At 36.1% G+C, this 288,358-nt stretch overlaps 1 protein-coding gene across 6 annotated transcripts; it reads left to right on the forward strand.

Annotated features, from left to right (window-relative positions):
* The first annotated feature begins 47,596 nt into the window (after positions 1–47,596).
* Positions 47,597–232,477, forward strand: RIT2 (Ras like without CAAX 2). 6 transcript variants are annotated; one of them, XM_033011208.1, is made up of 7 exons: positions 49,008–49,110; positions 49,262–49,364; positions 106,131–106,187; positions 127,549–127,622; positions 147,311–147,502; positions 227,993–228,115; positions 230,964–231,029. In XM_033011208.1, exons 1-6 carry the CDS (start codon positions 49,072–49,074, stop codon positions 228,101–228,103), a joined length of 576 nt encoding a protein of 191 aa, XP_032867099.1. In that variant the 5' UTR covers positions 49,008–49,071; the 3' UTR covers positions 228,104–228,115; positions 230,964–231,029. The 6 variants fall into 6 exon arrangements, with proteins under 6 accessions (XP_032867097.1, XP_032867099.1, XP_032867096.1 ...); XM_033011206.1 differs by lacking the exons at positions 49,008–49,110; positions 227,993–228,115 and adding an exon at positions 47,597–47,668 and having other exon boundaries at positions 230,964–232,477; XM_033011205.2 differs by lacking the exon at positions 227,993–228,115 and having other exon boundaries at positions 230,964–232,477.
* Positions 232,478–288,358: the final 55,881 nt, after the last annotated feature.

Below are 288,358 nucleotides of genomic sequence, written 5' to 3' on the forward strand. Positions count from 1 at the left end.
AGTCCAGTGGCTTAATAGAGAGATGTTGTTTAGTCCTTGTGTTCAGCCCTGAAACCCTGTGATGAAACAGGACTCAGACTCAGGGGTGGAAGACAGGAGTTATCACAAAATTGTTACACAGCTTTCCTCCATATAATAGAGAAATAATACACATATTTTTCTAGCATTATATTATTAAATATATTAATATAAGTCATCAGAGCTATACAAGACAGGTATCTGAAAACTTAACTGCAAAATTTTCAGGTGATGCTTCTGGATTGTCAAGAGTGTTCTCCAATTTAGAGTTCAAAAAGAAGGACTATGGTTTGTTTTCACAGACATTGCATTTTAACAATATAGTGTATGTTATCAACACATTGCCAGAAAGAAACATTACTTACACAGGGTTATGCTGTTACTTCTGATAAAACACTGGACTCCCACATTGTTGCATCAATGTTTTCGATTTTGATACAATATACAAAACTTTGTGGCAGGAGAAAAATGCAGACATTCTTGATTGCCGCACTTACAGATTTGTTAACATAACCTGAATAGAAGAGAGGAAATAAACTGCAGAGAAAACTAAGCAATGTAAAGTTTTTCTTGATTTTCTGTCCCATAATTTAAAACTTTATTAGCCCTCATTTATTAAAAAGCAACATCATTGAAGTTTACCACAAATAACCGTTCCTTAGAAAGAATAATGTATCAGGCAACTGTAAGCCTCAAAGTTATTGGGCATTAGAGACAAAGCGTGTAGGAAACCTCCAAATCTTATGAACTTTAAAAGGGAAAGCATTCATGATCTTAATACACTTATTCACTCTCTGTAGATCATTACCACTTAAACACAAGTACAGTATTAAAATGAACTTACAAACTTCTCAACTTCCTTTGCTGGATCTCTGCCTGAACTTATAGGAGTCTCTATCCATTTTAAGTGATCCCAGTAATCACAGGGGACTGAGCTAATGCCAATTTGGAAATGAAATTCTCTTTGCAAGCTCATTCATTCTTTATCCCTTGTTCAGAGAAGGAATTCAGCTATAATCCAGTCACCAGCATCAGATAGAATAGTTAGGATAGTTGCCTACATAATGCATCAGAAAAATAAGACAAAACTTTTTCGCTTTTGCATCTTGGATGAACCTCCTTTCTCATTTGATAGACAGATAAGAGATACACTGAGTGCCATTCAGCATGAGAAATAACACTTGATATTTTAATCAAATAAAAACCTATATTTTTCTGGCTTTACAAAAAAGCTATTGATAATATTTAACAAAAATGTTACATTTACTTTCCAGAATTATGTAACTGAAAGGGAATGAGGGATGGCATTAAAAAATACATGTAAAAATCAATAAAAGGATGATATTGCAAGTTAACATTGTTTTTAAGAACATTTCCATTTTTTTCACTCCACAAATTAATAATCTAGAACATTGGCTCCATTTAGAGTGGTATTCTGACTGAAATGATGGATAAAAAGATAAAAATTATATTTGAAATAATTGTTATTATGGTTACATTAATCCTTCATAAAGATGACCAAAACACTTAACTGTTAATTCAGTAGAAAGATAGGACCCATAACAGTTATTTTTGCAAAAGATATAAGTACAATATAAGAATATTATGGAATATAGGAATATTATAGAATATTATAGAGACAGAATTTGCATTTTAAGATTAATACACTAGCTTAATCATATTAAAAGAGTTAATTATTTCATTGTAACAATTGTATTCAGATGGAAACATATTTAGGTCAAAGCTGTTGCAAAATAAAGTGAAGGACCTTATTTAAAGGTTTTTCCACTCCCTTTAATGAGTGTGTGATCTGGATCACCTTTTGTTGAGGATGGAGTCTTGCATTTCACTTGTAAGAAAGAAGCAACAATATATTTTATTGATATAAAACGGTGAGTTAACAAAGTTTGATAGTAAATTTGACAGTGGTTTAACAAGATTCAGTGGTGAGGTTCGCTTGATCATTTTACTGCACAGAGACCAGGGCCAGATGAAGCTGTCAGGGAGACCTTCATGTTGAGTCATGACATTCAGAAAGGACCACCCTGCTTTTTAAACTCATTCTCAGAGAGGAGTCTAGGTGTGGCTAGGTCCATTCCCAGTCCCAGACTTGATTAATGGTTTATGTCTAAAGGATTATATGTGAGCAGTCAGTCTTTTCTATCACTTAGATAAGATTTCAAATCTTAGCGTGCTATTAATCACTTACGAAGAACCTGTTGCAACAAAGAATCTCTCAACCTCGAGGAGTAACCTTGAGACATGTCCCTACTCAAGGCAAGATCCTGGAGTGCAGACTGCTGCCATGCAGGAGAACTCAGTGGGACCTGCGCTGACCACTATTTATAGAGTAAGATGATTGACTCATAGTCATATCTGCATACCAGCAAGACATCTGACTGGCTGCTCTAGACAGCCCTTGGCTACCATGTTGTTATCCATCCCCCCAAAGTCCAGAGTAAACTGGATGCAGCCATCACAACCTCCACGGGTAGTTATGGCTTAAGCAGGAGAGGGGAGAAGGGAGAAGCATAACATCACACCTTTAAAGATCCCCTTTTCTATATTCCATTTTTATAGAGGAGTCATGTGAGATTTACAAGGTCACGTTTAACCAGCTTCCTCATAGCTGGGAGGTGACATTACAGTCATGAGTGAAATAGAGACTTTGATTTCCTTAGGTTTTTTCTTTCAGTGGGATTGTGGAACAATTGAATATCTAATACTAGAAGACAAAAAATATTAAGGGTAATCTAATAAACAAAGCTTATAACAGAATGATACTAACTAATCTTTTAATGAGAGAGACATGCATCTTACTGTTTTTATGATTTCCTGTGCTACTTTTTCAGGTCAGATGTGTCCAACATTTATGCCATTTCTTGGATTAACTGGGAGAAGCAATGTTAAAAAGCACCTCATTTTGCACTTTAGTTGTATCCACAAGGAAAAAGGGTACTGCAGCAAGGAGAGCTGAAAGGTATGAAGCTGACTGCCTTTTATTAACAAAAAGCAAGTTGACATAGACCACTCTGCACTGTCCTAAGGTTGAGTAGAACCTCCTTCTATGAGTATAGTTACGACCACAAAGGACAAGATGTAGTTCAAACCTTCCTCTAATATAAATGCCTGTCATGTTTTCCACTGGACAACATGGGTTTCTATCTCTAGCCTTGTGTTGCTTCCCTCTCACGTAGCACAAACTAGGTGAGCTAACACTAAAGAATTCAGCAGAAGTTGGAAGTTTTCAAGTTTATAAGGAGGGATACCTCGAAGATACATAACAAGAAAAGTTTTCTAAAACATTCTCACAGTGTTTCACAGGCAATTAGGATTCAGAAGAAAAAAGTGAATTTTGTAAATATGTTAACCTAATATAAAATTATATTAGAATTTTCTGTTATGGACCGCCATTGAGCTTCTGATTTTCACTCTGTGTTTAGTTGTGATAAATAAAATAAAAGGCAACAGGCTGAAGAAGCAGGACAAGTCATATCCAGTATGGGATGCCTTTGATGGCAAGTGATATTCAACGACCCAAGAAAGGCCTTCCAGCCCTCAGTTTCAGAGAAGATCAAAGGAAATGTAATTAAAGTATAATTTGGCTGGAGAAATTATTCTCAAAAATGACACAGAAAAGTTATTAGTGCTTGAAATTTCTGTTTATTTTATCAATATATTGGCACTAAAAAGACATGTCAGAAATAAAATAATGAATTTTTAATTTGCTGATCTTATATAGGTTCATTAAAACCAGTAGGTTCATAGTGGCTTTATTGTAGCAGCAATTTGATATGCAAGAAACTTATTACAGAAGGTGATAGCAAAGATGGATTTCTGTAACTATATCAGGATTCTAAGTCTCAACTTTACTACCACCGCCTGTCCAAAAATATCATCCCTTTACTTGTAATTATCATACTGCAACAAAAGACATGAGGGTAATCTGAAAAAAGCTCAGTGGTCTCAAGAGAGAAACAAAATTGGCAACAGGCTGACCTTTAGAGGGAAATCTGGAAGGCTGTATAATCTGATTGTCAGACTTTACTACAAGATCAGACTCAGATTTATATGCTCAGGCAGGTGTTCAGGTAATGATCTCACTTATCCATGCCAATACTGAGAATTATTTGTAAAAACAAAAAAATGGCAATGTGTAAAAGACAAATACAGAACTGGCGAAGTCTGAATTGTTTAAAAACCCATTTGAATGTGCAGATAGAAAATATTTCCTTAACTCTACACATTGATCCTTATTTTTTTAGTGATTTTAATAGTGTACCAGTAGTTTATGTTCCATGTTAAAAAGCCCCACCAATAACAAAAAGTCTGTTCTGGCTTGCTACCTGAAACAAACATCATAATTTTGCATCTTAAGAGCTGAGGTGAGTATCAAAGTTGTAAAGAGAAATATTTTGTCTCTTAATTAACTACATTAACATTTTTGGTTTTAATGCTCATGGAGCTATAATGTTCTTCTGCATGGCAGCCAAGCAAATCATTGGAATGGCAAAGAGCTGCTACGTTTGTGTTGAATTCAAATGGAACCAAACTGTAAAATGGCTTAAATTGTGCCTGGCATTAAACTAACACATTATGGATAATGTCTTTGGCCTAATGCCACCCTCTCTACTTGGATAGATGAACAAACACAAAGAATTTCAGTAGAGGATGTTTTTGAATGTTTTTAATGTTTGTAAATAAAGAACTCTGAAAGCTGCATTTCTACATAACTGATTTGGAAAAAGGATACACAAATGTGTCCCTTGTAGCTAGATAGACACTGTGCTGTTGCCATATGAGTGCTCAACAATTCCACTGTAACTTTCTGAATAAGTAAACAGCCACAGACCCTGTGTTGTTGTTGAGACATTCATTCTCTGTTCTTCTCAGCTACACTACTTGCCGAATCAACAAAGACCTAAGGAAAATCGTATAGAGGTTTTCAATGCACTGGCTCAGAAAATGGCTAGATAAGGTAGTATTATTTTCCTATTTTAGCACAGCTTCATTACAGTGCTTGATGTCTTGTCTAATTGTGAGTTGAATTGCACAGTATAAATATATATTTGGAGAAAATGGTAATTTAGAGCTTCCATTAGTTTCCTAGTCAACTCTTTGCCTTCCCTATAGAATTGATCAATAGTCCAAGTTCATTCAGTTTAGTTATACTCAAATAATCTCTCACTAGAAAGTACATCTGACTATTTCTCAATGACCCTCTATTCCCTTTAATTCATCACTATTTTAAGGGTAGTCTGATTTTTTTTTCCCCCTGTTTTTATTTTGAGACAGTAAAAGAAGGTTGAATATTCATTGAGTGGTACTATTAAAAAGACTCCCACTGCAGTCTTGGCAATAATTTTTTTTTTTTTTTTTTTTTTTTTTCGGTCACAAAACCAGTTGGTGTTCAAAAAGTGTCTATGGGATTCTTCTACCTTCTGTATGAGAAAGTAGGTCATAGCCTTCTTTTTTCCTCTTTGTCTCACATCAGCTCTAGTAGAAGCACGCATGCAGAGAAAATATCTCCATTACCACACTTTGCCCAAGAATCATCTTTCAATGTTTTAAACTTTCTTGCCTTCAATGTTGTTCTCTATCTTGCTAAAATACCCAGTTAACCAAACTCGTCTATTCCTAAAGGACAAGAATTTATATTGAAACTTAATATTTCTCACTGAATGCTTTCTGGGCTTTTTGTTTTCTTGTGTGTATGGTTTGTTTGCTTTTTTTTTTAAATTTTTATATTTGTTTTGTTTTGTTTTGTTTCTTTTAAATGCTCAGGAAGTGCATCCTAGCTAGAGCAAAAGCAATAATACAGAGGCCATAAATGAATAAGTCTTTAATGGTTTGGAAAATATCTGATTGATCTATGAAATTCCCTACAAAACAGTTATTGTGCTGCAAACCTAATTGTTGCATTTGGTACAGTTTTTCAGTGCATTCTGAAATATACTGTATTGAAAAAAAGCATGTAAATATACCAAGTCCAGATCTGTCCTTCTATCTTTTTTTTTTAGTTTTGATTTGAAAAAAGAGACAATAGTGGTGATGGTGAAATAATACTGAAGCATCATATAGCCTCAAATTATTCCATTGTCTAGACTGTAGAAAAAGTAGGAGAAACAAAGACTGTCTTGACAAGCTTTTTGCTTAGAAGTCAAAGGAAAGAAATGCCCAAAGAAGTGACTGAAAGCCACTAGTCACAGTCTATGGGTTTTATCTGGGAAAAAAAAACCAGTGTCAAGCTTAGCAGTTCAGTAGTTTTCAATATGTAAACTCTAGGTACTTGGGGAAAATGGACAATATTAAATATGAAAGACTGAGAAGTGGAAAGTCTGTTTCCTTGAATCTCAAATTTTCTGTACAGCATTTGTTCCTCTCCTGGAAAGATTTTGAACTCTGCAGTTCAAAAAAGAGTGAATATTTTGGTTTCAACCTTTAATTTTCAACTCTTTCAATATAATCCTAAACTGGTTAGACCTAGTGTGATAGATTCTTCTAGTGCTGAATTTCAATACAGAGTAGGGAATCCTTCTCAAACTCTCCATGTATTCTAATGAACTAAGCTCTCATGAAATCTACTGAATGTGGTTGATTGAGTCTGTGGAGCTAGAGGGCTTCTTGGATGTAGCAGTTGCTACAGAATGAACTGAAATAGCTCTGGAGATGATGGTTCTGGATAGTCTGAGCCCAGCTAAGCTAAGATACACTGTTAGTTCTTACCAATATTTCAGTTACAATTTTTCAATTTCATTTACCTTGGGTTTGCTTGATGCCATTGTATTGATCACTTACTGTGACTGATTCTGTTAACACACTTAACACTTGGAAAACTGACTCATCTTTTCAGTTGCAATTAGTCAGCTAGTCTTCCTTCTTAAGCAATAGAGAAATGTAACAAGTACTTCAAGATAGTGTAAGTCCCCTTTGACATCTGTCTTACTTTTTACTCTAAAGGAAGTAAAAGCCACTATAATACACTGAGCAGGGAGGTTCAGGTGAGATAAATCCCTCCTTAACTTTTTTTTTTTTTTTTTTTTTCCTCAGAGAAAGAAAGAAAGAAAGAAGGATAGGTGTTTGGGAAGATATCTTACCAAATTCCTTGACTTTGCTCTTGTTTTCCCAGAGAAGTTTTCAGGAGAGACTTTATGACATAGAGGGAAGGAAATCTCACACCCACACTTCCATCTTTTTCTGAATAAACAGTAATTCAGTGGTATCCTGTCATAAAGTTAATTGGTTATCAACATTGTTACATAAAAATATAAATTGCAAGTATACTATTGATAATTACATAGCTTTAGTTATAATTCAAATATATTATTATTTTCATGCTGTGGTTATGTAGCTGTTTTGGTTTCCTGAGTGTATCTTTAAATATGTTACTTTCCTATGTAGTCTTAGTATCTGCAATAAACTTTTAAAAAGAAGAAATACAAATCATATTGTTCCATATAAGCATTGTGGCTGGAGAGATAGCAAGAGCTACACTTACAGTCTGCAGACATTTCTGTTACACCTTTGCCTACTCAGTGGTTCATAACTTTCTGAAATCTTCAGGCTTCAGGCTACAATTTTATAGTCTTGGCACAACCCTGATCATTTTTTATCAAAACCTAAACTTGGCAACCAAAGTCTTCTCTCACTTTCAATATTTCAACATTAAAGAGAGCCCCAGCACATTGTAAACACATTCATCACTGGAAAGAGAGTTATGTTAATGGATTGTATGCGAGAACTGCATCATACCTTGTTCTCCAATAACAGGTATCCATTGTTGCAGCTGTACATATATACCCTATGTCAGGTACAGCCACATAGTTACAGATGATAGCTGCATGTAACAGGACTGTATTCTTTTGTTCTACAAACAGTGGATTTTGCCAGCAGAATTAAATAACTTCTTCTATCAAATGTCTTTCTTGGAGAGGTTGGTGCTTCTATATGTTTTATTAAGATCTTTCACAATATGAAGATACCAATACACAGGACTATTACAGAGCTTGTCAGAGTGAAACTGGGGGCAAAAGTCACCCCATGGATGGAATGTTTCCTCATGAACATCTAACACACTTCCATTGCAGTTTCCTTGGTAGTTTATTTCCAAATCTGAGTTTATGAATCTGAAACTACAGATTAGAATCAGAAACTACAGAATTAGAATTAGAATCACTGTGCTACCAGGAACTGTCTAGGGTGGACACCTCCTTGTACTATTTACATTCCTGGTTTTTAAACAGTTTGCTCTGGGATGAATTGAAAGTGGAAAGGGAGGTGGAGAAGAGGATGTAGTTGCTATTACATTGAGAATATTGATTAAAGCAGAAAATATGGAGGCTTTTTGTGTGTGACTGTCTCTGTTGTTACTGACCACACAGGGTCAAGATTTCTGGGTAGATCTGAGGCACCTGCCATGTTATCTAAACTTCACTGGTCCTGACAAAATAAACTGAACTAATCTCTTTACAAAAATATGTATTTCTTTGCTTCTACCTTTTAGGATATTAGTGCCATATTTTTAAAACATATAATTCCAATTTAATAGGTTAAATTAACACAAACCTATGGCCTATGAAACTGTTGGCTCAAAAGCAACTTTGTATACACTTAGTAACTACTCAGATTTCTTTAGATAGTGTGTATACATCTATTTATTATCATTAAAATCGTCTGTGTGAGGTCATTAACACTTCAAAAAGGTATATTGACACTTTCCTACAGAACAGAAACAAAGTAATTTCATGGAAACATTTTTTTTCCCCACCTACATGAGGATTTATAAGGTATGTACTTCTGCTGAATCAGAAATTCTTTATTGTAGAGTCTATAATAACCTGTAATCTGCTGACACACCCCGTAGCCTGTTAAAATATATGTTAATGTATTCATGTACAGTTATTAGAAATAACTTTTACATTTAATTGATAGACCATTATTAGTGATTATTTTAATATCAGAATGCTTACAAGTCTAATCGAGTACAAGAAGGATTGTCCAAGTCGGGAGAGTTTAAGTACAGAATGCAAGACATGCTAAACATTGTCCAGTCAAATGAACTAAATGGAATGACACTGGGCTTTCATTGGAATAATGATTTGATAGCTCTATCCCTCTCTTTCCAAGGGTCTGATCATACAAGAAAGTCTGGATTGCAACATTCCTACAGTGATAGGAAGTATAACCTTCATTTAGTCACTTAAATACTGTTAGAAGTTGAACAAATTATTTATTTGTTAAGATGAACACCTCCCTTCTGCAGAAAATCAGCTCAGCAGGCTCACAATCACCAGAATGCCATGAACTACAGTCTGAAATAGATCTGTGATTCCTCTCTAATGATAGAGCTTAAGAATGTGGAATACCTAGTGACAGCTGCTATATGAAAATAATCAGCCTTCAATGTGTGGGAATGGTCTCACAGCAGGCTTCTATTGTTCAATAGCAAATGTTTAGAATAAAAATTTTATTGGTGCAGAAAGAAAAAAGAATTAAGCAATAAATAGCTTGTCAGAAACCCCATAGCAAGTTTGATTAGGGTTATACTATTACAAACATCTCTAGAGACAGAGAATAATATTTGGGATTTTTTCATCCAAGACTGGAGCACGTTGCCATCCCTGTTGATTTCATTTTTCTTTCTTTTTTCATAAATGCTCAATAATAGGAAATGAATTATTTATGAAAATACAGACTTGAAATGCTGACCTGCAACTTCAATATAACATTAAAAATCAGCAGTTTTGCCACTCACAACTAACAAGCTCTTGTAGTTTCACAGAAAGTCACAGAGTTTTACTACTGAAAGTTGTTGATGCCTCTATATCAACCATTAGCTACTGAGGTGGGTTCAGCAGAGGCCATAATAATAAGTACAACAAAACAACTGATGATATATAACTGGACATTTACAACGTGATTTTGCAATAAGATTACAGGCTAATCATCCTAAACTAAAATCATAATAATAATAATGAATTTTAAGTGCCTAGAAAAACACAGAAAAGAAGTTAGATTCTGTTGTGCTGCTCTCTGAGCTTGCAACACCATCTAGATGTATAACCTTTTTACAACTAGAAAGGATAAATTAACACCTGATCTAAAACAGATAATGAAATTAGTATCTTGTATGGCAAGTAGAGTATCTTTTATTATCCATTTTCCCAAGTAACTAGCATGGCAAAAGCAGGTGTGCAAGAATAAACTGATTGCATTCCTTACTACTATTTCATAATGTGATTGGGTTAACAACAGTGGTAAATGGACCAATTAATTAAAAATCAGATTTTACCCATCTTCTTTCAGTTTTTCAGGTTTTTTTCGGTTAAGAAGTTAGACACACCTTCTGAATTATTACAGTCCCAGAACACACAGAGTCTTCCTTTCTGTGGAGTGAAGATACTTACAACTCATAAACACTAAGATACATTTTGGAAAAACAAGTCACTGATTGAAATGTCCTGTATGGGGAACCCCACTGAGCTGTTTGGGAGTTTGAGACTAGATGTGATTCCACAGATTTTTCTATGACATATACTATACCATATTGATATGACACACATATGAATATATATTCAAATATTTTTGGACTAAAGATACCATGGTTTTAATTTATTTTTTTTCAGAAAGAAATAAAATTCTTCACAAAGGAGACTTATTACTGTACATCCTATATAAGAGTTTGTTTTTTGTCTCATTAACTTTGTCTTATGTCAGCAAATATTTGTGCTATGAAAATCTGCATGGGAAGATTTTGTCATGGTGCTGTCTGATCACTTGACTCTAGGCAAGAACAACTGTAGTTATGCTCAAACCCAGGGACTGCTTTTGAAGTAAAATGATTACTGAATAGCCTTGTTGTGTCTATGAAATTAAACAAAAAGAGAGTGGAAAAAGTGAGCTGGCTCCCTCACAACCTCTATAAAGTCCCTTTCATAAACAGTATCCAAACATAGCTTTATTTCAGATGAGAACACAATTACTCTTACTGTATCTGCAATACTGTTCAAATTGGTTCACTGATTATTTTTTGTTTTGTTTGGTTTAACTCTCTTATTTTTTTTGTTTATAGCAATTGTGTTCATGTTGAGGGTATTTGGATGCCACTCAGGAAAGACAAGTCCCAGAGCATTTGGTTACAAAACACATTAGTACATCATTCTGTTCCTTATTTCAGATGATGAGTTGCCTAAAGGAGGATAAATGGCTCATAAAGTTCTCAATGGCCTAAAAGCAGGACCATCTGTTGAAGTCATCAGTGACTTTGTGGCTGAGTTTAGCAGCTGGTAATCCTTCAATTCATCAGCTCTTCTTTAATCAGGTAGGCATCTCTGAAGTCAGCAGGAATTATTGTAATAGGTTCTCCAAGAGCTGAGACAATGATAAGAGCTTTCCCTATTTTGAGATAATATCCATATTTCAACTCATTTCCATATGCAGATTTTTAGTGGTTCAGGTACCTGGAACTCTCATGCTAAAACTGTTCCACATCTGTTCATATCGCTCAGAGAGATTTGTCAGAGTACTAGAAAGTAATAAAGATCCACTGGACCTTTAGCTCTGATAATGCTGGTAAATTTGAATACTCAGATTCACATATGTGCTTTGAATGAATTATTGCTTGTGAATTTCATCACCATTAGGAACAGAAATCATGAAATGCCAGGGAAAAGGAGGAGGCTAAGGTCTTGCTGGAAGAAAAGAAGAATGTGTTTTTCATGGTCCCCATAAGATCAGAAATTTCTGTTTTCCATTTCTATTTGAGCCATAGAAATGTTTTTAGGCACAACTAGATTAATATTTTTTAAGTTGAATTACAAACCTGAAGTCATATTTAAACTTTTTAGTTACTACATGAGGAAAGTTCTGTGAATCAGAGTGTAACACACAAAATGGATGCCGAGTGTAGGTTGTTTTAACTATTTGCTAAGGAAACAATGGGAATAGGAGTGTGCCTTCAATCTACCTTCTCTGAGAGGTGGAATGCTTTGAATTTTAATGTTGTATATTCTCAATGGAACTCTCCTCAAAATGTGGGAAACAGATTCATTACCTTTAAAACTTATTTCAGGAAACTGGGGGAAAAGAGGTCATTCTTGCAAAAGATCTCAGCTGCTCTTTTTCCTACCTTCCAAGAGTAAATTATTAATTTTTGAAGTTATTTAAAAATAATTTTAAAAAATATATAATCTCCTCCCTTGCTTGATGGGATTTATACATGAAACTCTTATTTTATAAAACCTCAATGTTGTATAAAAGTGTAAATGATAACAGTTTCTGAATAAAGCACTTTGTCTCTTCATGTATTTGTCACATTTTTTTATGACTTTCTAAAATATATGGCACATCAGTTAGTGTTTGTACTTCACCTCTACGTTAACTGTATCTCCTTTGCCTTGAAGGTCTACTACACAAATCCTCATCAAAATATTGGCACTGAAGTTTCAAAGGAGTCCTTAAGATGAAAAGTTATAACACCCTATGCACTGATAACATAGATCTGTTCACCTAAGTGAAAGATTTTTATATAAATGTTGGAACATAAAATGTTACTGAAACTTAAAATTATTTTGATTTTCATAACTTACAAATATAAAACATATTAATGGGAAATATCAAATCTGATATGCTAAGGAAGATGAAATCTTGTAAAAAGTTCTCTACCTTTTTGCAAAAAAAAAAAAAAAAAAAAAAGGAGAAAGAAAGAAAAAAAAAAGGCTAGATTGCAAATTTACTTCCATGTCCAGAATAAGAGCTAATATTGTTTTGATACATGTTCATTGTAGTGTTTTTGTTAGATAACAGCTTTCTTCTGAGGCCCAAATCAAAGCCTACCAAAATCAGAGAGGAGAAATCCTTTAACTGTGAACAATTTCAGTTGAAGTTTATTATTACTTTTTTAGATTTCTCTATTTAATATGCACCAGTTCAGCCCAGAAAGAGTTGAAAAATGGTGAGAAATAAGTATCTCTGTTCTGTTTTAACATGTGCATCAACATCTCTAATGGATAAATTATTTAAAAAACTATAATAAACTTCTGCTACTTGGTATTTTCTTCCTGAAGCTCCAGAGCTTCAGAATAAATGTTTTCTTGTGGATCACAACAGAATTATTGTTTGCATTATTATTTCAAGGGAAATTTATAACCTCTCAGATTGTACAGAAGAACTTGAAAGTCATCATAAATGTACTCTCTCATGTTTAATATCTAATGGGGAAAAAAAAAAAATTCAGTATCATTTTAAATGATCTCAAGATTTTAAATAGGCTTCCACATCCTTTATTTGACAATACTGGATAAATATCTGAAAGACCAGAATGGATTTGGGGATATCTTCTGGACAATGAGGACAGAGCATCCTGTTGTGTTTTGTGTGTTAAATTGTATTATGACAGTGAGAAGATTTGTGTAATGTTCTTTGAAGCAGTACAGATAACCTTTTTTAGTTTCTTCATGAAGCTAAATAAATAAACTAACATCTGTTGGTGAGCAAAAATTATGTGATCTGTTCAGCAGCAGCAATTATATTAGAAACTGCTACATGCTGCAAACCTATCTTGTGGGATTTCTTGGTTTGAAATAGCCATCCCTCACAGAGTGAGAATAAAAAGTCATAAAACAACTTACAGATGGTTAACAGATCTCACTTCCCAATTGGTAGGAACATCCTGGGAGATAAAATGAGTTACAGAGAGCCTGAAAGATCAGTTTTATGGGGGTTTTATGGTTTGGATTGGGGTTTGTTGGTTTGTTTGTTTGTTTGTTTTTTCCTTCTTATCCTGAGAAATGTAGAAATTATTGGTCCCTTTCTTGTTGATTGCTAGTTTGGTGTTCGTTTCATGGAAACAAGCCTTGAGTCAAAAACTCTTGCAGAATTGGAAACCCATTCCCTTGCAATCAGCCGTTATCGTACATAAACCTTATTAGGAAGGTCAACTGACTGCTGGATGCTCTGTCGGGGTGAGTGTATCACATAAAGGGGTGAGTCACTGATGATTTCAGCTTCCTTTCTCTTCTCACTCAGCAACAGCTGGAAATATCAAAACAATAATTCAGATTATTGCTCTGTACCTTCTTTCCATGTGGAAGTATTTTCTTTCAATGTGGGGCAGCTTCTATTAAAGGCTTGATCAGTATTTCTTTTAGGCTTTTAAGGAAAAGTGCAGGGCACCTGGGGGAATTGTTCTCTAATTGTCCAGGCAGTCTCCTGTTAAGGATGTGACATATTGTGGTTTGTGAACAAGAAAAGTGATGGAGGCAGAGAAAAAAGGTTTGGGAGAGTCCTAGCTCACAGCGATATAGAGGTGCACACCCAGTCCTTGGAATAGGGAAGCACTCCACCGTGTACTGTTGAAGAGGCCACTATCTTACATAAAAATCACAGCCTGTTGCACCATGCATTGTATAAGCTCCTGCCTGTTACTGAGTTTTGAGATGCCTGTGCAGATGTATAAAGCAGAGATATCCCTCAGATATAAGTCAACCTGCTGCAACCAATACAGCAACAGCAAAGCAGCTGATGAGAAGTGACTTGTTTATCTGACATGCATCAATACCTCACCCACCCATTGTAGCCCTCTTGTATTATAACTGCAGTGGAAGAATGGTGATAATTAGGCAAAAGAATCCTCTTTAATACCTTCCCCTTTCTTGAAGTTTTCTTGACATAAATATTCCTCTGTATTCTTCCTATTCAGTGCTCTCCACGCTATCTGGCAGACCTCCAAATCACCACTTCTCTTTCATTATGCAGTACTCCTTCCTTTCCAGGACATATTTTTTCTTCTGACTGCAGTAACCAAGCCCTTTCCTTTGCACTTTCAACTCTTAAATAATTCCTAGGAATTGCTCTATAAAGTCTGCCAGTCGGGTAGAGAATAAAAAATTCAGGCTCCTCTGATAGTGTTGTATGGTCCTATTCCCTGCTGAATGGCTGTGCAACTACTAGTCCTGATAGCTATGATCCTCGGCTGCTAAATGTTTGACCAAGATGTAGGAGCAGGGGTACAGTTGAGAGCTGCCCAGTCTGGCAGATCAGATAGGATATTTGGTGGAAGTTAAACTGCATTATTGAACTGGCCTGTTAAAATAATCCTCTGTATAGATGGCATTGAATCATCAGCAACATATCAGTGGGTTGCCTAGAAGACTATCATGACAGGGACCAACAGAATATGATGACCTTAGGAAAGAAAACTATGATCCTGGCTTGCACTTCAAAAAAATCAAGAATGACTTTTGATGATTTTCCAATTGAAAGATTGTTCTACAACTGAGATAATGTTGCAAATCTGAGGCAATCAATGTGTCTGAGGCAAATCCTTGAGGGCCACTCTCAATTTAACACTTTCCAGAAAGGGAATTTTTTATTAGGTCCATGTATAAACACATGAATGCTTCTGGGGAAAAAAAAACAACCACAACAATATCCTGTGGAGTTTTTGGAAGTCACATCTCTGTGTGTATGAAACTTGTTTCACAGGAAGAATAAGGTTCCTGTAGTATCAGGGCAGTTAGAAATGCCTGAGTGTGAGCAGGGCATGAAGCTTTTGAGTAGCTCTCCTAAAGATAGAAGTAAAATGGAAGAAAAATCAAACATTCCCAGCGGTACAGTTCGGAGCATAGGCTAGAAGCTATACAGATTGTAAACACAGATAATTGTTCAAGGACTTATTTGGCGTGACTATGGCTCTTTTTCTTTTTTTTTTTTTTCCTCAGGATTCAGGAGAACTGCTTGTTGGTTTAGATGAATAAACTGAAGTTATTTCCTATGATTTGAGTATATTCCAAATGAATAAGCTATGTAGCTGGTGGAGATGAATGATGTTCTATGTTGCTACATTTTTGAAGTGCCAGCTGCTCATGAAAAAGGAAAAAATCAGTATTATAACATGTATTGGAAAAGACTTTTTTTTTTTTTTTTTTTTTTATTTTTTTTTTTTTTTATTTTTTTATTGCAGAAGTGGATGTCAGTGTAATTTCACAAAGTGAGATGATATCTTGAGTTACCAAGCTGGGTGCTTGTTTATGATAGCTTTTTTCCTCACTCTTCCTAGCAACCAAGGAACACAATATTATCAGACTAAGTGAAGTAGTCTCTACTCAATAAGAATTAATCTCCCTTTTCAATATAGAAACATGCTTTCTGAAATCTCTGTGCCTCTTATGTCCACTTCTACCCACACAACCATCTACAAGCCTCAGGGCACAAAAAGATATGGATGAGGCTGTTTTAATTATTCCACTTTAAAATCAAGCTCTTGGGTATGATTCTCATGTATATTACTGTAAAACTGTAGTAAGTCCAGAATTAAGCTGGTGTAAAATGGGAACATGTTCTCACCCCTTTCTAAAATTCTATGCTTTTTTCCCCAAGCTGTACACCTTTCTTTCTCCCCAATATTTTTTTTTTTCTCTTTCTTACCCTCTTAAATTCAGAATCATTTTCTCTTGAAGTGTGGACACTTAAGGAAATAGTAACTTGCTGCTTTACACTCCAGGAGTCTGCGACAGCAAGTGCTGTTTCTGCATTTTCTTTCATAATATCCATTTACTATACCTCTGAAAATAGGAACAGTCATGTTGTCTGATAATGAACTAAGATGGGACTTTCTTAGTTGTATTCTGAAACAAAGGATTTATCTTCCCTAGATAAACTGAATCTTACCTATTATAATGAAGATAGGAATTTACGCATGGTAGTTGTGTTCACTCTGCACTAATATCAAAAGGTACATTTGCTCTTGCATCTTCACATAAATGGTATTATACCAGGAACTGCTAGTTGGTTCTGATAAATTTTATATATGTAATTCTTAGCAAGAAATTATTAATCATTCCATACAGGACAGACTTCTAGCTTCCCTTGGGCTGAGGTAAGTTGTCACATTGTACATTGTATTCCTATCAGTCTGAAAACCAAACATTTTTCAGGCAATTAGTTATTGTATAAGTGCTTCCCATTCCGGATTTTCAATGAGTCTCAATACCAAGATTTTTGGACAGAACTCTATATATGGTGATTGGATTGTGGAGCTCACTTACCCTTCTGAAAAAATAAACAAACAAACAAAAAAAATGACTTCTAGTAGAGGATCAGCTATTGTTCAGTAGATATACTAAAATTTATTTTATTTCTGCCTCTGACATTGCAAGAAGTATCATGACTTAATCACAAGGATAAGTTATAACTTCAACCATACAAGATCAGAGGGTTGAAAATATACTTTTTAGGGCCTTCTATTCAGTGGAGAAAACAAATAAAGTTACTAAATGTTTCCAGCCTTCAGCTGTATTTAAAGTTACTTAAAGTCTAAAGATGGAAGAACTGTTCATAATGAGATCATTCAAAAGCTAAAAAGTACTGCTTCCATGCAAAATAAGCAAGAAAGCAAACCACAATTTTTGTCACTCTCACAAAATTTTCTTCCCTATTACCATTGATACGGTGCATATTTTCATCCTACCTTGCTCAATTATGAGTTATCTAGGAGACATATAGGGTACTGTATTTCACTTCAGAAGGGAGTGGTAGAGAGAAAAACATCCAGAAAAATATATACTGTTTAAATCAAAAGGAAGAACCTATGTCTTTGGGATCAGAAAACACCTACAAGTCTTATTTTACAGATGATACATTACTTTGAACATGTCACATTGTGTTGTGTTGAACATGCTTCTCCATGTGAGAAGTGATGACGTGACTAATGTCAAAAGATGCATAATATTATAACATGATCTCTCAGAAGAAAAGGTTTCCAAAATATATCTCCCCAAATCTGTAACCCATCCCTTGCCTTGTAACAATTTAGACTGCAACCTGTCTTCAGAAATTTTTATATTTTGCATTAGCTATTGTGTGTAAATTCCAATGAATTATTTGTATATTATCACAGGCTAATAAGCTCCTCCTGTCAAGAATATATGGCATAGTTTTCAGTTTTGACATCTGTCTTCCAGTTCATCAATGCCACTGATAGGATTCATATCTGCGTCTTCTGCCAATGAGTAACAGCTTCAGGGGAGGAAAGACTAGAGTTAGTCATATAAAGTAAAGCATTCAGAGTGTCAAGAGTGAAGAAACTGAGCTTTTGTTTATCTTACCAATAAGGTTAGAATTTAAAAAATGCTTCTTTGGACTCAGAATTTAAACATAACACAGAACAAACCAATCTAAAAGGAATTAAATTCATTGAGCTTATGAGCTGATAGGTGACCGGTACAATTCAAATGATGGCAAAGGGCATGATAATAAAACAAGTGTAAAATATTCATTATGGAAAATTCTGTACCTGAATAGAACCACAACACAGAGGAAAAATGTTAACAAAAGAAAAAAGTCTGGAAAGAGTTTGTGAATTTTGAAGGCATTTCTTTGATTTTATCATCAGAAAAGAACGAGAGCCAAGATGTTAATCATGGCAGTATGTGAATGGGAACTGTTATCTTATAAGCAACTACTTTCAGTTTTTTAAACTTCTATAAAACTGAGTATGCCCAAGAAAATTTGTAAACATTTTAAACTGCAGGCCAAAAACATCTGGGTTAAATATTGGATGGGTTTGTGTCAGATAGAAAAGAAATCTCAATAGACTGTGGAGTAAAAAGAAAAAGGTATAGGAATTGTGTGATGACAGTGTGCTGGGTTTCTGTGGTGTGGTTTTTGGTAGCAGAGGAGGGAGCTACAGCAGTGACTCTGAGCAACCTGATCTAGTTTAAGGTGTCCCTGCTTGTTCCAGGGTGATTGGACTAAATAACCTTTACAGGTCCCTTCAAACCCAAACTTTCGCATTCCCCTTGAGAAGCAGGGTAACACGGGCCTATCTAATGTGCCTGTCACAAATAAATGCAACTGGAAAAGCACACAGAAGAATAAAGTAAACAAAAAAGTATGGAAATTAAAGGTTTTGTGTAGTCTCTGAGCTGTGGAAATACAAAGATATTGTGGGATAGCTTACATTATGGAAATATTACTGAAGTGATGGATACAGGCTCTGTTAGGAAAGACAGGCAGGGAACGTGAGCTGAGGGGGATGTACTTTGTCTGCCAAGAAACAGCTGGGATGCAATTAGGATCTATTATGAAAGGGATGATAGGCATGTTAGAGAGATTAGGAGTTAGGATCTGAGATGAGGTCAACCAAAGTGTAAGAGACTCTCTGGTCAAAAAATTGGATGAAGGTTTCTTCCTACAGGTGGAAGAAGTTTCCTGGTTGTAATGCCTGATTCTCATGGGTGACTTCAACTACCTCAGTCTCTGCTGAAAAGGTCCTATGATGGGGAGACTGGATGACCTGGAGAATTCTTAATTGTCAGGGGCATTGTCAGTAATGCAGGAACTGGAAGGGCTGGCAAGAGGAGGTGCTCTGATGTATTTGTTATTCATAAATAAGGGCTGATTGACCAAGAAATATTAGAGTTTAAGAACCTGAAGAAAGTGAGGAAGACAAGTAATTGACTAAAGACCCAGGAATTGAGGGAAGTAAACTTCAGTTTGTTAAGAGAATGGGTAGACAGGTTTCTTAGGGAAATGGCTGTGAAGGACAGCAGGACCCAAAAGAGTCCTGACTGTCAGGGGCAAACATTTTAAAGACTAGAAACTACCTATCTTGATTTCCAGGCAAACAGACATGACAAGAAACCAGCTCAGGGAATTCCAGACTGATGTCAAACACAAAAATTGAAGCATATAGGAAGTGGAAGTAGGAAAAGACAACCAAAGGGGAATACAGAAGTGTCAGTCAGACATGTTGGGAAGGAATTAGGGAAGATCAAAGTTATGTGGGAGTTGACATGGGAGAAGGTTATGGAGGACAAAAGTAAAAAGGTTTCTACATGTAAATTACATGATTGAGACATTTAGTGACTTCTTTGCCTAAATCTTTATTACATGAGGTTTGCTCTGGACCTCTTTGGTCCCACTGTATAGTTGCAAATTTGTTGGGGAAGACATTCTACCCACAGTAGATGAGAATCAAGTAAGGGATGACAGTTAACCCACATGTAGAGAAGTCCTTGAGACCAGATACAAAAGGCTGAAGGAGATACATTGTGAGGCTGCTCTGTGTCAATTGAAGAGTTAAGGTAACTCTGGTGACAGGAAAAGTCAAATGGTTCAGCCATACCCCAAAAAAGCAAAGAATGATTCAGGAAATTACATGTTGGTCAGTTTCATATCTGTACCTGGAAATAAATTTCCAGGCACATGAAGGACATGAAAGTGACTAAGAACAGACAGCATGTATTTACAAGAATTAAATTATGCTAGACCAACCTGATTACCTTTTTATTTTGAAGTGATTAGCTCTGTGGACAAGAGGAAGGCAGAGAAAGTGTCTTACCTTGACACTATCAAGACTTTTGACAGTCTGAGACAGTATCTTTCCAGTCTGAATGAGGAGATATGGACTGCACTGATGAGTTAGGGGGTGGGTGAAAATCTGGCAGGACTGTCATGCTTAAAGGTCAGGTGTCACTTGAAGTCTAACGGGCTGTCAGCTGTGAGTAAAGTTCCCCAGGGCCGATGGTCAGGAGTTTAGCAGACTGAAGGAGGGGGCTGATAGGAAACTTAGGAATTTCAACGGCTGAGTGTAAAATCCTGTGCTGGGGACAGAAATAGCCCCATGCCTTAAGACATGCTGGGGACTGACTGGCTGGACAGCAGCCTCATATCCCCTTATATCTTGATACAGGTTTTGACAAGAGGTTCTTAAGTGAATTAAGGAGCAGGGAAGAAGAGACAGCTAATATTTATGTAATATAAAAGAAAAAAAATAAAAAAGGAAAAAACTAAGCAGAGGATCAATATTTGAGACTTTTTTTTTTTTTTTTAGAAAAAGACAGTCTGATTTCTCTGATGTTCACTGATTTGATAAGGCTTCAGAGATTTGGATGGCAAAGTCTTCTGAAATCCTTGACTCTCAGCTACTGCTATTCTAAGCAAAAATACAATGCATTTCCAAAGTATTATTTGTAATCCACAAGCCTATAGATGACAAAGTGATTCCTGAAAAAGTTTGCAGGTCTAGAGGGCTGAGCAAATTTAAGGTTATTTGCTGCTCCAGTGGTTAATGTCAGGAGTGCTTTAGTACTACAGTCAGAATTCTGTGATCCTTAGCAGGATTGTTACCCATGCGAGCAAAGAATAGTCCATTCATGAGCTTTGGCAATAAAGCCTAGAAAAGGATTGCTTCCAGGGTTTATATTACTGGCAAGATCCTTTGGCTGTTAGAACTCTAATTGTGCTATCAGTGTGAAGCATATTTAACTTCAGATTATAAATAAAACAGAAAGTCATTCTAATCCATTCTAAGAAAACATTACAAGGCTCCATGAAAGTGAAACCCTGGTCTGTTAAATCTGCTATTCTATTAACAGTTACAGTAAGAATCTTGCCTCTATCACTAAGGCAGTAAACTTATATAAATATTTTAACAGGTATTTCTGTCGTGGTACTTGGAGAAATTACTCATTGAAATGTTTAAAATGAACATGTGGGGACTCCATCAAACTGAATGCAAGGCATGGTTGTTTGAATCACAAGAGTAGAAAACAATGAAATCTTGGTAGAGCTTTTCTGAGCAGTGGTAAAAAAAAAGCTTTAAGCAATTTTTCACTCTGGCTTGTTATAGAACTACTCAGCAAATAAATGCTTAACAGAACCTTATGCATAGGACTATATCGTGAAAGGCATTATAAGACTTTAAGGGCCTTCTGGGAACTATATGGAACTCATAGCATCATGTAACTAAATGCACCCTAATATTATAATTGGATGTGGGAGTTTATTTTTGTTTGGAATGTTTCAATGATTTTTCCTTTTTTAATTATATTTTTAATCTTATTTTTATTTAACAATTGAAAATTAACAGATCATCCCCTTCTTGTGACATTACTTATGTTTTAGTATTTGCAGGAAAAAAAAAAAACCAAAACAAAACCAAAAGAAAATCAACAAACCAACTGCTGACCTCCTTTGGATTGGTAAGCATAAATCAAATCAGAAAGCATTGCATTAATGTTTATAATTCTTTAAATTATGTACTTTCCTACCATGTGTTTTCAAATCATACAAATTATTATTATACAGTTAATTGAATGGGGAACAATTATCATTAAATACAACAACTAAACATTATAATTTGTTTTTCTATTATTCCATGTTTTCCTCTGATTCTCCTAAATTGTCTTCAAAAAAACCTATAGCATTCTGATTCTTTTTTTCCAAATTATCTCTACTGTAGAAACAGAATTCTATATAAATGCTTTTGAGGTCTTCATTTTGACTCTTCAACAGCATTAAATGACTGAAGTGAGCATAGTTACACTATCGTGTCAATATATAATCATGATATTTGGCTATCTGAGCTACCTGAGAATTAACACCTCAGGTAGCCATATAACAAATACCAAATTATTCTGGGCTTGATTGATTTCAAATGAACTGTTGAAAAGGACCATATTTTTTGTTTTGTGAATGTGATATCTAATAGTGTTATATTCAGTGTTAGAGAGAAGAAGCAGCAGCATGTAGATGCTGCACAGGAAGTCTGTGACAGAATCACAGGTTCTGAGTGCCACATGAGTACTTTAAACATTCTTAAGTGAGCACCATAAATACTGTTCAATTGTGCTGATATTGTAGTTTCACAGGTCTCTTAGGTTTGGTTAGACATTTCTGATTTTAAGTACTCACAAGGACTGTTAAAATACAAAGCACTTAATTGCCTTTTAATGTAATTTGATTGTGTTTTATGCTTAAATTATACAATAGTATTGTAATTGTCCTTAAGGAATGATATAAAATGGAAGAGTTAAAATTATAGAAAATACACAATTATCAGGCATGGTAGAATTTTATACAGATAAGATAATATTTCTCAGAAATGCCTAAGGCAAGCCAAGTCAGAAGAAAAATAATAGTGGAAGTGCAATGACACAATATGAATACTGAACATCCATACTGTCACAGAAGCGCTACTTTACCTTTGAAAGTAAAGGCAAAATAAGAAAAATAAGAAAATCCTTCAATATGTTGGCTAAGAAACTGGGAAGCCAATGTAGAAAATTGATTTCTGAAATATTTTAACATTTTCCCTCTCCACCTTCCTTTTCTTTTTTTTGGATGGATTCATCACCTCAGACTTACGACTATTCAGTTTTTGAACGGATTTCTTTAAATATTAAAGTCTGTTTGGCAGAGATATATTTCCTCTTTTTTAAAAAAATAACATGTTTAAAAGCCAATTTTTATCTGAAAAGAAATAAGCAAACAAACAAACAAACAGACAAAAACCAAAGCAAAAACTCTACAATTCTTAAAGGAAAGTTAATCCTCAGTTTGGACTGCGTGTTTTTGTACCCAGGCTGTAAGTTGCAATAAATGTCATTGTTTACTAAGGTGTTACTCCTTTTTTATGTATGAATATATACACCATCCTAAATGATTGTATTGTTTAGGCACAAATCAGTTTTAAGATGCAGACAGATCAGTGTTGCATTAACTAGATATATGAATATTGCTTAATATACAGCGAACATTCTCAGAATTAAATTTGCAGTAGGGAAAGAATCATATAAAAAATATTTGGGTGCCAACAGGCAACAAAAACTGCTACAATAAAAAGCAAGTTTAATTTAATCTTACACCTTGGCCAGGGTAGTTCATTAGTTTTTAAACATTCTTATGAAAAAACCTATTCAAAATAGTTTTGTGTGTGCATATAATTTACAATGGCCAGTAAAAGTGGAAGGATAAGTAGGTAGAAATAAACATAAGAATAAAATAAGCCAAATCAAATTTGTCTAATTGAAATATAATTTTTAGAAAAGTTATATGACAATGAAATAATGTGGAAACCTCTCAGGGGTCCAGGTTTAATTGCCAGAGGAAAATCAAAGAATCCTCAGGAGAAATTCAAATTCAGATTCAATTCAAAATTGACAGTATTGTACAGAATTCAAGATGAAACTGATAAAAGGCAGTTTGAAAGCTTCAGTTGTATTCCAGGACTTAAATGCAAGGAATAAGCTTTTTTGTGGTTACTTTTAAAACTTCAGGTTCTGATTGATATGATACATAGAAGATGTAAGTTGAATAGTTAAACAGATGATATTATTTTTAAAACCCTGTATGAGAATTACTTTAAAAATGCAATTGTAATTTATTCTTATACAGTAAGAGTCCTGTTTTCTTAACTTAATCTATTGAAAATAAATGGCAGAACAGTCCATCAATATCCTATTTTGTGAAAATTTTTAGTGCAAAATACTATAGAATAAAATTAAGATGTAGTTATTAGAGTTCAGCAAAGATAGTCTGAGTTTCCCATCACAGGAAGAGATTAATCTGTAATTAAGAGAATAACCGGACATGTAAAGGGAGTAGCATTTTAAGGGTAAAGAAAGGTAGACATCCCATGATTTACTATGAACCACTGAACAGTAGATTAATCTATGTCCATCTAGCCGGAAGACTGATGGTGCTCTGCTGCTCGTTAATACAAGGTCCTTTTTCATCCAGAGAGTTGTCTTTGTGATGTGCATTTTATGGCTCTACAACTTCCCAAAGTTACTGTATTTATGATTGATAATAATTTGCTAATTCTGCTTCTGTTACTTGAAGTAACGGTCATTCTACCCTAAAATTACGAATTCATAGCTATCAGTACTTACTGGGGATAACTCAAACTCATAGAAATAGACAGGGAACAGGGAGTTCTTCCAAAGGTAACCTTAATTTGCTAATTTCATAGCAGTGGACTCATCCAGCCAGCAAATATAAATGTGAAAAAAATCAGAGGAGCAATTCCTAAATGGTTGCAAAAGTTATACAGAGAAATGAAAACAAAAATACACCCAACAAAAATCAAGCCTTGTTTTTTCTTGTTATATTCAACCTGTTGTAAAAATATATTCTATGTTTTTGTCATAGGCCAACTACATTATATGTTGTAGCTAAATCTGTTTTTGACAGCTGTATGATCATGAACCACTGAAGTCAGTGAAAAATTGTTCATTAACATCTATTTTCACAGGTAGAAGGATAATAAGATCATCTGAACATTATGTCTTTATAGAAATGTTGATCAAAGCTTATGGTTCTCTTTCTGTTTCTAGGGGTCAACTTTACATAATCTATAGAAGATCAAGAGCTTTCAGACTAGAAGACAACCATCTCCACAGGTTGTCAAAATCAAGATTTCTCCTCTATAGCAACCCAGTTACCTGTTTTCCCCAGAATTCTTTTATCTTTTGATTTATTACCAATGCTGCTGTGGCAGAACCCATAACACAGTTTTCCAGTTGCAGTATAAAACAATATAAATTAATTCAGCATCCAGGTTATCTATTTATTTTTATTTTTAGCCAAATGATTATAATTGTCATTTGGGTTCAAGTAGCGCTACTGGCTTTTGTACATCTCAGTACTGAGTGGATTTTGAGTCTAAGACAAAATTATTTTATGGCTGAAGCTCTTATTTTCAATATTTAGATCCAGACATTTCTTCATCTCTCCAATATTAAATAGCATAGTTATTTAAAAACCTCTTGAAGTAGTAATTTCATATAAAATATTAAAAAATTATGTTCTGCAAATGTTGACATTTTCAAAATAATCTGTTTTTATATAAGTCTTTAGAACAGATTGCAAATGCTAACTGGTTTCTGAACCAGAATTTTGTTTTTTGAAAAAGAGGAGTTTGATTATCCGTGTTCAATCGATATAACATATTTTTTGATAGTGAAGTATTGCACAAAAATGCTAGATGTTTTCATCAGCCTTATAAAAGTTAATAGTTATGTTTTTCATCAGTGATCCCCTAAAGTAAAATGGACTCTTTTTCCTCAGTTTATACCAGTAGTGTTGTTCAGGTTTTGATATCCCACCTACTTTTAATTGATGCTTTAAGACCTTTTTTTGCAAATTTCAGTGAAACTTGAAAAAACCCACAAAAATTTGGAATAAACATATACTTGTTAGAGTTTACACTAGTTATAGTGGCTTGATGAAAAATGAATGAATACAAGGAAAATAATAAAAGGCTAAAATCACTGCTTTTGACACATTCTTTTAATAATCTTTCTTATTTTGTATTTTTGTACTATTTTTTAAGAAACTGAAAACACTTCATGACCTGTGATTTATCCATCCTCTTATGCTTAGAATAACTTTCTATATAGGTTGTGTTTGTCAGTATTATCAGTGATGCACTTCAGCATTTTGTAAGGATTTTGCTTCCACCTCCAGCAGATACCAGAATGAATCCATACTTCATCTTTGTCAAATGTGTATTTTAAAATAAAGCGATATCATGGCCTCTGTAACAAAAAGCTAAAAAAAGTAAAAGTAAATCCATAATACCATGTGCACTGATTATGGGGTGAAATGATATAAGGTCATAATAAAGGTGTTAACTAAGGCTGAATGAAGGGCTTTATGATATATTTTGCTTCTGATTGGCTAATAAAGTTCATGGCTGTGTCATTTATCATATAAAAAATTAGTTTCAGTCAGTATGAAGGTGTTTGCTGTTTTAAACAAAATTCAGCTATTCTTACATGAGTGCTTTTTTTATTTTTAATTGTTACCTTTCATGTGATTTGTACATATGGCCAGCAAATGAAAAATATCATACAGACATACCTTTTGGCATTGCTGAGAGGTAGAGGTATTAAGATACACTGAAAACCTGTAGAGTCTTCTTTGCATTTGTTTTTTAGTTACCAGTAGTTTTGTATTTAATATAAATTTGTCTGTGGTTGAACACAACTTTCCCTTTGTGTTGCAGTTTTCAGTGTGGTAATGTTTGGGATAAATGGACTTTATTTCCTTTGCAGCATTCAGTGCTTCTAGACTTAAGTTGTTTCTTTGTTATTCGTGTATGGGGTTAATGTCCTGACAGTTTACATCATTATTAGCATCTCTGTGAAGAACACACCTGTGCAATAAGGATCCTTCCCCAGAATGTCAGACTGAAATATATAAATCATTCTTAATTTAAAATCTCCTAGATTTAAGAGTTTTTAATGAACTGAACATAGATGAAATTGGGTCTTTTTTGTCATACCATAGATTATCTAGAGAAACAGATAAAAAAGAAATAAAAATAAAAATATCCTTCATTTCAAACTGTAACAATTCTTACACAATTGTGAGGAAATAGAATGTTTTTTGTCCATTGTCCAGAACAAAATTAAAACACTTGAGTTTCCTAAGTGCAGTTTATAGATGATTCTGCAGTGAGGTTCAGCAAATATAAGTGCTTTTTCTGTGCAAAGTTTATCTTGCTTATGCTCATCTCTTCAAAGCAAAGGAAGTTGTTAACATTTTTAGGAAAATCTATAGCAAGATAAAGTCCATGACGGAATAACAGCTTTAATTTGGAGCACTGAGTAGTCTGAAAAATCTATTTGATTTAACAAAAGACAGAAAAATATGCTAATACTAAGTCATAAGGCTTGACATGGGGTGCTGAAACCCTATAGCAGTTTATAAACCAAGCCTGCAAAAAAAAAAAAAAAAAAAAAAATCAATGCCTTGGCCCTAAGTGTTCAAATCAGTGTATAAGTGTCTTAGTCATATGAATCCTAACAGTCAATAAGATTTCCATATATCCCCAAACCATGCTTTGAAAATACACTTCTTATCCAGAGCTGTCTGAAGCAGATGGTGAGGGGAGGGAGGAAATACTCCTCTTGATTTCACTATGCAATTAATATATCACTTATGAAGAGCATATCTTTTCAAGGCTGCATCTATGAAAAACTCATTGTAGGACAGCCACACAGATATTTTAGCAGGAAAAGAAAGATTATAGAGTTTTAAAACAAAAGTGACAGGAAATTTTCCTTGACATACAAGGAAGGGATTTGTTAGTGAAAGGGTGTTTCCTAAGTCAATGCAAATGTCATAATTAGTATTTAAGAGTAACCAGTATGGTACATATGTCAACTATATCATGCATATCAATTATTAGATTGTAATAAACTTTTCTGTTTTCCATTAGACAAGAAAGGGAGCTAGTGATACCCATTTATGAGGATGAAGAATTCCTTTATGAAAGAGAGAAATTCTATTTTCTGTTCTGATAGTATATACCCTGCTAGTGTTTTTTTATTATTGCAGCTATTTAAAAAAAAAAAAAAAAAAAAAAGAACCAAAAACCAAAACAAACCAAAACAAACTAACCAAAAAACAACCCACAAACAAAAAAACCCCAAACTTTTTTTTTTTTTTTTTTTTTTTTTTTTTTTTAACTTGAGTTTTCTGTAAAAATAAAACCAAACACAAAACTTACATAGAACTACTGTTTTTGCAGATGGGTTTTGATTCTTATTATAGTATGCCAGTTCTTTCACAGTTCACAGGATGATTCCATAAGGGAGCTAATAGGAAGGATGTCTCTGTAAACATTGTTCAGAGAAACTCACATGGCAAAAGACTTGCCATACTTCCGTGCCTGTCTGATGCATGACTGCATCCAACCCCACTTCTGTAGCCTCATAATTTGTAAGTCAGTGTTCAAAAAAAAATCAGCTGCCCCATTGTTAAACACCTGAACGTGTAATTTAACATATCTGGCTGATATATTTTTAATTGATCAGTTATTGCCCTGCTAAATAATAACAGGTTGGTTTGACAAATTTATTGTAATGTCATCACTATAGAGTTTATAATTTTCTTCCCCAACATTTGTAATCCTTTCAGATTTATTCCTTCTGACTATAAGAGCTACAGGCTCAACTGAAATAGCAAAAAACGATTTGAAAGTTAGGGATATTCCCAGTGATTGCCTGTGGTTAATAATGGATTAATTCTCAAATAAGATTAAGAATTACTACTACTGGTGTATTAGACTTCATCTGGAAAAGCTACATTCACTGTCCCTGGGAAAATAAAAATTACTGAGAATCTTAAAATAAGACATAGGGATGGGTTTTCTTTCATTAACTGTAAATATCTACACATGAGTTCATGTCCTGATCTCCTTTTTTAATCTAAAATTTTATTTCAGAACATCACCATCCATGTAACAAACAGCTATGCCACAAATGAAAACATGAGACACGACCTTAAAATCAGCTCTAGGATTGTCTCTTAATGTCCTGGTTTGGCTGGGAGAGAACTAAGTTTGTTTTGTTTTATTTTGTTTTGTTCTGTTTTTCTTTCTGAGTAGCTAGAACAGTGTCGTTTTGTATTTGATCTGGAATTTCATACAAGAATAATGTTGATAATGTACTGATGGGTCTAGCTGTTGCTAAGAAATCAAGGACTTTTAAACTTCCCATGTCCTGCCTGCATGCAGGTACACAAGAAGCTAGAGGTGGGCACAGCCAAAGCAAGGGACTCAAATTTGCCAATGGAATATTCGATATCTTCTGACATTAGTTTCAATGTATAGATAACGGTTGATCAGAAAGCTCACTCTGGCTTCTGGGACTGTGATTTTCAGGATTCTCTCTTCTCAGGAATCACTCTCTGGGAATGGGCTGGGAATCAGTCAATAGGTGGTGAGAAATTACATTGCGCATCACTCATTTGTAGTTTCTATTATTACTATTATTATAATTGTTATTATTTTAATTTTATATTATTTCAATTATTAAATTGCTTGGTTGCTGGCTGAGCTTAAGCCATGACACTTAACTACAGGTAAATGACTTCTTTCTTTCTCTGTGCATCATGTACATTGCAGAATTGAACTTGTATATTGCAGTGGGGGCTCCTTCCACACAACTCTTCTGTATTTTTCTATAGTTTGAGGGATCAGGATTCACACTGCATCTTCCCAGCTCCTACAGGAGTTCTAGATTCTCTCATAGAGTCCAGTATAAACATGTAAGTAGCTGCAGTATCCTCTATTACTTCTCACTTCTTTGTCCCTTCTGGAAGGAAAGGCCATGAAACTTTCTCACCTCCAAATGAAATTAGGCCTCTAAATCTGTGCAGTTATTGTTTATAATGGAAGTTGCTGTAAAGAAAACAAGCTTGTTTGTCAGGGACTGAAAGATGTTGCCATGATGGTTTACAAGTGCAAACTCAAGATTCTGCTAGGTTTTTAGTTTGTATTAATTAGGGATACAGATTTAGAGGAGAAAGTAAAGATCCATTTCCACTAACATTTAATACCAGTTGCCTCTTTTGGGCAATAACAGACATTACTTGCTTTATGTACATACAGTTCTGCTTTGTTATGTGACATTTTTCTTCATCTGTACATTTTGAATTTAATTCTCTGCAATTCCTATAGTAAAATCTCATCTTTCCACCTATGCAAGGAACAGTATTTTATTCTTATATCTTAAGTGGTTGTATTCTTTATACATTCCACATTTCCCATAGATGTACTTCTCCAAAGAAATTAGTCAAGAGTGTATTACAAGTAACAATAATAGTGACTACCCTCTTATAGATCCTGCAAAGCATTTTGTTTTCCATTTCTGTTTAGATTTTTGGGTTTATAATCTCAAAATACTAGAATACCTTGTGTGGAACTGAACTGACTAATTTGTAGTGATAATTTCCCTATGTGTATTCTTTACTATTTACAATTTTTTAAACATAATATTACAGATAAAATGAGATTTGCACTTTGAAGGATAGAGGGCAAATAGATATACCTGCAACCCTAACAGAGTTTTATAGGTTATTTACATTTTAGTTTAAGACACAATGGAATGAACATGCATGGAATAAGCATAAAAGGGTGTGGTAAGATCTTGCAAGCAGGACTGGAAAGACAAAGATGGGAGTTACCTCTCCTTCAAGCCTTTCTGCATGCTCTAATTTGTGATGACTGTGTTGTGTGAACATCCAGGTAAGAATCTGATATACTGAAATACTAGTTCACTAGCAGAATGAATTTGGATATGAGTAGGAGACTGGAGAAGAGCACATCAGTAACATGCTACTGATTTTGTTATTTGCTTAGAGCTGTAGTAAGAATTTACTGCCTAAGTATCTGCTGAACTGTGTGTTGTCTTGTCTTATCGTTACTTCACGCTACTAAAAATTATACATAAGGAGAACTGTAAGTCACAAGGGTGAATGCTGACCCAGACTTCAGGGGCTAGTAATAATTTGGGATGTGATGATTTTTGATGGTTTTAGCTTGACATGAGATATGAATTTCTAAAAAGCTTTCTGTGCCAAAGCCACAAACTGTTAGATGAGGAATAGTTAGACACTGAATATTTGCTTTATATTTGTTGTTATGTTTAGAGAAAGGAAGGAAATAATACAACTTTCTGGGAACTTATTTTCTCATATGACTATAGAGATTCAAGAGTCATGTGATGCCTGTTTCCTTTCTGATGGGGGGAATACTTGCCTTCAGCACGTTAAATGCAATCCATGTATTCTGCTTGAATGCCAACTGCTGAAGAATTTTTGCTACAAGTATAGATCCCATTTTGCATCTTCTGTCATGGTGTTATTTAATGCATGTTCTCTACACAAGAAAATGATGCTGAATGTGATGTCCAGCTTATCACATCAATATCATTTATATCCATGTCAACAGTGATAATAAAAATCTAGACTTCCTGACAACTCTATGCTATGTCAGGAAAATAGGGAATGAGGAGCAAGAAACTAGTACACAGAGCATTTAAGAAATGCAGTAACATTATGATTATCTGAAATGGATATAGTGAGTATAAATGTGCTTTTTAATGCAATGCAGGTGGAAAGACAGAAGTGTGTATCCAGAGCTATGTAAACCCAGTAGAATATTGTGAGAGTAGTGGTGATTATTTTTACAGAAGTTAAGGAAATATTCTGTGTAAATGGAATATAAAATCTAGGTGAAGTTCTGGAGGTTTGCTGAAATAAGTATATATTTACATACTGCCAAGGTTAGGTTATCCTGTTCTGGAAGCAGGCACATTCACTTTCTGGATATGCCAGTTCACAGTAAGGTATTGCTACTTCTAATAATGCTAATAATACATGAATTCTTCAGAAACCACAAGCTGGAATCGGGGGCTCATCCTTAGCTGACTGACCCAACAAGTTTGTCGGAACTATGTTCTTACAATACTGTCCTATCATTCCTATTTGTCTGCATAGCATGAAAGTTGCAGTAGGGCAAGTAGAATCAGTCCTAGCAGCCAATATTCAGTGGTTTAATATGTTCCCCTTTAAGATGTGACTTAGATGATTAAGTTCCCAAATTCTTTAAAGAGAGCTGTGGAGCTCGAATGACACTTCTGGTTCTTTTTGCCTTGCATTTTTGATGATGTGAAGTGCTGGCACCATAAGTGGAAGTGCTGCATATCTCTGTTTTCCCTGAATTTTTTATGGACTGAAAGTAAAGGGATACTTCAATGGTATGGGAAATGTGATTTCAAAAAGATTCAGAACTGTAATGGAAAAAAGGCTCTTTGAACAAAATGAGTTGTGGCTATAATGATATTTTTAAAAGAAATCACTTTTTCTGGTGTGTTATAGACCCACTTTAAGCATACTGATTGGATGGAGAAACTGAAGAGAAACACCTGGAGTGAAACAAAAATGTGGAGTTTGCAGATTGCCTTGTTGTCCAGACCACAGTGTTTCCAGGCATGATAAGCACCATGAGAAACTTCTGAACAGGACACAGAAGCAATTATTTTTCAGTTTCCCTGGGAATATGTAGTGTGTACTGATTTTCTGACATATATATAACTATGTCATTTAGATAATCTGTATTTTTAGTTTTAAAGATCTGAATCAACACTCTCACCCTCCTTCTCCCTGTCTTTTTCTGTTTTCCTGTCTTCTTGCCCTTCTTTGTCTTTTTCTTCCTTTCTCCTTTGCTCCCTTTCTCTCTTACTTTCTTCTGCCTCTGTTATGTCTTTTCCTTAGTAAACCGAACTGCCTATTTTTTTAGCTAAAGTTGGAATTGTGGCATTTCTGAAGTATTATTTGGAGGGATTGTTGTCATTCACACTGCAGTCAAGCTAAGAAACATAGTACTAATTTTAATATTACTTTACCATAGTATTTCTTCTGCAAGTAGCTCCCAGATTCCTTTGCAAATAGTTATTATTGCTACTACTGTTGTGTTGATTAATAGACATAAACATAGTCTTGTACACTCAAACAGAGTGGCAGTGAAATATTATAGGAGTGTTGCTATAGGGCACTCTTTTCAGCCCTCGAGGGATGTTATTTAAAATCAGGGCTTGTCATACATTATGTTAGGCCATATGCTCTGACTGCTCTGTGGATACTGTTCAGCACTGGTGCATAGCCTCCAGTGTCAGATGTAAAATGAAACTCCAGTTTGAAATCTATAGCTGTCATGTTCTCTTGTCTTTGGGTCCCTGAACACTTCAGGTAATTCTGGAGACACCTGTTTGCTAGAAATCCTTAAAAACAGTTTCAGACTTTGAAAGTATGATATAGGCTCATGATTTATGGATGTGTCTGACTCTTGTCTTTATTAGGATTTTTTAAATACTTGAAGTAAAGATTCTGTAAATGTGGAACTAATTGTTTTGGACATTGAGATGTATTTTCTTAAGAAGGACATGACTGTGAAGTGTTAGTGCTTTCCTCTTCTAATAATAAGTGGCTGGTCTTGGTTTGTCTGGTCTTATCCCCAAACAAGATTAAAAGAAAATGAGGGTAAAAGTGGTTTCATGATATCTTAAAAGCCATGTAGATTTTTCAGATATTTTTCTGACTGGCTTCCTGAAGTAGATTTCTTGAGTTTGAGGTTTTTACAAAAATATAATACTTCTCAAAGACTCCTGACATGATGTCCATAATGTCAGGCAGCCATGAATTAAGGAGAGAATTAAGAAAACCCTAAGTCATTTTTCCTTTCTTAGGGACCAAATAATCTAGGCATTACTACAGGATTTACTACCAATTTCTTCCCTTTGGTAAAAGATTTTCCACTGGTTTTACTTACTGGGGTTTGGGCAGCTTTGGATGAGCTACCCAGATCTAATAGCTGTGAAACAGGTTTAGTCTTAAAGCTCATCACAAACGTTGTTTTTGAAATAGACCATGTGATACTTTTGTGAAGTAGAAAAGGTCATTCCCTTTGCATTCAACCAGGAATATGAGCAACTTGGTGCTACAGCTTTAACTGTAGGCAAGATGTAGACACAAATATTTTTTATTTTGCTTTTGATAACATCAAATGCCTTGAAGTTCTCTGCCCCTCTTCTTTCAAGGAGAAATTTTTTCATAAAACTTAATGTTTTAAGCTGATAGAATTTTTGCAATTGCTGTATTTTTCCTTTTTGAAAGAAGATTAAAAACTTCATTTTCTGGAGATGGAATTTTACCCTTATCAACATTTTATAAAGCACTGGTGAAGTTAGTGTATCCAAAACTATCATCTCTACTCATAGATCCAATTTTATTTAATCACTTTTTCCAGCGTTGTTGAATATTTGCATTTGTTAGTTCTTTGTAATTTGTGAAACTGGATAATTCAAAGGTTGTGGTGAGATGAAAAAATAATCCCACTAGTTATTAATTACACTCAGAAAACACTACACTTCCCTGTCCTTCCTTTCTCTCTTTGTTTCTTAGATCTTAGAAATTACACTAGACAGCAAGATTACTAGTGAGTATGTAGCCCAAAAGAGCAGATCTGTAGAGTGAATCACCTGGTGTCATGGATTAAACATCCTCAGGAAACACATTACTGAGGACAGTCAACTGATTTTATTTGAAGTCACATTTCTGTTCCAAACTAATATGATAGTCTGGATTCACCTTTAAAGACTTTAGAATAGACTAGTTGGAAGGAACCTACAATGATCATCTAGTCCAACTGTCTGACCCTTCAGGGCTGGCCAAGTTAAACCATGTTATTAAGGGCACTGTCCAAATTCTTCCTAAACACTGACAATCTTGGCAGCATTGACCACGTGTCTAGGAAGCCTGTGCGAGTGTTTGACCACCCTCTCAGTAAAATAATGCTTCCTAATGACAAGTCTCAACCACCCCTAGTGCAGCTTTGAACCATTCCCACACATCCTATCACTGAAAATCAGGAAGAAGAGATCAGCACCTTCCCTCCCATTTCACCTCCTCAGGAATCTGTAGAAAACAATGAGGTTGTGTCTCAGCCTCCGTTTCTCCAAACTAGATGAGCCCAAAGACCTCAGCCTCTCCTCACAGGACATGACTTCTAGCCCTTTCACTAGCTTTGTTGCCTTTCTCTGTATGTATTCCAGGCCCTTCAGATCCTTCTTAAATTGTGTGACTCAGAACTTCACACAGTATTCAAGGTGAGACTGCACCAGTGTTGGGGTCCAACAACTTTCATTTTTGGACCCTATTAAGTCTATGATAAAAAGCAAAGTAAAACACTAATTCATTTCAGGTGGGATCATAATCAATGCAGTACCATTTTTATCATGAACTTCATGATAAACAAGGTAAAATGAGACTATAAAAATCCCAAGTGTTTTTTCCTAGTTTCTCTGCTGTCTTCTAATATCGTGGATAAGATAGAAACAACTAAATTGGGTGACAAGGACAAGAGCTGAAGATGAAATTATTATAAAATGGAGAGGAACTGACTTCAAGGGATGAATAAAAGCACAAGACAAACATTTCACAATGTTAAAAAAAGTAAACCAAAACAGAAAAATCATTTAAGTGATCTGTGATAAATTCAGATGGATATCATTTCTAGGTTTTGACCATTTACCAATAGAAAAACTGTCAACTTCATGACATGTTAGAGTATGTTTGTTTTCAAAACGGGATGGTGTAATGTTTGTGATAACATAACATCTGTATTTGGGTTAGGAGTTGGCTGTCATCAAAACATGTCTCTTGTTCAAGTCTCAGTTGTAGTTAGTTCTGCACAATAAATTGCCCAGATCTGTGACTTTACTAGCCTACAGAAGATCAGCCTGTCTCTCTGTCTTGTTATCTATAATTTAGGATGACTTATGAAAAAAATACTTCTTAAATAAATAATTTTGTAAGGTTTTCATCCTAGAAATACCAACACCAATAATTATCATCAAATCTCACTGTTAAGAAAGGAATCATGCTAATGAAGGTATGCAGAATCATACCAACTAGAGACCTGGCACTTCATTTCCTCAAACAGTTCAACTTCACAAGTGAAATCATTCTGCCTTGTTCTTCTGCAAAGTCATCTCTAAGCATTTTTATGGAATATGAGATTAGAACACAGTTTTGCCTTGGAATAATGATGTGAAACTTCAAAATGAACAATTTATTTGACAGGAAAAAGGGGAAATAGAGTGGGGGCTGATGTGGAAGGATTCCTAGATCTACAAATGAGTTTTGTAATTTGAAAAGAGTTTTTTGGTTTGAGTCTTTGAGCTCCTTTATCCTTCTCTTCATTCCAGTAAGAGTGCCAAAGGGAAAAACAACAGAAAACCAGAGCAGTGTGATTCTCATAATAAGGTTTTTTTCAAACCTGACTGTTGTAGGTGTAGACTTATTTTAGTTTGAATAAAAATAAAAATAAACATTCTGAGAACTTATCACTGACAGACGTACCGTGTTTTCTCAGAAAGCTTCTGTCTAACTTAAGTAATTATCTTTAAGACCCACTATCATCTTTTTCCCCCCTAAGCATATGTACACGCACAGACACATGCCTCACACAATTTTGTTGAAGAGTACTCTGAGACATACAAGTATGAATGATTTTGAGGAAGTAATACAATGCCAGTGATTGTTCTGGTGGATGTTAATTCATCAGACAGATCTCACTTACTATTCATCAATTTGAAGAAAAGTAGGTAGATGAGAAAAGCCCAGACCGTTTGCAGAACTGCACAACTCAGATTTCACTTCCATTTTCCCAAGTTTACGATTATTCTTACCTCACGGGCACCAAATCTAAAGTCCAGGAAAAAAAAAGAAAACCTGGATTTTTATCACTGAAATCCAAGTGGCAGACTAATCCTGACCAAAGATTGGGGGAAGTAACAAGTGACAGGCAAATTAAATATCCTTCTACTACATGCTTCAGTGAATTCTCTGCAAATACCAGGGTAATAGATGAAATAAAGATGCAATTTCAGTCATGAACTGGGTAAGATAATGTGAACAGAACATTAGAAAGATTTGTGAAAGAAATTTTATGTTTATATATGATGCCCAAATAAAATAAAGTATATTAAAAAAATATTAATAACAGAAAATTTTCACAAGAATGAAAGAGAACAAGAAGTCATAAGAAACTACCTATATTGTCATCAGTTTAGGAAAGAAAATGAAAGCCTACCTAAAAAATAAAATGCAATAAGAAAACATCTATTTGACATTATTTATTTCAGTATGACAGGATGTGAGGCAATCAGTCTTGTAAAATGCACTGATAAACAAATTGTGATTAATTGGACAGTTTTTGACAGTATCAGTCTTAATTGTCTATCTTTAATTTGAGGTTTCCAAAGATTCAGAACTGTAGAAAATCAAATCTCCTGAAGTTCCAATGGGCTGTCAATTAAATTTGACTGATTACACTCACCGTTATCCTATAAAGATAATCCACAATTAATTGCTATACTGTGCAAATTGCAGCAGGACAAGCATAGTTTACAGGCTTAGGGAAATGTATGGTAATGTGCACCCATGCTCTCCAGACACCTGATTCTCTTTTAATATTCCCAATGTCCTCCCAATGTCAGACTTAGTGATTTTTATGGGACTCATTATAGTGCATTTCTGCTGCAATTGGAAGATTCTTTAGCATGGTTCATGGCCTATACCTTCCAGATGAATCACTGTTACATATACATGAGAAGAAGAAGAAATGCAGGCTAGCAAATTCAGTATTCCAGATCTGCTTTGGGAATGTTTTCTTTGGGAATCTGAGGGTCCAGGGAGTGAACTTTCTCTGGAGGGCTTTCTCTACTCAGTCCATACGCAAGCTTAGTGATTAAAACTTCCCTTATTTTTAATAAAGCGGTGTAGCACCTGTTTGTATGAACAGGATTTATAGGAAGATTTAAATTAGATAATCCTGTCATTTTTTTCATAGAAATTAATGTTGACATTGAGCACAAATAGAAAAAGATTGCTGGAAAACTGAACATTTAACATTCAGCTGTTGTAAGTGACATGTTGCAGTAGTACTGCTAGAAAAAGATCCAGTGGAGGTAGCTACAGATTCTAGAGAAATGGGTCAGAGAACTCTTTTTTTAGAAATCATTGAGAAACATGAATAAGCTGAGAGAGGGAAGATTGTTAAAATATAAGACCAGAACTGTGGTGATTCTGTTTTGCAAAATAAAAATTTTGTGTTGAGAAAATTTTAGTGATGCTTCTGCATTACTGTGAGTGGAGATGCACACAATAAAAAAATAATAATTGAACTTATTTTGACTCATTAATACGTTTATGTAATACAGATTTTTTCAATGACATTTTCTACATTGTCAAATACTAATAGTCAAATGAAAAATATGTCAATTATCTTCAATTAAGGAATTTCTAAGCTATGTCCCTAGTTATGCAGCAATTACCATAACTGTAAAGGAATAATATCTTTCTTATTTACCTGCAAATGTATATACAGTATCTCAAATCCATCTTTACAGTCAATGAATCCTTATCATGGTATTTTTCTTTCCCTTTCTATTTCTTCTTTCTAGTCGTAACATTTTTCCAAGTCAGTATTTCACAAAGAAATATTACTTAATTCATAGAATAATTTAGCTGTATTTAATGAGGTGCATGATAAATTTAGACACCATTTACTTCAGGCAAACTTGGAACTAAACTGCCTTTTAAATGAACAGAATATCTATTCCTTAATAATAATAATAAAAAAAAAAAAAGAAAAAAAAAAAAAAGAAAAAAGTAAGACATAACTATGATCTTTATCTTAAATGAGAAGCTGATTTAATAAAGAATGTGAGAATGTTCCCTTCAACATAGAGAATAATCCGGTTTTGGGATAATCAAGCGGAGTGATGTGCAATGAAATAGGTTGCCTTTTCCACTTCTCTGGAAAAAAAAAAAAAAAAAAAAAAGGAGAAAAAAATAGAAAAGGAAAGAAAGTTAAACCTTCCATTTAAAATTGCATAATTTTAATGATTCTCCTATTAAAGCCAATATATCTCATAATCTTTCAGGAGTATGAGGGGCTTAAATGTTGTAGAGAATATTGATGGCTGACAGGTAACAGTTATCTCAAAGCCTGCTTCTCATCTGATGGTTAAGACTCTGAGGGAGATTTTTCGGTAATACTGCTCTAAGAGTGGGTTTTTAGATGAGAGCATGAGTTACTGTACTGTTATTGATAGGTTTACTAAAACCTTAAGAAATGTGATTATAAAAGTGGTTGTTGCTCAAGGAAAAGAAAGTATCAGTATGCTTTTGAGGAACTTACAGAAAAGTAGAAAGCATGTTACAACACAGAAGGAGAAGGACTTTTCCAGGTATGGTAGGAGAGAGAAGGCAGTTCATTCTAGTAACATTAGATTGTGCAAGTCTTTAAAGTCAGGTAAGCGTGAATGATAGTACAAACTTGAAGAGGTGAAAGATTTTCCCATAGGAAAAAAAGATATTTGGATTGATTTGAAATAGACCTGAAATTCTAATTAAAACCACATGACAGTAAAGGATACCTTGAAAAATAGCCTGAGTAAGAATTAAGGTTTGATTTTCAAATTAAATATTGTAAATGACATGTTCCAAAGATTGAAGGATATGCACACAAAACAGAAATGCAACATGGACCAGCCTACTCAGTATCTGTAGAATGAGGATATTACAAAGGCTGTTCTGAGATGGTACTCGGCTAATGAAGGATTCCTGAAACCCACTCAAGGTCCTGGAAGAACTGCATTTTTCATCTGATATATATCAGAGGTTTGGCTGGTTGCCAGTATTCAAGAATCCTTTATGGTTTGTCGTTAATAGGAAGAACATAAATTCCTTTGATCTCTTTGATGGCCTCTAACATGGTAACCGTGTACTCCTTCCCATTAAAGATCCATTGTTGTCTCAGCCTTTTCCTTTTATTATATTGTCAAGGTCCCTCTACTGAACACAGCTATAGAAAAACCAAGGAAAACAAATTTTGCAGTCTAAGTCTCTTCATGAAAAACTGTGTGTATGTCTGCCAGGCAGAGACAGCAAAAAGTAACAAAAACTGTCTCACAGGCATGTACAAAATTCTGTTTCTCTCCAAACTTGCGTCTAACACAGGTGTTCTGATCCTCAGGGCTTTTGTTTCAGAACTCCAAACCTGATATTATGGAGGGAAAATACTATCAGGAACTTGAGCCCTGACCAGATATGGCTCCCATCCAAGTTTTTTTATGAGCAAATCAAGCAGGACATTTGTTTTTACTACTTTGTTCTTACAAGCAACAAATTAAATGGCCTCTCAATAATACCATTCTCACCTCTTGGAGCTCTAGAACAATGTAGCCAGTAAGATAATAGTAAAACTTCACATCAGCTGAATGCACGCTTGAAAATAATGTTGTAAGGTAGCTTCTTAAGCCTTGTTTTAAAATAGTCTGATGAAGTTATACTGTCCATATATGTATTATGTATGCATTTTTATATGTATGTATGCATATAGTTGATTTCAAATTTTAAAAACATCAGAAGGAAAATGTCTTGGTAGAGATTTATGTACATAACAGGGTGAAATTTGGGAGGTGGATGTATTTGTTAACATTTTCATTTCACTTGTCATCAAGATAAATACGTAAGATCTATTTATTTTGAACAGTGATATAAGGTTCTTCATCTCAAAACTCTGGGTGAAGCTGATTAAAGGAATGTGGGTATGGGCCTAGCCATGAGACAGTTCTCCATCACTGGTTAGATATAAATCAAAGAAAGCACTACCACCAAGATTTTTTTGTCTTTAAAAAGTGTTTATACTTTTTGAATAGCTATAGCTGGAAGTACTAACAGCATCTGTGAAGTTCCAGAATGTTTAGGGTCAGATTGGGTATTTCTAGAAAGGAAACATAAATTAATTTTGGAAAACACAGGGAAATAGTGAGACTTAATTGAATACAAATTAGTTTGTGTCAGCAACATGCCTACCTGGAGACTTGTTGATTATATGGTTTCAGTGACCAATTTAGATAACTTCTTAAACTTCACAGGTCCATTTATGAGCATTCTGAGTTGAAGTATAAGAGGATTCAGGTTTCCTTAAACTCTCTAAGTCCCATATACAGGCTTGATTAACTTTAGCTTTTAAAGATGATCTTCAATATAGAACTTGAAGAACATGTTTTCCTTGTCAAGAGAAATCTGTTCTCCTAAGAGAAAAAAATATTTGATTCTGCAATCATTGTTGAAAGCACTTCATGGAAATATGAAAGATTTTATCTAGCTAACCACTCTTTACTGGTTTCTCGCTTTCTTTTTTTTTTTTTTTTTTTTTTTTTTTTAAATTATTATTATTAATGTAGTCACAAATAACAGTTTTAAGCTTTTCTTTGTCATTTCCCAGAGCCTTGGTAATGATGATATGTCACTGAAGCAAGGCTAATTTGTCCTTTTTCTTTTTCCTCCCTTCAGGCTATATTTTTTGAATTTTATAGGAATACCAATGAATATCTAATCAAAATATTTTGTTTGCTGAGCAGACAGAAGCATCTCTATCTGTGGGTCTAAGAAGTCTACTTTTGGTGATCTCAGTATGTTGCAGATAGCTGCAAGAAAGTCATCACTTGGTGAATTTTACCCCTCAATCAGTTCAGTATTTTAATTTTCAGATCTGTCTTATGTTTTTATCCCTCTTCCTCCATATTGCAAAGAGCCTTCTTTTCTTTATACAACAATGAAATCCATACCTAATATGAAAACTGGCATTAAAGCATGGAAATAGAATATTAAACTAATATACAATATTGTCTTGGACAATTCTTTAACAAATCTGAATCCAATAAGGGATATTAAACATTTCCAATGCAAAGAACTAGGGTTCTGATTTTGCCCCAATTTTCTGAATGAAACATTTTTGGCTAAAGTTGAGCTTTTAAAAGTTGAACAGTTAGTGATACAATGAAGTCCACAGTGATGGATTTTTTCATTCATGATTAATTAACAACATTATGAAATTACTAAACTGTTTTGCCTTTCATGCTATACAGAGGTTAGGTTAGGTCTTTTCTTAACATATAAGGCTATTGATCATACAATATTTTGTAAGAATATCATATTTAAATTGATTAACAGACTAACTGGTGACAAACTGCAGTGTCTAGTGTCTTTGGTAGAAGTGGAATGTTTGTAATCTTTCACAAGAGAACTCTGTAAGAGCTTTCAAATAAATGCATTTAAATACTTATCTAGCTCATAATCCACTTGGTAGAACTTAAATGTAAGAGCTTATCCCAGATTTGTAAAACATAGTGATATTTTTTGTGCAGGATTCCTAGTGATATTTTTACATATTAACATCCCCTTAAACAGACTGGAAGCTATCAAAATAGGTAGGTTCCTCAGAATTCAAGCACAGTTACAAACAGAATGATAACAGAAACTTTTAGTCAAGAACAGGTTGCATTACTTCTTCTGAAAACAACAGTATTCATGTTAATTTTTAGTGCCATTTCTTGTAATCCATTATTCAGCCCATTAGGTACCTGAGTTCAAGCTTTCATTATTCTAAGCTTGATAAATGTTTCTTTATTCAGTATAGGAAACAATATGACCAATAGGACACTTGACTAAAAAGTCTGAATTTTCTGGAAGAAACCTTCCACTGATGATTTTAAAGAAACTGATTTTGTATTTCTTATTGTGGGTATGGTTGTTCATCTTAACCATGCACTCAGAAGATTACTGTTAATTATAATAGATTTAAGAACTGTGAAAGTACTGACTTCTGTTATACCAACAGAATACCAATAAATAATCTGATTTCTAGAATAAAACTATCTCAACATGGAAAATAATCCATGATACTGGGAAATCTAGGTCAGAAAAACTCAGATTTATCCTGTTTGGTGTTTCACTGATGAAGCTGAATCTTGTCCCTGTAGATTTCCTTGTTATGGACAGCAAAATGGCAAGCATCTGAATGACAGCTGATTAAATTCAAGAGTCTGTCTACTGTTTGTTTTGTTTCTTTTATTTTTTTTACTGATACACCATTTGACATGGTTCAGTGTTAAAATCTACATGCTTGAAGGGAAGTTCAGAAACCTGTTTTCAAGTACAAGGACTTTTGTGATGCAGGCATTATCATCATCTATAAACACCTTTAAAGTAGCGGTCAAATCTTTGTTTTCCAGTAAACAATATGACAAGGAAGATTTGAAAAAGGACATGGTAGCAAAAAAATCTAAAAGTCAGAAACTGGTGTAATGTCAGTAGATTGTGATTTGAAAGCATTCAAATGCAGATTAGAAAATAATATTAATGTAAAAAAAATCTGATATTGTTGATTGCCTATGTTTACTGTAACTATACTAAGCTTGAAATGCACAAGTAGCAGGTATAAATCCATATTGTACAAAGTCTTGAAACAATAATGTGGTCAGATATGGGAAGCAGACCTCAAAACAGGCAGCGAAGACTCTTTGGGAACACAAGAAGCATAAAAGATTAATAAAAGACCTATGAAGGAAGATTGAGAGTTACCTTTCTGGTGAAAAGAAGGAAGCATGAAAGAAAAAGAAGAGATAGGAAAGTTGAGAACAAGAAGATTCTCTGTGTTTACCATGTTCATTTGATTCACTAGCTAACTACTTAAATATGTGTTTGGTATGTTCACTATGCTTTTTAATAATAGCTGTAGCAGGTAGGATGAGAAGTGATAATCTTATTGTGTAATAAAGGACATTCGGGTTTCAAAGACATTTCTAATAGAATAATGAGGAAATTTATTTCAGCATTTGAGAACTGGGTAATTTCTCTCTCTAGAAGACTTTAAAATAAGGTAAAGTAAATATTGTTCAAATTACTTAAATGAATTTATGGAGTGAGGCAGGGGTGAAAAAGATGATCTCTTCAGAGCTCTTCTAATGTTATTTTTATAGTATTTCATATTATATTACTGCTAATAACTTTCCTTCCTAACAAAAGTACTAGAAGGTGAATGATTTTAGAATAAATGCACATTCATGCTCACAGAGAACATATTTATGGGTCGTGAAGACTTCGAGATCTTTGAGATTTTCACATTCTGTGTATCAATGTTTCATTTAAAAGTATAAAAGTCTTATCTGTGAATGTAATTAAAATTCAACAAAAATCCATAAATGACCTGCAATCATTAGTACTTCTTGAGAGTAAGATCATAAATCATTTGTGAAAACTTATTGGAAATCCAGTGAAAATAGCTTTTCCCTTTGACATAGTCTAGGACATGACCTTCAAGATTTCTCTTCTGTAAGAAGTTAGTCACTTGTAATAATTTTAAAGTTAACACTATTTGATTGTTCTCAAGAATATGAGAAACAGCCCTTATTTCTCAAACCTTTGTACAGCAGGCACAATATTAGTTGCATTGTTTGACCTGGCATAATCAAAGGGAAGATGTTGCTTGTGACAAACTTTCCTTCTTCTTTACTCTGTGGACTCTGAAGTTGTTTCATGTGTTCTGTTACTAGTTAGACTCACATATTTTTCTCCTTTCATTTGCTTTTGCCACTTGACGTACTAATAAGGCTTAGATTAAAATGCATTGCAGCAGGGGCAGGGGACACTATGTTATCTGACACTAGGGACAGGAGTAAGACCTTCAGAACAATAGGCATATGTCTTAACAGCTTGAGCTGAAGAGCCAGCTTCAAGGTGGGAGGTTGTCAAGTGTCCCATCAAGTATATGATGTGTGACACACTGAGTCATCCTACAGATGAGTAATTTGGAGAATAAAAAAGGATGGGGAATACCTAAGGAAGGCAAGGTGCCTGTGGCAGGTTGGTGATGGAAGCACTGGGTATTTGTAGTAGGAATATGAATACCAAAAATGTAGAGCTGCTTCTGTCGTGTGTTGGAGGTCCCTTAGCAATAAGATTCAGAGGTACTCATCATATTTAAGAATGAATATGCTAAATCCGTTAACGTAAAATTTAAGTTTAAAATTTATTTAAGTCCCCTAACAATTACTTTATTATGATAGCTTTACTCAGAATTGATCAAGTTAAGATAGTATGCCAAATGCATTTTTTTCTCAGGAGCAGATTGAATCAGTTCTCCAGTGCTTGTGCAATGATTTCTACGTTAGCACTCTTTCTTGTCATAGCAGCACCTCAGCCATTCAGCGAGGTGGGTTTATGTGTCTTTTTATGAAGGATGCTCTTTACATTTCCTCCTTCTGCTGTGCCTAATAGGTAAACATGAGAGACAAAAGGGTGGTCACTGTTTCCATAATGGCATGGACCCCACTGGGCTCATGCATATTCGCTTATTATTAAATGGTTCACATGTTTTTAACCCATCACTTAATGGAGCTCAGATCAGTCAAGATTTACATTTTGCTTGCTATTCAAGTTTTTAAACTCATGAGCTCTCTGCCTAATGCCAAGAATATTTATCCAGGTTAATTGATAAAATCTTGTCAACATGAAGTGCTCTAGGAAACAATTTCAGAAAATTTATATGTTGTACTAACATTTTATTATTTTATTCAACGCCCCCTGAGCAAGTGGGGATATAGGATGAATGCAATGTGTTTTCTAACAACATTTTCTCTAGAAAAAGCCTGCTTACTTCTTTTCTAACATGCCTATCTGTATGTTATCTTTTGCTTAAGACCTAAGCATCCTTAAAGATCTGAGCATACAGCTATTTCAATATTAACTGACAAAATATATATTCAAACAAAGAAGTTGCTAGATTTTGAATACTGAAAGGTTTCACTAAATTACTGTATTTTTCCAGTGAATTTGAATAGAAAAATTTAAAAATAGAAAAAAAATTCTCATATTTGCTATAGAGTCATAACCAATATGTAAACAACAATAGAGTCCAAATTTTAAAAATAAATTATTTATTATAGGGTAGTACCCCAAGCTTTTTCCCTACTTTTACAGTTGCTTTTGTTTGCTTGAGGATGGTTTTCTATGAATTTACATCATGATAAACGTGTCCTTAAAACAGGGAAACAAAGAGATAAAATAGAGGGTTGGAATTTGTTGTGGAATAAATCACTCATTGTAAAAATTCTAGCACCTCAGGTTCAGTTGTTGTATTTTTTGCTGTTTCTTCCTGTTGTCTATAAAGCATTTACTCTGGTGATTTTTTTCCTATATTATCGAACAAGTGTTTCAAGCTGAGTCATTTCAAATCATCTCAGTATTAATTTTGTTGGCAGCGGACTGAAAGCAAAACTTTGTACTTTTCTGCTCAGGTGGGAGAAGGAAGACTCACTGATGTTATCATAAATGTGAATGAAGCTAAATACTTGTCCTCCACTACGAAATTTAATGAAATTAAGGCAGAGTAGGCTGCCTGTCAATAGGAAGGTATGTTGAAAACCAATTAGAACAAGTTCTGAATTGTAAATAGAAATGCAGCCTCACCTTTTTAGACTCTGGACAAAGATCTGTGAAAGTTAGGAGGATATATTTGGCCAAGTGTTTATATAATATAATACTTATTAAAATACTGAAGTTTCATTAACATGAATCTGTCTTAAAACAGGTATTTTAAATGGTTATTCCTCAATCAACAGATAAAAGTATTTAATTCCACACTTTCAGGGATAAAAATGCTGTCTTTGTTTTTCTAGATTTTCTTAACAGATTAGAAAAGGACTTTCCATTTAGTTCTGTCTTATTCTGCTTCCTGCTCTAATATAATTCCCTTTTGTAACCTCTTCCACTTCTAATTTTCCTTCCACATTTTCCAGCTCTAAACAAAAGAAAAAAATGGCTTGCCACATTTCTCTGGCAAACACCAACAGATGGAAAAAAAATCACTAATTCTTATCTATTATATAACAGTTTTCACTAATAATTTTTGAAATATTTTTCTTAGATTGTCATTTGAGTCTTGCCCACAACCATTCACTTTCCTGATGTTTTAATGTCACCCAAATGTTACTCCCAGCTATAGGGTTAAAAGCTACTGAGAAAGCGGTTGCTGTGTTGGTGGGCAATTACCAAGAAAACCCAACTGTTCTAAGCAGTGATTTTGGTATCATTATTAATTTTATCTAATGTGTCAATACTGAGCACTTGAGAATTATTTGAAAGAAAATGTAATTCTAATCACAACAGGGATTTACTGACCTACCTGTCTCTGCTGAAATTCAATATTTAGACATCACTTTATTACATTCAGAATTTCCTGTTTTAAGTCCTATTTTATGCTCTGATGATCAAATACCTCTGAATTCTGAGGTCTGCATCCAGGCATCAATACATACACCCAGTCCTGACCTTACAATGCTGCTGGCAGCATGTCTGTTACAGAAATCCTGGAGCACAGCAGTAACAGGTCCTGATTCTGGAGGAGTTCTCAGAACATAGTGACTCTCCCTCTGTTCTCTTTTTCTGTGCTGCTGAAAACAGACTGTCACACTTTGATTCTTCAGTGTTTTCACAGGATGTGTTGATATGAGTCTTGAGTACTTCTTAAGTAAGAGGTGGTGACTTTAATATGCTACAGGGGATTTTCTCCTACTTTGTATTTAAATTCTTTCCCCTTACAAGTTCATTTCTACTGCCCAAAACATCAAGGGTCAAGAAGATCCTGTCAGTCATGAGTCCTGTAAGTACTTTGAATTTAAACTTGGTTATTGCCTATTTCATCTGATGTTTCCTAATTTTTTTATTAGGAAGGAAAATGAGTATTCATGTTCTCTACACTTTCTCCATTCTAATTATAATTCTATTATCATACCTATGTACCTCTTCTCTTTAATCATGTATTTTCTTAGTCCATTAAACTATCTTTCATACATGTGCGCTTCTATACATTTTCCTCTCCTTCCTAATTTTGTTTAAATCATGTTTTTCATCAGGCTATGATATTTTAAATATTTTTTTTAGTTTTTTCCTTTTCAACTTTTAATTCTGTATTCCTGTGTAACGCCATATATTTACTCTCCGTGAAATAGGTGGAGGACTGGACAGATGATGGTGTCTGACTTCCAAGATACTTTATTCATTGCCTCTCCTACTTCAATTTATCTTTCTCCTTAATAGTTCTAACTTTCATGAAAGCCAGCACTTTTCAAAGGAGAGCAAGTTTTTACTTTCTGCCCCTTTTGCAGTAGATGCTTTTTGGTCCTTGAAAATATTCCATAACAGTTAAAGCTGGGTAACTATCTTATGACTTATCACATTCTTTAAATATACTAGATCTGTTAAGGACATCATCAGAAATCAGTGAAGAGCTGCAGGATTTTGTTGTAAGTTTTCACTGAATAATTCTAATGACATATTTTTACACTGGATGTCATTCACAAACTTTTTTGCTTTATTCTTTTATTATTTATTTGGTCTGACCAGGTTGGTTAGATAAATCACTTTGTATTAGTATGAAGTATTTAAACAATTTTTCTTCTTTGCTCACTTGGATATTTTGTGGATGAATATATCTTTCCTCCTCCCATCAGTCTCAATCTCCTTCTGAAATTATGTGTGGGAAAAAAAAAAGAACAAACCTACTTTTTTTTTTTTTTTTTTTTTAATACCTAGTTTATTTCTGCAAATAATTGATACAAACTAAACTAAAAGAGAATTGATCTGGGGGCAAACTTAACCTTAGAAAACTTCTTTGCCTTATAGTAAGCTTCACAAGAACAAAGACTCATAAAAGTTGTTGCTTATTGCACTTCTAATAGTATTAAATGTATATATATCAAACTTGATGAACATAAGATGCATATTTAACTCCAAGGTGGCAAGGAAGCTGTCTGTTGTGTTTTATTATTGTTTAAAATTCAAGTGCTACATGGAATAACAAACATCATAATTAAGAAATTTAATCCATTTTCTTTTTCTGGAGGCTCTGCTCAATTTGATTACAATGACACAGCAATACCCAAGGTACCAGGGCTCTTGAGCCTCACAAAACTGCTTCTGTCCAGGAAGAGAAACACAGAGAATGATACAGAACTGGGAGGGGGCAGAGAGAGATTTTTATTGGAAGCTGTTAAAGTGGTTGCTATGAGACCTTCTCCAGCTAACAGAGGCACAGCAGCGAATGTGAGGCTGATAAATCATACCTCTTGCATTATACCTTTCTTTTCTTTTTTTTTTTTTTTCCTAACACAGCTTTTATAGTTGTTTAAAATCAGAGAAAGCACCTGACAGTTGCTTTTTCTTCCCTTTGCTCCCTCCTTCTGCCTTATGCAAGATGGAGCTAGAAAATGAAATGATCAGCTCCTCCAGCAATTCTTCAGCAGGCTCCAGAGAGTACAAGGTGGTGATGCTAGGAGCAGGGGGAGTTGGCAAAAGCGGTAAGTTCCGGCAACAGCATTTTTGGGCAGAAGGGGTGAATTTGGAGTGTAAAGTCCGCAGAACAAGAACGTTGTTTAATGAGGGGTTTCATTCCTCTTTCTCTTTCGCATGGCTTGCATAAAAGACTTTATAATTCATGACTGGGGCAATGAGTCAGCTTTATTTGTTATATACTGCAATGTTACAAGCCTTTTTAGTTGGATGTTTTTGTAAAACTAACCTTGGCTCTATTATATACGAGGAGAGAATGGTCAGCATGATGCTGTTAGCTTAACAGAAAGTGATCATGTCACTCTAACACTTGGTGAGGGGTGACAGTTTTCTGGACAGTGTAGATGTAACTTGTTGGCCTGCCGGTCTGTGTGCTTAGGCAGAAATTAAACTAACTGCAAAGTCAGTTGTACAGCGCAAAGCGCAGAGGGTGATTACAGTGACTGTTTTCCTCCTCACATCTTCATTTGACTTTTTTGTTGAGAGTCATTGTGGCTCAGCTGGTGTTAGTCTCTTCTCCTGTCCGGACAGTTACAGAATGCATGTCTGAGTCTCACTCCAGGTGATAAGGTAGATTTGAAGCATATTTTAATATCACTGTCCAGTACCGGCAAGATATGCTAGTGTCTGACAACGCTATCTCTTCAGAGGAGTCATTATTTTCTCCTGACAATGTTTTCTTTTTTTTCCCAGATATTATCGACCTTGATTTATTCTCACTGACACTAGCATTCTCTGTTCTTAAAAAGACTTTTTTGAACATGCAGTGTTTGTATCACAAGTCAGTGTATTGAGCTGGCCACACAACAAGCATTTGATTACATCTCCTGGAAATTCAAAACAATAAGAAAAGAGGAAAACAAGCAACAAAAAAAGGATAACATAATTTATCCAGGCTAGATTCCAAAGAAATAACAGGATAAATAAGCTGTGTCACTAAACGTTAATAATTGTGTAGATCAAACAAGTTTTATTTCCTATTCAAACAAGACAAGGTATAGATGCAAAAAAATTAAATGCTGGGAGTAGATATAATTTCCTATCTGTATCCATAATCTCTGTTTTCTTGTTATGTTTGGCTTCAACTTCAGTGGCACCTCTTTCAGCAAAAGCTATTTCCCATCTGTATTGCTTAACCAAACAATTCTTGAACAGATGTTGTGCTATGATCACTATATAAAACAGAAAAGAAGAAAATATTGGTTATCTTAGAATAACTTTTTGCAAATTCAAATAATCTTTTCCATGAGGGTACCTGGGATGTGTCAGCTGGAACTTTCAGTGAAATGTTTTTTTTTTTTTGTTTTTTTTTTTTTTTTTTTTTTTTTGTTTTTGTTTTGTTTTTTTTTTTTTTTTCTGAGTGCATCCAAAAGATGGCAGCAATTTTTCCTAAACATATTATTGTAAGAACGATGTCATTTTGAAGACTCATTCACCAAACAAAAGGTATTACAAACTATATCTTATTTGTAGCATAACTGAAACATAAGAGCTAAATTTTATATATATAGAGAGAGGAAATTTTCAAGTTCCAATTTACTGTTAGATAAGAGTTTTAAAGCACAAATTAAGTTTATTCAAATCTCTTTGCTCAGAAAACATTAGCTGTTAATTTAATGAGAATAAAGTCTTCAAATCTGTGCATTACACAAGGTAATGATACATCTCCAAAGCTGAGGATCACATAAATATTCAAGAAGAATTGGGTATTTGTGTGGTTTAGAGAAATAAAAATAGGATGAAGTGGATAGTTAAAACATTCAATGGGATTAATGAAAACCTCCTGTTGTTTTCACAAAAGTGGAACTTTTGGGGGAAGAAACAGCAACTAAGAATTAAAAGTCTAGAAGAAAGGAGGTGAGCAGTTAATCATTTACTGGCTGTAAACTTCTAAAGTGGAATGGGCATGAAATATTTCAGCAGAATTCTGAGAGATAGTCCAACTGAAAAAACTCTGACAGAGACAAGGAAAATTGAGGTCATTCCATAAATCATGAATTCATTCCGACTGTTGTATAGACAGGATTAATTTACACTGGATTAAAATCAGTAAAAGGTTTGAATGACTACTTACATTCTCCAAGATGATCTCTGCATTCCCCTAATGACCTAGATTCACTCTGTCCAGGAAATCATGAATTTTAACATAAAAATGGGTCAGGGTAGAATAAGAATGAAAGACTAAAAATAAAGTTTAATTTCCAATTTGGAGTTCAACAGATAAGTGATATATGGGACAATGCATTGATAATGTCTTCGATTTTTTCCCTTTCTTCTCCCTCCTCCTTTGCTTTTTAAGTCATGATAAAAACAGTAACAGCTGGGGTTAAGATGCTGAGTGGGAAAGCTCTTTCGGATGAAAGCCCTTCATTCCTCCTTTTGTTCAATATTGGATCATTCAAATTTGGAAAGAATTTTCCTTAGGAGCCAAGCTGCAGAAATGTTAGATTTCTTTTTGCCCTGGACATAGTTCACTTCTAAAAATACCCTCGGCATTTTGATCTTCTGTTTCCCTCTCTCTTCTCTTTTACCGTGCCACTTCATACTGTATTTATGGATAACTTTGTATTAAAAAATGCATGTTTATTACAAGGGGCTGATGGTAGCCATTGTATGTGTGGACAGGGAGGAATGAGGAAGAAGACATCAACAATGGATGTTCTTTTGATGTTGGTGTTTATAGAATATTTGTTTTGTGTTGTCAGACTTGTCTCCTCAGTCCTGTGTTCCCAGATGGCAGACAATTTAGGAAGACAGCCAACCTTGGGTATCCAGTGTAGTAGAAATTTTACAAGAATTGGTAATAGGAGATAAATTCAGTATATTCAGGTCTGATATCCACCACATTCAGAGTAATGATGTGTAAACAGCAAATGGTTTAAGAATTGTTACTTAAGGGTCCTCACATCTCAAAATCAGTGACAGAAAAAAAAAAAAAAATCTCTGCCACTATTTTATAGGAGGAAATAATAATACCCCAAAATCAAGAGTTCGGAACAAATAGCTAATAATGGCATTTAATCAAAATGTATACTGTTATGTGTAAATTTACCACTGAATTGATTTCTGTACTATAATTATAGATTATATATTCCATAAAATCAGTTATCCATTCTAAGACTTCTGAAAATAGAACTATTTTTGTTTTCAGAGTAATATGCTAGTTTATTACTTTGTGTAAGTTGTGTCTGCCATCAAGAACAGCTATACACTCTGATGCAAGTCCAGACCAAAATTAAGCTAGAACCAGGAATTAAATAAAATAAAATAAAATAAAATAAAATAAAATAAAATAAAATAAAATAAAATAAAATATAAAATAAAATAAAATAAAATAAAATAAAATAAATTTTCTACTGACTCTCATTTGATTACAGTCCATACTGAAATTATATATTTCTAATGATAGTTAAATTTTAATTAAAAAAAAGATTTTGATGTTTGGTGTTCTCTGGTTTGATGACAAATCTCAGGTCCTCACAGTGCCATTAAAGCCTACCTCAAGTTGCCTGACATTGAGATTAAGCCCCAAGAATCTTAGTAGTTTTGAAACAGGTTTTGTTTACAAATATCTCCAGAGATCTGCATCTGGATGGTGAACCTACTATTCTCACGGTCCCTAGCATGATGAAGCTCAGACCTTCGGGCTTAGCTGTATTTTTCATTGTTACAAAAAATATGTAGAAAAGGCCTCTAAACCCTGAGACCATTATTTTTGTCTTATGTTTAGCAAACTAATTATACTAATTGCAATACTTAACTGCAGGGTTGCACAGTGATGACTAAAAAGAACACATTGATATACCTGTACAACTGAATAAAATGGAAAACCTCTGTGTAATGAAAAATTAGTATCTAGGCATCCTTCAAATGCTGATCAGGTTGCACTGTAATATAACTTTTTGTGCATCTTATAGGTTGAATAAAATTTTTGTTTGTTTCTTTGCTTTGTTTTGTTTGGGTTTTTTTGTTGTGTTTTTTTTTTTTTTTTTTTTTTTTTTTTTCTTGTTGCTGGTTAAAGTTGATTTAATTAAGGGTGAAGATCTACTGTTATTCCTAGTAAATGGAATTACATGTTTATCCATTGGATGGGTGTACTATAGATACAAAGTGAATTTCATGCTACCTGTCCCGTGAAAGTTGTATTTCAGGTTAGAGGAGGAATTTTTAAAAGTTCAAAACTTAACAATTATTTGTTGCTAGTAAGCTCTTTTTGCACCTTAGAGAAAATGTGCATTTTTCAAGATTTATTTATCAGACTGATTGCCAGTTTATTACTTACCGCCTTAAAAAAATTTAAGAGATTTTCAAATAATTGCTCTAAGATTTTTATAAAACCAATGTATTTTTAGTTTTTATATGCAGGTTTGGAAAACATTTGGATATATATTTGCAGGATTCAGTCATAAAAAAAAATTAAAAAGAGGGGAAGAGAAGTAATTAAGAAAATATTCTATTAGAGCTATTAGAGGAAGAGTAATCTATTTCTCAGCCTCATCTGGTTAGGGGAAACATGCTTACCCCATTAATTTTCTTACTTTCTTTTGTCAGTGTTGCACAAATGGTGTATTTCTACAGATACAAGTGAATCATGCAATTAATGTCAAGATCGTGTGCACAAAATAAGTTCTAAATGGTTTTGTGATGTGGGAACTTCTGTTCTAGGAATTAGATTAAATCCCAAATGTTCTTTTATTAATGAGATCAGCTGTTTTGGTTTTGTTGTTTGTCTGCTTGTTTGTTTGTTTGGTTTTTAACTGATTTTACCTTTTATTATGTCTAGATAAATCAAACTCTGTGTCTATTAATTTCAAGCATGTCCTCATAACAAGAGTCCCCAGTAAATAGAGACAGCACCATGGAGTGTGTACTGGAGAAATGGGACACTCCAGTAGTTTGTTAATCCCATAGAGATAAATTAGCTTATGATCCCAGCAATGCTGAAAAAGGATGAAGTGCAAAGGTAGACATTCCACTGGTACCAAAAGAGTTGAAGTTGAATAGTGCCATTTGGGTTTGCTGATGCTGTTCTTGCACCATCACTAGGCTCAATACTGTAGAACACATCTTACACATTTGTCAAAAACTTCAGTAGGGTTAGGGTTTTTTATTTTTTTTGAGGGGGTGGTAAGGAGGGGGTGTTTTTTTTTTTTTGTTGTTGTTTTTTGTTTGGTTGTTTTTTGTTTGGTTGGTTTTTTTTTCATTTGTTTTGTTTTGTTTTGTTTTCCCCAGTATGCTCTCAGGTACAGCTGTCTTTCCCTAAACGCCTGGTAAACAGATCAAGGGAAAGAGTCTGGCCTTCTATTATCTTCTGAGACAAACTGATAGCCAGAAGGAAGGTGGAGGATTAAGTTATTGCTCAGTATGGGTCAAGGTGAAAAAACTAACCTTTCAAGTGTCTTGGCATGTTGTGAATTACAGTTAAGGCAAACCAAATTGTTTTTGTTTTTGTTTTTGTTTTGTTTTTTTTTTTTTTTCCCCCAAAGTCAATGCAACTATAGCTTTTGGTGTCTAATTGTCTGGTGCTTCTCCTGTGACTGAACAAATAGCCATGTTTTTTTCAAATGGAGTAGAAATTGAGATACCTAATTAATAAAGACACATATCTGCATCCCTCTGAAAAGAAATGTTTGTTCTTTCATCATCCCCTGAATGAAAAAGGATAATCTCGATTTTAAGGCCAAATATAAGACCCTGGGATTTTCAGGGAAATAAATAATTATAGTCATTCAATTGAAGAAAAAGACAGTAAAACATAGGAAGGAATAAAGGATAACTATTTGTTGACCAAAGAAAAAGTTCTTTCTTGGTAATAGTTCTGAAAGCATAAAGGTATTAGTCAAAATGACATGTAAATTCCCTTGGTCACTTAACAGTACTGACTGAAACCTGTGATGTGGAAGTGTCAGCGCAAGGCTGGGAAAGGAAGAGAGGAGACAGAAGAATAACAACAGTGTTACAGCTCAAAAACCACAGGAATACTTCTGACAATTATATATACATGGAGAAAAAACTCTACCTGAACACTGTAAACCACCAGCTGAGTTTGTCATGTCTGGGATGCTGTAAACTGAATTACAGTCATAGTTCCAACAAAGAGTTATAAATGTTATATGCAGATTGACTGTGATATAGACTGTATTTTCTCCATGGGAAAAAAAAAAAAAAATGTAGAGGAGGGGCACCAATGCCTGGCAACCACTTCCCTGGGGATGGACAACTTCCAGTTTTTCCTGTAAACCAGATTAAGCACAAGAGACTTTATAAATGCAGAGTTCTTATATATTTGCAATCTCTGATAACAAAACTGTTTTTATGTTTCAACTATCTTCACAGACATGTTATTGAATTCATTTCTGTCATGGTTTGAGCCTGGTCGGCAGCAAACCATGATGCAGCCACTCTCTCTCCTTTCTCTTCCAGCAATGAGAAGGGACAGAGAGCCAGGTTTGGGGTTCAAGATAGGACTGGGATGGGGAAAAATTCCCCCTTTATGATCACAAGCAAAAGGAAGACTCATTAGGGGAAGAAAAACACCATATATTACAGACACTAACAACACGTAACAGAGTAGGACAGTGAGAAGCACTGCCACAGCTTGAGAACACCTTCCCCCCACCCCTCCCTTCTTCCCGGGCTCAGCTCTGCTCCCGATATCTCTACCTCCTCCCCCAAGCCGCGCAGGGGCAGGGAATGGGGGGTGCAGTCAGTGCTGTCGCTTCTGGCATTTTCAGTGGGGGAAACTTCTGGAAATTGTTCCCCCTGCTCCATTGTGATTGCCTTCTCACCGGAGACAGTCCTCCACAAACTTTCTCCAACATGAGTTCCTCCCATGGGCCACAGCGTTCCCCACACTGCTCCGTCATGGGTCACTAACTTTCTCTGACTGGATTCTCTCCCACGGCTGCAGCCCTTCCAGAGCTGCTCCGACATGGGACTCCCCCACGTGCTGCAATCCTCCCAGCACTGAATTACAGCAGCGGGGTCTACCTTTTCCCACAAGACCCCGGCCTTCTTTGGGCACAGCACCTTGATCAATAAGGCGGAAGCCACAGGCCATAAATCAATGTCTGCTCCACTGTAGATCTTCATGGGTGGCAGGGGGCCCGCCCTGCCATCTCACCACAGGATACAGGGGGGTCTCTCCTCTGGCACACCTCCCCCCTCCTTTCTTCCTCCGTTCCTCCACTGACCTTGGTGTTCATGCAGCTGCAGCAGCTCCTCCTCACAAGTCCAACTGCCCGTCACCACGTCCCTTCTTAAATACGTTATCGCAGAGGTGCAGCTGATTGGCTCAATTTCCCAAACAGAAGTGGAGCTGACGTGGAGCTGGGGGAGCTTTGAGAAGCTTCTCACACGAGGCTGCCCCTATAGCCCCCTCCCCTGCCACCAAAAAACTCCACCACTCACTCAACTCAGGACAATTTCAAACTCCACTTTGTATAATACAAAATATCTTATCACTTCTTTGTTAACAACTTTGAAAAACTCTCTATTTTCTTACTTTTCTGTTTGTTAATACCTATAGACAATGATCAATTCCCACCTTGATCTTCTTTCTCTTCAGTATATTGAGCACCTGAAACCTCACTTATAGAATCTTATTTTCCTGCTCAGAGCATTTTGTATCCTTAATTTGTGTGCCCTAGTATTTCCACATTTTTTTTCTGAATATGAATTCCAAAAATTTGCATGTTCTTCTATTGATGGCCTTACTAGAAGCAAGGTTGTGTTTTCTGGTTTCCTCTTGATAGTCCTTTTTCATTCCTCTGAGAATAATGAATTCTTTTGTTTAGGCATAGTTCATAGAGTTCACATACAGAGAAATACCTACAATAACCCTTAAGTTACCTGCTCTTTTCCCCAGTGTAGTCACCTGTGACATCACATTTCTAGTGATGACCTGAATTCTGCATTTCCACGTGTTATGCTATTTTCAAAGTATTTTGCTGGGTTGTGATCATTGAAACCAATGATGCAAATAATTCTGGATCCATTTCCAATATTCTTTGTTTATCTTTAGTATGTTTGTTATCCACTTGAAAGGATTAAACACATTACTTATTCATTAATTTTCTTGATTATGGGCAGACCTTATGACCAGAATTATTTGCCTTGGGGAAATGAGTTAAAGATTTTTTTAATATTTTGTCAGTTCACATAATTCAATGGTTGGTGGAGTGGAGGATTAAATTATGGCTCCTGCATGTAATAGGATGTTTTCCACATGTCAGATACCAATTTTATACTTTTGTGGTTTGAGCTCAGAGGGCAACTGAGCACCACACAGATGCTCACTCCTCCCTTTCCCCCAGTGATGAGAAGGGGAAAATAAGACAGGATTGGGATTTGAGATAGGATCAGGATGGGCAAATCATCTATTATGGTCAAGGGAAAAAGGCACACTTGTTAGGGGAAGAAGAAAAGAACACAGATTTATTACAGACACTAACAACAACACGTAACAGAGTAGGACAGTGAGAAGCACTGACACATCTTGAGAACACCTTCCCCCCACCCCTCCCTTCTTCCTGGGCTCAGCTCTGCTCCCAGTATCTCTACCTCCTCTCCCAGTGGCACAGAGGCAGGGAATGGGGGATGCAGTCAATGCTGCCACTGCTTCCATTTTCAGTGGGGGGAGCTTCTGGAACTTCTTGACCCTGCTCCATCGTGGTCCCTCTCTCACAGGAGACAGTCCTCCACAAACTTTCTCCAACATGAGTTCCTCCCATGGGCCACAGCATTCCCCACACTGCTCTATTGTGGGACAACATCTTTCTCCAACTGGAATCCCTCCCATGGGCTGCAGACCTTTCTGAGCTGCTCTGGCATGGGACTCCCCTGCATGCTGCAATCCTCTCAGTGCTGAACTACAACAGTGGGATCTGCTTCTTCACACAAGACCCTAGCCTCTTTCAGGCACAGCCACCTTAGTTGTCCTATGTGAGGCCCCTCACAGACCATAAATCAGTGTCTGCTCCACTTTTCATCTTTGTAGGTGGTAGGTGGGGGCCAGCCTGCCATCTCACCACAGGATACAGTGGAGTCTCTGCTCTGGCACACCTCCCCCCTCCTTTCTTCCTCTGTTCTTTCACTGACCTTGGTGTTCATGCAGCTTTTACAACTCTTTCTCACAAGTCTGACTCCTCCTCACCGCATCCCTTCTTAAATATGTTATCGCAGAGGTGCAGCTTATTGGCTCAGCCTTGGTGCAGAGGTGGGGCCAACTTTGAGCTGGGGGAGCTTTGAGAAGCTTCTCACATGGGACCACAGCTGTAGCCCCTGCCCCCGCTTCCAAAAAGAACCCCATCACTCATTCAAACCCAGGACAGTTACTGAGAAAACTGTGTGCAGTTCTGGTTTCTTCAATACTAGAAGACATCTGATGAATAAGAGAGAGTTCAGAGAAGACCAATATAGATGATAAAAGGGCTGAAGCAATATGATTTATGATGACAAATTACTGTATTCTAATAGCTCTGTCAACCAGTTGTCTGTGATTCTTCATTATACAAGTTGCACATATATACAATGATTTAATATAAATGGGACTGCATGGAGATGTGATGTTTATCTATCCAGCTTCTCTCATCATAACATCCAGATGATGAATACCCACTTGGATAAAGCTAGCAAGTGAGCTGGTCACTGTCTGTACCACTTTGGCATGGGGGACAGACAATTGAGGCTAATAAATATCAGGAAAAAAAAGACGTGTTTTCCAAAATTTGAGGAGGAAAAAGACCAGAATTGCTTAATGGAGAGTGATCAGTTAAGTGGTAAAATTAGAATTAAAATGTATATGTAGAAATTTATGAGATCTTTATGCCTGACTTCCTTTGGTCATTAAAAGCAGTATATATCCTTAAACATCTGCTAAAAAAATGAGGGGGCAGATTGTGCAATAGTATTTGAAAGGAACAGGTTGGTGAAAGTTGTATTGGTCTAATTGGTTTAAGATAGAATAATACATTATAAAGATTGACCACTAATGAGCAAACATATCTAAACAGAAAAAGCATTTACAGTCTTCAAACTCTCTTATAGAGGAGAAAGAATACTGTAATCCTCAAAATTATGAAATTCATTAAAATTCCACAAGTCCAAAAGTCAGGACTTGTGGCTGATGTGGCATTACTAGCCTGTATAACACACATCTATCTTTATGTTCAGACTGCTTAAGAGAGATCCTAAGGCTTGTCTCAAGTCTGGGCTTTTTTGTTGTGTACAAAAAATGTAATTTGTGTATTTGTGTTGTCTCACACAGAGGTAAAGTGCATCCTTTAGAGTAAGAGCTCCCTATAAATGGAAACATTCAAAGGAGACACCCTAACGATAATGGCCACCTAACATATATGTTGAGTGGTGGGACAGAGAGAAAATAAGTAGATCTGTTAGATCATCACTTGCCAAAAAACTACTCTCTGTTCTGCTGATGGAAATGAGATTTACTGATTTGGGGCCTTCATTTAAATCTCTTCTACATGAACAATGATGTGAAGTGATTAAACTCATGGAAGGTGATATTAATTAATCTGTTTTTCATGATATGACTTATTGAAAGAGACTTTTCTTACACAGTGCAGATTTCAGTGAGACATATACTGCTCAGCTTTTCCCATTCATATCACTTGTTATTAAGAGATAGGAAACTTTCTGAGATGTTCCTCAACAACAGGAACTGAACTATTGAGGACCCTCCTGGTTTCAACCACACACTAATCTGCCTTTTGAAATGCCCAGATTGAAGTCTCAAATAAGGGAGAGAGCACTGTTTCATGACAATGACTGGGCACTGCCAATGTCTTTGCTGTAAACAATCTGTTGAGGCAGCCACAGGAATTGTTTCCCTTCCAAGCCATCCCTGATTCTGAGCTGAGACATCTGCAGCATTTTCGGCACATGCTATCTACTAGAATTTGGATGAGAATAAATCCATTAGGAACACTCTTGAAAGCACAATTAAGAAAGATTTTTTTTCTTTTCCTTCTGTTGCTGCTTTCATCTCTTTTCCTCCCATACTTTCCATTTTCTTTCCTTCCATTCCATTGGTAATCCTTTTTCACTTTTAATTTGCTCATTGACTTTAATTAGTCTCCCTTTATGCTTACAAGCCCTTCTAATTTTTTTTTTTTTTTTTTTTTCTAGAAGCTAGAAAACTCATCATGTTCACACAGCTCCACTGACAGGTACCAAATGTTACCAAAGCATTGTGAATGGTCCCAGTGTCAGAGGTCTTGTTGTCTTGGGAAGACACTTAGCTATAAGCTATAGTGATTTGCTAATGCATTACCCACCCACTAATCAGATCCCAATGGACTCACTGGGTAAAACCACTGTTTAAAGTTTTGTGGATGTACTGGTTTTGGCTGGAACAAAGTTTATTACTTCCTAGTAATTGGTATAGTGCTGTGTATTGGATTTGGTGTGAGAATAATGTTGGTGACACACCAATATTTTAGCTGTGGCTAAACAGTGTTTATACTAAGTCAACAAATTTTCAGCTTCTCATGCTGCCTTGCCAAGCAGAGGCTGGGAGTGCACAAGAAGCTGGGAGGGGACACAGATGGGACATCTGACCTAAATGAGCCAAAGAGTTATTCCATACCATATGACATCATGCCCAGTACATAAACTGGGGACAGTTGCCTAGGGGGGCACTGCAGATTGGGATTGGCTGGGCATCAGTCAGTGGGTGGTGAGCAATTGTACTGTGAATCACTTGTTTTGTATATATTATCTTATTTTTATTATTTACCCTTCCTTTTCTGTCTTATTAAACCATCTTTATTTCAACCTACAATTTTATTTTTTTTTTTTTCTAATTCTCTCCCCCATCCCACTGGGTGAGGACAGTGAGCAAGTGACTATATGGTGCTTAATTGCCTGCTGGGGTCAAATCATGACAGTGGAGAATATCCAAAACAAGAGTGTGTGTGTGTGCATGTGTGTAAAAGACTACCTCAGGAGTTATCAAGTTGGTCTATTTTGATTCTGGCCTCCAAAAGAGCTGTGTTTTCAACTCAGTTACCTGTTGTGAATCAGTGTTTTATCTTTTCATTCAGATAAAACCCAAGAACTATACTAGTTATTTCAGATGACCCAAAGGTGGAACCACAAATGGTTGTAAGTTTTAAAAATTAATTTAATGAGCTTTAGCAAAGTAAAAGCTGTAATCAGCTGGGAAACTGTTGCATGTAGTTCTTCTTTATCTTACCCTGACTACAGTTATGAGAAGAGCTGTTGTTTCATTTCTTTCCTTGCAATCTCATTGAGGCGCTTATGAAGTCTTGTAACTCGGTAATTATTGTCCATTTTCACATGCACAAAATAAAGAACCCTAGTTGAATTTCATGTTATCTGTGAGATCCTTTAGTAACTTTTCTAGCCCACTACCTGCGTGACAACTTGTGTTATACTGAACTGCTGAACAGGATCTGAAGTGTCTTTACTGAAACATCCTTTTATCAGCTTGCAAAATATGTAATATTGTTTTAGATTTTTACTTAGAATATGCAAAACCAAATCCAAATATTGTCAGATTCTTGGTTGTTTCAAATCAGCAGAACTCTAGCTTCTTAAAACACGCAGAAAAACAGGAAGGTTGTAAAGTTTCCCTTCTCTAAAATTTTGTCTGGAAAATTCTTAAATAGAAATTATGTTCCTTTCTCAGCTTGAATAAAAAGTAATCATTAGACGTCTTCTACACAGTCTTACTTGAGTTGCGTGGTGACAGGGTCATCTGTTCACTCATCACACATGGTATACCAAAGGTTTGCTTTGTACAGTATCTGCCAGTAAAGTTACAAAAAGTGTATTCCTGGGCCTCATGAGGTCTCCTTATGTTTGTAGATGTGCTCTAGAGATATTTTATTTCTCTACTGGGAATAGAGGATAAGAAAGAGCAATCTATCACAGTAATCAAGTAGCCCCCCATGAGCTCCAGAAACCATGTTTCTTCTGCTTTTCTTTCACTTACAGCAGTTTCAGTGGATTTTCTAGTGTCTAATAATAGCTGTATATTTGCATCATCATCACTCTGGGTACTCTGTTTACTGATCTGTTTTTATAAAAGTGGAAGTCTAAAGACCCATTTTTAAAATCTTTTCTCCATGAAAATTGACCAAGATACTTAAAAGTTATTAAATGTCTGACATAACAAGTAGTAAATCATATAAGCTTTCACTTCTTTTTCAGATAAGATACTCAAAAAGACAATTGGCTGTGATATTTGAGTGTGATACTCAAAATGACAATTGGCTGTGACATGTGAGGGTGGAGAAGTGGTTAGGAAAAAAGCAAAACAGAAGATACAAAAACCCCAAGCTGAGCTGTGGGAAGGAGAAATGTAACAGAAGTGAGCAACTAAGAATAGAGAAAAAGAAATCAGAAAAAAACAAACAAACAAACAAACAGAGGCACTGCAAAAAGATTGAGAAAACAGAAAACTAGACAATGATGAGTAAAAGCAATGGTAAATAAAGAGATCCAAGGAAAGGACAGTAGTTCATGCTTTGAAGAGCATTTGATTCAGATGTTTTTTCATTGTGCTTATCCTACCAGATACTACTGGCCCATGGTTATACCCCAACAACTTCTACGAGGAGTACCTGTGACCAAAATGTATACAGAGGTCACATCAGTGCATCTTTCTCCTGCTTCTGTCACTTCTTATCCCATGTTTCTCACCCACTGTCTTACTAGAATAGGAAGCCGGAGAGGCAGCAGCACAAATTTTCTTGGCACAGCTCTTTCTTTTGGTGCTGTAGAAGCTTGTTCCAGCCATGGACAAGGCTGTGTAAATCTAACGTTAATTTATGGGGTGCTAGGCAAAGCGGTGATTCTCCTGTGTGGTGTTCTTACAATCATCCAAAACTGAAGGGAGGTTGTGGGCCCTGACACGTAGTGAAACCAGTGGGAGGCCCAGGATTTGTCAAACTCTTCTCTGTTGTTTGAAGAATTAGATCCATCTACACACCACAGTCTCAGATAAAACAATGAATCACAGTGGTGCTAGAGACATATTTCACTCAGTACCAGGAAATAAAAATTAAGTTCTGGTTTCCCCAGTCTGGGAAAAATGTAAAGATGCAAAGCAAAAATACATGTATTTATGTGTTTTTTCTTTTTCTTTGTGACTCAACTGTTACCTTCACTGTCATTCCCTAGATTTTACTGCTTATCACACTTGCCTATAAACAAACAGCTACCTCTCTATAATCAAATGTGGACAAATGGCGGTAGGAGGAAAAATCAAAAACAAAATGCCAGTGATTATAAACAGATTTAAATACACATATCATTGAAACATACATAAGATTTATTTGTAAGTGTAAAATAACACATATTTTCACTCTTTAAGGAAAATAATTGTTAGTGCCAACATGTTCTTCAAAGAATTACAGAAAGCTCTGCAAAACCAAGTGAGATAACCACTTCTGTTGATTGACAGTGACAATATATTTAAAGAATAGAATTATGTGGTGATTGAAAGCCTTTATTCCTCAATGTCACTTATGTAAAAAGAATTATGGATCAAACTAGTTTGCAAACCTGCATTGTGTATTTCCAAAGCATCATTATACCTGCTGGATGAATATTAGTATATTGTTTCAAGTATTAGTTAAAACAGTTTTGTACACTGGGATACTTTAGGACAGTGTAATTTAAATGCATTAATAATCTTGTGAATTAAATTTATTTCTCCTTGTCTATAAACAGGAAAAATGCAGAAATTAACATTTTTTTTTTTCAATAAATATTTAACTGTTCTGACTCTGAGTATCTCAAATGCAGTTGATAAAAACTGTAGGCAGTGAATACCTTACAGAGTTGGAACTCATAGGAATATTTTTGGCACCACTGGTGTTAATTTAGTCACAAAAAATAACAGGGTGTGGACAGGGAACAGATTAGATAGGCTGTAGTAGACATGATTGCTCAGGAAATGACCTAGGTAGACAGAATACCAGCTTGCACAGTGATGAAGGTTCCTGAGGGAATCAAAGGTTCCCCTGGCTCACAGTTCAACCTGGAAACAATAGGCAAATACCATGAATAATTCTTTTCAGGATCAGTGCATAATGGGTTGCTAAAAAATCATTAAGAGGTTGGTGATAGAATTACTTGTTTCTGAGTTCTAATTCCTTCCTCCCACTTTTCTCTCTTTTTTCTTTCAGGCTCTCCATTCAAGCATATGGTAGTATTTATGACGGATGTGGGAAATGTAAAATACCACCTGTTTATGTTAGTACAGTGTGTGGAGCCCATTCTATCTTTCAAAATGGTTTTTATCTTTCTTATAAAGTTATTTTAAGTGTATTTCCAGCTAATAAAATATTTTACCAGGAATATATCAGCATTGAAGGACTTAGCTTGATAATCTATTGTGAAATAGTTTCTCTGTTCCCATTTAAAATATTTTAATATTTATAATTTATCTCTATGTTTATGTTAATTTCACGATGTTTGATATATGATGAGTTTCCCACAATGGCACAATGTTAAGCACTTACCTATCTTCAGAACCATCTCTAGCTAAACTGATAACCAAACACATATTTCTTTACTTTAACACTGGAAAGCCAAGATAGGATGGGCCTTATTTGTTCTGTCAGTGTCTTCTGTGTCATATCTGTTCAGCTCAGTGATTACTGTCAGTATCGTGGCGTTTAAAAGAAGAGATGAAGAGAGAGTGGAAATGTAATTTATGTTTCATGCTGCCTCACGTTTCACAAAGAAAACTGGCAGCTTAACACAGACTCTGCTTGACCTTAGCAGTGGAGCAGAACGAATACAGCTCTTTTTTCTTATACTGAGGATTCCATCCAAACAAATGCATCTTAATGGGGAAACAACTCACACTGGAGTAGGAGAGGAGGGGAGGGAAACAGGGAAAAATTATGCAGTTGCAGAAATAAATCTTCATTTGTTCCTGATTGTCTCTTTGAAATTACCGTAGAATGCCTTGACATCTATTTTCTTCCCTGCCCATGCAAATATCTGCATTAAAATGGTTAAAACAGTGCATGGTTAAATGGGATGGGGCAGAGAGAGGGGAATATCAAGGAATTACTCCAGTAATTTCTGTAGGTTTGGGGAGAACTACTGAATAATCTTGTGTCCAACAAACATTATAACACAATTTAGAACAGAATTTGAAAGACAAAAAACCTGAAGAGTGTTTCAAGTTTGATACATTATGGAAGAGAAAAGCTAACAGGATAAATGTTCCTGGGTTACAAAAAAGTTTCTAAAGCTTAAGACATGTCTCTGTATTAGACAATATGGTGGGTTGACCACAACCAACAACCAAACACCTACCCAGCCCCTTGCTCTCTCCCCTCTCCTTCAGGAAAGAGAGAAAGGGGAAGGCAAGAAGAGTTGTGGATTGAGATATCTGAAACAAAAGATGCATGCACAAGCAAAGAAAAAGAAAGAGCTTATTCACTACTTCTCATTGACAGGAAGATTTTTAGCCACTTCCTGAAAAGCAGGGCATCAGCACACATTATGGTTACTCAGGAATACAAGTGCCATAACCATGTATGTCTGTACTTACTCCTCCTTTCCTTGAGCTTTTATTTCCAAGCATGACGTCATATGAGAGGGAATATCTCTGTGGTCAGTTTGGATCAGCTGTCTCTGTTGCACCTCCTCCCAGTTTCTTGCCTACCCCTAGCCTACTCGCTGGGGCCAGAGTGGGAAAAAGAAAAGGCCTTGATGCTGTGCAAGCACAGTTCAGTAATAACCAAAACATTGGTGTGTTATCAACGCTGATTTAGTCACAGATACAAAACATAGCACCATACAGGCTGCCACGAAGGAAATTAGCTCCATCCCAGTCAGACCCAGCACAGAAATTTATAGTCTGAATAAGAGTGAAAGAGATTTGATTTTTTCTTTGTAGTTTATGCCTGTGACATCACTTTTATATCATATTAACCATATGTTGGTACTGTCATGCTCTTCTATTGAACTTCTATTGAAGGCCACAAAGATAGTGGGGGCCTTCATTATTTTCCTTCTATTTTCTCCTTGTTTTTAATTTTACTGTTGAAAACCTATCTGTTGTTTCTTTGTTTTCCCACATTTTTTAGAAACATCTTATCTGGAATCTAACTATCAATGGGCATCTCCGTGGCATGGAGGTATTTCTTCTGTACAGCTTACATATGTATGGTTTACTTAGAGGCCATCTCTGCTGTGCACACACAGTGGTTTAGAAATATTTGCCATTCAGCTGCCTCACATGTTCCTGGGGAGCCCCAACTTTGATTCCAGCTGAGTCTTACAGTCAGATGCTAAGGTACTTACAGAGTTCTTGCAGTTTTTTCACATAGGAGAAAATTTATGGCATGCTACCTTTCTTTTTTTTTTTTTTTTTTTTTTTTTTCAGTTGAAATGAGGAATGGCATATTTATAACATCATTAAATCATCATTGGTAAAAGGTGGGTCAATATCCCTAACATTTGTTTCTACTGCTAAAGTACCTATAGTTCCAAGGAGGCTTAAATCACTTTGAACTGTCTTTCTTGGAAGGAGTCTGTTGAAGCCCCTACTGCAGGTCACTGGCCAATATTTCAGTCATCCTCCACACCAGGTCTTCTGTTCTCAGTTTCAGGTTTATCTGCCCAGCACAGTATTTGGCAGTTAAGTCAGGGAAGCCATACTGCTTTTGAAGCCTAAGACTCCTCAATTCAACTGTTCTAATACCCCTCAGTAACTCTGAGCCAATATCAGCAGCATACAGAAATCAGTCAGCTAAGACAGTGGCACGGGTCAGCAGCAGTCTCCAAGGCAATGTTGGTGCCACGTAGGATAGACACCGGAGCAGGGCAGCAGTGCTGTCTTCACACTGCAGCTCTTGGCATCTCTGCAGTACTGGCTGCAGTTCTTAATGCTTAGGTGGTATTTTTCAAGGCGTCGTAGTTTCTTGGCCTCATGAGGATTCTTGTCAAATCTTTACATCTGTTCTGTGGCAGGGAATGGTCAGTTCTAAATGGTTATGCCCAAAGGTTGTTAGCACATTCTTACCAATCCCAGTAGTCAGTGTTGAAATACACGGTGGGTAAGACTGACTGAAGAGACAGGTTTTGTCCCTCTTTCTAGTGGTTAATTTGATAGACATAAATGTAATACAAAATATAAAAATTAAAAATAATATTTTTTTCATTCTTTCATCTGATCTAATATAGTGTTTATAATTGTATGTTGAGACTGTGTATTTCTGTGTTGTTTTGCCTGTCATCTTGGTTCAAATATATTCTTAAAAAATGCAGATCTATTTGTTAGGTTTTGGGCATTTAAAGGACACAAAAATTTTGCTTGAACTAGTAGTCCCTAGACAGCCATAAATCTGTAAATGGATTTTAATTTTCAGTTTTTAAATACATAAATCTGTATGATTAATGATCTCACCATTTACTTACAAATTAAAATAAGAGATTTAAGCTTCATGATGTGTTGCAATCAAATCACTGGTATTGTTACTGTGGCAGCTGATGCATATGCTGATGGAAGTCAGAAAGATATTGTAAACATAATACATGAATAAATGTAAATATATTTCTGGTCTAAGGTTCTTAATCCCCTGACACTGGTACATGGGCCTACCTTGCTGTTGATGATCTAATGGCAAAAACTTGTATTGGAACACAGAGCCTTAGCCTTTTTATTTCCATATTTTACACTGTGTTTTGCGGTCTAGTGTATACTCTAGATCTCTGTTTCTATTTCCCAACTGTAAAATGAAATCAGCAATATTTGCCTTCCTTTGTATGTAATCAGCTTTCTGATTTTCAAATGCAGTATACTTTTTTGAAGCTGTTAAATGATTCATCTCAGTAGATACTTAAGCCACAAGGGGTCATCATGAGCAGCAGAGTCTGTGAGTGGTACCAGGTGACAAGTTATTTGAACTTTACCCAGCAATTTCTTCAGAGTCTGTGTCATTTCAATAAACAAATTAAGATAAATGTGATAAACACTAAGGTATATTCTGTAAAGAAGTTACAACTGAATATAATGACTCAAGGAAAGAGAGTTTGTAATACATTCTGTTAAACTAAGCAATCAGTGAAATTAGTGTATATCTCCTCAAACAGGAAAGGAACTGTGAATGTCTATTTGCTATAGCTACTGAATTATTGAGCAACTGGGGAGGCACACCAACCTTCTTGGCCAAGTTTTGGGTAAGGCTTAGTATTATTCCTCTTCTCTGAGAATTCCTCCCAGACTGAAACTCCAAAACAGAAGTAATAATTCATTTTAAACCTTGATAGAATTAAATGTGAAACACCTAATTAGGTGTTCAAGATTCTGGCAGTACTGAGATTTGCCAGAAAGAAGCATCCAGGAAAGTATATGGGGATAAATTTAAGTACTAGTGCTGAAATTCCTCTTGCCTAATTTCAGCTTCTGAAAATGTTATCTGAGTCTAGATATGTGGGCGTTCTCTATAGTTGGTGTAGTGAGGTGCACGCTCCTAGATACTTAATACTTTCAATTTTTTGAGAGAAGCCTGGATGACTAGGCAGCTAGGATGACTAGTTGTCAAAGGACAGGTGGGAATAGCCAAAATGTTGGAAGGGATGGCTGTAACTGATGTGGAAATTTCTTGAATATAATAAGTTGTGGTATTCAGTACCAGTTCCTATTATTGTAGAATTTATCAATGTTTCCTCTTTGTTATATGAGTTGTATATAAATATATAACTGTTGTATATTTAAGCTTCACTTAAATTTGTTCTGAAGATCCCTCTATTAAAAACATCTATAATTTCAGTAATAATAATGCTTCTCTTTAAATTGAAAATAAATAATCTGGTGGTCAGCATGGTGTGTGTCTTCCTCAGACCTTAATATCCTGGGTATGTGAAACTTTTTCAGTCCCCAGTCTAAATAGCTTGTTTCTTTTAGATCATACAGACTAATGAATTTAACTTTGGTGTTCTCTGTTCTAATACAGTAATCTTCAACATGACCAAAGGTGAAGCTTCCAGTTACATTTGGCTTTAATTAAAGCAAGTTAGATTTATGACTTCTTTATTTTCAGTGAGGCAAATAGTAAGCAAATGCTGTCCTCCTGTAATCTTCTTTTCATCCATTTTACGACTGATACAATTTAGCTTCTACACATGGCCAAACTAATTATTTAGAAAACATTAATTTTGTCTGCAGTAGGTACCTTAGATTTGTGTAGAATACTTTACAAAATGTATGTTACCGAAAATCCCTTTAAGATTTTCATATGGGAGAAACAGCATCACAGACTACATCTCTGTAAGGGATATTTTTAATCATAGAGAGGCTACATTTTCCAGAAATGTAGGTCTGAAAGTAGCTAATAGCATGCAAGTCTTTGCATTGCTTGCATTTAGGCATAGAATTCTTACCAGATTGGTACTTGATATTCATAGTTTTACTGAAGCAAGTTAAGTCAACAGTCTCAAAATGATATCACCATATTTAGAGAGTTTGGTGAAAGATGAGTCAGTGCTTTGCAGAGCAGGTGTATATTCTGACATTGATATCATTTGGTCTACTATGCTTCTCAGTTTTGCTGGCACTTGTTCTCGATTGATCTCTTGTACTGTGCCACTTGATTCATCACGGTCAGTGATCCAAGGGCATGAAAAATTCATCCCAAGACAACAAATACTTTGTAGTTTATAATATTTCTTTCCCTTTGGATCCAAGCTAATTAATTCCTCCAGAGAGCAGAAAAATTATGGAGTACAGTAATTCTGGCATTTCTGTTGAGAGAGCAAGTACAATTGTGTGTCTCTGTTCTCTCATGCAAGAATATAGTATGTTACAAAACTGAATTGTCTAAGCAATGACAAAAATTAATTTGTCTAAGGGAGTGGGCTGTGCAAAGGAATTTATTTCTGCCCTGATGGCAAATACTACTTAATAGTATGTACTAAATTTCCAGAAAGATGTCTAGACCTATATAGACAACAATTTTATTTTTAAGGAAAATTCCCATATTAAACTACTTATTTTATTTAGAGAAAAAAATTCCAGCCTGTCTTGGTGCCGTTGTACCTTTATTTATTATGATACTCATCTACATTAAAATTTAATCTTACACAATACAAATGGTTCTGTAATATGTATTTCTCTCCAAACTTGCAGATAAGATCCAGCTTTTTCACCAGAGTTTTCAACTAAAAGAACTGGGATATTTTTATGACTGCAGATACTTCAGAGAATCTGGAATGAAAACTATACACTCAACTATTACTAAGTCCAGGAAATTAATATAAAACTCTCAGGTTGCAGGACAGAGTTTTATCCCCAAGATTACCTTTCCTATCTCAGAATGGGAGTCCAATTTGCACATCATCAGACCTAGAAATTGTGATATTTGATAAATGCTCTCTGATGCTTTTTATGTTATGTCTTGTAAGACAAAGTGGCATCTGAAACAATCAAAGAGACAAATGAAGTGAGAACTTTGCATAAGAGACCGATATGTAATTTAAACTATCTAGTAGCTGACTAAAGTAATTGAGTTGAACAAATTACTTTCTTGAAAACAAGTGGTGGAGTCATCTGGTGCAATGAGTAAATAGCTAGTGCACATGTGTCAGAGCTGAACATGTGGTGCATAACTGAGGTAAGGGAGCCCAAATCATGCACCTGCTTATTCCTAGACTCTCATTACTTCACTTCTTCATCCAAGCTTCTCTCTGTCTCAATATATACAGGTTAAACAGATAAATTTTGTCAGATTTTTTCTATTGTGCAAAGAGGCATTTTCTCTTTACATTTAAAAATCTGTGTCGTATTTTCATGTCTGTGTCACTGCAATATAGGACAGCTCATCATATTCTTTTGTGCAGGAAGCCATATTTAGTCAGATGTTAATGGATACTTCACCAGGTGAATAGATTTTCAAAAACAGAATGATACAATGTCATGCGTGTCATCTTCTTACATGTGATATCCTCCAAAAAGTAATATCCTTAGCCATAACAGTAAAATGGGTAATACCAATTTAGGTTTCTATATGATGACCTACATTTGAAAGTCTGCCTGTATCTGAAGATAGATTTTCTCTATTTGAATTCTCAAAGACAGATCAATACTATTAATGAATTTCTTGAATGTGCTTGATGTACCCTAGGATGTGGTTTGCTCTATTGGCTGCCAAGACACACTGCTGATTCACATTAAGCCTACTGTCAACCAGCGCCCCCAGATCCTGTTCTGCAGGGCTGCTCTCAAGCTACTCCTCTCCCAATTTATACATGTTTCTAGCATTTCCCTGTCCCAGGTTCAGAATCTGGAATTTGTTCTTGTTAAACATTGTGCCATTGATGATTGTCCAATCACTGGACAATTGCTCCAGTCCATCTAGATCCCTCTTCAAGGCCTCTCATCCCTTGAGAGAGTCAACCAAGAGGTTGACATTTCTTAGAGTGTCAAGAATACAGTGTCTATTCCTCCACAAGACCCTATCTTAAAAATAAGTAATATAAATTAAATGCATTTAAGTATTTAAATGGATTTAAGTATAATATCAATGTATTTAAATGTTGAATTTCTTGCGCTACAGCAACTACTAGACCAATATTAGGAATTTCCCTGACTCATTTTCTATATCTTTTCCTCATTTTCTATATCTTTTCCTGGCCAACTGTATTGGACCCTGACATTTAGTGTATAGCCAGAACTCAGGAAGAAATATGAAAGAGAAACAGAAAGCTGAGACCTTCTAAAATGGGAGTAGCATTAAGAAAGGTATCAATATTTCTTCTTGACCCCTGTCACCAGATAAAGCTATTTAACATAAAGATAGCCGGAATGAGATCAGGTGTGTGTGCTGTTAAACAGCGTGACTATATGGATTTCCAAAAGGCTTCAGAGAAGAGAAATGCAAATCACCTGGCCTTTGCAAGCCTCCTGACTCAAAGCAGATGAAGCCTGCTCCAAATCCAGTTTAATAACACAATGATACAGCTACAAAATATGTGGAGAACATTAGGGTCAAGAAGGTCCCTTTATGAGGTAGAGATTACTATTGTCAAGTCTCTTGAAATATATAAAAATAAATTAAATCTAAATCTCTGATGAATATTGTGCATTTCAAAACTGTTGTACAGTTCCTCCAAAAACATCTTTTTACAAAAATCAATTCAGTAATTGCAAAATGCATAAAAGTACGTTGTGCACGTGTCTTATCATTATCCACTTGAGAATATCAGACTTTCAAAGGAAGTCAAAAAAGAACAAATTCTGAGAGTAGTTCTGTTAAAATAATAATCTAAAGAATCAATAATATGACACTCCATGTTAAAAAATAATTTGAAATTATGACTGTGCTCTTCTGAATATTCTGAGTGGCCAGATCAGTCTGACTGAATGCAAAGATATTTGGTTGATTTTCCTTTCCATTTCATAAACCTGTCATTAACTTATTGGACTTCCAAAGCCAGCTGAAGATAGTTACAAGATTTAGGTCAGCTTCCCTGGGCTGTGAACAAAGATGTAATGCTCACCTTCTCTGTATTTAACTGACAAAATGTTTTACTAATCTCTTGTAGATATAATTACTCTTAATCTTTCCCCAGCTATCAAGAGTTTTTCCCATTCAGTAATAAATATAGAGCAGAAATATTACCAGATTTTGTTAATGTCCTTTGTACACTGACTCCAGGTAGGAAAAAAGTTTCAGATTTATGTGAAGTTCGGTGATCTTCAAAAGACTCATTTCCCTTTTCTTTCTTTATGAAATGTACAAAAATTTGAAGAATCTCAGCTTGGTACAAATACTTGAAAGTAAAAGGAATAAAATTTATCTTGTTTGAGAATACAACAACACAGCAAAAAGGCAATTCAGTCACTGAGAATTCATTTTGAAGAAAAACGTGATGGAAGTCCACGTAATATTTTCAAAAGGTTTTAGGTTCCGATTCAAAAGTCTTTCCTTATTTAGAAAAGTACTGATCTCTATTTAGGCATATTTTATGCTGGATAGAGATGGTGTTTTGTTATTTCTTGAACTGGGCTGTTGTGTCCTTACTCAAAATCTAATGAATAAGTAGAAAAATCCCTGCCGATTTCAATAGGCTTTAGGTAAAGTGTTACTGTGAGATACTATCTTGTATTAGAATGGATATTGTATAAGAAAACAACCTTTGGTCATGAAATGTGAATGTTTTAAATCAGCTGCCATCACTTTAATGCGTAGTTTCTATACTAAGGAATCCACTGTCAGTTCTCTGCAGTTGAGAACAGATGGTCAAACTGTGGTATTAGACTGTAAAAAATTGAATTACTTTCCCCGTCCTTTTCCAAGATACATAATGGTAGGAGAAAAGGGAGTGGAAAAGAGAGATATCCGAGTGAGACTGATAGAAAGTTGAACATAAGAATAGATTAAAAATGCAAGAGCTATTATTGCTTAGTATTCACATGGTGAACAAATTTCTCATTTGTAATACTAGGGGATAAGGAAGAGGAAGAAATTCCTGTCATGTGTCCATTAAAAACAGAAGATCCTTCTTTTGGCTTTAGGTACAACATCATACATCCCACTTGAATTAAGCACCTAAGAGACTTCTGTGCAGGTGCTGTCTTTGGGGCAAAAGGTGACCAATGTCCAATACTCAAATCAATGGTTATCCTTGTATCTCAACAAAGCCCTGGAGAGCCATCTCTATTCTTAATATAACAAAGTAAAGCCAGCAATTACGTGGAGAAAAACAAACAAACAAACAAACAAACAAACAAACAAACAAACAAACAAACAAACAAACAAACAAACAAACAAACAAACAAACAAACAAACAAACAAACAAACAAACAAACAGAATAGGGATTTAAAGAAGATTTCAATGGACAAAATTAATTAAATTCTACTATTTGGTCTTTTTAAATCTTTCTAAAGATAAGCTAGTCTCGTGTGTTCATAATAGCATTTAAATAGTTCGGCTAAAGAATAGTTTGATGAGCTACTACATTGCACTGAAAAGGTTACTTAATATCAAGGGGTTTTTCTCCTTTTTCTTCATACATAACTTTGTTCAATGGAGATTAGAGTTATTTAGTAAAGCACTGGGAAACTGTTTCACCTTAACAGCATATCTAGCCGATCATATATAATATTCATGTTAATTCTGATTTTGGCATTCTGTTAATTATCATATAATAATAAAGAGTTAAATCAGAGTATTAAAAAGAAAAAGCTGAATAAAATTCATAGATTATTTAAAAGAATCAAAACAGATCATTTTCCTGAAAGATAAGATCTTTTATATGAACACACTCTTATAATAACTTGTCTTAAGAAAGAGGGGCAGAGAGAGGAACAAAAATGGTAGTGGTAAGGAATGGCTTGTAGAGCACTCACTCTTTTTTCTATTTAAAGTACATTTACAGTTATTTATTTAAAATATTTAATAATTGATCTCTATATTTTTCATATGTAGCTAAATACAGTAAGGAGTGAGGAAGAAATGAACTAATCAATTTACCTCAGGTTTCTGATGAAAAGGAGTAGTTTAACATATAACTCCTAAGTCTAAGACTACTGCTCTCTTTATGGCACCATTCTTCAGGAGAGAGTTTTAAATGACTAGGTTCTGACTTATAAAATGTATAAATTTACTATGTGAATACTTGAAGAATTTGTGATGTACCAGAGTTATCAGGAAATATCAAGACTGTCCTAGATTAAAAGAATTAAGATAACCAGTTTTTATGCATTTAATTCCCTGAACATTGCTTGAATGGTACTTCAGTCTACACTAAGTGTAAATTTTGCCTCTGTCCCATTTTGAAGTAATGGAGATAATCCCAAATGTAGAATCTTGAAAGACAATTTTCTCAGGCAGAAACAGTATCTACTGCTGACTCTACCACTTAAGAGTCTGATTCAAGTAATCTGAAATCAGATGAAAGATTCCTTTGATTTCAAAGGAATTTCTAACTAAGTGGTTAAAAAAGCACTACTACATTCCTCTTACAAGTGTTCAGAACTGGTAAAGTATGACTTCTAAAATCCTTTCTGAGCATGTCCCTTACTGAGGTAGTCCTGAGTTAGTGAATCACCAAAGGATTTATATCATAGAATCATAGGAAACCATGCTGGAAGGGACCTCAAGTATAATCTGAGCCAACTGTGCAAAAGCACAGTCTAGACAATATGGCCCAGCAGCCTGCCCAGCTGATTCCAGCTGATTCTTAAGTGTCAAACATTGGGGACAAATTTCAGATCCAGTCAGTTGTAAGAAGGTCCAGAAACAGGTATGTTTGAACATATATGTTAAAAAGGAAAATGAGTGAAAAAACTTCAGGTACTGGGAATGAACATTTCTCCAGGTAACTGAGATAGGTTTTGGGAAATTAAAGTTTTGAGCACAACCATTTAAAGTGACATTCAGGCCTAAATTCTCTGAAAAACAAGGTGATGACATCCCACATAAGTTTATAGTCAATGTGTACTTTATGGAGATAAACTTATAAGATTTTATGCTCCTTTAGATGTATTCTCTATGCTCTGCATATTAATACATGTACATCTACTGAGAGCTAATCATCAGGCCAAGACCTCAAAAATATTCAATAACTAAAATAAGAAATTATTTATAGTACTTTTGATATGTTGTTCAGTGGAATAAAGAGGTGATTCCATAGACTTTAATGAATATGAAGTAGATCCTAAATTAGAGAAGGCCTTTGGACAGGGAACCCACCAATTAAAATAATGGGATGGTTGAAAACTTTTCTGTTATATCAGCTAAGCATCTAAACTGAAAAAAAAATGTAACTTTGTGTTTAAAGACAGTGACTGGTGTCCAAGTACACATGACAGAAAGCCTACTTTAAGGTATTCAACACAAAAAATATAAATAAAATCAAACAAGATAAACTTGCTTTGCTAGCTGATTATCTCTTTTTCAGAGTATTGTATGAAGGAGTAATTGACAATTGATTTCAACATGGTGTGGTAAGGGACGCATTAGCTAATCACTGATATATTTAATAAGTAATCATTAAAAAAATGGAATCATGTTTCTATAAATAAAATTATCAGTGATAGATATTATTGTGCTGTCAGGTCTAGCTCATCTTTCTTAAAAATAAATCTACCTTTTGTGAGCTAGAAGCATTAATTATTTTCAGCTGATTTGCAGTCTCTGAGAAAAAGCCTCTTTAACTCTCTATAGAGAGCAGAAGAGAAGGATTTGAATAAAAGCAAATCTTCAGCCAAACTGAAACTACATTAATTGACAGTGACCAACCCTTAAAACCAAGGAAAACTAATAATTTCCTTTCTTACAATTTACTCGCAATTTTTTTCCTAGTCAGATAAGCTGTGGTCACATTCTATTCCTTTGATTCAGGTTTATCAGAGAAGAAAAAGACTCTTGTAAAAATCAAGGATTTGCTAGTTGATTTTCCACAAAAGAGTTGTCTTTTTGACAAACATTTTAATAGTGTGGCAGAAAGTCTAGACCATCTCTTGATCAGACACATTTTGAAACTTTTTTCATGACGGAAATGAAAACATTTTTTCTTATATTTTTAGGAGACAATAGGGTGATATTACACTTTCCACTTGCTATTTTGTCTCCTCACTGATAATTTAGATTGTTGACAGGAATATATTAGCTTCTGGCACAGATAAGTGGCATAGAGTTCATGTTGTGACTAGCATCTGGAAACTTTTGGCCCAGAGCATAACTGTGGACAACTGTAAGTTTCTGGTGTTTGAAAGCAGCTTTACAGTCTGTGTTGTTTGGTACTGAAGATTTCAGTGATGTTCTTTCGGTATAAAGACCTATTGAAACAGTGCATGAGCATCTTCTGTTGTCTTCAGGTGTTTACATTATTTATATGACTTTTTAATTACACTTTTTTTTTGAAACGTCCTAACATTGTATATTGGGGTGAAGATATACAGCAGTGACTATCTTTAACTGGCAAGACTTAAGCATTTTTCCTTTTCTGGAGTCATTCTTCCTTTAACTTTGTTTTCAACTAAATTCTGTATAAATACAAATTAATTATAACAGGAATTATCACAGTAATTGTTAAAGAGATACATCCACGAGATTCAAGAACAATGCTTGGGAACTGGACTGCATGATTTGTTGTCAGTTGTCTATACAAGTATGATTATGCAATGCTACTGTTTGGAGCAGGATGTTGAACTGGACTTCTTTCTTGGACATCTTCCAAATAGAATGATTATATGACTTTCTAATTCTAAATCCCTGAGGAGGGAAAGCTTGGCCACATGTCTAATACACCATGTCCAAAGATTTATAATAAATTTTCAGGAATCTTATTTGTCCTAGCCAGTATGTTTCTTTTTTAGGTGATCATTTATGTCCTCTTTTTGGATATACCTCTTACAATGAAAATTCTTCACATATATGGAAAAAAAAAATCCAAACAAAAAAAAAAACCAAACCAAACCAAAACAAAACAAAAAACCAAACCAAACCAAACCAAACCAAAACAAAACAAAGCAAACCAAAAAAAAACCTGCTGCTCATTCACTTTGTAAGAGAGAAAGTAAAATGTATGTATAAAAACTTGTCTGTAGATTTTACAACTCTGAAGAGAAATATGCTGCATATCTTCATAGTAGACGTTTAGGAATGAACTGGGAAATCTTTTAAAATGTTCTTTAAGTGATCTTTTAAAACTCACATGTGCACTAAACATTAAATATATATTTTTAAAAATAAAATATAATTTATATAAGTTGTCTTAGCTGACTTATTTTTGGAAGTTATGTATATAGTTAAAATTTCCTAATATTGCAGATGAGTCAAAATTTTTCAATTTTCAATAATTTAATCTGTCACCCTCATAATCATCAATTTCTTTATATTCCAGAAACTGGCCTTTCATAGGTATCTTATGATGTTTTTAGCTATCTGATGACATGTCTCCTAAAACAGAGATATCGATCTCTTATTTTCAAGTCTTGGCCATCTACAAATCTGCAATTATCCTCACCTTGTGTAGATCAGTGGGCCTGAAGATTTTGTATCCTTGATGTTGCATAGTTTGCCTTGTAATTAAAATGGTCATGAAGTTTTTAATAAAAAGATTAAAACCTAGAAGGATCAAAAGGGAATAATTTTGTAAAATTGTTGTTCTGTAGGCTCATGAATCTTTCACACCATTTTCTTCTTTCTGAGATATCCTGAATGAGCTTCATTAACCCAGAATAAGAATGTGCTAAGACAGAAACAAACTGTGAGGCATACCTGAGCAAAAAATGTAAAGTATAACAGTTTACAGAGGGTAGTTCATCTCTGAGCACAGAAAGAATGTGTTTACATTGTTCACTCAGAAAGGGAAAATTCATCCATTCTTGGCGGAGAGGGAGGGAAGAATCCCAAGCTATGTGCAGCACACAGATATCTGATCATTAAGAACAGTAACCATTGTATATGCTGGTATGCAATTGGACTGCATAACTCTTATTTCTTAATTTACTCCTTGCACTTCACTGCTTATACTGAAAGAACTCCAGAGTGGCATATTTTCATCTTGGGCAGTTGTCCAAGACACATGCCATCTATCTTTGCATATGTAGAGCTACAGGGAATATCTTCTTGTTTTGTCTTTTCATTACTTTGTTTTTCAGTTTTGTCTTCTCCTCAAAGTATATCATACTATGCTCACTATAATTCAGATACCCTGGGATTCAATCACATCAATAACATACAAAGTAAAACTGACAGTCAGACAAATGCTGACCCATCAAACATAACACGGTCAACAATTCTATATATGCCAATCAATTGGATCAATCTGATCACCTGTAAAATGGTATTATATATCTTTTTTCCATTGACTGATGTGATACATCATGACAGAGTAATGATGAAAGGTAAAATGAATCAACATTGGCATATGTCATCTTGTATCACTATTTTAAATACTGAGGATATTCATCAAAAGACTTGCCATGCTGCCATATATTTTATCATTTGTTTATCCCTGATGTTCTTAAAGACAAAGTTGAGATCGGAACATAATTTTCATAATGAGGTTTATGGCCACAAGATCTTGCATGAGCTCTAATATATAAACTGGAGACATACCCAGATCCTGATGTATGATATAATATTGCCAGCATTTAAAATCTGTCATTCTTCATTGTTTCTACTAATTTATTTCTTACTATGCACTCTGTGTGATCCTTTTCTTGGGTAGTAGGCTCCCTAAAGAAGAAAGCAGGATTTTTGTTCTTTGTTTTTTAAAATCTAGCCAATAATAGTCATTTTACAGATTAGGAGTCATCTTATTTCTTCCCTGGACAGAAAATTTATTAATAAAGGAAGATTATATAAAGAACTCACACATATTCACATGCACACAATTATGAATATAACAGGCAGAGAAAAATTCTTACCTCACTGTACTGTTCATGAACCCTAATGGAAAGCTATTACTGGTATCTATATGAACACAATCATATATATGTCTGTTCCGTATATGCCCTGATTCTTCTACCTCACAGAATTAGATCTGCCTGTTTCTTGAATTGTCACCAAACACAAGTCCAGACATTCTATTGAAATCCTAAGCTGCTTGATGGTATTGAACAGCTAAATCATCAGATTTGCAGAGATCTGTGTACTCTAGAAGCTATTTCCAAGTTTACTGTCTGATCAAGTGGCTAACAAACCAAAAACATGCCTGGAATTTCTTTACCTGTGAGTTTGTGCATCATGGTCTCTAATATTTCTGAAGATATTTTAGTATGACAATTGTTATATACATGTGAAATATTAGTCTTATAAATGCTCATGATATGATTATGTTAGAAACAGAAACAAAATAACATGCAGAAATATAATTTTCTTAATTCAGCGAGTTCTTTATATTGAAATGTGTTTCAACACTGAAGTGAGCATAAATAAACAGAAGTAGGAAAACCAATCACTTCTAGGATCATGTAGCTATCTTCCATAAGTTCTTCAAGAGGCACAGTGCTATCAGATCTGATGATGCCAAGTGTTCTTTCTGAAATTATATTTTGTTATTTAATTCATCTGTTACACTGAGTAAAATGTCATAATTTAGTAATGGGAGCTAAGAAAAGATTTGTTATCTACAAAATAAGTGCACGTTAGCTGAAAATGCTGCAGCAATGAAAAAAGCATAACGTTTACCAGAAATACCTTTTTAAATACCGAATTCGCCCTGAAAAGACTGGATTCTAATTTTCAGTATGTATGTCTTCAAATTTTGTCCAGTCTAGTATTCAATGCTTGAAAATAATGATCTTAAAAATGAAAGGACTTGGAATTGTTGGTTGACAAGAAGCTCAACATCACTTGGTAATGTATGTTTTCTGCCCAGAAAACCAATCTGGGCCACACCAAAAGAAGTGTGGTCAGCAGGTGAAGGGAGGGGACTCTTCCCCTCTACTTCTCTCTCATGAGACCACCCTGCATTGCTGTGTCTAGCTCTGGGACCCCCAACATAAGGAGGATGTGGACCTGTTGGAGCAGGCCCAGAGGAGGCCACAAAGATGATCAAGGGCCTGAAGCATCAGGCTGAGAGAGTTGGGGGGGTTCAGCCTGGAGAAGAGAAAGCTCCGGGGAGACCTTCGAGCGGCCTCCCAGGGTTTAAAGGAGGTACAAGAAAGGTGATGAGGGACTTTTTACAAGAGGGTGTAGTGGTAGGACAAGACATAATGGCTTTAAACTGAAAGAGGATAGATTTAGATTAGGTATAAGGAAGAAATCTTTTCCTGTGCAAGTGATGAGGTGTTGTCACAGGGTGCCCAGAGAAGCTGTGGCTGCCCCCTCCCTGGAAGGGTTCAAGGCCAGGTTGGATGGGGCTTTGAGCAACCTGGTCTAGTAGAAGGTGGCACTGCCCATGGCAGGGGAGTTGAAACTAAAGGGTTTCTAAGGTCCCTTCCAACACAAACCATCATGTGATTCTATGGTTCTCTGAAAAGTCTGATATGATCCTGTTTTCAGTGATTCAAAACTGACTAATAAACTTTCTTATGGGATAGATTCTTTGTGACCCAAAGCAAACTCTCTAAAAAATTCAAGCACTGTCAACTGTAAATGTATGTCTAACTCCTACTGAAAACAATGGTTTAAATACATGCTTGAATACTTGTATAATTAAATGCTTTAGCAGTTTTTTGAAAAATCTCTATAGAAAAGACTCTTTGCAGAATTAGGTCTTGCCAAGATCGAGAATCAATCTATAATACAGCTAATTTTAAATTTGTACCACAGGTGTATGCCAATGTTGTTTAGGTCTGCAGTTTGGAGGACAAGTCATTTGAGAATGTGGCATAAAATCACCTAAAATATATAGGTTTTTTAAAATTTCAGTTTTATGTTGGCAGCTTTTAACTCTTTTGCTCCACCAATGTTCTTTTCAGTTTTAGCTCTTTTTGTCCTTTCAAGTTTAAATAACTCTATCAATACTATCAATAGTTGCATCTCTATTTTGCAGCAAGTAACGTGATAAAAATAAAAGGAACTATTTGTCACCTCATTAAAGTCCTGTTAACACTATAGCTTCTATCATAGTATAAGAACCTAATAATTCTTTCAAATTCATATTACTGGTTACATATATATAGATTTTATTTCTCCTTTTCCAATTTCCTCTGACAAGAGAAAGCCTCTCTAAATCTAAATATCTACATTATTTTTATAAGAAATCATAGCCAGGACAGGACTTCTGTAATCAGACTACAGTGTGGAAATCAGTCATTCTAATTCTTGCAGGTTCATCTGAATCTTTAGTCCCAGAGAATTTATCTCTTCTTTTCTCCATTTAATAGCACTGTTTTTATCATAGCTGTTGCTGATTCCTTTGCACCTTTGCATTGGAGTAATTCCTAGGAAGGGTTAAGGTTGTGTTGTGCAAGGAACTCTGTCTCAAAAAAAAAAAAAAAAAAAAAAAAAAAAAAAAAAAAAAAAAAAATTACCTAAATAATAGACAAGTTATAACAAGAAGATGAAGGAGGAAAAAAAATCAACAAGGAAACTCTAAGGCTAAACATAATAAGAAGTGATGATACCCCAGCAGCTGTTCAGTTGTTGCTCTCAGGTAATTTCTTAGGCTGATGTTATAGGAAAATTTAAAATGTTAAGAATTGAAAAGAACAGGATATGTGGTTCTTTGCACAGGATTTTACCCATGTGGAATTCACTTAACTTTAACCATGTAAAAAGTAGCTGTTTACCACTAGCCTAATCTAATAGGCTTTATACCCAGTGGAGAGAGTAGGAATTCTTCAATATGATCCAGCAGACTTATTTTATCACCTGTTTAGTGAAACCAAGTGGTATCATACGTAAGAATTGCTTGTTTCACTTGACTATATGTGGAGACCATGTGACAAGCCTTGGGTGCTGTCCAGGTTTAGTCAAATAAATCCCCTCCCTCTTGTATCACAGATGGGAGAAGCCCAGAAAACAGTGATCAGATATGCACCATTTCCTTAAGCAGCAAGATATTTACTCTTGGATACATTGCCTCAACAAGCATATATGACTTAAGTGTGCTAAGACTTAGCCTGAAGAGTTGGTACTGAATTCAAACAAAAGTGACTCAAAAAAGTCACACTCGAAACTGAAACAGAGAAGTAAGGGAAGTGCACTAAGTCTTTGCCAACTACAGGAAAATGTCCAACAGATATTAAAAACATAAAGGGACAATTACAGCTCCTCTGCAGTGAGTTCCCATACAAGCATTCTTTAGCAATATGTTTCCTTTACATTTTTCCTTAGGAGGAAACTGTCCAATGCCTATAACCTACTCCTCATTTAAAAGGAAAGTCAGCATTTTTAGTTTGTGATGTTTTGTTGCAGGTTGGCAGCATTCTACTGTTGAAGTATGACTTTAGCCTTGATTTTACATGAGATTCTATGGCGTCTTCTATTTTATGACATATACAAAGATTATAATTAATTATTTTTTCCTTATATGTCATTGCACAAGTATTTCATAGACATTTATCCTCATTCTGGATTTAGTAAAATCATAAATAATTAAATTTGTTAACAAGGAGTTTGTAGCTATCACCTCTAGTATTAATGTCCATTTGCCACGTAAGCAATGTGACAAAATTAACAGGGAACAAACTGGAAACTGGATATTATTTTCCAAAAAGAACACCTCAAAACTTTACAGCTGGTATGTCCTCTTCCAGATAATGTTTTGATAAGCTGCTGTATATGGCAATTAAGAAAGTTTTGTCTCTTCTAAGTTTGAGAAAATGTCTTTTGCTTATCAGTCTTGTATTATAAACTCACCAGAGATTGCCAGAATGCTTCTTAAAAAAAAAAAAAAAAAGAAAAAAAAAATGTTGAATAAACCACAATATGATTAGAGGGTTGAAATGCCTTTCCCATGAAGGCAGGCTGAAAGAGCTGGGGTTGTACAGACTGGAGAAGAGAAGGCTCCAGGGAACCTTTATTGTGGCATTTCAGTGCCTAAAGGGGGCTTATAGGAAAGATGGGGACAGACATTTTAGTAGGGCTTGGAGCAATAGGACAAGGGATAATTGTTTTAAACTAAAAGAGGGTAGATTTAGACTATATATGAGAAAGAAATTTTTTTATAATGAGGTGGTGAGACACTGGAATATGTTGTCCAGAAAAGTCATGGATGCCCCATCCATGGAAGTGTTCAGGGCCAGGTTGGACGGAGCTCTGAGCAACCTGGTCAAGAGAAAGATGTCCCTGCCCCTGGCAGGGCATTGGAACTAGATGATCTGTAAAGGTCCCTTCCAACCCAAACCATTCTATGATGTTATGATTCTATAAGACTTAATGGTACACAAAATATGAAATCACTGCACATCCATCATTGTTTATAGCAGTTACTAGCTTGACAGAGCACTCCAAGAAAGTAAATCATATTGACTTAGAAGGCCTGTATTATTAACTAGTAACAAGCTGCTCTGGCAAGTTCTGTAATTTCAGACTGCAAAAATATGACTTATTCTTTAGTTGCTGATGTTGCCATGTTGATATGTCTGTAATAACCATTAAAACAAGACAGAATTAGAGACAACCTACCTGCACAGTGGCTGGGGCTGAAATATAAGTGTTACACCACTGTTTCAAGGCTAGGTAAAGTGCTAAAAATATGTCTAATTGAAATACAATATGTAGTTATCTTGAGGATTTTTTTGTTTGTTTCATGAAGAACTCATAAAGTATGACCTCAAAGCATGTCTTAAATGAATAAATGGCAGCCTGTGGTTTATGCAGGGGATACTTTGTGTCAGTAGGTGATATTTTAACTCCAGATTTGCTTTCTCATGCATTTCATGAAATTTTGGTTTTAATCCATATATTCTAACCAAAATTACAGAGTTTGCTGGAAAGTCTGCTAGTATTCCAAGTACAATAATCTTGACGTTGATCTAGTTCACTGTAGTTTTATTATTCTGCAAGTTATATATTCTACTTTACAGTAATCAATATATTTCACATATAAATACTGCCATAAATTAAAATATAAATTTTACACTTTACCAGTTGTAGATAAAGTAACATTTTCCAAGTTAATTAATTGTAAAATGCAACTTCATAACTTTTAATTTTTCCTAATGTTTTTCCTATAATCATGTCTTTCTTTATCAGGAAATGTAATAAGTAGAGCAAACTGATTGCATGTGAGATGCATGCTGCCTTTTTAAGAGAAAAAGTTTGTGTTATACAAACTACAATGGACTTACTGTGGCTGCTTTTAGTGTACAATTTGTGTATGTTCTACAGGATCCTAAAGGAAGACATGTTTGCTTGCCTATGGTGTTTCATAAAGTGTATTTTAATATTCCCTTTAGGCACACAATATGATTTTTCGTGGTAGTACTACTGAAGCTGAAGAAAGACAAGTTTTGCTTTTTTTTTAGTTGAACACTAATGGACTCTCATTCTGTCCCCTTGAGCTAACCTGAATACCACAAGTAACACTAGCTTTTCAATATCTAGTATTTCAGATGGAGTGTTACAGCAACAAAGAAAAAATCTCTCTGTAGCTTCAGAATATAAATATATAGCTGTGTGTGTTTATATACATATGTGTCTGTACGTACAAGTGTGTGCATGAATATGTATAATGCAAACATATGAATGATTGAAAATCTAAAGAATTAAATGAAAACACAAGACCATGTTAAATATGTTAAATTCACCATGTAGTTCTTATGCCAAGGTTGACATGCCATACAGTGTTGTCAATTCCAGAGCAAAAAGAAATGTGTAAGTACATGTATCTGTATGTGCAAGTAGAACTATATATGTATCTGCATATGTACATATATATATATGGATCTGTGTGTCCAGTTATCATTTGGACCATATGCTCTTTTTAGAGCTACTTTTATACAGTGACCAGGGCATAGAATTAAATTGTCATTTATGATAAACATCTTTTTTCACTCTGTGGCCAGTGCTTCCATATGCAATGTAAAACTGGGCAGGTAGGAGTATGATTTGTTGTTGGATGATGACATTAGCCACTTATTCAGTACTCATAATTTATTTTTTTACAGCATGCAGTGTAAATTTAACCATATGTTTAATGCTAAAGAAGAACTTCAGATAACAAATAGAATGTTGAGTTTTGTCTACATTTCTCAAATATATAAAAAGAATAGACCCAAGATAAGCAGTATTACTTCTCTATGAGTTACTAATACGTAATATTCCATTCACATAAGTATTTTAACAACAGTTAAAACACGTGACATTTCTTCATTTGTTACCAGCAGAAACTCAGACCCTTGTCACCATAAAGACATGACAATTTCTAAGTGTGGAATTGTGGTAAGGGGCAAGAAATCAGATCTGTCTCCTGATAATAGCCTTCCTCATGTGTCTCAACATTTATTTCATGTTGCTTGAGCATTACATAAATAAAATTGGAATAAAAATAACTCTTCTGAAGAATTGTGAGATGGTGTTTATTTCTAGGTAAGTAGCTGAAATTCAACTCCTTGCAGAGTCTAGGACACAGTTCATTTGTAACATCTTTGAGGCATTAAAAATGACTTAAGTAATTTTCGCACAAGGGAATGTTGTTATACTGAAAGGAAATCATGCTGAGATCATTCAACAAAATGATTTACACATTTTTCAATTAATTTGTTTCATAGAAGATCTTGAGTAGAGTTTTGAGCATTTAGTTTGGGTTAAGATGACGATTGGTGTAGGAGATACAAAAGGTTAGCATTTCTTCAGTGTTTTTATAACCCATGAGTCAACGCACCTTCAGTGTACGTCTCTTATAATGAGAGACATGAAGTTTATTAATTGAGCTTGGTCTGTAAATTGCCTCTTCCAAAAAATGGTCCAGGCATTGGTGCTGAGACAGATGGTGATTCTTAGTTATTGGCAGTGTTCTGAGCTTCAGAAGATTGATGTAATATTTGCTGCACTCAGAGGGCTCATGAAACTTCATGAAACATAAAATTTTAAATATTGGTGTAAGCCGCTGCATCTATTCTAAAGGTGAAGTTATCTGTTGCAGATTCTTCAATCAAAAGTTGTGGGCAAATATGACATTTAAGGTACTCATTCTACTTAACTTAGGAATTGTGTCTTCTCAAGCATGTGCACTCAAGCTGCTGAAATGAATATTCACTTTAAGACTGTGGATATAATTCAATGACGACTTCAAATGGATCTGTTGACTTCAGTTAACAGACACCAGAAGATAGAAACCAAAGTTGAAAATCATTCAGCTCTAGGACTGAACACAGATGTCTATACAAAGGCAAGGGCTAAAACTGCAGAATCTCTCCCTAGTATAAACATGAATTTCAGTGTGACCATAAATATTAAAAATGTCAGAGAAAATATCCATAAAGACCTCACAGAGCTGAACCAATTCATTCACTGAAATAAGGTCTGAATGTTTGCATTTGTGTGTAATAGATTCTTAATGTCACACTTCATCATAATGTCTCTGAACTTTTGATTGTTTTATGCAACCAGACCTCAAAAATCGTCTGAGATTTTCCCCTTACTAAATCAACTGTCAGCTTCAAACTGCTATGCTGTACATATTAGACTGTACTGTGTACATGGTTTAGTTAATTTTGCTGTTATTTATAGCTGGTAAATTTGTCTCAAGTTGTAATTTAAAAAAGAGGTAGGGGGGCAGCAGAGGTACACCCATCTAGATAAATCCCCAGTTGTATCTTGGAATACAATTTCTTCAATGTCCCAATGACCTAAGAGTATTTAGTAAAGAATTTAGTCAGATCCTCCCCGGTTCCCCAGGATTCAGGAATTTTATCATTAACATTAAGAAGTGCAGAATCAGACTCTCTCTTTGACAGAAATATCTCCAAAATTCCTGACAGTTATTGTCTACCCTGTTGTATATTAAGGAAACATGTCTTTGCTTGCTGCTCCTAAATGATTTTGTATCTGACTAATAGCAGCTCCAGTGTTTTAGAAAAAAATTACTGTGGATGATAACAAGAAAGCGTGTAGGTCTATTAGGGAGAAAAATCCTGGAGGTAAAGGTGACAGCTTTACGGCAGTAGCCCTTGCCTTATTTGCAGTAACTCATTTTGTATGTAGTGTTTCGAATTGGTGAAGCCAAGGGCTAGAACTGCTTGTTATTTACGTCAACCCATAAGGGGGATGGTAGTATCCAAGAGGGTAGAAAATAGGTCTGTTGATTAGAACAGTAAATTAGGGGAAGACAGAAAGACAGAGGAGAATAACTGGGTTCCATAGACATGCATAAACATTTCATGTTGTTTGCTACTTGCTAGTTGGCTTCCTTATAAACTCTGTTCCAGAAGTCTTTAAAATAATAATAAAGCTTTCCTCCTCATCCCACTCCCTGGGTTATTTATCTCTCTTTGGTTAGTCAGACCTTCTGTTTGTTTGACCTCTGTTACAGAAACAAACAAACAAAAAAGTTGTTTTGTTCAGAGTGCTCAAACTGCTAAGAAGGCAAAACTGTTCTCCATGCAGCTATGCAAGCGTTTGTTTTTGACATACGTGAAAAGGAACCCTGCATGTGGGGGCATATATTTGTTTTTTCCTTATATCATACTGGATTTAGCTCTTCAACTAAAGCCCTGAAGAAACACTGGCCTCTATGCACCAATACAGAGATCATTATACAGTGGTCTTCCTGAGGTGTAAATTCTTGTCGTGATTGGGGATTTTACAAAATTTTGTTGTTTTACGGTATATTTTATCCAGTTTGTTTCATCTACAATGAAATCATTAAAAAACTTGACAGTTTTAATTGTGCCACCATAGTAACCATTTATCAAGATGACAGATAAGGTTTGTAGCATATTTCAATATTTAGTTTCTTTAAAAGTTTTGTTTCTCTAAATTGAAATATATTGAACATATAAATATTTGAAGATACTTTAGTTTATTAAGTAGATTTTACTCTTTAGTTTTTAAATATACAGTTTTTGTAGCAGTTTCTCCATATATCTTACTCTATTAAAACTAGTTTCTGGTTTGATTTGATTTGATTTTCATGAGTGTATATTTTTGCTAATTCAAAATTATAATAACAGAATGTAATAAGGATTGCTGCATTTTGCAAATTAGAAGATTATACCCAATTTTAACAATTCATATGAACATAATTTTATCTTTAAACATACAAATGAAATTATTGCCTTTAAAGTAAAGCAAGTGCTCCAATTATGACTTCAAAAACATATATGATTAGAGGTAGCAATGAACATGCATTATAAAATATATACATTTTGATGTACATATACAAATGATAACTAGAATTCTGTTTAATTCACTTTTACTATGTCCTGGTTTTACATTCTTTCTGCTTTCTTGAAGTTTCTATCTATTTTCCAGACATCTTTGTCAACTTTGAAAGTATTAAAATCTTAAATTAACTTATTGTTCAAATGTTGTATCAGAGTAAGGACAAATCTGTTACCAAATGCTTCTGAAAAGGGAAGGCTATCACATAGAAAAAAGATAAATTCATGTGTACATCCACTGGCCTTAGTGCAGTCAGGATTTCTTCCATCATAATTCCACAACACAAATGCAGACTCCCTTAGATTAATCATAAAGTCCACTGTTTGTCCTTGAGGTTTTCTGTGTTGATGAATGTTTGAAGCATTGATTCCTTCAGTTCCTTACAGTGTTCTTGATCTGGTTTGGCCATTAATTGAAATCAGTCAATTTGCAGTTGTCAGCAAATAATTTTAACATGACATACATACTCTATATTTGCTTGGGTTTCACCTATGTACAGATGTGAAGATCCTGTATAATTATAACTTTTTTGTCTTAGCTGAATGTATCTATCATAGCCTAACTTAGAACTACCTTCATGGAGGATAGACAGTTGTGACAAAGAAACTCCCAGATGTAACTATATATCTCAGATGTGAAATGTGTGTGCAACACTTTGGGCCAGATGTGATCACTAGTTACGGAAATGCATAAACCACTGAATACTAGCAATAGGAAAACATGTATTGGGAAAGATCACTTTATACCTGCTGAGTTTTTTGCATTCTCCTGCCTACCTACTGGTGGACATAAGGTGCTGTGGTAGGCAGACCTTTAGACTGAACCAACAGAGAAGCTTTTATGAACATATTTGAGATGTAGGTGGATGGCAAAGTTCAAAAAGCAGTAAAAAATAATATAACAAAGGATGTCATTATATTTAGACTTTGCACTGTCTTTCCACAGTTCATCCAAATTTTGGATCCTTTCAATAACACAACTGTCTTCTAGAATTAAGTGTTCATAAAATTTTATTTATTTACAAGAAAAAAAATATTTCTGTTCAAGATAATAATGAAGATCATTAGTTGATTCATTTTTTAAAATGAAAAATGCAAAAAGGAAGTTCTGTTCTGTAGGTATCCTCTTTTTTTCCACTTAGAAGATCATCAGAATTTTGAGGTGTGAAAATATATTTGGACCAAAGCAAAATTATAAGTAGTGAATGTATTCAGTTATATCATGTAAAGGCAAGTAATGGCAGTCATACATTAGTATCAGAGAAATTCCAACCCCAACAATGTCAAAGAAAGTTTTGCCTCTCCTCTCAGAAGAGTTACAATTTCACCCATTATAATTTCTTTTGAAAGATATTTGATTACTCCTACCCAAGAACATTGTGGAAAGAGCATTGTGAAAGTAAAACATTAATGAACCAGCTACTAACATCAATGGAAATGTTCCCATTGATTTCTGTGAATCTTGGTTTATGTCCTTCAAAAGCTTTATAGAAGGATCTCTTAGAGGAAAAGGTCCAAAGCCCTATCATGCATGTCATCTAAAACTGAAGTAAAACTTGTATTGAGGGAAATACTACAGATGAAAAAAATATTTTCACAGGGAAATAGACAGAGATTTATCTCTCTGTGCTTAGGTGAGTGCCGCAGAAAACTTATATCCTTTGAATCAGGATCAGAGAGAAATGTATAAAGCACATTGTACAGTGGGTTGGACTGGGACAGATATTAGTATTAAAATGGGGTTACAGATGTGTTGACCTCATAGTTGAATGTTATAGAACAAGCTTAACTTCCAGAATCTTTTTGCTTATGTCATTTTGATTGCCTCCTTTTATTTTCCAGGCATAAATACTTGCCATTGAGCCAAAGACTTTGCTGACTAAAACATTGCTGACAGATGAGTCATTCTGTCACATCTATACCATTGCAAGTACCTTCAAAAAAGATCTGATTCTCCTTTTTTTCTGATAACTGAGCCGACTCATTTCTAATCTGACATAACACAGTTTCATCACATTTTTGGGATATGGAGTACTTCAATACAATCTTCTTCACTGAGCCCCTAAAGGTCCTCCCAGATCCTTTTTAGTATGCATGAAGAAACATTTCTACTTATAACTTGTGTGTTGTTTTGTGTTTTATGCAGTCATAAGCTTATCAGGGTGTTGAAAAAATTCCTCTACTCTTTCCCAGTCAGCTCCCAAATCTCCATCTGTAGGTAACTGGGTTATGATGCCACTGCACCAGCAAGACAAAATTTCAGTGTTGTAGTTACTGCAGGAACTGGGAAAACATAAATCCCAGTCCTATGATGGAGCAGATGAAGTACAGCTCCTAACATTTGAGCAAAATTATTTTTCTTAAGGGGATCTGATTATGGACCAGCTTTCTAGAGTAAATAAGAAAATCAAGAAATAGCTAAATATATCCATGGCTTTTATGATCTTTTATGAATAAATTGGTTTTAAGGATATTAAAGTTTTGGTTTCAAGGATTCTTTCACAGTTCAAAGAACTATTTTTACTCATCAGTTACATCCCAATACATTGTGTTTGCAATTAAGCTTTAGAAATCCTGAGAAGGATTTACCTCTGAGGGAAGAATTTAAGACTCCTATAAGTCCACTTTGTGGTGTTTTATTGTTTGGGATGTAGGAGAAGTTTTGGGGTTTTGTTTTGTTTTGTTTTACCTGCTGCTGGTTTAGCACAGAGAGGTCCAGGGTCACCAAATACAGTTTCTGAAACCCATCAAGTTAAGATGACACATAACACCATAAACCCCTAAGAAAGCTAGGTTCACACAAGAATAAATGGCAAGTGCATCAAGGGCAGAAAATATTACAAAATACATGAAAGTATGTTTACCCCAGAAGGATGAAAGACTGAAACTCAACCTATTCTATGAGCCTAAGTATTCTGAAACTCATTCCTGGGTCATGAGCCATCCCTTTCCAGCTGTAGGAGAAAAACATTGTAAACTTTTTCCATATTGTTAGTACTGATAGCTTTAACATTTTTATTCACACTGAGGGTAAAAAACAGAACAAGCTAATGTAAATTTTCTCTGTGAAAATACAATCAGCCCTCTAGAACTTTTTTATATGTTTTGTAGCTTTCTGACCTTTTCAGTATCATGTTAATGCTATAATAAATCACCTCTCTTATTGCCTGAAGTGCTACATTTCACCCCCAAACAAGTCTGGCAACTGTGCCCGCTGTCAATATATCATCATAACATAACGTGTACATATGTCAAGCAATATGAATGTGCTTTTGACAGTTGTATACTTCCAGTTAGGTTTGCACTGTGAGAGGGGTAAGTGGATGATAGAATATGTAGCTATTTAACTTTACCATCTTTGTATTTTGTTGTCTCTTCATCTTCACTGTATAAGTAACTCATACTTATTGTGTAAGGTGTTTGATCTCATGCCTCCTGCCTCTTTTCAACCAGATAACTTCATGTTGAAGGGACTGGTTAAGTCTGTTCCTAAAAACATCGTGGTTTTACTAACTTAATTTTAGAGGAACAGTTAAGGAATGCATTCACAGATAGACCTTGTGCATCAGTCCTGTAAATCTCAGAGTTCTCTGTCCATATTGTTGTTGCCTTGTTTTTTTTGAACGTGTGGAAACTGAGGCAAAAAAATAATGGTGATCATCAAAGGATAAAGAGCTGATAGTAGAGGCAAAAGCTAGAAATACTCCCTAGATACATGTGATCTCATAAGCCTTCTTCAGTAGCTTTACAGTGATTATTAAGACCCTGTAAAGTAAAAGTAACTGAAAGCCTAAGGCCAGTACTCTCCTCAGAGATAGATGATTGTTTTCCATTGTTTTGTCTCCAAATTACATGCTGGAAACTTTCTTCTTTCCAGTCAACTTGAGCAACTGAAACTTCTATGTGTTCAGTTACCATATTCCTTTCCATATCCATAAAATGTTAAAGACAGTGTTCAGATTTATAGGATGTCTATTCAAGGGTGCCTAAAATTTGCAGAGGCCAGATCCTAACAGTTGAATATTTAGGGCCTCTCAGTTGTTTTGTCTCTAAAAAAAATCGAGAATCCTCTGTGAAACACGAAAGCTGTCACTAGGAAGAGTTTGGTGTCTCACAGAGGGATTAGAAAGGCAGTATTCATGTCTGGGAGCCACCTAAAGTCAGCATACAAAACCTGCAGTCCTTTAGAGTCTGTTTGTGCAAACCGATAACTTTATTTTTCATACATTTATGACGCTGCAGCTGAAATGCGCATTTTAATGCTGTAATAACATTGAATAAGAGTGATAAATCTAGGAGTTTATTTACAATGGAAAAGGATTACCCAGAACTTGAGTCTTATTTCCACAATTCATTTTCAATACTTTTACCTTTTTAATTTCCCTGTATAACCATGTTCTAATTGGTGCTGGTAACAAAACAGAATTACTTCTTCCCCATCCAAAAGACCTTGCTATCCTCAATTCCAGGCTTTCTCAACTGTTTGGTTTGCATTTTGGGTAACAGTACATAATTATCAGGCCTTTTGATTTGTGTGTATTCATGTGTATGTTCAGAGAGGAGTAAATAACTGAAGGGACTCACCAATTGAAGAACTTCACCCTTCCATAATCTTACAGAAATTCTTATACATGAGAAAAGACATTAAGAACTCATGTTGGTGTAAGTGATAATGTGTCAGGTTTAACTTCATTGTGAAGTGTCACTTAATAAGCTGAAAGAGAAACATCTCTGAGGTCTGAAAAGGAAAATATGTTCAGTTAAAAGTCATGTTGGTAGTGAAGAACTCTTTTCAACTTATATAATGTAAATTATGTGATATATAGCTCCACTGAGATAAATGAGTTCATTAAAATAAATATAAATTTAAATATAAGTAGGAAATAAATTGTTAAGGACAGCATTCTGGGAATAATCAAATAAGTTTGATGAATTTGAATTTTTATTGTGTTTTCAGCAATGACCTTGTGTCAGTTTTCTGCCTTTAGATCTATTTTCAGAAATGTTTACTCCTTAGTCTATTTACTTTAAATAACATTTGAACACCATTGTTATTACTGGAAAAATTATGTCAGATGTTAAAAGACAGGATCAGAGAGTTTCTGAGCAAAATACAATATTTTAGATTTTATTTACATTTTACATTGAAAGGAAAGCCAGCATATTAAGCTACCTTAGTAAATAGAAATTTTGAAAAAAATATTATGAAAGTGATTAAAAAATGTCTTTGTCATATGATTTATAGAAGTGTAAGTATAGGAAATATGATATAAAATATTTAACAGTAAAATTAATAAATCAGTTCTGTACTTTGAATAATTTTGTTACCACCATTCTGAAACAGTAAATTTACCGTTATATGGTTTTGTTTCCTCTCCTGAATTTCATCTATATATTTTTTTCTCTCCATCAAGTATTTCGTTTCAATGAAAGTTCATTCAGTATCAGAAAACAAATTATTAATTTTAATCATCAACACCTTTGAAAAAGAGATCTGAAATTTTGAGAGAGACACAGTATTTTATTGTTTAGAACAACAAGGACAGATAAGTACCTAAACCCTGTTTAGTTAAAGGGGATTGGGTACCAACAGTATTTTTGAATCTGATTGTTATCCTCTACTTCATTGTAACTGATGTACTGAGAAAACCTAACATTGGTAAAAAAAAAGACAAAAAGTAGGCTGTGTTTTAACCCTGAATAAGACTTCTCTAGGGGTTAAATGGAAGAGTTGTATCTTCCTCTTTGATGTGTCATCAATTTTCCAGACCACAGGTTTGGAGCACAGAAAAGTTGATTCCGCATTACAGAACAGCAACTATTCTCCCACTCACAAGAAAATACAGCTGCTGTCACTGCCAATTCATCACTGCTTGACATATGGGGTATAATTTCACATGGAAGGTATCACAGAAACTAACCACTAGTTTATGTTAGGAAACCTGCAAATAATGTCAATATACCACTACCTGAAACAGCAATAAACCAAGTCAGAACATCTCAGGTTATCATTACTTGTAAACATGTCAGCAGTTAAACAAAGGGAGAGAAATAAATGTGGCTGCTGAGAGGTTTATTTCCATGGAATGAAATGGCTTTATCCTTTCTTGAAAGTCTTTTTCACAGTGACCTAATCATACTTGAGGCTAGTTTCTGCAAGCCAGGGCCCACATGTTTAAAGAACTACCCTATATTTTACTCTTGTTTGCTGTACTTTGTAAAATTAGGAGATTTGTCCATTGACTTTAATTGAAAATGTGTCTATTTGTAATGATTGTCTCTATTGTCCTCTGAAACAACATGTGAAAACGGAATCTTTTTATCTTTATTTAATGTATTCTGTTTTAAAAATCATATTATTCTGGCGTCTGGTTTAAAACCTTTTTATGTCATTACATTTTGTATTGCTCACTAATGGAAGGCTTGAGTTACCATTGGATTTTCTCGATGAAGTGGAGTAGAAGACACATTAAGTTTTCTCACTGATTTTAACTTGATGGAAGAAACAGAGTGGGAAAAAGCACTAATAGTAGCATTTACCAGAAGTAATTTCTGTTTATTAATGCATCCTGGCAAGTCGCATAAGCTAAGCAGGGTAGGGAGTGTTCAGTATTTTTTTGGGAGACCTTTCTAGTAGGGGTCAGGGATATACTATGGAGGAAATGGCGCATAAGTGGTAGCAATCTCCCTTGTCATTATCATTAATTTATATCACATTATAACGATGCCTTTTGTAAGGGGAATAAATACAACTCTCATCTGTTTCCCTGTTTCCTTAAATACTGAACAGAATTCTTAACATAAATTTTAAAATGCAGTGCATCCTGCCTTCCAATATTGCACCAGGAACTGAGTCTGGGTGTAGATATTAATGTTAGTCAGAAGTTTTTAGTACAACTATTTTTCACTAGAATGAGCTGATTCAGAAGACAAGGAACTTCTCTTCAGTAAGAGCACTTTTGCTGAAGCTTTCCTGAAAATTTCTCAAGTCTAGGGTTAATTTTTGTGTAATTTAACTTTTGTCCTTCAGTCCCTGCTGTAAAGCTGTAACTAGTACCTAGTACATGACTTTGTTCCACTGATAACACTTGGAAGAGAAATAGTGAGAACTCATGTCTTTAATCTAATGTTTATGAGAAAGAACAGCCTCAGAGTGTAATGGTTTGAGCATGGTCAACATCCAACCACGATGCAGCCACTCTCTCTCCCTTCTCTTCCGGCAATGAGAAGGGATAGAGAGCTAGGCTTGGGGTTCAAGATAGGACTGGGATGGGGAAAAAAATCACCCTTTATGGGCACAAGCAAAAGGCAAACTCGTTAGACGGAGGAAAAAAAGAGCATACATTTATTACAGACACTAACAACAACATGTAACAGAGTAAGACAATGAGAATCATTGCCACATCTTGAGAACACCTTCCCCCCACCCCTCCCTTCTTCCCGGGCTCAGCTCTGCTCCCGATATCTCTACCTCCTCCCCCAGTGGCACAGGGGCAGGGAATGGGGGGTGCAGTCAGTGCTGCCGCTGCTTCCATCGTCAGTGGGGGGAGCTTCTGGAACTTGTTCCCCCTGCTCCATCGTGGTCCCCCTCTCACAGGAGACAGTCCTCCACAAACTTCCTCCAACATGAGTTCCTCCCATGGGCTGCAGTGTTCCCCACACTGCTCCATCATGGGTCACTAACTTTCTCCGACTGGATTCTCTCCCACAGCTGCAGCCCTTCCCAAGCTGCTCCAGCATGGGACACCCCCACATGCTGCAATCCTCCCAGCACTGAATTACAGCAGTGAGGCTACCTTTTCCCACAAGACCCCGGCCTTCTTTGGGCACCGCACCTTGATCAATGAGGCGGAAGCCACAGGCCATAAATCAGTGTCTGCTTCACTGTAGATCTTCCTGTGTGGTGGGGGGGGGCGCCCTGCCATCTCACCACAGGATACAGTGGGGTCTCTGCTCCAGCACACCTCCCCGCTCCTTTCTTCCTCCATTCCTCCACTGACCTTGGTGTTCATGCAGCTGCAGCGACTCCTCCTCACAAGTCCCACTGCACGTCACCACGTCCCTTCTTAAACACGTTATCGCAGAGGCGCAGCTGATTGGCTCAATTTCCCAAACAGAAGTGGAGCTGACTTGGAGCTGGGGGAGCTTTGAGAAGCTTCTCACAGAAGGTTGCCCCTATTCCACCTTCCCCTGCCGCCAAAAAAAAACCCACCACTCACTCAACCCAGGTTTCCTGAAAGTTTCCCAAGTTTAGGATGAATTTTTGTGTATTTTCACTTTTGTCCTTCAGTCCCTGCTGTAAAGATGTAATCAGTACCTAATACATGGCTTTTTTCCACTGATCACACTTTGAAGAGAAATAGTGAGAACTCATGTCTTTACATCTAATGCTTGTGAGAAAGAACAGCCTGAGAGATACTCTGAGAGTAGTGATTTTTATTTATTGATTCAAGAGGGATCCCAAAACAACAGAAAGTTTTTTTTATATCTTTTATTTTTGAGGGAGTGATTCTTCTCATCTGCTTCCTAATCCAATTATTGGCTGTTGCCCTGAGGACATATACTGCCACAACGTACAATACCTGCATCAAGTTGTTTCCTTCCGATACAGGTAGAGAAATTATATAACTGTGATTATTCTCCAAATAAATCAGTTTAGTGCCTTCTCTGTCACCACCAACTCCACTTCAATGTATTTTGATTATTATCTGCTTTTACCTTGCAATGAGAGAGGGTACAAAACTGTATGAACAAGCCTTTCTCTTGTTCTGCAGTCCAAAGAACAAAACTAGTTCTCCTAATTCAATCCCTATAAATATTAACTTTTGGGCTGGTTTTGTTTTTCACTTGAGACTTATCTTATATTTCCCTAGTAGTTATGTGTGTTAGACCTTTTTAACAAGGAAATTAGGGATCTAGCTGGAGGGAGAGAAAGGCCATGACCTTCTTGGAAAGAAAGTGTGGATTTCCAGAGCAGAAATGGGATGCAAGACAGTGAAAGTTAGAACTGACAGGAGCAAATCAAAGATGGACGGGGGACAACAGAAGCCTGTTCAGTGCTTTATTCAACTCAGTCTTTAACCAAGACCAAGTCAACAGGAGTTAACAGAAGGATCCATCTCTAATAATTCAACAGACAAAGAGCTCCCAGTTTCTGTTCTGGCAGTCCTAGTAATCTGAGTTTTTGCTGTTTAAAATGTATGTGTTCTGGGGTTTTGTGTGCTTGATTTTCATTCGAATAAGTCAGATTTAATTTAAAAAACTTTTGGCTTCTAAGACTTTGCCATTCTGATGCTTACTACTGTTTACAGTGGACTTCAGCTTTGGTAGGTGAACAAAACACCTACCACATTAGAAGAAAAACAGTGTAGAAAGCAATGCTTTATCAGCAGCCTAGTATGTGCAATAAATTGTTATACAGCAAGCTTCTGTATTTTTCTAGTATGCCATAATGAATTTAACACAGAGAAATAAAATTTAGCTTGCCTTCATTTCACAGGCAATTCTTAATAAATAATACATCATTGTACCTAAAAAATTAATAATTGCAGCTCACAGACTTTGCAGCATTTCTTCCTGAAATGATGTGGTGGAGTTCTTACCCTATATTTAAAGGGTATAACAATATAAAAATGGCTGTACTGGGTTAGAACAAAAATGCCTGCAGTCTGATATCTTATCACTGAATCTAACCTGTAGTTGTTGTTTTGGGAAGAATATATGAACAAAATAAAATTATTAAGACTCCTTGAAAATCTTCACATTCTCCAGCTGTATGAAGATAAGAGTGTCTTATCATGGGGTGACATCTCTGAGTTTATTAGAAACAGTTTTTAAAAAAGGTTGTAATCCAGAAATAAACTTCTGCCATTTACCATGCCATGGGACAATCATACAGTTAACTTTACTCAATGTGCAAAAATAATTTATTGCAAGATAATATTGCTTTGTATAGTGTGAGAAAAAAAAAAATAGTCATTCTCTATTTACCTTCCCTGTACTCTTACAATTTCTTAAAACTCTGTAATATGCTACATTAGATGTCATTCTTCTCATTCATCTTTTTGACTAAAATAGATACTCAAGACACTCATCATATACCTTCTGGTAGAAATACCTTCAGCTACTATGAATGTTCAGTGCTCAGATCTAACAAAAGACATACCTCAACAATGATAAAATAGGTAATCCCATTGATTTCAGTTTGAGGCAGGCTATTCATATATGCTTCCAGACAAGGGTTTTTGATTCTATCTAATCAAGTTAGCTACATGTCATCATGGAAGAATGCTGGTTTGGATAAAGTTCTCTCCACTGACATCAACCAACCTCTCTCATCTTTGACACTGTAGCTGTTGTTTGGTGATTTTGCTTCACATTGATATGAGGCACTGGAATGTAGTAACAGTATTTAATCATTCTGATTCTTTTTGTTTTGGTTCTGGTCACTACTGCTGTCTTATTTTTTCTAAAATGTATTGTGCTCTAAATACAATATTCATAGCTAAAATAAATATAAATACATCAGAAGAAATATACATTGTACTCAAATTGCATAGTTGTTTGTGACTTGGAAAGCTGTTATCTGATAGAGAAGTCTGTTATTTCATAAGATTTCTTAGTAACATGTAGGAAAAATTATAATAGTGCAGTATCACAGAAGTTCAACACATTTTAAAAGTTCAAAACAGCAAAGTCTGCAGTGGGGCTGGCTTTGACTGAAGGAAATGTATATGAAATTCTCTCAGATGTTTTTTTTCCCTTATACAAGTATATCATGAACATAAAGTCATTTACATTATCCCTGGTTATTACAAAGCAGTTTTTTCCATATGGAAAATTCACCCTGGAAAGCAAGAGGCTCTTTATAATTTTTTTTTTTTTTTTTTTTTTTTTTTTTTTTTGTGATTAAAAGCATGTAGTATTTTAGGAAAGCAAACATTAATTTCCAGCACTGGTAGTAGTTGAGGACCTGATTATAGATGATAACTGTATTAAAATATAATACATTAAATTAATATTTCCCCCACCTGAAATTGAGAATACAGGGTGAAATTCTCCAAAATAACTTTCCATGTCACTGATTCGAGGCAATTCTTTCACTTAGGTAACACCTTAAATCAAAGAGGTTCCTTTCATTTTCCATCCATGTTTGCATTCTGGTTTAGAAAAGCTCTTATCTAGTGGATAGAAAAAATTTGTCATTTGTAGCCTAATAGATAGTGTCTCCCATCTGTTTCATACAAAAATTTCCCTTCAGGTTTAATAGCTTTTATTTTTCTTGGTTGTCTTTTACCCTGACTTAATAAACTTGCAGAAATGGAACATACATGAAATCTTCCTCAGATTGTATTTAAAATTTTTCTAACTATTTTTTTTCCTGATAAATTCTAGCATTATTGGTGTCTCCAGACATTTAAAGTTGCTGTGAGTGTTAATGTAATTCAGAGAGCAGATAAGATTTTGGAAAAAGCTACTGTCTTCATCTCTTGCTGTTCATCATGTATATGTTTGTACATTGATATTACATAGTGTATATGATAAGATTCAATGGGCAGAAGAATGATTGCAAATGACTTTTTACTTGACAAGTCAATCTAAAAGTTCAGGAATGAGCTACAAAAGAGTTAGTTATAAGGATGTTTGTCATTTTCTCAAGCCAATGAAACAGAAGTCAACATTCCAATTTTCAGGTATGAACATTTGAAAAGATCATACATTTTAGAAGATGATACCTAGGGTCTTGTGGGTTTGAAACCATCAAAAAAACCAGAACTGTTCGAACTGTCTAGTAATTCAGAGATAAAATAGTAGTAATAAAAAGTTTGTCTAGATGCTGAGATAGTGTAACTTTGATATTGTAACATTTTTACACACTTAGTTATATACAAACACCTTATCAAAATAATAAAATCAGGTATATTCAACATTTCCTAACCATGTTTTTAGAAAGTTATTCAATTTTACAGATTGATAGAGGCAAGGATGTCTCTTAAACTTTTACCTTATTTACTGCTTTTTTTTTTTTTTTTTCTATGACAAAGTCTCTTTCTATGGTGCATACTTTGTTAATATGGTCTACTGTTCTGGTTTTAGACTCTGTAGCTTCTTTGTTACCTTGCTACCTTCTCTGTGTTAATAATATCTGTATGCTTTCTTTTTTTCCCATGAACTTCATGAACAAATCTATAGATCCATTGGCTTTACCATATTATATTATTTTTATGTCCATCTGCTATGCTGGTATCTCCAAAACCTCACTGTTTATGAAAACACAAGTTAAAGTTCTATTGTAATAGTGAATCTAAATTAATCAACTACATGAAATTGAAGATCTCTGAGTTGCAACGACCGTGGTCATTTTGTTAGACTAAAGTGTAGGATTTTGTGATGAGGGTAAAGATCCTTTTGGAAACAGATTAGCATATGATCACACAGCAGAGAAGAGTATGAATATGTGGAAGTTTCTGGGTGAATAAGGAGCGATAGGAAGCTCAGAATGAGATATTCACAGGAGAGATTACCATAAAGAATATTGTATAAACCCACAATATACTCTCCAGCCTTGAAAGATAAGACTACTCTCAAAGTTGTCAGTATAAATACAATTTAGAACAAATTAGAAGGACAGTGGGATTCTACTCTATCTGCTCACACAACTGCATGGATATTGAAGCATTTATTTTATTAACCTGTGGGCCCACAAAAACACATATATTTTAAAAAGCTGATACCTTCTTTACATGAAATTTAATATTGCTGCACTTATCAAAAGGATGCTTTAGAATAAATAACCTCAACATTTTTCTAAGCATAACACCACCTACTGGTAGGTAAATAAAATATGATTAAGAATAGAGTAGGAATTATATTGAAAGTAGCAGACAGGATTAAGTTCATTATTCATAAAAAAAAAAAATATATATATATATATATATCAGTTCCAGTGTAGGTATCATGTATACTTTTCTATCTAGTTAATGATTATTGGATAAGCATAATTTGAAAAAACTGAAAATTAAATGCAGGATCTGAACCCCTCTTCTACTCTAAAAATACAAGAGAACTTTAAAGTTACATTGCTACTTATGTATATCAGATTTATATTTATTCATCTGAGGTAATCCGTATTTGCTTAGCCACAGATGGATATAAAGAAGATACTATTCATCTGAAACAATGATCCTCTTATCGTAGTTGCCATGTGATATACATGTCCCATTTAAATGGAATGATCTTCACAGTGTTATAAAATATTCATTAAAAATTTTCAAGCAATTTGAAATTCAAAATGTTTCACAATATCTGCTATGGGTTAGAAGGTTTTGTTTTGTTTTTTACCAATTTTTAACTGACTCTGTTTTCCTATGTATATGTATTTATTCAAATATCAGTTTCACCCATATATTCTGTTTTAATATCCTGATTTAAAGACACATTTTAATACAATGCTTTGTGTGTGGCATAAATTAAAGATCCCTAATATAGAGATTATAGATTTGGAACAGTATTATTTGGATTTCCAAAAGAAAATTGTCACAACAATATCTGATGATGTTTAGGATTTGTTATATGTGAGTGTTAATTTACATGGAAAAAAGGATAATGGGTAAGGAAAAAAAGGAGGGATTCAGGAAAATATTTTCATAAAACACTTGGAACACCCATACCATTTTTATATTAGTTTTCAAAATTAATTTGCTCTGAAAAATTACTTTGGAGCACATGTTAGTATCAATGAAGAAGAATCCAGAAGTTAGTATCCAGCTGAAGCAGCTGTCCTGCTGTGAAGCCCCGACAGAGTTAGTTATAAGCAGCTCCAATTCCCAAGGCTCCAGCTGAGTTGTGTCGTTTCTTGGCAGACATGACTGAGCCTTCTTTTGCTCTGGGAAACATCACACTAACTTCTGTCCATCATTCAGAACTAATTCCTGCATATCTAGCAGCCAAGACTGTGGTATACCTGGCAAATCTGGACACAACTGTTGTAGAATCAGACCTGATGTTTTCAGACTTCCTTGTCCCTCATCTTCATGGAATAAGGTGTGTCTGGTTTGAAGCCAAAAACTGGTTGTTCTTTTCCCTTAGAGGAAGAAGTGACCTGTTATGTTTGTTCTGAAAATGGTTGCTACACTAATATTCAGTAGGGTTTAATGGAAAATGCAAATTCTTATTTTAAAGAACACATAGAGGAAGATGGGTTGCAATTCCCACTTCTTGTACCCCATTTTCCTTATTTTACATTGTATTTCAGTGATTAAAGAGATCAGTGTACCTCATTTCCTTCTGTCTGAGAAAAAAAAAAAAAAACAAAACAAAAACAAAAACAAAACAAAACATGTAATGTGTTTCTGGAAGATGGTGCTAATCCCCATGCAGGAGATGAAAAATGTTAAAAGGGCCAAAGAGGTTCCTTACCTTGATAATTTGTTGGAATCCATGACAAAGGGCTGTCATGGAAGCAGCTGTACAACAAAATGCATAAAAAAAGGAAACTTTTATTCAGCATTTCCCTAGCCAGCTGATGGCAAGACGTTTTAATTTCATTATGTAAAGTATTTCTCTGAACACCTTTCTCAAATTCTCTATATCTCCAGATTAATTTCTTACATAACCAAGTCAGCTCATGTAGAGCTCTGGACCAAGGCTAGAATCAAGCATATACAAGTCAGTCTTGTTGAGTTTGACATTATAAGACATTATAAATTCCTCTTCTCATCTGTCTCTAAAGCACTGTGTGCAGTCTAAGTTCCTGCGAAGGTTTTGATGATGCATATTCACACATAGAGTGTGGTCTGGGGAATACAAATTTTACACATCCCAGTGGCTAACATTCTGCATGCTACAGTAGAAAGTTAGTATGATGCTTCCAAATTATTTCAGTCCTCTTATATCCTGTGAATTTGATAAGGGTATAAATGATGTATTGATTTGGGGCTGTCTCAGGAGAGAGAAAAAATCTTTGAGTTCTGGGTGTCCTCTGAGAATTTTAATTTCAGTTAAAACAACAGATTTTGTGATGCAGGCATATCTCCAAAAGGAAACAGAATGTGATCAGATACAGAGTACTTTTCGTTTTGATTTTTTTTTTTTTTAAAAAAAAACAACCAACCAACCAACCAACCAACCAACCAACCAACCAACCAACCAACCAACCAACCAACCAAAACAACAACAACAACAACAACAACAAAAAAGGCAAAAACAAAAAAACAACTTGTCAAGAAAAAGCAGCAGGTAGTGAAGCAAATTGAATTAATTTGTAGTACAAGCCCTCAGAAATCTCAAAATGTGTAGGCATAAACCATACAAACAGTGTCTCTGCTAGCTGCTTCTGCTTCTCAGAGCAAACTAGGCAGATCACATTAGGCATCAATTTATTCTTCATAAACCACCAAACAGTTATCAGAGGGAGGTGCCTAAAAATCTGTTGTGATTAAAAAAACAGGTGTCCTGGAAATGAAAGTGTCCAAACATACACAGTACTTAAAAGTAGTGCATCTGACAACAGATAATATAGAAGACCTGAGTGTCACTGCACATAGATTTATTCCCCTATGATATGTATAGACTGAATTAGGTTTTTTTAAACAGTTACCCTCTCTGAGTTACTATGAATTTATAATGCTGCTTCTTAACATTTATATTTGTCTAAACTAAAGATGTAATAATTTATTAACATGGTAATAAATGTTTAATACTCCTTGTCTGTCTCACTTTGTAAAACTATCTCCTTAACCTCCTAATTCTTGAAAATGTAAGGAGGACAAACATTAAACTACAACAATGCTGTTTTAAAAATGGGTATATTTATGCACAGAATTTTTATAATGTCACATTTGTTGTTTATAACCCCTGTTATTGAAGGTAACTGAGATGTTAAAGATGTAAGGCAGAATCTGGTGTTTGATTTAATGCCTTGTGGCTGATAGTTATCATTCAGGTAGGGTACTTTTTTAAACAAATGTCCACATAAAATCTACAGAGGAATTTTAAGGTAGGCATTAAAAAAACATTAAAAGTAAAATAATGATATTGGCTGTAAAATCAAGGAGTATTTTTAAAAGTCCGTTAGGTCCTTTTTTTTTTTTTTTTTTTTTTTTTTTTTCCTTCTTCTGTTCAATTAAAATTCACCTATTTTGCCTATTTTGCTTTTGAAGGTCTTTTCATCACATCTGTCAGAGTAAGGTAGATACCTTTACTTTTCAAATGATCTGAGATTCAAAATCATGAGGAAAACCAACAGAGATAACATAACTCCCCATGTTGTTCTGATAACTAATGGCATTATTGTGACCACTGAGTATTCGGGCCCACTTTCATGGTTATTCAAAGTCCATGAACTTTAGATGTCATGTTAGAAACTTATGATTCGATGGGATATGAATGTTTCTGGCTTTCTACATAAATTGGAATTTCACTTCCAGAGTGTCACCTATTCCAAATGATGTAACACAATTTTCCTGAAGACTCATGTAATTTTCCTAAAATTTCTGAAAGCAGGTAATATTCAGCCATAAACCAGTCTGTTCAGCGGAAACCAAGCACTAGGTGGTTAACCGAAGCATTTGTCTTCTGCATCAAGTCTGGGGGGTTAGGTATTCCTAAAATACACCAGAAATCAAACCAGATACTGCAGTTAGTGACTTTTTGTAACACCATGAAAACTTTTATGAATTAGGCTTATAAATCATACTTTATGTTTTCTTCATGGCAACTGTATATAATACCAGGTTAACAGTATTTATGAAGTGTTAAAAAAGATGTAATAATTTAATAGAAGAAATAAAAAAAATGCAGTTTAAAAATAAAAAAATTAAAATAAATATAGAATTTTAATTCATATTTTTTCAATTTATCAGTTCTTAGTTATCACTATAATGTCAATGTGTTCTTGCAACTGTAGACATAAAACAGACTTTTGCCTTACTTTCTAAGCTGACACTTGGATGAGTGAATTCTCTTCTTTTCTCTGTTGTCATTTAAAGACAGTGATATTCTTTTTAATTCCCTCTTTCTCTTCTCCAGCGATGACAATGCAGTTCATAAGCCATCGGTTCCCTGACTATCATGACCCAACTATAGGTGAGTAGAGCTTATTTTCTTTTTCAATACCTTTCAATATCTCTGCCTATTCTACATTGTCATACGCTGAGAAGATGCTCCTAAATAGCACTTAGATAGAAGCAAGATTTGTAAACTTTAGATTAAACGCCAATTTTGTAATGACAATTAAATTGTGTCATGGTCATATTATAGTTTCTTATTCCAGAAATACGTTGTATAAAATCTCTCTCAACAACAGATTTGTGGTTTCATGATCTATAACTACTAATGTTTGTGCAATTATAATCACAGAATACAAACAAAAAAAATGTTATAAGATAGAAAGCAGTCTTTCAAAATACTAAAATAATTCAAAAACACCAGTCTGGAGTGTGGTTTTTAAAGTTTAGTTATTTCAGTACCGTTTTCCACTATTAAATTCTTAGTTCACATTCTGTACAAAATTCAAGTGATTACTGAACTTAATACATTGGAGTTGTGCTCTGGTATCACATGGTCTGCTATGTGCATTGGGTTTACTTGCATTATAAATTTAAGTACTGATAAGTATTCACATGTATCTGCATTACACTGAAATACACTACAGATGATGACTATTGCATGATTATATGGCTGGAGTACAGTGGGACAGTCTGAGCTGGAAGAGAAGTCAGGGATGTATTCTGTTTGACTGAACTTCCACTTCTAAAACAGTTAAGGTGTGTACAAATGTGGAAGATATATACAGGGTATAAACCCAAATAATTTAATGCCTTGAACAGCCTTGGATTCATGATGTTGTATTAGGTATCATATATGCATGTCCTGCCAGACACCTGGTGAACACCAAGCTGAGCATGAGGCAGAAATGTTCCTTTGCATCAGGGAAGGCTCATGGTATCCTGGACATCATTAGCAGCAGTGTTGACAGCAGGTTAAGGGAGGTGAGGTGATCCTTCCCCTCTCTACTCAGTACTGTTGAGGCCACACCTGGAAACCTGTTCCTGGTTATGAGCTCCCCAGTACAGGAGAGCACTGGTATAGTTTGGCCTGAGAGTCTGTGGAGCCTCCATCCATGGAGATATTCAAAACTGTATAGATGTAGTCCTGGGCAGCCTGTTCTAGGTGGCCCTGCTTGAGTAGGGTTTTGGACTAAATGAACACCAGAAGTCCCTGACAACCTCAATGATTCTGTGACTCCATGATGTCAAAAATGATTGCCAAAAAAATTATTTTCTTGCTGTTGAGCATCTTTTGGGCATTAGTATAATTATTAATATACATTAATGTAGTAAAAAATGTATGTGTCATTGAGGTAGGAATCAGCAGAATTTAATGTTTATTCATTCAACAGTGGCTTTATTAGTTAGTTCTACTTATACTGAAAAGTCCCTTGAATTAATAGGGACTATCCATGTGTAATGTTCACTTATACCAAGGAGAAGATGGCAGAATCTGGGCCTGATAAGAGGGAGGAAATAAAAAATATTAACATTTACAGAGATTGCTTTTGGGAAAAAAAAAAAAAAAAAAAAAAAAAAAAAAAAAAAAAAAAAAAAAGCTTTTTCACCCCCTTCAGCCAGAACAATTTTTTGTTATCTTTGAAATTTTCAAGTATTTCAAACTCAGGTTTGACCTCTATAAAATTACTGTGTTGTTAAGTAGAGTAGCTAATGATAGTATTTCTTACAATTTTTTATTTCTATAGTATTCCACATTTCCTGGACATTAACTCCTGGTAAACTGTGGTATTTTAATGACACAAAAAAAAAAAAAAAAATCATAAACCCTTCATGCCACTACTAATTTTATAACCATTAAAAATATTATAAAATGAAAAATGAGAAGTGTCAGCTCTAAAGAAGGTAAATACTACTATGGAATTCCTACAAATTCATTTGTTGCACTCAGGGAAAAAATAATCATTAAATCTAATTTGAAAAGAAGAACATTAGTAGTTACTGACACCATTAAGTTATGTACATATCCCCATCTCTATTATTAACTATCCACCAGCCATCTGTATTTATCCATGTATTGTATCTTGTCACAATCTTAACTTATTGGTCTCTAGACACTACCACAATATGAATAATAGATAATCATGAAGAGAAGGAAAGCTTATGATGCATTGTAAGTGCATACTGCAGGAATGCCTAGAGGACCTGATCAGGATGAAGGTCTCCTTGAGTAAGAGACAGATTCTACTCAGTAAAACCAACACTCTAAATAAGAGAAGAGACAGGGAGATAGAGAATAGAGAAATGAAATATTGAATTCTAACTCACACAGCTGGCTAGAGGCAAAACTGGAAGTACAATTCTGAGTTTTATCTGTTCAGCACTTCTGTCTTTCAGAACATGCTGAAGACATCCTGAGAAAGACTTATTTCTATTCATGCTCTAAAACATGTACTAAACAGCAAAGTGTAATCTTGGGCTAAGTACATCTGTTTCCTCTTGGGTAAATTTGTGATATGACCCCTCAAAATTGTACATAAACCCCCAAAACAAGTAGGAGGAATAATTTGTTATATGACCTGTAATAATAAACATATATGTTTTAAAATCTCAGTACACTGAAAAAGGTTAATCTGCTGAAATTGCTTTTATTACTTTTGAGCCCCTGCTCTCGAATCACAGAATTCATCTCATGTTTTTTTGTACATCCACTGGTAGTCATATTTTAACTATTGTTCATCAGTCTAAAAAAATATTAGGTGATCCACAGTGAGCATATCCAGGGCTAAGACTATGCTGATAGGAGTTGTCAGAGGAGAGGTTATTCCTCGGAGGTCTCAAGAGGCTAGACACAAACAGATGTTTCGTGTCACAGTGAAGTTACCATGTTGGGGCAGAACAGTGATCTGTCTAGTCAGAGTTTTGTTTCTCACAGTAACCCAGCAGGAGATGATGAGGAAAAAAACCCAGGCCACGTATGAAGTATATCTATATCTTCACTGTGGCAGAGTGGTAAAGCAGAAAATTGAACATGGCTTTTTAGCTATGTCTGAGATCACTGATCTTTCTTGGATATCAATATATTGCCTTTCCTTTGTGTCATACATTTTAGGTCACTTTCATTCCTCAGCAATTTGTATCCTGTTTATGAAACTCAGGAGCTGTTCTGAACTTCTCTGGGCACACTGACCTCAGGTTTTAGTGTACTTCTTTGGAAATACCTTGCTCTGCCTTCCTGTGAATTTATTTGTCTTTGGGCATTTAAAGGAATAACATTTTCTGTAGGTGTCATTGAGGGGGTGATATTCTCTGGAAATAACAAAAAAAAAAATTCTATGATGTGTTAATGATAATTCACAGATTTCCAGTATTAACCAATCTGCTGAATTTACTGTTCTCCAGTTGCGTTTTAAGATAAGGTGTATTATTTCTTTTGCTTTACATGGACATAAGAATCTAATAAATACCCACGTAGTTTCCTGATGTTTTTGCACTAGCTCCCCCATTCTCTATGTTTTTATGGTGTAAAATTATGGTAGCATCATCCACGATGCTTAACTGTACAAATTTAGCCATGATTAAAGTAAGTGGTGCTGACAGAATTGATACTGTACCTCCTTGCATTAGATGGGGCTTTTTCTAAGAGTTGTCCTCATAGAAATGGATGGGCAACGGACTGTGAAATAGAGGTGCCTTTGTTAATAACAACATTGTCTTTAAAATCCCAGAGGTCTATCACTTTCAGTTTTAAGAACAAGACTTCAATGACCCCTGGGGCTACTAAATGTTTATAATCACTTTTTCCATTTTAATTTTTCATTGTCCACCTTAAGCATCGACATGGGAGTGGAATAAGAATTTCAGCCGTTTTTCATTTCTATAGTTTCTTGTGAAATATACTTGCATTTAGGTAAAGAAGGCAGGGGAAAATAAACCATTCCCAAAGCACCTGAGTGTAGGACTGATATGATTTGGTATTCTAGTTGAAAAGCAGAATCAAACCACATTGAATCCACACAAAAGATCAACAAATCAATCTTGTATGACCAGTTATGAACACATACAAAAACCTGAAACAGGAAATCTACAGTAGTTTTTGCTTTAACTTAAAAGTAAATGGCTGCCACTAGTTTTCATGTTTTATTTCATAAAAGCCCAAATCCTTTCAACTCTAAGAAGTGTTCTGAAGTTTGATTCTTTTGGTATAAAGAACAAATGTTTTGTGCTGACCTATTTCTTGCTCCATAGAAACATATACATGGACAATTGACTTTTGAAGAATTTTAGAAGATTTTTTTTCTCCTTATTTTATTTCTGCTTTATACTTCATCTGTAAACTGATACGAGTGTTATTTAAGAGGAGTCTAAAGATGAGAATATATTTCTCTTTTGTCTAGTCCAACATGATGTTATGGTGAAAATTGTTTACTGTTATTGACCAGAGAATACAGAGGAATTTATCTTAAACATTGTGCAGTATTAATCATATAGCTTTAAAAATCCGGAGACATTATTTTTCTTTCTTTTCGTGACAGTCTCTAAGAACATAGATATTCTCCATCATTTCTTTTCATTGTTCTTCAACATTATGTTAGCAATGTATTAAAGTTTTTTGTTTGTTTTTTTTTATTTTTTTTTTTCCTACAGGGACTCATATCTCTATCAATATAATAGAAATACACAATTAAAATATAATGGTGCTTTGCACTTACAACTTTTTTCTGTTATCCACTGATATTTTTGGAATATTATAGGGGATCTTGATGGCAGAAATCTGCCACTACAAAGACGATGTAAAATTTTTTGTTAAAAGGATATTTAAGTTGGTACTTTATGTGATACATGTACTCATAGATTCAGATTTCATACATACCTATATTTCAAATGTGCTAATTTTGATCCTAAAAGAGCTATGCAAAAAGATTTAGAATTATTTACTTGTTTTTCTTCCTGTGTGTATCATTTGTAGAAGGAGTACCTATACTTTTGAAGAATTTACTGGATGTTGTGTTGAATATTTGAACAATTTTTTAAGACCAAGATTTTTTTAAAGACCAACATGGATTTATGAGGGAAGAGGCTGCTTTTTGTTTGTTTTTCTGTTTTGTTTTGGTTTTTGTCAGTAATTGGTGCATTTTTGTTCCAATAGGAATTTATTCAGAGAATTTCCCTGTACAGTGTGGATCAGATATAGAGTGTCAAAATAAATGATCACAATAAATGGTACCTTATAATGTATGAAACTGTTTTTTGTTTTAACTGTTTGTTTTAGTTTGGGAAAGTTGATAAGATCTTGAGATTCTCCATTTGCAGACATATAGAAATATACATATGCATATACATAAATATAGAAATAGATGTGTCAGTATTTGTTTAAAACATAGAATAAATATTAATTAAAAAGTTAAAAGTTACCTGAAGTGCTATTTTTAATGTTGGCACTTTGAGTTTAATGCCACTTCAAGTTAAAGTAGGAATAATGATTGTACTTTAGGTTTGCTACAAACATTGTTGTTCATAATCTTAAGACAGAAATATTTTATTTTTGTAAGTAAATAGGGATGGGAAAGACAAAATTCTTTTAGTATTAAACTGTATGTGGGAAAAAATTCAGAGGTTAGCACTTCATGAAAATGAAATTATTTCAGCACACATTTAATATTTATTTGTAATCAACAATGGGAACAATTTCCAAGTGACAACAGTTGTGATCATTTTCTGGAACAAATAGATAAGAGCAATTTACACTCTGTACAGTCTTTGGCAATATCAGAGAGTGTTAATGCAAGTAGAGTGGCAGGAAAGGAACCATGACATAGTGTAGCAAACTGGACAGCCTCCAAGATGCTCATTAACCATGTGACTCATCTTAAAATGAATACATAATGTAAACGAAATGTGAAAGCAGCTTCCTGTTTTGGTGAGATATCACTGCATGAGATTGTGTAAAATGAGCAGTTGAAGGCATTAAGGCTGTTTCAATGTCAACTTTAATTGAAATGGGTGTGGGATGAGAAGCACTTTAGCATTAAGCACATGAATTTCCATGAGGTTTCCTAACAAAGTAATGCATTCAACAATGCATCAAATAAACCACATTTAACTCTAATAGGATGGTGGAAATGCATGGCTGTATTTGAGAAAGAAAAGATAAAATATGACGGAAAATATTCTGAGGTTCTATAATTTGTACCAAAAAATATCTGTGTTATAAAGAATATTATATCTGTTTTCAAGGTACAATAATGAAAAAGGATAAATCAAAGGAAATGTAAACTCATTAGAAATGACAGAGTGAAAAAAAGACAAGTATGGGACATATTTACTAGATCAGTAGAGGGTCATCTTGTCACAAAAGTACTATTCAAATTCATTTTAGGGTACAAAAAATTTCTAGATCATTTCTACTCTTATCTAAAACATGTATATGTGTATACTCCATTCCTAATTTCATTCTCATTCTCATTTTCCCATACAAGATAAAATATTTGGATTGGACTGAACAAGTCATAAGTGAATTTGAGCTCCAAAATTATTATTTTCTAAAAAAAAAAAAAAAAAAATCATGTGACTGATAGATAAATAGTCATGCCTACCTTTCATTCATCATTCTCCATACATTTATTAGCTTTATCTGAGACAGGATAAACAACTCATACAAAATAATCTAGAACCACTACCGTTTGTCTCTGAAGGGTATTCAGACTGATTGTGTATACGTAGCTAAATTGCCTATGTTTATGTTCCATATTCATCATAATTTAAAATGAGAAACGAAGAATATATAAGAATACTGGAGTATACATTTGAATCATATTCTTAAACCAGTGTTTCATTTTTAGTTTTAATTTTTCTATCTGTTGGTATTGTCTGCTTTATATGCCACATTAAGAGGTTAATACTTTCAGTATAAAGCATTTTGATTTACTTTCACAAAGAGCAAACAGAGATTATGTCTACTATGTTAGGACTAAGCCTCACATTGAGACACCTAAATTAAGATATCTATACATGTGTATCTAGGTTCCAGTTATGTGTGACTTAGGGAGATTTAGGAGTGGAGATTTAGGTTTTTGCTCACTTCTCTTATCAGAGGCTTCAAAAGCCATTTGAGATGTCTTAGAGTATCCTGCTTGGGTTAAGGATCTTGAGCCAAAAGGCTGTGGATTTCCCACAGGTATTGTGTTGTCTTCATCTGGCTCCCTGTAGGTGTGACATAGGACCTATGGAGCACCAGAGCCCTTCTAGTCCAGTAAATGAAAGTCAGACAAGATTCCTGAGAGCATATCAAACAGCAAGAGTCATGTATGGGCAGCTGAATAGTGCCTATACTTCCATTAAGTGATTTTAGATACCTGTCTTGCATATAGACGCATACTTTGTAGCCAAATGTAGGTGCCTGAAACTGAAATGTAGTGCCTTCCTCAACAGCTTGTCAGAACAAGGGCCTTCACAGTTCATCATGATATCTCTCAGTGTCTGGATAGATGTCCTGAAGTGAAGGGAAGAAAATGCAGAATGAGACTTGCTATACAGTTTCTGTGTTAAGGTGGCCAAAGAAAGAAAAACTTTGACATGTGTCTGGCGGTGTAGGTGCTTCCACTGTTAAGATTTAAAACATCCCATGAATAGAAAAGGAGAGAATAGTATTAAGAAATTAATAATGCAAAAATTGATTAAACTGCCTAATTAGTTTAGATTTCAATGAGGCAACATTCTATGGCTCTACTCTTTATATTCTCATTTGGAGCAGTAACTTAATCTGAATGACCTTAATTGATAATACAGACAGTGATATGACTTGACGTTCTAATTTGTTTCAGAAATCAAACAGATGAACAACTTTGTCTATTTCTCGAGCATCTCTGCTGAACACCTGCTTAACATGGCTGGAACAGCAGAGAAAAGTGTCTCTCCCATGTGTTGCCATGAGAGACCTATGTTGCTTGTTCACATGCAAAAAAGCAGCAACACACCTTAACTGTTTGTTGTGGTTTGGGCCTGGTTGGCAGCCAAACACAACGCAGCAGTTCTCTCTCCTTTCCCTTCCGGCAATGAGAAGGGACAGAGAGCCAGGTTTGGGGTTCAAGATAGGACTGGGATGGGGAAAAATCCCCCTTTTATGATCACGAGCAAAAGGCAGACTCGTTAGGGGAAGAAAAAACCCATATGTTTATTACAGACACTAACAACACGTAACAGAGTAGGACAGTGAGAAGCATTGCCACATCTTGAGAACACCTTCCCCCCACCCCTCCCTTCTTCCTGGGCTCAGTTCTGCTCCCGATATCTCTACCTCCTCCCCCAGCGGTGCAGGGACAGGGAATGGGGGGTGCAGTCAGTACTGCCGCTGCTTCCATCATCAGTGGGGGGAGCTTCTGGAACTTGTTCCTCCTGCTCCATCGTGGTCCCCCTCTCACAGGAGACAGTCCTCCACAAACTTTCTCTGACTTGAATTCCTCCCATGGTCTGCAGTGTTCCCCACACTGCTCTGTCATGGGTCACTAACTTCCTCCGACTGGATTCCCTCCCACGGCTGCAGCCCTTCCCGAGCTGCTCCAGCGTGGGACTCCCCCACATGCTGCAATCCTCCCAGCACTGAATTACAGCAACGGGGCTACCTTTTCCCACGAGATCCTGGCCTTCTTCGGGCACAGAACCTTGATCAGGTGAGCAGGAGCAACAGGCCATAAATCAGTGTCTGCTCCACTGTAGATCTTCCTGGGTAGCGGGGGGGGGCCCGCCCTGCCATCTCACCACAGGATACAGGGGGGTCTCTGCTCCGGCACACCACCCCCCTCCTTTCTTCCTCCATTCTTCCACTGACATTGGTGTTCACGCAGCTGCAGCAAATCGTCCTCACAAGTCCCACTGCCCGTCACCACGTCCCTTCTTAAATACGTTATCGCAGAGCTGCAGCTGATTGGCTCAGTTTTCCAAACAGAAGTGGAGCTGATTTGGAGCTGGGGGAGCTTCGAGAAGCTTCTCACAGGGGGCCGCCCCGATAGCCTCCTCCCCTGCCGCCAAAAACACTCCACCACTCACTCAACCCAGGACACTGTTAATGGTTCATATTTATTATTTTCTATCCTCTATTAACTCTCTTCAAGTTAGAAGTAAAATATATTCCTGCTTTGGCAATCATCTCCTCTCCACTAAATAAATTGTCAACGAAGGATCAAAGCACAGTGTATAACCCTTCTATTCCTCCTAAAAACCTCAAAGTTTAATTGTATACAGGCTAAACAGAGAGAGAGGAAAGATAATCAAGAATGTTATAGAAGTGTGACCTTGTGCTTGCTATTCTTAAGCACTGATTAGCCAGATTAAAATTGAGGAAGGAAAAAACCCCTTTTTCTCATAACTGTGACAATATAAAAATATTTGTGTGGTATATCTTAAAATAATATTAATATTAATAATAATAATGAAACAATTTTATTATAATACTTTCATAATGATATGTACCATATTTAGTATCTAGAAAGAGTCAACCAAGAAGAGAAACCATTGTTAAAATATTTTTGTCTGTTTTACATGAAACAGGCTCTTTATTTTTTTTGTATCAGTTTCACACAGGCAGAAAATCACTATCGCAGCAACTGGTGTTTCTGATTTGACTCAATCCAACAATCCTCACTTCCCCCTGCTCTGGTTCACCATCTCTAATTGATCCATCTAATAAACTGAAGTGTCAAAAAGCATTGAAGGGTGCTTCTCTACTACCGAAGAGGTTATTATCAGCGCTGAGATCTTCAGGCCACCAGTCAGGCCTACAGTGATACTCCAAACATAGACTAATCACAGAAAATTGGGACATCTCCTTCTTAGACTCTTAGCTACCGTAGGTTTTTAGTAGAGTTTTATATACACACTTTTACTGGATTGAGTCACTCATATAACCTGGGGAATTCAGTTCATATCCTACAGATCCTGATTGGGTATAATTGTGAGCAGAGTGTACATCTCGCTGCTGACATTAAGGTGGGAGAATTTATATATTTATCCAGAACTATAAACCACAATGAAGTCGCATGCAGGTTTTGGTTTTGAATTCATAACGTAAATGTACAGAAGTTCTAGAGCATGATTCATCTCACCCTAACATCTGCATCTCAATTTAGTGTTATGACTCAGACTGGATAGCCCAGAGGGTCATAAAGGTTTTGTGATCGTCTTAGGTTATATTGAAGAGAAACCACACCAAACAACCTGTTAAAACGTTTAATTTGTGGCAGAAAAAAATTAAACTTGGAAACAATAGTAAGTGATGTGGCCTCCTGTTGAAAAATTTATACGAAAAATAAGAAAGGAAATAAAATAAAAGGAAGGGATAGAAAGAGAGCCAATTAATCTATATTGTCATCTCAGGTTCCAGTATTGTCTCAAGTCCAGTAATCTTGGGAGGTGCACACCCAGTAATGTTCTCTGCCACCCTTTAAGTTCATTTTATGGGCTGATTTGCATACTAGACAAAGAGAAGTAGGTATTCCATTAACACATTTGCATGAGAGGTGAGGAAAAGGCAGAGCATGGGTCCTGCACATGTGTTGAAGGAGGATGGGGTGCTTTAACCCTTTCATCCAGTTGAGTCGGTGGTCATGATCTCCCTCTGTTATCGTTACCTTTACCCCAGTTACCACAGATTTTGCTCACTTCATGCTTCTTAAGCAATCATCCAGACTCTGGCTCCTTCTGGGGAAGGATGTGTCCCTCTTATCAATCTTTTAGCTCTTCTTCAAGGGTACAGTCACTACCAAGGCCTGCATTGTTTATACAAAGTATCAAGCTTACACAATAGAGCCAATGTTTAGCAGTCCTCCTCAGAAAATCCATGCAGTACATTCAATAACTTGGCAATACAACTGCAGGGGAACAGAGCTGTGTACCCTTCTATTCACTCTATGCTTCCTTAGGCAAACAGTTTGTTCCTTCGATGAATGTTTGAGGCATTAGCTCCTTCAGTTCCTCAGTTAATAAGATGAATAATGCTCTCAAATGTGAAATGCTATAAAGAAAGCCTAGGTTCTTACAGCTAAAGCAGGGTGGAATGTCATGATATGTGGCAATTGAGGAGCTTCAAAGATGCTGGAAATTATATGACTGAAGTTAGAGTGAATACTTGAGTCATTCTGTGTCTTTAGCCCAGTGGTTCTGTTATAGGTATCACAGCTCATGCACAATGATGATAATTATGATTAGGATCATGAATTTAGAAGGAGATTAAGATTTATAATCCATAAATAAGGTCACCAGTGGAAATCTTGCTTACTTATTAGCTGTATATCATGATTTGTAAAAATATTCTGTAATCTATTTTTGAAATGAGAGACACTCATGCTATGGTTTCCTAGAGGTGTCTGATTTATCACACTCAATTCGAAATTATTCATCACAGGACAAATGTCTCCATTAACCTTTCTTTCATGGAAGCCGGCAGCCATCTACACCTTACCATGCCATGCTAATAGCCACGTAGATGTAGTCAACTTGTTAATTACTCCCCTTGAAATGAGAAGAAGAGAATTTGTAGCTGTCAGATCCTCCTACTCAGTAGCACAATCATGGACTTGAAAGAGTAGTGAAATTGCTACCTGCTATCCTTGTTCCCCAGGATAAGGGTACTTGGACTCCTGTTAATTATCATGTTTTGATTAAACAGAAGTACTTTGTTCACTTTGTTCATGTACATCTTTGAAGTAAATGACATTTTTTCTAGTAGCAGAGAAAGTAATGATGTGCCTTTATTAAATATTAGTAGCACCATGTAAATTGCAAGTGGTTTCTAACAGAAAAGCAAGTGCTACAGAAAAGGTTTGCCTGAGTTATCTTTAACCTTGATTTGCAAAAATGTTAACATTTGTAAGAAAACATATTTTCTCTTCAAGATCTAGTTCTGAGAAAAATATTTGTCACTCAAATAGTCTTGTTCACATAGGTGGGACACTATAAACAAAATTTAGCCTGTTTAGAGGACTGCAGTACAAGGTCTGAAGAAGAATTAAGAGAGTTTTCTGGTCAGCAAGTCATATACTCTATAATTGTTTATACAAATTTAGTCACATCTGTCCATGTTTGCAGATTAAAATCATAAAGTGTGGCTTTGCTGATAACAACATTTGCATCGGGACTGGTAGTTACTGCACTGGGCCAAATTATTCAGATTGACTTTGTCAGTCTTTTATCGAAATCTCTGCTGTATCTCAGCCTCTGCAGAAGCCCATCATTTATAGGAGATTATCTATACTACATTCAGGGGAGCCCTGGATTTCACAAAATGTTATGTAAGAAAGCAGTCAGCTTCTCTGTCCATATGTTTATGGGAAAGAAGGAAGAAGGGCATATTGTTTTCTAGACTTCACCTTGGTTATATGAACTGTAGTTAGAACTTGATCAAAATTCTTTAATGATTCTGTTTTTCATGGGATCTTGTGAACATGCATTTTGCTTTTATTAATAATTACATTTTAAAGGGCAAAATGCTTATCTGCAGCTAAAAAATAAAATGTTGCAAATAGTAAAAAAAAATAAATATATATATTGTAATAATATGAAAATATCCTATGTTTCTATAGCAGAAGACCTTTGCATTGGATTTTTTTGTGTTTAATTTTCAATTTGTTCCTGGTTCTTATTTTTTTCAAGATTAGGTAAGTAGTTTTACATACTGCAGGTACTCCACATAGGGACTAATTTATGATACTCTCCTCTTGCCCATCCAGATACTCTCAGTCTTACATGCCTCTCTGTGTTTGTATATGCAGGTACTTACATACCAATGCACAAATATATAAAACCATACAGATATCAGATATATATGTATATATATAATGAAGTTCATCATGGGAATGGATAAATATCAGTAGTCAGTTTAGAAGGATATGTTGACTTGTTACATCAGAATATTGAGTCATAACTGAAGTAAAAGACCTATGATGCATTAAAATCAGCATGAAAGCATTCACTGTATGGAGGGCATGTAATAGTGGAGAAAGAAGTTTTTGTAGTCAGTATTGTTATAAATGGAAGGTGGCTTTGATTGACTTCTGTGGAGCATTTGCTACTATGAATGCAGCCTGAAGGTGTTATGTTCATATATACTGTTATAATTTCTTTGTAACATATAAAAACTTCAAGATCAGACTGTGTAAGGTGCTGTATGACCAGGGAATGCAGCAATGAGTTTGCCTTGCTGGTCACTTAGGTCTTATATTTTTGACCTGATCTATCTGAAGGTGGATAACTTACCCTGAATATTCCCTTACACATTGTGCTTTGTCTCCTTGATGAGTACATATAGATGAAAATCTCTTTCATGCAACACATTGTGAAACGAAATCACTCTTAAATTCAGTTCTTCTTGAAAGCCATCCAGACCATTGTCTTATTTTCCAACAGTTGTGTTTGTAAACATCATGATATTGAGGATACAAAGGGAGAAGACAAACCAGGTTTAACTGATTTAAAGTTCCATTCACTCAGATTTCTGTTCAAACAAAACATTTTAGAGAACAGATAATGCTTATTTTTTGAGTTTACCACAGACTAAGTGAGATTAAGTTGCTTTTGCTTCTCCATCTTTTCAGCAGATAATGAAAAGGTACAATAATAATGAAACTGCAATCTGACATTGAAGAAGAAGTGCTTGTAGATATCTATAGGTACAACTGAAATAAATGAATAAATAAATAAAGACAGCAGAAAGTGCAATGGATAACCCATTTCCCAATCTGGAAGGCACTGAGTGCATTTCAGGTCACGGACAAAGCTGTCATGTAAGTACCCAAAGCTGAAAATCAATCAGGCTCCTCAGCAGCTGTATGTTATCAATCTTGCCCTGCAGAGCACAGATCTGAAGCTTTAGGCATAATGGCATTAAAAGAGGAGCACTGTGGTGAGGTGAGAACCAAACAGAACGCCTATTAAACTGAGGAAGCTTTTAGTCTTATTATTGTAACCAGATGCAGACAGAGTACGGTCAACGGAAGCTTGAATCTAAGTTAAAGGAGATAAGTATGACAATGGAAATGACTCAGTTAAAAACTACTAATAACAAATAATCAAACTGTATGGTACTTAATGGGCCTAAACTTAAATTGTTATTGTGCTGTAACGATTCTGGATACCCAACAGGTAATTTAGGCCCTGTCCCCACCCAGGTATTTAGGCACCATTTTTCATTAATGGTAGCAGGATTAAGTGCAGAGGTTTATTTGAGGATCTGGGCATAGTCTAGTTATGCTTCTACTTTTAACTGAAGATACTAGCAGTACTTATTTCAGGAGGACAAAATCATGTAAAAGTTATGAGTTGTTTTGCTCTTTTGTTTGCAGAATTAGAGTACTTTGTATTTCTACTTGTGTTGCAGTTACCTTAATGAAACAGTTTGAATCCTAGAATATTATTTTGATTTTAGTTTAAAAATATGATTTTGTTTAACATGAAGTTACAGTAGCTCTGAGAACATAAAGTACACTAAGGCCCTTAGGATTAAGCAACTAGTATGCTGTGTGCCTTTGAACATTATAAGAATTGTCATGGATTCTGAATTAACGCAATGGGTACTGGTTATGGATCTTGACTTGAAACAATAGGTACCAGAGGAAAACTGTTTTGGTTGGAAAGATCGGCCAAGGGAGAGGTGAACATTAACCAAAGGTGGAAGTGAGCATGCGCAAGGATGGAGTTCAATCAGCCGACACAGTGATGAAGACTATCAACGACCACCAGAGACCCCCATCCAGTATAACCACGCATGCATTAGAGACATTTGTATATGATAATAATTTCCAAGAAATAACATGAATATGCTAATCATTGCCCTCCCCCCATTCTATTTAAATCAATTAGTGAGGATGACCAATGATTTCTGCAGAATAGGAATATAGGTAAGGTGAGGTAACTAAAAGCCAATCATTATAAAGGTCAACTTCAACGTTATGGAATTATTGATCTTATGTAACTATGACTCTGCTGAAAAAGTGTATAAATATGTTGTGCTTTGTACCTATCAATGAACACGTCTTTGGCGGAGTTATCCCCCATGTTCCCCAGCGCTGGAATAAAGAAGTGCCTGCTTATCTCCTTTGTGTAGATAAGTTCTATTCTCGATTGCGACCGCTAACACTTGCATCTTTATTCTTTGAAATCATGAATTATCTTATGAGCACTGAAGGATTTGTATGTGCCACTGAGATACAGGGACCTCTGGAACAGAACACAGTAGTTAGTTAAGAGCATGTCATAACATTGAACAAAGGCTAAATAAAGGAAAAGAAGATTTGCATCTTCATTTGAAATGAATACATAGAGGTGGAATGTACAGCAGTAATATACATTTGAATTTAGCCAGGCTATTTGAAAATGACATTACAGAATCTTTTCTGAAGACATATGTGGCCAAGATCTTGGTATAATATTTCATCTGAAAATATGTTTATGGTAATTTGAATGCTAAAATGAAAACTGAAAGATAGAAAATGCTGTGGTTCTCATCATGCAACTGAATGTATAATGAATAAATGTATGAACTCATTTTAAGATGAACACTTAACATGACTAATGCTTTGTTTCTTCTCAAATTATTTTAATTTTCTCAAGGCCTACACTATAGCCTACACTATATAAGATTAGCAGAGAGGTACTATCTGCATTACATGCTGCATTACTTACCTGCTGCTCTTTCACAGAAACGAGAGATGTTTAAAATGTGTGGTTACTGAAGGAAAAGTTTCCATCTGTGGGCTTGGAATGGCAGTGATAATTTTTATTCTGTTCTGCAAATAATCACCAAGATTCTTTTGCTCGGAATGATGTTGTCTGTTACTATCATTTTATAGGCAGAAGCAGACAATTTGTGCTGTTAACATAAAACAGTAAAACCTAAAAGATCTGACAAAGACCTGACAAAGCTAAACAAATAACAGCATAATGGTGAACAGAGTTCAATGCTGAGAAATAAAGAGCAGCAGCACTGGAAAACACAGTCTAAAGTATTGTTAATATCTGATATAATGTAGAATCATGAAACAGTAGACAGAACTGGAAATAGTATAGTTAAATATCCTAGTTACTAGTCTCGTACTAATTTTCCTACTTGCTTTATTTTAAAAGATGCTGCTATCTATGTAAACATTTACAGAATACAAGGCAATCAAATCTGTCAGTTCTACTATTCTAAACCATTCATTGTTTATCATGTGTTCATAGCTCATAGGAAAGCAACCTCTGTGACTTGGTGTCCTTGTCTGTAAAATGCTGATAGCAATGCTCACCCAAATTATAAAACACTCATATTCCAAGAAAATAATTACATGCTAAGGGAAATTGTAAGACCAACGTGTTTTGATGGACAGTTCCTCTGACATGCATATTTCTATCTCAAATAGAAGCAGTTTATATGTAGTAATTGGTACAGTGGTTTAAGTCCTTGATCATCCTCTCTCTTTTTATTTAAAATTTCCTTGTTGTAAATAGAAACAGCACCCATCCAACCAAAGAATCTTGATCATCCTACATTCAGGAGCGTCTCTGGATTAAAATGCATCTGTAACAGATAATCTAAGCACACCAGGAGCTGGGACTCCTGCTGTCTCCTGCACACAGGGAGAACAGTAAGAGGCAGACTTGCAGGTGTGGCTGATTGAGCTTGAACTTCCTTCTGCAGGTTTGGCAACTCATCAGTCAAATATAGTATCTTTTGGCTCATCTATATATGTGAGAATCTGATAGGGTTTAAGTTCAATTGATAGGGTATAAAACAGAGAAGAGGAGACACTATTTATTTAGAAGGAAGATAAGCAGAATTAACAAATGGAAGAAAGAAGCAGCTGATCTATATTTTAGGGACAGGAATATATCAGTAATGCAAATGCAAAAACCATTCCAACTCCCCTTTAAATTGTACTCTATCCAAATCTATTTGTCATGAAAGAGTTACCTGCTCTTAATAGAAAAAGTGCTTTGATATATTTTTTATGAATCTAGCTTCTCCAGAGCTAAGATAACTGGATAGCTGATCACAACACAATCTTGAATTAATTATTTTACTTCTGTCTCCAGAATGATGTCCTATAAAAAAGGAAAGCTGAAAATATGAAGATGTATTAATTTCACACACAAAAAAAAACCTATATAACAAAAGTCTTAAGGAGGAATATTTTTCTTTTCTTTCATAGTACTGCAAAGGACAACCAAACAGTTAAAAAAGGTTAAAAAATCCCTTTTGAGAAAACATTTTTTCTTGGTTTAAATGAGATATTCAGTAAAGGAGAAAAGAATTAATAATGAAAACAATAGGTGCCATTCAAAAAACAGTTGGAGCTCTATTTGTTTTTTTCCCCACCTGGAAAAAAATAAATGGCCAGAATAATTTAAACCAAGTAGTATAACTTTTTAAGATTTTTACCTATTTTCATTTTTATTTTTATTGTTTCTAGAAAATAAATTCTTAAAGAATTCCATAATCTATATGGGAATAAAAAGAGAATAATTAGATATTAAAAATCTTTTACCAAATACATTAACTATGTAGTCTATATATTAATGTATTATACAGATTGTAAGGATGCAGGAATTTTTACTTCATTTTTCTCTTTGGTACCCTACAAAATACTCATTCGTGTAGACTGTGTTTGAATCGTGGTTATATTTTGCAGCAATATTGATAAATATTGGTGGTTTTTTTTTCTTATAATTTACAGTTTTTTCTTACAGTTTTTTCTGTTGCATTTTACGTAAACCAAAAGTAGGACCTTACAGTGAACCTTACAGAAAAAGACTAATACTAAATTTAATATAAGAAATATAGTTATTGTCTGATTTATTATCTAATGTCTCATTATTATTCTTGTCTCATTTTTATATGTTTTCTTAATACTTTAATGAAACAGCATCTGGATTTTGACCTTTAAATAAATATTACTCCTTAGTTCTGTAGGATAGAAAGTCCAGATACATGTGACTTAGCAGCTCGAAATTAACTTTAAAAGGAACATTATATTAGTATGATAAATTAATTAAGTGAAAGAAAAGGTAATGTACTCAAACATTGTCAATAGTGTAAATAAACTAGATAACATTTGTAATAATGTGAATAATTTTTAGAGAGAGGAGATTAGACAGTGGGTTTGCAGTGCTCCTGATGAAGACTTTCCTGCTTTGTTTTATATAAACACGGATGCCATTTCAGTGGAACATCTCCATCTCTGTTCTTCCCAGTCCACATGTAAACAGCATGTTCCAGTCAGATCTCAGGGCTTCTGTTTCCTTAATGTGACTGTCATGTGTACTATGTTGCCTGGACTAGTCACACAGTAGTCCCTTCTGAAATCCTTTAAGAAGCATGTGAAGACACGAGGGTTTCTCCTTAGCATTATAGTTCCTAATAAAACAAAAATGTATTAACAGGGTCCAAAATAAAGCCACATCCAACTCTTACTCTCTAGGAGTTTGTTTCTTTCCAGGTTAATGTCTCCGCCCTGTAATCAAACTGAGTCAAATAAAGATATTTGTCTATATAATGCCTATTCAGCTGTATTTCCATTATTTCCTGACATGCAATCCCAGTTTAAAAGTATTAATTGTAGACCAGAACTTCATGGTACAGGTCTTCCACTCTTAGCTTCTCTTCTTGGTCCATAAGACATGGAGGTGGGAAACATGGTTTCCAATTTATGCATTTTTCTTCTACCTCCTGCACAGGAAAAATTCATTGTCCTGGTAGCCCAGGAGATAAGTGAATACACAGGGTAAATGGAAAGATAATGTCTTTCAAAAGACTGGTTGTGTTTGAATGTTAAACATCTGATAGGTCATAAGTGGGTGTTGTGATTTGATCTCTGGTACAAGGGTGTTGGCTCAAGACAGCAATTTGCTTGATAAGTGTGGGCTTCAGGACTTCCTCTTAAATGAGTGCCATAAGAGAAGTAGCAGTTAAACCTCCCATCTATTTTCCATTCAAATACAGGTTGAGAATACTCCTGTTTATCACACCAACACCGAGGATATTTTTAAGCTTTTCTAAATTATCTATACTATACTCCTTTTTGCACATTTACGGAAAGAAGACATTACAAAGGAAAGTCATATGTCCTTCCTGTTTCATCTCAACATTTCTTGGGGCAAAAGCAAATCTTACAAGTAAAAAGCATCTTCCAGATATAATTGCCTAGAGAACAATTTAAATTCATATGCTTGGTCAGTGGTCAACAGAATATGCTTCACTACCACCACAGAAGATATTAGTGTATATTAAGAAGAAAAATGAGACAGTGATTCTGGCACGTCTTTGTGAAGTGTTTTAAGGTCAGTAGTTTGAGACAACAAAATCAATTAAAATAACACAATGGTTTTTTTATGGTCAGTATTATCTGTGCAAAATAAAAGGGTGATAAACATAGCCTTGCTCCAGTTTTTAAAAGTGAAAACTTTACTGATTACAGTGTGATGTTTTTGGGGTACACCTTGAGTAGCTCAGCAGGATATTAGATGTAGATATCTTGCACTTACTCACTGAAAGCTATGACTTATGTTCAGAGGTCAGTGGGTCTTTTAAGTATAACTAACTCTGAATTTCTAATTGATTTCCTTAGCAAATAGGATAGGATTTATCTAGGTTCCAGCTTCATTTTTATCCAAGTTGAATTGAACTCTGCAAATGTCTCTGCATTAACTGTTTTAAAACTACTACATTAAAACTCACGGTGGTCTAAATGAAGAGAGAAAGAGGATCACAACATATTTAGAGTATTCAGCTGTAGAGACAAAAGAGCAAGCTAAGTTTATATGTCATATGTTAATTATATATGCATGAATGTAATGTACATGGGCACCCATCTGCATAGAAACAATAGTATCAGTAGAATTCATATGAAGGAAATACTGTATTTGATTTTACGTATTTTCATATTTTATTTTTCATTTTTAGTTTAAAAAAAAAGATAAAAAAAAAAAAAAAAGAAAAATTCTACTGCTTATATCATTGTTGTGCCATAATAGATTACTTAAACTTTAAGTAGCCTATTTCATTCTATATGGCTCCTCTTCAGCACAGAGTTTCTGATTCATCAATCCCTAGAAAGAGATCTATTGACTGGTTGGTGTGTTCTGGCTTTCTCAGAAAGGCAATATATCATAAAATTAAATCTCTGGGTCATCCTAGTATGTATGGAATTCTGTGTAAATCAAAGTGTGTGCCTGAGTAGTTTGCTGAACTGAGTCCTAAAAGAAGCAGGACAGTCATGGAAATTACTGTATGTTATTATATCATTAAATATAACTTGCTGCTGATTGTGCAGGAGTGGACTGCGTTAAGGCCATCCCCAATCCTTCATATCCAAACAGTTTAGTTTTTCCTTTGTGTAGATAGAAAGCAGGTTTTTATATGCTTTTATAAAATATTATATGACGTGATATATATATTATGGAACAAATTGGAATGTCCTGAGAATTCCAGCTACCTACAATATAATCCCATATTATAATCCTAATATTACCTCAATAGTTATAGAGATCTTAGTCCTGAGGGTCTCTGGCAACCAGGGCTTTCAGGATTCAGTCTTTAGACAGGGCCAGTCATATGCTCATGATTATTAATGGCACTTCTCAGATGCATTAAATGCACTTGCCTTCATGCCTCAATGCACAGCCAAAGCGTAATATCAGTCACCAAAACCATTCAGGCTGCTATTCATTATTGTTTAATTAAACAACATTCATAATTTTAAAGACTATTTCAAGTATAAACATGGCCTGGTATCTAAGCTCTATTTAACCTTAGGAAGAAAGTACAAATGTTGAGGGAGAAATGAAATTGAAACATGAGGAAAACAATTTATGCAAATAGTACTTCACTACTTTTTTTTTTTTCTTTTCTCCTTCCAAATTTAGGTTGAAAAAATCATGAGCTAAGGGAACAGTCCACCAAGAACAGTTTTTAAATCCTCAACCCTCAGCCATGATAAGTGAGAGGACACTGATTACAGAATTTATTTCAAAAAATCCATTTGCATCGTCTCTGGAGATATATAGAGGTCTAGCTAATTGCTCTGAGATATCTGAGCCAGAAGCCCCCTTCAGCAACAGGGACACTATCCCAGAAATTTAGACAATCTTTAGCTTGAAACTATTTGCTAGAAAAGCTCTGTGGAAGTGTCATTGTGGTAAGTAAAAATCACTCTGTTTCATAGTACCAGCACACCACTTCTGAATCGTTGTGACTTAAACACCACCTATGGTCTGTGCTATCCTTTTAAGGAGAGGCAAATTTATTTCTTTAATATTTTGAGGAAATGTAATAGAAAAGACTAGATCATTTCCTTTTGCTAAGTTGGGTCAGACTGGAGAGCTTTTGAAAAGCCTACTCCAAGCCAGCGAAGCTGTTTCATTTTCCATTCTCTGAGTCACTCATATGCTTAGCTACATTGCATTGTGTTTTTCAGAGGATGCCTATAAAACTCAAGTCCGAATTGATGACGAACCAGCCTATTTGGACATTCTAGACACTGCTGGACAGGTGAGTAGTTTCCCAATATGAATCATTCAATCAGAGATAAACCTAAAGATTTTAACCTCAGATATAGGGGTCACAGAGCTATTCAAACATAGAGGGAGCAGTGATAGAATAACATTGAGGAATTAACAAAGGAGGTTAAAGGGGTGCTTCAGTGGTATAGTATAACTTCAAAATCTGACCAAAAGAGACACACAAATTTAATTCTCTAGAAGATGAAAATACCCATTTGTTTCTTTTTCTCTTGTATGCAGAAACATCTATCATAATCATGGAATGAATAAATGTTGTTGGCTTGTCCTATGTGTTTATCCTTCCTGGGTTTTTTATACATTAGAGGAATCTTCTGGTCTACTTGTAGGTCAAGAATTTTGTTACCATTCTTCTCCTCCCCACATTATATTTAAACATCAAATGCTCACCCATATAAGATCTTAATGCTAAAAGTAACACACAGTGTTCATATAATGTGTACATATGCATGTGCAAGCATCAGTCAGGGAATTAAGTTTCACATACTTAAAGCAAAAGAAGGGGTTAAATGCAAGAATTTCTTCTACCTGACTCAGTTCATCGACTTTCCATCTCTAAACATTTTTATTGTCTAATCAAAACATTGCAGCTGGTTGATCTTTTCCTGAGTTATGGTCAGGTTCTGTTTAAAGACTTTGATAGTTTCATAAGTTTCCACAGTCTGTGGACACCTTGTACAGGAATAAGTCAGTCAACAAGGACTGTAGATCCTTAAAACAAATAAAAAATAAATTAAAAAAAAAATTTAGTAAGTATAAGCCTGAAACCCTTGATCTTAGCTTCCCGAACATCTGAATGCACCTTAAGTGGGCACTGCAAATGGTAGTAAATGCAGTGTGCTGCCAGGAATTAGAATGGCATCAATTTATGAAATTTGGATGTAGTTCAGGGGGACAGTGGCATAAGTTTTACATGTGAATGAAATATAGGCTAATTTCAAAGTGAACTCAACCCAGTTTTAGGAATCAAATGATGCCCTGAATTATTCTGCCTTGACACAAAGTTATAGTCTCAGCAGTTAACCAGTGACTTGTGGCTGAGTTTACTGTGAAAGTGTTTGATTCCCTAGAAAATTTAACCTAAATTTCCAGGCATATCCCCAAAACTGTGAATGTAATTGACACAGAATTCATTATTGTAACAGGCCCAATAAGTTTATTGTGCATAATAGTCCTAACATAGCCTCAGCTATGGGAAAGAAGGAACATCGTAGTTGCTATTCAAGATATCTGAAAATACCTGTACTTCTGTTGAAGAAGGGGAAGCAACATCTTCGTTGCTCACTTGTGAAGTCTGAGCCTAGTAATGTCAATCCTATGTTGTCATTAGTACACAATCACTAGGGGTATTATATCTCCAGATGTTTAGTCTTGTAAGGTTTTATGTGGTAAGTACTTCCTGTGCTATCCTTCAATATAGTTCACTGTCTACATCTACTTAATTGTACTTCTGCATTCATTTTAGTCCTATTTTTTAGAGTTAAAATGCCAAAAAGTAAAAAACTTTCTTACCCAGAGCTGAAGAGATATGATGAATCAGTTTATGTGTTCAGCTTTTTGCTCACAAAAAGAGGAACAAAATGTTATGCAAGATTTCTTGCAATGTGTTGCAAAATACAAGAGGAATAATTTCTTTTACTTTTTTTTTTTCACCATTTGTTTTTGTTACTAGACAAAAGTTTGTCGTGTTGATGAAAAAAAGATAGCATCAGATGTTGATAATTTTCTTTCCTTTCTAGCCCCCACCAAAATCAAAGCCTCTATTTTTAATTTTTTTTTTTTTTTTTAAATCAGAACAAATGTGGTGGATTGATCCTTGCTGGACACCAGGTGCCACTAAAGCTTCTCTAACACTCCTCCCCCTCAGCTGGACAGAGGAGAGAAGATATAACAAGCGGCTCATGGGTTGAGATAAGGACTGGGATAAACTACTCACCAATTACTGTTATGGGCAAAACAGACTCAACTTGGGGAAATGAATTTATTACCGATCCAATCAGAATAGGGTAATGAGAATTAAAACCAAATCTTAAAAAATAGCTTCCACTTCCCCCCTCCCTTCTTCCTGGTCTTAACTTAACTCCTAATTTCTCTATTTCCTCCCCCCAACCGGTAAAGGATGGTGAGAAAATGGGGTTATGGTCAGTTCATCACTTGTTGTCTCTGCCTCTCATTCCTCCTCCATGGGAGGACTCCTCACACTCTTCCCTTGCTCCAGTGTGGGGTCCATCCCATGGGAGACAGTTGTCCATGAACTTGTCCCATGTGAGTTCTTCCCATGGGTTTCAGCTCTTCATGAACTATTCCAGCATGGGTCCTTCCCATGGGGTTCATTCCTTCAGGAACAGACTGCTCCAGCATGGGTCTCCCAAAGGGTCACAAGTCCTGCCAACAAACCTGCTCCAGTGTGGTCTCCTCTCTCCATGGAGTCACAGGTCCTGCCAGAAGCCTGCTCCAGCATGGGCTTCCCACAGGGTCACAGCCTCCTTCAGGCATCCACCTGCTCCATCATGGGATTCTCCATGGGCTGCAGGTGGAATCTGATCCACAATGGACCTCCATGGGCTGCAGGACACAGCCTGTCTCACCATGATCTTCATCACGGGCTGCAAGGGAATCTCTGCTCAGGTGCCTGGAGCACCTCTTGCACCTCCTTCTTCACTGACCTTGGTGTCTGCAGCAGTGTTTATCTCACATATTCTCACTCCTCTCTCCCACTGCTGCTGGTGTTGAACAGTTTTTTCTCCCCTTGTTATATACGTTATCCCAGACCACTGTCACTAATCGGTTTGGCCCTGGACAGCTGTGGGTCCACCCTGGAGTTGGCTAGTACTGGCTCTATTAGACATGGGGGAAGCTTCTGGCTGCTTCTCACAGAATTCATCCTTGTAGCTTCCCTACTATCAAAACCTTGCCACACAAACCCAATACAAGTATTTTTTTAAATGTTATTTTATTTCCTAGCATCTTATTTTAAAATGAAAAAAAAAAAAACAAAACAAAAAAACAAAAAAACCCCACAATTTTCAATCCCCTTGAAAGATAATTTTAGATTCAGGAAAAAGGAAAAAATATGCCTATGCACTGACATTTGAAGTAGCTGAAAATATTACATTTTCCAATTTAAACAAAGCTCACCTTTTGTCAATCATGTCCACTAATTAGCAAAAATTCTGCACAAACCTGTATTTTTACATGATTTTTGATCATATAAATAAGCTAGAACAAAACCTCATTATCAGTTTGGGGGGATTTATTGTAGATATTATGAATTTTATCAGAATTGACAGTTTTAATGTAAGAAAAGAAATCAGAATGATGCAAACAGTGAAAGCTAATGAGAACAATCGTAGAGAAAGGCTGGAGAATTTTAAGTTTTCTTTCAAGAAGGGACCAAATTATCCATAATATTAAAGGCCCATGGCATATAATGACCGCATAATGAAATGTAGTGTACAGATTTGGAACAGAGACCTGTGGCAGTAACACTACACCCTGCAAGATACATCAGCCCAGGACCTTGTACAGCCTGCACATAGTTATTCTACCTCGAGATGCAAGTTTAATTTATACAAGAAAATCTCTGCTTTGAATTTCCCTGTTCTGGCAGTGCAGACTATCATCACTGAAACATGTCTCAGTGTATCTGTACAAGGAAGCTTTTCCCACTTTTGTACACCTCTATTTGTTGGAGACTGTACATTTAAACGAACCTAGATTTAGCTGCTTATCTTTGCAGATGTGTTTGAATTTGTTGCCTATCTGTACTACACAGCTTCAGAATAAATCAAGACCTAATCCAACTCCCATTGAAGTCAACAGCTAAAATAGACTCTTTCCTCAGAAAGTGCTTAATGTTATTTTCATTGAAGTTCAGACTGAAATCCTACTGTGACTTTGGTGACTCAGAGTAAAAATCCAAAGTGCCCAGTTATGTTGATGTTGGTGTGTTCTGATTGTACCTCACAGGGTTTCATATTAAAACAGAGATGGTGTTAGAGCTTCCAAACCACGTAGTGGAAATCTGATTTATCTCTGGGTGTCCTCACAGACATAAATACTTCACCCTTAACTTTGAATAATGACCTTAATGACTTCAGAAGACCAAGGAGCTAAAATTGTAATTCTCCTCTATTTGTGAAACACAAGAATTCAATAGAGAAACAGACTGGAGTTAATTTATTTTGTTATTGTTCTAGAGAATATGTTTCAACAAATATGTTTTTCCTTTCCCTGCTGTATATATGCACTAATTGAACACTTCAACACTGACCAAGTTTTGTGATTTATTAATAATTAATATAATTCTTTAATTTCAAGTCCAGAGTTAAAAATCCACCTCTGATTTCATACCTTAAACTAGATAAAGTCTTTGGTATTTTAACTGATAGTTGCTGTATTGGATCACTAGAAACATAGATGGTGCTTCAGAAATACATTTCTGGTTCTCAAGTTTCTGAAGTTAAGAAACATTTAAACAAAGTGAAAACCAGAAACTTGAATAAACTAATAGTATTGCTCACCTAGTTACTGGTCTTCCTTTTCTTATGCATATACACAGACACCATTAAATACAACAGTTTGTTTCTCTCAGGAAGCAGATTGATGTTCCATGAACTCTGGATACATACCTTCTACATGATCAATTGTCCTCTAGCGGTCTTCCAATATTGTTTTCCCACTGAAGATACAACATGAGGCACATTCTTAATATACATAGGGCTAGTGTAAGTAGTTATGCTCCACTGAACTCACTATTCCTGCTTTTCACCACCTGCTACATCTGCCAGTAGGGTAGCCTGTCTTTACTCACCTCAGTCAACCTCAGACAGAATAAGGTTATGTTTACCTCTGAGAGTTTCAAGAACAGGTATTGCTGATATGGCTGCTTGTAGGCAAATTGACACAAACAGCACTCATTTGAGTATTTCTTACCTTGAAAATGTGACATGTAGCAAGAAGAAAAGGAACAGAAGATTGATGTTTGTTTTCTTTTCCAATGGAACAACTGAATCTAGAAGACATGCATCCTTAGCCTCATCTTTGGTGCTAGAAGAAGCTATCAGTGATGTCTTTGACTATTATTTAACTAGAAGTTCTCTTAAATCAAAAGTTTTCTTTTTACTTCTACATTTTCATTAAAACAAAACCAAAAAGAAAATAAGAAACAGAGGGTAAATGTGAGATTGAGATTCAGCAGAAAATTTATTTAGATATCTTTTAACCCTCTAAGCTAGCTACAATTTGTCATGTGGAGTAAATAATAAAATCTTAATGCAAATCTGTAAATGCAAAGTATTATCCATAAATATAGATTGAGCGTCCTTGCTCAGCCATGTTCATGGAACATTTTTTTGAGTGACTCTCACTTGAAATTCACCCATGTGCCCCTCTTCATCCCTTAAGGTTGGAGGAGGTGTTGATGGGGAGACAGTTCTGGGATTTCCCTTTTCTTATCCAATGTGTCATAAACCTCACCTGCTTTTACATATATTTGATTTAAATTGGTGCAAACTCTTTGATTTCCAGCAAACTTGAGGGTGAAAATGAAAGGACATTCAGACCTCAAGTCCTTTATTCTATGTTCTGTTCCCTTCACAATTATTCTCAAAGAGTGACAACCCCCAACTGCTCCAACTGCGCATAAAAAGCCTCCACACAGTTATAGAAACCTTCTGTTCACTCATTTATGCTTTCTCACTCTCTCTTCTAACTTAAAAATATGTTGCTACTTCTGGAGCCCAGTTTGAATCCCTTCTCATTGGAGCATACACAGCAGTCATCTCTCCTGCTGTATTTATAAAATGTTGACTGACACAGGAGCTTTAATTCTTTCCACAGCTTTCCTCCTGATGACACATTACCCCACCTCCCCATTTAGACCTCATGCTGAACATTAAGAGAGCATCAGACAGCATTCCCTTCACTGAAAACCAATCTGAGATGACCCTATGCAGAAAAAGCAAACTTGTTTTCAGACACAAAGCAGGCAATTATGCAGCAAAATGGATTTCTGTATCTGTCAGTAAGACAGTATGTTTCAAGATTATTGCACCATATTTTGCTTGTTAAAATGTGAGGTTTTTATTATAAACTTAGTGCACCGGTGTATTTCCCAGGTGTGAGTCAGAGACTTGAAAAATTGGCCCTAGAATGTGATGGCATGTCATTTCAGGGAGATTTTCCTTTGTCTGGAGCTGTGTGCACATGAATTCATTTCCAGGCAGACACTTTTCAACCTGACAACAACAGTGCACTCTGTAGTAAAATCCATCTCTCAAACTGCTAGCAAATCACAGGACATGTTTATTCTGCCAACCTCTAGGACTATGATTTTTGCCCCCTGTTTCAAGTTTTGAAGAGGAACCATATTAGTCCCAAGAGCCCTTCAGATAAACACTCTTTCTCAGACTAAACACTGTAGTCTGATGACTCACTCAGTGTGTTATCCAAGATCCTTCTGCTTATTATCTAAACACACTGCTCTAATCCTGAATCAATGGAAGTCGAATTTCAAACTACATTACTGCAGCTTATCTCAGGGAAATGTAAAATGCCTTTTTGGCAGTAATTATGTTTTAATGGGCCTTTACAGCATGTTCTTTTAAAGGGAAAATAATTTTAGTGCACTTTCTGCTAGGTACAGTAGTGAGTAAATGAAATCCACTTTATTTTTTAAAGCATAGTGTTAGTGAACTAAGTAGAAACCATTAACACACTGTATTAGGTGAAGAACATTAATTTTATTTTCTTTATTTGTTGTTGTTTCATAGGCTGATGATGGCATACTTAGAAAGTCTCACCATAGCACTGAAAATTTGGTGGATTGTCAAGACTAGCTGTTCTGTACTTTTATAGAGAACTAAAATGTCTCCTATGATCAAGTCATTTTATTTAGGAATGGAGAGATTTTGAAGAAACATTTATTTAGCACAGATATTGAGTGAAAAATCAGTTCCAGTAGATCAAAAATGGAATTACAGACCTAATTCCAATTTCCTTAAAATTATGGGCAAAAGAGTCATTTGCTTCAGTGGGAAAAGATCTAGGCATATACTGTCAAAAAAAGGAGTATATTAGTTTAGCAAGAACAGGCAACTAACAATTAAGATTCCCAACTTCCTTTCCTGTCCCTGTCAATGAATGAATCATGGTGCAATAAAGAACGAATCAGTTTGTATTTCTAGGTCTGTATTTATCTTTCTGACAAATAGATGCAATAAGATGTTGCAAGGAGTAATCATTTAGGGTGAATATCAAGGTTTATTTAGCCTAGTGATACTTATTTCCTGCCCCTTGCCACAATTCCACTTCAGCAAAGCCACAGCTAGTGGTTCTATACTGCAGGTGGATGAATAGTTCCCAGTGTTGTCCTTTTTCCATAAATTCTTCTTTTTTCTCTTGAAATGTTTTATCTCTCGATGTTTTTTCCCTTTCTTTAACTAATAACTTCAAAAAATATATAATTATACAGTGATACTACTGAATGATTTATGACATTTTTAATAAAATAAGAACATTTAAAAGAATAAAATACTTTATCATAAATTCAGATAAAAGTAGCAAAATCTTTTTTGTTCTTTCCAGATCTTTCTTTGTAGTATGTCCTGTTTTTTTTTTTTTTTTTTTTTTTCCTGTGCTCTGGTTTACATCATATATAAAACAGCTATATAAACACATCCTGTATGATTAAACTTCATCCAGGTCTTCCACCAGACTGTGACTATATAAATTTGCATTTTCTTTCTATATAAGCTCTGTTGTATACTCTTCCTTTCCAGTACCGAATGGCACTGAAGCCGTTTGAAGTTACTTCCAACAGACATTGGATATGCTTTAAGTGTTTCCTGATTTCTTTATATGTATGTGACTGTCCTAAATAATCTCAATAGGAATTCCATTTTACAGATGTTTGTCTATCAAAAGCGACTCGTTACCAAGCAGCTGTACACAGAGCAGGGACTCCAGGGGACAGAAGGCTACTTTTTACCTCTATCAATTGTCACAAAATTCACGTCAAAAAATGTGTTTCCAGGACTAAAAGCTTGGCTGTCATGCTGAGAAAACAAGCATGTGTAACTGCACCACCTGGTGCCATTTGACCTAGCAATAACAAATGAGCAAGAGAACAGTCTTTTGGCAGAACAGTGTTAACACTTCTCAGAAAAAAATGGGTTGTCCCAAGGAACCACAGATTTCAAAACTTACTTTTCTTCTATGCTGGTCTGTAGGTTCTTGATAATCTACCAGTATACTGAATGGTGGTGTCTCCAGACAAAAACAAAAGAAGAGAGCAAAAAGCTATGTAGTTTTATCATCCAAACTTTTGAACTGCAAAACTACATGAGATATTTGGCTGGAAGAGGTTTTCTAAAGATGCTATTTTCATTTCACACTATCAGGATGGTGTTGGAAAACCTAAAATCAAAAGACATCTTTCACATATGAAATTCCAGTAATTTTACCCCAGAACCTGAACATGGCATCTCCCCACTAGCAAAGAAAAATAAAGCCACCTCACAAAAAGTAAACCTCAGTAAATTTTGAACTCCATTGTTTGTCACCTCTCATTTATAATTTGAGGAATGTCATTGTATCTATCCAGATTTTTAAAAGAGGAAATGAAGAGCACAGTAGAAATTCAATAAAGTAATTAGTGAAAATATGGAACAACTTCTGTTTTCTTTTTTTAAACTAGATATATTTAGGATAAGTATTTTTCTTGCTTCCCTAAGAGAAAGCTTGCATAACTTGCATATATTTTTGTGCCTGTTTTCATTTTGTACCTAATGGCTGAAGAGAATAAATTGCTGCCATAGAAGTTCTGTGTCATTATCAGAGCAGCAGGATTTTGTGAAACAAACCATGCTAGGAAGGAATCTTTCCTTTTAAAAAGAAAAAACCAAAAGCTTATCAGTACCTGCATTGGCTGTACATGTGTAAGAGATCAGATCTTCTCTTACTTACAGTGGAGTATCTGAATAACACCTTGAAGCAAGTGGAAGAAGTCAGACTCCACTAACTTTCAAAACTGCAGATGAGTTGTGTCCTTGTGTTGGACAGTCTTGGCATATCTCAGAAGCTACTCAGCATCTTTCAGGATCTATTGATATAACCTAAACACCTCATGACTTCCAGCTTTGGAGCTCTCTCTTTGTCCTCACAGTTTTTTTTCTAAAGAGAGTAAAATTATTTCCCAATTTTATAAGCGGGCACATAGGCTATGGGTCTGAAAAGGGAACTTGGTTTTGTTTACCCCCCCCAGAAGTGAATTAGCTTCAGTTAAACTACTCCTGATTTACTTTAAAGCCTAGATATTGTAGTAACGGATCTGGATGAAATCTTCCATGTATGTTGAATGTATGAAGTGATGATCAACTCCATAAAGAGTCAGACCTTTGTTTGAATTGTTCAGGAATAATTGGTTCCACTGAACACCTCTTAGTGTGGGATAGGTGTGTTTCATGTGCAAGTACCTTAGAGACATTTTGTGAACTGCTAACAGTTGAGGTGACACATTCCTGCTCTTTCAGCTAAGTCTCTGTTCCCACAAGTCCCCAGAAGGTCACTGAGAGTGGGGTTGCAAGACTATAGATGCCAATCCAGTGACTATGTCTGTGCATATAATGCTATCTAGTCATCTCACCTGCACCAGAAAGGTTAGTGCAAATGCAAAGAAAAAAGAATGGTAGGATTTCCTTCATGCTGGAAATTACAGGGATGTGACAACTTAGTCCTTTTTTGTCATGGAGTCATGCTAGATTTTAATATTGCAAGCAGTACAAAATCAGTGCAGCTATAACAGCAATTTTGCATTCATATTGGTGATGATTTATGTAGTCCCCAGAGAACACATCCCTCAAATAAACACTGAGCTAAATTTCAGTGTCAGAAATGAGCACACAATTGATTAAATGCTACACAGGTCTACAAAACCCCACTTTGGAGGTTGTTAGCTTCTTTTTTTTCCCTGCTCTTCAGATTCTTAGTTCAAATTATATCTCTGGTGATGAGCAGGTCACAGGGGAGGGGAGAGAAATACTGATGTTGTGGAATTTTTAAGGTAAGCACACTTATATGGAAGTCATCATGAAAGAATATATATACCAGGATATAATTTGCAGTCATTTATCAGAGCTATGAGGTGTCTGACTCCGTAGCCTCCTGCTTCACTTCTGCAAGGCTCTACAAACCTCACTGGGGAAAATGGCAAGTCTGCAATGCCCATGTAAGCTGACAAGAGCTTGTCTGAATCCCTGGTGAGCCCTCACCTGCAGATGCAGTCATTACCTCTTCACTAGTGGGTTGATGTCTATTTTTTTCTTTTTTTTTTTTTTTTTTTTTTTTGCTGTTTACTAAAATGTAATTACTGAGCTATTAATTCTTTCCCTTTAGCATTTATGATGCATTTGTGATAAAAGGTTAAATTTAGCTTTATTCTTTCTTGCATACCAATGAGAAAGGGGGAAAAGTATTATACAACGCACGATAAAGCAAATGCATTTGGGGGTTTTAGAGGTAGTTAACAATAGAGATTGCTTCAGTGCTTGCATTTAGGAGAAAATTACTAAGGTGTTTCTCCCTAAGAGAGAAACCATTAGCATTAATATGACAGAAAAAGACAGTTCTCTGAGTTAGGGATTGTAGCACCAAGGCATTTTTACTGGCATTGTGGAAAATTGATATGGTGATTTCATCCATATTTTGGGGTGAATGAAAAGTAGATATCATCTCCGAGGTGATGGACTGCATATTTTTATTACTGCATATGACAAACCATCTTTGGAAGAGCAGCATTAATAAAGTTAACAAAAGCACAGTTGCAGCAAACTGGCAAATAATTTATCACCTGAAGGCAGGAGGGCAATTAGAGTGGGAACATTGGGAACATCAGTGCAAAGAAGCTACTTCTGGAGGGAGGATCTGAGTACCAGTGCAGGTTATTTAGTAGTTCCTTAGTGAGAAAAAAGGGTCACTGTGTAATGCTACTTTTTGAAGTCCTGCGATATTTTATGGGAAGATGTTCTCATTTGTCTTTTTTTCCTTCATTTTTTTTTTTTTCCTTATTTATTTCTTTCTACCAGGCTAGTGTGGTTGAATCTTCATAAGCCAGCCATGATGCAGAACAGTATGTGAATACAGAATAGCAAGTGCATACAAAATGTTCTGCAGTTAGCAAATGGGGCAGTGCAATGGTGATCCATCAGTGTTTAGAGTGTGAAGAAACATCTACACCTGCTGCTCACAAAAGTTAATTCTGCATGGTCTGTGATTGTGAGCAATATCAGATATAATGGGAAGAAGTATCATAGCTGAAAAGAGAAGTGGAACCTGAATCTTTAAGCCCACATATGGGAAACGATGTGAATTCACAAAACAGACTATGTTCCACAAATATTTAAAGAAGTCAGTAATCAAACTAACCTCACAAACTGGTGATTTTCAGAAAGGATAAAAATTTAGACGTACCAGTTCAAAGTCTCAGACTCATCCGTATGAGGATGAGATTAAGGTCCTCATTAATTAACCTGATATAGTAATTCAGATTAAGAAATGAAATTTTCTAGTTTTAATTAATTCATTCTTTATACTCAGGAATTTAGAAGTTCATAAAGTCTCTCCAGTAGTCAGAGATTAAAGATTTATTAACTGGTGTGATGGAATCTATTTCTCTCCATGCAAATACATTAGTCTTCAGAAAGAATTCTAAACTGTGGTTTGTGTAATACTAGTTCCTGTCTGGTATCAAAGATCTGTTTCTAGAGGGAGCAGGCTGATGCTGAAGAACATAAGTGTGGGGGAAGAGTAGTAGACAGAAACTATTTCAGAAAGCTTTCAGCCAAAATTTGGTGAAAATTAAGGATGTAAGACTATGTTTGCATTTTATGTTCTGTGCGAATCTAATCATGCTTCTTAAATTGCCCAACATCATTCAGTTGACTCATGCAGCTTGGATCATCTTCTTGCCCATAGACAAGGTCATGAGGTGCTCGCTGTCATTCAGTCTCCCTAGATGAGCTTAGCTTCATTTCCAGAGTGTACACTGACTCCCAGAAACCCCTGGAAATTAGCAGCTCAGAAGTAATGCTGCTGTTTTTCACAGAATGAAAATCATACCCATGTCTTTCAGAAAGTATTACCTGTCATGAATATTCACCTTCTTCCTGTTTGTTTCCCTTTCCAGGTAGAAAAACTAGCTTAAACAGGGGGAGGAGTGGCCAGATAAATAGGCAGTATTCTCAACAGGGTTGATATTGTTACTGTTGGTTGTCCTCTAAATTACGGATTAATTTCAGTATGTGTCATTTTACTTTTACCTTCCCAGAGTTAAGGGAAGGCTACTGATTTTGTACAACATGAAGTTCATAATATTGCCTTGGAAGGCTGTCAAATTAAGTTCAAAAAGACATTAGTCTGCTAGGAACATGGACTGCATCTTTTATATTATCTTTCTCCTGTTTCCATCATCAGTGATGTGCATTTTGTCCCCAGTACAAATTCACAGAAGGAAAGAGATATTGATGTTTTATAACAGAAGCAAGGATTCCTTCCTGTAATTATAAGGCGTGAGACACTGACTGATCATTAATCAAGGGACTGATTATAATAATAACCCACTTCCACTGCAGGCTGATGGGCTAATTCTCATTTATACTAATCCCATTTTGAACTGTTCCTGGATCATTACTAGAGCAGGCAAAAAGGGCCATGAGAGAGGAGTTTGATGTATCTGATGCATAACCAGAGCAGTGTAGGGACTTGACGCAGAGAAGGAAGAATCCCTGTTGTCCAGTACTTTAAGCCAGAGCCCCTGCATTGTCTTTGGTCTGTGTCTGAGCTGTTATCAAGCTCCCTTCCTTCCTTCCTTCCAGTTATGTGGCAGATGGATTAGGCTGGCACAGGTGGCTGAGTACCACCTGCTGCAAATTTTTCTGTTATCTTTTGCTACAAACTCCTTTTGTTGTTGCTGTTTGCAAAGGATGACTGGAAATAGGAGAGAAGCAAGAAGAGATTGTGAAGTGCTGCTGATATTGTTCAGTGTTTTTTTGTTTTCTGTGATGTCATTGCTGGGAACCTATAGCTGGTGCATACTGGAATCCTGTGAACAAAGGCAGCAGATTTGGAACTTCAAATTCTGTGATGGAAAAAGTGGATCTGTTTATTACCTCCTAGCATAACTTAACCCATGCTGAGGGATAGTGTTTCCCACTGCTGAGTGCTGTGAAGGGAAAAATCCTCTACTGGCTTTAGAGCCTAGATGTTACACCTTGATTTTTCAAAATCCGTTGGAAATAAACAGCCCTGTAGAAACTAAATTAAAAGTTTAAAATGAAGAAGAGGACAAGCATTATCATCCAAATACATGAAGGATATGAATGGTCAGGGCCTGTGGCTGGTATTGTGGACCTCACTGGCTGGAATTGGTATTTAGTCTCTGTTGCGGTAGTGTGAGGAGTATAAAGGAAAGGCATCCCTAGTGTCTTAAACACTTCTTTGAGGATGGTTTGAGTTACTCTCTGCAGTTCATCATCTCTCTCTCCTGACTCTTGAGAGAGACTTGAAGAATAATGTAGAATAGGTGACTGCCTCTTCAGTGGCAGAAACCAGATGAAACAAGTCCCATTCTTTGCACCTTGATTAGTAGTGGTATTAGAGTGGTTATAAGATATAATATCCACCCAACTTCTTATCTGGATGCTTTCTCATTTGAAATGTAACTGCTGCAGTCTTCTTGCTGCTTGTTTTTACAAAAAAATTTTTTAAAAGCTACTTGCTCTTACACCCTATTCCCCCCCCACACACACACACACTCCTTATTAAAAAAAAAAAGACTAAAAAATTAGTTATCACAACACTTTTCACCAGTGTATTTTCCTTAGGTAAATCTATTTCAGGACATAAAACAAAAGCAAAACACATTTTATGAGAATGAGTACCAGGTGAATGATATGTAATCCAAGTGAAGCCAACTGTGATGTTTGTGTATGTAAGACAATGTATTAACAGAGAGATATGGGAGTGCTGCACTTTGATTTTAAAAAATTATTTACTTCTAAAAAATTATCTGACCATATTGGCAAAACTTTTCTTGAGATAGGAGAAATTTTCAGGTTTTTTGTAACGAAAATTTCTGATTCTTTTGTTTTGAGTGAACAATGCATTTCCACATATTTCTTTTATGCTGTGTGGTGTTCACTTTTGATTCTCTCACTCAATATTTGAAAGATTTTTTTTCCCCCCACTGAATTTCCTGTGTCCTTTTTGCTCATTTTACCCTTGTTTGTTCATTGTCATTAATAAACAATATCCTGCCTGTTTCCAAAAACATACCACCCCACAGTGTTCACTAGAAATGTAAGAAAAACCTTCATAATAAGAATGACCCCTGTGGTAATCAGGGAGACAGCTTTGATTAAGAACATCTGTTAGCAGATTCCCGTTTCTAAAGTCAAGCAGAACATAAGAGAAGAAGATATAGAAAGTGGCATTTCTCAAACTGTGAGGCTGGTCTCCCTGGGGAGACTCTGACCTCTTCCAGAGATACAAGCCAAGATCATAAAAAAAAGAACAGACATCAAAATGTGTGGAGTGTGTGTGTAGTTTGAAAAACATGACACCTTTGTTTCTGAGGTGCTGCATCTTTAAATTTCTAAGCACTGCACTTCTGCGGAGTGTGGAGGAAGACTGCACTTCTAAGAATCGCATTGTGTTTACTCCTCAAACACACCAGCACACAATGAAAAAGAAGGGACAGATAGGGTGACCCCCTGCTCATTGCCTATTTCCTTTTTTTTTTTTTTTTTAGTTCCTCCCTTCCCTGTTCTCTTATCCTTTTGGGACTGACAAGGCCATCTATTAGCAATGTGTAATGTGGGGATCCAGGAATATTGGTTCAGTTTTTAGTTCTGCTGGTGTAAAATGGTGATGTGGAAGAGGTTGATTCTTAGCAATTTCTATTCTGAGTTGGATAAAAGCTTTTTTTAGACCAGCACTCTTTCTCCAGCCTTGTTCAGGAGGAAATACATAGGAAACAGAAAAGAACCAGGCTTAGCTTCAGCTAACTTTGTGATACACCTTCCTGGATTCTTTCAGTCAGCAAGGTACGATTGTCCTGAGCTAAACATTATATCCAGACTGTTATGTTTGATAGCAACCCATGAACTAATCCTTCATAAGTATCTAGGTATCTAAGTGCAGTCTATCTGACTTTGCTGCTCAATGCCTTTATTTCCCCTTATGGAGACATTAAGACACTGATTTTATTTGGAAAAATACTAATCTCTAATAAAAAAAAAAAAAAAGAAAACATACAAGTTTTATTTATATTTATATGAAAACAATATGAATTTTAAAACTAATTAAAAAATTGTTCTTTATGAAAAGTTTTCTCTTGCTCATTATGAAAAGTGGGATAAAAGAAGATAAATCAAGATGACAGAGAGAAAACTGAGATTAGGTATTTTCTTCTTTGCTAAATTGTTCTTCTAAAACCAGTCAAACTGTGCTCTTATGTCTCCCAGGTCTTTATGTCACTCAGGAAATTTTGAGCAAGAGGTGCACTACCTTTAGTAGAGGGAGATCAACAAGGTAGAAGTTAGTTAAGCTGGATGTATGCAGTTCGATACAACAGGACGGGATGCATCTGACTGTGTTGATGCAACTGTTCTATGTCATTTTGAGGTCATTCTGTCATCTTTGAAAAAACATGTGAGATGCCTGATAACTGATAAAGGTAAATGTGACATCTATTTACGAGCAACATAATCACTGAGAGATTTTCTTGCTAACTCTTCAACAACAGGTAGACATACATAATCATATGAGGATTCATATCAGGTTTTTTATGCATTCAATTACAATAGAAAAAGAAAAGGAAAAAGTTATACTGCATTCTTTCAACTTCTAGAAAATCTTTGTTTCTATCTAGACTTGATGCCTGAACACAAGTATGACATCTCTCCCAAGAAGAATGGTGACTTTGTTTCAAAAGATTTCTTACCACACTTTTCAGTTAAGTCTTAGTCATAATACACAAGAGAGTTTCATAGACTGATGTCAAGCTGCGAAGTGCTATAAGCACGACAAATCTTCAGTTTAATTCTCAGAATTTATTTCCTTTTGAGGAGGTGTGATTTCCTTCTGTCTCTTCCCTTTGGTGTTTACTGACTTGGGAATGTTTCCTATTTTTCTCTTATTGAGTAACAAATGGCATATAGTACTATTCCTAGAAAATGGCATCTAGTACTATTCCTGAATAATTTTTTAAAAAGCCATTTTTACAGCAGGAAACAATTAAAGAAGATACTAATGTGCCAGTTGCACATATACACTGTTGCTTATTTTATAAGAGACCCAGGCAAAACATAAACATTAAACCACTGAAAAATCTGTAAAACCTTTAGGTCCATCTTCTTCTACCTCTGAACATCCACAAAACCAAGGTGAACTTTGATTTTGATTCCGCTTATTGTAGATATACATGTAAATGGGGAAATCTGTAACAGGACTTGAAGTAAAAAATAAACAGAGATTTAATTATACCTTAGTCTTTTGTCTTGTACATATAATATACATACATTACTGCAAGTGTTATAGTATGTTCACTGGAAATTATATGAATTACTTGTTTGTGGTTTTTTTTTTTTTTTTTTTGTAAATATTATCATGTTAGGGTTCTTGGTGAACAGAAGGAAAAAAAACACTTTTTTTTTTTTTTTTTTTTTTTTTTTTAAATCCAAGAAAAGTCTTACTTATGTTTAACCTTACAGTCCTTGACTCTGTAATGAGCAGTCATGACAAGGGGAAAAAGCTGAGAAGTGAAAGTCAACATCAAAAAATAAGAATGGAAATAACTAACTGGGTTATCAACAGAAAACCAAGTAGATGTCCCCAATCCAGTTTACAGAGAGTAATTAATGCCTCTGAAAATGGATCACTGCAAACATGACACTAAAGTATTTTGGCTGTTTAGACTAATACATCAGCAGCAATAACATGTCAAAATAAAAAATTGCAGAAGTAAATTCATTCATATCCTTAAAGTCATAATTATGCCCAGACATGAACCAGAACGTGTAGGTAAATGACTCTGACTCAAGAATGACAGTGCCTGAAAGCTGAGCACTTTGTCCCTTCGGAATGATTCACTGTGTAAAATTAGGTACCCAGAGTCTCCTGACAGTCAAGGAAAGCCATTAAGCATTCCTGGGAAGTGATTCTGGGAGTCCTCATGCTGCAGAAAGACACTCACCCTGAGTAACTTAAACAGGGATATGTGACCAAATTCCTTCTTAGTTTGCCATAAATGGCTATAAATGAGTGTACAAAGATCTGAGCCCTTCCTAGAGGTGGGTCATCTCACTTAGGCAGAGCTTTGTAGAAGGTTGTGCAGACTAATCATACAGTGCTACAGTAGTTGATTTATGAAATCTCTAACCCAGGAAGCCAGGTCATTTGCGTTGGGATTTAGGTTCCATACCTAAACATATACTTTTAAATGTCTATATGAGAGATAGCATCTCCATTCAGTTGTATAAATGTTCGATTCATTCTAAAACAGAGAAACAAAAAAATAGATAATTAGATAAGTAAAGAATAACTATTTTTCATCAGCAGAAGTAATCTGTAGTCTATTAATTGCATTGATTAGTTTACCATTATCTATAATGGGGACTTAGATAGTGGCCTTCAGCTACACAGCTAAATTCAGGAGCCTTAAGCCACAAGTTTAACTCCACACAGGGTTTCCATTGTCTGCCCAGCCTGAAGGGATCCTGGCCTTGTTCAGTTCCTTCTACAAAGAAGACTATGCTACTAATCATGGTGCAGAAGAGTTCTAGGTGACTGATGCAAAGAGGGGCTGGGGGAATAAGGGCTGTCTAGAGACCCTTGCTCTGGCAGGAAAGCCTGGGATCTGAGGGTGAATAAGGGAGAGGGTGTATGTCTCTGTGTTTAGTCATTAGTGCTCCCTGCCAATAGCTTGGAGACCTTGTCTATGGCCTCCAGTTTGATGCTGCACTGTTTATTAATAGAGTGACTACCTATTGTAGATGACAGGCAAAGACCTGGAAACAGAGACAGATCTCCATTCACTGTCTTGCCCAAACCAGCAGAGTGCAGGATCCTTTTTTTTGATGTCTTCTGTGTTTCGCCCCACTGCTGCCCTACTTACACATGCAGTTTCAAGAGGATGAGATAGAACATGACCTGATCTACTCTGTGCTGTAGCTTGGTAGTTAATAAACTCTCCTGGGATACTAGTGGTGATAGTTTAGAGATTTTGAAATTCTGAGTAAGTCTCAAAGCAGAATCCTACCCTTAAATTGCCTATTAGTCTGCTATTTTGGAGCTTAGTCTATGAACCTTTTCCTGTAGCAGGTGAAATATTTTGAATGATATATAAGAAAGCCCTTGGGTAAAAGATACATCATGAATAAATGATAATGGTCAACATGAAAGTCTATTCACAGGAAGTAATATCAATCAACATGAGTGACTATTGAGAGAGATTTAAGGATGAGGCTTTTAAAAGAGCATAAGCAATCCATTTCCCTTCAATTTCAGCAAGAACTGAGGATAAATATATAACCTAAAATGTTTTAAAAATCCTAGCCTAAATTCTCAACAGTGTAGAAAATACAAGACTTGATATTACATTCAGCTGCTCGTAGAAATGGTCCAATGTTGATATGTGTATTCCTTGCTTTATCAGACCTTCCTGCATCTTAATATCTCTGGAGAACTGATTCTGTCAAGAGGATTCTGATCCTAACTGACTGTTGCCATGGTATTGGATTATTCTGGGCTGTGATCAAGAAGAGCAAACAAACTTGAAAAAGAAACTGGCTTTAAAACATATTCTCAAGCCACAGTGCCTGAGACTAGTTTTTGAAAAATAAATCTTCATTTTTGTACAATGAGGCAGTTGTTAAATACTTCTGAAAAAAACATACTGATAGCCAAAAGTGTTGCTGTGACAGTAAATATGTACATAAATAACAAAAAAATGGTGGAGGAGAAAATTGGGTTCATTCTCACATTATTTGAAATTTTTCATATTAATTTAATGGTATTATCCCACACTGAACTGAAACCCCCAGCTTCTCAGAGATCAGCTATTTGAAAGAGTAGAACTTTTTGCAGATTATATTCCTGTTTTACTAGGCACTACTCCAAAGCTGTTGGGAGTCAATGAATATCTCTTTCATATTATTGAGCTTTTGAATTGAGTGCATAATAAGGAATTCATACCTGTCTCTGATCCCTAGATAGTAATAAATCTCTTCTTTTACACCTGTTAGTATTAATTCAATTGCAAGTCATCTCTGTGTACTGAAAGTATTGCAGAAGTTTCTAGAAATACAAAAGACAGTATTTTCTGCATGCAGGTACCTGCATAATAAATTCATGTTCTTAGAGGACAGAGTTCATTTGATAGGAAAAGGAAAAGAAAAGGTTCTAAGAAAAATCCTGGTGTTGTATTATCCAGGACGATGACCCCAGAAAGATGCACAAATTTCATCAAGTAGTATTTAGAACAGTAAAACAAGCAATGTGAAATTATGTAGGGAATAGGGGAAGTTTTCAGCAAGTTTCTTATTTACAGATGGATAATTTTATTTGCCAAATTACTGAGTATGTTTTTTTTCCATTTCACAGGCAGAATTCACAGCTATGAGGGACCAGTACATGCGAGGTGGAGAAGGTTTCATTATCTGTTATTCCATCACAGACCGCCAATCCTTTCAAGAAGCTGCTGAGTTTAAGGAACTCATTTATCGTGTCCGACACACCTATGACATCCCCTTGGTGCTGGTGGGAAACAAGATAGATCTGGAAGAGTTTAGACAGGTAAGAAGCTTCTCTGCTGTTTTTGGCTTGGTTTTCCTTGGCTACCTCAGGGATTTCTGTAGCATATGTTGTGCTGTACTACTGAGAATTATTGGCACAAGATGAGGTTTAATCAAAGAGCAACACATTAAGATTGGTCACAAATTCAGGAGTTAAAAGTACTTTTCTTTCTTATGTTATGGATCTTAAATTAGCCTTGGCCAATCACATCCAAATGTTCTTTGTTTTTACTTGAAAAGGAATCCCAATGTTTTTGCTGGAAGTTATATATACATTCAAAACTAAAAAAGATTCCGTGAGGTTCTTCATGGCTAAAAACCTGTTTTCTTTGGAAGTTAACATCCATTAGATGCAGATGATTTTTTCTCATAATGTACTAGATTGAATTAATGTTTTCTCAAACTCAGAATGAAAAAAAATTCTAGTTAAAATAGAGGACTATATATGAGTTTATCTTTGCCTGAAAATCCAGTGGCTGTGTTAGAGCATTCAGATAAGATGGGGACATGCAAGACATGAATTCATTTTGATTTGTGTGCAAGATTTGAGCCACCAACACCCATAGAGCAGTAGATTTCTTTGACTATGAGGGCATTGACTGTGGCTCTCAAATCCTTTAGTAATCCTTGCTCACTCTTTTATTTTTGTTCTCTCCTTCCTCCTTGCTGTTGTAGTGATATGTGTGTGTGTGCAAGGGAGTGAGTTAAAGAGAGATCACCTTGGAAATGACTTAGTTGTGATCCAGTACTGAATGGAAAATATCATTAAACTTAAGTAGAAACTTTGAAAATGGGACAAAAAAGATTTTCCTATATGGAAATCTTAAGATGATCTATACACACTGTGATTGCTTTCAGATGACTGACTTCTGTGCAGACATATGTAACAGTTAAATAAAAAGGTGGTTTTCAGTTAACATCTGTGCTCACATGATCCTGTCTACTTTTTTCCACTTATTCTGTCACTCTTCTCCCCATTTCTTTGTCTTCCTTCTTCTACCTGAAGAAAATCCAAGGCTGCATTAAGCCTGAAATTAGTCCTGAAGATCTGATGATGTACATTTAAAACTTCACAACTGTTTCCAGATGATGGACTTTCTCCCTAAACCAGATTGTGACAAAACCTTAATGGTGGCAATCCAGCTGTAGTTTAATATGCATCTTGAGGCTTCAAACAACAGTGCCATGTGCAACATGCAATATAGTCTGTGCAGCTTCTGGGGTACTTATACCAGATGGGGAGGGATGTGGATTCAGTTGTTCTGCTGAAATAACAGGACACTGCGCTTGATTCTAACACAAATGGGACATGTTTGATTACATAAAATTAACTGTAGATGATATTTTGGGGAATACTCTATTCATTAAGTGATAGGAAGACACTTTTACAGTGATATTTGGCACTAGATCTTCTTGATCTTATGTTTTGTTGCATTTTTACATTTTAATTATTGTCAATGCAAAAATACTTGCCTGATTTAAATGTTTTACATGCTCCTTGATGATCTTGTCTGTATCCCAAACAGGAATATTAGTGTGCATGAATGTCTGAATTGGGTGTCACAAACATCACTCAGGACTAAAGGGAATGGGGACACTTTTGGGAATTATATTAGAAATTATGTCTTTGAGATGTGACAGACACATAAAAAAATGTTACACAATTTTGTCACTGAAAATCCTGCTTGAATGCTTATTAAGGCAGTTCCATATCACAGTCCCATATATTTTTAAAAACTTTTAATGAGACAGTATTTAGGTCTTATCTTTTCATCTGTAAGCCCTCTACAACTGTCAACAAGTACGGCAATGTCAGAAGCATTTTATCAAATATTCTGCAATCCAGACTTTGAGACATAGGACACCCTTACATCAAGGACCACTAAAATAATACAATGCATATCTACTCCTTTGAATAAAGCACTGAAATATGACTATGTCTATATAAGTAAGTAGTATGAACCAACAGGAGTAGAGCTGTAGAACAAAACAGTTCTGAAGTCCACATTTTTGGAATTTACTTTTAACTTTGGACTAATTCTACTTCAAGACCATTGACTCCATTACTAGTTGGTGCTGAGGTGTGTAAATTGTGCTCGTGGAGCATATCCCTGTTGTGGTTTAGTCCTGATTGGCAGCAAACCACAAGGCAGCAGCTCTCTCTCCCTTCCCCTCCGGCAATGAGAAGGGACAGAGAGCCAGGCTTGGGGTTCAAGATAGGACTGGGATGGGGAAAAAATCCCCCTTTTATGATCACAAGCAAAAGGAAGACTCAGGGGAAGAAAAAAAAGAACATATATTTATTACAGACACTAACAACACATAACAGAGTAGGACAGGGAGAAGCATTGCCACATCTTGAGAACACCTTCCCCCCACCCCTCCCTTCTTCCCAGGCTCAGCTCTGCTCCCGATATCTCTACCTCCTCCCCCAGTGGCGCAGGGGCAGGGAATGGGGGGTGCAGTCAGCACTGCCACTTCCTTCATCTTCGGTGAGGGGAGTGTCCGAAACTTGTTCCTCCTGCTCCATCGTGGTCCCCCTCTCACAGGAGAGAGTCCTCCACAAACTTCCTCTGACTTGAATTCCTCCCATGGGCTGCAGCGTTCCCCACACTGCTCTGTCATGGGTCACTAACTTTCTCCGACTGGATTCCCTCCCACGTCTGCAGCCCTTCCCGAGCTGCTCCAGCGTGGGACTCCCCCGCATGCTGCAATCCTCCCAGCACTGAATTACAGCAACGGGGCTACCTTTTCCCACAAGATCCTGGCCTTCTTCGGGCACAGAACCTTGATCAGATGAACAGGAGCAACAGGCCATAAATCAATGTCTGCTCCACTGTAGATCTTCCTGGGTAGCGGGGGGGGCCGCCCTGCCGTCTCACCACAGGATACAGGGGGGTCTCTGCTCCGGCACACCTCCCCCCTCCTTTCTTCCTCTGTTCCTCCACTGACCTTGTTGTTCATGCAGCTGCAGCAACTCCTCCTCACAAGTCCCACTGCCCATCACCACGTCCCTTCTTAAATACGTTATCGCAGAGGTGTAGCCAGTTGGCTCAATTTCCCAAACAGAAGTGGAGCTGATTTGGAGCTGGGGGAGCTTCGAGAAGCTTCTCACAGGGGGCGTCCCCAATAGCCCCCTCCCCTGCCACCAAAAAGCTCCACCACTCACTCAACCCAGGACAATCCCCACTTAAATTTCATCCATAGTCCTGGTCACATTCTCAGGGACCACTCCTCAATTCAAAGCAAAGCATGGTTCAGTGGTGTTGATTAGGGGATATTGCTCAGAGTTCCTCTCTGACCTAAAATAAAGTGTGTGGGGAGGTCACCTCTGTGCCCATCTTTAAGTGTATGCTAATGGACTTCATGAATTTATCATTTCAGAACTGGGATGTGAGGTTGTGCTGTACATTTAAAAAACACTGGAATAAGTTGCATCTATGCTTACTTGTTAGGTTAAGAAATATGTAAATAACTTGAACTGTGGGAAGGTAGATTGAAAGGAATCTTTACAAGGTCATGTACTGTAGTTATTGCTTCACTAAAAGCACTTGTATGTTCAATAGTGATAGCTGGCTCACCCTGGGGTGTCAGACAGCAATGGGTGGACAATATACAGTATTAACATATCAAAGAACAAACAGTGAGGTACACAAACATACCAAATTCAAACAACTGAGAAATAGTAGGTGTCAGAATGCAATTAGCCAGATTGGAATTTGGCCAGGGCACCAGGGCTAATATTGTTACTTTTGTTTAATGACATTTTTCTCCTATGAAATTCATTAAAGATACTGTAATATTATTCATGGTATTTGGAAACATAACATTAAGTTCAACATTCCTGGGCATCATTTCCATTTAATGACAGTTCCACAGCACTCAGGCAGGCTGTAGTAGCTCAGTCAAACAAAGCTCTTCCTTGAAATGTGATCCTGTACACAATATAATTAATGATGTATGTCACTTGCTTCCAATCAACAGGACTAAAAGAATAAAACTAATCTTCAATTGAAATTTTGTGTTAGGAGAAACACTACTGAAAAAGAAAACTGACAGACATTAATTTTAAATGTTTTTTAATTTTCTTATGGTTTCAGTGAAATTATTGTGATTAAGAATGCCTGTCATTTTTAATATCTTAAGAAATGGGTTTGTCTACTCCTTAAAACAAGTTTTAATTACATTCATAAGCCTAAAGAATAAACACTTTCCATTTTCTCTGACAAAATGTGGGGGAACAACTATGTAAAACTATAGGGAAAAATACAATAACTAATTCTCTTGATGTGCATATCTTGTAGGAAGCTTCGCTCCATCCTCCATTCCCTTCCACCCACTTGCTCTGCAGCTGTGTCCAGTCCTTTCTCATCTTGTTCTGGTTTCTATTCACAGATTCAATGGGAAAGTGAATAGACATGAATGGTTAAAACATTCATCTGTGTATGTTCCTTTATTTTTAGCCATTGCTCTAAGAAATATTTAATTATTATATGTATTTTATCCCATAGCTGTTTGATGTAAAAAAATAGAGTACTGTTTGATTAGTTATTATTCTAATTTCAGTGTTTTCTAACATTAAAGTCATTAGATTAACAAAGATAGGCTGTATGTCTTTTAATATCATGAGAGTTTCAGAAACATTTAGGAACATATGAAGTACAATAGATAATTCAATTTCAGTTAAGTGTTGTCACTTTACCCCAGATAAACATCTGGTTCTTACTGAAGTTTAAAATATGTGTAATATATAAGTATCTAATTAAAACATATTCACTTTTAAAAAATACAATAAACAACTGATCTTATTGGAGCTCATGCCATGCTAATGTTAAATTTTAGCTTTTAATTAAAATATTTTATAATAAAGGCAAGTGGCAACTCTGAAAAGTTGTTTGAAGAAAATATCCATGACTCTGTGTACTGATCATTGCAATGTATTACATTCATTAATTCTGTGGGGAACTAACTGCATAAAGTCCTTTGAACAATATGTTGTAGCTCTAAGCTGGAAAGAATAGATACTTTCTAACATCTTTTTCAAAGTTCTAATGTGGATGTGAGAACCCCTCTGAAAATTCTACCTATGTAGAAATTGTATAGCCTTCGTGGAGTAGATTTTTCTGTATGCTTTTGTTTGACCCCAGAGGAATAAACCATGGGCTCAGTCAAGTCCATGAATAACATGTTGATGTCTACTGAGTCCAAGGTTACGAGGGCAGCTCACATTTCATTCAGCTCTTGGCCTCTCTGGGAAGCCTGTCGTCAAAGTTGTTAGTTTTGCCAATACAGTTATGCTCCAGAAAAGTATTATGCAGTTGTTTACCTTTCCACACATGAGTTGTCTTATTGGCTTCAAGCACAAATCTGAGCAGTAGCAGTGTTTTTGAAAACATATCCTTCTTTCTCCCTCCTTCTAGTCTCCCTCCACCTGTAGGAAATATGAAATCAATATGAAATCTGTCTTTAACATGGAATATCTTTCTTGGAATACAAATAAATGACAGGGGATTCATTATATTTTCTTTCTAAGGTTTTATTATACTCTAAGATAATTCTCAGATCAGGATTACAGTGACTCAATACACTTCCATGATGTGAACCTGCTGCCAGCAGAACTTTCTCACTTCAATGAGATTTTACTCTGGAATTTGTTCAAGATGAGCTGACTGGTTATCAGATACTGTAAGCATCAACTTTTAGATTTCTCATTTTGACAGTTGCTCTATTTTCCTTCTGGCTTGTAAAACCTTGAAATAGCTGTTGAGTCTGAGACAGTTTTTTTTTTTTTTTTTTTTAACTTGTTTTGTTTTGTTTTCTTTTGTATGAATAACTATTCAGTATATTTCAGACACTGTGAGTTTATACCTTCTGGTGTCTGACTGAGACACTGAAAATACTTAAAGAACATGACATTATATTTTGTTTTCATTTTCCAGTTCATGACTGAGAAGCCCTATTTACTAGATGGTCTCTCACTCATATTAGTCAAGAAATTGCAATATTCTGAGCTTCTTACCTTAATATTAGACTGAATTCCTTTGCTTTTGCAAAACTGCTCTCAAATTTGTACATGTCCTTTACCACCAGCATTTTCATATTATCTTAAAGACATTTGGGTGGAAGAGTCTGTCTACTGAAGACTCTTGTTTCCATTTATCAGGCCAATGTCTTACATAAAGAATGAAAGGTTTAATTGTTTCTTCTGAACCTTCTAACTGTAAGTCAAGGGAAATGCATTTTCTGCTATTTACTGACAAAGAATAGTATACAATTGAGTTAACTATAGACATGGTAAAGTGATTAGACTAAATGAGTATGATTCTCTATAAAATATATGAAGAAATCCAGGATTTATCACATGCCATAAAAGTATATCATCAAATGAGATGTATCTTCCTGTGAAGACGTCTGTCTTTCTGTCATGTTTACTGTACAGGGAGGCATGGACAACTAGCTTCCTAGCCTTTATACAGCAATACTTGGGTCAGATGAAGACTGATAAAATTGTTTATGACATCCTTTCAGTTGAGAATCTAAACTTACATATTAATGATGTTGTTATTTTTGCTGCTAACTACAGGCTAGACTTTTGAAGCATGTTCATCCCATGCCTTTGGTTTTTGAATGAATAAAACCTAATAAATAGTCATTCTTAAGCAGTGTGCCTTTCTAAAGATAAGCGTGAGCTTTGATCTTAAAATATGTCACATATATTCACGCAGTCTTAACCTAAATAGCGATTTAAAAATTATAGTGATATCCTTAATGGAAAAAAATCTAGAAGAGAATGTGAAACAGAAGAGCAAATTCTATAAATATTTATTTGAATGTTTCAATGAATTTTTAGATCAATTCATTCATCCATCTTGAAGTCATGTTGACTGTTCTTTTTCCATGAATGTCCATGTAGTTCCATTTTGCTAGCATGAATACCTGAAGAAAATTAATTACATTTATAAGGATTTGCCATCATCACTTGCATTTGCTTCCCTACATATTGCCTTTCCCCCATAATATCATATCATATTCTTTCTTTGCTCTTCAAATTCTGAATAATACAAGCTTTTTTTACTGTTTTGATGGATCTATGACAGTTGTTTGAATATTTGGCACTAAAACCACTGAAGTTGTCACGATGTTTTATTATCTTAGAAAACTGGCAAGTTTTTGATAATCACTTTCTTACATTACTAAAATATGTATCTGGATTCTGTCATGTTCCTCTACACCTCTATTTTCTATCTATTTTTAATTTATCTTGATATTTCAACATAACTTTCACAACTTTCGCTGTCTCATGAAATCTTCTTTATATCTTTTAAATAAAATCTTTGTAGTGTTTGCTTTACTCCCCCCCAAAAAAATTAAGTGCTTTTCTATACCAATGCAATTGTAGAAGACAATTTGGCAGTTGTAGTCCTTTGAAAGGAAATTTTATTATTATCAACTTAACTGTCTCTAACAAATGTTCATTTATACATAGTTTACCTCTTTGTCATTACAATGTTTTTTATATTTCCACAAAGCCCCCAAACCACAGCTTCATATTACCCAGGCTGCAGTTAATGCAATCAGACACACAGACAATTGTAATAAAACTTCTGGCTCATTTCTTGATTCATAATTGTGTTAACCTCTAGTGAACCATCCAGTAAACCCTGTAATCCCTTCAACACAAAGCAGAAGACATTTGAAGGGGACTAAGATGCAGATAACAAGCTGCTCTATAAGAGAAGAAACAACTAGAGAAATAATAGCTGAACTGCAGATAAAAAAAAAAAATGTTTATAACAGAAAACCTGGGTATTCAGAGATAAAGCCAGAGGAAACTAATTGCTTGTAGCCAAAGCAGAACAGAGGACATTTAGCAAGGGGTATACACTGGGGATGGTGCTGTGAGGTCACTTCACAGCTATGATTATTAAATAGCAACACACATTATACTGTTTTAAAAGGCTCTCAGTACTTGTTACTTCTACCTGATTTACCTTCACCCCCAACTCAGAGATTTTGTCTTCCCCATGAACCAATTCCTGACTTGGTGTCAGTGAGAGAACACCTTGGAGGAGGTGTGTAAGCACTACAGAGTTACTCTCTCACCTCTTGTCTTCTTGATCAAGACTGATCCTTGAGGTAAACTGAGACAATGAGATTTGTCTGTTTGTTTTGTAAATTGGGAGATTAGCTCTTGTGAAGACTTCAGTGCACTTTTCATTTGCAACTATGTCAACCAGATCTTTTTTCTTAACTAAAGCAAGAAAACGCTGTTGGAAAAATATCCACACAAGCCTTCTGAAGTACAGCCTTGTGTAGGGCCTTTTTGTGTATAAGTTCAGGATGTTGTTGCTTTCCTCAGAGACTCTCAGAAGGAAACCCATTGGTTATACAGTAACCACACAAAGAGGTATAGCTTGCGAGGAAATCCGCAATAATATCATTTGTTGGCTGTCTAGGGCTTAGTTAGGAGTCTGTAAAAATTCCTCTGCTGTAAGGCAAGATTTGCAAGGAAGACAATTATCCCTGAAGGAATTCCATAGTTCATTTTTTGACAGCAGAGAAAGTCATAAGGAGGGAGCTGTGTGTGACTTTCACTCTGGTTCCTGCCCTGCTCCAGGGGCAATGCTCCAAAAGTCTGGCTGCAAAATTCCATTTTATTACTTTTCAGTGTATTTGTGGAAATCTTCATTGTCCTGTTTGTGAATCTTCCTCTTGCATACTGTGCACAAGCCAGGAACCAACATGTTCTTAATGCAGAAAAGGGAGAGTCATGAATACGTCACATCAGGCAGTACTAATTGGGGCACAGTTTTGCACCTCCATCATCCATGCCTGAAGCAATATGACCCCTCATCTCTCAAGATTTATCCTCTCATTTTCTCCACTGGGTCACATATATGCGAAAGAGAATAGCATGCATTGGGAAGGAATCTTTTTAACTACATGCTGCTATTTTTACATCAGCAGAGTCAAAGTTTCAGACTAACTCTTATACATTATTTACTACATTTCCAGTTCAGAAAACTATTTAAGCATATGTTTAATTAGAGTGGAACTAATGCATGCTCCACACTTGAGCAAAGATGCTGTCCTGAAAGTGAGACAGTAATGAGCAATTTTGAAAAAATAAAAGTCCCTTGGTGAAGTAGCAGATTAATATAGGAGACATCATTTATTGAGTGCGTCATTTATATAAAAATGCAAATTCCTGGTAGCAAGGATAGTTTACTGTGTGTTTTTGCAGTAGTAGTTCAAATTACTTGAAAGAAGAGATTTTGCCAGAATTTAATTACAGCTCATCATGGTGTCACAAATAAAAAGAGCATGACCTAGCATTTAAAGAAAAAGAAGATTAATCAATATAATCATCTTTGTTTTTTGAAGATTTGCTTGTATTCTTGTCTTAAGGGCTCACTTTTTTTCCCCAGATGAGTGAGGAAGTTAGAGAGATTTGTTTTTATCCAGATCTAGCACCTTGGCTAAGATTAGTAGCATGCTAGCCTCACATGCCATGATGTTTAAGCTGTTCAGACATGAAAAACAAAAACTAAAACAAAACAAAACAAAACAAATCAAAAATATCCCTTACCCAAACAAACCAATATGAAAGAGAAAATTAAAGGAAAAAATCTCTGTGTTACATCCATTCTGGAAACTTCAAATATCTCACCCATAGTGTCCAAATTTTACAATATAAAGTCTACATGTAATGGCAGCTTCTAAATCTTTGAGTAAATTGCTTGATATAACATAGTTAATTCAAGAAGGTCCAGGAAATTACCTTTGATAAAATGACATTAAAGCACATTGCTATAGTTGAAACTCAAGAGCTTAAAAGTCTATAAAATGTCACAATTAATGTTCCAGTGTTAGTCATTTACAGTATTAATCCTACAGCTTTACTGATTGGAACCCGAGACCCAGTCTGGGAATAAAGTTATAGTATATTTTTTACAGTTTAATATCTACATCCACCTTGTCCTGATGAGTGTCATTTCAAAAAGAAAAAAGGGTTGGCTTTCCTTCTGTCATTGCTGCATTCACTTTCTCTGATGTTCAGGGAATGTTCTTTCCATCTGTTTCCATCTATGTAATTTTTACCACCTACTATGATCAAAAAAGGTTAATAATAAGAAAAATAAGATGTCTTGTCAATTTTTAAAAATTGTCTGGTACAGGCACTGACATAAATGTGTGGGGTTTTGTGTCTGCTTATGTGCGTCTGCATGTTTTAACACTGCAATCTAACATCAACAATGTGTTCAATATAGGATATTCATCAGCACCACAGGCCACTCTTTGGGTATTCCTGTCATATACAGTTAATCACTGGAATTTTGAATTGGATTTACAGCTTTACTGAGGTAGTGGGGAAGACAATGTCTTTACATTTAATGATGTTTTTCATTACCAAAACCATGGGATAATTCTTTCATTCTTTTCCTAGCTGTGATTCATACACTCTCTTCTGTTATTATTAAGAAATTAAAACTTGTTTTTGTTTCTGAGACTCATTCATTTCTACAGCTTGGATTTCTTGAATTTTTAAAGTTGAAGAATACATAAGATAGATACTGTTTTTTTCCCCTCTCCGAACTCTGAGTGATATTATCCCAGATATGCTTAGTCCTAGCCCAGACCAAACCTTCCTATTGTTGTGTCAAACCTTCCTGGAAATTACCTCAAACCACACACAAGCTACTGTCACAAAGTCCTGGTCTATTTTCTACTGAAGTCAAACACAAGGTTTATGCTGGCTGCAGGTGATCAGGTTGGGAGGTATGGACAGAACTATCTGGGCATTTTCACGTAATGAGTTCTGATCTGATGTAGGAATGTGGGCTTCAGATGGCATTCCTGAGCTTTTGCTCTCTTTTTTACATATCATAAGAAGAAAATGTTGTGGTTTCTCTCTATTTAATTAAAAATAGAGATTTATTTTTTTACTAGGATATTTATTATATTTTGGGAAGGAATTGCAGGTGGTTATGTATTTAGTGGAGTCAGAGGAGAAAGTGGAAGATCAGGAGGTTGGAAGAGTGAATAAAGAAGGTGACCCATGCATTCCTTGGAGTGAAATATGCATTGAACATTCATCAGACTCAGTGTCATCTGACTTGATTTGGGTTACAGACTTGTGTAGTTAATATTCCATTGCACCCCACTGAAGAAATGTTGCTTATGGAAAAGTTGTATTCTCTTTTAATCCCATTTTCTTTCCCATCTGAAATGAATGAGATGATTTTGCTCATGATTTCCTTTGACTGCAAGATGATTGGTGATGTCAGTTAACCTCTTTAGAATTATAATACTCTAAAAACTGGGTGGGGCTTAGAATTTGCGAATGGTTTGATTTGATTTTGAGAGTCTGCAATTGTAAAAGTCTCTGAGGTTTATCAGAAAAAAAAAAAAAAAAAAAAAAAAAAAAAAAGAAAAAGAGGAATAGGAGAGTTATGGAGATCATAGATGGGTCTGCAACACTGTGTGATCAGTGAGACTGAAGCCTGAAATTCTTTTGGGAAACATTGGGCAGGACCTCAGATGTGGTGGTAGTTGCAAAAATAAGATCATCCTTCATCTCCTGAGTAGTTACTGTGTAGACTTTAAAAATATTTAATGTTACCATACTCCTGAATTTTGAGACAAAGAGTATTTCACTGTTATATCTGATGGTTTTGTTCTTGCTAGGGTTTTGTGCCTCATTTGATAAACTTTTGAGTCCGTGAAGAGGAAGAAGCGAAATGGGACGGAGGGAAGCATTCATAGATCTCAGTTCATTAATTACTGTTTTTCCTTGTTGAGAGCATATGCATCAGTTCTTTGGGTTTTATTGGGAGGGAACCAGTACCAGACAAGTGTGTGTAAGGATAATTCCTAGATTAAAAGTGTCCATATATCTTAACAAAAATCCAGGGAAGAAAGTTGTAGTTTGTTCTTCAAACTCTGTGGAATCTGGATTATAAAGTCATGGCTAGATGGGATCATGGTAGAAGTGCTCTTGTACTCTCTTCTGAAAATCTGTCCCTGCATTCTTAGTAACAGAGGTGAAAAATTTAAGGGTAATAACAGCTGAATTTGTATCTGTGCCAATGCTCTGTTTATGTGAGGAGCAGTTAGTATTTCAAAACATGCTGAAGAAACTCCCACTGTTTGTACCACTGTTCCATGGATAGTGCTTCACTCTCCAGGGATGTCAACCTAGCACCACTTATGTCATTTAAATTTAACACACAAAATAAAAACTAATGTTTTTACTAATTTTGGAACTATAGCATGTAAATATAATTTTATATTTGTTCTGATTGCCTGACATTTTCAATAAGGAATGCCCATAAAAGAGAATTTTTTTTTTTTTTTATGAAGCACAGGTAAAAGGGCCGTAAGGGAAATAGAAGATGATTAATAAAAAAATAATAAAAATCTACAGAATAGTTCTGATATATTTTTTTATTTCCCTTGTGCACTTAAGTTAAAGGCTTACTGTTATGCCAAACAAACACGGTAGTATAGAAAAATTTATTTTTGTAATTAACAAGTTCGTTAACTTTGTGACTAGAAAGTCTGCGATTCTTTGGAAGTATGTTTCATTAAAGTAAAGTAGGATTGGAATGTCTATTTTCCTTCTTAAGGTGAAAACAGAAAGAAGCAACAGAAAGATTCATAGTATTGAAATCTCTGGCAGATGAGAGTATCAACAGTGGCTATATCACATACATTTTTTTTATTCCCTGCTTGTGATTCTCATTTAAAGTCTATCTAAAGTCTGAACAAACTCAGTAATGTGAAGATCACCAGTCTGATCATAGCTTCTCAAAATTCAGAAGTAGGACTTCAGGTCTGAAGGTTTCTCTAGTAAACTCTCTAAATTCAGAACTTGAGCAGCTTACAAAAATGATAGAAATGAGAGGTTTTAGAACTAACTGATAATATGAATGGTAACAAATCATCAGGAACAGATGGTATTCACCCCAGAGTTCTAAAAGAATTCAAGTATAAAATTGCTGAACTATTAACTGTGCTTAAAACGGAATCAGCACCAGGGAAATGGAAGATAGCAAGTTCAGAACAGTCCAGGGAGCTACAGACCAGTAAATCTGAGTTTTGCTGAGCAAATAGATAGCTACTGTAAGAAAGAACAGAAATAACAAGTACATGAATAAATATGTTTTTACAGGCAAAAGTCATCATGTTTTTCACAGAGGTTACTCATGCTTAACAAATATTTTAAAGTTCTTTGATTAAGTCAACAAACATACAGGGAACAATTTTCCTTTTATTTCCAAAGACATTTATGTGAACAATAAAAATAAAATTGAAAGAAGATGTGTCACATATTAATAAGTGTCAAAAGGAGAAGAAGTAAAGGCAAGAACTAATGGTCAACAATAAACAGAGATTACAATTATAACTACATGTTGACACAGATGATATTCCTATTTTAAATATATCCATCAGTAACTGACAATAAGACGAAACATTTCAATGTTATTTAACTATTTTGGGTAGTAAAAATGACAGCTGACAATGATGAGGTTTAAGACTAATTCTTTATATGTTTAAAATCTGTACAGTAAGACAAAATTCTTTGTTGAAGATTAGAAAGTAGTAAAAGGACAGTCATGACAATAAATGCATGGCAAAGGTCAGTAAACAAGATATCATTTTTGAAAAAAACTCACCTTAGAACTACTGTTGACAGATTTCTATCAGCTCAATGCTCTGTAGGCACAAAAAAAAAAAAAAAAAACACAAAAAAAACAAAACAAAACTGGAATGGGAATAAAAGGAAATAAAGGGAAAATGGAATAAAGAATAGAGCAGAACAAAGTAAATGCTACATGTGGTTAAAAATTGCCAAAATATCATGAGAAGTGGTAATGTCTTCTATTCTCAGAAGTGATATGGTGGAATTTGAAAATATAAAATTAGGTAGGCAAAGATACTAAACAGCTTCCATATGTGGCTACATCAAATACGTGTTTAAGTTTTAGCAGGAAACTGAGAAAATTTTGACATAGTGAGACAAAGTAATGGAAAATGTGAATAAATAAACGATATTAATTATTCCTAAACATACAAGAATTGGGAAGAATTATATTAAACCTAACTAATCAGATTATATGGTAAACAAATTAAAATGTTTTCATACACAGTGCATAACTGAACTATGGAACTCATTGCTGCAGGAATTATAAAATACAAAAGTTTTTTTGATTGATTAAAAAAGTAATTCAACCAGACATCCTTGGATGACATTTCTAAGTCAGGAAATGCCTGAAACTTAGATTCCCAAAAGCTGCAAGGATATAGCAAGAGAAGTATTCTCTCTGTTAATCTATTTTCACGTCCTGTGCCTAAGCAAGTTGCTGCAGTTAATGGGGGACAAGACAGAACTGTGGGCTAATTTATTTAGTGTCGCTGCTTTTCTGCTGTAGCATATATAAAAAATGAACCATAACAACAAATTTTGATGGAACAAACGCACGGAGGTCTCATGAAAACATTAATTTACATAAATATTTGTATTTACATACTCTCATATATTATAAATTAATCTGTATAACAGTATTAACATAGTGGCAATATAGAATAAACACTGTATTTATATCATGATCATATGATTATTATATTATCATAGAATCACAGAGTCATAAAATAGTTTGGTTTGAAAGAGACTTTTAAAGATCACCTAGTTCCATCCCCATTCCAACAGGCAGGGACACTTTCCACTAGACCAGGTTGCCCAAAGCCCCGTCCAACCTGGCCTTGAACCCTTCCAGGGAGGGGGCAGCCACAGCTGCTCTGGGCACCCTGGGCCAGCGCCTCACCACCTGCACAGAGAGGACTAATAATTGATATTATATAAAAATTGCTACTAATGGCGGCTGGCAATGGTTTCCACTGGGACTCTATTTTTCTTTATTTATTTCTTTTTCTAAGGGACTTTATTTTCCAAGCAAGTACTAGCTCAAAGCAGAAATCACTGGATAAAGAGGTTCAATCTGCACTATAAAGAAGTCCTGAACAATGGTCCCAAGAGTCCTTTCTTTTCAGAAGTGTACTCATCTTTTGATATTATTTTATTTTCTCTTTAAGTGCAGGAGATTCTCAGTAGTAGTCACATTTACTAGAACAGTTTCTGGAAAGGAAAATCAAAGAATCATCACATAATGACAGCTAATTCAATTCAAAATAAAGGTTTCCAGAAACTTTTCCTACATCTGTGGTTGTGTTCTCTAATTTAATGTACATATTAAACATGCATATAAGACAGAAGTCACAAGAGAATCAGGGATGGTGTCAGAGACAGAGCCCTGGAATTCCGACTTCTACTCATCAGATCAAACACCAGATAATATTGTCTCCCTTGTGTATGATTATATGCTTTGTGTCATTTCACAGCAGAAAATAACAAGTAGTAAGGGGTGGAGAAATTCACAGATGCATCTGAGGAGGCAAGTTCCAAAGCCTAAGGCTGACATTGCCTTTCAAAACAATTTTGGCTATGAGTGCGTGCAAACAGATGTCAAGCTGGGGAAAAGACTGATCAGCAGTGCCACTAATTTGATGTCCTCAATGTTTCACTAGCTGGCTGATTTCCCATCCTGGACTACTGGCCCATTAAACCTGTCTTTTATTGTATAGTCATAAACCTGAATGACAGAAAATAAATAATTAAGCCTAGTCAAATAGAAAGCAAAGGATTTGCGTGACCCCATTTGTCTAAGATAGTAAGGAACAAATTGGAATCTAAGGGCTAATATAGGAAAACATAAAAAGTGTTTGTTTTCTGTAACACAGAGCTGAGATGTTTATAGCAATGTGGGGAAAACACTAGGTGCATAGACAGACCTATTATCCCAATTATCTGACGTGCCAGGAAGGAAAAATCAAGCATACTTCCTGTGCTCCCAGAGTTACATTCACCTTTTTCCCAGGAAGAGGAGCCTGAATAAGATCACCTTTGAAGTTGGATGTTCAGCGATGAGGCATTCTTAAAAGGTTAGGCTTGTGATTACTTTGAGGAAAAATCCTTGATTTCTGCAACATATCAAGAGGTTACCTGAACTTTCAGAGCCAATGTTATTAAATTGAAAACCTTACATGTTCAATCTTACACTCCCTATAATCTGAAATACTTGGCCATCATGAACAACTGGAAATAAGTGAAGAACTATGTCCTGCTATGTTTGACTTTCTTTTTAATAAACACTGTAGTCTGTATTTTCAATATTGGTATTTTCTAGAGGTCCTACTCCAAAGTCGGTGAGATCCATGTAGGTCTTTCCCTTAGCTTCAGTATACTTAAAGATGGAGATTCAGCAATTCAGAAGTGATTAGAGTTGTTTGTTACAACATTATCGCTCCTTCAGTTAGGAGGAATAATTAATAAAGTCAGTAGAACTGAATCTTCAATAACATAATGCACAGTGGTCTGTATATAGTTACCAAATTAAAAGATGCAAATGTTTTACTGCCTTTGAACTGTACCTTTGATTACAGAGACACCTTAGAGATGGTTGACAATTGTTCATTCTAATTTCCTAAAGCTTCAAACAATACCAATGCATTTAATTGTTCAGGAAAAGTCTGTATGATTTGAGTCACTATCCTGGTGTGAAGTGCTGTGTTCTTAGAAGCAGACTACTTTTGCTGAATAAATGTTAATATTTCATGAAAGTTGAGTTGCTTATTCTACTCTGACTGCTTATTTCTTTCTTCAGTTTATTTTCTTAAAGTTTATCATTCTGTAAACTTTTTATCAGATAAACTGGATATATATTACAGAATCTATTTGGTTACTGAAATCCAATATGAATTCCTGAAGTTGCTAGTCATACTAAATAATTGCAGGTAATCACAAGATGTTCTGCCATGTAGTATGATGTATACTCTCTATACTACTTGCTTTTTTTGCTTTAACCTCTTGAAATAAAGGCCAGAAATCTGGATCGAGGTTCATGTCTTGGTCCTAAAAAATAAGTCTAACCTAGTACCTTTTAATGACCTGCGAATTTAATATTCTTTCTGAGCCTCTATAGTCAGATCAGAGTTGTCCTTTGCAAAGTGTTTCTGTAGTATCTATAACAGAATAGCCTGGTAAATATAAATGAGGTACCTATGAGCTGGCAGCAATAGTGTAATTGTTTGTAATGTTGCCTGCTCCTCCAAACATCTCAAGGAGTGAATCAGCTTCCTTCAAATACACTGATATTTTGAATCAGTGTGAGAACTGCATCTATTTATCCTATTATCTGAGTCCCATACATTCTTGAAGAACTCAGGTATCTATACAACTTGGTTCAACAAAAATCACTAGATATGCATTCATACAACTCCAGAAAGCCTTCTTTTTGAAGAATGTGTTTCCCCCGAGTATTAGGTGTCACTCCAGGTTAGGCTAGGCTTTTCTAGAGGGTTTTCTTTATTTCAGTCTCTTAATTCTTACCAAAATGGTGATCTGGAGACTATCAGAAGATGTCATTGATAACTAAATCATGTTCTTTCCCATTGGTTGTGTTGGAGTCTGTTATCCATCTGTTCCCTGAAACCTGTTTTACCCAGCTATGTGGGTAATGTGTCTTTTTCCATGATTGATCCACAGATTTTATTTGTGTAGCCTACATTCTAATCAATTTTATTAAGAAACAGTAAATAACTGTGGATGTTTCACTGAAAACGATACACTTTAAAAAGCCTTTAGCAACAATAGACATTTATTGTGGAAACTGATAAACCTTCTCTGTAATTTCTGTTAACAAGTTTCTAGTTCTTAATTTTTTTTTTTTATTTTTATTTTTCTTTGAGCTTTCTCCTGTGTTTGCTTTACAGAAGCATCATTAACAGGCAAAGCCTGGAAAAAAAAAAAAAAAACAGATAATTTCTTCTTAATAGAAAAGAAGATTAATTTATTGTGCTGAAGACAAAATAACATTTTAATGATAATTAGGAGTATATAAATAATTTTCAATAAGAAAGATTAACGTGGTTTTGATAACCATTATAGCAAAATATTGAGGGCAAACTGTTAATACACTAGCATCATTGATTTTATGAATTCATTTTATTTCCGTTTCTGCTGTCATATAATGCAGCATCTTTGACTGTTGCAGAAGCATATATAAATATAATTTTCTATACAAAATGTTTGGGAATACGCAGTGAAAAATGTCTGAACAATTATGTAAATTGTTGTGATTCTTGGAAGGCAGAGTCTAACTAAGCATTTAAGTTTTACTGTAATATTTTTATTATTATTATTTCACTTTTAATGAAGGCTATTTGTGTGTGGGTGAACCAGAAGATTATGTTGTAGCTAGCAAGGATGTTAACATAATTTTTGGTACACTGCGTTAATAAAACAAGTGTAATGAGCCATAGTGGTGTGCAATATCAGGTCAATGTGAGAATTAAGCTGCAAGTAATTATAATACTAAGATTGGTTGTATTCTAATTATCCCATGGCTAATAGTACAGAGATGATTGGCTGAAACTAAAATTATTTGGGCTAGAGTAGTTTTAATATAGATGAATATTAGTTGTTACATTGTGATTGTGCTTCCATGAAAAAATACGGTCATTTGTTTTTCAGTAAAAAACCATACTCCACAAAGAAGCAGTTAGGTTTTGCTTCTAAATTGAAGTGAAAAATGTTGTTAGATTGTGAGAAGCAACGACACAGAGTCCATACATTTATTATAGGTTTTAGGGTGTAAGTAATGTTCAACAAATTTGTATTCCATGTGTCTCATAATGCAAGAACATGACTGAAAAAATGATCCCCATGAAAATAGTAATGACCAGAGAAGCAGTGGATGTATATAGTTATATTCTGAGCGCAAATTCAACACCAGTTCAAACTTACTTCATGCACAAGCTGTTTGAATGAAAGCTTATTCTCAACTGGGGACTTCAGGAAAATTTCCAGGCTTTAAAAATGTTGGGGGAGGTGTTGGGGTTTATTACATTAGAATGTCAATGCCAATATAAAAGTCACCATTAGAAGTATACCCTCACTGTGTAAATTAGATCAGGTCACCCATTCTCTTGTTGTTCAAGAAGAGAAACAAATGTTCTGTGCAATCAGATGATCATCTGTCCTATTTAATAATCTTGTGGTATATACCTATATGACACTGACTGTTTCATTCTGACGTTTATAAAACATCTATGACTGGTTCAGTCTTAGAGGATCTTAGACATTTTATATATTACATCACTCTGTAAAGAATATCACATGTATAGGAGGAGGCAGAAAGGTCAGTCACCTTGTTCACTGGCATATGTCAAAATAGTGAGGAGTCTCCTCCATATAGATCTTTCATGAGAACATCTGGATTATAACAAGTTGTAAGTGCCCTGCACTTGGCTTTCAGATACAGAGAACCAGGTTGTCAGTGTATACTGGAGTTTTGTTCTCTTTCTGGCTTATGATTTTGGGAATAGAACAAGCACAGTTAACACAGGGGAAATTAAATACAGTAAAATTAAAAATATATGTGAATCATAAGTCTAGCCTAGGGGATATTAGCTGTGGACAGGATCTGATATTTGAAAACTTTATAAGTTCCATGAACTATATAAGTTTAATAAACAAAACAGTTTGACTAGGTGGAAATCTTGCCAAAAGAAAATGCTTCCTGAAGGGGTCATTCTGCAGAGGTCCCTGCCCTGTCTCCAGGAGCAACTAACAGAACCTGTCTTTGTAGTTTAATTGTTGCTTCGACTGAGTATGTATATGTGTTTCATATACATCTTTCACAAAAAAATAATGTTCTCAGTTTTTGTCAACAGTGGAATTTTCAGCAAATTTATCCTCATTGTAACTTATCAATGAACATGCTTTTTCTTGCATAAATCTCTTTATTATTCAAAATATCCATAAAGATAAGAATGCAGTTTATTTTAGATATTGTTCATCAATTTTGCTCCAAGACTATTACAAAGAATACTGGCTCATCATAATTTGCAATTCATTCTGCTTAATGGATCACATCACTCACAAGTTTCTGGTTCTGCTTCCTGTTTATTTCCCCATTATGTGAGTTATCAACAGAAGCTGAAGCAGAAGCAGACATGCACTTCACCACTGCTTTGACCTAGGGATATACTGTTGTCCTAGGCTCCTGTTTCATTTTGAGAAGCCTCACAGTGGAGATTATCAGCCAATTGCCCTCATTTTCTAATCTGATGTGGATTTGGGTAATAGGTTTTCTACAAGCAAGGGAAGTATTCACCCATTAACAAATTCTTGTTATTGAAGTAGATGAAAGATCATCACATACTTCAGTGACCAGTGTAAAAACCAGCACTGGACTAGCTACTGGTGTAACTGCTAGAGAGCAGGAGGGGCTGGCTGCTCTGTAAGGGCAGGGGAGCCAGGAATTTGGAGACAGGACCCACAGACTGTAACAGGGCAGTGGCTTTGCCAACATGAGATAGTCCCAACACACATGAGTGAGGTGAGCAGAGCATGTCCAGCTATGGGAACCAATGTTGGCTGAGTCCAGACCCTCAGCCACCATGAGTCTGTGGTGAAGAGGCAAATCCAAAGAAAAGAAACCAGGAATAGGAGCCACAAAGTCAGGGTCAGGATCATGTCTGGTGACAGCAACCAACATCAGCTGCAGTCCGGGCATTAGCAGGTAAGTCTATAGAGAAGAGTCCATTCCATATGTGAAATTATCTAACAGGAAACCTTGATCAAGTTATGAGTAAATTACTGGTAAAACAATATTCCAAAGAGGAATATGCCAACCCCAACATTCTGATCAGTTTTTTAAGTTCTCCAGCTCTTTGAAGAGTCTAAAATTAATAGTAGATCTTCTTAGCACCTTAGCATATCTACATTTAAGTCATGAAGATTTCTAATGTGCAGGTGGTGAGAGTGAGGAAAATTCTCAAAGCACTTTGTAACCAGCAGGATTGCAGTTGGATTACATAAAGGTTAGTAAAGATTGGAAAATCACCTTAGAAATCTAAAGTAAAATCATCTTTCCTTCTTCTGTTTTCAAACTTATTTAAAACACTAGAATGTGACCATCCAAGTCGCTACATTACAAATATAATAAGCAGTCATCTAGACTGTGTGTGTGGTAGGGAACTGGATTGAAGATTAAACAGGTCTGTGGAATCCAGACATTTGTTTTATGGTTATACTTTGCACATTTATAGTGGGTTTGTTTTAATTTTTAATGGCAATTAATACCAATGTCTGAATCAAAATCTTTGCAAAGAATTTGTAACTACCGTTGTATATAGTGATGATTTTGTTTCCATTCTCTATCATATACTGTGAGAATGATAGTGTAACTTTGCTGGAACTATGAAAAAAACATTCAGAAGGGACTGTTCCTTATTTTTCTTTCCAAGTTTCCACCACAGTTCTGTCTTGTTGATTAACACAATAGAAACAACATCAGTATTTATGTTTTAAAGACAGCTATTGAGATTTACATGTCTCTGGCTCAATAATATGTACATTCTGGGGCTTTTTTTTAGGACAGTAGAAATGGAATTTAGAAATAGAAATGGATTAATAACTAATAACACTGGATATGCAATTCCATTACTTTGCAATTACTTTAGAAGAAAGAATCCGTTAGACTTCTAGGTATATCCTGTTTAGTATGGGCTCAGAGAAATATAGCTTTTCTCCAGAAGGAGAGTCACTTTTCATATCATTTAAGAAAGAAAACAAAGGAAGAAAAGTATAATGAAAATTTTGCAAAGCATATTAAAGATTAAGGGCTTTTCACCCCAGTAAAACTAGTAGTTTGTCACATAAAATTCAATTATGGCTAGTGACGTTACTATTATAGAGCTTCCATCAGGAAACTGGTAAAAAAGAGACATTTGGTTTATTACAGGCACGGAAGACCTTACTTTTTTCATCAAGACAGGTCTGAGTCTGAGTCTGTTATATAGTTTTCTCCTCTCTCTCTCCAACCTCTGATTTATATACATTCTATAAAAGTGATAATCTGTAAAGCTGAAATCAGCTGGAGTAATGTAGTTATGTATGAATGTATTAAGCAATGGAGTTTTTACCATTTACTAAATTATTATTAGCAAGGATTTCCATTATTTTCCTTCTAATGCTAGCAAATTGGCAGAATATGTCTGACTGTGATTTCAAAGAAACATATCTGACTTTTCCCAGCTGCGAGATAGTTCTTGTATAGGATTTGTACAGTTTCATCTATACGCCACCATGTCCTACTCTGCTACAACCTGTGTTTAGATTCCAGGTGAATTTTTATTCTTCCCTGACTACATGCACCCGACATCATACAGATAGAAACTGATGTCTTCCCAAGTAGACATATCCCTTATATTGTGCTCACAGGGTCAGATCTTAAATTCACATCCATTAACATCATTAATGTTGGGACTAATCTCTCCTAGTTTCAGAAATCTAAAACTTAGAGCTCTATAGGAGGATGAGCAACATCCTAAAGAGGATCTCTGAATGATCCATATGTGAGAAAGTTGATTTCTTTTCACTGATAAAGAGAAAATGGAGTCAAGATAACTAGCTCAGATGTAAGATTATTATGGTTTATGACAGCTGAAAATCTCATCTATCTTAACTATTCTTAAAAGCTATGATATGTCCATATAAAATCCCAGTGAAAATGAAATTCACAACAGCCCATCTGTCAGAGTCTACAGGTAGAAACTGCTGTATTATTCCTCATGGACTTTTGTATTTGTGTTTTTGGATGGTGTGTGTAGTGTGTGCAAACAAAGCAACTGTAAGAACACAGGACAATAGGTATTTAATCAAGAGCATCTGTAATAGACAGAGATAAATTAGGGAGATTCTGAATAGTATACAGACACAGTCTGTTAAATAGGATCAGCAATAATAAAATGATAAAGTGGAAATCCTTTTTTCCTAATTTCCTACCAGGTGCACCTATGGTGTAAAAAGGACATTGATGGAAATGCCATTCATTCATTGTTTCCTACAGAACATTGTTGCAGAGTCAATCACCATCTGGAGACCTAACTAGCTTTCAGGAAAATTTCCACATATGTGGATAATAGTAATAATAACAGTGCATACTTATATTGAGTCTAGCATTTGGGTATAAAAAATACTTCATAAATAAAGTAAAAACTTTCAAAACCACAGTAAGGAAATTGTATGATAGACCTAGGAAGTCTTGTGGATCAATCAGAAAAAACATTAAGTTTCTCTGTTAATAGTTAAAGTGACCCATGAACTGTCTGAGGTTTACAAGGACTTCTAGCTAGAAGTTTTTAACCAGTGAAAACCTTCATTCCAATGAACAGAGTTTGCTATTCTCTGAACTGTTTGTGATGTTGTGCAAGTGCAATTATTTTTTAATCTGTGTCTAAATTGAAGGTGAATACATTATTTAGAATGAACTCAGATTAATACATTTTTATAATATTATATCCAACCAAAAGTGTATATCAGCTAAGACATTTTAACCAAGGTGAAAACTGTTTCACAGCACTTCCAAAAAAGTTAAAACTATGGAGATGTCAGTGCTGCATCATCCTCTCACTTATCCTCTTTGCTGCTGGTAGTCCTCATAGGATCACTGTATGAAATATGGATGACCTGTATCCAGGTTCTTTTTTTTTTTTTTTTTTTTTTTTTTTTTTGGTAAATTCAGAAGACCTCAAAATCTCACAGCTTTCACAGGGGCAAAATTGTTACGCGGGGTTTTATCTATTACCAGAATATATTCTGTGACTTGAGATAAACCTCAGAATAATTATTTTAGTAATCTAAAGCTATACATACTCTTCAATAATCATAGGAAATGGGTTAATCCCTAATATTTTATTTATTTAATTTATTAAGTTATTTAATTTTCCTCTTTTCCAAGTACATATTTATATGACTCTCACTGATGTATTGTCTGAATGGTTTCCTGCAGTACAATAAGCAATATTTTCACCATCTGTCACCTATGGCTCATTCTCAGCATAGGAAGAGTGTTATATGATCAGAGAAGTGTTTTGTTTTGGCAATATTTTGTTTTATTTGATTTTTAAAATACATTCTGCTGTATATTTATACTAGAAAAAGTAGTTTAAAGAAAAATAATCTTGGTTTTGGAATGAAACATGACATTTAAATTTTAGATCCTTAAAAAAAGTAATTCCTGGAGTTGGTTTTAAGAAAGCTTTGGATAAAGTTTTGTTGTTGCTTGAGAGAAGCTTAATGGCCGTTTAAAAATCCTTACCGCATCTGTGAAGTAAAGTTATCAACCATAGTCCATATTCAGGCACTTCAGATAGTTTCAGATATTATACATCTGTGTCATTAAGCACCTTGGGTATGATATCAAAGACTGAATATCTCTCACAATGTGATGTTATGTGATAAGAACCAGGTCTAATGTAATTCTTGTTCAAGAAAGATACATACCTATCACAGTATGATGTTTGATGACTTCATGCCAAAGTTTACTGCATCATCAGCATGAAGTGGGAACATGAGTTTTATTTATAAAAGCCTGTCCCTGATTTCCCCAATGAACACTGTGCATGACCCATCAGATGCTGCACAAGTTTAATAGGTAGTCCGATCTTTTAAATTTAGTATATGTAAGAGGCAGCTGTTACAGATGATTGTACACTCAGTGGGTCATCACTTAAGTCTTGAATACACAAAGCCCTTAAGCTTTAGCTGAAGCTAGAGTTATTCTTGAAAATCTAACTAGGTGACTGTTAAGAAGTGAGGTGCATGCCTTCATCAGTGAGAAGTTAAATAAGCATAATGCTTCTGCATCTATACTGTCTCTGCAAGGCTTTGCCATCTGGCATACAGATTTACCAGATTTCTCAAAACTACCTCGGTACTGAGAGAGCTAAACAACAAACCTAGCTGGCCAAAAGACATGAGGAAAGCTTGGGATTTCTTCGGTTTCAAAAAGGAGTGACAGAGGTATGGGGATGGGAAGGAAGGGGAGACATTCCTATTTAAAAACTAATAATCTATTGTGGAATTAATAAGAGGCCAAGAAACAAATAGAGGGAGAACCACCAAAAGCCATATTTTGTTAGAGCTTAAAAAAAAAAAAAAAAAAAAAAAAAACCAAACCAAAACAAAACAAAACCAAAATAAACAGTTAAAGAAATACTAATCCAAAAGAAATGACAAGAGAATGTGAAAGAATGAAGTGGGATCAATCATTGAGAGAAACTGTGGCTGACACAGTATGCTGTTGAATTGTTAAACTAATACCTTGTTTACGTTTTAAAGGAGATTGCTTTGAAAATGAGCAATGGCAAGATGTGTGTAGGAGGTGGTGGAGTGGAAGTGAAAGTTGCCATAGTCAGGGTTAAAATTAACTCTCAAAAGCAAAATATCCTTAAATCAGATGAATTGCACAATGTAAACCCTAGAATTCCAGATTAAATGGAAGATGAAATTGGAGGTCTGGTTGAAAGGAGGTTTTAGTAAATATCTTAAAAAGGATAACAAACATGGTGTCTCTGCTTAAGAAAAAGACACAATGGAGAAGGTTCTTTACACTTGAAGAATAATAGTCTGACTCCAATTAATATAGATAAGAAAGCAAGTATTTTGAAAGAGAAATTCTCAAAATGAATTTAAAGTTATACTATCAGACAATCTAGAAAACATGTTTGGCTTCAGATTTTTTTTCTCTTTTCTAAAACAAAATATAGTATCTATTTTACATATTAACAAAGGAAGGTGTCTTTTCTGTTTTTCTTTTTTTCTTTTTTGAAGAAACCTCATTTAAATTACAACATTAAACTGGTTGCACCAGGAGTCCATTAAAGATTTAGTTACCTTCTGTAGTGAACATTAAGAAGTTATTACTCAAATTCTATTTAAACAATTAGAAGGAAATAAAATGTATAGCAAAGATCATTACATATTATGAGCTAATTTTCTAATGAAAGCGTAGCAAATGATAGATTGTTTAAGCTTCTCAAAGGTTTTAGATTTGTGTTCAATAATTCAGAGATGAGAGTGGGGTTATGTTGATTTATAATTTGTTACCATTTTTTTTTCTTTTCCCAGACAGAGAAAGGTGTACTTCAGTATCTGGCGTTATTTTATGTTCTTTCTTTCGTGTTGTGTTCTTCACACTTGAACATGAAAGAAAAATTATAACTCGACTCCAAAACAGACTCTGCTTCAAGCACAGCTGAGTTTTCTGTTCAAATCACCTAAGAAATTAAGAGTGTTTTTTCTTCTTTTCAATTGCTTTGAGATTTTAATTTTACAGACCTCTCTAACTGTTTTCATTACACAATGAGCAATTATTTTACAGTTAATATTTTTTGGTTTTCTTGATTGAGATTTTTTAATTTAATTTTTATAACTAAATAGGTTGTTATTTAGTTTTTGCATAAGTCATTGTTGGGCAGACCCAGATGTGGGAAAGAGAAAACCTATATTTAAGGTTCACCTTAGTCTCATGATGTTTTACCGACAGTTCCCAAGTTTTAGGAAAGTCTGATAAACCTGAATTAGCTATGGTCAAAAATACAAAATTTGTGAATTCAAAAAAGTGTACAGGAAGAGAAATCATATAGAGTCATGATTATATCTTCAACTGGGAAAGATTCTGTGCCAGAATCTAGGCCATGTTATCTCATTATTCTTACTTCCATGCCACATTTAATGATATAAACCTTGATGGGCTTTTGTTTATGTACCCATAATTTGCACAAGAAGGGCCTTCCTCCAGGACCACTGGGAGATCAAGACCATGTCATCTAGTAAATTGATTTCCTTATTCTTTCATTAAGGTTTTATTTTTCACAAATTAATAGTATCTCATGATGTTTTGAGTGTTTCTAATATATTCAGCCCTCAGTTAGATACTCTTTCTATTTTTAAATGTCAAGTATCTTTTCATTTTTTATCAGTCAAACCTATAGATAAGGTTTAATTTTCAAGCTTTTTCTTTCCTCTTCTATCAGCTCATGAAGTTAATATTTCTCACAAAATAACTTTTTTTTTTTTTTAAATAGTCATGTTCTGTTAGCTAGTTTTAATAAGATTATCTGCTTTGCATGACCTCTGTGAATATTATTTGTTCTAATTATAGAATGATGCTTCCTGAACACACTGTCTTCTGTACGCTGAAACACCAGGCAGAAATCTCTAAGAGTGCATGAATTCAAGCTGGCACAACCAGGGACTTGGTGCAACACTAAGCCCAGATAATCACCTGGGGTTTGCAAGGCATGCTGCTTGGTTAGCAATGAATGAGGTGACTACATCAGGCAGAGACCATGGGTATGCAACTCCACTGTTTCTTGGTTTCATGGTAAAATGGTAAATATATTCTGGGGTCCACTGCATGGAGCAGATGTTTTCATGCCATTCCATTAACAGCCAGTGTCTCTAGTATTATTGGGTAACAGTAATCAAATTAGCACATTATCATCTCTCTCTGGAATATACTCTTTTCTATGTCTTGTTCACTTTACAATCAACTTTTGCTTCATTGATCACTATGCTACAGGACTGCCATACTAATGCAAGATGACTGTGCATAAATACAAATACCTAATTAAGATGTCAGTTCAGGGAGCTCAGTAATGTCATATGCATCCAGTGTTTTACAGAATAAGCCACTGCACATTGCAAATGTGCTTTTTGAGTTCTTTCTTTGTCTGTGGTTGTTTACATCTTCCAGACCACCCATAGAGTCAGGTGTAAGGGGAAATGCACCTTTGGAAAGATGTGAAAGCACACCCTCCTAAGAAGTACAAGCATTTACTGACAATCTTTTGTCCTCTGATCCAGAGTATACCATCTTGTTCATTCTCACTCTTTACCACTTGTGGACAACCTTTGGCAACTGAAGAAGACATATCAGTGCAAAAACCCCACCCTGTGACACTGCATTCCCTGATCCTCAGAAAGCAGGAAATTACAACATTCCTACTGCCATATGTCTGAATAAATGTTCTTTGGATGAATAACCTTCTAGATAAAGATATGGGTTAGGTGTTCTGAAATATTCAGTAAGATTCCAACTATTCTTCCATTTTAAAAACAGAATAATGGGAAATAACAGAAAATGTGAAATGAAGAGATTTTCCTTCTCTTAGGAATATAATCAGCATACACAATGCAAAAGAAATTCCAATTACTGCATCAATGATAGCAGTAGAAAGACTTGAATAAGTAAATTATTATTGTATACAAGGATTTTGATGGGATTTGTAATTCACAAAACTTTTTCAATTATTTAGATTCTTAAGGTGGAAAAAGCAAAAATTGAAATGAAAATTGAAAATCCCAATAACCGCTCCTAATAGCCATGCACCTACACAGGCACATGCTGGATCCCTTTGCAACTGCAGATGTTTTAAGACAAAGGACATCTGTAAAGAATGACTGATGGAAAAACACAGTTGGGATGGGAATAAACATTGTCTGTTCATATGGTATAGGCCAGGAAATTAATGAAAAACTCAGGGATAATTTTAAAAGCTATCTAACCTTAAAAACAGTGTTCCCTTGTCTGTTAATAGTTCATCTGGAACCATGTCCTGTCAATATGTTTATTTGATAGTCTGCTGCCTTTTACAATGAGCAGGTATGGTTGGAATGTTTCTACTCAGGTTGGATTTTTTTTATGCTGACTGTGGTTTCAACTAACTTTTTTTAAACTGTTCATTTCCTTTCACAACATTGATACTTACAAAACTGTACATCAAAAAGTAAAAATAATTCTATTTATAGTACTTTGATAAACTGGATTTTCCATGGACAGCTTTTACCAAAAAACATTGCTTTTGAAATTTATTTGGAAACAAAGTCATATATTTTAATGAGTTATAATTATGACTGAATCATGTAATTTCAAATACTGTAAATATAAATTTGTCAGAGAACTCATCAAAGTAAATCAAAGGAATTCCACTGATTTTCATCATAAGCTGTGTCTGGTATTAAACAGCTTCACAGTCTAGCTCAAATATGTTACAACAATCAGTTAATTATACCATGGTCGTATTTTCTGGTTTTGTGTCTGACTAATATATGAAACCTGTTTTGACTAACTGATTTTTCCACTATCGCAGGTTTAGACTGGAATCTATAATGTCCTTTCAAAGGACTTTAATATATATAAGTTTTTCTAATCAACATATTTTTGCTCATCATCTGATGCAATAACTGGGAATAATTCCTCCATTTACAGTGTACATCAGATGTGATCTTACACATTTTGGTATGCTGATAGCTGTGTATAATACTACAGAGGTGTCTGTATAATGCAACTTGTGTCTGTGTGGAACCAACAAAAGAGAAAGAGGCGTTAAGATATGGAATTATATAAGAGTTAATTAAAAAAAAATAAAAAATAGAATAAGACACTTAGATATCACTGAAATCTATGATCCAACAGAAAAGTATTTGTCAATGTTTCATTAACCAATATGAAATGATATGATGGTACCATAAAACTTACAGGAAGAGTCATTTGCTGTATGGATATCATCTTTACAAGTAAACTTGTCTTCAGAGAATCTAAAAAGACAGAGACTTGTAAACAAAGGGATGGGTAAACAACAGTTTCAGCAGCCATTCACTACCTTATAGAACTGAAAAGCAGTGACCTAAGGCAGCAGGAGGAAATTTCACTAGATATGCTATCCTGGTACAAAAAAAATGAAGGGCCTGATTCTTCCCTCAGAAAGCCTTGAGACTTCAGAGAGATGACTGCTGATGCAGGACAATTACAGGAAGAGGAAAATCAGATTTCAGTCTTGTCTACTTGGCAACTTTCATTGTCACTTAATTTTTAAGAAGTACAAAACCAAATGGATCTTTTAAAAAGAGTAAAATGAACTGCTGAAAGTGCCTAAAATCTCTTACCAAAATTTCATTTGAAACCTTCGTATAGAAGAAAAACAAACATCTATTTTGTAGCTTTACAAAAATCAGAGCTTGAATGATTGAGTTTTATGATGACTTGAGTTTGCTTCTTTCAGTTATAAAACTAATTACCATTTGGTGTGGGACATTGACTAGATAATGCTACCCAAACACCAGTTCTTAATGAGGCAAAGTGGGAACCTCTGAACTAAATTGTGTTTTCAAAAATCACTGTGCTCACAGGGCCTGTGTAAGTCCCTTCTTTTGCAGCTTGAGGCAGTAACAGTGTTGCTCCATTATTGTAATATGGAGGAAAGAAAGAAGAGAAAAAGAGAGGGAACTATTATTCCCTCTGTATTTAGAAGAGGCTGTGGAGGGACTTTGGTGAAGAAAAGCAATAAAGTATTTATACAAAAAAATCCATTCAGAGATCTTGTGATATTTTGATTAAATATTTAGAGACATTATACTCTAATTTCTACCACCTCACCTGCTCAGCAACCATAAGTAATTTATTCTTTCCTTATCCTCTCAAAACTTAAGAAGAACATATAATAATTCTTTATCTCACTACATGTAAACAACTTAATGAGTACTGAACATACACACCTTAGAATATTACCTGTGTTTAAAGGGCTTAGGGTAATAGAAATTCTGAGCTTGGACTGGGGCCAATATGCAGCATTATTTCATTATTAAAAGTTGGATAGATTGGCTGTTCTCCAGTTCTTTCATTCAGCATGAGTTTATTTCCTTCAGGATGCTTTTAACTCAATGTATTTTGTAAAAACATAATTCTCAGTCATCAGAGTGGGTCTGTGCATACTAAGAAAGAGCTACCAATTCTTTAGTTTGAAAATCACAGCTGCAAGAGAAGTTTGACTTCTGAGGGAAAGGAGGAGTGGAGATCTATCACAGAGCTCAGGATATCTTTTAAGAAACAATGGTGGTAGAGGAGTAGAACACACATAGGATAAAGATGTTGTTTTTTCTTCTGCTCAGAACTATTTATTTTTTCTTCAAAGTAAGAAGTTATAAGAGTCCACATCATCTTGCTTTGAAGTGAAAACTAAAGGAGCCTTGCTCTAGAGGAAAGGTCAAAAATTTTTGTGTTTACTAGTTCTCAATTAATTCCACCTAGGAATTTCATCAACCTCTTTTTAGGGTAAAGTAAACTTCTTAACATTTGAGGTTCAGTTCTGCCACGTGATAAATATCTTGATTTCCTTTTTTGTTTTCTCTTTGTCTTGTGAAAGTGAAAAATTGTTCTCAGTTTTTCTTTTTCCTACTACTCATATTTTTATAAATATGTCATTAATAGTTTCAAAGCACTAACAACAATGGCATGAAACAATCTTAATTGTGCAAAAAAAAAATGCAAAGACAGTTTGGATCCTAGAAGTATTATTATTCCTTTAACAAAGGATCAGGCTCTTCAGAAATGGCTTTTCAGGACCAGTTAAGAAGTATGAAAAAATACGGGCTCCAAGCTTCTCAGAATTGGACAATATGAGAAAAATATAGGTGGTACAGTAAATAAAAATGTATGTAGTATAAGATTAGAAATAAATGGTAGTTAGCCATATCTGGAAGAGATGTTATATAAAGAAAAAAGAAAAAAAGAGTTTCTGGTGTACTGTGTCAGAAGAAAAAGAAACAGAAAAATATTTATTTCATGGCAGAATACTCTGTCCCAAAGCTCTGTTTCAAGTCCAGAAACACAGCAATTAAAAAATTATGTATTACTTGTCATTACAGAGATGTGATGAAATGTAAGTAATAATTGAAATACTAACATAGGACCTCCCTCTGGGTTGTATGCCACTAGAGTCCTTTTTCTCTGCTGAATATTTCAGTCTTCCTAACTTCTCTTGTTCCTTTTTTTAAACTGTGTGCCTCCTAGCACATTTTTACATGGTTTTCCACCTCCATTAAATTTTCATTCATTCTACTTGACCATCCTTATTAGTAAATGTTAATCTTTTTTCTTTTTCCTTTTTGCTGCTTTATCATCAGCTTTTTCCTGTCATTTCTTCTGTATTGTTCCCTCTAATATTTTAGTCTTATATTTTCCTGTGTTCATAATTCTTCCCAGTTAAGGACATGCTTGTTAAACTTAATGTGAAAGGCAGAGGGGGTTGCTCTGCTCCTCTGAGAACTCCAACTCTCTGGAGAGTGGAATTCTTCTTCCTTTGGTTTTCCTTCAGAATTTTCTTGTAAATATCATAGTAGATACCAAATCACTTCCATTCTTTCATGAAAAGGGGACGGATGGGGAACATACCTCACTACTAACACCATACAAGAAACAGGGTGATATATACTGTGAGAGAAAATGTAAGTGTAAGAGGATCTCACTTGCATTCAAAATAACAGATACCAGTCTGTTTACCTGAAAACTCATTTTAACTAAAATCTGTAAACACATGTTCCTGTATAACAATGGGAGGCATTCATTCTAATCCTCTGAGGAGATTGAAAAGTTATTGGTTACTTGTATTATCGATGTTTTAATGCAGTATATGTCATGAAAGGTTACCTTTTCATTTCATATTGTGTTCCAAATTATGTCACGCTTCATCACATAAGGTGCTGTCAACAGACATCGTCACAAAAGAAGCTGATGTGGTGTGACAAGATGGGCAAAGGTCACTTTGATACTACATGATGTACTTTTCTATAATATGTCAGCAATGCTATAGTCTTAATATTTTTAAGCTTTCTGTTTTCATGTAATTTTATGTAGTTGAGCCACCTATTCACCCCCTAAATTTGGTGATATCTTGTGTATCATTTTGTTATATTTTCTTGAGATATTTTCTTAAGGTATTCAGACTTTTTATTTATAAGGATCAACGTGCAAAAGTCCATCTAGTCATTTGAGACCCTTCATGAGAAACTTTAACTACTAGATACAGCAAAGTTTTCAGAATTGACCTTGTTTCAACAGTATCTTGCATGTTTTATTGCAAATATATGGAGCAATCTGCATTACTCATATCTCTTGATTTCAAGATATTTTAGCCCCATCATCTATCCAAGAAGTAAAACTTCATTGATCTTAGGATCTTGCTATAGGCATTTGGATTGTGTCACCATCTTTTTGAAGATGCAGCTAATTAATTCCCTTCATTTTCTTATTACCTTGCAGTTCATCATTAACTGTATCATGTGCTCTGTACTTGTAGTGTTTCCATAACATATAGAGAGGTTATCTGTGACAGATGAGCATATCTGAATTTAGTAAGTAAAAAATTCTGAAAGAAAAAGTCAGGTTTCTTTAAAGGGGGAAGAGCTATTAGTCAGTGGTTCAATTATGCATCTAAATTCAGTGAAAGTCTGGATTGCTCTTCTGTTCCACAGAAAGAGGAATGAGCTGGGTAGATATTTTCAAATGTTTCTTTTTATTCATTTGTAGTCAGTTCTCTCTAGTCATGCTGCTACAGGGCTACTTGAGAGAAAAGAAGGTAAATAAAATCAAGAACCACCACTCAATAACATAGCCAAGGCAAAGAATCTGTTTTCAGATGTGTAATCATTACAAGAATGGGTTAATTCTGGGCTAGTTTTTCTCCTTCTAGTTACAATCTATGTCAAGTTAATAGATGAATTTGTCCCATTTTCACTTCTCATTACAAGGTTTGTCATGAAAGTGAGTTATCATGGGATTTTATTGTCTGATATATTTGGTGAATTATGACAGTGTGCAGAGGACATTTAACCTCTTTTAGTATAGTGTAGATTGATTGACTGACTGTTCCTGGGCATGGAAGGTGGTACATGGGAATCAGTGCATTATTTCTTGGCATACAAGGCCAAAGATGACTCTTTTCAACAGACCAAAGTTAGATCACATTTAGGTGCACATCATGATCAGACAGTGTTATCCTTGTACAGCAATCTTACAAAATTAAAGGAAATAAAAGCTAACAGTATAAGCACAAAAGTGATTATCATAGTTAAAACAACTGGCCTATAACAGCATTTGCTTTTACCTTGCCTGAGGACTGACCTCCAGGATGTTGTTTCTCTGAGATGCATTTAGCCCTTTGCCTCTGTGTTGAAAATGTTAACAAGTACAGCAGGTATTATTCCTTGCAAGAAACATTGTCATCTGATGGTTTTCTGATAAGGTCATATGTTAAGAGGACCATCACCTTCTACTTTTCTGCTATTACCAGGATACTTCCCAGAACACTATCCAATTACAATAACTAGGAAAGAGAGACAGCTGAAAGCAGATAGGACATTTTAACAGACTATGTGTTTTGTTTTCCCCCTATTATTCATCTGCAGCTAGGCTCATTATATTTAAAATACAGGGAGTAGGAAAGGAAGGATTGATTTTACTTTATAAATGTTCAAGGAACATACATTCCTTTATGTCACACATTAGAGATATTGCCATATAAGAGATAATTTCTTCTCTATGATACTACCACTAATGATAATAATGGCCATTACATTAAGGCTCTCAACTTAATATATGTGTAAGTCATAAATATCTATTACATGTTGCTAATAACCAAGTTACAGGACAGCTGGGAATTGAGTCCCAATATAAATGAAGACACTGTGAAAATGCAGCATCACAGAAGTGTAATGAAAGCACACTACACCAGGCAGTGCAAACAGAGGAGATCAAAGTTGTGTTGGCTCCTCAGTAAACCCACATCTGGAACTTTGTTATTTATGTAGAATCTACCAATGCTTGCAGGATGGTAGGTAACATCATTTTAACCCAGCTTTGAAAGTCCACGCGAAAGATATACATAACCTCCTTGTCTGTCTGAGGAACTGCAAGGAGTTTCAGCTGCTGCTCAAACATAACACACATATGTGAAGTACAGAGTGAAGTAAATATATAGTGGAATATATAAATATAGAGTGGAGTATATTAAATATATGCATACATACATATATACACATATAATGTAAATTAAATTAATAAATATAGTGGAGGTCATGCTCTAATCTAATAATAGGGAATGAACATGGGACTTCAGTGCTGGAAGCATGAACCTCTGCAGTGAAGGATAAAGAACAAGGCTGTACCAGCAAAGAACAGGCCCCATGGTCTGTTCTCTGGCTCTGAAGCCCACTGCCATGGTTCATGCAAATCTGTGCCTTTTAATCAAGAAGGGTTTTATCTGAAGAATTCACAGGTCCTCTCCATCAGCAGAACTCAGCTAATGGACCGGAGAAGTCTTGCAGGCACTAGAATGACTGTTAAGAAATGTTTACCTTTGAGATGAGTAGAAAACAAACAGGAATATTTCCTTAAAGAGTTTCAGGTACTTTGATGATCTATTTAAATGACATCAAATGTTTATGCTACTCTCACACAAACCTTTGTCAGTTTCTAACAGGAGAGAGTAAATTGATTGAGTAAACTATCTGAAGCTGTTGAGGGGAGCAGTCCCATTGGCTTTGCAGGACTAAACTATGTTTTACTGAGTAAAAGTCACAGAACTGAGGTCCAAAAAATGTGGACCACAAATGTCAACCAGTTTCATGAATATGGCTGTTCCAAGGAGAACTACCAGCAATTAGTCATGCAGCCCTATGCAACAAAGCACATCATAATCTCTTTAATCAATTCCAAACAAGGGAATAGCATAGGCAGAAAGTTTAATGTGTTTTAATCAAAGGCCACAATCATCTAAATCTAATGTTATGAAGATACTATCAGTCACCAACAATACTGCCTTCCAGTTGTGCACTGGGTGGAGGTACAAACAAATAATGCATAAAGGCTATTAGTATATTTATCATGGAATGAGGTCTAAAACCAGACATGTCTAGCCAAAACATTATTCCTTACAATGCAATATATTAACTGTGAATAAACATGTTCAAGCAATTCAGATAATGTGGGTAATAGTGGAACAGACAATATCACTATGCCACCGTAAAATGATTCAGAGACTGGTGTCACTCTGAGCTTCATCTCCAGATGTAAACTGACTATTCATAATAGCAAATTATTCATGGGAAAGAAAAAGGATGGGGGGCATTGCAATGAAAGGTGTTGTCATATTTTGAAATCCAAATTCATCCATTCTGACCAAACAAACTTAAACAATCCTACTGCTTAGTGAAAAATGTGTAGAAAAAGATGGGAGGAGGAAGATAACTTTATTTTTATTTGTTTGAAGTTGGAACATTTTAACTTTTATTCCATTGAACTTATTCAGGCCACTAATCTTGATGAAGTTCTTGGAACCACACTGGTGGGTCAGCACTCACCAACTTGAACAAGGAATATATTTTTGATATCACTAAAGAATCAGGGTAATATGCTCTGGACATCCAGAGGGATGAGATCTAAAATCAGTATTAGCAATAGAATTGTAATTTGATTTATACTACTATTTGTGACTAATATGAGAATAGGTAAAATTCTTCTAAAAATGAATTTTTGAGGGAACGGGGAAGTTGCACATTCTTTTGATTTAAAGCAGTGTACCTACTCTTAAATCATCTAAGCACCTTCCAAGACAGTGTACATGAACTGGTTTTAAGTTCTATCAGACAGATTGACACATTTCTACAATAGTAAATCTGTTGTGTTTCTCTTTGTGAGGAAGGGATTCTTAATCCAATTTTAAATTACCAAAATTGTAGTCCTTTTACATGAATACTTTTGAATTCTATTTTTGATTATGACCAATAACACACTTAGGGAGTGTATCCTGGCCAGGGTCACTAGGAATAGTTAAACTACATGTATAAAAATTCATGTGCTGTCCATAGAAACCATGTCCTAGGGATAATTTTCATCAATGTTCTTTGACTGCAGGAGGAGTGTTTATGTGTGAAGCTGCAATAAGTATGTTTTATATTATATAGCTGACTGACTGCTGTCTCTCAGTGAATGTAAACTAGACTGCAAAAATTATAAATTAGGAACATTTTCTAAAATAAAAAATACAACTGTCAATGACCGCTTATAACTGATTTTCTAGCAATGATCAGGGAATAATGCTAAACTATTTTTTTTCATTTGTGTCTTCATCAAGGGCCAGATTCAAGATTACTTGGCTTCAATAAAAGAGTATATTCCTGCCCTTCATCAGGTATTTCACTGCACTTTGGTTTAGGTCCCTGAAATTGTATATGCACCATCAGCAGGAGAGTCAGCATCTCAACAGAAGTCCTCAAACATTCTCTCTTTTCTGTTGTCCTGGCAAAGAAACAATATTTTGATTTGATTCTGATATCAAACAGCTAAGTGGAGCATGTGTATTTTCACAAGCACCATGTAGGTTTTGGGGGGGTTCTTCAGCAATGTTGACAATCCATGTACCAACAATATGTAATTGCACTGAAGTTTATCATCAGTCAAGTTGTAAACAGATCATTTAACTCAGCTTCATATGAAGTATTTAAAAAGAGAATGGTGTTGTAGTATATTGTGAAAACCACTCAAATCCCAAACTTTGTGGAATCCTGGTTGGTATATTGACTTTCCAAAGTCAAAAAGTAATATATTTTCCCCCACTTCTTGGACAATTACATGCCAGACTGTAATGTTTATTGATCACCATTTTTTTATCACTTTCCATTGACCATTTGTGCCTGTAGTTATGCATAAGGGCTATTGATTGGGTAGTAATTACCCTCTAATGTAGGTCAGCGGAGGTCACTGGTACAAACTTGCCCTTCTTTATTTTTGTTAATTTAGTTTATTGGAATTTTGTTTTTCTCATTTTCAGTTTTAGAATTTATTTCCTTTTTTGCACCTCTTTACATGCCATGCAATATTTAAGTTGTTTACAATCTGCAAAGAATCTTCCACTTTTATTAGTTGTCTGAGTAATATTTATTTCTGCTGTTACAACATTCCAGTTTTCAAATATATGATATACTTTTTTTTCTGGGTAAAATCTAAAGTGGAAGTAATTAGTGTAAAAAATGCAACATACTCAGAAAGATCGTTCTTATTTGTTCTCCTTTGGGATGCTGGTAGACTGTAATTCAGATTGCATCTCCTCTTCAGAATGCATAATGAATTTACCTTCTTGTAGAAGCTGCTGAAGTGTGAGTAGGGTGGAAGTATGTTTGAAAACATGGGGCAGAACTTTAATTCTGCTGTTATAGTCACAATAGCTAAGCCAGCACAGGGAGTGGAAGTATTAATTAACTACTGAAGTGTGGGTCCACAATGAATTATTGCACTCTGAAAGCAAATAATTAGAGATTAAACTGTGAGATGGGGCTATTGTTTGTTACACTTGTCTGCTATGTCTGAAATTGAATCTTGAGTTGTTCCAGGGAGAGGTCATACTTTCCAGTTCACTTTCACAGAATCTAGCACACCAAGGGTCTGATTCTCACTGAGTTTGTCTTTGAGATGCCACAGCCATAGAAGATATGATAAGCAGTAATAGAGTTTATTCAGTCATCAAATTGCAACAAATGTGGGTGACATTCAAGCAGACAATTTTGGAGGCAGTAAAGCTAATCAATATTTTGCTTTTTTATAGACTTATGTATTTAAGTCAGTTTTCATGCCCACACATACATTTCAACATTTGCATTTCATGGCACTTGCATATCTGAGACATCATCCAAAACTGTTTAAATCCTCCCAAACTGCTTTATTTGGGTGTAAAATATATACTTTTTTATTGTTTGGATTGCTTTTTATTTAGGTCTATGCTATGAACATATTCACATAACTTCTGAAGCAAATGAAATTCTAATTGTCTCCTTCTCCAGGAGGTTCATAGCAATAATATTGGTGGCTTAATGAATGACAAGGCAGTTAAGACGTTTCTGGGAACACTGAATCCCTCTCTGTAAATTAGGAGACACACTTCTAAAATTATCCATTGTGAAAGGTATCTGTCTGTCACACTGAGGAAAATGAAGAATAATTTTGTTAGTAAATATACTTTGACCTAAAATGTTATTAGTGATATAAAGTCAAAAAGTTTGAAGAAAATATGTTGAAATATGTTAGACACTTGAGTCTTTGATAAGTGTTTAATTCATTTCAGGGTTTACAGACTTCACAACTACTGACTCTACTGCTTCGTCTTCGGAAGTCTGAAATTCCCCATGGTCATTGTTCACACTGACCCTTTATATTGGCTCGTTGTCCATACTTGACATGGGTCAGGCAGACCCTCTTGTCAGTCCAACTGAGTTCTTTCTAATATGTTGTTTAAGGGCATGTCATGCCTTTTGTGAATATTTTGGACATGACAAATCATATAATAATGCATTTCTTGAAGAAGGCCAAAATGTTGTATTTTCTTATAAAAGCTGTGCAAATCACATCAGGTATTTGCAGCCACTACTATGTACAAAATAAAGCAAAATGATTCATGATGCATTAGAGGTTCATATAACTCTGTTATTCTAGTCCTAAAATTAAACTGTGCTATTTGATTTGCCCTATGACTTGACTATCTTAAGATAGTTTTGCCATGAAACAGCTATGCATGAGGAGCCACTTTCCTGATCCCCTGGGTGGGTAGCTATAGATCCAGACACAGACAGATGATTTTATCTGGTAAAGAACAACCAAGCTCCTCTTTGAAGACCACATTTACTCGAAATTTTGCCCACAGCTATGTGTTTTCAATACCAGAACTGATATTAGCCTTGATATTTCAAAAAAGAACAGAATTGGTGTGTAATTATTTTCATTAGCTACCTGAATAAGTCTTGTCTGCTGTTACATAAAAATCTCTTGTGAAAACAAACCAAGCATGCCTATGAGATATTTTGCAGAAAATAAAATTATTTATGATGTTAATTATGTGGGGCAGGGGTAACACATTGTTCAATGTGGTGTGGTAGAATCAGATTTTTTCCATTTTGCCCAATAATCAGACGTTGCTACTGAAGTTAAGTTTCAGGACTTGATGAACTCTAATGAAAGTGATATTAGTCCTCAAAATAAAAGCAGAAACTTTAGAAACTTAGGTAAAAAAAATGTAGAAATAGTGCATAGATGAGTAAGTGTATGCTAACAGAGCTACTCAAGAGAAGAAAATGTCTTTTATAAAATAAATCATACTTTATTATACTGAAAATATCTTCCAGTTTTCATGCTTCTATATGATGTCAGCTGACATCCTGGCTATAAAAATTTTTGGAAGGAGCTGAGAATGAGATGAGGTGGATAAGGTCAGCAGTTAGTAACTTCTTTTAGGATTAGGACCGAGCTAAAAAGTGGGATGTGTCTCAACACTAAACTGAATTGAAAAAATCAGCTCACGATGGTGGCCAACTCTTTCAACATTTGCAAAATGCAGTTTCATTGCATTGTCTTTTATGAGATAAATTATGTTACACTTCTGTCATAACAAGAAAGGAATTTTAAAATACCGGAAGTGGAATTCATCCCACTACACTTAAGAAGGTTAAAAATAAGTTTCTGAAGAGATCCATTGTTTGCAGACCCCTTCTGTAATCAATAAACACACTCAGAGAGCTTTCCAACCAGTCCAAAAGTAGAAATTCAGGTCAGGTCATGCACATGGCCCAGGGGTATCTACCTCTCCTCATGAATGTTCAAGGAAGCTAGAGAATGACTCAATAATTAGTTCCTAACTTCCCATTGGTTGTACTTGAGAGACATTATTCAACTTGCCATGTATTTTTAAATTATCCACTCTCCTTAACCTCTTTTTTTCCCAGATGAACTATTTCAGCCACCCTTTCATGTTGTCTGATATTGTAGGTCTGAAATAGAGCCTTGTTCCTTTTAGGATTTTCTTAATTTTACTTAGTAAATATAACTATTCAAGTTTAACTCTGAGTTTTGTAGAGTTAAGTGCTAAAGAGTCTTATAACTCCTTTTTAGTCAAAACTGTCATTTATTTCAAGCACTTCCAAAATAAAGCATCAGACCTTATACTGAGTCTACTAAGTTCTGTTCAGCTAAAAGGCATATTGCATTTTGCCTCATCTCTCCCTATAATTCTTCTTCTAGTTGTGTTTACTGATGGAATAAGGACAGCTAGAGGACTCTCACCTGATCATCTCATTCAGCAATATTAAGTGAACTTTGTTTTATGTTCAGACAGTTTAGCAATGATGCCTTTTATATGACTAATTTATGTCAAACATGTCAAGAGTGTTTTTTCAAATGTACTGCATCCAGTATGGCATCAGCTAGCTGCCGTTCAATACACAACTGCATACCTAAGTAAGCAAAGTATCAGACATATCTAGGAGGCCTGAGGCTTTCCCATTAAGAATATCCACTAGAAGCAAAGACATGGCAGCAACCCAATGTACAAAGTGGATTTTCTTGAGAACTTGTCGTAATTTCCTGTCTTTCATCATCCCTTACTGCAATTTCATTTTATGTTACAATAACATATAATTTTTGTCCCACTCAGATAGGGAGAAGACAAACTGTAGCGAGAATTTGTAATGTATTATGAAAAGGACACATGCTAGTTTGGAAGATAACTGTAATATGCCACAGTTCAAGTAAAATAATTCACAGCTGAGTCATAACATTATAAACGCCATATGACAGTTATCTTATAAACTATCACACGTCCTTTATAACGTTGTGATCATTGTGATGAAGTCCAGTGCTGTATCTCAATGACTTCACTGTGAAGTCATTTTACTTGGACTGTGACTGTTTTTTTTATCCATGCTTAATATTTGCACAAACACTGGAGTGACCTAAATGTTTCAACACCATTTGTAAAAAACTGTCATATAGCAAGATTCAGGGTCCCACCTGAGAGGTTTTTTCAAAGGATAGTAGGCATTCAAAATTGTCTAAAAATGCATATGCAACTTTAAGATATTTTTAAAAATATCTGATCATGTTAAGTGCTTAAGTCACACTGAGATGCCTATCTCCCCTTCATCCGCAGTGGAAGGATAATTTCCGTAACAGCTAGGGAGTAGACACAGGGAATGAAGAGGAAGAAGTTTATTCCTTTTTAGCTATTCCAGTGCCTTTATAAAACACTGGAGGATGTTATTTTCAGTGTAGTCCTAGGTATCAAAGCATGTAATAAAACCATGTCATTGAAAACACCCTGAGGAATACTAGGTCAGTTTGTAGTGCAATACCTCTGAGACTTCCTTGATGTTTGAAGTACCACATCATTCTCCAAATCATCTGCTCTTCTAGCTACTTCTCTAGTGAACACAGACAGGGTAACTTCAATACTGGCTTCAAATTATACCTTTGCTACTTGTCTTTTGAGGTCATTGTATTCAATAAATATAACATTAAAATAAGTTACCTCTCTTCAGAATTGAATAAAATATTTATCTTCAGTGTGGCTTTGACTGTTCTGGTATTGAACAGAATACATGAACATAGATTATGTATTATGTGTTGTCATGATTACCTAGAGTTGGCAAGGTTTCAAATGCAAATAGATCTATTTGAGAAAGACATTTTCACGTGTTTGTAAGCCATAACAAATATTACTGATCCTAATTAACTACCTTATATTCAGACACTAAATTAGAAACCTGATATTCTGAAACTCATGATTTTTCATCTTGGTGTATTGGAAAAAATAAATCCTTCTGGAGGGAATTCCAACTCCCTTTGAAGCAGTTTCCATATCATATTGAGCATTTTCATTAATTTGCTGTAGAAGCAAGAGTCACTACCAGATCCACAAAAATAAGAGTAGTTCAGAAATTTCCATGTACTTTTGTTTCACTATTAGTCAATTTTTCTAAATCCAGTGGAAGGTTAGTCTTGTTTGCTTTCCAGAAATGGTATGAAGGTAATTAAACTGTTAAGAAAACATTGTTTTCTTAAACTTTGGAAATTGTTTGACAGTAGGAGAAAAGGAGAATGTTCCTTTAATATTTTGGCACAATTCTTGATTTTACTTTGAAAACTTTGCATTTGTTCTGTATATTTTTTATGAAGTTCCACAAGACTGTTACTTAGGCAGGTAGGTATTTAAAACCAGTATCTATAGAATGAATATTTGACCAATAAACATGGAAGAGAGAAAATATAAAAAAGCTGGAAAACCAGACAGAGTGTTTTACTTGTCCTATAGTTTCAATTCTAGAGATGTCAGTCTGGTTGCTTTCAGCAGTAACATTTAAAGAAAATACAAACTAAGAACTTTAATACAAAACACTTAAGCTCAAAGTTTGATTAGATGTATTATTATCTCCCATCCTTTTCTTATTCCTGTAAAACATACCGGAAGAAAAGAAAAAGCAGAAAAAGAGCCTGGGTAAAACACTGAAAAGTTTTGGCAAAAAATAAGGCAAAATATTTTCACTTTTAAGTTATATGTCATACTTGTTTGATGGTAAAGGATACTTAACATTTCTAGTCCTCTTGGAGGAGACTGATCAGGCTACATCTCTCATCACAACATTCACTGAGAAACAATAGAATTTATTCTATGTCTCAATAGCATAAAACAAATAGAGATCACTTATTCCTTTCTCAGATAGAAAGAAGACTCATATGAGGAATAGGCTGGAAATAAATTTAAAACTAATCTATGGCTCTGCTATTCAGTGTAGAGAACTTGAGTTGCTAAATGCTTATGTAGGAAGGGTAAAACAATTTAATATTGTTGTAGATGACCAGCAAATTACAACCCTTGAAAACGAAGAAATAGGAATGTTGTGATTTAGAAGTGTTATGGTACTTCCTAGGGCTACTGCTGGTTAAATGTTGCTCATACATCAAAGCTTGCTTTTGGCTGTATATGAAGTCAAAACAAGATACTGAAAGTTGAATTCAAAGGGAGAAAACCTAGCCCAACTAAAGTCAGTGAAAAGAGTCCCACTGGCTGAAATGGAACTTAGATTTCACACCTGGTATTTGCACAATGTGATTGGAAGTATCCATTCCAAATATTTAATGAGTTTAAAATAGCACAGACAGCCTAGCAAAACAAGGGTGTAACTTACTCATAAAAATGGCATCATTGCAGTTATGCGATATTCTTAGGATTTAAAAAAAAAAAAAAAAAAAAAAAAATTCCTGTGTAGCTTTCTCACTTATTAAAAAAATAAAAAAGATTTAGAGTAGTGTTAGCAAGAGGTTAACCTCAGAAAATAATTTAATATGAATATCATTATTAAAATCCCACTGCTTAAAATTATTTTTTTTCAGATTAATATATCTACTGAAATATAAAATTATCTGATTTATAACTATGTATTAGTAGATCTGAAATGCCAGTTATTATCTCCCTGTTTAAGGCTTAGATCGTTATATAATTTTATGCAGCTTCTAGAATAGGTTCAAAAGGAAGAGAAATAAGAATTTTCTGGCCACCATTTCAACTAGATTTCCAGACCAGAGAATAACACTCAAGGTTATATTTTCTCTGATTAACATAATCTGAAATAAGATATTGTAGTGTTAGTAACTGGCATGGTAAATAGTTTCATTTACAAGACTCATTTCTTGTTTAATGAAAAGCCAGGAACTGAGTACATTTGAAATAATTTACAATACAAAGACTTTGTTCCAGCATGAATCTTAGTCATTGTGGTGCATAGTCTGTGAATTAATATACCAAAACCAATTTATTGTCTATAAGATAGCACAAAGATACTAATCCCAAAGGTTGTACATTAAGTAAAAATGCTTTGTAGATAAAAATAAAATCTTGGCTTGATGTGGGGCAATGAGAACAAAATCACTGGCAGTGCATTTTTTTATTAGTGATAGGGTTAGTAATTACTAGAGATGTAGTCTTCTTCATACAGCATCAAAATCAGGAGCCTGCCTCTTATTGTTAGAGATCATTTGACACTGAGAAGAAGCAGAAAAAACTCTTATGGTTAATTAATATTTTACAAAATTTGGCAGCAGACTTCATTGTAGCCCTGAATTCATCCTATTCTTGACATAACCCTTTCTTTTAGACCTAATTTCCGTTAGTGAAAATATTCTCATTCAGTACATATCCTGCTTTACTCTAAAATATAGTGCGCTGGGAGTACAGTCCTAGTGTAGAAAATGCATTAATTCCTGATGGGATTTCTATGTGAAAATTCATTAGATAAGCAGAAAGTGATTCTACAAACCATGACTGTGATATTTGATGAAAATTATTTTCTCCTGTACCATTACCGCTGGAGTTTCTGCATCCAGCTGAAGATGAACAACACAGAGCATGTGGCTTCTTTATCCCATAGTCCATAAAGACTCAGGGTATTTCCTGATAGAAAATTCCCTGGAATTAAATTTTTAAAAACTACCCCACCCTACATACACACAAAGAAACAAAGTTACCTTTAAGTAAAGATTTTTATTTTGAAGAAAAAGAAAAAACACAACACAGGGAATAACAAAATGAACTTTAAGGCCTATCTCTGGAACAAAAGTGCATCCATACTGCTATTGCAGTTAGCAAAATCAGCTGTGGAGCTAACAGGAACTCAACTGAGAAGCCAGCATCTGGCAATGACTGATATAAAAAACGTATCTCTCACTTTACCTTGTGTCAGTTGCTTCTTTTTGGTAACTGCGTGATATTAGCACAGTTAGGAAAACATAAGTCTCCTCACTGAATGTTATAAAACTCCCTCACTCTGTGCACATCTCTAGAGGCAAACTACATAAAATATTTTCTGTATCTGTTAAGGCCAAAGACAATAGCTAACTTTGCTGCTAATTCAGTCTCCATTTTAGATCACTGACCCATCAGACAGAGAATCCACCACTTCAAGGTTCAGCCTTAAAATCAGGTATTAAATTGGAAATGTCTGCCCATGCACAGTTTGTTTTACATCTTCAGTAACACTAGTGAAAAACTCTATTCCAATCACCTCCCCCAACTCATTTTTCTGGTATGGCTAGGGGTTTTTTTGGTTTGTTTATTTATATCACAGTCTTTTTATATTAATTTTCTGTTGGGCCCCAAGATCACTGGAGCGTGTCTTCTATTCCGTAGCAGAGTATCGTTACTCTGTTTGCAGCAGACACAGGGTGTCACATCTGAACCCCCAAGTCTCATATTTGTGCCATAAAAAACTGTCTGGATGGCTGGGTCCAAAGAATGGTGAATGGAGTTAAATCCAGTTGGTGATCAGTCACAAGTGCTGTTTGCCAGGCTCAGTACTGGGGCCAGTTCTGTTTAATTTCTTTAGTAATGATATGGATGATGGGGTCGAGTTCACCCTCAGTAAATTTGTGGATGTCACCAAGTTGAGTGGGAGTGTAGATCTGCTTGAAGTCAGGAAGGCTCTACACAGGGATCTGGACAGGCTGGATCGATGGACGGGGGCCATTTGTGTGAGGTTCAACAAGGCTCAGTGCCGGGTCCTGCACTTGGATCACAACAACCCCCGCGCAGTGCCACAGGCTTGGGGCAGAGTGCCTGGAAATCTGCTCAGTGGAAGAGGACCTGGGGGTGTTGGTGAACAGCCAGATGAATATGAGCGGGCAGTGTGCCCAGGTGGCCAAGGAGGCCGATGGCACCCTGGCTTGTGTCAGGATCAGTGTGGCCAGCAGGCCTAGGGCAGGGATCGTCCCCCTGTACTCGGCACTGGTGAGGCTGCACCTCAAATCCTGTGTTCAGTTTTGTGCCCCTCACTGCAGGAAAGACACTGAGGTGCTGGAGCATGTCCAGAGAAGGGCAACAAAGCTGGTGAAGGGTCTGGAGCACAAGTCTTACAAGGAGCAGCTGAGGGAACTGGGGGTGTCTAGCCTGAAGAAAAGGAGGCTGAGGAGAGACCTTATTGTTTTCTGCAACTACCTGAAAGGATGTAACATGGTGGGGGTCGGTATCTTCTCCGGAGTGACAAGAGATAAGAGGAAATGGCCTCAAGTTGGACCAGAGGAGGTTTAGATTAGATATTAGGAAAAATATCTTCACCAAGGGGTTTGTCAAATATTGGAACAGGCTGCCCAGGGAAGTGGTTGAGTCACCATCCCTGGAGGTATTTAAGACATGTAGATGTGGCACTTAGGGATGTGATTTAGTGGTGGACTTGGCAGTGTTAGGTTTACAGTTGGACTCAATAATCTTAAAGGTCTTTCCAATATAAATTATTCTATAATTCTATGATTTTCTTATATACTGGAAGTATTTTTTTTTTCTTACTTCACTGCAGTCTAACAAAAAAAATATTTAAATTCATCTTTTGAATGTTGTAATGTAATTAGTCTCATATCTAAAATATAATTTGGACTAAGACAAAAAAAACCTGCAGAATTTCATTCCTTCATTCTCACATGCAACAGTATTCAAAACACTCAAGGCTTCTCCCCATATAAGGATGCTGCTCACTACAGAGAGAACATCATTTGGAACTTCAAAAGAAAAAGTTTTTAAAAATTATTCTTGGCATCCTAGGACTGGATCTTTAGTAACACATCTGGAAAATGCACAAGAAAACCAGTTATGACTATGATTTCACCTAGTTTTACAATGCAGCAAAAGTTGTGTCATTTAGATAAAGCATTTATACTTCTCAACAGAGATTTAAAATCACTCCTAGCAAAATCAGAAACAATATTAAATGGGTACTAATATTGTAATTGGGCAACAGGTTCCTGTTAAGCTTCCCTAAAAAGCAGTTGAAACGTAATTCCTCACATAAAGCTAATTCTGTGTTTTCCTGGTTCCTGTGGGCTGTAGTAGCAGATGGTATCAGCAGCATCCCTTCAGCTTTGGCTAAGAGTCAGCTTTTCATTTCAATTTGTCTCTTTTTAATTTCAACCATGGGCACTATATGCAGTAACTGCTCAAGTTAGTCAAATAATTATTGCAAAATACCAGTTGTGGTGAAATTTAATGTCTACCTACTGAACAGCAACTTGCAGATAATTTATTTTTTCTCTGCAGCCAGATTGAGAGACAATTCGAATGAATTTTGTTCATAAGCCAACTAGGGCAGATCCATGAAGTGTCACAGAGTGTTCATCCCTCCTAGTATTTTTGGTCTCTTTTTCTGTGATACCTTTCAAGTGCCTCTCCATACTACTCATGAGGCCAACAGGCAATGCAAAGATCCTTAGGTCGTCTGAGCTTGGGACATAGGAAGAAAAGTTTGGAGCTGATGTATCTTCTCATCAGTAGAGATTAATCTCCAGGGGATACGTCTCCCTCCAACAACCTAACTTCCCACAGTCTGGGCCACAATTTCCACAACCCTGGAGACCAATCTTCCTGTCCTTAAAAACAAAAACCCATAACTCTGTTAACGATGTTGGTGAATGTGCAGGGCACACTCCCTTTCCTAGATTGCTCACTGTTGAATGAGGACAAGCAGAGTCAAAATGAATGGAATGACATTTTCCTGGTCAGGTTTGCTTTCTACATCTAAAATAAGGATCACTGTCAGTAGCCAAACTCTCTGCATTTTGTGGATGATGGGAGAGAGGATCAGACAAGAAAAGATCACAGAGGAGATTATCTTTCTTGACTATTACTTGGAGAACCTAATTCTGTGTAACTCCACAAGTGGTAGGGAAGTAATGCTACAACAAGACTGATCATACGTCAGTACAGGCATTATTAAAATTAAGTCAAATATGATTATTAAAATATAGAAAGTCTAGATGAGAAAATATTACTGATTTCTATAACAAGGTTGCACAGATAGATGGGCAAAATTAAGACTGCATGGAAAATATGACATATACAATTATGTACAAAAGTGAACATAAGAGAATAACTGTTTTATTAGTTGTAATTTTTTACATAAGAATATTAAATTCCTTGTACTGTATACATAAAATCAAACACGATGACTAGAGATTGTGGGCAAGGGGACTGTAAACCTAGGGGGACACATGAAAATGAGCTATAACTTAAGCATAACAATTTATACCTTTTATTTTTTTTTATTTATCTCATGTTGAGATCCTTAACTTTACTCTGAAATAACTGCACCCACTCTTATTTTTTAGTTTTACTGATGAGATTATAATCTTTTATAGTTATTTTAAAAACTATTTTTATCTACAAATAATGACTGTTGTTAACAAGTGAAAAGATCTATTATTTAAATATCAGAGCTATACTTTCTATCCTGTAGAGGAAAAAGTTTCATTTTAAATGGCAAAGAAAATACTAAATTTTGGGGTTTTACTATTTTTCATCAGGACAGTTATAGTGTATTAGTGAAATTCTGCCTCTAGGCTTATCATAACCATAATGTCATGCAAACCTTTTATCCTGAAATTATGAAGAGTATATATTATCTCAGTCACCTTAAATTTCATTAAAGTGTCCAATGATATTAAAATAACAGCATTTTCATTCCTAAAGTAACAATATAAATTTAGTTCTGTGCGACTGTCTTTGTAAACTTACCTTAGCCTACCCCTTAGGACATTTTAGGAAATAGAATATTGGTGCTCACAAAAAAAAAAAAAAAGAAAAAATCCAACTTTTTTTTATTGAAGTTCTGAGAAGTGTACCTGTGCCCTTGTCTTGATGACATTCATCAAATATTTACCAAATGTGTCCTTCCACATCATATTAGTATGTAACTGATGAAACATTTAAAAGCTGTCAAGAGTGGTATATTTATAAGTTTGACTGCAAAATCTTTGCATTGCCTACAAATGTTGCCACCCTGCACTAAACCATTCCCATGTAGAAAAAAAATAAAAGGAGGCAAGGTCCCTCTGATATTTTCTAGACAGATATTCTATAGTGCTTCATTGTATGATTACTGACATTTGCTTTAGTATTTTAATGAAGAGGGGCAGAAAAAAGTATCTCCTTAATATTAAGTCGAACATCACAATACTTATTTCCTTAATATTAAAGAATATAAGGAATGCCTCCTTAATATTAAGCAGAGTCTATCTGCTCTGCTGAATGAGAGATATAGTTGTTATCTATGCACCTTTTAGGAGGATAAGGAAGGAGAATACCCAGGTGATGGGCAGTGATCAACTACGGCAATGGATGAACAGTTTAAAGTAGGCAGGTAGCTTAAAATGAGAAAAGTTAGAAAGCGAGAGGGTGAAACTGAGAAAAAGACTCAACAGCAAGAATAAAGTTCCTAGCACTAAAGTCTATTAGTATATGGAATTATCTGCTGTAGGAAATGATGGATATTCTATTTTTTGACTCATTGCACACTAGATAGGATAAGGTATTCATAAACAGATAATAGTATGGGAAAAAAAAAAATCCTGTTCTTACAAGCAGAAAGAACAAAATAACCTTAACAAGGCTTTCCAATTCTGTAATTTCCTTGGTACTGTTTACAAGGCTTAGTGACAGATACTACAGAGCAGTCTGTCTGTCTGAGATTTTTAATAGCTTGTTTTAATAAGCCTTTCTTGTGATTTGTGTTTCTGATATGAACAGCAATTACCCAGCCAAGTAATGAGACTCTAATGAACATGTCTTTCCTAGATTACTTTAGAAGTTCATCAGAGAAGCCCGATCACATTGTAAAACCAAAATTTGCTTTTTTCTTTCAAGACACATCTCATTGTTCTACTAAGTTCTTTCTATATGAGTAATTGAGAGATGAAAAACAAATATATATATGTATAGGTGTGTGTATGTGTGTGAACATGAAATGTATGTGTTTTTTATTTACTATTATTTTTACTATAGTATGATATAGAACAACAAAAAAAAATTTGTTACTGTATACAGTCTGATCCAAATCTGTGCATCAAAGTATTTGTTTACACCACAGGTTTTGTGTTAAGGTGTATCTCCCTGTGTACAAAGGGGAGTTTTTAGTATTTAATAGTTTTGAAATTTTACATATTTAGTATTTCTGAAAAAAAAAAAATAAAATTAGTGGACCTACACAAGGCTATGAACTTTACTTCAATGCAGTGCCATAAAGGATGGCACTATACAACCAAGGAAGGAAAAGTGGAGTGATGATTTACCTCTGTTTGCAAGAGGTATGAGGAATAATCCTGACTAATTGGACTACATATCAAAATTTCTCAACAATCAAGTGTTACAAATCACATAACATATAGCTTAGAGGGATATAAGTTTAGGGTGAATTTTTAAAGTAGTTTACTGGCAAAATAAAAAGGACAGTACAACATATCCTTTTTTATAATTGTTTTATTTATTTATTTTATGATGGGGTGAAACCCATCCTAGAAAGGGTTTATTTCTCTTAATAGACAGAGAGTCTTGTAAGACTAATTTTGATGTAGAGGTCCGCATTAAAAAGATCAACATTTGATCAGAAGAATCCCACCACAGACAATGGTTCATGAATGAAGTGACTTAAAAATTTTCATGGTAAGTCTTAAATTAAGGTGTGAGACAAGAGGTTTTTTTGCAGGCTAATTAATGTATGATTTGGGAATGCAGCAACCTCATGACTTCAACTGATCAAGGTTGACCTTTAGTCATGCAACAAAATAATACTGTGAATTGTTTTACTGGAATTAAATTTAAAAGCGATTTCAATCATTTTTATAAGGTTATATTTTTGCTAGATGATTTATTAATTTATTGATTTGTTTGTTTGTTTTGATATATATTTTCCTCTCACAGTGTGTCCTATAAAAAAGGGGAGAAGACAGAATAGAGAGAGTTGATACCATTAATGGGAAATAAATTTTCTTTATCATATCTATATGTTTCCCAAACAAATTTCCTTTACGGTAAATTATTTGATAGCAAGGTGATCAGAATTTAACATCGTTTCAGTCACATGAGCTGCTCATATTAAACAATGATCTGAACTCCAGGTGGATGCATTCCTGGTTCAGTTATTTAAATTCCATTTTTAGGCTTTAAAAGGGTTTAAGATCTTGATTGTTAATGTTTGCTATGGTTTTAATGCCAAAAATAAAAGAATAATGTTCAAAACCGAGGAACCTTTAATTGTTTTTTTCCTACAGGTAGACAATAGAAATGTAGAAAAACATTTAATTTCCTGAAAAAGTTAATTATGCTGACACTGCTCACAAAAATGAGCCATACCTTGTCTCAAACAAGATTCAGTGTAAAAAATATTCAGTCAAGTTCCTTTGACTAAGAAGAAATATGAAAAGAAACAGCAAAATCTCCCTTATCTCTGAGTGAGACCTTGGAACCAGAATCTGAGTCCAAAGGTTCCAAATAATTTCCTCCTGGAACTCAGTTTCTTTCCTGTGATTTAGAAATTACACTCCTTGAATTCAAAGTATGTAATTGCTGAGATAAACAATTCAGGAACAAACCTTACCTTGCAAATTGATGGCTGCAGATTGCTGTTGTACAATGACAAATGATGACTCTTCTTGGGATGTGTTAGAAAGTGGAGAAATATAGGATGGGCTATGTGTTTCAAACTCTTTATTCGGATTAAATAATGCAACTGGCTGTAGTCAATAGCAGATATAAGATGTTAGAAAAAGGCTGCAGTGGTTTCACAGAGTGAAAAGAATGGCACAATATAAGAGAAAGAAGAGCTGTAAGCTTTATGAGCTTATGTGCAGAGAGAAAAGTATGAAGCATTTGCAGATCAAAAAGAACAGCAGGAAAGATACAACATAGCAGACGGAAGGACAGTAACTTAATTTCAGTGGGAAGTTACTGGGGTGGTCTCTTCACATCATGAAAGCGGTGGTCACTGAAATAGCATAGGCCAATCATCTTAATTCAATAAATGGGGCTTATTAGGAAGAGATGTGGTGCCAGTAAATCAGATATTGCAACAAAAGTACATGTTTGAACTTGAAATTCACTCTTGGAACCAGATAACTTATGTAAGTACCCTCTATCCCCAAACATCTCCACCATGAATGTACAACCACAAATGCCACTATAGTGCCAGACTTACTGGTGATATCAGCAATTTAAAACTCCCAGGTGAAGAGAAAATATAAAGGGAGGGAAATCATAAGAAAAAATGTAGTTTTAACAGCTAAATATTTACATATTTGGATACATGCTTTATTGACCAGAATATATTTTGACCTCTTTTTCTTTTTTTTTTTTTTTTTTTATAAATGGGGAATGCATTCATCTGTTTTGATTTATTCTATTTGACAACCAAATATACTTTTCAGAGAGTTCTAAAAATAGTTGACAGACTTTTAGTTTTATTTTTGTTCTATATCTAGCTCATAAAGTACCAGTTACTTTATAAGTACTTCAAAAAATTAAACAATGGTAATTTTACAAAATTAGACTTGAAACAGTTCTTGTAATATCCTGACAGTTTTGTTTTGCTTTGTGGAAAACAAATGACAAGAAAATTGGTGTTGCAAGCAAACAGTGCTGCAGAGTGCTGAGCTAATGTAAATCCCTCATTTATGTAAAATAAAGGGTGACGAGAGATTTAGTGAGTGAACTCAAAAGTCATACATAAGAGAAAACAGGTTTCAGAACTGACCTGAATGAGATAAATTGTGGCATTAATCATACAATGCAAACAGGGAAATATATTATCTAAAAGAAAAGCAATAACAAGGATATTCTTATTGAATAAACTTTCTGTGTTCATCTCAGTATTTTTCCACTCAATGATGACAATAAAAAGAACCAGAAAGCTTATGCAACAGACCTTTGAAAATGTCAGTGTCGTGTACACTTAGTACAGCATTTTCTTAATCAAATTTCTTTACTTTGTCTCATTCCTTCAGGTGCCACTCTGTGTGAATTCTCAAGGGAAGGGGCTATTCATTTACTTTGTGTGTACCGTGGCCCACACAATGTCGAAAACTCAGACAAATTGTGCAGCTGGACACAGCTGTTAACTGTTGTGTTTTACATCATCAGTAATCATACTCACGCAGAAGCTTTGAAACAAAAACCTTCTAACTTCAGAGACAACATTTTTTAAGATATTCTTGTTCTGTTATTTGAATTGAGGTCACTAGGATTTTCTCTATGGTGTTGCACATACGTTGCTGAAAATCAGAATATAGCTCTTTGGCTCTTGTTACTTTCCATAATTAGTGTATTTTTGTGACTGCCATATTCAACTCACAGTTTATATCTGAACCACTGTTTTGTTTTATACAGGTGATTTAAACTGAATATGTCAAAGCCATACATCCCCATAATCTCTGTAAAAATGAACTGAGATGTATGACACTTACTACTGCAGTAAATTAACAAAATTAATGGAAGATTTCTTTTTACTTTGTGAACCCAAAACTCCATCTCTTTGTTCACTTTAGATTAATTTTACTCTTTGCAAGTGTCCCATTCCTAATTTTACATTCTTCAAAGGTTATGAATAATACCAGACTGTAAATTTCCAATGCAGCACTTCAGTAGAAAGCCCTCTGGGATCTTGTTTTCAAGTCTACATCGGGACTTGAAGAGTTATGTTCAGCCAAATACGTACTGGTCTCTGGGTCTGCATATGCTTATCCTTTGTCTTCAGATTCAAAGCAGATTTATACGGTGCAAAAAATCCTCACAAATGAAACTTGGAACATGGGAACCACTCATTGCCGCTGTGGAAAAAACATTTGACTTCTCTATGTCCAGATACAATAAAATAAGTTGTTCTCAGCTGGAGTAAAGGTAATATTAGGCACAAGTTTGACCTTTGGCAAATTATACTTGCAGTGACTTACTACTTTAAGTATGTGGAATTTATTGTTCTAAACAAAGCAGTACAATGAGCTACGATAAAAGGTGTTCCTCTCCAAACAGGTGACCAATTTAATAAAAATAAATTTTATTTTATTCATAGAATCATAGAATCACAGACAAAGACTACTTTAGGCTTGGATAGTGTCAATCTGGAGATTGTCAAGTTCAACATCCCTGTTCAAATCAGAATCGACTAGAGCAGGTTGCTCTGGGTTGTGTCCAGTTTTTAATATCTCTAAGGGTAGAGAATCCACAGCTTCCCTGTGCAATTTGTTTTAGTGTCTGACCACCTTCACAGTAAAGACATTTCATCTTATTCTTATGTGGAGTTGATGCAGATTCAGATAAATAAATAATAAGTTCAGGTGTAGATAAATGTGGTAGAATTTTAGAGTTTTGATTATTAGTGCATTCTTTTGACGGAACAACCCTGATAAGTTTCCTCCATCACTATAGATGATGCTGTAATCCCAATCTATTTTAGAAGGATATTACAAAGAGGATAGAATAAAAAAATATTATTTCTAGATATAAACCCTATGATAAATCTTTATTGTAACAACTAAGTAGAAACTCAATCAAGTTTAGGTTCTATACTTGTTTTTGCTATGTGACAGCCCATATCAGAAAGAACTTGAAAGATAATAACTGTTCTGATATATGTGAAAACTATGAATGCATGTGGCACAAGTATAAATATGAGCAAATCAATAGGAATGTAAGTTCAAAGGAGCCAGAAAGGGATATTTGTGCTATTTTATGGATGTAGAATAGCATCACCATTAAACTTCATCTCACAAGAACAGTAGAACAGATCTGGAAGATGGAATCAAATTTAAAACCTGTTTCATTTGGAAAAAGAATCTTCAGTAAAACTGTGAAGTACATTTGTAGTAAACTTCTAATCTAGTATATTCTGATCCAGGTCAAGGTTCTTACATATATTATTTTAACTTCTGCCAATATTTAAGTAACTCCAGAAGTGTATTAGATTTTTTACACAAATATAGTAAAATATCTTCCCTTTTCCTTAGAGGCTAGATGTTAGATGAAGCATATTGGGTGACAGTAACAAATGAAAAGCAAGAACTGGAACTGCAAAGGCAAAGAAAGCCATATGCTTAGATTGCAATATAAGTATCTAGACATTAAAAATATTTACAGAGTATAGAATACTCAAAACTACACTTTAAAAAAGCTTTTTTTTTTTTTCTTTTTCCCTTCCCTTCCCTTCCCTTCCCTTCCCTTCCCTTCCCTTCCCTTCCCTTCCCTTCCCTTCCTTTCCCTTCCCTTCCCTTCCCTTCCCTTCCCTTCCCTTCCCTTCCCTTCCCTTCCCTTCCCTTCCCTTCCCTTCCCTTCCCTTCCCTTCCCTTCCCTTCCCTTCCCTTCCCTTCCCTTCCCTTCCCTTCCCTTCCCTTCCCTTCCCTTCCCTTCCCTTCCCTTCCCTTCCCTTCCCTTCCCTTCCCTTCCCTTCCCTTCCCTTCCCTTCCCTTCCCTTCCCTTCCCTTCCCTTCCCTTCCCTTCCCTTCCCTTCCCTTCCCTTCCCTTCCCTTCCCTTCCCTTCCCTTCCCTTCCCTTCCCTTCCCTTCCCTTCCCTTCCCTTCCCTTCCCTTCCCTTCCCTTCCCTTCCCTTCCCTTCCCTTCCCTTCCCTTCCCTTCCCTTCCCTTCCCTTCCCTTCCCTTCCCTTCCCTTCCCTTCCCTTCCCTTCCCTTCCCTTCCCTTCCCTTCCCTTCCCTTCCCTTCCCTTCCCTTCCCTTCCCTTCCCTTCCCTTCCCTTCCCTTCCCTTCCCTTCCCTTCCCTTCCCTCAAATTGGATATTTTCCAGAAATCAGAGTGGAATTCCCCTTTTCAGAAAATGTTCTGAGAACTGTATAGACAGTTAACTATGATCTAGGTGAAGACATTTGATTTCGGCTCGTGGCTCAAGCTTTCTATTTCTCACTGTTGAATACACTGCTTGTTAAAAAAGATGCAAATAGCTACTTATAAATTTTCCAGCAGTTTTATAAAATAATTAGAGGCATACTTTAGAAGGTGATGTTTTTCCGCACACATTAAATAAATTCAACTGAAACCTCTTTAAACTCATCATCATTCATTCCCCAAGTTCCATAGAAAACCATCAGTATATACTATTTGATATTCAGGATTTATGATAGCAATTCAAAAGATGAATAACATGTGGGTCCAAATTTTATAATATAATCTCATAACAGTAGCTATTTTTATGAATGTTCATAAAGGTATAAATAAAGGTCACCTTCAGCCTAGATTAGATAATTTTTAGATAATTAAAATATTATACGTAAGGATGAAGTCATTGTAGTTTCATCACCAGTAGAGGGGAAGCCCAAGTCTTTGAAAAAGCAATTTAAGTGTTAGGGGAACTGTTACCTGTTGTTAACTATACAGGCAGTAAGACGTGATTATATCATTAACTTTGTTAAGTGCTTAAAATTCATGGGATGAAAACAGATCTTCGTTTTCAGGATGGATTCTGTATCAAGGACATTCTCAGTTTTAGTTCCCTATCTGAGATTAAACTGTATATCAAAAGATCTCTGAGGTTCAGTTTGTGGTCAGTTCTAAAGCAGAGATATACCTCTCATATATAAGACAGAAATAACGAAGATCAAGCACAAAATGAAAATGAAATCTTCAGAAAGACAGAGGAAAACAAAATAATGGCACCAATTAAAATTAAAAAAAAACAACCAAACAAAAAAAAACACAAAAAACAAAGAACATAAATAACAGGCTGAGGATTCAGAAATTGGATTTTTTTTTTTACTTTATCATCTAAGTATTTTTTACTCAATATATTAAATTACAGGTAATGACAGCTACATGAACTCTTACTTTCTAGCAAAGCTATAACCATATTTTTGCTGAACATTTTTTTTTCTTTTCTGCTGTATTGCAGTCTTGAAGACAATAGATAATATTTTCTTAGTTCACTGTTATCCTGCAGAGAAAAGAATTGGTATAATAGCATTACACTCTAAACTGGTCCCAAGTCTATAATAAGATTCTAATTTTTTTGTTGCGCTTTCAGGTCATAGAGCTTTCTTGTAAGGGTAAATTGTCAGGATCATCCTGTACTTTAGGGAACTCAAGTTATCTACAGTGTGGTTTGAAAATTGCCACTAAACAAGATAGAAGAAAATCTATTTTTTATATTCTTCTTGGATACTATGGAACCAATCAACAAATACAAGCCACAATTTCCAACATTTCAGCAAGCTCCAAATTGCTTTCTATTTGATTACATTTTTGCAACTTTATTTTTTCATTGTCTTGTTTTTCATCTTTTTGTCTGTCCCTCCCTCTCTTCTTCTCTCCAAAACAAAAGGGAAATGCTTATGAAATTGTGTGTATGTATGTAAGCATGTTTGAAAAATGCTAACAGATTGCAGTTTTGTACTACAGACATTTGAAGAAATCTTAGAGAATGTCACAGGTTATATTCAAATGACCTGTTTAAGATTTCCAATACATGAATGATTTTCTACATAATCCAAACCAGAGCCCAAATGTACATTTTTCTTAACATTCTTCACATGCTTAGTTTATTTTAATGTTTTTCTTCACTATTTCTCATTATTTAGCTAATAAAAAATCTTGTATAATTTGATTAGGTGTCCAGAATAGGGTTCTCATCCTGGTTCACTATATCTCCTAGAGATAAAAGTAGAGATGGACATATTAAAACTCATGTAATCTTGGGTGAAGCAAATATTTTTTTTTTCTGATGAGAAAAATTTTTAATGTTTCTCCCCAAGCACTTGTCAAACCCTAAAAGGCTGGGCAAGCATCACTTACCCAGAGGGAATGCGGTGAGTTGGGAGGCAGTTTGGTGGCACACAGAGGAGTCTGGGGTGCTTTCTGGATATTGAAGCATTCAGATGTCTTCAGGCTATAAAGGTGACTGCTTTATCCAGCTCAACCCTGCCAACAACTATCCCAATGGCTATCTCCTGACTTGCCTCTGCATAAATTTTCTTAGCTACTTAGCACATGATTTTAACACCATGTTTGACATTAGACTCATTCAACTTGAACTTGAGCTATAAGCTGATATTTGTCCATGCACATTCATTTTATTGCTCACAGGCAAAGCACCTTCTGAATCATGGTATTCCTGCAACTTATGTCTTCCTAGGAGAAACCATCAAGGTGCCATATTTTCACAACATATCATTTGTAAATTGCTTGAAAGTTATTTCTCCCATTATTTACCATGTTTTACTCCTCATAAAGTGGAAAAAAATGTTTATTTTCTGGTTAACAAGGTCTAATAAGAAGATGTCTCTTGATAAATGACAGGATATGAATTAGATTATATCACACATTGTGAGATATTTTCCTGTAATAAAAGTGCAACAGAAAATAATTCTATCAGTTTTATTGGATATTGGTTGTTACTCGAGTTGCTCAGACTCATCAAATCTACTATAGATATAGAATGCACATCCCTAAGCATTCAGCACCTGTTTTTGTATGAGAAGGTAAGTATAAGACAGAAATACACTGTAAGAAGGCTATATCAATCAGGGGAAACAGCTGATGCAGTGTAGTAGAGGAGTGAGGAATAATACTGTAGACTTAGAGATAAAATGTGGTAGACTTAAAGCAAGAATGTGCTTTATAATTGCAAATACCAGGAACCAAAAATTCCTTGGCAGAAAAAGTCCACAGTAGTGTCTACAGTTAAGTCTGCAAAAGTGACTGCCTCTCTGATTTTAACTATAATAAATGAGCAATAATAATAATAATAACAACAGTAGTGATTATGATAATAATTATTATAACTAATAAATAATAATTAATATAATTAATAAATAATAACAGGAATTAATAATAGCAATCATACTAATACTAGGTCTCCTGAGTGGATGACAATCTTGAGAACTGATCAGAGACCTCTGCCTGGACTAATGAGTGAGTTTGCACATCACCACATACCATCCCAGTGTTTGCAGCTCTCTGTTATCCTCTCCTCCGACAGCAGCCCTGAGCAACAAGTATAGTAACAAACTAAAGAAAATGCACCCAAACATCTGTCACAACAATCCCAGGCATTCTGTGAAACATAGCACGCTTGAGCAGCAAACCATCCTATTTTTATGAGATAATTGAGGTTGGGAGGCAGCCTGTATCTCAGTCTCTTCACAATCAGCAAGACATCTCCAGAGGGTAGTTTAACACAGTGTCTACTAATTACAACAAGATCCTAGGGTGAGTGAGACTGCATCATGGGTATCTCTGGAGCTAAGTTTGTGTGACCCCACTTTGTTAGATACACCTTGTCTCAGAGAATCATAATGACAGAAGCTGGTCCAGGATCTCTTCTGACATTTATGGTTAGGTCCAAGGACTGGGATCAACCATTGACACAGAGTTATTTGAGCTGTTTAATAGTTAACATGCTCACTCAGAAGTACTGATGCATGGGAAGTAGCAGCTCCCAGTATGATGTCCAGAGGTGATTTAGAGGGAGGTAAGGCTACAAGCTATTTCCGCTAGGCAGTATAGGCAAGGGGGTGTTTCTTTGGGATTATGGAGTTTAGCTGTATAAATTTAGGATTAGAGAGTGGTCTCCAGTCAATATTATTTATTGGGTTAGATTTAAACTGGGTAAGTAATTTCTCAAACACAAAATCTTACCTAAAAATCTTACCTACATAAGTCAATAAATGGTCAATAAAGTTCGTTCCCTGCCTCAGGGATTTTGTATCTTAGTCTCTGGATGTAGCTTTTCTGGTCATGAATTAATAAAAAAAAATTGCCATTCTTGTCACTTGAAAGTTTTTTATAATGGGGATACACTCCAGTACAAGACATTTCATGGAGTCATAAAATCAAAGAATGGTTTGAGTTGGAATGGACCTTAAAAATCCCCTACTTCCAACCCCCCTTCCATGGGCAGGGACACCTTCCACTATACCAGGGTGCTCCAAGCCCCATATAACCTGGCCTTGAACCCTTCCAGGAATGGGACAGCCACAACCTCTCTGGGTAACCTGTGCCAGTGCCTCATATCCTTCATAATAAAGAATTTCTTCCTCAAATCTAATATAAGTCTACCTCTTTCAGTTTAAAACCATTACCCCTTCATCCTACCCCCACACCCCTTGATCCAGAGTCCCTCCCCACCTTTCTTGTCCCCCCTTTAAGCCCTGGGAGGCCGCTTGAAGGTCTCCCCGGAGCCTTCTCTTCTCCAAGCTGAACCCCCCCCAACTCTCTCAGCCCGGCCTCCCAGGGGAGCTGCTCCAGCCCCCCAAGAATCTTCGTGGCCTCCTCTGGACCCATTCCAGCGGGCTTATATCCTTCTTATACTAGGACCCCAGAGCTGGACACAGCACTGCAGGGGGGGTCTCGTGAGAACAGAGTAGAGGGGGAAAATCACCTCCCTCGAACCATTAGAAAGTCTTCTCCAACCGCTCACTAATCAGCCTTAGAGAGAGTATGTTGACAGGTAGTTTATGAAACACATATTGCTGTATTTGCTGGGAAAAAGTGAATTACTCTTTTACCTTACAGCTGTTTTTCCATACGCATATAGTAGGGCACAATGTTGGGAGGAGACTAAAGGTAGTAAAGCTCCAGTATAGGCATCAGGAACAATCTGTATATGACATATTATATAGAAAAAAGAACAAAAATCCCCACCCTGGTGGGATTTCCAGGTCCTATTCTGATAGCAGCTGGCTACTAATGCAGGAAAGATGTTGGTCTTCGTAAGGATGGTCAATCACTGCTGCTCTTTCTGTGCTATCCCCATTCATTTTTCAGATACATGTAGTGAATATGTCCAATACCAGACAAATGCTGCAGCTCTCAGAGCAAAATGAGATATACCCACTAGAAAAATCTGAAGAGCTATATGTCAGCACAGTGCCTGAGCAAAAGAGATCTTGATCTCAGGTACCAGTGTTTATAAAACATATTCATAAATTAATTTAAAGAAAAAGGGAAGCAGGAGGGGCAATCTATAATGAGCCAAGAGAGCTACTTTTTATTCTCAGCCCTCTTTTAGAAATTTTTTGTGAGTTAAGCAATACATTTTACCTGTGACTTTTTCTAGCTCACCTCTCTTTTCTTTGATCTCTGTAGACTAAGTCCACTGATCTCTAGGCGGTGCTTTATTATGGAGTATGAAAACAAGACCAACATTGGTTATAGTCTCTAGATATTGCTGTAATCTACCCATTTTCACATTGTGCTTTTCTTTAGAATCAAGTTGTTTCCAGTACAATTATCCAGTACTACTATGTTCCTACTTTTTGACTGCTAGAACAGGTTCTGTATCAGATAGCTATTGAACTGGAATGGAGAAAAAAATAAGATTTTTTTTTTTTTTTCATAAAATATATATCATCCCAGGGATGTGGCCAGCAGGATGCACATCACTGGGAGAGACTTTAAGAGCTCTGTCTGTTTGCCTTATTAAACAGAAGGTTGAGAGGTGACTTGATTGCAGAGTTTAAATACCCAGGGTGAATGGAGATGGAGGCAAAATCCACACTGATGTTTGCAGTAACCGGCACTGAAACAAGCAGCAATTGTTGGGAGTTAAATCCAATTACAGTTAAAGCCCATTCATATTTGAAAGAAGGCTAAACATTTTCAGTAGTGCTTGACTGCTGCAGCATGCCACCACAGAAGTTTCTCCTTCTCTTTTCTCCTTCTTGCCAAGGTTGGATACTTTCATTTGCAGGTGATTTTTAATACAAGGTACTGAGACAAATTAACTCTGTAGTCTGTATTACTCTGGAGGAGGTCTGATTAGTTAATTGTTCTTTAAAGTCTATAAATGTCAGATATTATGTCTGTATATTACGTGCATTTGAGACTGCGGTAATAAGAAAAATGCTGAAGCAGATTATACATCTGTTAACACCTCTATTTAATCTTTGAATAGAGCACACATAATAAATAAATAGGTGCAACCTGAGGCTTAATTGGTCCAAAACTGTGCAAAGTGTGGCAATGGAAAGAGGTCCTTATTGGTATCATTATTGCTATTGCTGCACAGACCTGGAGGTCAAAATTCAGCGCATTTGCCTTTGTGGGACAGAGGCTTCTGCTTTGAAAGAGATATGTGTAAATCTTAGAAAGCAGATCTACAGATTGTGAAGAAACTTATTCTGGCTAGTTATATAAAATGGGTGATTGTGAATTTCAGTGACAAAGCAGCATCTTGCTCTATATAAACACAATGGTTCACAGAACACCTTTTGATGACTGCTTTATCTGATAACCACACTTACAATGGGAAATGGAGGGTGACTTGTTTATATGTTAAGAGAACTCACCAGATCCAGAGACGGTCTACATTACCTCTAAAATACTGTATTTTTCTTTCTTTTCTTGTGCTCCATGCCTCTAAATATCTAAAAAGGTGGGGAGAAGAGAGGGAGGGAGAAATAAGCAAGTGAAAACACTGTTCTGCAGAATGCATCACAAAGAGTGCAGAAAATAAAAAGAAAATATGGTAAAGATTAAATCCTTTCTAATAAAATACTTAATATTCTTACCTGACTGATTCTATAACTTTAATTTTATTTGTTTTAAGAATATGCATGACACCACATGGAACTGGTCAGATAAAAGTGAGTGTCTTTTTGACCTTTGGTTGGTTGGTTATGTTTTCTTTGGGTGAGCGATGACTGTCATTGATTTTAAAGTGTCTCTGATGATGATCTATGTGTGATATGTGGTTTGATTTTCAAAAAAACCTTCTTATTGGCTTCACTCTAAGTATTACAGGTCAGTAATACAATTATAGTGAAAGTAAAGTCACTGATAAGTAAATGAAAGAAAAAACTCCATATATAGTACATTTTGGGACATTTTTTCAGGGAATATTTAGAATGTATCTTTTATTGAAAAAAGACTGTAGAACCAGACCTTCTAAAATTAGGATCAGTCAGCAGTTTTCCAATCATAAGTCAAACAATGGAGATATCCAAAATAGATAATCAATTTTGAAAGTATCAGCAAGACATGGAGATGAAAGAAAAAAAAAAGAAGATAATACACTCAAAATGTATGTTAAATTTTACTGCTGTAGTGAGTGGGAACTGCAGTGATATGCTCACAGAGCTGAATTCACCTTGCATAAATTTGAGTGAAACTACTTTTTTCAGAGGCTATGGTATTCTGAAGGATACCTAGACTTGTTAATTATTTCAATAACCTGCTACTTTCTAGCACAAAATATAAGAAATCATATTATGGACATACATGACTATATTAAGCAGACTAGTCAGTCAATATGTTTATGAATCTCTGAGCAATGTGGAAAAGGAGTACTGTATAATGAAGACTGCCAAGGAGATTATATTGTCTGGATAATTACTTAATAATTTTTAAACTTATATTTCACAATATGTGTGTACATTTAGGCATCATAGAAGTGCTGAAACTCACAGAAACATCTGTACTTGAGAATAGTTTGGAGAAGTGTTGTGCAAACATCCCAACATAGAGCTTTGCCAATACAATTCAGTCCTGACCTCATTATAATGCCAAGCTTCTTTCCAGCAAAAACTGCCCATGTCTGCCAAATTCTGCCAGCGCATGGTGGTTTCATTATACAGACTCAGATGAGATGCCAAGCTTATTCCTGTGTGTGACCCATGTGAAATGAGATTTGAATGAAAAGAAAATACCCCAGAAGCCCTCTCAGTACATGGTAGGGTAGATAGGATATCCACCTCTTAGGCTAAATTTAAAAATGGGGAATCTGTTAACTCTACAGGTAAACAGGTAAGACATTATATTGTGCTTTTGTGTGGTAGTTACAACTACAGTTGGAATATTTAATACAGCTGTCGTGGTTTAGGCCTGGTTGGCAGCCAACCACAATGCAGCAGCTCTCTCTCCCTTCCCCTCCGGCAATGAGAAGGGACAGAGAGCCAGGCTTGGGGTTCGAGATAGGACTGGGATGGGGAAAAATCCCCCTTTTATGATCACGAGCAAAAGGCAGACTCGTTAGGGGAAGAAAAAAAGAACATACATTTATTACAGACACTAACAACACATAACAGAGTAGGACAGTGAGAAACATTGCCACATCTTGAGAACACCTTTCCCCCACCCCTCCCTTCTTTCCAGGCTCAGCTCTGCTCCCAATATCTCTACCTCCTCCCCCAGGGGCGCAGGGACAGGGAATGGGGGGTGCAGTCAGCGCTGCCACTTCCTTCATGTTCGGTGAGGGGAGTGTCCGAAACTTGTTCCTCCTGCCCCATCGTGGTCCCCCTCTCACAGGAAACAGTCCTCCACAAACTTTCTCCGACTTGAATTCCTCCCATGGGCCGCAGCGTTCCCCACACTGCTCCGTCATGGGTCACTAACTTTCTCCGACTGGATTCCCTCCCACGGCTGCAGCCCTTCTCGAGCTGCTCTGGCGTGGGACTCCCCCGCATGCTGCAATCCTCCCAGCACTGAATTACAGCAGCAGGGCTACATTTTCCCATGAGACCCCAGCCTTCTTTGGGCACAGAACCTTGATTATGACAAGCAGAAGCCACAGGCCATAAATCAGTGTCTGCTCCACCGTAGATCTCCATGGGTGGCAGGGGGGTCTGCCCTGCCATCTCACCACAGGATACAGGGGGCTCTCTGCTCTGGCACACCTCCCCCCTCCTTTCTCCTTCCATTCCTCCACTGACCTTGGTGTTCACGCAGCTGCCCCAACTCCTCCTCACAAGTCCCACTGCCCGTCACCACGTCCCTTCTTAAATACGTTATCGCAGAGGCGCAGCCGATTGGCTCAATTTCCCAAACAGAAGTGGAGCTGACGTGGAGCTGGGGGAGCTTCGAGAAGCTTCTCACAGGGGGCCGCCCCAATAGCCCCCTCCCCTGCCACCAAAAACTCCACCACTCACTCAACCCAGGACAACATCATATTAATTATTTAAAGGATTATATTATAGATCAAAAAATATTTAATTTCCTTCTATCTATTCCACGTTATCCAAATATGCTTGGGATACTTATCACTGAATTTGACGGGTATTTTAAGTTTATACGATATAACAGGTTGATATAAAACTTAATTGGATATTTGCAGAGTGCTTTGAACTTGAATGAGATATGTTATATTGCACATGCTATGTGGTATATAGAGCCAGTACAGAACAAAAAAATTTAGAGTTTTACTCACAAATTCTTGTCTCTTCAAGGATAGTCTATATATACTTAAATATACCTAAAAAAAAAAAAAAAAAAAAAAAAAAAAAATCAACACTTAATTTAAAAAGAAAATAAAGCAAAATAAAACAAAACAAAACATTTAATTGTTCAAATAATGGCCCAAATAGGGCCAGTGCTGTGGCAAAACATAGACAAATAATATCTTTAGGTTACGTTATTATTAATTGTTGGATTTATCTGTTGGTTTCTTCTGTCATTTTTTTATTTCATTTGTTGTATTATGAAATTCAGTGTACTTTTCTGAGAATGACATTACAACAGCATTGCCAGAGGCAAACAAACAATGTACAGATGCTTAAGGGAGATAAAAAAAAATAAATGCCAATATTTTAGTGATGTTAAAAAAAAAAAAGATGTCAGGGCAAGACCTCTCTTCAGTGTTTTTTTCTGTGTTGAAAGAGTAGTTCTCCCATATATGGGGCAGTTACAGCTTTAAACACATAGATTTTATTTCTGTGGGTTTTAGTGTTGGAGAATGTGACAAAGCAGTTTCTGACAGATTGCCTTGAGCTTATATCTGATCTTTCCAACTGCTGCCTCTATGGTTCACTGAGAGGAGATCAGAAGGCTTGAGGTTGGCAGGTGGCAATTCAAAGCACACAAACGAAAGGGTTGATTTTCACAGCCATTTTTTTTCTTTCTTTCTTTCTCTTGAAAGTTTGGCCTCTACAAATCCCCATCTGCTCTATCCCCATCTCCAAAAAAATGGCACTTAGTAGCAATCCTGTGCAGTTAATTCATATAGAGGCCTCGAGACGCTGGATTATAGGAATTAAAACTGTGCTGTGGACCAGCGCGGGTCATGAACCAGGGCCCCCCTTGTGCTAGGAGCCACACAAAGAACTATTCACAGAATGGGGTGTCTGAAGCAGCACAGTTTCATGGCTCCTTGCCATGGAGCATTTAGTGTCTGTCAACTCGGCATTTTCACATCAAAAGCGTTGGCATTTGACTATTTTCGCCCAATGTAGCTGGGAAGTCATAATCACACATTAATAAAAATAGGGACAATCATCCAGAATTTCATAAATCAGCCTTTTCTCTACTATGTTCTGTCTAACTATAACAGATGGGTTAGTTGAGATGGGCCAACAGAGTTGGGTGATTTACTGGCAAAAAATTATGACAGCTGGATTACACACATACACAACCAAACACTCTCTTAAATTTAAGTGACATTTTAGAAAGTGATGGTTTGGTTCTCACTCCTCCAGTTGGAATTGGATCTGCCCCCTAAGAATATTAGGTATTACCCTTCAATTTGCTGATCTTTAACATTTTCATTAATGACCTAGGCATAAAAATGTAGAAGTGCACTGACACAATTTGCTGATAACACAAAGTGGGAGCATTTTCTATCTAGGAGAGACAGGATTATTTTAGAGGAAAAGCTGTGTGACCCAGAGGAGTGATAGAAATGGAATTAAATGTAATTGTAAAAAGTGTAAGGCCATGCCCTTAAGGACTAATAGCAAGACTGTTTGCTGTAACACATCAGCTTGAAGGCAGGAGAGAAAGTCTTGGATATATCAGCCACTTACAGGATGATTATAAATCATAAATGTCATGAAATTGTGCATAAAATAAGTGTCATCATGAGCTATTCAGAGTGATATGTTTATCGGTGGTGTGGAAGCATCAAAGGTATTATAGCAGATAGAAGTGAAATCTCAGTTAAGATTAGCTATAGTTTCTTATGGATGACGATGACAAATCCAAATTGGAACAGGTGCAGACAATATGTATCAGGCTGGTGTCATAAGAAGAAATTAAAGACAGTTTAATTTCTTTAGCTTAGGTAAATGAAAGTAGAGAGGTAATAAAAGTACTGTGCGTATGTTGATAAAAAGTGAAGGGATATAAAGTATTGTGAGGAAGAACCATTTTAAATAAAGGACAATGATGGGAAAACATCTAAGGGATATTGTCAAGGAACACATTCTGTCTAGGAGTTAGGTGATGTTTACTGATCATCTCATGACAGTACAGAGGCTCCAGGACATCTGTTCAGTGGGAAAGACATGGGGCACAAGCTTCTCTTCTGTTTTTGAATGGGGTATATAGTGTTATTGTCAGAAACACTGAAGGACTGAAATAATGACAAGGAGCTCTTAAAGGCCTGTGCCATTCTTCTGAGAATCCTCCACGGGCACTACAGTACTTATTTCTCTACAGTGTGTGAACAACTGATTTCATTAAGTTATAATTGGAGCAATTGTCCCTAATAAACCTGAAGTTTGCAGCTTCTGATTTAGACCTGAAAAAAGGATTGTATAGAATAAAGTCTGTCAATGTTTTCTTTTTTTCCAGTTATACCAGTTGATTTGACAGATAAACTACTAAAAGGGCTTCCCTCAATAATTAGTTTTTATTCTTTATTCATCTTGTTCTGTTTTGCCTTCTAATTCTTGAGGGGCTTTCAGAAAAACTTTTATAACATCTGAAAATGTGAAAATGTTGCTCTAGAATTACTAACATACAAACTTAATTAACAAAGAGAGAGACAGGTAGGAATAAATGCCATATTTGACATATTTCACTTGAATCCCTTCATTTGGCATCAAAGAGAATTATGAATTCTGGAGTGTTAATGTTTTATCTTTGGCTATGTGTCAGTCCAACTGCAACCTTTCCAGCCCATCCTTTTTACTCATAAAAGAGCCACATGCACTTAGGAAGGTGGAATGCTACTTAGATACATTTCATGGCCTCCTGTTAGCAGGATACTCAACCTATTGACACCCATCTCAGCAAACTTTTGTTCTGGTAGTACCCAAGAAAGTTGAAAGGACAGAGATCCTCACCCAAGACAAAAGAACTACTGCAACTAATGCACAGAGTTAAATATATATATTTTCTCTGAGTAACCCTATTGATTTTGCAGGACTATATGACTTACAAATGTACAGAACACTAGTAACAGAAAAGAAAGTGAGTCAACATCAGACAATCCCTAGAAGACCAAAGAATTTGAAAACTGTTAAATCCTATTGTGGATGAGCTGTAGTGCAAGTTTCATTTGAACTATTTACTCATCACATAGGAACAGCTTTTCTGCAGTCTGCAATGTGCCCCACCAACAGATTATGGCATGCAAAGTTCATCATATGTTCCAGAATGAAAGCAGTATTGAATAGTGGGTATAGATCAAACCAGTTTTTCTTTCACTAAAGACATCAGAGAAAAGTAACCATTGCCATAAATGTCAAATCTACATAGGAAAGTAACAGCAAAACATCTTTTTTCATGGTAGGTCTTAATGTCCAGAGTTGTATATGAAGAGGTGCGTTCTGGATTAGAAACAAATATTTTCTTGGATCATATTAAGCCATCTGTAGACTAAGCTGTTCCCTTCTTTCACTGGCCCCCTCCTTCCCTCATTTTTTATTTTGTATATTCATGTATACCACCTGTTCAGAGATGGATGACTGCTTGTTACCAGGCTGTTTCTTTAGGTCCTGAACCAAAGTGTAACAGGAATTTTTCCATGTACTTCAGTAATTTTTCTTTATTTGCCCAATGTTCTTGCCCATATAGCATGGGAATTGACTACTTCTACTCTATTTTTCATTGTCTTAGTCTGTGAGGCTGTATTCTGCACTCCTTGATAATCTGTGGTCTACTTTGGTTTTTGGACTTTTTTCAATAAAATACTATTCAGAAAAAGAAAAATGTTGGAAGTATATCATCAAATTTAAAAACATGAGAAGGGATTAGAAAAACAAAAACCAAAAAAGACATCCATCATGTAGAAAAGTTAAAGTTGTGACCTAAAATCTTTAATTATCAAAAATTTCCACCTGTCCTTACTTACATGGGACAACGTTATCTCTTGCCATGTTTATCTAAACTCAGCAGTTACATTTACATGTACATTGTTTGAGCAGTCTTGGAAGAAGCTTCAGTGAGACTGAAGTGACAGGAGGCTCAGCTGGTGAGTGTAAGCTCAGGTTCCTCGATAGGACTGTACAGCCTGTGCTGATGTCTGTATTTTTAAATGTCAATACCTAAACTAAGTTGTTTAAAGCTAAATCAATTATGTCCGTAAATTTTTCAATCTCAGTTGCCTTAAAAGAAATGGATGATTCATTTATGAAGCAAATCCTCCCTAAAAGTCACATCCAGGCATATGAAGGATAAGAAAGTGCCTTGGAAGATCTAGTATGGATTTACGAAGGACAAATCATGCCTGACAAGCAGACTGAGTTCTGTGATGGCCTTCAGATGAGTGACTCTGTGGATGAAAGAAGTGGATTATGTTTACCTTGACTCTAACAAGACTTTCAACTCAGTCTCTCATAGTGTCCTTGTAACCAAACAAGTGAGATATGTTTCAGATAACTAGACTACAAGGTGGATGGGAATTAGCTGGACCACCAAGTTTGAAGGGTTGTGATGAGTAATACAGAGTCCAGCTAACAACAAATTACTAGCAGCATTCCTCAGAGGTCAATTGTAAGACAGTATTTTAAGTATCTTTACTAACAACTGAACAATGGGACAAAAGGTACATTCATCAATGATACCTAATTGAGTGGTGTGGTTGATATGGTGGCAGGTAGGGTGTATACACAGAGGGGACATTTCCAGACTGGAGAAATGGTCTGACAGAAACTGCATGAAGTTGAGCAAAAGCCAATGCTAAGCCTGCACCTGGGGTGGACAACATTGTGCAGCACTACCAGTTGGGCAACACTGGAGAGAAAACAGCTTTTCAGAAGAGGACAGGGAAGTCCTGGTGGTTGAGTTGACCATGAACCAACAGTGTCCCCTTACAGTGAAGGTGGCCAGGTGCATCCTGGGTTGTATAAGTAAAAATGTAGCTAGCAGGTCCAAGGAAATTATCTTTGGACCTTTATTCGGCACTTGTGGGTATGTATGTGGAGTATTCTATCTGTCTCGGACTTCACAGTGCAAAAAATAACTTGATGTACTGGAGTGAGTTTAGAAGAAATCCCCAAAATGGTCTTGGGGATAAAGAACAAAAAATATCAGGAGAGTTTCAGAGAGCTGAGCTTGTGGATTTGTTCAGCCTGATGAGTTGAAGAGAATCACCTTGCTGCCTTCAGCCACCTAATAATTGGTGAAGATAAAATCAGATTTTTCTTGGAGGCGTGTAATGAAGGAATTAGAAGAAATTAAAAAGATTCACAGCACAAGAAAATCTGATTAATTATGAGGAGTTTTTTCCACCATGAGAGTGGTTAAACAATGGAACAAGTGCCCAGAGAGGCTGTGAGATTTCCTTCCTTGGAGGTGTCAAAACTTGACTGATCATGGAACAGGTAATATGCTCTGGGTGGACCCACCATGAGCAGGAGTTTGGACTAGATGACATGTAGAGATCTCTTCCATCCTAAACCATGCTACAATTCTCTGATTTCTATATATCTTTTAGCAGAACATATTTAATTCCATCTTAAAAAAAAAATTGTGTCAGCCATAGCAACTGCTTTTTCTCTCTGAAATAGTAGCTACATAACTTTTTTTCCACATCTTTTTCTCAAAGATATCATACCTATCCTCTTATTAATATTCCTTTCATCGTACAACAAAACTTTACCACAGGCAGTTGTCATTTTCTAAACAATTTAATAACACTCATTTTATTTCCAAGGGTAAAAAAATAATGGGGTGATAACATGTCCTGAATTGCTAGTGATGGTAACTGTTAAGGCTTCAAGCACTTACTGTTTTTCACCAGCTGTTGCTTTTAGTACCAGCAATTTTATTCCCCCAAACCTAGGCTTATTTATGTATTTAAGAAAAAAAAAAACAACACAACAAACAACAACAAACAAAACAAAACAAAACAAAACAAAAACAAACAAACAAACAAACAAACAAACAGACAAACAAACAAAAAAACAACAACCAAAAAAAAACCCAAACCAAACCAAACCAAACAAACAAAAAAAAAAAACCCAAAACCAAAAACAGCCATTAGGAAATTGCATGCAAGCTTCCTGAGAGAAATCAAATGAGTTATTGTCTGTCTTTGTCATTGTTATACCTCTGTGGCTGGATAAAGATGTTACATTTCCACTCTGTAGTCTGAACCGTGGTGTTGCTCATCAAGGTATGCATGGTGGTCTGCGCCAGTTCGTTTTACCTAATAGTCACCATGATTATCAGTGGTAACATACTGTTAATATTTCACTGGCCAGATTAGGTTACTCCTGAGAAACTGTATCTTTCTTCCCTCCAGCCCTCAATACTCTTTATGTTTTAAAGTATTTATTTCCCACATAGTATGATTTATTAATTTATGATAATTTATGTGTTATCTGTTTCTTTTCCTTCATTTTATTTTCTGTCTGGGAGGATGCAGAAGCAGCAGTTCACCTGGCTGTTTGTACTCAAGGTTACAATCCACTATTTTTCCTCTAAGAATTTCTGGAAAACCTTAAGAAAAAGAAGAAAGGTAGCCTGGCATGTAGCACCTGTACTACACACACACTATTTTTCCCTTTTCAGTGATGATTCCAGAATCTGGCTAGACTGCAGGTTTGAACTAGCTAGCTGACTGAAACATGGGAAATAAATAAATGTCAGAAATCAGCTCTAATCTGCAGAGGAGCTGATGCTGAATGCCTCCTAGTACCTAAGGGACTCTTTAAAGAGTGTTTTGTCAGCATCCACATCCAAGTTTTGCTGTAAGGCCAACCTTTTCTGCCAGGTTTATTGGAAAGGCTCGATCTGATCCCAGCAGCATTTGCTATGTGTGTGTGTTTATGTGTGTAGATGCACATTCACACATGCTGCTAGGTAAACTGAGCTACAGCTTTATCAGTGGTGGACCAAAAAGTCTATTATCTGGATAAGAATATGAGTTTATCAGCTGTAATCAAGATTTGGGTCCCCAGGGTGTATTGATGCAGCATCTTTCACACATCAAAATAATATCTGCATAATTTCATGGACACATCATGGATAGAGGACGTTAAACAGAAGTTTATAACAAGGAGTTTCTACCATTATGTTTGTTAAGAGTCTGTTTTCCCATTCTCTCCCTGAGCTAGCATAGTAAAGATATAATCTGTTTTACAGTCCTCCGCCATCCTTCCACTTTCACTCTTCTGCTTCTCTCTTCTTCTTCCTCCACTGCACCCTTTCCTTTGTGGCAATAAATAAGAACTAACATCCCAGTCAACCTGTTTGGCTTCAATCAAAAATTAAGGTTTTAGAAAAAATCCCTATTGATTAATCCTCAATTATCATCATTGCTTAAATTTCTGTTATCAAAGTATCCGAGATGTCTTCAGGATGTATACAAAAACATCTGGGGCTATATTCAACAAAGTTAAGATTCTGTCAGCTTAGTTATTACTTTGCTTACTTTAAGGTCCTCAGTCTTCTGAGTAAAAATTGAAGCCCATCGGCAGCAAATGCAGAAGGGTTATCCAAAGAAATGCTTCACTGAATGGGGAGCTTGCCAATAGAACAAGCTAATCACAGATTTACTATCAAGTTACCACGGAAACTGTGCAAGTGCATGTTCTTAGCCTGTAGCAAAAGTTAGGTAATTTGAGTGAGGTTAGCAGGCAATAAGAGCTTGTTATGTCTAATTAGCTAAATGGTTTCTCACAGCTCTTCCTAAACACTGTCCATTTAAGATTTTTAATCTTTCTTCCTCAACACATTCATTTGTCATTGCTATCCCCTTCATATGCAGCTCTTCAGATTCACTATTTTATTATGCATTGTCCATGCTGGCAGATCACATCACATGATGGAGCTAAATGGATGCTCCTTATGCAACTGTCATTCCCATTTTAAGGTTCCTATGTCATGGGCCTCATTCTTTCAAAATTCCTGTGACCAAGAAAAATAACCTTTGCTCATCCATTGCCTCTCACTTCAGTGTGTTAGTAAGGAGCTGAAAGGAAGACTCCTTTGAAGATCCCATGATTTTTTTCAGTCAAGTCATATTCAGCAAAAGTGTAATATTTTTCTGAACTAATATTGACATGAGGAAGATCAATGCCATTAGTTTATTAAAGATACTCTGCAAGTATTTCCCATAATGAGATTGTTTGAAAAAACATTCCAATAAACTTCAAAATTACTAGACACTGAAAATTAATTATATGTTCTAAGAAAACAACAAAAGCTCACCACTCCCTTCTCCTGATATAACATCCCTCTCTCACTGGATTGAGTAACATTTTCTTTGAAAATCAACTTAAATAATAGGTGGAAAGGTGAAATACTGTTCTTTAGATTGTGTATAAAGCACTTCAATACCTCATACATTTCAACACTTACTTACTTCAGCAAGTGACTTCTGAAAAAAAATACTAAATAATTCCATTGCAGTCCAAATCTCTATAAATACATTATAAATTCTTCCTTTTCCTACTTTCTGTCAAATACCCACTTCAGCAGCCAGGACAGAATCCCTGAATCCCATCAAATGATAATTCAATGGAGATGAAGGGAAAAGGGAGAGATTTGTTGCAATTTTATTTTCACTGCCAGAAACTTAGCATGGTGTTCTGTCTGCCTTCAAGCTGTGTATGGAGGTAAGTTTAGATGTGAAAACTGTATTCCAGAATATATGTGTACTGAACTCCACAGAGTGTGAAGCAATATGTGGTGTCAGGACACACAACACATCTTACTGGATTTGGAACAGGTATTTTTTGTGACCTTTTTACTCCAGTGTTGGAAACTCGTATTCAGCTTAAACACAAAGGGAACTTTTAGACCTTAATTCTAGTAGTGTGTTCATATGTCTAAAAAGTACACTCTTAACTGAACACAAGTTTTGGATACTTTGACTTAAAAGATTATTTCAGTTTTGTGAATCACCAGTATTTTTGTTTGGTTGTGTGGGGTTTTATTGTTCTTCTTTGTGACTATATATGCAAACACTTACAAATAAATATAGAACTGTTTCTGCTTCTTCCTTTTATTCTGTCTAGCACTCCAAATTTCTTTCTGATCTCCTTAAAATTTCTAATATCACATTTCCCAACATTCAGTAGACAACTCTGGAAAACCGCACATTGAAAACAGCACCCTGCTCTGTCCTTTTCACTGACTCCTGCTCTGTTTTCTTATCTCCTCATGTTAGCGGAGAGTTTTCAGTTCCAAATATTGCTGTTAGAGGCTGTGTTACTCCCATCTTCAAAGTAATATCATGACAGAGAGATTTATATAGGTCATGAGGTATTAAGTGTATTTACTCAGTATCCAGTCTGCTTTAGTGCTGGAGTCATAATGAAGAACTGAATTCCAGTGACTAGTGGAATCCTAATGTCTAACACATAAATGAAAATAACCTACACTAGTCCATAGATAGATAAATGATATGGGGGTTGGCTGTACTGGACTGATAGTTAACCTGTGATCACAGAGCAATAGAGATCTCTTACAGTGTTAAAATACTACTATTAGCTTTTTATTTGCTTAAAAAAAAAATCTAAAAGGTACATTTGCAGATTCTTTTACATGTAAATTTTTTAATAGCCATCTGTTGTTAGTGATTGTTAATGATGATAATGAAATTTTTGTTGATGCTTACAAAAGATTGAAAATATTTTCCTTTCTTAAGAATTTAAAACCATAATTCCTGGATTTTTTTTACCTACAAAAACCTCATCTCCTCTTGTTCCAAGATGAACTGATGTAGAACTGTCTGCTTTTTGAAACCACCTTATGGCCATCTATGTCTTCAACTGAGCGTTGCAATCAAAGTCCCTTTAAAGATGATGGACAATTTAGAAAATTGTCAGATCTCTGAAAAATGCTTTGAGCAATTGACCCGTACTTGTTCATCTTGAAGACTGATGCTAAAAATTTAACACTTCCACATTCTCTTCAAATTAGACCCAGAGCTATTGCTGACTGATGCAAGATCATGTGGTTTTGAGTATCCAATTCAGTCAGATCCTGAGGCCATCTCTCTAGAAACATTTCCCGGTATAAAGATGCTTAAACCCACTCATCAGTATTCCTTTTGACAACATAAAGACAAAATAGTACAATCTGTGGTAGAGAAGAACAGCTCCAGACTAACCTGCAGGCAGTACCCTGATTCCATAGTGATTTTTACATGAAATGAGATGTTGATTTAATTATTTATCATTATATCTGTGAAATAATTAAATAAAATTAACACAAGTTGGAAACAATACACCTAGGAGCCTCATCTGTTTCACTTGCTTTGTAATTAGGCAGTTGCACGGAGAATGTCTCTCTTTACTGAAAACATTTGCCCAAAGCAGGAATAAATTTACCGGGAGGTGCAGCTACTGTGTTACAAGGATACTGTGGACCCACCCAAAGTGTGGGAAAAAAAAAAAAAAAAAATCCAATAGAAAAAGACTGAAGAGGAATCAGTGATGGGCAGGTGATCTTCAATGCAAAAGATGTTAAAAAACTCCAGAAACTATTTAGGTGTGAATTTGCATTAGATCTAGATATTTTTTTTCATATAAAAAGAGTGAGACAGATGTATTTAAAGAAATATCTACCAATAACTTCGATGTTTCATGTAAGAGTGTAGCAATAACCATAGCAGGTCAGAGAAAATGTCAGTCTAATCTAACAGCAGTCAATAGTGAAAAGCATAAAAGCAAGAGTTTGTTGATGCTTCATTAGATTACTTTTCCATCCTCCAACAATTTGTAGTTTCCTTGGATCAAAAGAGAGTATGGTTCTTCCTGGATCAGAACAGAGAGTTTAATCTGTGTTTCATGCTCCACGTTAGTGAGTAACCAGATGAGAACTATATAATTTTGGACAGATGAATCTCTCTGGTTTTGTCAAGGTATTTAATTTTTCTCAAGACTATTACATAGTTTTCCTTTAAAAAAATTAGCAAATTAGTTTCACAGTCTCACGCTCTCCATCCTCCATCTTCTATAAAATGCAAAGCTCATCACAGAAGCCCCAGACAATTCTATTATTTTCTGCATTGTTAAACCCACATTTTCCTTCCTGCCCAAATGTAAAAGCCATGTTACAAGGGCAAGGAAAAGAATACCTAATACTCTGTAATTTAAGTGCCTTCGGAGGTTGGAACGGCTGAGGGTGTGAGATGTGTAGTACTCTGACATGTGCTATTTCCATGCTATCCAGTCTGTCAGGGCATAAATTCACAAAGCAAGGCTACATCTTCTGTTTGTCCCAGTTTGCTAAACCTGCCTACACCCATAGCTGTTTATGCTGGTCACCAATAATTCTTAATCATTAAACTGGTTAAAAGTATTGCAGAGTGGCAAGGCAGGAGGGAAAACATGGAAAACTCTTTCAAGACACCAGCTTTCACATAACTCTGGGGAGGGAGAAGAGGAACAGAACTAATTGCAATACCCTCACAATAATGATTAATTGTATGGCAGCTTTTATCTCATCTAGCCTTGTAATCTAGAAAGCCAGCAAAGCTGATGCTGCAGAATTGACTGCTATGAAGTCAGAGTGAGGTTTGTTCAACTAATTACTTCTGAAGACTTCCAAATGGATTTAAGAGTAATGGTGTTGACATGAAATTCTCCTCTCATGTTTCTGCAGCTTGTTTTACTGCTCAGGCTGTTGAAAAGAGGTGTCTGTTACCCCATGGACTGAGGGAAAATATAAGGTGTACATGTGTGGTTGAATGAAAATTACTGGTTTGTGTCGGCAGAAACTAGTTGTGAATTCTGGTGGAATCTTGGCCAAATCAAATTGGTAACTGCAGTGTATACATCTGCAAATGTAATCATAAATAAAGTTTAAAATGTTTATGTTTGCAGCAGGAAAATTTTCAACATTATATTCTTAAACAATAATTCAATTTAAAATGTATTTAAAATTTTGAAACAAAACAGAAAGTTTGTGTTGAAGGAGGTGGATACTAAGATGAATACTGGAGATTTTAACACCAAGAATTTTTGTTTTACTTTTGCATTTACTGTGCATTTGTTTGGACACCCTGATGGACTTGGAAAAGACAAGGAGGTTTTATGTGGGCTAAAAAAAGACCTCAATGTAGAAATTAGATTTAATATCTGGCCACAGATATTAAATCACTGGTTACTCACAAAGCCTAGTCTTCAACATTTCTTTCAGCCTGAATTGATTTCCACTTGATTTTGTTTTTTCTACTTTTTTAAGGGATGTCATTGTTCAGTGGCAAGAATATGATAGGCAGTTTATAAATGTAAATATCTGAAGAAAAAGAAGTAAAAGGGCTTGGAATATTTTTTCTTATTTTTAGAAACTATTCCATGACAAATATTATGTGAACAAGTAACAACAGTGCTGCTTGTCGTAAAAAGGCAGAAAGATTGATTTTTCTGTTTTATCTGTTTTTGCTTAGGTTTTCAATCCCAGTAACTGCTGTAATATCCAAGTGCTTGAGCTTTGGCCTGAACAATAACATTTCACACTTGGAAAGTTTCTTATACAAGCCTGTAGAAAGTCTCTGCCGTCATGCCTGCTGATGCAACACTTGTCCAAGGAAAAAATAAATAACTGTCAAAAATGCCATAGGTATAATAGATCTGCTTCTGGGTTAGTGGACTGGGTTACATGTTTCTCAAAAAAAGAATCAAATGCTTGCAGTGAAAGCCTTTGGTTCTAGGACAGGCAGGTGGCAATGGATGAACACTCAGTTCAGCCTGCACTGGACTCAGTCCCATCTATCAAAATACAGAGCCTGTCCCTATCCAGATTACTGGGTAGGTCCCTGATTTGTGTGAATGCTGGGTAGCTAGGGACCACCACCTAATTTCTTCCTGGTACCTTAGACATAGAGTGATGAACTGAGACTAGATAAAATTGGTCAGTCCTGGTTGTTGTTCATCATTAATGAGAAAACTTGCAGGTGCTGTAAGGGAGGGCCTTTGGCATAAACTCAGTGGTCAGTTCTGGGATTAAAAATATTGTCATTCATGTCAGATAGGCAATACCCATTTTTTGCTTTTTGTTGTCCAGGATGACATTCACTTTCTGGACCCATGATATTACTTTTCTCTTTCTCTTGACAAATTTGTTTATTAGAGACTGAGGAAACTTTGAACACTTCTGATCTCTCTGTTTTTTTCCTGTGGCATATTATAAGTTTGTGCCTGTACCAAAAGTTTATTATGTTTGTTCTTATATCCTGAGGGAATGGACTGTGATGGGAAGGGATCCAAACATTTGTGTGGATTTTTCAGGATTACCTGCCTGTCTCAAAACTGATATTCAGGTGCTAATACACAACCTGGCATCTGGTTCTTGTTTTAAGGAATGGGACCTGTTGGGAAACAGAAAAAATCCACTGAAAGTGAAGGGGAAGGACATGGACCTTTCCTGGATATCACTCAGAGTACTTGTGGCTTTTCCTATTCCTTTTATTACTTAGTGTGTTGCAAACAAAGCTGCTCAAGATGCTCCTTCTTTCCCTATGTTCTTAAACAGTTATCTTTTGTTTACAGCTCACATAAATTATTGCCTGTCAAAAATATAAAGCTTGGTCAAAACCCATTGGAATTTCTCTCATTAGCCTCAGTGGGATTTAGATAAGTACTCTGTTGAGCAATGTGTCCCCTTCTGTCTCTGAGCAGTCATCAAGACCACTTGTCTTCAGCAAAATGATTCACAGAATGAACCTTTTTGATCTATAATTATCACTCTGTTTTCCCCAGAAAAGTTAATGAGGACTGCCAAGGTGGAAGTGCGTAACAAAAATTTAGGAGAATCCTTACAACCCTTAGCACTCCACCTGCAGCCTCCAGACCTCTCCTTTGCAACCTGGAGGTCCCAATCACATGGGGGAAGCTTAAAAAGCCATCTCAAGTAGATCATGCTGCTGCAGGGGTGAGATGCACAAGTGGAAATGCATTGTTTTCCCTGCATGAAGACCACCACTGGTTCACTCAAGGTGATGTTGACTCTGTTAATACCATCTCTGTCAATGAAATCTACTTTGGGATGCTTCTGTTGCTGACTTGACCAAAGGAGAGACAAAGTTGAACACAAATTAGTCTTATCCTGATGGAGATTTTCCAGCTAATGACAGTCCAAGGGCAGAGGTAGACTATTGATCTGTTTAGTTTCTTTGCAGTTTCCTTCTCAGATACAGATATTTTTATGTTCTTCCCTGGGGGCCAATGACTGACAGTGCCTCCCCACCCACTATCCAGCCCAGGTGGCTTTGTACTCTCCTTTTGGTTGTGCAGAAGCTGACCTTAGTGGGGAACTGGCTGTCTTAAAGATGGCAGTTCATCCATCATGGCTTTCACAGACTGTCAGCGTTGCATTTAATCTCACTTGTAATTTTCCAAGGGAGGTTTGCAAAAGCCACAAACAGAATTTTAATGTTATGAAATGCTGTTTGTAGCCAGTGAATACTTCCTGTCGGTATGAAGCTGTGCTGCGTTCCAGCTGCTCTGAACTGTCCAGAGATGAAAGACTCCTAAAGTTATCCTACAGTCCCATGTACTATCTACAGTCCACATCATGTTGCAACTGGCATATCTTCTTTCTCAACTCACACAAATCATGCACTTTGCAGGGAAGATGTGAAAAGGCCTGTTTTCCTGGAGCTCACATGTCATGTTCATGAGGCTTTATCACCCCTTTTATGTACTTCTCCTTCTGGGGGATCTTGTTCTTTGGTTATACTGAGAGCTTCATGCCCTGCTTCTGGAAGACCTGATCTATCCCTGAGCAGACGATTACAGTTTTGAAAGTTTAGATCAAACTCAGAAAGTTTCATTTTTCATTATCTTCACTACACCATTCTTTCACCCTCATTCCCTTCTTAAGGTTTACCAGCAAAAGAATGAGCTAAATTGGAATCAATATAACCAGAATTATACTCTGGGAAACAATGCCAGATTCAATCACGGAGGGTTACTCTAAAGATGAGATATAAAGCTCTGCTTCCCAGATATATATTCAATAAAGTGACCTTGCTCCCTCACCTGTCTGTCCATGTCACGCTGACAGATCATATCTTCCGCTGCTACAGACCCATGGAAGCTGCAGTTTGTCAACAAGTCCCTGAGCTGTGTAGATCTGGGATGGATTTCTATGATACAGTTTCTCTTCTGGCAATAAAATGGGAACAAGGTAAATCCCTGGAATTATGTGGGTGTCAGTGACCTCACCAAAGGCTGTATCCCTTGTTTCTCATTCCACAGGTGTCTAGCCTCTTGACCAAATTCTGAACAGAAAGAAAAATATTTACTTTTCCTCTAGGTATCTCTTTATATTTACTCTTTCTTCAGCAAACAGATTCATTAAATTACTATAGCAATATTTTCATTGTTGCTGGAAGCAGTAATGGTAATTATGAAAGCATTATACTTCAGAGAAGCCTGTTTTCAGCCTTGAAGCTGAAAATCTTCAGCTAAACATCCTGAATTTGTTTGTGCCAGGTGTCCTCCTCATGCTGAATTCATTCATAAAACTTCACCAAAGCAGTTAATCAGTTCCCAAGGGCAAGATTTAAGAAAAATATCAGGCTTTGAAATTAACTATTGACATTAAAACCTTAATGTTTTCTCTATAATTTGGCAAGAAACTGGAGTCCAAACCCAAACTTTTGATGCTTTTTATAGAAATCCAGCCAAATTTGGCCAAGTTACAAGCCTCCAGCCACACAGAGAATGGGAGGAAGTTTTTCTGTGCAACTGATTTCTCCTGAGTATTCTCCAGTTCTCACAGCTCTTAGCAATCTTGTTTCATGGCAGAGCGTAGCATGTCTTCCCTGCAGTTGTTCTTCCTTGCAGGTGGAAGAAAGCATAGTTTTAATCCTAGAAAAGACAAAAAAATAAATAAATAGTGGAACAAATGAAGAATTAAATGGGCAAAGACTAGAAAATCACAGAGCAAAAGTAAGGGTAGTGTTTTATATTTGAGTATTGCTGTGCTTTCCCTTTGATTATATTTGTGAATTTACCATTCTATAACATAAGGATGTTTCAATTTATATGCATTTTTTTCCTTTTAGGTAATGAATATATAAAATCTTCACTGAAACTGTAGCTCTGTGTAATCATTTGCTCAGAACTGCAGTCTCTTTAACAAAATAAAATAAAAAAAATTCTTCAGCTCAAACAAGGCATAGCAAGGAAAAAATGATTATGAAGTCCAAAATAGACCAAAAAAACTCCTTTATCCAGGCAATCAATTTCTCAATGGTGCCCAATAGACATATTGAATCACACATTTTGCTTACACAGCTGCCCAGAGAAAAACAAGGACCATATTGCTACCCATCTCCTTCTGCTAAAGGTTGGCAATTATAGCAGTTGGAAAGCGGTAACAATCTTTCATTGTGTCAGTGAGTATTGTTCAGGTTAGCATACAACCTCCCTGCTTACCATTACAATATTCTTAATTAAATTAAAATTATACCCGTAACATAGAGGAATAATCCTACTAATGTGACTCAATGCAAAGGTGCTGGGGAGGAATTCTGTGGTCTCTGTTATGCAGGTACACGTTTGGTGCAGATTTACCTCCAGGCTCAAATGAACTGATTTTTTGTTTCATCCTGAATCCTGTATCTCACTATGCTCAGCTTTAAAGGCAGATGCAAAAAATCCTCATAGCAGGTATAAGAGAGTTTGTTTGTTTCTTGAAACATCAGGGTTTATTTCCCTAATAAATATAAATGACATTTTGGGTGCATGAACATAGAAAAAAAAGGAAAAAAAAAAAAACAAAACAACAAATAAGATTAGTCTTGTGGTAGACAGTAGTAATTGAGACTTCTCATCCTATTATTATAGCTTTTCACAAGGCTGTCTCAAAGTACTTTTTTACCTTTTTATCCAGATGGTTGGAAAGTTACTTGAATAAATGGATACATAATATCCAAATACAAGGCAAAACAAAGGCTGGAATGTCTGACCCATAATTTGAATGTACACCATACGTGTTATTCACATAGTTCATTCATTCAGTTTTATTCTAAAATACTAAAAAGGAAGAATAGTCTATTGTCTGAAAAGCTAGCTTAACATTTAGAAGCTCTTTGTTTTGCTGCAGACTTACTACATATTACTGGATCATCTCTTAAAGCGCAATAAGTATGTTAAGTGGTAGGCAGCAGTACTTCTTACGATAAACATTTAAACTCTGTTTAAACCACACAATCATCATAAAGACCACCCTTTCATTTAGCAGGCTGGCAGATCAAATTCCAAGAGGTAGCCAATATGGAAATTCTAGGAGTAAGATCCCTGTTTCAAAATTCAGGCAAATTTAAAAAGAGCTGCCTTGTTTCTCTGTAGATTCATGGTGATTTTTTCCCTTACAGTTCCTCAAAACACAAAGATACATTTCATTCATGTTCTCTCAGAACAGTAAGTAGACAAAGCCACTTAGGGAAGATGAACTGAAAAACAAAGAGATTTTGGATCTTCATACAGCTCAGACATAAGCTGAGTGATAGGATTACAGGCCTTCCAAGATGAAAACACTTAAAGGCGTGCTCAGAAATTAATGTGACTGAAAAATCTTAAGGTATGAAGGCTGGTGTGCTTAAAGAATCAAGTTGCCTCTAGGATTAGGTTAATGCTAACAGAGATTTTCGATGACCTTAGTTCTGTGTAAGTCTTTCTGGTCACCCATGCCAGTCTATTGAACAAAGGTACCAGCCCTATCAAACTACAAGATTACTGGACTAAAGAGAGGAAATACATGGAAAAAATGATACATCAGAATCAGAGAAATAGTATACCTGAGCACATGAATATGGCCAGTATGCTCTGTTTAAACATCTCATGAATTCATTCTGATTCCTTTACTCTTGAATTTTCTTTGTTAGTTACTGTTAGAATATTTTCCTGTCAAATTAAAGGTCTGTGATTTTCAGTATTCAAAAAGTCAGACTACATATACTGTAGTGTTATGTTGGTTCATGCTTTGTGCATTAGGTAATACTAATGGATTTTTAATTTCCTTTTAGGTCTCAACTGAAGAAGGAATGAGCTTAGCCAGAGAATACTCCTGCTCCTTTTTTGAGACTTCAGCTGCTCTCCGCTTCTACATTGATGATGTCTTTCATGGACTAGTGAGGGAAATCCGAAGGAAAGAGTCCTCACTGCCCATGGTAGAGAAGAAGATGAAGAGGAAGGATAGTCTGTGGAGAAAACTGAAAGGATCCCTGAAGAAAAAAAAGGAAAGTACAACATGATGGCAATTCTCCATGAGCCACTTATCAGGAGCTGATCACAGAAACCTGTAACAGTTTAAAAAGGCAGCATTGACACAGCATCTTCCAGACCAGGTCCTGGAGTTCCTTCCTTTCAAACCTTCTACAGAAGTAGCTCCTTGAAGGCCCAATTCATGGTTGCCCTGTGGCTCCTCTGTATTATAGATAAAGTCATTTAACACATCCTCTCATCCTTTCTCTGCAAATCTGAGTGGAAAAAATACTGTGTTTCTTTACCTGTGGTCCCTGGCTGGTCTTCAAATGTTAGGAGCTAAGCCAGCATCCAAAGCAGAACCTATTTCTACCAGTTATAGGACAATGGATACACTTATTGCCTCCTCTCTACATGCATGGACCATTTAATCATCCCAAGAATGAATAACATTAATTTCAATGGACATTTTGACTGTTTAAGGACTTAGGATTTGACCTTGAGATTTGCATTCACATGTAGGTTTAGGGTTAGACTGTGCTCAACCTGCGCACATGTGTCTGTGTGTGAGTATGTGTGTGTGTGAACCAGGCCCAAAGGCAATGTTGGGGCTCCCAGTTCTGGCCCTGTAGAGCCCTAACCTCATTGTGTCTTTTCTGTTTAGCAGGAAGGATTGGCAAGCATAGCACAAGTCATGCACCAGTCGTCCAGAGGATAAAAGGCTACTGCTCTGTCTCTTCTGCTCATTACTCACCAGGACTGGCTAGCAGAGGTGCTGTGTCCTACAAACATGCAGTGCATTAACATGATAGAACAGTTTGGGTTGGAAGGGTCCGTTAAAGGTCATCTAGTCCAATCCCTCTGCAATAAGCAGGGACATCTCCAGCTAGATGAGGTTGCTCTGAGCCCTGTCCAAACTGACCTCGAATGTTTCCAGGGACGGGATATCTACCACCTCCCTGGGCAACCTGTTGCAGTTTCACCATTGGTCACACTCCTGCTTCACACCAAGGAGTGCACAAAGGCACTGTCTGATGCTTCCCAGATCCCTGTCTAGAGCAGTGCAGCTCTGTCCCAGCATGTGATAACATCTGTGATGTAGCATTCAGTCCTCACCTTGTTAGAGAAAATCAGGTCAGTCACCATCTTTTACAGTCCTTGACCATCCAAGTGAATCATTTGATCAATCAGTTGGACAGGTCTTTTAAATATTCCTTTTTAAAACTGGCATGGACTATAGTCTCATCAAAATATTTTATTCCCAGACTTCTTTTACTATTGACTTTATTTGTAATTAAAACATGCATCCATTTTGTCAAAAAATAAAGATTGTGATTTCCATGAAACCATACCAGTAGTCAGTGTCATTTATGTCTGTCCTGGAGGGATAACTGATATTATTAGAAGAATATGTATGTTTGTTTCTGAATGTTATTTTTTTCACTTTTTTTCTTTGATTATTTTTCAGGGTTTCAAAGAATTATATTTTGGATGATCTGGGGGGCAGCTGATTTTTTTTCCTCTGGTGAACTTGAAAAGGTTATGGTTCCATGAAGAATTTTGGAGCATTAAAATCTGATGTTTTGTTCTCCAATTTTCCTTCCTTTCAAGAAATTCCATCAGTATTTTTCGAGTTGTCAAAAATTTTCCATCAAAAGTACTACTTTACTGTATATAGTTATATATTATGTGGCTATATTTCTATTTTGAAAATATTATTTCAGAGGAATAGGAACACATGCATGCATTTAAGGTGAATTTTCTGTTTCCTGACTCCAACAGCTGAAGTCTGAATTTATGCTATTGTAATTACTATCATTATTTTACCTGTATAGCCACAGAGATTTTAGGTCAAGCATCCTAGAGACAAAGAGATGTGCTTGACCAAAGAGTTTATGAGCTAACTATTGGTGGAGAGACAACAGGAGGCTGCACTGAACAGATGGCAGCTAGGAGACAATAAATAACAAGGGGAAACAACTGTGACTGTTCCAATATTGCACACTGCATAGAAGGGAGTCAAGCAGTTGTTCCATGCGTAAGATAACATAGAAATTACTATCCTGAGAAACCTTGAGGGATGCTCATTGGTCTATTTCAGGCAGATGCCTAAGCTCTGAGACAATTGAAAACCATTTCTTATTGGTTATTATGTCATTTCACTTACCCTGCTGAGGAGCATAGTATATCAGTGCTGGCTTGACTCCATAACTTTAGGGGCTTCAAGTCACTTTGCAATGAAGAAAAGGTTGCAAGAGAGAGCATACATACAGTCCAAGATTAAGACTTAAATGGATTCATATAGTAAACATGATCATTCTATGACATTAAGGTCATCTGGCATGGAGTAACATTTTTCCATACTATTAAACTCTCTCAGACTTCACAGCAGGGTTATCACACCAAAACTGCTGTTGGAAGTAGTCCCTGGACTATACTAGGTTCTGCACCATGCTCAGCAACTGGTTACAGAAATGCTCGCCTGCCATGGTCTGAAACCAAGCTAGGGATCATTTTAACAAATTATCAGTATAGATGTACTCAGGTGCCTCTCTGGGTATGTTCAAATTACTATTACAGACACAGCTAATGTAGTCATATTTTTAGGTGTACCAAGCACATGAAATCTGCAGGTTTGGAGTGTCTCCACAACCAGAACCTACATTCCACATTATGAAAGATACTAGGTTAATCTCTTCAGGAAAAATGAGGCATCATACCCTCTTGAGGACCTTCTGCTATATCTTCCACAAAAAATTTCAGGCTTCTACACATGTGCTGAGCAGAAAGGTCTGTATTTAACTTACTCCACTTTGATCATATAAAACTTGAGCATGACATAGTCATTCAGAGTCCTTTTAGGTTAATTAGGAGAGGTTTCTCTGCTTGGTGATTTGTGCCATCTGGATTAGATGATTAGCATAGGGTGAGTCACCCCTTGAAATGGCAGCCTCTTTCCAGTGACTTATATGTTGCTCCATAAAGAGTAGCTTGGTCTCCAAGACTAACTTTTTGATAGCTAAATTCAGATATGATAAACCCCCATCTTTAATGATTTCTCTGCCCAATATCTACAGCAGAGAATGGTGTTATAAATGCTTGGCATTGAATCTTGTATCTGAAACACCTGACCATCTTTTATGTTTAAATTGGGAAAGTCATTCTGATTTACCATCACCCAATTCCTCAATACTCTATAATGCTTAACCTCAGTTAATTGAGCAGAGCTGATGGAGGTTATAGTCAGTGAGGATAACATAAGTCATAACTACACAAGAGGCTGGGTGCAGCTGTTTTACCTAATTAATCATTATGAGTCCATCACAGAAGATTGTATTTAACTGTCAAACCTAGCTGACAGAATTAAAAAACAGCAGGTCTGTGTGCGAAGACCTTTCCATCTCTGACTAGCTTCTCATCTAATCACATCTGGAAAATCTGAAGAAGGAAACTGCTCACTTTATTTTGCTGTGTTGCCTATAGTCCCATGAAGGTAGCAGCTATAACTTACTCCACTGTCAGACTGTTGCATCTGAACTGTAATTCACTTTCCTCTAGGATTATAATTAAAGCCAGCTAATAAATAAAATAAAATAATAACACTTTGCAAATGTATCCACGGTGTCTCTCACAAATACATAATGTACGGCAGTTAATTACCCTTCTTCCCAGTTATGGCAGATCACATGTTGTATCTAGTTGAGAAATAATCTGGGGAAGGCTGTAAATAAATGTTGAATATTGCAGTATATAACTTTTCCTTTTCATGGGTTTTACATACGGGCTTTAAGACTTAAACACACAAACCTGTGTTCCCTCAGATTGTTAGTTCAAGAACTATGTTAACAGTCTGATGTCTTTAAAAAAGACTGATAATAATTTCTTTACACATATAATATAGATATGTATTTTGAGACTGAGTTGCAAGAATGCATAGCTATATAGAAAAGGAATTATTATGTAATATATATACACATAATATATATAGATGCTATATAAAAATAGTAATATATATATTTTCTATGTGTGTCTCATTGTTAACCTTTCTTAGATGTTTGAGCACTCCTTGTATCATGACAGGAAAAAAATATGCAACAAGAAAAAGATGGGCCTCAGCAGAGTTTAGTGTCTCATAGCGATGATTTACACTCTAGAACTGTGTCGTCGTCCTCTTCCAAGTTGAATGTTAATCTCTGTGGGACAGATTGTGATAACTGAGATAAACCAAATAGCTGACAGTGGGCCTTAGTGTAGAGATAGTAAACAAAGGTGCCTGCTTCAGCCACCTCAGAAGGTGACACTAAGATAATGATTTTGACTGTTAAAAGTTAAACTGAAGACCATCAATTCATTTCATATAAATCATACAACATTTATAGTTAGCTATGGGAATGCACCATTGTTTGTTTGAATTAGTACTAGTAATTGAAAACTGGTTCTCTAACATTGACAGTTGTGCTAATATAGTTCAATTAAGCATCCTTACAGTAATTAGCCATACTTAGACATCCTGCTCAGGGACTCTATTCTGAGAGGTAGGAGGCGACTCTCTTCTGAGAGGTACAGAGCAACCCATTTTCTTACCTGATGCACTATCTAGAGAAGGGTGCTGCTTGCTGGGGGCTTGTGTCAGGGATGTTATTGAGACTGATGAGCTTTGTATAGTCCATTGACTATTATCTGCTGCTGTTGTTTCACGTGGGCACCAGTCATACATCCAGGACTAGTCTGAGGAGTATTAAGAAATAGTACAGAGCCCTGGGAGTGGTGGTAAGGGACTCTGGAGGGTAGGTAGTTTTTTCATCAATCCTCTTGGTCAAAGGGAAGGGGTCTGAAAGTGCCAGTCAAATCTGGCAAATCAACAAATGGTTACAAGAGTGGAGCCACAGCCACGGGTATGGCTACTTAGACCATCTACTTTGAGTAACCTGGTCTTCAAGGGTCTGATGAGGTCCACTTCTCAGAGAAGGGGAAGAACATCTTTGGTCATAGGCTTGCCAAGCTGGTGAAGAGGGTTTTAAACTAAATTTGACAGGAGAGGGGAACCGCAATCCATCCCACTCTAATCAGTTTGATGCCAGTGTTATCAGTAGATGCTCAGAGCCTGGAGAGGGATCACAGGTCAGCAGGAGAGCACCTGAAGAGCAGCGCAAAGGAAATCCAGCCAGTAATGCAGCTTCACCAACGGCCCAACTTAAATGTGTCTATGCAATCACACATAGTGTGGGGAATAAACAAGAGTTAGGGATGTATGCACACCTCCAGGGCAATGGTGTGATTGGCATCACAGAGATGTGGTGGGATGGCTTCTATGACTGGAGTGTTGGGATGGAAGGACACAGGATCTTTAGGAAAGACAGGTAGGAAAGATGAGGAGGGGGTGTTGCCCCCTATGTCAGTGACCAGCTGGAGTGCCTGGAGCTCTGCCTGGGGATGGATGAGGAGCCAACCAAGAGCTTATGGGTCAGGATTAAAGGGAGAGCAGGGACAGGTGACATTATAGTGGGGGTCTGATACAAGACCAAGTGGATAAAACCCTCTGTGGACAGATAGGAGCAGCCTCACATTCACAAGCTCTGGTCATCATGCGGGACTTCAACCACCCTGATATCTGTTGGAGGGACAACACAGCAGGGCACAAGCAATCCATGAGGTTCCAGGAATGAGATGATAACTTTCTTCTCCAAGTGATACAGGAGCCAATGAGGAGAAGTGCTATGCTGGACCTTGTTCTCACCAACAAGGAGGGGCTGGTGGGGAATGTGAAGCTCAAGGGTACCCATGGCTGCAGTGACCATGAAATGGTGGAGTTCAAGATCCTTAGGTCAGTCAGGAGGGCACAGAGCACGGTCACAACCCTTGACTTCCGGAGAGCAGATTTTGGCCTCTTCAGGGACCTGCTTAATAAAGTCCTGGAGGGAAGAGGAGCAAAGGAAAGCTGGATAATATTCCAGGATCACCTCCTTCAAGCTCAGGAACAATGAATCCCAGCCAAGAGGAAGTTAGGCAAAAACACCAGGAGACCTGCATGGATAAACAAAGAGCTCCTGATAAAAAGAAGACTTGGGAAAATGTGGACCCTTTCTGAAAGGAAACAGGAGACCAGATGTCTTGGGTTCAGCGAGGATAGGGTTAATTTTCACAAGAAGCTGGGAGGGGGCACAGCCAGGACAGGGGACCCGAACCAGCTAAGGGGATATTCAACACCATGTTGACATCATACTCAGTATCTAACTAGGGGACTAAGACAGGTCTGGGGGGGTGATCATGGCTCAGGAAAGGGCTGAGCACAGGGTACAAGGTGATGAGCAATTCAGTCGTACATCACTCTGTTTATATATTAGTTTATCAGCATTTTTGGTTTTATTGTTTTCTTCTCTTCTTGTGTTGTTTTATTAAACTGTCCTTATCTCAACACATAGGGTTTTACTTTTTTTTTTTTTTTTTTCTGCCTATTCTTCTCTGTATCCCACTGTGAGGAGTGAGCAAGTGGCTGCATGGTGCTTTTGTTGATGGCTAGGCCTAAAACACAACACCTGGTTTCTCAGGACATGGAGAAGGCTGAAGTACTCAATGACTTTTTTGCTTCAGTATTCACTGTCAAGGGATCCAGACACACTGTCCAAGACACAGAAGACAAAGATGAGAACTGGGAAATGATGAACTGCCCATTTAAAGAGAAGTTCAGATTTGATGCCATCAAAGAAACCTGAAGGTGCACAGGTGAGTAGGAACTGATGACATGCCTGTGCAGGTCCTGGAACAATGTTGTGGCTTGAGCCTGGTCAGCAGTCAAACACCACACAGTCGCTCACTCCTCCCTTCTTCCCAGTGATGAGAAGGGACAAATGAGCCAGGCTTGGGATTCAAGTTAGGACCAGGAGGGACAAATCACCCATTATGGTCATGGGCAAAAGGCAGACTCATTAGGGGAAGAAAAAAAGAACATACATTTATTACAGACACTAACAACAACACTTAATAGAGTAGGGTAGTGAGAAGCATTGTCACACCTTGAGAACACCTTCCCCCCACCCCTCCCTTCTTCTCGGGCTCAGCTCTGCTCCTGATCTCTCCACAGCCTCCCCCAGTGGTGTAGGGGCAGGGAATGGGGGGTGCAATCAGTGCTGCCACTGCTTCCATCTTCAGTGGGGGGAGCTTCTGGAACTTCTTCCCCCTGCTCCATCGTTGTCCCCCTCTAATATGAGACAGTCCTTCACAAACTTTCTCCGATTTGAGTCCTTCCCATGGGCCACAGTGTTTCCTTACACTGCTCCAGCCTGGGACACCGACTTTCTCCTAGTTGAGTCTGTCCCATGGGCTGCAGCCCTTCCAGGGCTGCTCCAGCGTGGGACACCCCCGCATGATGCAGTCCTCCCAGTGCTGAATTACAGCAGCAGGGTCTACCTTTTCCCACAAGAACGCGGCCTTCTTCGGGTACAGCACCTTGATCAGCCATGTGAAACAAAACACAGGTGTCTGCTCCACCACAGATCTTCATGGGTGGCAGGGAGGGGACCACCCTATTGTCTCACCACAGGATACAGGGGGGTCTCTGCTCTGGCACATGTCCCCCCTCCTTTCTTTCTCCGTTCCTCCACTGACCTTGGTGTTCACGCAGCTGCCACAACTCCTCCTCACAAGTCCAACTCCTCCTCACCGAATCCCTTCTTAAATATGTAATCACAGAGACGCAGCTGATTGGATCAGACTTGGTGCAGAGGAGGATCTGACTTGGAGCTGGGGGAGCTTCAAGAAGCTTCTCACAGGGGGGCACACCTGTAGCCCTCTTCCTTGCTACCAAAAAACCCCACCACTCACTCAAACCCAGGACAGGCAACAAACAGATGAAGTGGCTAAACCACTATCCATCCTATTTGAGAAGCTGCAGCAGCCCAGTGAAGATCCCACTGACTGAAAAAGGGAAAACATAACCCCTATTTTTAAAAAAGGAAATAAATAGGATTTGGGGAGCTACAGGCTGGTCAGTCTCACCTCTGTGCCCAGTAAGATCATGGCACAGATGTTCCTCGAAATTATGCTAAGACACTTGGAAAATAAGGAGGTCATTGGTGACAGCCAACATGGATTCACTAAAGGCAAATTGTTCCTGATAAATCTGGTCACCTTCTTTGACAGTTCACAGTGTTGATGAATAAAGGAAGAGCAACAGACATCATGTACCTTGACTCACGCAAAGCATTTGACACTGTCCCACATGACATCCTTGTCTCTAAATAGGAGACATGGATTTCATGGACAGACCACTCAGTCGATAAAGAGTTGGCTGGATGGTCACACTCAGAGTTGTGATCAACAGCTCAAAGTCCAAGTGGAGACCTGTGACCAGGGGCGTTCCTCAGGGGTTGGTGTTAGGATCAGAGTTTAACATCTTTGCTGGTAACATGGACAGTGGGATTGAGAGCATGCTCAGCTAGTTGAAAACAACTCCAAGCTGTGTGGTGTAGTTGACATGCTGGAGGGAAGAGATGCCATCCAGAGGGATCTGGACAGGCTGGAGATGTGGGCCTGTGCAAACCTCATGAATTTCAACAAGGTCAAGTTCAAGGTCCTGTACATAGGTTGGGGCAATCCCAAGCACAGGCCGGGTGATGAGTTGCTTGAGGACATCCCTGAGGAGAAGGACTTGAGGATGTTGGTTAATGAGAAGCTCAGCATGACTCAGCAATGTAGGCTCACAGCCCAGAAATCCAACTGTAACCTAGCCTGCATCAAGAAATGCAGGACCAATAGGTCAAGGGAGGGGACTCTCCCCCTCTACTTCACTCTCATGAGACCGCACCTGCAGTGTTGTGTCCAGCTCTCAGGCCCCCAACATAAGAAGGACATGGATCTATTGAAGAATGGCTATGAAGATGATCGGTGGGATGGAGCACCTCCCATGTGAGGCCAGGCTGAGAGAGTTCAGCCTGGAGAAGAGAAGGGTCCGGGGAGACCTTAGAGTGGCCTCCCACTGCTTAAAGGGGATACAGGAAATGTGGGGAGGGACTTTTTATAAGGGGGTGTAGTGATAGGATAAGAGGTAAAGGCTTTAAACCGACAGAGGGCATATTTATATTAGGTATAAGGAAGAAATTCTTCCCTGTGTGAGTGGTGAGGTGCTGGCACAGGTTACCCAGAGAAGCTGTGGCTGCCCCCTCCCTGGAAGGGTTCAAGGCCAGATTGGGTCTGTCTTGGAGCACCCTGGGCTGGGGGAAGGTGTCCCTGCCCATGTCAGGGGGTTGGAACTACATGGTCTTTAAGGTCCCTTCCAACACAAACCATTCTATGATTCTATGACTTATTTATACAAGTGTGAATCATGCACACTTCTAATTGTTTATTAGAAAAATTTCTGACAAATAACAGAGAAAAGGCAAAATAACAGAATGTGAGTTTAATACAGTATTAAAATCTCTGTTCTCATAGATTTTAATAGCAGCTGAACAGAATAGTGTCTTAGGTCAGTTCTAATCAGCCTCCTTTTTAACACTGTTTCTAGCTTGATCTGTCCTTTCATGTATGTGGAGGATGTCTGCCTGGCAAAATGATTTGTAATGGAAATGGCATTGTCTCACAGATGTTGTGAAAGTCACCCCAAGAGTCATTGCCTTGCACCTCTAGCCTGATTTATCACTCCCTGATGCTCCTGGTTCTAAGCCTCCTCAATTTGATCTCTCCAATTTTGTTACATCGCACTGAATTATGAGGTTGTTTTGTGATGAGGACAAATGTCCACTCAAGAGCACCAAACTCATTTCATGATCTGAACTTTTCTCTCAAGAGGTAATAAAGACAAGAACATCCAAAGCCATTGCATCACCTACTGTATATCTTCTGTCAATAGATAATTAATGTAACAATGAGATTTTCCCATTCTCGCACTTTGTCATGCATCATTCTTTTTTCAGTCTTTTTAGACTTACAACTGTTTCAACAACTACATGACCAAGCTCAAAAGACATTATTTTTCATGGCTGCAGATGAAACAGAATTTCATTTAGAGAGGGACGTTAGGAGGATAAAGAAACACAAGTCTTTTATATTAATATGATGTTACCTTTATTTGTATAAAAGAAATTATTATTTTAGCCCTATAGTTTTAGTATAATTAATAGAAGAGGAAGGCAGTCTATTTCATATCTATGAAATGCAGTGGACAAAATTTTTTGTCTGCTCTTGCTGTATTCTGCAAACAAGATAGTTTGTAATTCATGATCCTGGAAAGAATAAATCAAGATAGAAGTAGTAGATTCAATATTTGTTTCATAAATAATGGTTGTGACTTCATTCAACCCCTTCCAAAACTGTACACTGACAAAGATTCCATTAGATTCTCTGCAACCCCAAAACATCAAGGCTAACCTCTCCATCTTGGCCACCATCCAGATAAACTCACTCTTTTCCATTTTTATTTCACTTGTTCTTTTACATCCCTCTCAGCAATGTAAAAGGTGGTCTCGGATACTTTTAACAAAGTAAAGAAACAGAATCTTCTGCCTTTTTCATGAATTTCCTAATAATTTTATGCTCATACTGAGAAGAATAAGCAATATTTTTAATGATAAAGTTTTGCAAAGTCACTCAGCTTTCTGGATAAGAAGCTGACAGTTCCTGCAAACTGATTTTGCCTCCACTGCAAGACACTGATGACTAATCACAGATGCCTCTTTATCTAGGATATTGAATGAATAAGCTTGAACACTTAAGGTATTCAGTCAGTGTAAGTGGGCAACTCTTCTGAAGGCAGTGGAAAATCTTACAGTTGGTTCACATCCATCTCCAGAAAAGAATTACAGGTTATCACATGATGATGAATATACTTCAGTCACAGAGAGGAAGATGAGGTTTCTGTCCCTGAAAACTTACAAAAGCTATAACCCAAAGCAAAAGACAGTTTAAGGAAGACAGAATAAACAGACTGTTAGTAATGAGATGGATAGGCAGAAGCAGTAAAGGAGAATACAGTAAGAGTAAATATATGAAAATCAAGTGAACTTGGAATGCCTTATACCATTCCCCATTCTGGATGTGTCTTAATGCCTTCTAGAAAGGGTATAAGAACAGATATATTGGTAAAAAGATACAAGAAAAGGTCCAGAAATTTGATTCAAGTGCACACACTGTAGGAGTTTGATGGAAGATACTAAGACAAGATGCATGATACTAAGAGCAATAGAAATTGATGATTATTTATTTTATCCGATGGATGATGCAATTTTGTTAGCCTAGAAAATGAAGGGTCAGAGAAATTACTACTGCTGTGAATACACAAGACAGTTTGGGAATACATTTTAATGGAAAAAAAAAAAAAAAAAAAAAGGAGAACGCACCACAGAATGGAAAATCAAATGGGAAGAAACAAAACCAAAACTCAGTTAAGTCAATAGAACGTTTGGATTTCCTTCCCTGAAGTATGCATCAGGTTTCTAATGAGAATCTGACTACACGTGACTATGGAATAAGTTGCCTCTTCACTGAATCTTCTTTGGGTACTTATGAGAACAAATCTCTCTTGTGTCTGCTGGTTCCTCATATTGTGTATGCTTCAGAAACTGAAAGCAGCTGGTTTCAACAGTTGGGGAAAAAGTAGGTTGCTCAGCTCTCTAATTTTGGAAAGATAGTAGCAAAACCCTCATTTATATGCCTCATAACTAACATAAAAGATGATATGATAGCTCCCTGCTGAAGATTTTAAATGGTACTTCATATATATAGTTTCATCTGGGAGAGCAGATACCAGTTTGCAACCAGTGCATGCAGATCATTCGCCGCTGGCTTTTTCCCTCCCACTGTTCTCAGACCAGATGTTAGTGAAAAATGTAGGAACCTGTTTCTGTTCTCCTGTTTAGTTAATAAGATGTACACCAAATACTCCAAAGTTTTTATATAGCAAAACTGGATGAGATCCAAGTTATCAGAGAATACAGCAGGGATGTCTTTAAGGAGGCAGATGTTCAAAGGAGTACTTTGAAGAGTTCTTCGACCTGTGCAGAGTTGATTACCATGATGTGGATGAAAGATGTGAAGAAAAATAGATGAAACCACAAAGCCTAGGAGAATATGCTATACCTGCCAACAATAAACTTCAGAAAGACTTAAGTTATAGAAGCTGTAAAATATTGCTGTGATAAAACTTCTGAGTCAGGATGGACCTCTGGGGACTGCTGAGAAATTTGAGAACAGTCAGTACCATATCAGTTCTTTCACTTGACAGAGACTTTTCAACCCACTTGCCAGTGAGTGGTAAAAATCCTTGTAAGGAATCACGGTGATTCAAATAGACAGGAGAGGAAAAAACACTATGACACCAAAAGACCTTCACTTTTAATGGGTAAGGAGGTCTGACTGCTTTGCAGCTGCCCATTTTGTATTAGATTTTGTAAATTAAGAACAGGTTTGAAGACCACTGTTAAAAACCTTCAATATACTATGTACGTAAACCTGTGTCAATAATTTCAGTGATACACAGGCATCTGTGCTGATCTTCAGCTTGATACTGAAGCAGACCATCCTCCTTGGACAACACCTTCCAGATACCATGCAGAAGCTGCAGCCCCAGATATTTGTTGTTGCCATATGGTTCATAGTGTTGCATTGATGCTGAGTGCTTAAACCTCCAGCTCTGCCTTACACCTCTGTGTCTCATTCAGGGGACAGAAGCTAACAGAGCTGGAACCTGGAGGAGTAACTCCCTTTTTTTCACCTGTCACAACTCTCTGGGCTGCATCTGGTCCTTTCCCCTGGAGTGGGTGTGAGCAGGAGCAGGAGCACCGGCACTGCTGGGAAGACATCTGAAGGCAGATGCACTTCCTAAACATCCCTCAGCTGTGCTGATCAAACAGCAGGGGAATGACAGCTCTTCTTGATACATTTTTTCCTGAAATAAATGTCAAAACGCTAGAGTTAATTAAAATGCTTTATACCATTTTGGAGCTGTATGTATTCTTTTCCTCTTGTAAAGCAGGGCAAGAAGTATGTGACTGTTTTCTCACTGGAAAATATACTCTATACATTCTAAATAATCTCAGAGCTACACATGTATAATCATATAGACACACACTGTGTTCAGACCCCAGAATTTAATCTGTCCCCATCTATCTTGCAGCCTGTATCTGAAGTAAAGATGGATGAAAAAAGATTTATTTTTTTCCCCACATCTTTGTGCCACCAGAGGAAAATAAGAGAGACCATGGTCTTGATAATATTACTGATAATACCCACAGCATATATTTTCTACATGTCTCATCTGATATCTTTCAGTTACTGTTTTCCTAAACATACAAGCCAGAATCCTCTTACTTTCACTGTAGAGAAAACCAGGAAAATTAGCTTGAATTTAATGTATCACTTTTATGTGGCCATATTTACCTAAAAGAAGTACTAAATGTGCACAAGTGCATCAGATAGGGCTTGTAATAGTTCACAATGAGTATGAGTGGGCTATTGGCACATGGTGGAGTACTTGCATATGACTTATCTCAGAGATTTATATTATGTATAATAAAAGTGGGCCAGAGAGAGAGAAAAGTCTGCTGGGATGACTTTGGGTATGTACATTAATCAGTAGTAATGGAGAGAAGTAAATAGAAGTTCAATATTTGGCAAACTTCCAACTAGGGTGACACATTTGATGGTAGGTAAGGCTTGCAAGGGAACTTGTAAAGGCCTTTACATTCAGGTCACCTATATTTAGACAAGATAAAGCACTATGTCTTGTCCTACTATGAACTGTCCCAGATTAATAGATCATTTCTCTCTCCAGCTTTCACATTTCTACAGGGGGCTGCTGTGCTGATGACTACAAAACAATGTTTGGATTTAAAAGAAATATGAGTATTATTTACCTAGAAATAAAATACATTTATCTTTAGAAAATAATAATTTGAAAGGGATAGGGATCTACCTCATTCCAGTCAATTCATAGTACTTTTTTTTTTTGTGGGATATTATTTGGTTAGATTTCTGAGTTTAAGCACTTGCAGTGGCTTAGGCATCATGACTAACATCTATCATGGATTTCTCTCTTCTTACAGGAGGAAATGTCCTCAGTGAATTCTTTTTTTTTTTTTTTTGGTGTACTTCCTTTTGCTTTATCTTAATTAAAGGTTTACAATACAGAAGAATCAATGTTTTATACTGCAGCCAACCTAATACCTGTTTCTTTGTGAGGTCAAAGCAGAATCCCAGGAAAGAAAATTAAAACATATTCAGATATTTTGTGTATGTTCTCTCAGACACCATTTATCAGAAAGTTCCTGAGTCAGAAGTTATTCTGTGATTTCAGTGATCCTCAGTCAAACCTCTTTCATGACATTGTTCTGGAAACTTTTTCTGGGCTTGTAAATATTTGCATCCACAACATCCAAGTTAAGTTGCATGAAACCTTCCTGAGAAACCTGGAGAAACAATAATAATTTCCCTTTTCGTCTCCAGTAGTGGAAAGGGTATTTTATAGATGTCATAAAAATTCACAGATTTTCTCTGGATGTTACCTGTAGAAAAAAGCGTTTGGACTGCTAGGGTTTGATTTTATTAGCTAAATGTGGGCTTTTCTTGCCTCTTGAGTGACCCATTTGCAGCACCCACACAGAGCTGGCAGACATGGCACAAACAAGAGATGCCAGCCTTTCCATAGCAGCAGCCAGAAGCTCTTCAGGACACCTTGAAACATCCTGATAGCACAAGGACTCCTTGGGCAGGTAGATATTCATCACAGTATGGGCAGCAAACACAACCCCACAATAAGAAGATGTTTCAGTGTGAGTTGCTTGTGTGGTATGGATCCTGACCCATGATAAAGTCCAAACAGTGCTAGGGCATTGCTTCTGAGGATTTAGGCTTGCCCTGAAGGAATACAGAGACAGGTAACACCCTCAGTACTCTGAGATATGTTAGGTACATACATTTTACAGATAGGTCCATATATATCTGCCTCACTGTGTAGCTCTGGGCTTTGTTCTCTTCTCTAACACAAAATTACAGGTTTTCCCTCTAAAGCAATCACTATAGAAAAGCCTGTGATTCCCCACTGCAAGTGGAGCAAGCTATTTCACATTTCTCACAGCAGCTCCTTCAATGAAAGACAGCAAAGTATCACGGGACCAGTGCAGCCAACAAAACTATTACTGGCATATTTTCAAGTCACTAGACTATGTCAGAGATCTTTATGTGTGTTTTGTTTTCTTGCAAATATAAAAACAAGTTAAAGAGAATTGTGGCAGCTGCTCTGAGATGTCATAGAAGTTCAGCTTCTATGGGCCATCAGGAAGAAATACAAGTAACATTTGAGTTTGCAGTGAAAACAAGTGCTACAGAGTCAAGAAAGAATGTATTGAGCAAGTGCATTTTTATAAAAAAAGGCCATCCTCAATGGAGAAAAATGTTTAAAGTTCATTTACTTGAAAGGATCTTGAACTTTTAGGAAAGATGTTCTGTTTCACATTGGCTCTGGATCATTCTCATGGCTTTCTCTAGGTATATTTATTTTACCTTAGTCCTAGTTTCCTCATCTGAGCCTAGGAATTGAATTGAAATATTACCTGTGTATGTTGTATAATCTAAGCTTTAGGGAAATTTCTGAAGTCTTCTCTAAACCATATTTTCTAGGACTTTTTCAAAATCAGTTATGAAATTATCAGGGAATTCATTGAATCAATCACTTTTCTTGGAGGTCAAGCCAATAGTGTAATAAGGTCACGTCCCAAGTAATTTTGAAAAGGATGATCTCTGCTATTACCCCCACACACACTCTAAAAAATCCCATAAACATGTACACAATGCAAGCACACAACAATATCATAATACAGCAAGAAAATTTTTTTTGACAAAATAAGAATTAAGCTGGAATATTTATGTTTAATCAACTCTTGATGATTTAAGAACCATTTCAATTAAGAAACCTTTTGTGAAAAAACCCAAGCATTTAAAAATTATTTTTAAGATCAGAAAATGGTCTTCTTGAAGGATTCCCATGGCTATACCATGTTCAGTGAGGCTTTTTCTCTGTTTAAACGTAGTCCTAAGGTGCATTGCTTCCTATCTGATGTATATGAATTTAAGAACATAAATAATTTTTACAGATCATATATAAACATTATAAACATGTTATTTATAAATAAAATTATTATATTAACTAGAAATCTGTAACTTGTTGATAGAAAATATAAATTTTGATTATTAAAAGGTATATTTTGCATGATTTCCTTGTTTCCAGTTCAAGTTTTATGTAGTAAACATTGAAGAATTGTTTTCTTGTTCCCTTGAAGGTAGCTTTGATGGAAAACTTAAAAAAATCCTCAAACATCAGAATAGAAGGGTTTTTTTTCTAAAAAAAAAAAAAAAAAAAAAAAAAACCAAAACACTAAACCAAAACAACAACCTTTTTTCCTTTTCCTTTCTTGCTTTTTTTCTTTTTTCTCTTTTTTTTTTTTTTTAATCTGAGTTGCTTGATGGTTGCCAGGGTATCAACAAAATCTGCCTTCATATTTACAAAGGCTTTGTCTGGACAGCCTTCTTTTATGGCGGTGACATTCCCCATGTTCCTACATGACCAGGTAGGGCTTAAAGCAATGGTATTGCCTCTTGCTTTGTGCAGAAATTATACCCAGTGATGCTCTTTGTGAACCGGTCCACATCAACTAAACCTGTGGAGCAGAAATGTCACTCAGCAAAACAAGAACAGCAAAATGATGAATTTTCTGCCTGTTTATCACTCAATATCTGGCAGCACAATAAGTAGGGCAAGGCTGTGGAAGTTTTAAGTAGATAGCCTCCAACTGTCTCAGAAATGTAGTCTTGGGCCCTAAGTAATTCTCTGCTTGGCAAACATCTTTAAAAATTAAAGACAATTAAGAAATTATAAAGAGGTTTGTGTTTGGTTTTTTTTTGTTTGTTTGTTTGTTTTGTTTTGTTTTGTTGTGTTGTTTTTTTTTTTTTTTTTTTTTTTTTTTTTCCACAAATAATGATCCCTCCTAATTAGACTTGTTAGAATATTGGCTTAAATCATGGTTAAATGACAATTTGAAATGCATGGGAATGGTGGAAGATTTTTATGAAACTCCTTTTCCATTCTTGTTATATATATTAGATTTTTATGCCATTGTCCAGAAATACAGCATTTCTTTTGCTGTGCATCATCACTATTGTTGCACACCACGTTTCAGCTATCAAATCTGGAGTATAATTGAGTTTATAATGGATCTTCCAGTGTCACAGGTGCATTTTCAGCTTCATACACTGAAGGGATAAAGAAATTATAAAGCTGAAGTTGTCCAAAATGCATTTATCTTTACGTAGCTTTTGTTCAAAACATGTATGGGGGCATTCAAATTAATCATGTTGTAAAAACCTTTCTCTTAATTATCTAGAGAAGCCTTCAACAGGAGGGGTGGAGTCAGCTACAATGAGAAGGATAATATAAAATTCACAGGCACTCTTACCATTTCCAGAAAGACAGGTGTGATTCTGCACCAAATCTGACAAGGTACCCCCATCCCATGATATTGTCTCCAAGATCACAAGATATTTTGTTAAGCACTAAGAGGAAGAAGGTATCTATAGAAAATTTGTTTGCTCCTGTTTGAAAATGTCTGTGAGAGCTTCCTACTTACATTAGATAACAATTCTGTGTTTTTTTCAAAATGATATTAATATATTTCTGCATTACTTGATGGCATCTGTAGTACTGTCAAAGAATATGAGAATCTAAATTACAACATGAGGTTTGGAATTAAATTTTAAAATCAGATTTGATATATATTTTTAATGAAATATGTTCATTTTATCTCAAAAAAAAAATTTATAGAACAATCTGCTTCAATTTTTTTATTTTGTTCTTATTTTCCACAATATCTCGTACATCCACATTAAAAAAAAAAAAAAAAACAAAACAAAACAAAAACAAAAACAAAAAAGCTATGCATGTGTGGGCACACAATTTCTAAAAGTCCTGCCAGCTGATGGAGGTGAATAACAGAAAAAAGCACACATGCACATCTGCAGCCATGAACACCTCACACCAGATCTGCCCTCAGCACAGAAGGCTGAAGAACACACCAGTCCTCATGTGAAAAGATTTTACTCCCAATCTGTTAAAACAGGTGCCCAAAGTGTGTTTCTAAATTCTTTAATCAAAGCGTAAGCAGTGTTGAGAGATGAACAATGGGATTTAAAGGCCAGCACTGATAAATAATTGAGCTAGTCAGCAAAAAGCAGTGTTCAAGGAGACTGTATGAGATCCTGCTTATTTTGTGATTCAGTGGCCTGCTTAAAACTCTGAGTTAAACACCTGTCTTAGGCTGGTGTCTTCTTTGGCATTTAAGCACCTAAAAGTGTTTACTCTTTCTTGAAATGTACTGAGAAAAACAGACTAGGATAGTGAGTGAAGATCACTCTGAATTCAGGATTCAGGGGCTGTGAGACAGAGGATTTATCCATTCAGAGGCCCAAATATATGCAGCTGAGATGGCTGCAGATGCTCTTTCTCTTAGAAGTCTGGACACACACTGCATTAAGACAACTGTGACAGTTATTAAAATATAGCATGCAACAAAGGAGTCAGGCAGGAATTTTGGTGCACTAATTTAGATTTCTAAATTTCATGTTAGAAGTGGAATATTGTTATCCTCCATTTCACTTCTCTTGATTTGGAGCATGTTATTTATATTTCAGTTTCTGTCAAAATTTCAAAACACATTATCTGGATGAACATCCTCCTGAAGAGAACACCATAAGCAATTAGATCTACAGATGAAGATTAGGAGGTCCTTGTAAGGATTCTGTATGCTATAAAAATGTGCTCAATTTTTATCAGGTCTCTGCTGCAATTAAGGAACTGACCAGTACTAGCAGTTACATAAAAAAATTATCTCACTGGAGCAGTAGAAATAATGTTGCCAAGGTGATTCTGGTTTTTGTGATATTCTAAACATATGGTGAGACAAAAACACCATAATACAAAGGTTTAAATCTTGCTGTACACAAAAGCTACACTTCAACTCTCAACTGACAAACTGGGACTTTCATTCCTATGATAATTTCAGGTAAAGGGGCCAAAAATAGTTGCTTTTTCTACAGATTTTAAAATGAAAATTCTTGCACAGCATGCAATATCTAAGCACAGCAGCAGGTTTTTATGAAGATAGTGTTAGTTAACGTATTCGCATTATGTATGCTTCAGTTTAAAAAAAAAATATATTCCAAGTTATGTTGGATTCAGATCAAATCATCCAGGCAAGCTTCCAAAGAGTGGGCTGTTTCCCAAATGACAATAATTTCATTAGTATACTTCCTGCAGCTCAGCCAACATGCTAAACCAAGCACTTGGTAGTAGATGATGTTGGCTAAATATTTTGTGCTCCTATAATAAGGGTTTGATAAGTGGTTTAACTCTGTTTTCACTAAACTAAATAGGTGATTTGCTATTGACATCAGTATGAAAGGAATCAAGGCAAGCACTTTATGTGACTGCACTTTATAAAGCTCTCCTTTGACTGCCTGTATTTTGAGGTTATTGTCTATCACCTATCTTTCACATATCAGAAATTGGCTGCAAATAGACACTGGACAGGGATGACACAGTTTCAAATGAGTAAAAATATTGCTTATAAGAGTCACAGATTTCATTTCTGGGGCACAGAAAATGGAATATAATAAGGAAATTAAGTAGAGGAAATATATTAAGTGAGGAAGTTTCACTGGGATGTTGGCATGTTTTTGCATCCTGATGCAATGTAGGGCAGTGCTGTGTAAGTGTGTCTCATCTGAGCTTTGTGCCAGTAAAGGTCAGAAAGCTGTGAAGTCTCCTGCGTAGAAAATTCATCAATTTCCTCTTATTTCAGCCTACAATCTTTATCACAAGTTCACCTTTCCTTTCTAAATTTACCAGTTCTGTTCTCAAGCTTTTGTTATTTTTCCTCTTCTGAGTAAAAACTGAATGAATCCTGAGAAAAGGCATCAGGACTTCTCTGTTATCAATGACATCATTATCATTATTTCCTTAACTTCTTCATGTGGTTGCAATTATTTCTTTATTTGTCTTTTTGGTGGGGTTGATGATGGTAGGGAAAAAATATTTACAAATCCTGTCTCCAGGCCCATTATATGACTAAGGAATTGTTTCAGTATGGATTTTTTTATGATAGGGTTCAGTTGTGCACACTCATGTGTCTGTGCAGTTCTGTTATGATAAGTGCTCAAATATAAGAATATGCAAGAGTTTTGTAAAGAAAAGAAATGGGTTTCAGCATTGTTTTTTCACGGAAAACAGCTTTTCACAAAAATCTATGTGGTTTATAATTCTTAGTTGTTAAATATCCACTGCTAAATCTGCCCTCACATATTGTCAGATCTGGGAGCAGGGAGGTAAAATACTAATAATCTTAAGTCATAGATGTTACACCACAAGCAGTGCAATAAATCTTTTCTAAATAGTTTTATCATTTTGCTCCATGCAGCAGTTCTGCACATATTCTGATAAATTATTATAGAAAATTGGCATCCATTTGAAAATTCTGAGTGTGAATACAATTTATTAGAGCAAAACATCATAGTAATTAACAATAAATCGAAAAATGCAGAGAAAATTCAGCTTTCTCATCATCTTATCCAAGCAGACTATGATGATATAATCCAGAAACATCCTAATATATATTTTATTCTCTTCAATGCTGGTACAAATAATTATATAGAATCAAATATCTTAGGACTTCCAAATTTCAGCTTCATTTTGTTGGGTCCAAAAGGTTCAATAACCTTGATTAAATGCCAGCAAGGGATCTGAGTCTGAGACATCACATAATAAAGCTGAGTTAAATATTAGTTCTGCACAATCCTGGCTCACTTTACATCACCTTTGGGAATGCTTCAAACTATTACTACCCAGTGATTCCCACAGCATTGCTAAAATCATTCTGCTAGGATTCCTAGGATTATGGAGAATGTGCAAAAATTCCTGATATACATTCTATCTTCAGGAGGGCAGTCCTGCTCCATTCACACAGAGTTTATACCCTGAATGTGTCTCGTCATAACCCAGGATGGTTATTCTTTTCCCATCAGCAAACCCAGGCTTCAAAGGAGGGGAAGGAATTTCAATCACACTTCCCATAAAGGATCATCATGGTGGTAGCAGGAATGTCAAAATCTTTCCTGATTTCCTAACAGCTGGGTTTTTTTTCCCTTCCTCCTATTTTGCTCCTTTTAATTAAAGCTAACAAAAACAGTCAAAAGCAAATAAGTTGCCATCAGGATAAAACAATGTTAGATTAAATGTTTTAATATGCTGTGTCTTTGTAACAGGAATTGAGATGAACGGGTAAATATTCATCGGCACTGGAATATGATATTTTATGCTAGTAATCTGACAGTACATTTACCATCTTACTCAAACCAGCACTTTCCCTAAACTATTCTTAGACATCATTTGATAATGAGAATAGTTGAAGGATTGTCCCCTTTGAACAATTAACATGCAGCCACCTTCTTCTTAAAGTTTGATCAATTTCCTGACATAGGCATGGGATATTTAGTTCTTGTTGACCTCCATGTACTAGAACATCCCCATGCACAGTTAATTTATTGGTACTGAATTCACCTCAAATTCCTTTATTCTGGACCCCTCTTGGCCTCAATTCTTCACATTAGCTTACAAAAAAAAATGAAACATCTATGAGGAAAGGTCAGAATTAAGGAGTCTTGTTATTCTGTAGTTTTATTTTCTGTCATTATTTGATGTTGGTAATTAATATCTTAATTTCTTCCATTCCAAAAATGAGTGCATGAATTAAAATCTTTCTTGCATATAGATAAATTTTTAGGGTTGTTCATTGTGTGCAGTTTCTGGTGTCAATGAAAAACAGAGTTCACAATGTAGCATGAACCTCAGCTAGAATACTGTCAAGTTTTCTTTCTTCTCCCTGCCCAATTATTATGATGAACCTTGTTAAAAGTTCATGTATCTAAGGTGTCCACTCTTTTGTCAAATATGGTTAAAATTTATCAAATTGATTTATAAGTTATTAGAACAGCAGGTAAACCAACAAACACATAGACACATGTGCAGTCATGCAGATCTGTGCCACACAAGTCTTGATTTTCTTAGGAAATCCAGCCAATGACATCTCCTCTTACTACTTTTATTATCTAGCTTATTCAGTCTTTTATTCCAAGATGAGAACACTAAGGTTTTCATTAACTATTTAAAAAATATTTAGGATGTTATTGGTGAATTATGAGCTCATTTTCTAGCCTATGGTACATAAGATAAAAATTAAAAAAAAAAAAAAAAAAAAAAAAAAAAAAGAAAAAGAAAAGGAAAAAATTGATGAATGTTCTCACCCTGTCATATATTTTTCTTTCTAGGTCCACAACTGAAGCTCAGAAATGTCTTTGACTTCTGGCCCTGAATAGCATCAGTTATGAAGTTTAATGATGTAGGATATAGTGCAATTAAGAAATTATTTGTCGTGGCTTGGGCCTGGTAGGCAACCAACCCCAGCAGTTGGTCACCCTCCTTTCCCCCTCCCCACCTGGGAATGGGGGAGGGGATTAGAGGGGTGAAGGGAGACTCACAGGCTGAGATAAGAACAGTTTAATAATGGCAATAAAAAGAGAATAATGACGATGATGGGGGAAAACAAAAAGAGATATATAAACAGGCAGTGTACAGCATAATTGCTCCCCACCCGCTGACCAATACCCAGCCCGTTCCCGGCCAGCGACCCCGAGATACCAAGATCCCACAATCGCAATCCCGGAAGCGAGACAGCCCTTTCCCAACCACCCCTCCTTTATATAGTGAGCATGACGTTCCATGATATGGAATATTTCTTTGGCCAATTAGGGTCAGGTGCTGTGGTCGTGCTCCCTCCCTGCTCCCTGTGCCCTGGCGCATGGGCAGAACATGAGGAGTCGGAGAGTACTTGAAGTCTCGGTAGCAGCTGGAAACACCAGTGTGCTATCAGCGTTCTTCTTATACCAAACCCAAAGCTAAATCCAAAACACAGCACTCATCTAGTCCCTGAAAAGGAATATTAACTCTATTTTAGCCCAAACCAAGACATTATTTAATCATACTGTAATATCGTTAATGTCCTATCACAGCTCTGTATAGAGATTTGTCATACTTTGGGACTGCAGTGTTAACATGAGTCATTTCAGCTTTTTGGAATTACATCTATTTTTCTGGTGCCCTCCTAACTGTGATGAAATCATATGTAAATATGCCAAAACTGGATGATGCACTACCATTTCAGTTTGAGATTAAAATTTCAGAAGTTTATTGAGCAGATACACAAAGAGCAGCAGTAGTAAATTAATGAAAGTAATCTCCATCATCACTTGGATTTATATATAGTACAGGTCCTGAAACCCAAGGATTGTAAAGTATTTTATAAACATTAGTTAATCACATCTCACTGAAACAACTTTGTGGGAGCTAGTATGATGATTAACCTTAGGTTTACACATGGATGAACAAGCATTTTAATTTCTCCCCTTCATAACAATATATACTTGTGTTCCAGTTTTGTTTTGTTTTGTTTTGTTTGTTTTGTTTTTTTGTTGTTTTTTTTTTTTTTTTTAACAGTAAGAAACCCCCCAGTAGTTCTGGAAAAAATATCTACATTTGCAACAAGATGCCTGTGTTGATTATTCTTGGAGAGCTGCTGGTCCCCATGAGAGAGAATATCCTTTTTCATCATTTCTGCAGTTTAGTTTACTGTATCTTGCAGTTCTGCATACAAGTCCTGTTTCTTCAGCCATTCAGTTCTGTATCTCTGATGGAGTTTAACTGGGGTGGTGTTTGTTTATCCCTGCCTGTGGGACAATTATGCAAGACAGAAATTGGCCTATGAAATAATTGTAATAGCCTTTTTGTTTTTTTTAAGGTAGGGAGGAAATAAACCATATAGAGGAAAATGAAAGCAAATAAAAATAATAAAATTACAAGACAAAGTTTAACACATCTCTCATTCAGCTGCAAATAGAAAATTAAATTTGGTAGTTACTAGAATGGTTGGTGGGCTTTCTAAATTTTGAGGGAGCTAAAAGGGCCCTAGCTTTAAAAGGCTGAGAAATTGCTCAAAACACTGTGATTCTAGCTTCCAACATATTCCTATCTAGGTGAGTAACCCAGAAAAAGTAAATTTACTTCTTATCACTTCCATTTAACTATAATTTTGAAAGGGAAAATCGTCTGTGTTCTTCATTGAAAATATTAAATATATGCACTTGAAAGAAATCTATATTTTGTTAAGTGGTTTGCTGGTTTATACTAATAGTAACTTATCCAATTTCAGTCCCATGCCTATGTAATACCACTGTCAGAGGGAACACAAGAAGAAGTAGGTTCATGAGAGTGAAATCTGGGCAGGGCTATATGCAGTTGTATTTGTGCTGAGTCAGGATCTTAGTCAGGTATGTTCCATCTGAGGATTGTGCATGGTGTCTCCAAATATCTCACAAGTGCCATTTTTAATTCCAGAAATAAACGTGTGCTCATTCATGGGATGCTCAGCAAGTCCAGTGGTTTTCAGCTGTGGGACACTTACTACCACATCTTCTCTTTGTGTTCAGTCAACCCAAGACATCCATGACACACAGATCATTTGTTCTGCAAGTCTGACATTTCCCAGATGTGTCAGGCTAACTGTGAATCTGAAGAGCTGTTTTTCACACATGCTGTGTATATGTCCTATAATCCTGAATATTTGGCAGTCTTATCAAAGAAATTTTTCATTCCAGGGTAAAATCTAGCCAGATAGCAGAATCTCCATTTATGTTCAGTCAGGATTTTCAGGTAAAGGAAAAAATATCTCAGACATGAGGTCGTGCTGCCAAAACATTCCCATCCCTGCTCCCTACCTGCTCCTCCTCTTCCAGGGATGATAAATACATCTGGAGCCTATTGGTCAATACTGTTGTTTAGGAAAGCACAGACAGGATAAAAAAATGCTCAATTTTTCCATTTTTACTTGAATATATTACAGAAAGAACAGTCTTAGAAAGGAGAGTAGAATAATGAATGTCACTTTGTTCTTTATCCCAGACGTGTATGAGCTGATATGTTCTGGGACTATTCATTAATATGCCCTGGACAAATGAACCAGAGATGCCAAACTGTGTGTAAAACCCAAGTAGATATGGTGATACCATCCAGTAATACCAGCTGCCAGTGGGTATTAATCACTGAAATGGTCCAAAAAATCCTGTCCAGGGCACCTTGAGGGACTTGTGACAATAATTGATATTTTTGGCTGACCTCCATCTGTTCTTTTAAACTTTAAATTTGAAAGACTTTCTTTCAGCCTTGCTTACTAGAAGTTGATGTCATTGATACACAATTGTGATTTTTGTACCAGTGAACTAAAAACCTTCTGACATAATGGTATGCTTACTTGCTTTTTGCTAGGTAGCTCCTATCCAAAGTCCTAACATGTCTCCACTTTGTCATTTTCTGCTACTGGGTCAAATCTGAGCAATTTTCAAACCCCGGTGGGATGGCCACAATGAAGAGGACTGCATGTTTGATTATTCGTTCTTTGGCATACACACTGTGCCAGCATTAAACAATTCTAGAAAATATACACTATAGACTTAACATTTATTGTATCTCAGTGTGAGGCTGTCTGTGATTTTGATGGTTTTCAAACTATGGTATGTGAGCCAGATTGCATGAATAGCCTCGTGTTGTTGAACAGCAGTAATGAGGATGTCAGCTGAGAGTTTTAAATGAGCTTTCCTTAGTCATTTAAAGGATTTATGCATGTATCTGGTCATTTGTCAACTTCATATTATATGAGAAGAGTGACCCTTATTTTTGTATCAATAGGATATACTTGCACATTCAGACAGAGGTGTAAGGGGAAAGTAACACAGAATCCCAGCTATGCTCTCCTTTAAGTTAATATTGAAAACAAAATAAGAAAATAACACAGATATGGATAAGGGAATAGCTGTAAATAAAATTATTTGGTTCCCATCCACAGTTATTTAAATTTCATGTACTCTGTGCTGCACTGTTGCTGCTGCTGTAGCAACTACAAAACAACAAAACTCCCCACGTAGCATCTAATCACATATACCACAAGCCATACTGATGCATATTTACAAGTGCAGTAAGTACCAAGTCCAAAATACAAGTAGTGCTTTGCTTTTGGAAAGGATGTTTGTTTAGAGGGTTTTATTTATTCAGCCAAATGAGATGTTGCTGTGTGCAAAATACTCCATATAGTCACAAGCCAAAGACATGTTCATTAAAGGTTTTGTACCATCTCACACCTGCAGCTGGTAAAACTGAGCCAGAAACCAGCAACCAGAAAAATTGATAATCGGAAGGGGGGGAACAGAAATAAGAAGAGGAGTAGAGGAAATTAACTTCTTGTCTTTAACCACCTTTTTCTCTGTACACACTATAGCACTGAACTAGTTTCAGTCAACCAATTTTTGATATCCACAGGGGAAGAAAAAAAATCCCAAAATGTATTACTTTTTAACTTGTAAAAGTAGTTATAAAACAGCTTATTTGTTTCTCCTCTATACATTTTCCATGGTCAGATATCATGTCTTTCACATAGACCAGAAAGGATGTGAGGAAGTGGTCTATGTTCCCCATTATCAGAATATGTGAGGCTCAGATTTCAGGATACCATTTGCAGATTTGCATACTCCAGAGGGAACAAGCTCTGCTCCATGACTTTAGACACTCTTGGATGGATAGTGACTCATGTCTGAAACTTTTATTTCTTACTCTAACACTTGGAATTTCACCATGATCAGGTAAAAGGTATATGGGGAAAGTTACAGTAAAAACCCATGAGAGAAAGAAAAGTAAGAGAGTAACAGAAAGCACCACTGGCACATAAAATATTCTCTTTATTTTATTTTTTTTTTTTTTCTTCAGGGGAAAAAACAGGGAAGATAGGTTTTCTGATAAAGAAAAGCTGTATTTCAAAACTTATTTGAAGATCATACAGAACAGGTAATCTCTGAAAAAGTTTATTATTTTCTTCTCATTCTAAGAAAAATAAATAAATACACATTTCTCAACATGATCTAGTTATTATCATCAACATCTGATGCAAAACCAAAGCACAGAGAGATTATATTTCTAGCCCAATGTCATGGTGAGGATTTCTTTCTTAGCAGATACTTTCTCAGAAAAAGATTGTAAAGACCTTCACCGTGGCCAGGAGAATACATCAGACAATCTTCTGATGCCTTTGTCCTTGTTTGTCTCTCTTTCTTGATATAAAAAATGGGGTCAGTCTGGCATGCGGATCTTTAAAATGCCTCCAGTATATTTCCCCACCTGCTGGTATTATGGGGTCAGGAGATTGAGGTTATATTTATCACTATTTCTGGAAACTTGCATTATTCACTTTAAATATTTTAGGAATGATCTCACTGGAATCTGAATATCATAGTGAAGTGACTTTCTCCTTAAATATTAATGAAAAAGAAAGCTGAAGGAAACAGTGCTGCATAAAAATCATAAGCCATGTAAAAGGGATTCTTTATTAATATGCACCTGTGCTCCTGTGGCTGTTATAGACATAATCCCATGTTTAGAAAACATTAAAATAGCATCCATAAAAGCAATCTCTCCAGCAAGCAGCATGGTTACAAAAAGACTGATTCTGTAGCCACATCACAAACTTGTCTTTGATTGGCTTTGATCTTTCTTAAAACAAGGATTTTGTTTCATTTTTTTATAGCTACCATTGCATTTATTATAATGACTTTTTTTTTTAGTTTTGTTTTCTCCTTCCACTCTGGTGTAAATCAAGTTAGAGTCAGTCTCTGTAAGTAAAGTTTTCTGTTGTGTTATGAGTCCAGCATGTAGAAATTAATGAGTTGGATATAAATAAAGCAAGTATTAAAAATATATTTGAGAAAAAATGTGTTAACTGACTTGAAAGGCTTTCTGTTCTGTGATAGGAAGCACCAAAGACCATTTGGAAGAGTTGTGTTTAAACGTACTTTCCACCCAATGATTTCCACACACATCCCCCACTCCTCCAGTCTGTCTCAGGACTATTTCAAGAGATGTCAAGTTTACTAAGAAAAATTAGAGTGAGAGACCTGAATCTACCCATAACAGCTAATAGCCCAACCATCACCTGACATGTCAGAGAGCTATTTTACATTTCTTTCCTGCCTTTTACAGATCAATTCCTTAAACCTTCTGATGTGCAATATCAACTCCTAAATATGCACTGCAGAAGAAAGAGGTTTCTAACCCTCCCAGCTGAAATGTTCCCATTTTGCACAAACAGTTAAATACTAACTAGGATTGGAAATGAAACCCAGATCTCCATGTGAGGTAAGGTTTGAAAATTATTCCAAGGTGATCTTTGACATTTTTTAGCTCAATTCCATTCTGGACACAAAACTTCAAACTGGAAAATATATTGCCCAAAGGTGTCTGGTTGTTTACAGCCCATAGTTGTGATGTTTTTATGTGTATCTGTCTGTGTGTGTATGAGTAAACCTCTCCAAAATGTGTCCTCCTCAGTCACATATGCATGTTTTGCCCATTTTGACTCAGTTAAAATTACCCTTGTTTTGTTGATTAAAATGCCTTGAAGCAAAGTACCCTCCTGGAGATTGATCTTCAGCGATTTTCAGCTGATGAGAGCCATCCACCTCAACTCTCTGAGGATCAGCACAGAAAGGAAAATATAACAGGGTGTTAGAAGGCAGGAACTGGGAGAACATGTCTTTGAGAAGCTGTATTTTCACAAGCAAACTGAATCATTTCTACATGATTGTTTAATTTTTGCATGAGTCTTTTCATAGGTAGAGGTTAGAGAACATATTGTGTATGGAGAGGTTTTTATGAGGTCACATTTCCATCTGGAGCCATAAAAGGGCACTCATAATCTACACAGGGGCTACAACATGGAACAAATGGTACTTTAGTGCATTTTTTTATTGGGAATAAACCTAGTCCTTTTATTCTGTTTTTGTTTTCCCAGGCCTAAAAACACCAGCAGCTGAAAAGGCAGCATCTCACAGCATGCAGGGGCTGCTAATCCCAACCTCCTTCTGTGCAAAAAAATGGCTTAAATTGACTTAATTATTTAATATCCCCTTGCTGACACAGGCTAGTAAAAAGATCAGCATGTTAATGCTCCTCTCTAGCACTTTCTTTCCAAAAGCCTTTAAGAAGATCATGAATATTTAATGCCCCTCAGTCAGTGCCAAGGAGATGTACCATTAAGGATGAAACCAAATGCCAGTAGTTGTGTGTGCATCCCAGAGCCACCCAAAACCTTGCAAGGAAACCTCCTCGAATGCCTCTGCCCTCGCTGCTCAGCCTTTACGACAAAGCACTAAAGGATCTAGTTTTCCTTGCGTTCTTTTTTGCCTTTTCCCCCTCACTTTTTTCCCCTTCGGAGAAGGAAATGGATCACTCGATGGAAGAATCGATCCATGGCCGTGTGCACTATTTTTAAGTTTGACATCTGTTCAAAACCATGTAAATGGGCCCATGTTAATGCATAAGAAGTATAAAAAGCATTCAGACTTAAGCACAGGGAAATTATGTTCACTCACTAGGGAACAGCATATCTAACTGGCTTTTTTTCTCCTGTGTACATTATAAAAACCCACCATCTTTTTGCTTGACACTCTGTATGAATTTGCTAAAGTAGAGTGGCTGATTTTTTGATATGTCTGTGGTTAATACGCACTGTAATGTATGCACTTTAAATTTTACTTTTGTTGTCTGTCACTTAAAATGAAATAAGCAGAATAATCCACCATATCCATATGCTTAAGAGAATCAATGTTTGCTGTGAAGTAGTAAGTGTTCACATTAGTTTCTGTAACAAAATGTCTATAACTATGCTTTTTTATATGGAAAACTTTTTTTCATGAAGCTGTTTTTTCCATTGAAAATATTCATGATGAAAATATATAATTTTGCTAACCTAACTTGCCTTATTTCAAATAATCACCCAGTAATCTGATTGAAGACTGAAGGTGGCAAATTTAATAAGATTTTACATCATATTCTGGAAATGGTGGTTTTGTTGGTTCCTGTTTTTCCATGTCTTCTGGGAGTACAGTCTGTGGTGAAGTACATGCACAAGGAAAACCCATGCCTAATCTACTGTTATTTTTCTCACTTCTCTAAAAGAGTAAAATAATTAAAATTATTATTTGATAAGACAGCCTGGCCCATAAATGTGATATAAGCTTAAGGAATTCAAACTACACAAGGTTGCACGGAACACTTAAAAAAATTAAGATAGCATTTTTAGATATCTGACTAACACCATTATTTATTTAAAAGTTAATCTGAAACCTGTTTGAAGATGAATCAACGTTATTGTGAGTTTCCTTATTTTTTCATTAAAATATTAAGGGGTTTTTAATCCGTAAATCCAGATGTTAATTAAAAAACTGTTGTCAAAATGATAGATTGTTTTTTTAATCTTTCCTTTCAATTCTAACTAATCCTCAGAGAGGACAGAACCCAGGTGAGTTAATTTTTCTCATGAAAATAGCAAAGACTGAAATTTACAAAAAGGCTGCTGTAAAAATGGAAAAAGACAATCTGCCATCTAATGAGGTTCCCATTAAAACGCTTTCCTGGCTCTGCTTTTGATTTTAGCAGACAAATAATAATATAATAATATATTGATAGACAACTAATATTATTCCATAGACAACTACTATTAATTGACAGACAACTAATATAAACAATAATACCCAGAGTTCAGTATTTGTGAAACGTTTCACATGAGCTTTAAGATCTAGTTGGATTGTCTATCATCAACACATAGGAACAGATAGGGAGGGAAGGCAGTGCCAGACCTGACCCCATTGCCAGGCAGAGGTGTAATGTGTGCCACTCAAAATCTGATTGTGTGTTACTCCTGACCCCAGTGACTGGTTACATGTCTTGTTTGTGTGAAGTAAGCTTTTGCCACAGACACTGGTATTATTTCAATTCCTATACCTCTTCAGGGCGCTGAGGCCACACCAGTTAAGACCATCATTATTTGAGACAAGATGGCAGTACAGTTAGGTCCCCAATCCACAATGCTGGACAGTGGACACTGCCACCATTATGAAAACAACACTCAAGTTCCTTGATGTGTTGCATGATTCAGTTTTCCACCTTCAATGTTCACAGTACCATCACATTTTGTGGTGAGATTAAACAAAATGAAGACTCTGAGAAATTTAGATGCAGATCATCTACTTCCTCCTTTTTAACAAACAAAATTAAAATGCAATAAAATAGATGTGCAATGAACAAAACAGGACACAATTCAAAAATGTCTGCTATGGACTAAGAACCAGCTGCAAAAGAGTGTGATCCTAGAAGATTTTTCTTTACATCTAACAGCTTAGTGCAGCCAACAGTGCTTTTGTAATCCATGCAAACAGGACTACTGGAGCTGCGTCCGAGGTCCTGGGGGGTGTTTTTGATCTAACAAGACATTGCCATTATTAGAAAGGCTGTGGTGTAACTATAACATCATTGCATTCTGTCAATTTAGTTTTGCATGTACCACTTGGCTTATGACACTCGAAATTTAATACTGTGCTACAGATAAACTAGGAACAGAATAAATATTGTAGGAACAAAGCTGTCACAGAAACACACTCTGAGTGTTTCAACCCCAATCAAAGGCCCTTCACTATAATTGTCTCTGACAGAAGGCTCCTGTACAGTAAGTACTTTAGTTGCCAATGACCTTAAACACAATTATCATTAGCCTTCTTGTAATACTGCCTCTCCCTTGAACTCAAATTACTGTGCTTCTCAGATGGTTTTGTAAAGAGAGTTCAGTGTTGTAGTTAGCATAATTCAAGCTGTTTTAATCAATGCTGTGTCCTTTGTAAATAAAGCTGTGTTCTGAAATACACACTGCAATAATTACATCCATAATTTGCTATATTTATTGAAATAATTTTGACTATAGTAATTTGAATTACTGTTGCAAACAAGCAATAAGGAAATAAGCAGGTAATAATTTATGCTGATACATATATTAGCACCAATCTTAAAGTTGGGTTTTGTTTAAGCCAAGTATTTGAATAATTAAACTATGTTTCAGAAGCAGTAAAGCTGCCTTAACTTGAGAATGAGATTCATCTATGATCTTTAAACATTTATAATCTCAAAAGAAAATAAAAACATATGCCTTTTTCTTGATTCCACTGAAAGTATGTAAAGTTGATGGCTTGCCAAAGGCTGACCATCACACAACAAAAGAGCAGAGACCCCATCAGCCATAGGATGCTTCTGTGGAAATTAATTTCCAGCAGTGGCTAGGACATATTAATCACTATGGGGAACTTCTCATGGTGTAAATCAGTGAGTAAAAGTCCTCTAGAAATAAGACCCTTTAGACATATTTTAGAATTTAGTAATTGCAAGACATAGAGGCATTAAAAATAATAAGAAGCAAGGCTTGCCACAAACCTGGTTTTCCAGCAGCCATCTCATATATTTCCTTTCCTAATGCAACCCCCTCCTAAATGGCATATATTTCTGTTCATGTTATCCTAAATGGACAACTATTTCCTGAATCTCACTGGTTTTATTGCTAAAAAACATTCTGATTTTCAGCCTAAACATATTAATTTACTATTATTTATTTGCAGCTTATCATCATCCTTTTACATAAACCTTTATTCTCTGTCTGTGGTATGATCTAGTGTACATTTTTCATGATCCAGGACCCACAGGTGGTAAAGGTTATATTTAAGATCAGTAGGAATTTTATTAAATTATTTCAATCAAGTGATATTAATGAATTAATTAGTGCTTATTGAAAAACTAGTTGCACTCTTAAAAAGTTATAACATCTAGAGGTTATTCTTACGTGTTACTAGAAAATAATTGTGTGACATATTTACTTCTCTTTTATTGAACTTTGTCATATATTGTTAATATGATTGATTTTATACCAAGGTCATTTATAAAAATAAAAATAAAACCCAGCAATCCCTGTCCTGACTAGTCTTTGAGAAACACTATTAATAATGGGTGCCTAGGTAGCCAGCTCCTTATCTATCATGCAATTATAATATTCATCCCTTTCATCTCAAATATCACTGGAATTTCCTATGTGCACTATATCAAATGTTTTACTGAAGTCCAAACAAATGATATCTAACATGTTCTCCAGAGAAAATCAATTACCTTCTCAGTGAAAGATACCCAGCCAGTTCAACTTGGTTCAAATCTAATGTTAAATATTATAACATGACTTCTTCTATTTGTTAAATCTCTGAGGGTAAACTACTGGGCCTATGGCCCTGTAATGGTCTAACTCCAGCCAGCAACTAAGCCCCACTCAGCCACTTGCTCACTCCCCCCTGAAGTGGGATGTGGGAGAGATTTGGAAGAGTAAAACTGAGAAGGCTCCTGGGTTGAGATAAAGATGGTTTAATAAGTAAAGAAAAAGCTGCACACAAGCAAAGTAAAATAAGGAATCCATTCACCACTTCCCATGGGCAGGCTGGCTCAGCCATCCCCAGGACAAAAGGCAGGCTCCATCACGCGTAACGGTGACCTGGGAAGACAAATGCCATCACTCTGAATAACCTCCTTCCCCTCCCCACTTTTTTCTTCTTCCCCAGTTTTACATGATAAGCATGACATCATATAGTCTGGGGTGTCCCTGGGGTCAGTTGGGGTCAGCTGTGCTGGCTGTGCCTCCTCCCAAATTCTTGAGCACACCCGACTTACTCACTGGTAGGGTGGGGTGAGAGGCAGAAAAGGCCTCGTGTTGTGTAAGCACTGCTCAACAGTAAGGAAAACATCCCTGAGCTATCAACTCTACTTCCAGAAAAGTCCAAAACACATTCCATACTAGCTACGAGGAAGAAAATTAACTCTATCCCAGACAAAACCAGCACAAGATTGTTGCAAAAATGGAACTTTTTCATTTTTCTTAAGTACAGTACTGTGTATTCTGTGCAAGACATACTGTCCTGGGTTTGAGTGAGTGGTGGGGTTTTTGATATCAGGGGAGGGGTTACAGTGTTGGCCCCTGTGAGAGGCTTCTTGAAGCTCCCCCATCTCCAAGTCAGCCCCACCTCTGCACCAAGGCCGAGCCAATCATCTGCAGCTCTGTGATAATGTATTTAAGAAGGGGAACATGGGAAGAGGAGTTGGACTTGTGAGGAGGAGCTGTGACATCTGAGTGAACACCAAGGTCAGTGGAGGAATAGAGGAGGAAAGTGGGAGAGGTGTGCTGGAGCAGAGACCACCCTGTATCCTGTGGTGAGGTGGCAGAGTGGAGCCCCCCCCACCCATGGAGGTCTACAGTGGAAGAAATGTTGACATACGGTCTATGGGGAGCCCCATGTTATTTAAGATGACTGAACCCAAAGGAGGTGAGGACTCTGTGGGAAGAAGCAGCCCCAGCTGTTGTAGTTCAGCACTGGGAGGATTTCAGCATGTGGGGGTGTCCCACGAAGGAGCAGCTCAGGAAGGGCTGCAGCCCGTGGGAGGGACTCAAGTCAGAAAATGTTTGTGGAGGACTGTCTCCTGTGAGAAGGGAATTATGCTGGAGCAGGGGGAAGAATTTCCAGAAGCTCCCCCCACTGAAAATGGAAGAAACGGGAGCACTGACTGCACCCCCCATTCCCTGCCCCTGGGGGAGGAAGGAGAGATATCAGGAGCAGAGCTGAGCCCAGGAAGAAGGGAGGGGTGGGGGGAAGGTGTTCTCAAGATGTGGCAATGCTTCTCACTGTCCTACTCTGTTATGTGTTGTTAGTGTCTGTAATAAATGTATGTTTTTTTCTTTCCCTAATGAGTCTGCCTTTTGCCCATGAGTATAATGAGTAATTTATCCCTCCCTCTCCTATCTTGATCCCAAACACTCACTTATTTTCTTCTTCTCAGCACTGGGAACAGGAAGGGGACGTGAGCAGCTGTGTGATGCTGAGTTGCCCCCTAAGCTCAAACCAGGACACATGCTATACAATCTCTGTGTTAGTAAGGCATTGCATTTTTCTTTCCAATTTATCCTGAGGAATATATGCAAAAGGTTGTCCTTTTCTATTCTTAGCCTTACTTGAATGCAGATTTAGTTCCTCAGATCCCACCACCACCAATTTTAATGGAGACTGGATGTGGGGGTTTTTATATTGTTTCATTTTTCTCACTAAAAATTAAATTCTAATTCACAAGGAGAAAGTCTATAGCCCTTATTAATACAGGGGGGTTAAAACAGATGGTTATAATTTTCTGAATCTATAACTTGTTAACCTGTTATTCCTATAGTCATTAAGTTTTTGCCTGTATCAGAATTCAGGCAGGGATATCCAATGTTAAAAAATGGTACTTGATAATGATATTTCAAATTAGACATCCAAAACCTGGCTATTCAAAGCTGGCTGTGTTTTTTTTCTTTGGGGCAGGGGGAAAGGCAGTGTTTCTTTAGCTGGGTTTTTGGTTTTGTTTTTGCTTTTAAGAACTTGTTAATAAACTTCAAGGTCTTCAGATTTAAATTATTATGAACACAATTTCCAGACATTATTCTCAGTTCTTCAAAATCACAAAGGTCAAAATCCATCAGTGGGACCCATGCTCTGTAAGGAGAAGGCTCACCAAAATGTTGGAAGGAGAGCAGTGTAACATAGTTTTGCCTCATTTTCCTCCACTTCCTAAGTTTAGATGTGTACCTGGATGAAGCATTTCCAGATAAAAAACATGGAAATACTTGTGCAGGACAAACTTTGGATCTCAGACATTTGTCATCTAAACATATACATGTGACACTTTAATGTTGAAATTCTCCATCTATCATTCACCTGTACATGAATAATACCATGTGGCCTACTGTCATTTGCATCCAGCTAGACAAAAGCTTGTGTGATAAAATGGTTGAGCAGTAACTGTTTTATGAACCACCTTCATTCTTGTCCCAGGTCTCAATGAAATGACTTAATGTCTTTCCACCATAAAGCTGATAGGTGGTACTTATTTCCTAAAAGGAGCAGCAAGGAGAATTTGCTTATAACAAGGCTTGTGATGGAAACAAAAAAAAAAAAAAAAAAAAAAAAAAAAAAAAAATCACCAATAGTTATAAAACAGCAGGCACTAAAATTTATGATGGCTGGGCTTGTAATTTCACTCACTTCCCTTCAGGGAAAGTTCCTTCCCTCACTGCCACTTTCTCAGGGGTTCAGTCTCCTGGTTTTGCTCCCTGAAGTTACAGAGGTGCCACTTTTATCAGCAGTATAAGAGTCTATATCAAAGCTCTTTGTTTATGGAAAAAAAAAAAAAATCTTACCAGAGCTGGGAATGCTATCTTTTCTTGAATCTTTTTATTATATCTTCCTCAAACTGAAGAATATCACAGAGAAGGAGAGAATGTCTAAACTGTGGTCATTGATTATGATCTTCCTGATCTAATTCTGTGCCTTTCCAGCAGTGATTTAAGACCACATGGCCTGACTGAAATCAAGGAAAAGAAAATTTAAAAAGAAAGGATAATATACATATCCTTTCTAATATAAGGGGGTACAAAACCTCTTCTGCTTACAGGTAGTGCATAAATGCCTTGCATGAAAACAGCAGGCTCTTTTCTTGCTTTTCTAGCTTTGGAGGCATGGGGACATTAGGATCTTTTACAAGTCTTCTATGTTTCCCTATTCCAGCCTTAGGGTATGCAGTTAGTTACAGCCTCACTGTGGCCTCATCAGTATACATCACAAGGTAAATGCTAGGGTTGTCATGCTCTTAGACTTTAATCATCATTCTTACTATCCCATGAAGAAACCAGTCATCACTACCAACATTTCCATTGGTGTATTTTATATGAAGACCAAGAGTTAGTGTCTTTTTGTAAGACTAAGGAACCCTTACCTTTCTAACCTTTAAATGTAGAATGGCACATGGAGATGTTTCCTAAGAATCTTAAATTAAATGAAAAGGATCAGGGGAAAAAAGAGTGTTTACCCCTCATGGTAGGATCCAATACTTTTATCCTTGAAGATAATGCTTTAATCTGACATCAGAAAAGCTTCATAAATTGTATCTTTGACAATTGCAGGAACCCCCAGGATCTAACAAGGGAGAAAAAAGAGCCAGGAAGAAACCCCATAGCAATAATGCCACTGCCTGGAATGGCAAGATGATGAAAAGTAGGTCTGGGAAACACAGAACAGCACAGAGAGCAATTAGAGGGGATCATTCATACCAGTATTTGCATTTTTTAAATGTAATCTTCTTGGAAGTTAATGGCAGTGCCTTCAAATAATATACTTAAAATTAAACAATGCAGAGTTGCAGGAAATCTATTATTATGTTTATTACAATGATGATCATTATAATGACTGTTGCCTAAAGTGTGGAAAAAGAGAGTAATCTGCCACAAAATCTTAAATGTTAGCCATTGAGCAAAAGAACACCACTGGTAGGCCTTACTCAAGACTGTTTAAGATAGTTATAGCAGTAGGCTCACCATGCAGCTGTTGAAATCTGTTTTCTACATGAGGGTAAGTTTTAAAATGGTTTCAAGAAGGTTAATGAAGTGCCTCAGCAAACACTTATTGTGTCAACCTTTTCTTATGTGTGCAAACCAACATAAGAAAAACCCCAAAATTACTTATTTAAGACATTTGAGAGCACAAAAGTACCACGGAAAGGAACATAAAGTATATATTCTAGGTCTCTTGAGCTAATCATCTCACTGTGAAGGACTCTTAATCCCAAGGTTGCTTTTGATATTTGTAGATCTTGGGAAAGAAAGTTCCTTGATATTTTCTAGTTTTCTTGGCAACCCCATAGAATCTACAGCAAATTTTATTTTCTTATGGTCTTAATGTTTCCCAGGAAGCTGCTGTAGTTTATCTGCTACAAAGGTACATTGATGGATGTCTCCCATTCAACTTGCTGCTCAGCAGGACTCTCAAGTCCTTTTCTTCAGAAGAAAGTCATCCCCAGGTGAAGAACTTGTCAATTCCCTTTGTTAAAATTCACAAGATTCCCATGGGTCCATTTCTCCTGCCTGTTGAGACCTCTCTGAAAGGAGATGCAACCATCTGGTGTATCAGTGACTCTTCCCTGTGTTGTATCAGAACTGCATCATCATGACAATGTGCTTCATGTCTGGAAGAATACTTCAGCTGCCCAGAGGATTCAGGCCTTGCATTTCTGAAGTAAGTTTCTTAAAGGACAAGAGTTTCTGCAGTCATGGTCTCATTCTGCTTGTCCAGCTGTCAGTAAATTTAACTTCCTCTAAGAACCTTTAATTTTCTTGTCAGATTCAATGAAATTTGAGAGAAAAGCTGAATTCTGAAATATACGAAGTTCCTACACATCAGGATGAAGAAAGGAAAACATTGGATGAATACTGAAGAAGAAATAGAAAAAACTCAGCTCTTATTCATTTAAATTTGTCTGCTAATAGCAGATAACAAATCAACAGATACATATTTGCAGGTTGCCTTGTTTTTCCAGTTGACGGGGTTAACACAAAGGACACAGACACCAAGCTAAAGAAATAGGCTTATTTTACTATGGTTTAAAGCAGCAGAAAGAATAAGCAAGGTAAAGCACCTAGACATTACTACATAAAGCTAGCTATAGTGATTAAGATACCTCACCAATTGCCCTCATACTTTACCATCATCCGGATCCGTGCATCAGCTGGGGAGCCCCGTCACAGCAAAGGGTCGGAGAGCCTTTCCCGGCAATTGGGAAGTCCTACGCAGGGCGTCCACTCGTAGGTGAGGTCTCCGTCTGTGCTGTGAGAGGGTCCGGCTTTTGTACAGTTTGACAAACAAATCTATACAAAATGCACGGGAGATACCTGGTAGATTGACATGCTTCACTCAGGTGTGTCCGGATCTGGCCAGGATCCGGGCATGTCTGAGGAGTTTCTGTTTTTCTTTACATTTGGGATTTATAGTTACTTGCTGTTGTTTACTTATAGTTTTCAGGGATTGTTCCCAGGGTTGCATTTCACGCTGATAAGATGCTGGTTGCTGGTCAGGGAATTCACTCAGAAGTCAACTTTGGTTTGAGGCCTATTGTTTGGGCCTGTTTTTTGTTTGTTTGTTTCATGCCTTCAGTGTATTCCAAATCTTTCTCATGTGTAAGCCAAGAAGAATGTAGACAGAGAAGAGGGGAAGAAGAGTTTAGGCATCGTGAAGAGAAATTAGAGTTATGTACAAGGAGTGTTACACAAAGGTTTACACAGAGTCAAAAAGCAGGTTGGGGAGGAGATGTGTGTAACAGACTAGAAGATTTTGGGAACACAAGAGGAACCTGATGATACTCAATTATGAAGAGGTTTAGGAGTACTCATGGAAATGGGAAATTGAGAATCAACGGAAACAATGAAGGACTCCGTGTTATTGGCAGAAAAAGTGGTAAAAGGAGCCAAAGGACATAAATCCATTAATTTGATTAGGTCTGTTACTCACAAATCAACTTCTACATATTGTGGAGCTTGTTTTATAATAAGCGTTTCTGCTTCTTCTTCCCAAGTTCCTTCTTTCCTGAAAATCAGACAAATTATAGCGTAAGTACGGAATTTAATTCTATGGCAGAGGTGATGAAGGGAAAGGTTAGAGATATTGAAAATAAAAGAGAAAAATTAACAACTTGAAAATATATGAGAAATTATTAACACTCCCTGTAGATGTAAACAAGTGGTATAAATGAGAGTACGCTAAAGAATAATGATTTTGTTTTAGTAGGAAAAAGCCACTGAACAAGAAAGTGTACCACTGTATCATTGACTTTGATCCATCTGCATTATTTCATGAGTCAAGAATTTGTCTTTGTATATACTGCTATATAACTATTGAGCTGAAGTATTTTATTTTCAAAAACATATTTTGTATTGTATTTTTACAGGTATAATTACAAATAAGACAATTAAACATGATGACCTTTTGGTAAAGACATTTTCTTAGTACAGTATTAAATTCAGGGGATAGTTTTATCACGATGGACATGAAACTGTATATAATAGATGGGGAAAAATACTACTACTACCTACCAGGATGTATCATTTCCTTCCACACTTAAAGGGAGAAGCTATCAGAAGTAAATTAATGCTGCTGGGTCCTCTGCTAGAGTCCAGATCAAAATACTATATATCAGCTGGAGAGAGCTGAGAAGCATTTGGCTATGGCAGCTTCTTTCATGCATCTTTTTTTTTTTCCAATGCACTTTTTTCACCTGTTGAGATGTAGCATAAAAACCAGTCACACCACCTTTTTACTTGTTAGGATCCCCCATGTGAGAGATAGTGACTGTCATAAAAAGACCATTTTCTTCTCCCTTTTGTGCTGGTTCTGGATCATTATGGAAGTGCAGTGCTATACAGGTATGTTTTTTTCAAGGATGTGATCAACATCATTGTCATGTTCTGATATCCTGTACTCGGTTGTTCAGGTTATTTATTCTATCACATCCCTCCCAGAGACTACAATGTGTGTTACTCACGTTTTCTACTATCTAGTATTTTTCTCTTGCTAGGAAATTAGATGGTTTCTATCAGTGTCCAGTCCAAAATGTCTCAGTTGGGCCTTGAACTGGTCTTTGTTGACTACCAAAATGTGACTGCTGATTCTCTCCTTAAACATCCTCCTTTTTAGAACTCAGAATTCTCCCCTCTCCATTTACCATCACCTCAAATGCAGTACCCTTTATATAGCTCTTGCTGATTGAACATCTATCATTTTTTTTTCTTACTTCTTTTACCCATTGTACAAGTAGTAGTGTGGGCTGCATCAAAGTGAACTCATTTCCTGAGGGCTGATCAAACTCCTAATGACACACAGAACACAATGTTTTCTTAATGTTTCTTTCCTCTACACCTACATTTTTTATTCCTTTCAATTCTCTGATGCCCTTCTCTTGTCTCTTTCTACCCAGTTCACTGTTTACAACATCTGCAGCATCTTTTATCTTTTTACCACCTCTATTTCAGCTTCTCTCTTCCTGTAGAAATCTCACTGGCATGGCTTCTTTGTCTGTTTGAGACATTGATATGTGGTTTTATTTTATTTTTTAAAGTCAGTTGCATATCCATTTTTAACACATTTTTCTTGACAATTTACAGCACTTCTTCCTCTGGGTTGTGTGTGGTGCCAGCACAACTGAACTATCTTCTCTGATATTCTCCTTTTTTTAATATTTGTAGAATTTGTGCTTTCATATCACCATCTCTCACTTGTCTTTATTGCACTGGCAATTTTACTTAATAAATCAAAAAATGGACAGACAAATCAGTCATTTATTTCCACTCTGACATGAGTCGGATTGCCAACCATCTGGCTTAGCTTAGAGAGAAAGCATTTTTATTTTTCTCTTTTTTAATTCAGCTTGTATGCCTGACGGAGCCAGCTGCCAGTCCAATCCAGTTTTATGCTTTTTGCAAAATCTTGTTTTGCAAAAAGTAAAAAATATACACTGTAAATCTTAAGTAACTGCATAGAAATTTTTAAGGATTTGAAGGCTCTTTCTTGTCTTTTGGAATCATTCAGCAGCCACTGGTTCTTGCAGGTCACAATATTGCAACAAATGCTGTTCTGAGAACAATATCAGCCATGTAATTTCTTTCATGTGAGTTAAACAACAAGCCATTGACTTTAATGTGCAAAAAGTTTTTTCCATATCTTGTATGTATCTTTGTCTAAGTTTGAGTAGCTGGAGTACTAAATCCATACAAAATTACCGGACACAGTTTCAATCAATAATCACACAGTAGAAAATCAAGCTCATTAATCATGTCATGAAATCACAGGCAATCACCACTTTGTAATTAGTGCTGCTCTATATTGGCGGGTCAGTGTTCAATAAGGAGCTCCTGGTCCTGCGGGTTGAGTGAGTAAATTGTGCATATTTATTTATACAGCATATACATGTATATGCTAACGTTCAGCTTTCTTTTACATCTCTGTGGCTAGGGTCAAAGTCAGGTTAATTTGTAGCAAATGAGGCTTCAACAATCAGGAGGGTCTTAGGTCTGGATCCTTGAATCTTTTACTATTTTTCAATACTAATGGTTATCAACCACTTGTGTCTGTTTATCAAATTCAAATAAATTTAGCTGCTTTGTACATATGGTTAAGAAAAAATTTCAACAAGAAAAATGAAATTTTCTATTTATGTTTTGTAATTCACTCCCTTCTATGAAATCAAAGTTGAAGAAGGAGTAACTGCTTTCTAGCCTTATCCATAGTCTAAGACAAGAAATAGAGGTTGAGGATGACTGGGCTTTCATTTAGGATGTTTAAATTATTATGGATGATTCTGCTGATTTAAAAGAAGCTAGGAAGATTTTCATCTACTTACAATTTTATCCATGAAATCTGGACTAGGGATATAAATGTTTGAAATTATTTGTTGGTTTAAAAGATACTGTAGAAGTTTCATTCTATAATGTCTATAAACTCTTATTTGCTTTATTTTTTACAAAAACTATTTGGACAGTTGACACTTTTCAGAATAGTTTGCACTTAGCTGTTAAACTCTCTTTAAAAAGGAAAAAAAAAAAAAAAAAAGAAAGTAAATGCTTCTCTGTAAAATTCCCATTTGTCACATGCTCTACACTGTGTACGCCAAGATGACTATCAGTCTACTCTCTTCCCACAAGGACAGTGAGGATTTCTCTCTCCTGCTGACTTAAGTACAATAAGAAAGTTTTTAGACAGTTTTACATAGTCTGCTCAGCAATCACGTAGTTGCTGTACTGCCTTCCACTACATGAGACTATGTTGTTTTTGATAAGCTCTTGGAGTCTACTGCCAAACTGAATGCAGCACGCTTTATTATCAATTCCAGCCAAGTACACATTTCATCTTTCCAGTTCACTCACCAGCACCTTTTCCTTCAGTTTTGGTTCAGCAGCACCGCAGTTCCCCAGTCTGCATTGCCACTTTGCATTCAGCTGTGTTTTCTGGCTAATAACTGTCACACCACATCCCAAAGCCTGCCGTGAGAAATCAGTCTCCTCCTCCCCTCACCCTCCAACCCCAGTCCTCCGTGTCCCAGGTCACTGATTTCTCATCTAAAACGAAACCTCTCTGCAAAGGCTTCGGGTTTGGTCTGCTGTCTGTCTGAATGTTATTTTCATTCACTTGTGGGTTTTTTGGGGATGATGAATGATTTCTGCTTTCCATACCCAAAGATGACTCATCTCAGGAAAACAAACAGGAGCAGTAATAAATACAGCAGAGTAGCTGAGTCTTTATTCAAATGTAGGCTCAGATTTCCTGGGAAGACTTTGCTAGCACAATAAAAGGACAGTCCCTGTTTCTTACAATTTGCCTTCTAAACCTAACACAGGAGACACAGAGAAAAGAGAAAAAAAAAAACAAAAACAAACACAAACACAAAAAGAACAACACCCTTCCCCCCCCCCCCCCCCCCCCAGGGTAGAGCACAAGAAAATAATAAGTAATGAAAATACCTGTACTGGTTGCCAGAGCTGTCTGCGGTTGGTGGGACACATTGTGATGAGCTACATAAACACAGGATTAGGGACAGGGACAGGAGAGGGAGTTGCTTGCCAGAAAGATACGACCTAGCACCTCTCTTTGGGAGAGGTTAAACTCTGCTAAATATATACGTCTTAAACTTATCTAAGTCCCTTATGTGAACTTTTCTTTACAGCTAATATGCTCGGTACGTGCACCTGACTAATTATTATGGTTTTAGTTTTAACCAGATTCTTTCGCTCTTTCTGTAGTCAGCCACACTGTCCATTTTCTTAATTTTCAAAGGTCTAAATTTAGGTGAGAAAATCTCACATGTTTTACAAAATCAGCCTGGCAAATTCTTCAGGAACCCTCAGTGGAAGAGCTGGAATAACGCTTTCTAAATAATAGAGCACATTGGCACTAATCTTGACTATTTTTTTATCTTTTTTCCTATTTTTAAAAGGCCTCAAGGAACTAAAAAATGCTTAGAACTAAGATTAAAAGTTGATCCCTGACAAAGAATCACTGCTCCCCACCTCATTCCCCAAGTAGCACAGGAAAACTATCTAGAGTTTTCATGATCTAAGCAGAAACCAGCTATCCACCACTAAAGCTAATGAAAATGCTGCTTTGCAGCTATATATAAAGATCTGGGCCTCCAGTCATGGGTATTTGTAGTAGGTTTATTGGACAGTAAAGGGAGCCTGAGTATTTTGTTCCTTCCTGCATCCATGAGCCCTTTGCATTTTTCAAAGTTATCGGGGCATTAGGTTTAATTGAACGTACAATTTAATTATTGGAAGCCTCTCAGCCTAAAACACGTGCTGTGCACTTGCAGTTTCATGCATCTGCAACCACAGAACTTTGTAGGGATGCTACTTATCAGGGATGAGTGCTCCTCACTGCTGAGAGAGGCAATTCTGACACCTCATTCCATCCTCGTCCCAGTAAATCTGCTCTTAGGGCTTCTGAATGATGACTTTCTGGGTGGGATGTTCTTATTTTTCTTACTGATACTCACATTTCTCATGTGGAACATAGGTGCAGTGTATACCAGGTCACCTCAGCAGAGATATTTACCAAATAGGATATAAGAGTACTTGCAACTGAGCTTGATTTTTACACATAGAAAACAAAAAATCCCATTAAAAAAACTTCTGTCATATCATGAGAATACTAGCATGTGGAAGAGAAAAATGTTATTGAACCTAGAAAACCCTTCCTGGATTTGTTGAACTGGAACTAAGCAGGGATAATTCTGCACCCCAAAAATATAATGAGAAAGCTATCCATATTCTCTTCCCCAATAACAGATGAAAAATGTGGAAAAAATAAGGTAATGGAAAATTTAACATGCATAAAATAAGAAAATTTAACATGCATAAAATAAATTTGTAATTTAGCCAGTTACGCAGAGCATTCATAAAGTCATGTAATACAATTGCATATACATTCAGTAAGGCGTGTTTCTTACTGTACCTTCAAACCATACTCAGTTCGTTCACTACAATAACAGACATCAGACGAGCAGAGGAGGCTCAGTGCTAATGCAGGAAAACAGCTTTCTTACAAATTCAGGAGATATTTAACAAACATGGTTAGAGCTGAGTTTAACATTTTCAAATATATTTTTCCTTTCAGCATCTTCTCCTTTACCCTCACTCTTCCACACATCTTGCACTGCCACTGATCTTCCCAATCACCGGAAAATATGACATCTAAGCCAGGAAAACACGTTGTCTGCATTAATTTATTCTCCTTTCTGCATGGGAATTAAGCCAAACTGAAGGGTTTATAAAAGCCTCTCTCTTTCTTGTTTGTTGGTTTGTTGTTTTTTTGTTTGTTTGTTTGTTTGTTTGTTTTGTTTTGTTTTGTTTTTGTTTGTTTGTTTGTTTTTGGTTTTTTTTTTTTTTTTGGTTTGGTTGTTTTTTTTTTTTTTTTTTGCCTTGTTTCTTCCAGACAGTAAATTTACAGAAACAGCTCAAAAAGCAATGGCTGAAAGGTTCCCAGAGCTGAACCTATTACTGCCAACTGATCATATTCACCTGAACAGAAGCTATAACACTGATATATAGTGTCAGCAATAAATAAGTTAAGAACAAAAAACTGTTAAAGAAAAACATATAACATGGCTTGAAAATTTTTTGCCATCTGTCCACTGTGATAAGGTCATGTCCCTTAGAGTTGGTTGGCTCCATGTTACAATAGCTGTGATTAACATTAAATGAAAAATTTGAGACTTTCAGTTGCTGCATACTCATGATTGTGGGGATTTAAAATTGTTCAAGCAAATTCTATGCTCAACCAAAATATATTTATGTTGTGGGCCATTGCAGTTAAAAATATGCCTAAACTTCATCCTAATTAGATAATTAATTTTCAAGTCCTAAATATTGCAACAGACATACAATAAAAAAAAATATTCTCCTCAGAACTACATTTTTTAATTCCACCATTGCTGAAAATGTTCGTGCCATGGTGGATACTTAGCAAGCTTTTACTTACCACAAGCATCAAGAAATGTTCAAATATCATTCTTTGAAATTAAAATAATTAAAACATTTTTGAACCTTCAAGAAGTCCTGACTTGGATTTTTAAGCCAATTAAATAACCACTTCTACATTCATTTCAGTGTGATTTCCTATTGAAATTTTTTAAAAAGGAAATTTCTAAACTTCTTGTCCAGGTTTAAAGATGTATTCATTAGAAAAGTTTAAGCTGAAGTCTTTGAGTCAAGAGTAGAACAGTAGATGTTGTTCTTTTCAAGAAGGTAATATTCTAGAACACTAAGCACCTGGATTTTTATTTTCCAACCCTTGTATATATATTTGTTCAGTTGCATGAGTTGTTGAGAGTTCAGTTTTGTGTTGAGAATTATGTCTGGGGTTTGATGCTTATATTTGTACCTGGAATGTGCTCTGTACAGTTCTCTGTACCCTACAAGTTATGTCATATATGTTTTTTAAAGCAAACGGCACCCAGGATTTCATCCTGTTTGTCACCCTAGGTCCATTCATAAGAAATTGTTTTCTTGTGGGTAATTACTGGCTTGCTCAATAAAGACCAGCAAAATTACAAAAGTTTGTGCCCTTGTCCATGATCGTAATACAAATAATCTTAGGAGTTTTAGGTAAACACAACTTTACTATTCTCCCTGACCAAATGTACCATAAAGGGAGATTTATCTGGATGCTAATGATGACTATTATGTGCTTTAAGAAAGGAACTAGAGAAAGCAAGCTGCTCATTCAGTGAGACATTATCACTTCTAGCGTTCTGACACCTTTGATAAAAACAGCAGTAGTATCACTATAAAATCTTTAAAATCACCAAGTTTACATCAGCAGTTAGCAGGAAAAAAACATAGACATTCATCCTGCAGGACCTTGCTGGCACTTCTGATTTCCTCTGGAAGGTTTTAATTGAGGTCATCAGGTGCCATGAAATTTAGCATAAATACAGTTTAGGAGAATTCAGTTCTGTTTAAGAATTACACAGTTAACAGAATTGACTGGGCCCTTTTGGTCCTGCCAGACCTTTGGTTCATTCAGGGGCTTAGTAAAGTTAGACACAATAATGTTGCTCTGTAATTGATGGCAAACTCTGATTCATCCTAAATCAGCTCATCAATTAAATGTGGCTCCTGCATTCTTGAGGAAGGACTGCCTGGTATGTTAGACTTGGGTTTGTAATTGTGACATTTCTCTCTTTGTCACTAACTGCAGATTTAGATAAACCACCAAACCTTTTACTGTCCCAATTTCTCTTGCTGTTAAACGGGAATAACCATGTTTCACTTGTCCATTTACCTCATATGTCATTTTTCAGTGAATATCATTTGCTGCATTCATTTTCATTATTTAGAACAGATGAGTAGTGATGGCACATAGGAGAGGTGGTGGAGACAGAACAGGGATCTACAAGGTTCTTAAGGACTATCACTCCTGAACTGTGAAAATCAGAGCAATGTTCACAGCTTCAGGGACCTCCAAGTAAATAAAGCATGAGCAGAAGACAATTGCACTCAAGAATACAGACTTGAATGATTTTTGTTCCTAGGTGCTAGGTGACATGTTAGGTCTCTGACCACCACTGTTGGAGCAACACACTTGAACAGCTGGATCTTTAGCAATGAACTCTCATTTCAGCAGAGCTCAAAACCTCTTATAATTTCTATGTGTTTCAAGTCAACTTTTGGAGCCTGAAACCTGGTTGAGTTATGACATAGGTGTAGATGATAGCATAGGATAAAAAGCCTATTCTTTGAGGGAGCTTTGTTTCATTATCCTAAAATTGCAGTTATTTTCACTGAAGTGAAAATGCTAATAAATAAAATATTCCCAAATGCATAAACTCCTCCAAAGCATCTTGGTAAACTGTATTATTCTAACAGCAAATCCTCAGTACATGGAATCACAAAATTCATTATGCCTGCAAATTATTGTGGGGGGGATTCTCATAATTCCTTGGGCTACAACTAAGAAATTCTCAGCTACAATAAAATGTCTTATGGATCAAAAAAACCCTAGCCCATATTCCTATATGGGATATTGATAAGGACAAGACTATGACCAGGAATTTAGAGCATGATTTGAGAAACAAGTTTCAGCTCTGTTTTTAATATACTATTTGAGCATCCTTCTGACTTTCCCTAATTGCCATCTGTTGGGGTAATCTGAAAAATGTAACCCAGTCTTGCAAATTTCGGAAGTGCGGTCACTCAGCTCTGTTGATGACTAAATTACAACAGACTGCTAAGTTCTCTAAACTGGGGGTCTGAAAACAGCAAAGAAGATTGGAGCTGCATTTTCTGCATCTCAGTTAAGAAAAAACATCACAGAAATCACCATGGATTTCACACAAGGCTCACAATTTTAAAAGTCACACAATGGAGTGGGGTGTTGACTATAGCCATATAGTTCCTTTTATTTTAAAGATGTAATTTTATTAGAATTTCATTCCAATTTAGTATCAAGTTGTATATATTTTGCTACTTCTTTCTTCTCTCACTGCAAACAAAATCCCAAATCATGTGTTTGACATATTTCAGAGCTGCTGCTTCACTGAGTGAAAACTGTCTGTTCACATTAGGGACTGATAGTGTATGATACTGTCACGGCTTAAGCCCAGAGAGCAACTGAGCACCACAAACCTGTTCCCTCACCCTTTCCCCGATCAGGAATGGGAAGGGGAAAATGAAGCAAAAAGGCTCAGGAATCCAGGTAAGGACAGGGAGAAGTACTCAACCATTAAGGTCAGGGGCAAAAGACAGACAAATTAGGGAAAGAAATATCACTTTAATTCAAATGCTAACAAAGATAACAGACAGGGTGGGCCAATGGGACATGCCACCACACCTCCCCCACTCCCTTCTCCTGGGCTCAGCTCTGCTCCCCATCTCCCTCCCTCCTCCCCTAGTGGCACAGGGGCAGGGGATGGGGGTCACAGTCAGCTCCTGCTCCTTCCTTCTCGGGAGCTGGGGGGAATGCCACACATCCCTCCCCTGCTCCACGGGGATCCCCTCTCACTGCAGACAATCCTACACGAACCTTCTCTGTTGTGAGTCCTCCCCACGGGCCGCAGCCGTTCCCGAGCTGCTCTAGCATGGGTCCCCCCGCGTGTTGCAGTCCTGCCAGTGCTAAACTACAACAGTGGGGGCTGCTTCTCCCCTCAGAGTTGCAGGCTCCTTTAAGCTCAACCACCTGTCCTGGTGTGGGGTCCTCCACAAGAATCAAGTCAACATCTGCTCCACTGTAGTACTCCATGGGTGGACCTGTTGTCTCACCACAAGATACAGGGGGGTCTCTGCTCTGGTGTATCTCCGCCCCTTCCTCCTCTTCCTTCCACTGATCTTGGTATTCACATAGGTGTCCTTCTTGTAACTCTTCCTCACAAGCCTCCTCCCCCTTCCAGGTTCACCTTCTTAAATACATTATTGCAGAGGCCCACCCACCGTCACTAATTGGCTCAGTCTTGGCTAGAGGTGGGGCTGACATGGAGCTGGGGGAGCTTTTGAAAAACTCCTCACAATGCATCACCACTGTAGCCCTTCCTCTGCTGCCAAAAACCATGCCACAGAAATCCAGCACAGATACCTATGTTTCTATATATCCTAACCTGTGACTAAAAATATCCACTCAGTGGTTTGACACTTCTGAATCCAACTCTTTTGTGTAAAAAGGAGAATCATTTACTTTATCAGAAATAATTTTGGCAAAAATTAGGAAAATGTGGGGGAATTTGTTGCTTGCTATGCAGAAGTAGCCAGGGTCAAATGGTTTTTGCTTGGATGTGCTTGACCTATCAGTAACTCTGCATGGTTGCCTGGTAAACAGAAGTTGCCCAGAAAGGTAAGCAGGGCTCCAAAGCTTGCAGCTCTCCATAAAACATAATTCCTCATTAATCCTGTAATTAGTCCAGCCTCAGACAGGTTTTAACATCTTGACAGGGAATATTACCACAACTTTCATTTTCTAAACACAGTTGTGGAATTTGATGAAGAATCCATCACCTGTTGTGTTCAAAAAAACCTGTTGTTAGGAATAAAATTTAACTTTTTGCATGCTTTCTGAATTTCCAAAGAACAAGGATTCTAGTATCTGATTGGGTCTGATTTTATTTTATGAAGGCCCATAGTCCAATCTCTCAAACTCACCATGCAACAGAATAAAATAGTTTTGCAAAAGATGAAAACTAGTGTGAATTCCAGATAAAAGATTTCTGGTCAGCCAGCACAGAAGCCTGTCAGTTCATCAAGAGTAAAGAAGCTGTTAAACTGTGTGAATCTACAGATCAAGCTTTGGGAAGTTATGGAGTTTTGAATGTTCTCACTTTAACCACACCAAAATGGAGCCTGTCACACTGTCTGCTCCCTGGCACAATGATGTCTTGACCTGACAAGCTCTGTATGTGATAATAGTGAGAAATCCCTGCGAGGCACTTGTCAGCAGCATTAGGTGCACTCTTAAAACAAGGTGCAAATACAAAGCTCTGCTTCAGAGGTCCCTCTCTAAGGCATCACTCTTTCTTTTTTTTCTCTGTGGCTTAGTGATTTATGGATAGTCTGGTCAGCACCCTGCTCAAGACAGCAAGGAGGGGAGGCAGAGCCAAGACCACACCTTTCTTCTTCACACCCTGTAGAGTAGTGTGAGAGAGATGTGACGTCTTCTCTTTTCTCTCTCCCATCGGTGGATAGTCTGTGTTACAACACAGCCCTTGGAGAATGATTCTCCCAGGTAGATACCAATGCACACAAAGGTTGATCAGAGAAATTCCCTCTCATGTCATTACATTTTTATGAGGATACTGCCCTGGCTCAGTTCTCATTCACATGCAGACCGTGGTCCCTGAGTACAAAGCTATTATTTTCTCAATCTTAAATCCACTTTGTATTTTAACTTTCCCCTACTGAACTTCTTCGGGCCATTGTAACAGATGTATTAAAAATGTTTTTATTTCCATCTGTATCTATATAGCTTTCATCTGAGAGCAAAGAAAGATTTGCTTAAAACCTTGGCTCTTATATTTTTTCACATTAAAGTTTTGAAAATTTTTCTTTGCTTTTCCTGTCTCCCTCCTGTGAAAGAACTGAAAATATTCTTTATCCTGTAAAAAGACATACAGAAAAGACCTGACTTCTACCTTATAAGGACATCTGAAACAAGATTCTTGTGAGTTAACAGATTTATTTTAAAGGTCCAAAGTAAAACTAATAATCTGATAATTTGCAAATTTATTTTGTTATATTTTTAAAATTTCAAAATACCTTTTCATATTAAAGTCAAATTAAAAAAAAAAAAAGTCTAATTTATCTCACAAGATTTTATCTTTTAATATTTTCAAGTCAATTTACTTATCCTTCCTCTTTATTGACAAAGGAGAATTTACTCTTAGAAAATCTGGTTGAAAACATCTTTAAAATCTACTTCTATCCACAAAATTATCAAAACTTTGGTAAAAGAAGATTAAAAATATACCTGTACTCACAAACATTGCTGAATACATATGTATATATGTAAGTATGTATGTATATCCTAGATGCCTTTAAAAAAGGAGATGTCTGGAAGGGTTTGCCTCATCTTCTTTCCAGTGTTATCAGACATACTGAACTAATTCAAACATGCAGCTCTGAACAAAATTCTCTCATCTCATAGAAAATACCTCCACCTTAGCTCAGCAAACTGAATTTGTGGCCTTGAAATATGCAGGAATAGGTATTCGTGCTGTATGACAGGTCTTAAAGTAAGAAAGAGCCCATCACTACAAGAGCCATCAATAAAGTTTATCTACCCAGGCCCAAACACTCAGTGAAGACTGCAGCTTTCCTTTGGAACAAATAACAGATTTATATAAAATTGCCATCTATCTGCAAGATGTCAATAAATGGAACAGGAACATACAATACCATATGCAATATATCAGAAAAGATAATTACACATGCCCCCAAGTCAAGAAGAATTTAGCAAAAAGACTATCTGATACTATTCATAGCATTGCTTGGTGGGCTCTGTGAAATAGCCATAAATCCTCTGTTTTCCTGACAGATGGAAATAAAGCCAAAGTGATGCATCTGTTAGCCTCAAAATACGTCCACTGATATTCAGCAAAAAACATGAGATAACGACCTCAAATTCTATATTCACCAGGGAAATTCAGTGCACTTTGTGCTTCGTTTTCAGTGCTTAGTTATGTAGGCTTCCTTGTGCTATCTGCAGCCGTTTTTAGTCTGACATGATGAATTGCCTCCTCAGGTCTCAGCAAGGATAATTATTCTCTGAGCAACGCACACAACCACCCTCATCCCACACAGAGAGAATGCAAAAGAGAAAAAGGAAAAAAGAAAAAAAGAACTTCAAACTGCTTAGGCTCAACAGGTGTCTGAAGACAAACAGAGCAGACAAACACCTCCCCAGAGTGGTGCAAAGCCACAGATGTAGGTGCTGGTTGTTTGTCCTCTTCCTGAGACCTCCTGTGCCAGCAGATATAAATTTCCCATCCGCCAAAACTGCCAGTCAGACTTTTACATCTCAACAGGGTACACAGTGGTCATGATAAAAAGGATAAATAACACTTGCTGGGTCTCTTAATTTCAAGTTAAATGGCTTCTCTTCCTCAACTGAGCCAGCTAACGGGCAGTGCTAGTGTTCACAGCATGGAGGTGACAAACTTGGAGCCAGCCTCAGAGGAGTGACAAGGAGAAAAGCCAGCATGGGCAGGGAGAGATAACACCACTGTTATTGAATTTTTGTGAAAACTGTTCAGATACTGTGATAGGATGGTAATGTAAAACACACACACAGATAGACAGTCAGATACATTAGAGCAGATTGATTTTTCACTTTTATTTTCCTTAAATGTATCAATGGGTTTAGGGGCTCAAAAATACCTAAAAAGTCTCAAGTTAAGCAGCTTCTGAATTTCTGAGACCCAGTATGTGCCAAATATCCCTATACAATTGACTGCCTCATTAATACCTGTACAACAGTTCACTGAGGACCTCTGACACTAAATTAGCTCTGTTTACAAAATATCATTTTATCACTGATAAGAAGTTCAGCCTAAGAACTTATATAAACATGATATGGCAGGAAAATGTGTAGAAGTAATGATAGATTTTACCTCCATCATCAGGGGCAAAGAGGCATAGAAATGCTAAGTGCTTTTCTCAGCCTGTAGAAGAGTTGAGACCCAAATACATCAACATCTTCTCTCTGAACAACCAGGGTTCATGCCACTGCATTAACTGGAATGGATGGAGATATGCACTGAGATAGATGGACACACTAGAGATTCAGAAGGCATAGGGCTTGGCTTGTGAAAGGATTAAGTTGATTACTTTTGTTACTTTGTCATAACTGAGGGAGAGTTGGCTCTCAGGAGCCTTTGAGAGTTTGTAGCTAAGGGGTTATAAACTTGCTCCTTCCTGGAGGGTAAGTGGAAAAATGGGATTCAGTCAATAAGAAGTTATCAGCTGAAATCTTGCTTTACAGAGTAAATGGTCTACAGACACATTTCTTTAGAAATCTGCATGAATCTCTGATCTTCAAAATATTGTAAGCAAAAAGCAAACACCCTAAGCCTGTCCCTTCTTACTCCACTCACCATCTCCTCACAATCATTTTTGTAGGATTCCTTTTTATTTTCTTTTATTTGCTTCATTTTTTGATGTGTCTGTGTTCTCAGTACTCCAGCAGCTGCATCATGATTGCTTGGAATAAATATAATGTAAGCTTCTGCCGTGCTTTTTTTCTGCTTGCAATATGAAACTGAAACATATGCAACACATCTAAAATGACTAATTCTTTGTAAGGAACTGCAAAAGATGATGATGGAAAAGAAATAGTTGGTCATTGCTCTGGTCTACATATTTATGCTACCAAAATATTCATAGCAACAATTTAGCAGAGCCAGGTCTCCAATAACTGTCTTTTGAAGTACACATATATACCAGGTTTAAATACTCACACTTTACATACATAGATAGGTTAGAAAGTACATAGAACAGAGTAAGCACCATAGAAGACTAACTAAATATTCAAGAAGATATTAATACTTTCCATATTTCTGTTCTTCAGAACTCTATTTTTTTTTTCTTTTTTTTGGCCACTGAAATGTATTCGCTGTTTTCTTTCAGTCCTTGGAGCCTTCCAATCTTTGTGTTGTCTGCAGGAGATCTGACTGTTCAGAGGTCTATTCATCTAGCACTTTGATCTCTTTTCCTTATTTTACTCCCATCACCTCTCTTACTCTCCTTTTGCATCCACTACAGAAAATATTTTTGTCATAGGTCACAAGGAAAATGTGATGATAAACATTCGATTACTGACATCTCTCTAGCAATAATGCGTTTAGTGTGAAGTATTTATTAGAAGGAAATGAAAGATCCAACCTTTTTGAGGAATGGTAGCCAGTTTTCAAGATTAACTGACAAGAAAATATATTGTACAATACTAATGGGAGATGTGTCCCATACTGCTGCTATTGAAGCTGCCACACAAAATAATGAAATATTCTACAAAACATATCGCCAAGGTAATTTATACAGAACCAAAACTTGTCATACTGTTGGTAGTGAGTGACCTATGCTGTTCTGTTGTGCTCCACAACCTCATTAGTTATATGGCTATGGGGATCTCTATGGACAGGTGTCCTGGGACTCTGTGATGGAGAGGAAAAAGATCATAAAGTCAGGCCTGTGCTAGACTGCTGTCTAAGGTTATTACAGGGCACATTTTTAAAGTTCCAGTAAAAGTTCCTATAGAGAATGATGATAGTTAACACACAATCCCACTTTCAAAGGCTGATCCCAGACAGGATGTGAAGGGAAATGACCTGTGTCTCATCTCACAAGCTGATCAGCTCCCTGTCTGCAGTATTAGAGAAGGACAAAAACAGAACTATGCACGCCTGTGGGATTTGATGGTGTGTCTTTCTCCTTCCTCTTCCAGCTGGGAGTTGAGTGGGTACAGCCATGTGCCTCTTTGGATTATATCCTTTTTTCAGTGTCAACACTAACCCAAAAATAGCTCACTCCAGCAGAATATCTGAGATAAAGGACACTGCCTCTTTTACAGAAGTATGTTCCTACTTCTTTCTTTTCTCTCTCTCTTATGTTGAATGGTAAAGGGAAGATATGATAAACTGAAGATGGTGATGGAGACTTTATCTTTATGACAGACACTTTGTTAGTTCACAAGGGACAATGTATAGCACCAGCCTCTACCAACAGCAAGGAGCAGAGGAAGTTTCTCCCCTCTTTGGGAAGTCAACAACTGAGCACTAAACAGGAGATTTCTAAACCTAATTCTAACTTTTTAAGTTACTCAACATTTATTCATCTCTCCAGAACTTGTGTTCATTATCTGCAAAAACATGCTAGTTACATACTTGTGTACAGTAGCTTGAGGTCAAGGACATGGAAATACAGAAATTCTACCAGGAAGAAAGCTTTGATGATGTGGAAATAAAATCAAGTCCAAATCACCCTTAAATTATAATTAGAGAAGTACAGGATTAAATTTAGAGATTATGGAAACATTGCAGGTGATGTGCTTTACTGAACAATTGCCATAAATGAAACCTTTCCTTTTGTCTCTTAGCACTTTGGCAAACAACTTAAAAAAGAAAAATGCAATACTGATCAAAGTACGTGTGTAACTAATTACCTGATTTTCCATACTTCTTCCCCTCTGTGCAGACATTCATAATGAACATCAAATGCAGGAGTGAGAGAAGATCAAAAGAACATTACCTGAATGTGCATGAATCTCTTACATGCCTCCCTTTCCTCCCAAGACTCACTTCTCTTCTTTTCTCTGCTTTTAGATGCTATTTCACATCTGTTATTCTTTTTTGTCTGCTTTTGGTTTGACAGGATTTCATTGCATATATTGGGGACGTGACCAAGGATTATTTCAGTGTGTAACATTCATTTGATTTTAGCTATACAAGACTGCAAAATTTGACCATTAAGTCTAAATTTGATTCCAAATGAGGACCAAGTTTTCTGTTAGATTGCAAATCAAGACTTCTATCTTAGTATGAATCTGGCAGCCAGGGAGTTTAGGAGATATTGAAATGACTTTCTGATCCTGCATGGGTTTTTTTCTTCCTTTCATGCAAGCAGAAGAACTCTCATGAGGATATCCATCTTTATGACAATGCCTCTATCTTTTCCTGGAATGCTAAGAAAGAACAGCTTTTCTTGTGGGATTTCAGCTGCTTTCAAACTGTAATCAATGACAGTGCACTTCCACACCAAAACCCTGCATAAAACTTACAATACGAAAAAGCATTTAGTACACATTCCTTAATGATGTAAATCAAAAAGTTAAGATGCTGACCAATGTCAGAATGTGCTTACCTAGTTTGTTTTACTTTTGTTGACATTTTTCCTCCCTTTGTCCTTCAAGACAGATCAGATTGTCTTTCAGACAGAATATTACACACAGGTCACAAGTTAAGGACCATTCACCTAAGCATTTAAAACTTTTGGTCAGTCTCCAAGAGCCTGGAAATCTCTTCTATTTGCTCTGAACTCAAGTTACCTACTCATTTCTTCAGTCCATATAACATATTTTCCAGAATCTTCCTAATGTTGTTACTGTTCTGTGGATCTACCTTTTACAAAAAAAATTTGTTCATTGTTGTTTCTGCACAGTGGCTTTTTGTTTCTGTTAATCTTAGCGCTATTTCTCTAATATATTTGTTTTAACCACTGAGCTTCCTTGTATCAGAAGACTCTGGTTGGGTTGCCTCTATTAACTAAGAATAACTGTCAATTAAATTACATCCTAAAGGCTTCTTTCATTAGTTTCTTTTGAACTTCTGAATGCTTTCCCAGGGATTTGATTGCTTTTAGACTGGCACTTCCTAACAAGGCTTTTGATGTAAACTTTCATGACATTGTTACTATGACAATAGTGTAATGCTGCAGCAGCATTAATTGGAATTTTGATTATTTTTTTTTGGCTCAGAAGACTATGTTTTAATAACTAGTTCAACTGTGCTTCAGATCAAAGCTGTGAGGCAAAGCTGAAATCTTTATTTCCAGTAAATTTTGCATTAACAAAGGTGCTGAAGAGGAAGAAATGGAAGATGGAAGTGGCATCATAACATCAACACATCCAATATTCCTCATTGTTGTTTATGTTTCATGACAATTAGTCCCTGTATAGAAAAGATGCAAGTTTTCTTCCATGCCAGGAAATTCTTATATAGATTTCCGTACTCTTCTAATAAATTAACTTTGATTCAGGAGGTAGAAATGGTGGAAAATGCACAAATATGAATTCC

Source organism: Tyto alba, unplaced genomic scaffold (assembly GCF_018691265.1).
Source record: "Tyto alba isolate M040663 unplaced genomic scaffold, T.alba_DEE_v4.0 Super-Scaffold_42, whole genome shotgun sequence".
NCBI lineage: Eukaryota > Metazoa > Chordata > Aves > Strigiformes > Tytonidae > Tyto > Tyto alba.

Excerpts from the sequence above, each read along its gene's own strand:
- RIT2 (XM_033011205.2), top strand. The coding sequence starts at position 49,072 with ATGAGACCTTCTCCAGCTAACAGAGGCACAGCAGCGAAT. Across the intron at positions 49,111-49,261 it reads ACAGAGGCACAGCAGCGAAT|ATGGAGCTAGAAAATGAAAT; the intron begins GTGAGGCTGATA and ends GCCTTATGCAAG. Across the intron at positions 106,188-127,548 it reads CTATCATGACCCAACTATAG|AGGATGCCTATAAAACTCAA; the intron begins GTGAGTAGAGCT and ends TGTGTTTTTCAG.